This window comes from Sebastes fasciatus, chromosome 3 (genome assembly GCF_043250625.1).
Source record: "Sebastes fasciatus isolate fSebFas1 chromosome 3, fSebFas1.pri, whole genome shotgun sequence".
NCBI lineage: Eukaryota > Metazoa > Chordata > Actinopteri > Perciformes > Sebastidae > Sebastes > Sebastes fasciatus.
In genome coordinates this window covers 39,006,438-39,232,213 of record NC_133797.1, presented here as the reverse complement: position 1 = coordinate 39,232,213, position 225,776 = coordinate 39,006,438, and the positions used below count along the sequence as shown (strand labels likewise).

General features: G+C 40.5%; 10 protein-coding genes, 6 long non-coding RNA genes and 1 pseudogene across 20 annotated transcripts; 9 read left to right on the top strand and 8 right to left on the bottom strand.

Annotated features, from left to right (window-relative positions):
- Nucleotides 1-7,480: 7,480 nt before the first annotated feature.
- LOC141765061 (trypsin-3-like) lies at nt 7,481-10,433 on the bottom strand. 2 transcript variants are annotated; one of them, XM_074630905.1, is made up of 6 exons: nt 10,300-10,433; nt 9,986-10,175; nt 9,125-9,310; nt 8,965-9,026; nt 8,415-8,527; nt 7,481-8,282 (listed from the first exon to the last, which is right to left on the bottom strand). In XM_074630905.1, exons 1-6 carry the CDS (start codon nt 10,337-10,339, stop codon nt 8,016-8,018), a joined length of 858 nt encoding a protein of 285 aa, XP_074487006.1. In that variant the 5' UTR covers nt 10,340-10,433; the 3' UTR covers nt 7,481-8,015. The 2 variants fall into 2 exon arrangements, with proteins under 2 accessions (XP_074487006.1, XP_074487007.1); XM_074630906.1 differs by having other exon boundaries at nt 7,709-8,020.
- An 11,686-nt stretch (nt 10,434-22,119) lies between these two features.
- On the bottom strand, nt 22,120-26,681 carry LOC141765060 (uncharacterized). Its single transcript, XR_012593370.1, has 5 exons — nt 26,620-26,681; nt 25,063-25,252; nt 23,085-23,427; nt 22,547-22,704; nt 22,120-22,413 (listed from the first exon to the last, which is right to left on the bottom strand). It is a non-coding gene; the product is annotated as an uncharacterized LOC141765060 (long non-coding RNA).
- Nucleotides 26,682-29,841: 3,160 nt separating this feature from the next.
- LOC141765059 (somatostatin receptor type 5-like) lies at nt 29,842-46,828 on the top strand. Its single transcript, XM_074630904.1, has 3 exons — nt 29,842-29,977; nt 41,574-42,397; nt 45,154-46,828. The coding sequence occupies exons 2-3, from the start codon at nt 41,639-41,641 to the stop codon at nt 45,856-45,858; spliced, it is 1,464 nt and encodes a 487-aa protein (XP_074487005.1). The 5' UTR covers nt 29,842-29,977; nt 41,574-41,638; the 3' UTR covers nt 45,859-46,828.
- Nucleotides 46,829-56,862: 10,034 nt separating this feature from the next.
- Nucleotides 56,863-59,236, top strand: LOC141762899 (ecto-ADP-ribosyltransferase 4-like; annotated as a pseudogene).
- A 2,571-nt stretch (nt 59,237-61,807) lies between these two features.
- Nucleotides 61,808-63,065, bottom strand: LOC141765058 (uncharacterized). 2 transcript variants are annotated; one of them, XR_012593369.1, is made up of 3 exons: nt 63,022-63,065; nt 62,838-62,927; nt 61,808-62,653 (listed from the first exon to the last, which is right to left on the bottom strand). It is a non-coding gene; the product is annotated as an uncharacterized LOC141765058 (long non-coding RNA). The 2 variants fall into 2 exon arrangements; XR_012593368.1 differs by having other exon boundaries at nt 61,808-62,927.
- A 263-nt stretch (nt 63,066-63,328) lies between these two features.
- Nucleotides 63,329-64,068, bottom strand: LOC141765378 (uncharacterized). The gene is made up of 3 exons (XR_012593470.1): nt 63,822-64,068; nt 63,566-63,689; nt 63,329-63,447 (listed from the first exon to the last, which is right to left on the bottom strand). It is a non-coding gene; the product is annotated as an uncharacterized LOC141765378 (long non-coding RNA).
- Nucleotides 64,069-64,109: 41 nt separating this feature from the next.
- On the bottom strand, nt 64,110-65,627 carry LOC141765377 (uncharacterized). Its single transcript, XR_012593469.1, has 3 exons — nt 65,368-65,627; nt 64,466-64,559; nt 64,110-64,290 (listed from the first exon to the last, which is right to left on the bottom strand). It is a non-coding gene; the product is annotated as an uncharacterized LOC141765377 (long non-coding RNA).
- Nucleotides 65,628-71,237: 5,610 nt separating this feature from the next.
- LOC141765375 (uncharacterized) lies at nt 71,238-72,738 on the top strand. The gene is made up of 5 exons (XM_074631432.1): nt 71,238-71,314; nt 71,393-71,514; nt 71,824-72,126; nt 72,209-72,442; nt 72,596-72,738. Exons 2-5 carry the CDS (start codon nt 71,460-71,462, stop codon nt 72,703-72,705), a joined length of 702 nt encoding a protein of 233 aa, XP_074487533.1. The 5' UTR covers nt 71,238-71,314; nt 71,393-71,459; the 3' UTR covers nt 72,706-72,738.
- Nucleotides 72,739-73,065: 327 nt separating this feature from the next.
- LOC141765057 (sialoadhesin-like) lies at nt 73,066-78,773 on the top strand. The gene is made up of 6 exons (XM_074630903.1): nt 73,066-73,143; nt 75,174-75,497; nt 76,005-76,353; nt 76,447-76,504; nt 78,055-78,245; nt 78,638-78,773. The coding sequence occupies exons 2-6, from the start codon at nt 75,341-75,343 to the stop codon at nt 78,663-78,665; spliced, it is 783 nt and encodes a 260-aa protein (XP_074487004.1). The 5' UTR covers nt 73,066-73,143; nt 75,174-75,340; the 3' UTR covers nt 78,666-78,773.
- Nucleotides 78,774-80,364: 1,591 nt separating this feature from the next.
- LOC141765374 (ecto-ADP-ribosyltransferase 4-like) lies at nt 80,365-82,948 on the top strand. Its single transcript, XM_074631430.1, has 2 exons — nt 80,365-80,770; nt 81,917-82,948. The coding sequence occupies exons 1-2, from the start codon at nt 80,693-80,695 to the stop codon at nt 82,829-82,831; spliced, it is 993 nt and encodes a 330-aa protein (XP_074487531.1). The 5' UTR covers nt 80,365-80,692; the 3' UTR covers nt 82,832-82,948.
- A 2,799-nt stretch (nt 82,949-85,747) lies between these two features.
- On the bottom strand, nt 85,748-86,790 carry LOC141765056 (uncharacterized). The gene is made up of 3 exons (XR_012593367.1): nt 86,744-86,790; nt 86,560-86,649; nt 85,748-86,375 (listed from the first exon to the last, which is right to left on the bottom strand). It is a non-coding gene; the product is annotated as an uncharacterized LOC141765056 (long non-coding RNA).
- Nucleotides 86,791-98,847: 12,057 nt separating this feature from the next.
- On the bottom strand, nt 98,848-101,806 carry LOC141765054 (SUN domain-containing protein 3-like). The gene is made up of 8 exons (XM_074630900.1): nt 101,717-101,806; nt 101,129-101,529; nt 100,820-100,914; nt 100,564-100,687; nt 99,829-99,947; nt 99,517-99,687; nt 99,333-99,422; nt 98,848-99,150 (listed from the first exon to the last, which is right to left on the bottom strand). The coding sequence occupies exons 2-8, from the start codon at nt 101,472-101,474 to the stop codon at nt 99,043-99,045; spliced, it is 1,053 nt and encodes a 350-aa protein (XP_074487001.1). The 5' UTR covers nt 101,475-101,529; nt 101,717-101,806; the 3' UTR covers nt 98,848-99,042.
- Nucleotides 101,807-104,802: 2,996 nt separating this feature from the next.
- On the top strand, nt 104,803-108,874 carry LOC141765055 (interleukin-9 receptor-like). Its single transcript, XM_074630901.1, has 6 exons — nt 104,803-105,023; nt 105,127-105,241; nt 105,335-105,437; nt 106,369-106,457; nt 106,550-106,688; nt 106,870-108,874. Exons 1-6 carry the CDS (start codon nt 104,924-104,926, stop codon nt 107,071-107,073), a joined length of 750 nt encoding a protein of 249 aa, XP_074487002.1. The 5' UTR covers nt 104,803-104,923; the 3' UTR covers nt 107,074-108,874.
- A 3,519-nt stretch (nt 108,875-112,393) lies between these two features.
- On the top strand, nt 112,394-117,355 carry LOC141765051 (SUN domain-containing protein 1-like). Of its 2 annotated transcripts, none has more exons than XM_074630897.1 (9): nt 112,394-112,532; nt 113,242-113,335; nt 113,490-113,650; nt 113,786-113,838; nt 113,973-114,099; nt 114,214-114,341; nt 114,481-114,651; nt 114,763-114,852; nt 116,565-117,355. In XM_074630897.1, exons 1-9 carry the CDS (start codon nt 112,508-112,510, stop codon nt 116,670-116,672), a joined length of 957 nt encoding a protein of 318 aa, XP_074486998.1. In that variant the 5' UTR covers nt 112,394-112,507; the 3' UTR covers nt 116,673-117,355. The 2 variants fall into 2 exon arrangements, with proteins under 2 accessions (XP_074486998.1, XP_074486997.1); XM_074630896.1 differs by lacking the exon at nt 116,565-117,355 and adding an exon at nt 115,032-115,840.
- Nucleotides 117,356-118,615: 1,260 nt separating this feature from the next.
- LOC141765053 (uncharacterized) lies at nt 118,616-124,202 on the top strand. The gene is made up of 2 exons (XR_012593366.1): nt 118,616-118,745; nt 123,915-124,202. It is a non-coding gene; the product is annotated as an uncharacterized LOC141765053 (long non-coding RNA).
- Nucleotides 119,955-126,603, bottom strand: LOC141765052 (protein CutA homolog). Of its 2 annotated transcripts, XM_074630898.1 has the most exons (7): nt 126,452-126,539; nt 124,083-124,148; nt 123,733-123,881; nt 121,946-122,005; nt 121,697-121,742; nt 120,549-120,598; nt 119,955-120,392 (listed from the first exon to the last, which is right to left on the bottom strand). In XM_074630898.1, the coding sequence occupies exons 2-7, from the start codon at nt 124,143-124,145 to the stop codon at nt 120,293-120,295; spliced, it is 468 nt and encodes a 155-aa protein (XP_074486999.1). In that variant the 5' UTR covers nt 124,146-124,148; nt 126,452-126,539; the 3' UTR covers nt 119,955-120,292. The 2 variants fall into 2 exon arrangements, with proteins under 2 accessions (XP_074486999.1, XP_074487000.1); XM_074630899.1 differs by lacking the exon at nt 124,083-124,148 and having other exon boundaries at nt 126,452-126,603.
- Nucleotides 126,604-146,023: 19,420 nt separating this feature from the next.
- cacng2b (calcium channel, voltage-dependent, gamma subunit 2b) lies at nt 146,024-220,641 on the top strand. Its single transcript, XM_074630892.1, has 4 exons — nt 146,024-146,524; nt 194,747-194,830; nt 213,765-213,905; nt 218,656-220,641. Exons 1-4 carry the CDS (start codon nt 146,314-146,316, stop codon nt 219,177-219,179), a joined length of 960 nt encoding a protein of 319 aa, XP_074486993.1. The 5' UTR covers nt 146,024-146,313; the 3' UTR covers nt 219,180-220,641.
- Nucleotides 220,642-225,776: the final 5,135 nt, after the last annotated feature.

Genomic DNA, 225,776 nt, shown 5'->3' with positions numbered 1-225,776 from the left:
GTTTTGGTGTGTGTGTGTGTGTGTGTGTGTGTGTGTGTGTGTGTGTGCACCAGGGATAAAGACACCATTAACCGCACATCACTCTCTGTTAATTATTCCGCTCTATCATAATATACTTGAAATCTAATCGCTGCATGGATTATGTTCCGTAGGGACATTTCTTTTAAGGAGCGAAGTACTACATTTGTGTACCGCACAGAAATCCTGAGGAGGTGGTCAGGGTGGATGATAGACGGACGCCAGAGACCAGAGTTTGACTCCAGTGAGTCCTGTCTGTGGTTAGGTGTAGTCAGGGGTCAGGGGCTTAACCATTTGTCAAACAGCAGCCAGTAAAACGGCTTCTGGTCTGCAGGAGCCTTTTCAAACCAGATTATCCTTGATTCAATGATTACAGAGAACCTGGGCCCGACAGCTCAGATTAGCATCAGTAGGGACATTCTTCACTTGACAAGGATTTAATGTGTTCTACCGTTGCAGGCTTCCCTTTAAGTGTGCAGTCGGGTTGTATACTTTTGAGCTACAGAGAACCTTGCAGAAAACTCAAGGCACGTGACAGGTCACAATCTCTGCTGTGAAAGAGCTCTTCTGTTAGTAAATGCACAGTAAACAGTAAATGGATAGACATAGCCAAAGACAATAAGTGTTAAATGAGGAATCACCATAAATGAAGCGGTTAAATAATGTGGCTATGTTACAACAACGTTAGCTTAAATATGTTTTCATAACCAGAAAGAAATAGAGATGTAGAGTTTATTAGTTTCCTCTTGGCATTTTATTTGATAGTCACAGCTGTGTTTAATGGTTTTAATGCACTTCAGCTGAATATAAAAGTGATATAACGTTAAAAGTTGAGCATTAAACTCATCACTAAACAGATTAAATTTGTTATTTAATCTGCATCGTGACACTCCCAGGATTTGGATTTGGATGTACGTCATTCTTCACCTGGATTTCAAGGACATTCTGAAAGCTTAAATAAAACATTTATTTAACAACTCTGAGTTTGCAGTTAAACGGAACACATTCTCACTCCCAGCTCGTCAAATACCGTCGCTTGGTCGGTGCCCCTCGGCATCGGTGACTGACGCACGGGGTTCCCCTCTTGCGTTTAGTTACCTTCACTGACTAGCGAATAACGTGACAATATAAGTCAACGTTACTTTTAGTTTCAGACGGGACACGAACAGCGGTCTCCTGGTTGAAAGTCTTGTGTTTGTTTGATCGACCTGAGCTGACTATCACGCTATTAATACTACGTCAGTGGCTCTGACAGTCAAACAACGTCGTGGATGGGTTTACATTGGAGTTAGTTGAAAGCCCGGTTAGTACTGACGCTAAAGGGTGCCTCTGTCGCTATCCGATGCCGAGGGGTACTGCCCAATCGCGTTGGGAGTGAGAATCAGTTGCTATAGGCTACTTTAACATTACTGTCATACGTTATGGCAAATTATTATGGGCCAATAGTGATGTGCCTGAGAGAGAATGGAATTCCCACAACATTTTACAATTAACATCATTTTTGGGATTGAAGGATGGAGTCCTGACCTCAGTATTTCTAAAATCCTGGTTAGGGCCTTGTATCACTTGTCACAGGTGGTACAAAGTAACAGATTAACTGATCAATTATCTGGTCTTTGGATGGAGAGTTTCAATTTTATATTCAAATGTTAAACAGATCGTTGACAATTTTCTGGGACACACCAACCACACCAACGTTTCCTCTCATTGAGCTTTCATTATGAAAGTCTTTGTCGGTCGACATCTCTTTTTCTCAGGCAATAGTTTGATTGATCCACGAAGCGTATTCTGGATCGCAGAGGTCCATGAATGCAGCTGCTTTTCTACACACATGGTCAGGATCACCGAGGAAGGAAATGACGCCGTAAATCTTGTTTTTGTACACCGCTCCTCCACCAGAATCCCCCTGTGAGACAGAAATATAATTTTGTTTGAAATACATATTTATCTTAAAACTTTAATGACAGAAGAGGAGAGTACGTATTAGAGGCCATGCCAACCCACATAACATATATCCACTCCAGGTGTTTGGCCACAGAACCAGTGTTGATACACCTTGACTTGGTAAGCCTTTGGGAAATCGTTCCGCAAAGTGTTTTCAAGGTCTTCACAGTTGACAACATCTACGTCTGCACAGTGGAGAGTAGCTGATTCACCGGGTTCTAGAGAAAAGAAGAAGAAGGAGTAGAAGAAAAAGAAGAAGAAACGTTTAAACTACAAAATCCATCTGAACATTTTTAATAAACAAAATATAATATTTCAATTTTGTTTTTATTTCATGCAGAACTGAAGCAGAATATAAATGAAACTAGGAAAATATATGTTTCTTTATAAGTAAAGAACAATTTTGGTAAAAAACAGAATAAAATAGATCATGGACGTAATTAAATTATCAAAAATCATCTCACTCCTTTCATCATTAGGGCCTCCAGTAGTGGCACTGTAACCTGCGATCTCAACCCTAGAAAATAATACCAACAAGAACCAGGTGGTTATGTTATATCATCATCAGCAACTATAATCATTCAACGTATCCTCGCACAACCGTTCACATGATATCTTGAAAAGTTACTCCTCATTTTTCGTGTGTTCGTGCAACACATGTCATCATCCGCTTGTTACATGCATACAGTCTTTTCAAAATAATAACTTGGTTAGGTTTAGGAAATGGTCATGGTTTGGGTTCAAATAACTACAGAAGTGTTGTTATGTAAGTGAGAAAAATAAATAATACAAATAAAAAAAATAATTCTGGTTTCACACGGGACACGGAGAGCGGTCTCCTGGGCGAAAGTCCGGTGTTTTTTGACCCGACCTCCACCTTACGCAGCGTGAGTCACTCTTTATACTTCCTGGTTCACGATTACGTGAATTCCGCATTTAATTTGTGGGATATATACGTTTTCTTTTGTTGAGGGAGAAAGACAGTGATAGAAAAGGATCAAGAGGTAGAGAGAGGTCAGTGAGTACTCTTGGAAGACACTGAATTGACATTTCATGCCTCACAAAGACGGTACTAGTAGTCATTCATTTGCAGATTGTAGTGAATGAGAAGGCTCATAAACCTGAATGAGGTGGGTGCCGTGCTAATGGCCACTCTGTAGACAAGCATTTGTTACCAGCACTTAATGTGAGCAGAAACAGAGAGCCAGTGGAGGGTAATGAAAAGTGTCATCATCTGTTTTCGGCTGGTTGAAGACCAGACGCGCTGCCGCATTTTGAACCACATGCAGAGGTTTTACTGTGCATGCTAACAGCCGTGCCAGAAGAACATAACAGTAATCATGGCGAGAGATGACCAGTGCCTGTACAAGCAGTTGAGCGGCATACTCAGTCAGCAGTGAAAAGGCGTATGAATGACACATTAACGCGCAAGGCATTTAGCATGCAATGAGTACGCCTTTCTTGATTCTCTCATGCCATTTGTACGCCATGCATCCTGTACTGACTGCAATGTAAACACAGTGAATATGCTACACTCAGACCTGGTGACATTGAGAAAGACTGCTTATGGTGGGAGGAGGGAGGGGAGGTGGATGGATCCAACAAACACAGGAACGTCAACCAGGAGACCGGTGTTTGAGCCCGCTGTTTTGTTTTGTAAGTTAGTGACGCTTGTCAAATGTTTTGTAGCGACATTTGGGATTTTTATGTTACGTTGTTTCAGTACATATTTTACTTAGATTACGTACTTATTTCAAGCCGAACCGTGATGTTTTTCCTAAACCTAACTAAGTGGTTTTGGTTGCCTAAACCTAACTGCAGACGTTACTCTAGTTTTGTTGCTTGGCGTAGAAATGACACTTGAAAAACAGTGAAAACTGAAAATTGCCTGGAAGCTGTGTAGTGATTTGCTGTGCTATAAAATCAGCCCAATAGACCTTCAAGGTTGCCCTGTCTGACTGGCACTGATCATATCCAGAAATAAATCTGAACCCAGATCTGGAGAAAACCTAGAAATTGTGAGACTTTCAAAACTAGGTGAGAAAAATCCCGACTCACATTTCAGGACGATCTTCACAGTCAGGAAGAGCTATAGTTGGAATATCAGAGGGGGCAGGTAGCTGCAGCAGCATGATGTCATGGGACGTCTTGTGTTCGTTATCTGTAAAGATCACAGCTTCTGCTGTGATTTGCACTTGTCGTGCTTGACTCCCTGGATGCACACCTAAATCTGCAAAAATAGTCCTACATGTAGGAAGAGGTTAAAGATGAACATCGCACAATAAAACAATCATTCAGTTCTGTTTCCCCATCTATTTTATATTTATTTTTTCTTCTCAGGAATACCAAAACCATTTATATTAGTCTGTATATACCCTGCATTATTCTGTATATGTTTATAGTGTTTAGATGTTAACAAGATATTGGGTCATTTTCTCACCCTCCTGGCTTCAAACAGTGAGCCGCAGTCAAGATCCAGCGGTTGCTGATCAGAGAGCCACCACACAAGTTGGAAGATCCACCAACAGCAACTTTCAGTTTGATGTGGTACTGACGCTCACATGGTTGACCTCCGATGATTCTCTTCTGCAGATCCACCACTGTGCTCACTGTGACACCTGAAAGAGAAGGTGACTGTGGGTTAAAACAGGTGTTTGTACTCCGTAGAATACACCTTATCTGCTCTGTCTCTCTTATCTTTACAATAGAGAAAGGAGAGTCCCCATTAGGAGACCAAACAATAAAATTAGAGATAGGGTCGACGATGTTTGAAAGCTAGCATAATATTTCATTTTTTTTATTCTTATTTTATTCTAACGTTTTAATTATTCTATTGTTATTTTTAACAAACCAAAGCAAATCCCTAGTGTATACCTGATACACCTGGCAATAAATAAAGATTCTGATTCTAATTTTATTTTCCCATTAAAACACTAACATAAATCCATCTTAAAAGAGCCTTGCAGAGTTTACGTGTAAACAAACAATGTTCCTGTTTACATTCTGCCTTATTCCAACACATTCTCACTCCCAACTCGTCAAATACCGCCGCTCGGTCAGTGCCCCTCGGCATCGGAGACCGACGCACGGGTTACCCCTCTTGCGTTACTTGTGGACGGACGGCGTGTCAATGTACGCTCGTTACATGCATAGTGTCCTTTCAAAATAAACTTCTGTTTTCACAGGAAGTTTGGTTTAATTAGTCACATTCTGTTGCTAAAGGGTGCCTCCGTGCGTCGGTCTCAGATGCCGAGGGGCGCTGACCAAATGGCGGTTATTGACGAGTTGGGAGTGACAACAGGTAGCTTATTCACCAAAATACATTGTGGCGTAATTTAGGTCTAACAAACATGTTGAGAACATTTGTGAAGTTAATTTTCATGCATGAGGAGCACAAATAAAATGGGAACCCACACCTAAAGATATTGCTCAATTGCTCTCCTAGTGGACAAACACTCCACAGAGCACCTTTAAGGTGGGATGCAACAAAACATTATGAAGTGACTTTCATGATAATGCACCATACAGACAAATGCACACATTGATAACACCAGGGGAAGGGAGAGTGAGAAACGCTACAACAGTTTTGTGCAATGGATAAATGCACTAAAATATGACCACATGGTATCGTTAAAGTAAGCACCAGAAATGTAAACTACTATGTAGATCAAATATTTGAGTACTCACCAACGCACAGCAAAATGAGAAGACGAGCCATCGCGGCTATTCATCGTCTACTGACTTGCCTTTGTGTCACAACAGCAGCAGCTCCCGATCACCTCGTAAAGGCTTATCAACACAACCCCACTGGCTGCAAGGCTCTATACACATTTATGCAAACTTTGGATCACTTATCAACAGTTCCTGCCCTCCATAAAGTGACAGCAGGGAAGTTGTACCTCTATAGAAGCACTGTGAGTCACTCAGATGACCTGCAACTTTTATTCAAAGAGATGTGTTGAAATGAGCTTTTATTTTAACTGTAACATTTTCTCTAATGTTTAAACGAGTGTTTTAGTTCCATAACCAAGCTTTAGTTTATTTGCCATAAAGTGACATATTTCCTTGTACTTGCTTGGCAAATCCTCTTTCATAGTTAATGTAATTTTATATTGTGATACCAATATATAGGGCTGTCAAAGTTAACGCCATAATAATAACGCGTTATCTATTAATTATTAATATTATTAATTTCTTTAACGCATTAATGCAACGGATTTTGAGGTTGTAGCGGGCTCAGTTTTAAAGATACAGTGAAGATACTGGCATCATCTGAAACCAGAAAAAATAATCCAATGGTACCAACCATGTCAAACTAGCTTGTCGCGTAGGACGCTGAATAACGCTATGAAGTTACGCTAAATGTTGGCGAGGAAAAACTGGCATGTCCATTTTTAAAGGTGTCCCTTGACCTCTGACCTCCAGATATATGAATGTAAATGGGTTCTATGGGTACCCACGAGTCTCCCCTTTATGGACATGCCCACTTTATGATAATCACATGCAGTTTTGGGGCAAGTCATAGTCAAGTCAGCACACTGACACACTGACAGCTGTTGTTGCCTGTTGGGCTGCAGTTTGCCATCTTATGATTTGAGCATATTTATGCTAAATGCAGTACCTGTGAGGGTTTCTGGACAATATCTGTCATTGTTTTGTGTTGTAAATTGATTTCCAATAATAAATATATACATACATTTACATAAAGCAGCATATTTGCCCACTCCCATGTTGATATTTTTGGCATCATTGGACACAAATCCCATAATAACCTTTCAGCATATTGTAATTCAAGTGTTCTGAGAGATAACTAGACGTCTGCACCTCCTCATGGCTCTGTTTTCAGGTTTTAAAAATCTAGTACATGATGGGAGACTTTGACCAATCACAGGTTATTTCATTGAGAGACCGTTCCTATTGGCTGTTGTCATGTGAGTGGTGCTTGGCATTCCTTCAAGAGATTTCAACATGGCTGCCTGGCCAAAAACTTTCTTAACGTAACATAATATTGATTCATATTTGATCAGCGCTGCCTAGTTTGACCGTTTGATTGGCTTTGGCAATTATATTACATCTTATATTATATCTCCTTCAGCTTTACTCAGTAGCAGCACAGTCATGGTGCTCTCATATGGACTGGAATGGTTTTCCATTCGTTATAAACTGACCGAGCCTCGATCCACAACATGTTTTATCCTGGGCCAGGGTAAAACAGAGATATTATTGTTATAAAACTGCGAGCAAAAGACTCTCCACTGCTCTCTCCTCTCCTAAAAAAACTGACAAGAAAGAAAGACAAAACCATCCCCTGTTCCTGTCTCTTCTCCATTAATAATAAGGTAGTAATTTGATTAATTGGTAATATGAAGCAGCTGTAATCAAGGTTATTATAAGAAGAAGCTGCCCCCACATGGCCAAAAAACAATCAGTTACTACAGGTTTAAAGATATTGATTAATGGAGTATTAAATTGTGCAGAAATCTGTTCATGTAATTTTTCTGTGACACTGAAAAAAAAGGTGAGTCATCTTCATTTTATTTAAATTGACACAAGCTTGTTAAAAAGTCATGTTTATCACAGTTATTAATATTTTGAAAAGAATAGCAGACTATTGTATTTGGTACTTTGTAGTTTTTCAATACAATCACTGTATAATTTTTTTTACCAGAACAACAGTTTGACAGCAAGAATGTGTAATTTGTAACTCAGATACTATAAATCTCAAATAATAACATGTATTGTTTGTCTTAAAGGGCTTTAAAAATAACAGTCAAACATTTAATCAATTGTAAATGTATCAATTGCAAATTTAGAGTAACTCAACAATTTTCTTAATGCAGATGAAATTTGTGTTAAATGACAGGACATTTCACAGTGTAACACACCCTTATCATCCCACTCAGGCAATGGCAGTACCGGCAATTCTGTTGATCCACTCCCTGTATCTACAGACGTCCATGAATCCAAGTGGACTAGTGCAGGCACGTCTACCATCACAAGTGAAAGATATGACACTGTAAATCCTGCCATTGAACACCACTCCTCCACCAGAGTCACCCTTTGAAACAATTTAGACATCCCAATTTGGGTCTGGGTCTGGGTGCGGGTCCGGGTCCGGGTCCGGGTCCGGGTCTGGGTCCGGGTCCGGGTCGGGGTCCAGGTCTGGGTCTGGCAATACCGGTAGTTCTTTCGATCCAATCCATGTATCTACAGACGTCCATGAATCCAGCTGGTGCAACACAGGCACGGCAACCATCACAAGTGTAAGATATGACACCGTAAATCATGCCATTGAACACCACTCCTCCACCTGAGTCACCCTGTGAGAGAGAGGTATATATTGTTTGTTACTAACTTTTATATCATTTATTGAAATACTCATTTATATTAACATGGTAAAACTTGTTATGACTTGAAGAAAAGATATAAAGACAGAAGCCATGCCCACTCACACGACACACATCCACTCCAGGTCTTTGGCCACAGAACACGTGTTGATAGTTTATACCCGGACAGTTGACAACCGTGGTATCTGCACATTGGAGAGTGTTTGATCTGCCAGGTTCTAGATTAGAATAGAAAAAAACATGTTTCTTTACTACAAAAACAAAAAGCTTCATCATTATCTACTTAACCTGTACACAGAAAAACAACCATAACTCTGCTGTACTTTACCATTGGAATATGATTATTTATACATATTTATACTTTTGTAAAATGTATCCAAACATCTGTGAATCATCGACAGCAATATTTAAATTGTGCTGTTTATCTGCTTTTTGAAAAAATATCAATTATTTCAGATATCTCAAATTGTTGAGAAGAAGTGTATTGGTAGATTTTTGTTTTAAAGTGTATATAATTAATAATAAACACAATTTTAAGACAAAATAAAAGTGTACTTAATGTAAATATGTGTCAGCAGAGTTACCAAACATACAAGCTTATCTAAGAACATTAACTGTGATAATTGTTAGCATAAAATAATCAAGATTTTCTCACGTCTTTGATTATTGGGGCCCATAGTCATGGATGCATGACCTGCAATCTCAACTGTATCACCTCTGAAATACAAGAAAAACAACAAAAAGAAACAGTTTTCCTCAGAATTTCTGAAGAGTTGAAATTTCAGACTTATTAAAGGGGGAAGATCAAAACTCACCTATTGAGAGGATTGGGAGGGCCACAGTTAGGAAGTGGAACAGGTAGAATCGGAGTAGGGTTAGTTAGCTGCAGCAGCATGATGTCATGGAGCCTGTTCTGGTTGTCGGTATAGATGGGATGTTGTTGGATGTCCACTTCTGTCCCTGGACCTCCTGGATGGATACCTAAAACTGCTCTCATAGTACTACAAATAAGTAAAGGTTAAAGAGGACCATCACTGAATTACTGTAAATACATAACACATATCATATTTGAATAGGTCAGTACCTTCTGAACATGAACATAATCAATGCTATCTTCTTTATGGGAATGCTATAGTTCATCACACCATTACTGACTGCTGCTTCAGGACTTCATGACATTTATCAAATGTATGAGTGACAGTTTCATCTAAAGGTATAATATGTAAAAGTTGTCTGTTGCTGTTTGTGAACAACCGGCGTTCAACGTTGGCCACTCCTCCTTGGCTCAACAAGAGCCGCTCAGCTGCTCAGCGGGCAGAGAGTGAGAGACAGCGGGGAAAACGATGCGTGGAGCCGTCATATTTTCATCATCAAACCCGGTGAAATCAGGGTTTATTTCGACCAAACCAGAGTTGGGGATTGTTGGAAAAGTCTAACAATGACGGTTTGGTGAGTTTTCTGTTTCTGTCAAGTTTGAAGGCTGTGTTTTACGATGCTACGCCACTCGAACAACTGATCACAACTTCAACAAATACACGTGGATGATGAACAACTTTATTAATGTAAAAAGCTGAGTAGTTGGGGACTGGGGAGGGGGGGCAATCATACTCGGGCACGGTACGAATCAATCGTATCTAAAATGAAACCTTTCTAAGTGTAACTAATGCCTTTCTTACCTTCTTGGATTCCAGCAGTGTGCTGCAGTCAGAATCCACCGGTTACTGATCAGAGAGCCGCCACAGAATGTGAAACGTCCATCAACTGCATATGCTCTCACTTCAACATGGTACAGACGCTCAGTTCGTCCACAATCTCGACCTCCGATGATTCTCTTCTGCAGATCCACCACTGTGCTCGCAGTGACACCTGAAACAGAAAGTCCTCCACTAGTGTGAGTCATAGTGGTTGTTTGTAGAGAACAACAATTCACTATAATGGGCAACTTCACTTAACCTAAACTGAAATCAAGATACAGTTGTTGACTACTCACCGACCCACAGCACCAAGAGAAGAGACGTGAGACGAGCCATCGCTGTCGCTCTCCCTCTAACCACTGCCCTCCTGGTGCGACAGTGGTGGCTTTTTAAGTCTGTTCACACTGTCCCGTTGACCTATGAGCCACCAATCACGTTGCAAAGTTTTACAGACACGACCCCATTGGCTAAAAAAGATCTGCACATTTTTTTTAATTTCTGATCTTTATCAATTATTCTGTGGAAATGAGAGTCACTGAAGAGCAGAAGTTAACAACCGTGGCTATTTTTTTTACGTTTGAAATCTATTTGGCAAATGTTGAGTTTGAAAAAATGAATATAGTTCAATTTGTTATTAGAGGATGGTATGAACAATTGCCTCACTGATTACACGTATGACATTTGTTGTGTTACATAGCAGCAGCTCCAATTTCCTAAAGGTTCATGTTGGATTTCATCCCCTAACCCGTTCTCGATCCCAATTCGTCAAATACTGCCGCTTGGTCAGTGTTTAGGTGAAAATCAGACTCAGGAGAAAGAGGCTGTTAAAAATGCAAAAGACCCTTTATTTGCATAAAAGATCTGGGGTCTCATTTATAACCATTGCCAACGCCACTTCCCACGCAACATTTGTGATCTATAAAAACAAACTTGACAGGAGAATGTGCGCACCAGTACGGAAACTTTGACCCGTGTGCACGCACATTATGGAGGCACCGAGGTAGGGGAAACTGGAGACGCAGACGGTGAGGTGGTGAATTGAAGCCAGACTGTCGACATTAAATGTCATTATACGTATAATGATGCCTCTCACACATTTAACTTCACGTCATACTTATATCCACTTTATCATAAACATTTAAAACAGCAGTGTTATTTGTGCTAGTGAGACATAACTATTCCATAAGCACCTTACAAATGTAAACGATATCAGCCAACTCAAATCTCAAATCAAATTCCGCTCAATATCTCATCAGCGCTGTCGCACCATCACGTTCCCTCCTCCGGAGCTCAGAGAGGACCGGACTACAGACACCCCAATCAGCTGTGGAGCAGCTGATGAAATCATCATCATCGGTCATTACTATGCAGAAACATTCATGAGGGGCTTTGCATTGACCATATATGGTTGAATGTGGATTATGAGGCTGATCCACATGCGCACATTTCCAGGTGGACTGTGATTTATAAAGGGAACAGGTGTGCGTATGAACAGTTTTATAAGTCCGATTTTCGGCTTTTGTGCGCACGCACATTTTTAGTATGGATCCTATGCACTGTTTTATAAATGAGACCCCAGGCCTGTTCTGGTCTAATACAAATAGAAAACAAGATATTAGTGATGGCGAGATGAAGCCTCATGAAGCTTTGAAGCTTTCCAGCTAATTGGTTCGGAAAAGGGTTCATTTCTCGAGGCTTCATGTGCACACGAAACCACCTGGTGGTCAAAGAGTGTAAAACAGGCAGATATGATCTTAACCATGTGATAAGATAAGATAAGATAAGATATTCCTTTATTAGTCCCTCAGTGGGGAAATGTGCAGTTTACAGCAGCAAAGGGGATAGTGCAAAAAACAAGATGCATCAGCTAACACAGTAAAAAAGAGCTAAGCAAAGTGTAACACAATATGAACCATTTAAATAGAAGGAAGTATAAAAAATAGGAGCAGTATATACAGTATTGACAATAAACAAGACTATTAACAAAATGTGGAAAATTATATTGCACAGTGAAAATGAATGAATGAATGAATGAATGAATGAATGAAATTCAACCTGAAAATATCAGGTTATGTCAGTTTTTGGTGTGTAAGTGTAAGTGGTCTACTGGGAGCACAGTTCTGGGATATACTGTATTTTGCGCCAGTAAAGGCTGTTGGGAATGACTATAAACAATGAAAAAAATATATATTACAATATAATCAATTTAAATCTATATAATATATAATGTAATGTATATTTCTAGTAAGTATATTATGAGTATATAACATACATGTATAATAAATTGTAATTGTTTTATTCATCTTAAGTGTATAAACCAATCCTTTGGTCAATAATTGTATTGTATTGTAGTGTAATATAATATAATAATGGTGGGAGGGGTAATATTAGTGTTCTGTGTCAATTCTGGGAAGTGGCATTGGTTCAACCAGTGAAGATCTGAACCACTTCCTGAACCAGTCACGTGGTATGGCCGGGCAGCGAGGCTTCGGACGTCATCAATGACGTCATTAGTCTAAAACGATACAAGCCTCGATACGCACATCGCGGTAAACTTCCTGGATTACTCGACACACGCTCCGAAGCCTCGGCACAGCACGTAACATCACCACAAGATATCTCAGGATCAAAGTCTCAGCATCGTATACTGACGCAAGGAGACGCAATCCTGACTTGCAGATTGAACATGGAGATTTCAACTGTAACAGAGAAGGAAGACGAAAAAACAATCAGTCATCCTCACAGCAGAAGTAAGAAGCGTGAGAAGTGTTTAGAAAGAGAGAGCATATTGTTCTACAGAGTCAAAACATGCCTGTGGACTGGCGGAACGAGGAGTATCGGAGTATCACGTTACTCTACCTCCCTGTTAAAGCTTATGTCGGGAATCTAGAAAGAAGGCAGACGTTGAACCTTTGATTAAAAAAATATTAACATTTAATTAGAGATCTCAACATAAATTGTGTGTGATAATAAAATCAAATATTAAATGAGGAAATTCCCTAACAGGACACACACAACATGGCTAGGTCAAAAGGAAAGAACAAACGGAAAAGGCAGCATATATAGCCTCTCATTAAGGTGAAGTGATCACACCTGAGGTGGGCGATTCCTTTCTAGGCAGGAGGGGCTTGTGCTGTCCTCCCTGCCTCAGGTGTGATCATGTGATAGAGACATAAAGAATAGTTGTCCACAGAATAACAATTCCACAGGTTCTAATTTAACATCAATCTGTGTTTCAACTTGTGTGTTCAGATTTATACAACCAGCCTCTGTATTTTAGCTGTGTGATACATGGAGGACTCATAGGGTGTTTTGGATCGGCAGACAGAGACGCTGAGCTTTGGATAAGATATGTATCTGATCGCTGTCTAACTATAGACTTTAATCACACACATCCCCACCTGTTTGTAACTGACTGAGCCATGGGTCTGCTTTTCCCAAGTTATAAAAAGTCAGAAGGTTTTGTTTGTTTCAAGACATTACAACGTGCTGCTCTGACCATGGACCGTGGAACGCACCTGAACAAGAGGGGTGGGGTATAATTTCAATGTATGTAACGTAGCACTATCAGAGCGCTAAATATAGCTTGAATTTGCTGTTTATGGCTTCCTAGAAGCAGCTGTTTCCGACGCTAGAGCTAGAAACAGCTGTTTACGGCATAGAAACAACTGTTTACGGCACTCTTGAAACAGCTGTTTAAGGCAGTCTAGAAACAACTGTTTACAGCATGCTAGAAACAGCTGTTTACGGCACTCTAGAAACAGCTGTTTATGGCACGCTAGAAACAACTGTGTACGGCACGCTAGAAACAGCTGTTTACGGCACACTAAAAACAACTGTTTACAGTACTCTAGAAACAACTGTTTACGGCACTCAAGAAACAGCTGTTTACGGCACGCTAGAAACAGCTGTTTACAGCACTCGAGAAACAGCTATTTACAGCACTCTAGAAACAACTGTTTACGGCACTCAAGAAACAGCTGTTTACGGCACGCTAGAAACAGCTGTTTACAGCACTCGAGAAACAGCTGTTTAAGGCACTCTAGAAACAGCTGTTTACGGCACGCTAGAAACAACTGTTTACGGCACACTAGGAACAACTGTTTACGGCACTCTAGAAACAGCTGTTTACGGCACTCTAGAAACAGCTGTTTACGGCACGCTAGAAACACTTTACGGCACGCTAGAAACAACTGTTTACGGCACTCTAGAAACAGCTGTTTACGGCACTCTAGAAACAGCTGTTTTTGGTACGCTAGAAACAACTGTTTACAGCAAACTAGAAACAGCTGTTTACAGCACGCTAGAAACAGCTGTCTACGGCACTCTAGAAACAACTGTTTACGGCACGCTAGAAACAACTGTTTACAGCACGCTAGAAACAACTGTTTACGGCATTCTAGAAACAACTGTTTAAGGCACTCTAGAAACAACTGTTTACGGCATGCTAGAAACAACTGTTTACAGCACGCTAGAAACAGCTGTTTACGGCATTCTAGAAACAGCTGTTTACGGCACTCTAGAAACAACTGTTTACGGCATGCTAGAAACAACTGTTTGCGGCGCTAGAGCTAGAAAAAGCTGCTTGTGGCGATAAAGCTAGAAACAGTTGTTTATGGTGCTTTGGCTGTTTCTGTTTTCTAGTTTGCAGCGCTAGAGCTATAAACATGCTCTGTGCTGGATCCTTTTGTTCTTTCTCTCTCTGTGATGTGTCTGTGTGTGATGAGCTGTAGGTAAGCTTAGCAAGGTGGCTGATTGGGTGTAGGTGTGTAGATTGATCCAGGGAGCGGATTGGTTCCAGCCTCAAGACACCGATTCAAAAGGCCGGTTTCCCTCAGTCCCAGCGGGCTCTCCTTTCTCAACTGCCACCAAGACCAAGCCAGCAAGAAACCCAGCGAATTGTAATGACATTTGCAAACAAATAATAAAGCCCAGGTTTGGTAGGGGTAGGCAGCCTTTTGTTTAACCCTTTTTTCTCCTGTTTTTCAGTAGGAGTTAGGTTAGTATTTGTCTTTTGTTTCCTTTCCTTTAAGTAGGTAAGTTTAGGTTGTTGAGCTGTGTTTTGTTTATTATTTAGCTATAGCCTACCCTGAAGATGAGTAAATAAGTTTTAAAGGGCTGCAAGTTCCTCGTTGCTGGTTGTCTTTGGGAGCTTGGGAGAGGGGAGCCTCATTATTCATGTTGCGCCAGGGTTTCCCCATAGGCCGGGTCGTAACACATGGTGGATATACCGGCACTGAGGACTACGTGACGTGAATGACAGAATCAGGAGGGAACGAGTCTTCAGAGACCTCCTCACCTACAAGCACCTCGATCTCTGTGTCAGAGAAACTCCTTTTCTTGGTCTTCGTCTCGGTAGTCGCTGTGATTCACCGTAAAGATCCACTGATCAACAGGCTCATTACTATGTAGAAACATTCATGAGGGGCTTTGCATTGACCATATATGGTTGAATGTGGGCGTGTCGAGGGCGGGATATGAGGCTGATCCACGTGCGCACATTTCCAGGTGGACTGTGATTTATAAAGGGAACAAGTGTGCGTACGAACAGTTTTATAAGTCCGATTTAATTTTTTGGCGCCCGCCATTTTCGGCTTTTGTGCGCACGCACATTTTTAGTATGGATCCTACGCACTGTTTTATAAATGAGACCCCAGGCCTGTTCTGGTCTAATACAAATAGAAAACAAAATATCTCAGGATCAGAGTCTCAGCATCAGATACTGATGCAAGGAGACGCAATCCTGACTTGCAGATTGAACATGGAGATTTCAACTGTAACAGAGAAGGAAGACAAAAAAACAATCAGTCATCCTCACAGCAGAAGTAAGAAGCGTGAGAAGTGTTTAGAAAGAGAGAGCATATTGTTCTTTACTGGTGACTTGCATTAAAATGGTCAAAAAGTCCACTCAGTATGGTTGTTAATAGCTAAAATTCAGTACTTTAAGCTCAGTTTTTATTTCAGTCCAATCCAATGTCCAGGAGTACAGAGTCAAAACATGCCTGTGGACTGGCGGAACGAGGAGCATCGGAGTATCACATTACTCTACCTCCCTGTTAAAGCTTATGTCGGGGTTCTAGAAAGAAGGCAGACGTTGAACCTTGGATTAAAAAAATATTAACATTTAATCAGAGATCTCAACATAAATTGTGTGTGATAATAAAATCAAATATTAAATGAGGAAATTCCCTAACAGGACACACACAACATGGCTGAGGTCAAAAGGAAAGAACAAAAGGAAAAGGCAGCATATATAGCCTCTCATTAAGGTGAAGTGATCACCCCTGAGGTGGGCGATTCCTTTCTAGGCAGGAAGTGCTTGTGCTGTCCTCCCTGCCTCAGGTGTGATCATGTGATAGAGACATAAAGAATAGTTGTCCACAGAATAACAATTCCACAGGTTCTAATTTAACATCTATCTGTGTTTCAACTTGTGCGTTCAGATTTATACAACCAGCCTCTGTATTCTAGCTGTGTGATACATGGAGGACTCGTAGGGTGTTTTGGATCGACAGACAGAGACGCTGAGCTTTGGATAAGATATGTATCTGATCGCTGTCTAACTATAGACTTTAATCACACACATCCCCACCTGTTTGTAACTGACTGAGCCATGGGTCTGCTTTTCCCAAGTTATAAAAAGTCAGAAGGTTTTGTTTGTTTCAAGATATTACAACGTGCTGCTCTGACCATGGACCGTGGAAGGCACCTGAACAAGAGGGGTGGGGTATAATTTCAATGTATGTAACGTAGCACTATCAGAGCGCTAAATATAGCTTGAATTTGCTGTTCATGGCTCCCTAGAAGCAGCTGTTTCCGACGCTAGAGCTAGAAACAGCTGTTTACGGCATAGAAACAACTGTTTACGGAAGGCTAGAAACAGCTGTTTACGGCACGCTTGAAACAATTTACGGCACACTAGAAACAACTGTTTACGGCACTCTAAAAACAACTGTTTACGCCACTCTAGAAACAACTGTTTACGGCACTCTAGAAACAACTGTTTACGGCACTCTAGAAACAGCTGTTTACGGCACGCTTGAAACAATTTACGGCACACTAGAAACAACTGTTTACGGCACTCTTGAAACAGCTGTTTAAGGCACTCTAGAAACAACTGTTTACGGCACTCTCTAGAAACAGCTGTTTAAGGCACTCTAGAAACAACTGTTTACGGCACTCTCTAGAAACAACTGTTTAAGGCACTCTAGAAACAACTGTTTACGGCACTCTCTAGAAACAGCTGTTTACGGCACTTTAGAAACAACTGTTTACAGCATGCTAGAAACAGCTGTTTACGGCACTCTAGAAACAACTGTTTACAGCATGCTAGAAACAGCTGTTTACAGCACTCTAGAAACAACTGTTTACAGCATGCTAGAAACAGCTGTTTACGGCACACTAAAAACAACTGTTTACAACACACTAGAAACAGCTGTTTACGGCACTCTAGAAACAACTGTTTACGGCACGCTAAAAACAACTGTTTACAGCACTCTAGAAACAACTGTTAACAGCACTCTAGAAACAGCTGTTTACGGCACTATAAATAGCTGTTTAAAGTTTTTACAACCACGAAAAGCAAGTAGGCTAAGAAACCGAACTATGAAACCATGTTCTGGCTATCGCCACACTCTTCATGCATAAACCATGCTGTCCATAGTTCTGAAACAACGTTGCTGATAAATAATACACTTCATAGGTAAATGTCAATTTACGTACTTTTGCGATGTGTTCATCGCGCATGTTCATATGATGACGATGAAAATACGAGTTATGGGTCAGCCCTATTTCTTATTAATTTTTTTTAAATATTTCAGAGATTCCTCTGCGTACCACTACAAAGAGCTCGCGTTCCACCAGTGGTACCACCACAGTTTGAGAACCACTGTATTGGAAGATCGAAAAACAGGTTCATAAAGGATGGCTGCATTAGATTCCATTATAATATACAGGTGCATATTGTTTACAGTCAATGCTGAGAAATTGTGCTGTTTTGACCCTTCATTCTGAACATGGAGATTTCACATGGAGATTTCAGGTGGAACAGTCACCCTCACAGCAGAAGTCAGAAGGGGAAGATGTGTTTAGAAAGAGAGAACATAGATCTTTACAGATAATTTACATAACAAATGTCCTGGAGTCTTTCACTGTTGACTCAGTATGATGTCATGAACCTGACTGAGGTCAAGTCAGTACTTGACCTCAGTCAGGTTCAAACCATCTTGCTATGAGGTGACGGTGATAACCACTGCACAACCGCCCTCAAAAATAAAAAACTTAATCATTTCTGTCCATGTTGGAGGGGACAGGTCTTGCTTAGTGTGGAAAAATGCATTATTGTATGATACTATATGAGAAATTAAATGAATAAAAGAAAGAAAATGAATAAAAGAAACTTGTGTGATAGAAATGTATTAGACATGAGGGAACGAATTATGTGTGCATTGTCATGGTTTGTTATTTTGAGAGATATGAAAAAATAATGTTCCTGACTTTCATGGCAAATAGTCTTGACGTGGGTAACACACATTGTTTTGATTCTTCTCCGGTGGCGTTATTATACATGCTTCTGTATGACGCTGAGCAAATGTAATGTTTTTTGTATGTGGATACATGCTGTACTTGGGATGACATTCGGCAGTGTAATAATATAATATTGTAGCAAGCGACGGAAGAGTGAGCTTTATCGGGCGTGCGTTTCGCTGGTGTAACAGTTAATAGGGTCCTCTGTCGGTACCCTACACAGCGTGTACATAAGGCACTACTAATACGTTTTTCTCGTAGATTCAAGAGCTTGCACTCAACACTGCACTACATTGTATCCTCAGCAACACACTCGCCAAGTGTGAAGTTGATTGGATGAATGTTTGTCGAGAAAATCGAAGGACAGACAGAGACTATTTTAGTCAGGCGGCCAGCTCCGGTTCTGAGAAGTGAAGCCAATGCTGAAGTGCCTTACACTTGCATTCTCTCTAATAGCCAGCAGGGGGCGACTCCTCTGGTTGCTAAAAGAAGTTTGATTGTATAGTAGTCTATGAGAAAATGAGCCTACTTCTCACTTGATTTATTACCTCAGTAAACATTGTAAAGTTAAGTTTATGGCTACCTCGTGATTGACAGGTCGCTACCACGGTGTAGTCCGGTCTGGGAGTTGTTTAATCAAAACAAATAAACAAACAAATTTGTCTGTTGTCCCTTTGTTTTTACCAGAGAACTCATATCTGCAAGACAGAATGAGGAGTCAAAAACTCTCTGTTAAACCGCTTAAGCTCTCTGGCTGTCTTTTAAATGTCAAGTTAACAAAAGACAACTAATAGAATAAACAGATTAGCAACTGCCACACCTGTTAGACAGGACAGTATGAACAGATTTGATAATAGTAATCTTAATAGGCCTCCGTCGGTCAGGGTTTGACCACGGTTGGCACATCCTCCGGGTCTGGCTGTCTGGTACTGTGTCTCTTGTGACTGAAAAGCCAGGAAGGTAAGACAGGCAGAGTTATAGGCCTACTTAAACTCCCACTCTACACAAAGAATGAGTTTTGCTTACTGTTGCAGTACTTCACTTTCACTGTGTACAATGATGTATGAGCAGAGTTTGATGCAGAGGATGTTATTAAATTTGTCTGCTGAAGAAAACGTTTGTGCTCACGTAAAATCTCAGTTTAAAACATGTATGTACAAAATAATTTAAAACCTTTACAACCAGAGCGCCCCCCGGTACTGCAGGCAACCCATGACGCAGTTACAAAATATCACTATTTCATAATAGTATATTTATAGAAGATATGAATGTTATACTGTTTTGAAAACATGAGGTCTTCAGCTTTCAGAATCCTTAAACCAATTGTATGTTGTGAAGACTATGTCTTATTACGAAGTATTTTAACAATGAACTTGTATAGAAATAAACTTTGTAAATATAAGAACAAAAGATCCGGAACAATTTTCTTGTCAGTCTACAATATCATGCCGGGTATCGCTAACTATTGATCAATATTCACTGTGCTTATTACTATTTCAGTGTTTTGGGGATATTTATGTTATTTGTAACATGTTTATATGGATATAAATAGTTTTTTTGTAGTAAAACTCCCAGTAAACAGTCAACATGTAAACAGTAAACATGCTGAAAACATAGTCTGCCTTAGTAAATCTTTATAAATTGTATCCTACATGTTGTATTTTAGTGTATTTTCATCAAATGTATAGTTACAGTTGTATTCAAAGAGTAGGATAATACATTTGATTGCATCATTGTCTATGGGATCTTGGTTTTAATGGTGATATTGCCTTTGAAATTGATTTAATTTTATATTAAGCCAGGATGATTTTCATTCATTGCATCTCCATTTTCTCTGGAATGGTAATATAGTTTACAATGGATTCATATTTCTTAGCTTCTAACCTTTCAAAGGAGACCAGATATGCATATACGCCTTATGGTTGAGGAGCTATTCCTCATTCATTCATTTTGGGTAATCTATTTTGGAAGTTTTTTCGGGGGAATATGGGCTAAGGATTCTAGGTTCTGATACTTTCAATGAGTAGGTGTGATTTCAAGATTTTTTACTAGGTAATGATTTGTGAGAAAATATTGTATATGTCTTAAAAATATTGGCAGGGGTTATTTAAGAATGACTGTCATTAATTAAACTCTTGAATATACAATATTTACTGCCCTGCAAGTAAACACTATAGTGTGTACTATAGGTTAAGTAATGAAAATACTATAATTTGTAATATGGTGCAGTGTTGAACCGATCAAATCATCTGAAATGTAATGGTATTCCATTTGTTTTAAAAGGACCAAGCCTCTGGCCATAACATGTTTAACCTGGTTCTGGGTAAAACAGGGATATTGTTGTTGTCTTTCAGGCATGGCAAAAATGCAAAACACACGTCTTTTTTGTCCCCAACAAACATCTCACAGGGAGGGCTGAAGCTTAAATACAAAACTGTGAGCAGAAGTAAAAGACTCACCTCTGCTCTCAAACAAAACTCATAAACGTCTAATTTTCCTGCCACCTCCCCCACTAATTATAAGGTAGTAATTTCATCGATTGCTAATATAAAGCAGCTATAATCAATGTTGATATGTGAACAAGCCATCATACCTCCTATTTTAACTGGCTTGTCTAGAAAAGAAACAGGCGAGAGCCATTATGAAAAAAGAAAACAGCCAATACAGCTGAGAAGTGTCTGTCATTGTTCAGTCAGAGGCCACTTCACACCTCCAAATGATCTGGAACTCAGCTGCCAGGATATTAACGGGCATTAATATATATATATATATATATATGTTTATATATATATGTTTTCATTTAGTAGCAAATAGTCAGTTTTAATTACATTATTAGCTTTACTACATTTACCATAAAAGGACAATTGCTGGACGCTTATTAGTCTTTTTTTGTATCAAGTGAAAAATAAGCCTATCCTTGAAAATTAGACACATAAAGTCCTCTCATCTGGAGTGACTAATAAGAACATTCTCTTGCATTCAACACTCGAGGCGAGGAAAGGAATCAAGGAGGTAGAAACTGGGAAATGAGTAAGGCCTCTGGTGTTTGTCCACTGCCCTTTTTATGATTATCAGACTGAAATAGACTAACTTGTCATTTCTATCATTATATTACATCTTATATTATATCTCCTTCAGCTTTACTCAGTAGCAGCACAGTCGTGGTGCTCTCATATGGACTTGAATGGTTTTATATTTGTTATAAGCTGACCGAGCCTCGGTCCACAACATGTTTCATCCTGAGCCAGGGTAAAACAGGGATATTATTGTTATAAAACTGTGAGCAAGATACTCTCCACTGCTCTTTTCCCTCCTAAAAATGCTGACAAGAAAGAAAGACAAAACCTTTCCCTGTTCCTGTCCCTTCCCCACTCATAATAATGTGGTAATTTGATTAATTGGTAATATGAAGCAGCTATAATCAATGTTATTATAAGAAGAAGCTGCCCCCACATGTCCAAAAAAACAATCAGTTACTACAGGTTTAAAGATATTGATTAATGGAATATTAAATTGTTCAGAAATCTGTTCATGTACTTTTTCTGTGACACTGAAAAAAAAAAAAAGATCTGTAATGATTGTGAGTCATCTTCATTTTATTTTAAGTGACACAAGCTTGTAAAAGAGTCATGACACCGTAAATCATGTCATTGTACAGCACTCCTCCACCAGAGTCAGCCTTTGAAACAATTTAGACAATCCCACAATCTGGATTTACGTTCGGGTTTGGGTCTGGCTATACCGGTAGTTTTTTCGATCCAACCCATGTAACTACAGACGTCCATGAATCCGGCTGCTTCAACACAGGCATGGGTAGGATTACCGGTGAATACATGGACACCGTAAATCATGCCATTGAACACCACTCCTCCACCAGAGTCACCCTGTGGGAGAGATGTTTATATTGTTTGTTACAAACTTTTATATTTTTTTATTGATATTCTCATTTATATTAAAGTAGTAAAACGTGTAATGACTTTTAGGAAAGATATAAAGTTAGAAGCCATGCCCACTCACTGGACTTGTATCCACTTCAGGACTTTGGTAACAGTGCCAGTCTTGATACTGTCTGAACGCGTAGTCCACTGGGTAGTTCGTCTGCAAACACTCTCTGAGCCGAGAACAGTTGACAACCGGGATGTTTGCACACTGGAGAACAGCTGCTCTACCACGTTCTAGATGAAAATAGAAAAAAGTGTTTCTTTACTAGAAAATTAAGAAGCTTCATCGTTACCTACTTAACTTGTATATAGAAAATTATTCCAAATGTTTTGTTTTTTTTAAGAATCAAACATCATCTTTAAATTAGGTTATTTATCAAATTTATTAAAAGTAGATACATTTGTTAATTGGTTCTAAAAGAGTGTTCTGAAAACGGTGTACGGTGATTTATGTTTTATTTTGTACATACAGAAATATAATTAAGAAGCTGCAAATGTTTAAGACTAAATTTATATGTATTTAATGTAAATATGTGTCAGCAGTGTTACCAAACGAACACTAACTGTGATAATTGTTGGCATAAAATAATACTAATAATAAAAGATTTTCTCACGTCTTTCATTATTGAGGCCCATAGTCATGGATCCATAACCTGCAATCTCAACTGTATCACCTCTGAAATACAAGACAAAGAACAAAAAGAAACAGTTTTCCTCAGATTTCCTGAAGAGTTGAGCTTTCAGACTTATTAAAGGGGGAAGATCAAAACTCACATATTGAGAGGATTTTGACGGTCACAGTCAGGAAGTGGAACAGGTTTAATCTTAGTAGGGTTAGTTAGCTTCAGCAGCATGATGTCATGGAGCCTGTTCTGGTCGTCGAAGAAGAAATGAGGTGTGATTTCCTCCAGTGTCGCTTTATCTCCTGGATGGATACCTAAAACTGCTCTCATAATCCTACAAAAAAGTTAAAGTTAAAGAGGATCATCACTGAATTACTGTAAATACATAATAAATATTATATTTGAATAGGTCAGTACCTACTGAACATGAACATAATCAATGCTATCTTCTTTATAGGAATGCTATAGTTCATCACACCATTACTGACTGCTGCTTCAGCACTTCATGACATTTATCAAATGTATGAGTGACAGTTTCATCTAAAGGTATAATATGTAAAAGTTGTCTGTTGCTGTTTGTGAACAACCGGCGTTCAACGTCAGCCACTCCTCCTCGGCTCAACGAGCAAGCGAGGGAGAGAGAGAGCAGCGATGGTCGAGCGAGCTACGCAGTGACTGAAGAGAGGGAGCGACATTAGTGAGAACAAAGCAGTGAATCCGAGAAATAACACATTGTATCTGAAGTCCTGAACACAGCAAGATGAGAGGAAAAGAGAAAATGCAGGCAGAGGGCTGCAGAGTCTCTGTAGATACAGACACCACCACACACTTCTAGTGGGTCAGAAGTCATGATTGAGAGGGATCATTTTTCTATCAGTCTGTACATTGTTTGTTTTTTAGAAAATTCCTGCATATTATACCTTTAAAAACTAGTAAAAATATATGTGTTACTTTCTCCACTGGTCACTGATCAGAGAGCCACCATTACCTTCCACTATCTGCTATCAATCTCACGAAGTACAGAAGCTCAGTTTTGTTAAGTTTTAAACCGAGATTTAAGGTGAGCACAGAGAATCTTTTTCTAAGGCAAATTTAAAAACAGCCTTTTAGTGTCAAACTCTGAACATTTGAAGGTGATGTAACAATAAGCAAAACATATTTTTGAGTGAAGTGGGCCTATAAGGATGCTTTCACATCAGTGACCCTTGACTCCAAAGTCCTGTTAGTTTGATTAGTGGGAACGCTCCGTACCGTACTCGGGCACGGTTCATCGATCTGTGCCCGAGTCCACTTGAAAAGGTGGTCTTGAGTACGTTTCATGTGTACTGGGGACGGGTTGCATCAGGTGTGAAAGCCAAACGTACCGAAGTGGACAGTTATTTAACGTGAGTAACACAGTCAGTCAGGGAGTAGTTTTGAAAGGCGGGCTTTTTTCAACACCGTCTGTCTCCTCTGAATGTATCTGCGCACAGCATGTGCCATAAAGCAGAAATGCAGGCAAGAGGGTCCCTGAAATATAGACAATATTTTTTTTTAATAGCTACTTTTAATGGTCTGCCTCCGAAGAACGAGAGCCGCTCAGCTGCTCAGCGTGCAGAGAGAGAGAGACAGCATGGGGGACACGACGTATAGAGCCGACATATTTTCACATTAAACCCGGTGAAATCAGGGTTTATTTAGACCAAACCAGAGTTGGGGATTGTTGGAAAGACTAACGACAATGGTTTTGGTGAGTTTTCTGTTTCTGTCAAGTTTGAAGGCTGTGTTTTACGATGCTCCGCCACTCGAACAGCTGATCTCAACATAAACAGATATAAGTGGATGATGACGAGAGTCTACTTGGGTACAGAACAACTTTATTAATGTGAAAGCTAAGCGGTTGGGGATTGGGGAGGGAGGGCAATCATACTTTGGCACGGTACAAATCAATCGTACCTAATATGAAAAGTGTAACTAATGCCTTTCTTACCTTGTTTGATCCCAGCAGTGTGCTGCAGTCAGAATCCACCGGTCACCGATCAGAGAGCCACCACAGAGACCAACACGGATACCAATTGTATATGTTTTCACTTCAACATGGTACAGACGCTCATGTTCTCTACAATTCCGACCTCCGATGACTCTCTTCTGCAGATCCACCACTGTGCTCGCAGTGACACCTGAAACAGAAAGTCCTCCACCAGGTGACTGTGAGTTAGAACAGTGGTTGTTGTAGAGAACAACTCATCCACTCTCTAGAAAGTTATTAATATACATGTTGAACTGTGATAAAAGTTGTCTGATTGTTCCAAATTTTGCAAAAACTGTGAATCCAGTGTTGGTAAGCCTCATTGAAGTAAACGGTGCTGCGTTTCTTTTATGTTTTTCAGTGCTAGCATGTTGAACCAGATCAGCATGATGTGCTCGTATATCACACCCACCTACAATTACGGCAAACTGCCTTTGAATCGTCTGAGAGAGACGGGAGCAAGACCAAATAAGCAACTACACTTTAGAAACAAGCACAAAAAAAAGCAACCCATGACTACCAATATTTGTAAGTGACTTGGCAACTCTGCCCCTCATCACTCAGAGCTGCATCATACCTCCTATTTTAACTGGCTTCTCTAGAAAAGAAACAGGCGAGAGCCATTATGAAAACAGAAAACAGCCAATACAACTGAGAAGTGTCTGTCATTGTTCAGTCAGAGGTCACTTCACACCTCCAAGTGATCTGGAGCTCAGCTGCCAGGATATTAATGAGCATCAGAAGAAGACATCAAGTCACACTGGCTTCTTTTACTTTTTAAAATTGATTTAAAACTGTTATTGCTTATATATTTAACACTCTCTTATCACCCTAAGAAAGGTGTAATAGAGTGCTATGGGAATGAGCCCTAAAACCCAGAAATTAGTTAGCATTTTAACACTTCCTTTCCCCTCATCTGGAAGTTAGTGGATTTTTTTTAATGGGTTTTAGTTAGATGCCTGAAATAAGATGAAGAGATTTTAACGTTTTGTTCTACGATATAAAATACGTCAGTAAATATCCCACTCGTCCCTTTATGTGTCTTCAAAAAGGCGGTTGTGGCTAAATGAGACTACTAAACGTCATCACGCCGACTCGTCCTCCTTTACAGCCTCGTTGTTTATACTCGCGTTCATGCGACCGCGGTGTAGTTCGTTTATAGCCTAACGTTCGCTTTTGACTCCTGGCGATTGCATTTACACTTCAAAAATCATAGAAGTGGTGTTAATTTGTGAAGATTATCTTGCTGAACAAAAGGTGTAAGTATCATAAACGTTTGTTTGCTACAGAGCTGATTTTCTGCAATAATCCAAAACCCAATAAAACAATCACGTTGGCTTTTTGTGGAGGGAACCAGGGCGATGCTAACTGCCTGGTTGGCCTACCAAAAAACGTCATCCCTGGAGCACTCTACAGCACTTCTGATGGATTACCTCAACTCAAAATACATTATTTACATAAAAACTATGTCAAAGCACATAGATTGGTTAAAGTAAGCAGCAACAGGTGACTACTCACCGACCCACAGCAAAAGGAGAAGACGCGTCATGACACCCATCTCGTTCAACGACTGTCTTCCTGGTGGAACAGTGGTTCCTTTTTAAATCTTTTCTCACTGTCCTGTTGGCCTTCGAGCCACCAATCACCTCACGAAGGTTTATCAACACAACCCCATTGGCTACAAAGGTCTGCACGTATGCAAATTTTTGATCACTTATCAAGTATGAAGGAAACCTCAGAAACGTTCTATTCATCAGGCAGATTAGACCAACATGAAATAGACGTCATTGTGAATTCAAGTAGACGAACACAGATATTATATAAGTTCACGATCAAAGAATTCGTAAAAGTTGGCTTTAAGTTGATATTGTGATCAAATGAAATTAATTTACAGTTTTTTCTTTAATTGCTAACAAGTGTTTACCTATACTTCAGATACTTTTCCTAAACACTTAACACAGCAGCACACCTACATCACACAATAAGCCAAATAGTTAAATCAAAACCACATTTTGTTCATGAAAAACCAACTCTGCATTTGATGCAAATACAAAAAACATTTTCTACATGCACTAACTCATCAAAAGACGTCAAAACCGACTCAATAGACTTATACTTTTTTTATTTTTTTTTACAATTGCTTACAAGCGTTTACCTAAACTTAAGATACTTTTTCTAAACTCTTAACACACCAACACACCTCCATCACACAGTTAGCCAAATAGTAATAATAATAATAGCTATAACTATTTGCTTGAAAACACATTTTGTTCATTAAATACCAAATGTACATTTCAACATACAAAAGAAACTCACAACACGGCAAACCCGACTCGATGTCAAATCATTCTTTCAAAATAGTCAATACTACCTATTTCTAATATTTCCCCTTGTTTGTACTGTTCCTATTTTATATTTCCTTCCATTTGAATTGTTCGTATTTTGGTCCCTTTTGTTTTGCTTTTTGCAGCGTGTTGTTTCTTGCTTTTTGTTTTTTACCGACGCTTCTTGTTTTTTTGCACTATCCCCTTTGCTGCTGTACACGGCAAATTTCCCCACTGTCGGACTAATAAAGGAATATCTTAGCTTATCTTAAAACATAAGCACATGTATAGTCAATCAGCACATTGACTTTTAAAATGCCAACAATTGATGGCATTACAAAAACTGCATTACTTTTCAAGTTTCAGTTCTACCTGCTTACAATAGACACTATGAAATCCATAGATTTTATAATTCAGTTTCCTTTTACTGTTAACCACTCCACATGTTTTGGTTGAGTGTCAGATGTGTGCATTTCTGGCGACATACTATCTAAAAGTGAATGATTCATCTTTACTTTATAGAACGTACAGTACAAAAAAAAAAAATAAGTGATAGAATTGCTGCAGTAAAAGCTGTATTGGCAACATGAAATTGCTGCCACTGATCAACAAAAAAAATCCAACACACATGGCCTTCGGTTCCAAATGTGTGAAAATAGAACACAAGAATGCAGTAAAAAAAAAAAAAGCCACAGAAGTGAAAAACACAAAAACGCACAGTCCTGTTCTAATCTAATCAATCTTCAGCATTTGGCCACATGTCCAGCTACTCCTCTCCCGTGTATTTTTTTCTCTCTCTGCTTTTCTGTGTTGTTCTGTTTCTACATTTAAAAAAAACAGTCGAAAAAGTCCTGTTTTTACAGCCACGTGTAAGATCATGTAATTGAAAGAAATTCAACGCCTGGCTATGTCTCCAATCAACGTATTCTCATACAACGGTTCGAATGATATCTGATGAAAAGTTATTCCTCCTTTTTTGTTTTCCTACAAATGTCCAGCAACATATGTCAATATCCGCTCGTTACATACATAGTCTTTTCAAATTAAACTTCCGTCTTTACAAGAAAAAACTTATTTAGGTTTAGGCAATAAAACAACTTCGTTAGGCTGAGGGAAAACGTCATGGTTTAGATTAAAATAACACCAGGGGTGGCGTTACTTAAGTACGGAACTTATGTGACTAATAAATCAACGTTGTGGTTTCATACGGGACACAAACGGTGAAAGTCCGGTACTTTTTGACCCACCCATCCACCCCGACCTCCTCCCTACGCGCCGTTCACCACTCTTTATATTTCGTCGTTCACAATTACGTGGATTACACACAAATTGATATCTTGGGACGTTGACGAAAAGCTGCGGTCAAGTCGGACAGTTTCCAGCCGTTTCCAGCAGCCTTCAAAGAATTTACAGGAAGTCACAGGAAAAGAGACATCCTGTTAGATCCGATCTGTAGGCCACTTGTAGTTTTCAGACCACGTTGGGATTTATTTATATTTGTTTGTAAATATATGTGGAAATGTGCGCGTATCTGACATTGGATTCTATCCTTTATTAGTTTTATGTCTGCCTTGTAAAGCTCTTTGTAATGAACACTCGTTTTGATAAGTGCCATATAAATAACCTTCAATATTATAATTATTATTATTATTATTATCAACCACACAAGATGTGTTTGTTAACAGATGAAATCTTCATTGCACAACATGAGACTAATATCCTACAATCTAGCGTTAAATATCACAATTATACAGAAAGTTCGGACTTTCTACAACACGTGGTGTTTGCTGTCAAAACTAAGAGTCAAGCAGATCAGGTGACAGCCGGGCGTTTCCCATAATGCCCTGGGTCGCCTCGATCTCGTGAGGTTATCGTTGCCCACGTATGATGTCAGAGCAAGTCGGCATCAAGACGGACACAAATCTTACCGGCATGCATTGCGCGCTGATCGATTCTGCGCAGGCCTGGCTCGTCTCGAACGAGCCTATTTATACGCCTCCCCATGAGATCAGCTGACGTGTGTCGCCTCACTGTTTTGAGCGATGCCCGTTCATGTCTATGTAGAGCGAGCACAAGCGCGAGCCCGACGCTGACTTTCGTTGAATTAACGTCCACAGGTGTCGCTGTAAACAAGCATTTCTGAAAGTTACAAATAGTCCCTTTAAGCCTGCTTTATAATAAATAAAAAAAACATGAAAGTCTCACTTTTTTATAATATGGGACCTTTAACTGAAAAACACAAGTCAAATATCAGAAAGCGGTACCCAAGCACTGGAGGAAAAGGCTGATGTGGGGAAGTGATGTAGCTCGGTTCAGAGGCTTTATTAACTAACTAGTCGATAACATCATTAACAGCATGATTGCCTGTGTGTGTGTGTGTTTCAGTGTGTGTGTGTGTGTTTGTGTCAGTGTGTGTAGAGGGTCTGTGGGTGGAGGCTGTTCTCTCTGTGCACAGACGGAGCTCTAACGCCACACTCCACAAGTCTCATTTAGATGAATTCAACCTCAACTGGACTCAACTGATGCAAAAACACCAGACCAGTTGGATTATGGTGAGTTATTTATTTTGTATTATTTATTTTTAACTGTGATCGTTGGCTCTGCTGTGTCCTCTGTCTTCAGTGCTCAGAGTATTTACATATTGAACTGTCCATTGAAGATTAAACACGAGGTTTATGATGAAGTTAGTGTCAGTTAGTAAAATATTTCGTTGGCTTATCAAAACGGAGGAGTTTTTTTAATTTTTTTTTTATATCTGCTGATTTGAATTTGCCTCCCGGTGTGATAACACATCGTATTTTAATAAACGAAACTGTCTGCTCTTGTCCGTGTAGTGACTGTATCCAAATGCCAAATTTAAATCTCACTATCTCTTTGTAATTTCACACGAGTACCTTTGTGTTCACGGACATTTTAATATCCGTGGTCATCCAACAGAAACATTTTAAGCACGCTGTATAGTTTGCTTTTTGTATTATGATGTATAGTCTTTACCTATTATTTCCTTGTAATATGCCAGGTATTGTTCTGTATTGGCGGGATGAGAAACCCTCTATCTGCTTTCCTTCAGACCAGTTAATTGTGCAGCAGCAGAGGTATTAGAAAACAGAGACACATATTATGTAGCACACATTCATGTTTGTTTGACTTTTGCTTCACCTAATGTTTGCTGTTTCTCTTGTGAAATACTGGAGACTTTAACCTCTGCACTCCTCTAAAAAAAAAACTTCAAATGAAACAATCCAACACAAAGGTCATGAATTTGTGATGAGGGATGACAAGTGGACATTGATTTGTTTTTAGAGGGGTCATAAACCAAAAATCACCGGGGCGGAAGAGTAGAGGAAGGAATGGAGAGATGGAGGTAGAGAAAAAAAGAAAGGAAAGAAATGCTGGAAGGAGACGAGTATAGATAGAGAGAGGGGGGGGGAAGGAAAAGAAGAGAGAACGTAAGAGGAGATGAAACAAAGAGAGACTAAAGATGAGAGGGGAGAAAAAGAGAGGAAAGAAGGAAAGGAAAACATACAAAATAAAGAAACTAAATTCTGAATAATACCTAATGTAAAAACCCCGACGCACCCACCTGATAAGAACCATACGGAGCACATACTTGACTTCATTTGTCTCTTCTTTTTTTGTACCTGTTGGTAAAGCCTCGCTGCTGAATTTGATGGATCAGTCAATTGAGTAAAAAGGATTCTAACCTCTCTCTCTGTATCTGTCTGTGGAAACACAGGAGCTTTTTATTTAATTGGAGAACATCCACTCTAATGTAGCTTTTAAGGCTTTTTATTCTATTCTGTTCATCTGGCTAATTTGGCCTGTAATTACATGCATTTGTTTGGACTGCACGCTGTGTGGGAAGTGAATCGTGTCTAATTGTGTTTGGAAGGGCTGTGACATTGCAGGTCAACACAACATAAATACACAAACACCTTCATGTTCTCTGTGGGTGCTGCAAAAGTCTTCATCAATGTTGTCCCTCACTCAGAGTAAAATGACTCATTTGAATGTGTGTTTATCTTTATGCACACGTGTGGTTTTGGAAAAAACACATGAGCTCGTTTGTGTTCGCACGTCGTGTTGCATGTGCAAGGCGAGCCTGTGGGAGTATTGATCAGACTCGGGGCTAATCTGTGAGCTCTTGTCAGTCTTTTATAATGAAAAGTGTGGAGGGAGCGACGTGGCGGGGATGTAAACCTGATCCATCGCTGCAAATCCGTTAATTGAACGGCAGCAGAGGAAGCAGACCCTCGCGGGGAATAAGACTGATGGAGCGTCAATTAGCTGATGGTGTAGCTCTCTTCCACTTTTCCACTTTCTTGTTCTCTAGTGGAATCATATAGAAGAAAAAAAGCATCCACTATCTTCCTGAAAAGGGCATCTTCTCTGGGACAAAATGACATGTGTGTGCATTAAGGCTATATAATGCTTCTGTGAGGATGGAGCTACTAATGTCATGGCTTTTCACTTTGAAATAACATTTCTAAAACCTCATTCAAGTCAATTCAAAGCATCCTGATGCACAATTGCTTTGACTGGCATTTTCCATTTTTTAATAAGGAATCCAGCATCATTGATATTGTGACTTAATGCATGGTAAGTTATAAATTAACAACCATGTATCACTCATAGTTTTATAACTGAATCCCTTTTCCCTCCCAGACATATCCCAGTATCTGGCAGATGGGCCTAAACACCATACTTGTCAAGCCTCACCATTTTCCGGGAGACTCCCGTTTTTCATCGCCCTCTCCCAGTTTTCTCCCCGGGTCACAATTCGTATTTCTCCCAGTTTATGTGAAATGTACTTATTTTAACCTGTTTCTGACACTGTACAGCATGTATAATCCTAAGAAAGGGACAGCAGGGGCAAAACATGAATTATAACTGATGAATATTAAGATTATGCTAGATATTCACACGCAAAGTTTATGCCTGTGGGTTGAATTATTCAGTTTTCTTTCCTGAGTTTTAAAGGTAAAATTAGAAGTTTGACATAAAAATGCTGTTGCAGTGTACTTATTATATTGTTATTTTCATTGTTTTAAAGTCACCAGAATTCAGGAAACAAAGTCTCTGCAACTAAAATTTTTCAACGGGTTTTTTTTAATGGGTTTTTATTAGGGCTGTCAAGGTTAACACAATAATAACGCATCAACGCAAATTTGTTTTAACGTCAGTAATTTCTTTAACGCATTCACGCAACATGCAATTTTTAGGTTGTAGCGGCTCAGAGCTAAAGCTTGAGTGAAGACTGGCATCATATGAAGCTAAAAAATCTAATGAATCCATCGGTACCAACCATGTCATACTAGCTCGTAAGAAAAGGAGGTTAAATAACGCTCCGACCTTATGTTTAATTTTGGCGAGGAAAAAATGCCATGGCCATTTTCAAAGGGGTCCCTTGACCTCTGACCTCCAGACATGTGAATGAAAATGGGTTCTATGGGTACCCACGAGTCTCCCCAAGTCATAGTGAAGTCAGCACACTGTCACACTGACAGCTGTTGTTGCATGTCGGGCTTGAGTTTGTTTCCATGTTACTGTACATTTGCATAAAGAAGTATATTTGCCCTCTCCTATATTGACAAATTTCCCTTTAAGGTACATTTTGAACAGACAAAAAAATGCGTGATTAATTTGCCATTAATCCCAATTAACCATGGACAATCATGGAATTAAGTATGTAAATCGATTGACAGCCTGAGGTTTGAGTTAGATGCCTGAAATAGAGTCTGTATAGTTAACACAAGCTGAAGAGATTTTAACGTTTTGTTCTATGATATAGCTTTTATGTGTCTTATAATAGGCGGTTGCTAACAAGTGGCTAAATGAGACTCGACTCGTCCGCCTTTACAGCCTCGTTGCCTCAGCACCCATGCGATCGTGGTGTAGTTCATTTATAGATTATCTTGCTGAACAAAACATATCATAAACGTGTGCGTGTGTGCGTGTGTGTCTTGTGTGTGTGTGTGTGTGTGTGTGTCTTGTGTGTGTGTGTGTGTGTGTGCTTCGGAGCACAGTGGTGCAACCATGGGTGAGGTGGTGGTTTGTGGTTTGTGCCCTGCAGCATCAGATGTGGTTGATCAAGTGTATGTGTGCATGGAGTATTCACTGTGTAAAGCATGTGAACTAAAGGTGGAGAGATGACTGTTAATGTAATGTAATGGAAGCTCAGTGTGGTTTAACAAGGAGGAGGCAAAAACACTTAATTGCTACAAAAAATGTTTGCTAAAATGCCATGCAAATCCATTCTCAACCTTTAATTATAAAACCAAGTAGGGTGCAAAAGAAATAATGGAAATGCCCTTAAATGCATCTATTGGAGGTAATTAGCATTCATTTGACTGACTAAATATTTACCAGTCAGGCATGTGTTTTAATGGCGACCTTGTTTTGTTTTTTTGTACTTAGCTGTGGCTTGAACCACTATGAGGTAATTACACAGGCCTCAATAGGGTTTTCAGTGAGTAGGAAGCAGCCCTTCACCAGAATCAACCATGTAATCATGAAGAGGCCTCTCACACGCGCAGAGTCAACAATACGCTCGATATAACAGCAATGACTGCTCTTAGAAAATCCAGCCGTTGAAATGTATTCAAAGGCTGAGTGCTCGCTTGTGAGGGATGTGTTTGTTATGTTTTCCATCTCTGCATGTGTGCTCCTTTATCTGTATGAGAGGTTTACCAGGTACCAGAAATGTGACCCGTTTAAGCTCAGTATACGATCGGTTGCTCGACACGCTAGGCAGAAATGTAGTTTAATTTATATTCAGGTATGAAATAATAACCCTGTGTATAAGTAGGCTTTAAAAAAGGCTTGTATGGCTTGCTCATTCGCAGAGAACGACAACTGAAGTCCGCTTGATTTCACAACAATGAATTCCATCCTGTACATTATGTTCCAAACAATCATCACCTCACCAATGAATCTCTAAATACACTACTAACCAGTGGTGCTTTGGAGTTATGAGCAAGCATGTCGTTGAAGTAGTGTATTCAGTAATAGTGTGGACAAACAATAAGTGCTTGGAATAAAGTGAACATTGGAATCGATGGTGGAGAAGTGCTTGCTCCCTGCTTTATGGTCTATCTGACTCTAAATGGCACCATAATTCAATTGAGTCACTTCCACACAGTGAGGCTTACAGCTTATTAATCAAACACAGGTATCGGATCGGTACGCGGTGTCAGCTATACCCAAAGCCCGGGTATCGTTTTCGGTATCGGGACTGAAAAAGTCAGATCGGTGCATCCCTAGTTTGGTTTAAAATAAGCATGTTTGTAACACGAACAGCGGCCTCTTGGATGAAACCTCGATCTCCTGCCCACACACACACTTCTGCGGACTTTGATTAGAAACATATTTGTGATACGTCAAAAACAAACGTAATCCGGGTGAAAATACGTTTCCCTCTAAACATAATTGACAATGCAGCTTAGTTGTATGGGAATGTAATTTTTAGGAGACCAGAGGCCTGTACTACGGAGCAGGATTTGGGGTTAGCGAGGTGACTTCAGGTTTAACCTGCCTCAGCACATTTGGTCTTTTTTTAAAGCCTTTATGTAAAATTCTAAAATGTGCTGACTTTGAGTGTTACAACAGACATCAGGGCTGACAGGAATGCACACTGTCACCTTCCCTATGAAATGAAGGAGATACAAAATCTCAGGAACCTGTCAACTAAATGCCACTTAGTTTAAAGTATCTTATTGAACTATTCCACTGTTTACAAGCCTTTAAAAAAATGGAGAGTCTGGAGGCAGTGCAAGAAGCTGTAAATGTCACGGCTGCAAGTTTGTGTGTGAGGCAACAGAAAGGACCCAAATGCAGGTAGTACCAAGTAAACAGACAGACAGGTACTGATACAGGTGGCCAGAAAACAAAGAAACAACAAAGAATCATATAGCAACTCGGAGGAGCTGACAGAATACAAGTGGAAATGAGCCGGTGTATCTACAACTGGGCTGATTAGGGAAAATGGAAAGCAGGTGAGCAGGTGGACGGGGAAGGTCAGGTAACTGAAGGGCTGATGAGGAAAGTGGGGACAGGTGTGTGGATGGGCGGGGCCGTCAGGTGATGGGGACAGGAGGGACATTTACACATACATTTCATAAACTCCATTTGTACACAGTCACAATCAACCATTGTTGATATAAAAAGAGTTCTGGAGGAAATCTCGTCATGAGACTTTGAATAATAAGACCTTTGAAATGTTGAGGCATCCATTATATTAGATATTAGTTTAAAATGTTCCCTCCTACCACTCAACACACAACAACTCCCACTCTGTCTGCTCCCTTTCTAACCAACACTTGAGCTTCAGTTCCTTCTTCAATAAGAGGGCTCTGTTAGATTCACTAAAAGCCGTAGCACAATATGTTTTTGTATTAGATCTGAGGATCAGAGGAAGGAGTCTATGGACCTGAGTGTTTGGAGTACATTTCATGTCAAAAAATAATCTAGACTCTGGTAGTTAACCCTTTGAACTACCACTACCAGTGACTACATTGGTAGTTTTGCTTATTGTAATGTCATTTCTTGGAGCATCTTCAAATGCGTCATATCCCTAAAATCTGTACAACGTAAGCTAAAAGGTTATGGAAGTCAATAAACCATAATAATTGACAAAAGTATTGAAATTGTGTCATAAATAAATAAAAAAATCGGATATGTTTTTCTTTAAAGAAAAATGTTTTTAAACACATACACAAAACATATTCCAAAAGATATCTAAATCAACAAACATGAAAAACATTATTTGAAATATGCACAATCTTTAGTTTTTGAGATGTACTCATCTTCGTGAGCAAACTGAGTGCAAAGGCGTTTTTTCCGCAACGTAATGCAACACAACGTAACGCAACGCAACGCAACGTAACGTACGCAACGCAGCGCAGCGCAACGCAACGTAATGACATCATCACGAGCGTTCAACATGATGACACGAAAGACATAAGCCTTAGCTTTCTGCTGCAAAAGCTATTACGTTTTTTTTTTATTTTACATTGGTCCATTTTTTTTTTATTTTACATTGGTCCATTTTTTTGAGGGTTAATGATCAACAGTGGGGGTGGAATGGTACGTGAATTTACCCAAACCGTTCGGTTCAGGACATCTGGTTCGGTCCGCGACATCCTTTCGGTACGCCGTTACCCAAACAGCTGTTTACGTCTACTACAAGCACGCGTGGAACAGAAACTCTGGAGCGTGAGAGTTTTACCCAGAAAGTTTTAAGTGTGTAGCGGCGCAGTAGCTCATGATAGTCAAGCTAAACTGACAACGATTGGTGTCAAACTGTACGCCGAAACTGATCTACTGAAGTCGGGTTTATACAGTATGTCCGTTCCCCCACAGCATTCAGGCAGGCAATAACACAGTGGTACAGAAATCCAATTGTTTCGAAATACTGCACTTTTTGAGTGGAAAAACTAATCTTTCAATTAAGAGCTGATAATCAGGGAATTGAGACATACTGTATATTATACTGTTTGTTTTTTTGTTCTTTTTTTTTTTTTAGTATAGTTCTGGTTGAGCTCATGCTTCAATTTATATCCTGCTAGTTGATGGTCTTAGCTTATAATTTCACAATATTTATATGAAAATAACAAAGCTGCCTTTTTTGTTTGCACTAATGACTGTAGAAGACCTATTCTTTCAATTAAGATTTGACAATGAAGAAGTGTTTATGTTCTTTATGTAAGCCATACTTTTTGTTAAGACAAACATATGTTAACTTATTTTGCCAAATAAATGAGAAGCATGTTGAAATCAGAACATGACTTCCTCACTGTAACATAAATGAACCAAAACCCAAAACCGTGACCCCAAAACCGTGATATGAACCGAACCGAGAATATTGTGAACCGTTCCACCCCTAATCAACAGCAACAGGAAAAAAATATATAAAATGTAACTGGCATCAGCTCTTAAATACTATGAACCTAGTGACATCAACGTTTCACTCATATCTCCGGACCTACAGTATCTGCATACACACACGTACACTCACACACAATGCAGACAGCGTATCCCATTGTTGCCTTTGTATGTGAATGTAAAGCGCAGCGGCTCTTCAATCAGCACTCATTTGGACTCTCTTGTTTGCCTCTTTTCATTTGCTCCGTTACAAGGCCTCGTCTTGACCTTACATCGCCATAGCAACATCTCCCAGGAAGTATTTCTTAGAGCCGGCCATAGAACGGCGAACAAAAGAGGTGACGCCTCGTGGGAAGACGGATTGTCTGTCTGCTCCATTGTGAGTGTCAGAGATTAGAGTGGCAGGTGTTGTGCACATCCTGGAAATCAGGAGGTGTGTCAGGGAGGTCTTCAGTCGGGAATTTTAGTGATGATATATGCGTTATTTTGAGCTATCATTTTTTGTAAAAAGCCTTTCCATGTTCTTGTCGTCACATATTAGAAAAAATATATAAATGTGTTTGTATTCGGGTTTCAATTGGATTTATTTTCTATAAATGTGGTTGTTAAAAAAAAACTAGAATTTTAAATATGAATATTGATATCCTACACATCATTCTACTGGTCACAAGGCTGGAGTAGAATAATATTTACACAGGAAATACGGTCCAAAGATTCATATAATGCATAATCACAGGACAAGGTTATGAACCTTTTTTGAGAGACTTATGCATTTGCATAAAGCAGCATATTTGCCCACTGCCATGTTGATAAGAATATTAAATACTTGACAAATCTCCCTTTAAGGTACATTTTAACAGATAAAAAAATATGTGATTAATTTGCGATTAAATATTTTAATCGATTGCCCTATAGCTTCACGTCATTGTACCGCGGGGACTACCTCAATGTTGTGCATCTACATATCGTCAATCATAATATTTTGTACTTGATATAAATTAACATCAGGTGTTATTAGCTCACAAACACACACATATCACTGATACAGAATAATCAGGTATCATATCAATAAACTAAATCTTACAAAATTGCCTTAATTTACAAAAACTATTATATATTTGCTGGATTATGTGAGTTTGTGTACTTCCATATTTGAAGTATTAAGTGGCTCAGGTCATCTCACGGACGCACAGCATATATATTGTCCTCTGATGTTTACACTGGAGGTAATTGACGTCCTGATCTCCGCTACGTTCAGCCTATCAGAAATCTCACGGGAGAAATGAGGAAGATTCATTCATCTTGATTTTTTTCAACAGAGAAGATGACTTAGAGGTGGAGGTGTCTCTTTCTTAGCTGTGCTTTAGTTTGAAATAAAACAGGGCTGTGAATTGATTAAAATAGTAAATCGCGATTAATCACACATTATTTATCTGTTCAAAATGAACCTTAAAGGGAGATTTCTCAAGTATTTAATACTCTTATCAACATGGAAGTGGACAAATATGCTGCTTTATGTAAATGTATGTTTATATGTATTATTGGAGATCAGTTAACAACACAAAACAATGACAGATATTGTCCAGAAACCCTCACAGGTACTGCATTTAGCATAAAACAATATGCTCCAATCATAACATGGCAAACTGCAGCCCAACAGGCAACAACAGCTGTCAGTGTGTCAGTGTGCTGACTTGACTATGACTTGCCCCAAACTGCATGTGATTATCATAAAGTGGGCATGTCTGTAAAGGGGAGACTCGTGGGTACCCATAGAACCCATTTACATTCACATATCTTGAGGTCAGAGGTCAAGGGACCCCTTTTATGTCGCTAAAATTTAGCATAAATTTGGAGGGTTATTTAACCTCCTTCCCGACAAGCTAGCTATGACATGTTTGGTACCGATGGATTCATTAGGTTTTTTAGGTTCATATGATTCCAGTGTCTTCAGTCTTTAAAACTGAGTGCGTTACAACCTCAAAATCACAAGTTGCGTTAATGAAATAAGTGGCGTTAAAAACAAATTTGCGTCAACGAGTTATTGCGTTAATTTTGACAGCTTTAAAATAAAACCAACATGATCAAATATCTACATTTTTCCTATTATTTTGTTGCCTACTGTAAAAAGGGAAAAATAAAAATCACACTGTTTTTTTAATTAAACACACTGTAAAAAATATTCTCCTCCTCGTTTGTTGATGTAGTCAATATCTCAGACTGGTTTTTGCCTGTATCCTGTAGCAGTGTAAATTATTATTATCAGCACTTAATTATTCTCCTGTTCACCTCTTCTCTTCCCATCATCCTCACATCCGCATTAATGCATGTAAGTCAAGGTTATGGGGGACATGCCTCTGTTGTTTTTTATCCATAGGTCAGGACATTTTGTTCCTAATCGACCACCAATTATTAACCATCGCTGTGAGGGATGAGGGTGTGCCTGCGTGCGGCGTGGTAGTGATTAAGAAGCCAGGATGGCGTCATAAACAAGTCTTGTACTAATAGAACTAAATAGGTTATGTTTCTGTTTCGGTGCAGGAGGCTTGTTTTTGTTGTGACGGAAAGAGGGTTGTTAAGTTGATTAGTAGTTTAGTATTCTACAAGCTTCACTGGTCTGAGATTGAATCAAACTTTTTAAACTTTTGACTGTCCGCACCATCAGCAGCAGCTGCCATTTAGATTTGTTTTTTTTTATTACGTCAGTGAAGTTGTGTTTTTGATTCTCATCCTTTTTCCCTTTCTGTGAACACTGTATACGTTCTTTTTAAAGCTTGAATGCCTTATTCTGCATTTCTTATTTATTTTGTTTAAAGGAATAGATATTTTGGTAGGAGGTGCTTATTGACTTCTCATCTAAAAGGTGTATTCACATTACATCAAGAGTGTTTACCGATCTAGAACTCCGGGTGGCCCTGTTACGTTACGTCCATCTTTCAGTTCATGCAGCGGTCAACAGCAACTGGCTGCACCCAGAAAAAGGTCAGTGCAGCTCAGGTCAAAGCTAAGCTCGGCGCGCTGCAAGCATCCGCTCAGATACAGAGCTAAACACCACTCATACATTATTGGTGAAGTGGGTGAAAAAGCTGAGCTTTTTTAAAGCATAACTCTTGACAACAAAGTCAAACTACTAGGTCCCTTGACCTCTGACCTCCAGATATGTGAATGAGAATGGGTTCTATGGGTACCCACGAGTCTCCCCTTTACAGACATGCCCACTTTATGATAATCACATGCAGTTTGGGGCAAGTCATAGTCAAGTCAGCACACTGACAGCTGTTGTTGCCTGTTGGGCTGCAGTTTGCCATGTTATGATTTGAGCATATTGTTTAATGCTAAATGCAGTACCTGTGAGGGTTTCTGGACAATATCTGTCATTGTTTTGTGTTGTTAACTGATTTCCAATCATAAATATATACCTATACTTACATGAAGCAGCATATTTTCTCAAAAAAGTGTGATTAATCACGATTAACTATGGACAATCATGTGATATTCGCGATTAAATATTTGAATCGATTGACAGCCCTACCATTAAATAATTGATTATTAAAGTTTAGACAAGTTGGAAGTCATATGTTTGAACGTTGAACGGAGCCAGGCTACCTCTAAAGGCCTTTGCACACCAAGTCTATATTTTTTGTATGTGCTCTTTTAAGCAAATAAAAATTGTAACGCACAGACACCTTGCACTCTGATGTATTTTATTATTCTATGTGTTGCAAATTTTAGCACCACAAGACAAAATTTAAATAATTACGCAGTTGCAATGGACAGCGCTAGTCCCAAATGGGGTTAATGAATGAATGACATTAGCTATCGTTTACTGTCTAATCTTTCCTTTATCCTTTGTCTTGTGTCCATCCCCGATTCCACGCTGTTCTGCAATTACCTGCCACAATCTACCATTAAATCCCGCATCTCTATCTTCTTTACTTAGTTTGTCGTAAGGTGCCTTTGAGCTTGGAAACGAATGAATAAAGTGAACCAGCTCATCAGATGCTATTTTTGGATGATGACGTTTGCCTTTACGGTGGCTCTGAGCGGTCAAACAACTCTGACAGATGCGCAAAAAATGCAGAAAATTGAACCTGTTCCGAAAAACAGCAACGTGAGGTCGTATTTATCTTTAAACGTGCAACAATTTCGGACAAAACATACATACTTGGCGTGCAAAGACCTTCAGTGTATTTCCCAAAATGAAGAAAATACTTAATGTAAAATTACCTTTGTGTATGAAATGTGCGACTTTGCTTTGCCTTGTAGGGCCGTTGACCTGTCACTGATGGGATCTTATCAGCAGTTGTTAACTCGTATTCCTTAAAGCCTCCATGGAGCTCATCCAGGCCACCCAGGGAGCCCCTACAGCTACCTGGAGCAACAACTCCAATCCCCCTTACTCCCATTTCCTGCTCCTCTCCACTCCGTCTGAAGCGCTCCTCGGCTTCACCCCGAGTGATGGCTTTAACAACACCTGCCAGAACTGCACCAAACCAGAACTCGGATCCCTCCCCGGCTTGGCTGGAATCTTCATCCCTCTCATCTACGGGATAGTGTGTGTTGTTGGCCTCGTTGGCAACACTCTGGTCATTCACGTTATTGTCAACTACACCAAGAACGAGTCGGTCACCAACATCTACATCCTCAATTTGGCCATTGCGGACGAGCTCTTCATGCTGGGCCTGCCGTTCCTGGCGGCGCAGAACGCTCTGCTCTCTTGGCCCTTTGGCTCTCTAATGTGCCGCGTGGTCATGACAGTGGACGCCATCAACCAGTTCACCAGCATCTTCTGCCTGACCGTGATGTCGGTGGACCGCTACCTGGCTGTGGTGCACCCCATCCGCTCCTTCTGGTGGCGGCGCCCCCGCGTGGCCAAGGCCATCAGTGCCACGGTGTGGGCGGGGTCCTTTGTGGTGGTGCTGCCGGTGGTGGTGTTTGCTGATGTGCTTAAGGACGATGGGAACTGCAGTATCGTGTGGCCTGAGCCGGCAGAAGTGTGGAAGACGTCTTTCATCGTGTACACGTGCACCGTGGGCTTTTTTTGCCCCCTGCTGGTCATCTGCTTGTGCTACCTGCTGATCGTCATCAAGGTACAACATTTACAGTAACACAGACATGTTTTGTTCCAGAAATGTTTGTATTCCCATTTCAATTATAGTCTTTAAAATATGTCCTCGATATGACTTAACATAGAAGCTAGCCTTGATAATGTAACAATCGGTTTTTTATTACGACCACCACTTTTTAATTATTTCAACTTCATTTCTGTGTTCCAATTGTGAATCACGCAACATTAGCAGCATTAGCAATATTAGCAATGGTAGCAAAAGTAGCAACAGTAGCAACATTAGCATCATTGGCAACAGTAGCAAAAGCTGTATGAAAACATAAAAATCCGATAAAACTTGTTTTTTTAAAAAATGTTTTACGCTCACTTGGTGTTTTTTGTTGAAAAAGAGTTGATGCACTAAATGGGATATGGAAACGCCTTTGCCGAATACATTCAGGCGTAGCGAGCATTTAACTCACATGACTGATCAGCTGCTTCTGTTGTCGGTGTCTTCCTGGATATATATATTTATGTTGTGTTCGTCTCCAGACAGCATGGAACATGTCCGATACTAGCTGACATGAAAGAACTATTGAACCAAATTTCTGAAGACCTCTCTCCATTTTTGTCTCGTAGATGATTAGATGACCAAGGAGACTTGTTTTTTTTCCGATTCACAACCTCTACTTCTTCTTCTACTGTGTTTACTGGCGGATTACAGCTGTGCGTATAGCCTATAGCAGCACCAACTACTGACCAAACTACGCTGTAGCAGAGTTTATTTAAACCAGGTGATGGAAACGCGCCTAATTCACATGAGATTTCAAAAGTTCACTTAAAATTCACTTAACAATTGAATGGCTACGTCTAGGGGGAAACCTTTGCTTCCAAAACCAGGGGTGCCTAAAACAGCTTGCACTACTTCCCAACTCTACATGACATTATTTTTATGTCAAAAATGTTTTGCAAAAAAATGCTGTTTTTAAAGAAATCCCTCCAAATGTCGCTGCAGTGCAGAGAAGCCCTTTAAGGCAATAACAGCTTTCATCAGTAACGGCACAAACACACATCGCTACACACACTATTATCCTTTATAATTGGACTGTTCTCCGTTGATATCACTAATGATGTTGGAGGCCACTTGTACCGTAGCAATATTGGTACAGAAATAATGGAGAAGCCCGCTGTGCCAGAGTTAATATGTTATGATTCTGTGGAAAAACAGAGAGAGAGCATCCACCACAATATAGGCTACGTTCCTCTCATTACTTTCAGAAATATATTTCATCTTTTACAGCAAGTACTCAATAATAATGTATCAAAAAAAGTGTTTCTCTACAGCTTCTTTTAATATGTAAAGGTCCAATACATCCCCCCACCCCCCAAAAAAAGAAAGAAAATTATGTCTTTCCATGCAGTTGGTATATGTTTTGAGTTTAGTAAGTTAACGGATTTATTCGCTCCATTTATTCTAAAGCGCTGAAAAATTACAAAGCGTACTTTGAGGAAGAGTGTCGTACTCGCTCTACATAATCCACAGACATGACTGTCAACAGTTTCCATACAAACTATTTCTTTGGCTATAACAAAAAAGAAGGAGTCACACCATATGAACATTCAACAAAAGAAGCTTTATTTAACAAACTAAAGCAAATTACACCCAATTAAAGGGCCAGCTCAAGTTATTAAAGTATGGGACGTGGATATAAGCAGTGTCAGTAATCAGTTGTGTGTGCTGTGCATCAGCGGAAGATGTAGGTGCAGGTGTTGAAAAGGTGCAACATAACCAAACCAAATGGAAGGGAAGCGAAGCGAAGAAGTGGACGTAGTCAGTATGACGTCACCCTTTGGGTTGTGGACTGCCTTTTTCAAGCCTCGAGTTCGGCATTTTGGCCGTCGCCATCTTAGTTTTTTGGAACCAGAAATGACACGAGAGGGTGGAGTTAAGTACAACCGAACGCTGAATAAGGCGACCAAAAATGTTATAATTAACTTTCAGTAACTGAAAACACACTGACAACTCCCAAACACGGACAACTCCCAAACACGGACAACTCCCAAACACGGACAACTCCCAAACACGGACAACTCCCAGACCGGACAACGCCGTGGTAGCGACCTGTCAATCACAAGGAAGCCCCGCCCTAAAGCATCCCCTGCTTTGACTCTAAATGGGTCCATAATTTACTAAATGAACATCATGCTGTATTGAAGAAGACTTGAAACTAGCGATTGAGACCATAAACTCATGTTTACAATGTTTACTGAGGTAATAAATCAAGTGAGAAGTAGGCTCATTTTCTCACAGACTTCTATACAATCAGACTTCTTTTTGCAACCAGAGGAGTCGCCCCCTGCTGGCTGTTAGAGAGAATGCAGGTTTAAGGCACTTCAGCATCGGCTTCACTTCTCAGACCCGGAGGTTGCCCACTGGTCTGGACACAGCAGCAGAATGGAGGGTCAGCCAGTGAGAAGGCTGCCAGCTGCAACCAGACTTAGATAACCTGGGAACACCTTTTGGTGTCCTAGCGATCACCTGCAGAGAGAACACAGACAGGTGAATCACCTAGCAAACTAGATGACACCACAGGGGTCATCACCGGTACAAAGTGATTCAAAGTTACAGTCACCTTTGTGTTGTTGGCAGCAGAAATCTCAGGTGGGGATAACTCAAAACCTCAGCAGACAAAATGGTAAAATACTAATTAAGAAAACGTTTTTTTTTTTTTATTTAATTTGGGTGAACGTATGTGTTTACATAAGACATTTAAACATTCTTTATCTTTTCTTTCAAAGGTGCGCACCGTCGGAAAACGGGCGCAGGCCACGTCCTCTCGGCGCAGGAAGTCGGAGCGTAAGATCACCAGGATGGTGGTGGTCGTGGTGGCAGTGTTTGTCCTTTGCTGGCTACCCTTCTATGTTCTGAATATCGTCAACCTCCTGGTGGTCCTGCCTGGGGACTTCAGGGGGCTCTACTTTTTTGTCGTTGTGCTGTCATATGCGAACAGCTGCGCCAACCCCATACTGTACGGCTTTCTGTCCGACAACTTCAAGAGAGGCTTCAGGAAGGCCCTGTGCGGCACTTCGCGCAGGGTGAAGAACAACGACAGGGCCGGCACCGAGGTGCAGCGACCGACGGAGGAGTGGGGCGGCGTTGTGCTGCAAGCGCAGAAAAGTGAAGGCGTCGTCGACGTGCGTAGGAAAGACCGTGGTGAAAAAGAAGAAGAGGAGGAAATCAACGGAACAGGAGGGGCCGTACAGATGAGGGAAATATGCAAAACGTCACAAAATGGAAACCACAGTGGTGTAACGGAGGGCTCAAGGACACAGGTCGTGAGAGGTAAACCTGAGCCGGAGCACTCTAGTCAGAGTGCCCAACATGAGAGAGGCCCAGGCTCTGATCCCGCTGAGGTAGCGCCCTCTATGGACAGTAAAAGTAGAAACAGCAAGTCACAACCTGAAGAATGCCCGGACAAAGTGCTTGAGATCAGCTATCTGTAACAGACATGATTGTAGTGGATTTTGGTACATGCTATTTAAAGCATTTGAATATTCACAGATCATGTGGAGGGACTATTTTACATCATGCACATCTAAACGTTGGGGTCAGATTTCTTTTTTTTTTGTTGCATTATGTAATAGTCTGCAAATATCAATGCAGCTGTTTTTGCCACCATGTTAGAATTTAAAAATAATCTAACTCGGCCATATTGGCTTGAAACGCTGGCTGCGAGGATTGTGAAGTACAGCATGCAGTAATCGTGGCAAGTATAGTCTGAAACATGCAGAAACACGTGTATGGTCAAGATCAACAGCTCAGTTTTGAGATTTAGATTTGTTCTGTTGTCACTCCTGATGTTGGGTGTAAAACTGTCAACTGGTGTAGTCCCCTTTAAAACTGACAAAAGCCAAGTTACACCAAGAAGGTCAATGATTGATGCAACCCTGTACTGTATATTTGGGTGGTGAGGGCTTCAGGTACGTGATCTACTGAATCAAAGACCATATTTTTTTATATATGTATTTATTGATGTCATGTTGAAAAGGTATGTCACTTGTTTAGGTATGAAACATGTCAACTATTTACTGTTTACTTTTACTGAAACAGTCCACAAAGCTAGATTGTATTTGTATAATGTGTTTGTAAAAAACACATTTCAATGTCTGTTGTTTAGTGCTTTTGTTGAGCTTTTGTGTAACAGCCTGAGCATGCACACTGTACACACCTGGAGCTGGACACAGGTGCATCTCAGTCACTGTAAAGCAGAAACCTTTTTACCTAATAATAGGAAAAAATAATAATTTCTGTTTTACTTTTATGGTCCTTTAATAACGCTTTAGCCACCGCAGTCATCGCCTCTATTTCAATCCCGCCATAGGCGAGGGGCTTTTTGTGTTTCGTTAGGATGTGCGCCACTTTAAACGAAGCCTCTGTCGCTGCGTTGGCCTTCTTCTCAGTTTGATGAACAAAGACTGTTCGTAGACTACTACCAGCCGGAAAGCTCCGTGAAAAGTCGCCGTGGACTTTGATGAAGTGGCGTTCGACGTTACATCTTTTACCGACTGACACGCTCGCACCTCAAATGAGACATACACATTTGTCATTCACCTTTGTGAAAAAAAACTGTTACCCTTTCCTCATGAGCATATTTTTTTGTCCTTTTCTGCGGTCATTGTCAAATCTGGTGTGCGATGCTAGTCTGTTAACATCGCCTAATGTTACAGCGTCACTGATGTAACCAAATTTGAAGGCAGTGTAAATCTTTTAATTGACAGCTGATTAGTAAAGAAATAATTTTGTGTCCAAAGGAGGCGGGATGTCCGTGAATTTGATTCGGTAGAAATTTAAACAGGTTTACAAAGTGACTTTTTGTTATCAAATGTATGTACATATTCTTTGAACCTTTAGCGAGCTACTGGTAGCTCACAAGCTACTTGTTGGAGACCTCCGCTGTAAAGATTAACTGACAACAACTTGCTTTAGCTCACTACCCGAGATGTGCAACACATATAAGAATAGGTTTCAAGAAGAAGCAGGTTTGAACTCTGTTTTCTCTGTAACTGCAACTTTAGGTGAGATATGATTTGGCATCAAATCTGAAAGATGCTAGTGGGGAAACTTTGGAAAACGGACGATCACGTTTGTATTTATTTATTTATTAAATCCCCTTATATTATGAAGGAAATGTGTAGAGGACAGGCCCACTTCTTTTTCTAGATAATAGACAAAATATATCCCTGACAGGTAGAAAAAACTTCTAACTTTTGTCATGAATGATGGACATCCATGTTAAGTGTCATTTCATAGCAAAGATCTTTCTTCATTGAAGGATTCCCTGCTTAATGCTCGTAGTTACTACGCCGATACGGTCAATGTAAAGAAAATCAATGGGTTATGATGGCTGAAATAGTAGGGGTGTGTTTTGTGGTGTATTGTGAACTCTATATTTTATGTCTTATTTAGAACAAATCCCAGGTCAGCAGGTTATATTCAGTCCAATTTGCCAAAGTATTGCTTTTGTTTTCTATGATCAGTGTTTTGCAGTGAGATGTTGTATTAACGGCAGTGTTGTCCGAGCTTTGGTAAAGCCTTTGGTAAGCCAAGTGTAATGTGGTGGGAGTGGGCTGAATAAATGTTTACAGATGATATTCCATCCATTAGTTATGAGAGTTTATCCTTTTAGAGACCTTTTAGACTTATTTGGAATGTGAAAGTACATTTACTCAAGTTCTGTACTTAAGTACAATTTTGAGGTACTTACTTTACTTGAGTGTTTCATTTTGTGCAACTCTATACTTCTCCTCCAACACTACATCTCAAAGGGAAATATTGTAGTTTTTACTCCACTACCTTTATTTGATAACTTTGCAGAGATATATCTATAGATATAGATATATCTATATATAAAACCTTGAGACCACAAAAGATTGTCATTGTGAATGACTGCTTTGCTGGAATTGACATATGACAAATAAAGAACCGTCAGGGAAACGAGGAGAGGACCAGGGGAATCTTTAAGTTAAACGGGAGAGGGGAAACACCAAATGAAAACAGGCCTAAAAGGAAGGCTCCCTACACTCAATATAACTTGAAAAGACTAAAACTAAAACACCGCTATCGAGCAGCTGACTAGAACATAAATGAAACAAAAGAACCAGCAGGCCACCCAGACCTAACCCACTCTAAGAGACTCCAGAGAAGAGAAGAAGCTAAATGGTGAGTGAATCCCACAGATAGGTTCACGTGGTACTTCTGCAGATTCACACACCCCTATACAGATACAGCAAAAACAGGACAGCACTCTCACTACCTCTGACAAAGACACAATGAGTCAGCACCTGAGCACTGAAACCAGGGGTAGAAATAGGCTTCAACCACCTGATCCTCATCAGGGACTATTAGGATCCACAGCTGCCTCTGCTCAGAGATAATGAACCCAACCAGCCTGCTGAGTGGCAAGTGACCCTCACAACAACCTTGAACTTTGAAGTCTATTTACCATTTACACATTCATGCATCAATAATTATAATCCAGTTATACATTTGTTGAAGTAAGCTGAAAAAAAGTCCCTCAAAAATGAAATGAAATGCAAAAATTAAATTAAATGTTCAACTTCTTTAAGTTCATAACACAAACTGCACATGCAGTATTTCCAGGACTGCGTTTCGTGGACCTATTTATTATAGTACTACTATACTGTTCATACAATGACAAAAGCATTTGACAAATCTCACTTCTGCAGAGGTATACTTTGAACAAGCAGACCCGATGTGAAGCACTTTAGATTTTGCTGAAGTTAAATGACCAGATCAGATCCATGACTTTGCTGTCATGGACTCAGCGTGCCGTCACATCCAAGGAGAAGCTTTCACAACTGTGCGAACATTGGGACGAGCCTTTCACAACAAGTTGGGTGAAAGCTGTTGATAGAAGCCATGATGCATTACTCATCTGACATGTCTTGAGGAAAAATTCATGAGAACTACCCTTAAATATCAGGATAGAGAAATGCACCCCCAGCTCTGGTAAGCTGGTCGATAGACCAACTCCAGGGGAACTTTCGTTTTTATGTTTTTGACATATTGGCACAGGAGAAGAAGCACCGTGAACTTCTGTTAACAAAGACATAACAGTCTGAATTTGTTAGATGCTACTTCACCATAAAAAGTCAGCGGCTGAGGCACAGTGTTCATAGTGGAAGTTCTGCAGTAGCTTCAACATGACATTGAACGACTAGCTAAAGACAGTGATCAGCTTTAAACACATGTACAATGATCTTCCCCGTGACTGTGCACAAACAAGCACCACGCTCACAGAAATTGATTTCCAAGCAAAGATATCTATGAGAATTAAAGCAGAATACTTCCACTAGAAAATGAAAAAAAGCTCTTTACAACATCTTTGTAACTTCCTTCCTGAAACTAATTGTCCCACAGGTCACATTCACCTTTTTGCAATAAATGGCAATGTGAAAAAATCCTGGTATTACTGTAGGGCCACATTGAGGAAAAAGAAATTGGATATTTCGAGAATAAAGTCATATAGTTTTACGAAAACAAAGTCATAAAATTAAGGAAATAAAGTCATAGGTTTACGAGAAAAAGTCGTAATATTATGAGAATAAAGTCCTAAGTTTATGAGAAAAAAAGTCATAATAATTTTTTGTGAGACTCACATGAACTGTGTCGCTTCATGTCGTATTCCCCCCCTGAGTGAAATTGAAAAATTACTGGCAAATTTCACAAAAATATAACTTATACTACTTATAAATACTTTTATACGTTTCACCGTCTTTGTTATAGCTGCTCTTCCTTTTCTTTGTAGTAGTTTCCATCATATTCCGCCTACATCTGCACAGCTTGTGACTTTGCGGTGACTCGCAATTTCCCCCGTTGGGCGTAGCGTAGCAAAGACGGTGAAATGTTAACCTGCACTTGACCCAATGTGTGCGCAGATTGACAGCAAACACGTGCTTCCTGCTTTCTTCACAGCCATTGGATAAAATCCAGATTTTTAAAAAAGTGTCTGTTCTGCAGCGGTTTGACTTTTGAAAACTAGAGCCAATGAAAATGTGGGACATCGTCTCAATATGTGGGACGTGGGAACAAGGGATAAAATTGCAGTGCAATCCCTCGTAAAGTGGGACCCCTGGTTACCCTAGGTCGTAGGGAATAATGCAAAATGGAGAGAAGATGATCTTTGCTTTTTCTTCTTGTGAAGTACTGGATAGTTTGACCTCTTCAGGCCTCTAACACTTTTAGATTCAGGTGAAACAATCTAAGAAAATCACTCTTTTGTTAAAACTGCTCACAACTCATTGACAAGTGAAGAGGGGTAGCAAGCAGCGTGTGCTTGCAATTTAAGTATTATCAGCCAAAAAAAGACTGGGACACACTTTTTCATGACAGTTGATCATGGTCAGGTCACTAAAAACTACAGGATGGTTAGCAGCTGTATCGTGTGGGCAAGGCCTACTGAAAGAGGCTGGGACACGGGTCTTGAGCTATGGGGGTACAACACATGCACAGTGTAACTGGAGCAGCGGTCGTGTGTTGCGATTGGCTCAATTTTGGCGAGTGCAAACCAGATTTTACTGCGCATGAGTTGTACCGTCGATGACGCGTGACCTCTCCTCCTTTCACCCTTCTTGCATGTGGGTCCATTGCGGAGCTCTAAATAAGTTGCACATGTTGCCTCCAGCTTTCTGTGTGCAGAACCTCCCATTAAACACACGGTGGCAGCAGAACTCCACTGACAGGAGTCAGTCAGCCGGGCATACAGGTTACTGCAATATCAATATTAATGTAACTAAGCACATTTACTCAAGTACAGTACTTAAGTACAATTTTGAGGTACATGTACTTTATTTGAGTGTTTCCATTTTCTGCTACTTTATAATTCTACTCCACTACATCTCAGAGGGAAAGGTTGTAGGTAGTATTTACTGCACTACACTTATTGGACAGCTTTAGTTACTTTGCAGGTTTATATTGTTTATTAATAATCTCAATCAACTAATACATTATGATATACAGTATATATATATATATATATATATATATATATATATATACTGTATATATATATACATACAATAAATAACCAGCTGCAATAGTAATGTGATGTATACAGTACTGCATCAAGACATGTGCCATTATGCATAATACTAATGATAATACTAATAATAATAATAATAATAATAACAATAACAATAACAATAATAATAATAATAATAATAATAAAAAGGTACTTTTAGATACTTTAAGTACAGTATATATACACTGTGGTATTACTACCTTTTCTTAACGATTTTGGTAACACTTTTGGTCCGCAAATTTCATGGTAATTAGGTGATAATTAGCAGGAAATCTATTTGAAATTTCTTTGGAATTACTGCCAAATTACCCCAATATTTACCTCTAAATTTATCGAAAATCACTTTATTATAAACATGATTTAATAATTATATGCTAAAATAGCATATAATGGTTAAAATAGGGCCCTTAGGCTTGAGAAGCTGCTGCTCTTCATCGGAGGTGGAAAACTAATAGAAGACACTTCTGATCAGACACAAATCTCACCAAGCTCCAAATTTAGAGTAAATTTGGAGCTTTATTTAGCCTCCTTTATAACAAGCTAGTACGACATGGTTGGTACCAATGGATCATTAGGTTTTCTGATTTCATAGTTTCACTCTAGCTTTATATATACAGTATATATATATATATATATATATATATACTGTATATACACACACACAGCAAAAAAGAATATTTCTTTTTAACATTTATATTCTTACAAATTGTATAGAGTCCTTGAAAAGGTGTACTGTTATTGTTATTGTTATTGTGCAGAGTGAAAAGTGAAGGTTAGTTTTTGTATTTGGGGCTGTGGGTGTTTGTGGGTCTGTGTTTGTGGGCTGTAATAACCACACACCACAAATCATACCTGACACACACACATGTATATTTGTCATCCTGTTTTTGACATACTTTAAATGTCAGTGTGGTTCAGATGCAAAAGCAACAACCGTTCATTATAACTGAATGTTGTGAAAAAGAGAAGAATCACACATGAAATCAAGAAGAGACATCAAACACCATAACAGACTGGGGAAATGACAAGCTGCAGGGAAGTAAAGGACGGTAAACAATTAACTTGTACAGGGGGGATGAAGAAGCTATGTTGCTTGTGGTGGTGTTGGTTCATAAAACATCTGATGTGGTGCACATTTAAACACAGGATCCAGGGAGCCGTTCCAACAATTTATTAAAGTCAAGGTGTGAAGTTGGATGGCAGTTGGTGGATGATTTTTTCTATTAAGAAAGGACATTAACAGATGATATTATAAATCTCATAAATATAATACAGATTACAATTAATAAGTCAATTCATTTTAACTTACATCTTTATGCATCCACAATCTGGAATTTGCCTTTTCTCCTTCACATATTAAACTCAGGTATCTAACATAACACAAAACAATCTGTTAACTTTCAAACAATATATATCTCATTTCAACCAAATAAATTATAAAGGCACAAAAGCCACATTAAACTCACATCACTCTCTTTGTTCTGCCTGGAATTGTTTGGAGGGAAAAGGGAGGGTTCAGGCCTGGAGGGCAGACTTATATAACCTACGGGGGAGTGGTTTAGTCAAGTGTGCATTCTATACCATGCCTGCAGGTGGGTTAGGGACTTGTGATTTAACAGCCGCCCCTTCAAATGGTACATTTGAATTTAATAAACAAATCGCAAGTTATTCATTGGAGTCAGATTCAACTGGTGAGAGAATGACCAGTCGGGCAACTGGTCTGATAAATCTTTTCCCCTTCGTTGTGACCTCCACTTTTCGGGTCCTTCCATCGTGACTTGGGAGGATTTGTGACACTTTCCCTACAGGCCATAATCCTCTAGGTAGCTGGGGGTCCATTATCAATACTACTGTTCCTTCCTTCAGATTCTGGGTGTCCTTTTGCCATTTATTCCGTACCTGTAGTTTCTGATGAAGGAGGACCAAAACCGATCAGCTAGTATTTGACTGTGCCTCCATCGTCTCCGTCCAAGCAAGTTGGTCTCTGCATAGACAGCCTGTGGCAGAGAAGCATCTCGCCGCCCCATGAGAAGGAGATTTGGGGTAATGGGGTCAGGGTCTGCTATGTCAGCAGATGCATATCCGATTGGTTTGGAATTTAGAATTCCTTCTATCTCCACTAGGACTGTGTTTAGGACTTCCTCAAAAACAGTTTGGCTTCCCACTGTAACCCTGAGAGCAGCTTTAATTGATCTGATTTCCCTTTCCCACATTCCCCCAAAATGAGGGGCATTTGGAGGGTTAAAGTGGAACTGTATTTGGGATTTACCTAGCTGTTCTCTCAGTTGTGGATTCATGGCTGCGAACGCTTCTCTCAGTTCTCTGTCTCCTCCTTTGAAGTTGGTGCCACAGTCAGAAAGGAGCTCATACGGGCGTCCTCTACGTGCAATGAAACGCCTGAGGGACATAAGAAAACTGTTAGAATCAAGACTGTTTAACAGTTCTATATGGGAACATCTGGTGGTCATACACTTGAACAGTATTCCCCATCGTTTCTCTACCCGGCGCCCCAATTTAATGTTTAGGGGGCCAAAACAGTCTACTCCTGTAGACCAGAAAGGGGGTTTCCATAGCCTCAGCCTGGATGAAGGTAGGTCAGCCATTTTTGGATACACAGGTTTTGCCCGCCATTTTCGGCACTCAGTACATGCCCACTGATGTTTTTTGACAGCTTGTCTGCCCCGGAGGATCCAGTAAGCACGGCGTATTTCAGCAAATACCCTGTCAGGGCCTGGGTGAAGGAGTCGCTCGTCGTAATCTTTAATCAACAGTTTTATTAGAGGATGTTTAGGGTCAAGCACTATGGGATGGATGGTATCAGGTTCTAGGTCTTTACTTTGTCTCAGTCTGCCACCCACTCTTATAATTCCAATTGTTTCGTCAAACTCAGGAGAGAGAGGCAACAGACGACTATGTGGGGGAAGTTCTTTGCCCGATTTCAGTGCCTGAAATTCCTCTGGGAAACTTTCGGATTGGGCATGAGAGATTAGTGCAGTTTCTGCTTTGGTTCTTGTTTTGGTGATGGGATCAGGATTTGAATAACAGGTTGAGGTTTGCATCTTTTGGCAAGTGGCATTTATCAGGTCTGTCCAGGTGTTGTATTCCTTTGGATCAGGTAGGTCAAATGGTTTAGTGGGTTGTGTGAAGCCACAAAAAAGGGGTTTCCTCAACTCTGTGGGTAGCTCGGTAGCAGGAGCAGGACAGACGGGCCATTGACCAGGAGGAAGGTGGAGGAATGCAGGACCTCTATGCCATCGATGTGTGGTAGTTAAATCTTTGAGTGGCTTACCTCTGGTGATATCATCTGCAGAGTTCTGCTTTGTGTCCACATACCTCCATTCACTGGCTGAGGTTAGTTCGAGTATCTCCACGATTCTGTTGGCTACAAAGACCTTATACCTGCAGGATTCAGATAGGAGCCATGTTAGTACCACAGTGGAATCAGACCACAGAAAGGTTCTGTCAATGGGGACTGTCAGTTCAGCTTTGATTAGTTTACTCAGCTGTGCTCCAGTCAGGGCTGCAGATAGCTCCAAGCGGGGTATAGTCAGTTGCTTTAGAGGAGCTACACGTGATCTGGCCATTACAAATGAGACATTAGTCTCCCCCATCTGGTTTATGGTTTTCATGTATGCCACTGAACCATATGCTCTCTCTGAAGCATCACAGAAGATGTGTAGTTCTCTGTCTGTCACTTTGCAAGAAACATTAGGGTTGTTACCATCATACCACCTGGGGAAGGAGATGTGAACCAGGTTTGGGAGTTCACTCTCCCATCCATCCCATGCACGTTGCAGGTCACCGGTGGGGATCGGCTGATCCCACTGCTTGTTGTTCACCCAGAGCTGCTGGAGCAGAACTTTGGCTCTAGTGGTGAATGGGATGATGTATCCTAAGGGGTCATATTGTGAAGCCAGCACTTTATACACATTTCTCATGGTTAGAGTTTGGTAGGAGACGGGTCTGTGTCTATAGCCCAAGGTATCAGAGACACAATGCCAGCTGAGCCCTAGTGCACCCTCTACTGGATCTGTCCGGTTTTGATTCAGCCAGAGCTCAGCACTGTCTGACCTGGCAGCTGCTGGTAGGTGATCAACAACAGATGGAAAGTTACTTGCCCATTGCCTAATTTCAAAACCACCAGTTGACAACAGAGCCTTTATCTTGAGAAGAAGTTGTTTTGCTTCATTTGGGCAGGCGAGTGATCTCAGGCAATTATCTACATAGAATGACTCAAGAACAGTTTCAACCACATCCTCTGTCCTTACTGTGATCCTGCACATGTTTCTGGACAGCATATGTTGCACAGCAGGGGCTACATGTTGTGCCGAATGGGAGCACTTGCCATTCGTAGACAGTTGGTGTCTCTTTACGTTTCATGTCACGCCACAAGAACCTGAGAAGCGGTTTGTCCTCCAGTAATAGCTTTACTTGGTGGAACATTCCTTTAATATCTCCACTCATAGCAACTCTGTGTTGGCGGAAACGGAGCAGAACACCAAGTAGTGATGGGCCTAAAGTGGGGCCAGGAAGGAGTTGGTCATTGAGTACTTGGCCTTGATAGGTGAAGGAGCAGTTGAATACAACACGATGTTTGTCGTTGTGCTCCACTAAGTGATGGGGAATATACCATGATTCTTTTGACTCAGTAATTTGTTCTGCATTGAGTTTTGCAACATAACCAGCCCGATATAGTTTGCTGATCTCATTACTGTAGATGTCGGCTAATTCAGGATTCTTCTCAAGTCTGCGCTCGGTGTGGCGGAGAAGGGGCATTACTGATTCAAATGGGGCATTAAGTTCAGGTGCACCTTTCTTTCTTAACAAAGGTGTTGCATAACGTGCAGTTCTATCTGTGTCCACTCGTATGGTCTTTGCACTCAGAAGGTCCATGGCCTCCTTATCTTGCTTTGATCTAGTGATCAACTTTTCATTTCTGAAGGGAAGGGTATCAACTTGCCACAATTGCTCCACATGGTGTTTCAGTTCAGCATAGGGGTTAGCTTGTGATGTGAATAGACATTGGATAGAGTCAGGTAACTCACCAAGAGAAGTAGGTCCTTGTAATGCCCATCCAAGCCTTGTCCTCACTGCAGCTGGTGCTCCCTTTGGGCAGGTATATCACTCTCTCTTTGTTCTGCCTGGAATTGTTTGGAGGGAAAAGGGAGGGTTCAGGCCTGGAGGGCAGACTTATATAACCTACGGGGGAGTGGTTTAGTCAAGTGTGCATTCTATACCATGCCTGCAGGTGGGTTAGGGACTTGTGATTTAACACTTGTGTTATATTCTGTTTTAGCTTTTATCCTAGCTTTTATTTTTAGCTTGTTTTTATTTTCTAATCTTTAATGTTTTTATGTTTTTATAACTGTTTTAATTATGTCTTAATGTTCTTTTGCACTTTGCCGCAATGTTCTTGATTGTCTATGTAAAGCACTTTGAATTTGGCCTGTTGTTGAAATGTGCTCTACAAATAAAGCTGCCTCGCCCTGCCTTGCCTAAATGTTTTCAAAAATCCACAGGGAGCCACTGAAGAGGGGCTAAAGAGCCGCAGGTTGCTGACCCCTGTGCTAACTTGACCGAGGATAAAATAATTCAATCATGCATCTCTTCTAGACCTTCCAAATGTTAAGGAGAACCGAATCGATCAAATTCTGACAGAGATACGAGTCAATCAATTATGTAGAGATGTCTGGGTAATAAAACACCGCTGCGATTACTCCGCGCTCCAGTCTGATTTGTGATTGGTCGGATGGATAACGTCTATACAGCTGATAAAAATAGACCCATACGGGGTTCTATTTCATCCTTACTGACCGCCAGAGGCAGTGCTTCAACACTGAACTCTGGCGGTCATCCAGGATTCATAGAACCGTAGTTACATTCGTAACTATCGTTCTATTTCATCCTTACTGACCGCCAGAGTTCAGTGTTGAAGCACTGCCTCTGGCGGTCATCCAGGATTCATAGAACCGTAGTTACATTCGTAACTATCGCTTTAAACACGAGATGTACGTCATATGTAGGTCAAATGCAAAATGTAAACATTGAGAAAGGAAACACGTTTTGTGAGTCTTTTGCAAATATCAGTGATGAAGAGACACACCAACATAAACTAATAAATACTTCAAGTTACATTTCCATCTGAAATTATTTTATTTTTATCATTATTTTATTAGATTAGCACAATGTTTCATTTCTGATGCCCACTTATTTTAGAAGCACATCTGTAATTAATATTAATATATGCTCAAAACCACTTTAATTTAGCCTGTTTTACTTTTTTTTATTTTGCTGCATCCAACGATACATACAGTGCGGTCAGGTTTCAATAAATGGTCCCACTACAATGAAATTGCTACTATGGAGACTAACATCATCACACATGAATACAGTTGAACTCATTGGATCCACAAGAGTCTCAGCTTTACTGTGATACCCATTTTATGTAATTCAAGACTGTTTAGGGACCCCATGCAGAAATATTCAAATACACCATTTTAGAATAGAAGGAAATGACCCATTTATACTGCATGCAAAAAAACTGCATGTGATTATAAAGTGGGCATGTCTGTAAAGGGGAGACTCGTGGGTACCCATATAACCTATTTTCATTCATATATCTTGAGGTCAGAGGTCAAGAGACCCCTTTGAAAAATGGCCATGACAGTTATTCCTCGTTAAAATGTAATTTAATGTTATTTTGTAAAATGCATTATCTAAATAAAACTACATGTTCTGTTTTTTCAACAGTTGCCTGAACATGACACCATAAAGGCCCTGTTGAAACGCTCTGATGTCCAAAAGGTCGATGTTGAGACATCCTCTCCACAGGAGGCTACAGTGGACCCATCTTCAGCATCTGAAGAGCCTGTAAATGTTCAGAATACCTCCGTTCAGGCTGCCGTGCAGAAAACCACAAACGCCTCGCTGAAGGCAGCAGTACAGGTCCCGTCAGGTCTGTCCAGGCTCATCAGAATCCCTCTCAGCTTGTCTCTGGACTCCGTCGATGACATGTATTACGGCTGCTCCCAGAAGATGCTGATCAACGTGAAACGCCACTACCTCCCCAGGAGCACCAGGGAAGGTCTGCACTCCACATACACAAAGCTGTGTGCCCTCAAAGCCATGAAGAATAAGGACATGTATGACCCGCTGTCCTGGAATCACTTCAGGGCTCTGTGTGCCTACACAGCGGGGTCATACGACGACCTAAACCGAGCAGTCCGTAGGGGGAAGGCTTCCTACAAGACATCGTTTCAATTCCACGCCCTCCACTTCCTGCTGTCTGACGCCATCCGGCTCCTCAAACTCAACCAAAGAAGCTGCTTCACCACCTACCGGAGGAGCAAACTGCTCTTCATCGGGGAATTAGGACAAACCATTCGCTTCGGCTCATTCGCCTCCAGCTCCCTCAACAAGGACTTGCGTCAGTTTGGACAGAGGACCTGCTTTGAGATAGAAACATGTTTTGGCGCCTACCTCAATCCTATTCCGAGTTTGACTCGGACGAAGATGAAGTACTGATTCCTCCGTATGAGATGTTCACTATTGTCTCTGTGAACGTGACGGGAGAGAACGACTTACACTGTGATGCTTTCTACAAGCTTGAGACTGCCGGGGTTTACAGCAGTCTCAACTGCCAGGCTGAGGACCTTTATAATTAGCAGGAGTGTCCAATTTTAACACTATATCAGTTTAGCTACTGTCACCAGATCAGCAACATGTCTATTCTATTATGCTTCACTGTCTTGAATTCATTAAAACAAATGTCTATTTAGAGATTGAAAGTTCATTCTTGACCTTTGAAGCAAAACAGTCGCACCACAACGACCATTTAGTAGCTGTTCTGGAGCTTTAGATTGTATGACATCATCTTCCTCAGCAGATGGACGTAGCCCAGTTGTCATGAAATTAGTGATGTGTCGGACGCGAACGAGCCGGCTCAAAAGAATACAAAGTTAATTCATATGCTTTATTTCCATGTCTGCTGTTAAATATATGATAATTAGAAAATAACTTCTTTGAATATGGACTTCTTCTTTTTCAATAAGTCACACAATGGTGAGATTTGTGCCTGATCAGATGTGTCTTCTATTAGTTTTCCACCTCCGATGAAGAGCAGACGCTCCTCAAGCCTAAGGGCCCTATTTTAACCATTATATGCTATTTTAGCATACAATTATTAAATCATGTTTATAATAAAGTCATTTTTGATAAATTGAGTAATTTGGCAGTAATTCCAAAGAAATTTCAAATAGGTTACTTGCTAATTATCAGCTAATTACTATGAAATTTGCGGACCTATAAAATGAAATGTTACCAAAATCGTTAAGAAAAGGTAGTAATACCACAGTGTAAAAATACTGTACTTAAAGTATCTAAAAGTACCGTTTATTATTATTATGCTGAATGGTACATGTCTTGATGCAGTACTGTAAACATCACATTAATATTGCAGCTGGTTATGTACTGTATATATATGTATATGTATATGTATATATATATATGTATGTATATATACTGTATATCATAATGTATTAGTTGATTCAGATTATTAATACACAATATAAATCTGCAAAGTAACTAAAGCTGTCCAATAAATGTAGTGCAGTAAAAACTACCTACAACCTTTCCCTCTGAGATGTAGTGGAGTAGAAGTATAAAGTAGCAGAAAATGAAAACACTCAAGTAAAGTACAAGTACCTCAAAATTGTACTGTACTTGAGTAAATGTGCTTAGTTACATTAATACTAATATTGCAGTAACATGTATGCCCGGCTGACTGACTCCTGTCAGTGGAGTGCTGCTGCCACCATGTGTTTAATGGGAGGTTCTGCACACAGAAAGCTGGAGGCAACTTATATAAACTTCTTAAACAAATCTACTTCTGACAACACTTTAAGCAAGAAATAGGCGATGCCACTGCTGAATCTCCTGGCGACTGCTTCTCCTGCATTGAGACACCCTCCATCACGGATCTGGTGGAAATGCAGGTCGAGCATGTGCAGGCAGCAGCATGGAGGCGGGCCGGTCCAGCTTCATAGTCGTGGATCTTTCTTCAGTGTCAGCCTCGATTTCACCAAGCAGCCAAATTAATACCCTCACTTTACAGATTTGTATTAAACAGAGCAGTCGCTGTTTTGATTATTTATGTTTTTATTTATCTGCACCATCCTTGTATTTTTCACTCAAACACAAATGGTGCAGTAGTTCAACACTGTTCTCACAGTTTGGTACCTCAAATTACACAGCTTCTTTTCATTTCATTTAAAAATGTATTTAGAACATGTAGAATACAAAAAAAATAAAGAAAAAGAGAATGATCATACCAACAAGTGGACAACCAGAAAGAAGTAGTATTTACATACAATGAAAAGCAAAAGAAAAGCAAATTGTCAAACACTTCATGCCTTGATTTATATATTCGAAAAGGAGTAAGAAGAAGTACAAACTTATTTAATCCCACCCCTTCTCCATAACTCATTCATTAATAATTAACCAGCTTCCTTATTGAGCCATACATATACTCTAATTAAATGTTCTTAAATTTGTCTACTATAATTACCTTTTATCTCTGTCATACAGAAATATGAATTAATTACTGATATAATTATCCTTATCAAACTATAAATTTGTTATCAATCCAGAATACCAATTCATTACTTATAATATAACTTAATCACAATACCAATTACTTACTTATATATTTAACTTAATCATATTGACTAGTTATCTTTTCGTATATGCGCATATTATTATTGATAATATACAATTTATAATATACAATATGCACATGCAATACAACATGCAATACACATACACACATATATATATATATATATGTATACATTGCATATTGCACTACATGCGCACACTGCACACCACATACACATATACATATATGTATACATACGTATATATATATATATATATATACAATACACAGCATCTGACCATGAATACATTATTCTAAATTTGATTTTGAATTTTAAATTTGCATTATTCTTTACAGAAAAAATAGGAAGATAGACTAATACAGAATAAATATTAAGTAACCAATAAATAAATGAACAAACAGTAATAGATAAATAAACAGTAACCCCTGTAAACACCTTGTGATTGTCAAACCCCCACTTCATCCCTGTACCTTGTGAACATCATGTCTTTATACCTTATTTTAAACTGGTTTAAGTTTGGACATTGCTTTAGCTCCACAATGAAACTGTTCCATAGTTTCACTCCACAGATTGAGATACAGAAACTTTTCATGGTTGTCCGAATACTGTGAGTTTTAAAATGACCTGTTTAAATGTGTTACATACTCTGATGGTTGGAATCAAAATTCATCAAGGTTAAGTTTTTCAAGTTTATTTTTTATTTCATATCACCTGAATCTGGCATTTATGTTGTTTGTTATTCAATTTGTAAATGTTAAATTATATGTTGGAATTGTTACATGATCAATAATGTGCTTTTGTAAGATGGAAGAATGATATTTGTATGTTATTTTATACTTGTATCAAGTTCACTGCACTTGTGGGTTTCAAATAGATGATAAAACAAGCAGAAATATTTTTTTGATTTTTATTGAACAATAATCATTATTATTATTTGTGTATGGGAGGAAACCAGAGTACCTGGTAAAACCCATGCATGCACGGAGAGAATACTCTACACAGACATAGGCCGATCACCAGTCCTTCCTCTGTGCGGCAACAATGCTGATCACTCTGCCACCGTGCAGCCCTCAAACTATGGAAGTATGGTGAACTCTCACAGTACACCACACCTCTAACCAGCAGGTTCGTATGGTGAACATTCACAGTACACCACACCTCTCCCCAGCAGGTTCGTATGGTGAACACTCACAGTACACCACACCTCTAACCAGCAGGTTCGTATGGTGAACACTCACAGTACACCACACCTCTAACCAGCAGGTTCGTATGGTGAACTCTCACAGTACACCACACCTCTAACCAGCAGGTTCGTATGGTGAACACTCACAGTACACCACACCTCTAACCAGCAGGTTCGTATGGTGAACACTCACAGTACACCATATCCCATATAGGAGCAAACACCGTCTTCTATATGGTCCCATAGACCCTGAAATTGTACACGCAAGTGTAGTCAGGATTTCCCCAGTTGCTCTCGACTTGCAGCTTCACGTGGCTGAAGACACCTGCTTCCTGATCCTGAGAGATAGAGAAATGAACAGAGAGAGTTAGTTGAGCACAAACCGAGAGGATGGGAAATAAGGGATATAATGAGTAGCCTACAATGAGGACAGACAAACTGTAATTCTTATGATATATTAGCTTGTGGGTGAAATTTAAAAAATGCATGTGCATGTGTTTCGTTGCACGATGTAATACTCACAGACAGTTTGAAAGTCTGCAATGACTCGCCGTCCTGATCATAAAGAAAGGTTCCTAGTAGGGTACCTTCATCCTCTTTAGTCTTCATGCCCTGCAAGAGAGAAAGATAGAGATCCAGTTGAGCACCTTGTTGTTCTCCGTGTATGTGACGTCTGCAGTGTAACAATTTTAAATTTGTGACTTACATAGACAGCAAACATCTTTGGGCTGCTCGAGATGCTGTCAGTTGTCTCGGTCTTTGAAATGTGACCCAGTGTCACATGGCTGATGGTCACTGGGTGGGACAGGGCTATGACTAAATGTCCACGCTCACCATCAAATGGCCAGCAGCGTCCGTCCACGATTGGTCCTCCCTGCAGAATGAAAGAGTATAAAAAAAAGTTTAGATGGTATGAGGTATAACAAAATAGACAGTAAAACAATCCAAACCATTAGATGATATTGCCAAACCACATAGCCATGTGTTTTGTGTGTGTAGTTCCTAGTTCCTACCTGAGTCACAATACTTGGGTCTACAGGTGGTCTCCAAAGACGTATCAGGTATACAAGAAAACAGGTTGGTCCGGTGCATTGGTATGTTTCCGAGGACAATCGAGCTAAAACAAGGGCCCCTGCACACAAAAACACACACAAAGAAAGTGAAAAAGGGATCTCAAAACTAAAAATTACATGTGTGAATTACAATCTGACAGATTGAAAAAAATTATGAGGGTGATTTAGATGTCTCACCTTGCGACTCCAGGGCAAAGTTGAGCATAGTGTCCCCTGGTGGCTCCTTGACCCACTTTAACCTCAGCACCTCGTCCTGCAGCATTCTCATCCGCTCCCCCATCCATTCATATGTGCTCAAGGCCTGTAAGTGACAGGAGATTCATTTGAATGGTGGATGTTGACATCATTGTGTGTTTCAACATGTAGGTGAGAACATATTTGGGCTGTGATTGTGTTTTATAGGTGCACATTAAGAATAAAAAGAAGGTCATACCTTATCCCGCTTGGTTGATGGGAAAAGTGACGCTGAGGGTCCTGAGTCAAGAGAGTTGCTGTTCATGGATAGAGCCAGGGTGACGTATACAATTCCTGATGGATGGAGAGAAACAAAGTATTGGAGAAACAGGTCAGTGATGTTTAATTCAAAAGACAGACACTCTACAGTATAAAACACACAAGCTGATGAACAAGATATGATTGTTTGTAGAAGGAGAGATCGCTTACCAAGACACACGGGCAGCATGAAGAACAGCCAGCGAATAATGCCGTTCCAGCAGGCCCCGTTGCCCCCGCTGTCCTTGTTGTCCCCGCTGGCCTCTTTGGCCCTGCTGGCCCAGCTGGCCCTGTTGGCCCCACTGGCCCTGTTGGCCTCTATGGCCCAATTGGCCCCTATGATCTCGCTGGCCATGCTGATTCTCTTGGCGATGGACTTTCTCACACCGTCTGGAGAAAACCTCCTTTTTCTGAAAGTATTGTATAATGAAAATGAGAAAGAGTGAGAGCTTTGAAGATGTATAATGAAGAACTTATGACTGTTAAACACATAGCCTGTGTATGCTACAGAACATACTGTATACAAGCATGACTGTGACACACACACACACACACACACACACACACACACACACGTCAGCTTACTTGTACGTAGCCGTCTCCTTGTAGGAAATGACTGGTTTTCCTAGATGGTTGTAATATCCTGCGTTGGCCAGTCGAACGCTTCTATGTACCGTGACTGTAAACAAAACAAGAGAGCAGAGGAGGTGGTCAGTCACTCACTGACACAAGTTATGTCATACACTTTGACTTTTCTAACTACAACACTTCTACTGTAAGAAGCAACTCAGTGCATGTCAATAGTTTTGTGTTTTTGAGTGTCAGACACACAGAAACCAAAAAAAAAACACTCTATGTCAGAGATGTGTGGATTCAACTGAAGCCATTTTTGAGGTTGTAGTTTGTGTTGGATGAGCCTTTTAACCATCTTCTCTTCTTTTTGTGAATATAGACTGCTGTTTATTTTCCACATAGTCATACAAGTAACTTTTTCTTTAATATTTATAATATAAATAATTATATTTATCCTCTTTTATTACTTTTCTCAATGTCAGTTTTTGAATAAGTATAAATTCAATCAGTGCTCCATTACTGCCTAACCCAGTTGAATAGAGGCTTACAGGAACTACCACCTGTGCATGAAAGTCATTAAAGAAAACTATTTGACCTAACATCAAGTTGAACATATTGTTGTTGTTTTTTTGCACGATTAGAAACTTTGCAGTTATATTAGGAAATGTGCAAAAGGGAATTCATGTCCATGACTGGATTAAATTTTCTCGAAAAGTGTTTCTAACATTTTGTCAAACTGCATTGGACAAAAATGATTAGAAACATCTCTCTCACACAGTCTGAATATTAATCTCTCAAAGGTAGGATTAATCACGTTACATATGAATATGTTCCAACAGAAACCATACAGAGGTATTGCTGCTCTGCTTACTGAGTGTGTGTTTCACAGATCTGTGATAGAAACAATTCTTTACCTTCACTTTGCCTGTTTGATAACATTGTGTCAATGAAGAAGTGGATGTTCAGCGTTGAGTTTTGGTCTCTTGGCGGTTTTGCAAGATATTTTGCTCTGAGAAAACAAGTGACGAATAAGCTGAGTCCTAATCTTACTGAATTCCACAACGGCTGTAATGCGTCATAGAATTCTAGAATGACATCGTAGAACATAGAACACACGCGCACACAGCAGCGTGCAGGTGCGCCCCGGTAGCTATGGCAACCATCACTGTCACTAAGATGAATAATAATAATAATAATAACACTATGATGAAGGCATAAAACGGCCAAAAAGTGTTCTTGTGAAACAAAAATATATTTAAAAGTTCTAGAAATGTTTAACCAGTGCTCCGTCTTTTGCATTTATTATTCTTTCTTTTGGGGTTGATACGAGGTTTTACTGTAACCTTTTAACATAAAGGAAATAAAAGCAGAGGAGGATGTTATTCAGCACCTTTTTTATCCTCCAAGACTGATGGTTGAACATTACTGGGAGAATAAAATATAAAATATCTTATCTATATCTATCTGCTTTGTATATAGGTAGATATATAGGTGTTGTAGCTAGTATACGAGGGCAGTCATGCAGCAGGTGGCTGAACTGATGAAGACAAGATGGACGACATCGATAGCACATTTAGCTGGACAGTGAGGCCTTAAATGGGTCCCTAATAAAATATGCCTCACATCAGTCAGTATGTTTCCTTCTGCCTGCTTTAAGGACAGTTTCACTTTGCTCATTTAAAAGAAAAAGAAAAAAGAAAAACCTGAATTTCGCCAAACAAAGACAGAAAATGCAAAAACTTTAATGCAAACAGATTATCTGTATTATAAACACTTTGGTAACACTTTATTTTACAGGTCTGCACATTTCATGGTAATTAGGTGATAATTAGCAAGTACATTTCTTTGGAATTACTGCCAAATTACCCCAATATTTACAGTTGCCTAGTAAAATTATACCGGTCATAGATAACGTATTTAATTGCTTTTTATGCTGTTTTCTGAAATTTGCTGACTATGGCAAGCCAAGTTAGCTCACCTTAAAGCACATTACGCTAGATTTGAGATAAAGTTAACAAACCCCCAGTTGGACAGGATTTATTTAAACTTTTAGTACATAGTAATTTAAATGAGGGCTATTTAAGTGTTCCTACTGGGTAGCTGATTTACCTAAAAAAGATGTCCGAAAAAAAATTATGAAAAAAAATATCTGAAAAATTTCTCAAAATAAAAGTCTGAAAAAAAATATCTGAAAAATGTCTGAAAAAGATGTCCGAAAAAAAATTATGAAAAATTTCTGAAAATAAAAGTCTGAAAAAAAAGATCTAAAAAAAGTCTGAAAAAATGTCCGAAAAAAAGTCTGAAAAATAGATCTGAAAAAAGTCTGAAAGAAATAATTCTGAAAAAAAAATCTGAAAAATGTTTGAAAAAGATGTCCGAAAAAAAATTGTGAAAAAAAAGATCTGAAAAATTTCTGAAAATAAAAGTCTGAAAAAAAAGTAAAAAAAAAAAATATCTGAAAAATGTCCGAAAAAAAAGTCTGAAAAATAGATCTAAAAAAAGTCTGAAAAAAAAAATATCTGAAAAATTTCTGAAAATAAAAGTCTGAAAAAAAATATCTGAAAAATGTCTGAAAAAGATGTCCGAAAAAAATTTCTGAAAAATTTCTGAAAATAAAAGTCTGAAAAAAAAGATCTAAAAAAAGTCTGAAAAAATGTCCGAAAAAAAGTCTGAAAAAAGTCTGAAAGAAATAATTCTGAAAAAAAATATCTGAAAAATGTTTGAAAAAGATGTCCGAAAAAAAATTGTGAAAAAAAATATCTGAAAAATGTCCGAAAAAAAAGTCTGAAAAATAGATCTGAAAAAAAAAATTCTGAAAAAAAATATCTGAAAAATGTCTGAAAAAGATGTCCGAAAAAAAAGATCTGAAAAATTTCTGAAAATAAAAGTCTGAAAAAAAAGATCTGAAATAAAAGTCTGAAAAAAAAAGATCTGAAAAATGTCCGAAAAAAACAATTTGAAAAATTTCGAACAAAATGTCTAAAAAAAAAGATCTGAAAAAAAAGTCTGAAAAATGTCCGAAAAAAAAGATTTGAAAAATTTCGGACAAAAAAAGTCTAAAAAAAAAAGATCTGAAATAAAAGTCTGAAAAAAAAGATCTGAAAAAAGTCTGAAAAAAAAGATTTGAAAAATTTCGGACAGAAAGTCTGAAAAAAAAGATCTGAAAAAAAAGATCTGGAAAAAAAAGTCTGAAAAATGTCCGAAAAAAAAGATTTGAAAAATTTCGGACAAAAAAAGTCTAAAAAAATTCTGAAAAAAAATATCTGAAAAATGTCCGAAAAAAAATTCTGAAAAATAGATCTGAAAAAAGTCTGAAAAAAAAATTCTGAAAAATGTCTGAAAAAGATGTCCGAAAAAAAATATCTGAAAATAAAAGTCTGAAAAAAAAAGATCTGAAAAAAAAGATCTGAAAAATGTCCGAAAAAAAACGATTTGAAAAATTTCGGACAAAAAGTCTAAAAAAAAAGATCTAAAAAAAGTCTGAAAAAAACAATTTGAAAAATTTCGGACAAAATGTCTAAAAAAAAAGATCTGAAAAAAAAGATCTGGAAAAAAAAGTCTGAAAAATGTCCGAAAAAAAAGATTTGAAAAATTTCGGACAAAAAAGTCTAAAAAAAAAAGATCTGAAATAAAAGTCTGAAAAAAAAGATCTGAAAAAAGTCTGAAAAAAAAGATTTGAAAAATTTCGGACAGAAAGTCTGAAAAAAAAGATCTGAAAAAAAAGTCTGAAAAATGTCCGAAAAAAAAGATTTGAAAAATTTCGGACAAAAAAAGTCTAAAAAAATTCTGAAAAAAAAGATCTGAAAAATTTCTGAAAATAAAAGTCTGAAAAAAAAGTAAAAAAAAAAAGATCTGAAAAATGTCTAAAAAAAAAAATTCTGAAAAGAAATATCTGAAAAATGTCTGAAAAAGATGAATGAGTCTATTTCCACTTTTATTTATTCATGTATTTATTTTTATGATTTTTTTATTGAATTTATTTATTCTATATTCATTTTTAAAAGTATAATTTTTATAATTTATGAAAATATATGCATAAATAAATAAAAGGGGAAATTAAACAGAAGAGTAAATAAATAATGTAATTAATGCAAAAGTAAATAAATTTTTTTTAAAAAGCTCATTAAAACAGCAATATTATTTAATATCTTATATTTCATCAATTAATTAAGGACTACAGTTATTTTTCATATATTGTTTCTAGTTTTAATGGCAAATAAATTTATTTATCGAGTCATTTATTTATTTGTTCATTTATTATTGATTTTGGAAGGTTCCGTCGTCCATAAATATCAGCCTTTTGTAATTCATTTGATATCAACCAGTCATGATGTTCACAATTGACAGGACAGGTATTTAAAACCTGCAATTAAACAGTGTTTTTGTAGCACAGTTTTAACGAGCCAATACATTAATCCTTCTTCTAAAATAATCTCTAGGATGAAACACTAAATAGGTGAATACATTTTCAAGCCACCAAACATTTGCAAAATATACCTAAAAAGGCTTCAAAAAACTCTCCTCAATTGAGCTCTAGTTGAACGTTATAATGCTCTGATAGGAGGATCAGCCAAACATTTGAATGTAAAGTCATTTTATGTGTCTTGTCTCCTCAGATAAACCCCGGTTCCATATATGAAAACATGTCAACTCGATCAGCAGAGCAGGATGACCATCACTATGGCAGACTCCACTTCTCTGAGGACCACACAGATGATCTCTACTCCACCATAGAGCCTTCTCGCTAAACAAAACTTTGTTACCATGGTATTTTGTAAGGGATCCTCCCCTGAAGGTTTAAGTGACTAGAATAACTAAAGTAACATAGCAGGGACAGGAAAGTGTAAAGCAAAGAGCAAACATAAGGGCAAGCTCATATTTCTTTCTGCTGAACGCAATGAGAAACTTTTCTGTCTGATATAGCAGACTTCACTGTAACAATGCAGCAGCTTTTCAGTTCACTTCATGCTAATGTGGACCGCAGGTTTCCCAAAAGTACTGAGCTTCACAAACACAATCATGCCAACAAGCCTGAGCTCTTTAAGACACATCTTCAAATAGGAGGTGTGATGCACTTTGCCTGTGTGTAGGATGCAAGTGGACGAGCAGCTGAAGAGTTAAGAGCGAGTAGACTGCAGCATGCAACACTGTGTGAAAACTCCCAACAATGATTTGAGAACAGATTCCATGTTTTACAAGCAAAGAGGCCACAGATCAGATCAGTTGACAGCCCCATTAGTGGCAGGTGAATCAGCGTCTCAACTAGGGACAAAGAGAGGAGAAGCACAGAGACTAAACTCTGGTGCTTTTTTGACAACAGCCACTAGATGGCGCTTCCGCCATTTTGGACTGAAAACTCCAATGAGTCTGTGTCCATGGATGTATAAAGAGACGTCTGTAAATCAAGAGATCATTTTTTTTTAAGTAAATCAACTTCCCAGTGCGAACACTCAAATAGCCCTCATTTCAATCATTATGTTCTAAAAGTTGTAAAACTAACAACTGAATCCAGAGTTATTTTCCTCGGCATAATGAACGTGCATCAGACCCACGGGACTGCACCGCCCTGCACGCTCATATGACATATCCGGTTCTGCCAGCTTCCTGCTAGCTGTCTGTGGCTGTAATAATGGATATATTGGCTCTAATAATCATTTTTATTATCTTATAATACACCCATGGGCTGTATGCTGTAAGCCTGTACCGTGGTGGATGTATTAACGTCTCTGTTCCCAAACAACCGGCTATTGGCCAGTAGCTAGTAGCACTAGTAGCATGATATAAACAGAATTGAATGGAGTTGTAGGCTATTTACTAACACGCAGGGCAAAAGAACAGGACACAACCTTTTATACATCCCTGGTTTGAGATTGCTCTCAAAATCTGTGTGCTGGATTTTACCAACTTCCATTTATGTCCATCGCTCACTTTATGCTCCTCTGGGAAGCAGCCGGGTAAAAAAGTTTAATAAGTAAGTAAGTAAATTGTTATAATAGTATGTATATTTATAATATTTTTACTGCTCAACACGGGCCATTTCAGCAGAGACATTAAAATGATGACAATAGAATAGAAATAATTTTGCTTTACTTTTTTACAGCACTACGGCGGAAGAGTAGCTTTGCTGCTGGGCGCTGACGTTGCAATGGAACGAACAATTGACTTTCACTTCTTAGCAACATACGTTCTTTGCTAGGCATAATGTTGTAGCTAAATGCAAGAAAATAAAATAAAAAATACTATTGCTTCTTAATGGAAATGTGTGCGTGTGCATTTTGTGATGACATGGCTCTCAGTGTCTGACTGGTTGGCCACATCTAATCTTTAGCACAGATCACTTTGCCAGAAAAGCTTGTTGCATCACTGTATGGCAGTTTTCTAGTGTGCTTCATGTTATGTTACGTTATGGAGGATTCTCAGCTGTTACTGCAAAAAAAGGTTTTTGTTAAACAGTTTTTACTGTCAAAAATGTATGGTGCTCTGCATGTGATGAGCTGAACTAAAAGATCGTAGCTATTTGTGTCTGCAGCTTTTTTTTCTACCACAAAACAACCACAGACGGCTTCACATGTCTCTGCTCTCACTCTGAGAACTTTGACATGATGAAAACATAATGTAATTTACTCCTAATGCATGTTGCAGGAAAACACTCTGTCACCATGTAACAATACAAAACAATAATAATTTGGATTAAATACAGAGTGAAGTTAAAGTCAAAGTTTTTAATGACAAAATATGACATCAAATAACTACTGTGCTATTTAGGTTCTGCACTAGAAGTCTCAGGAAGGAAGTGACGTTTTGGTGTCAGAGCTGCAGTTTGTCTTCCAGCCGCCCTCACACTGACCAACAGTCCATTCTGTCTCTGGAAGAAGACTGCTGTTGATTTTCATCATCCGTTTATATTCTATATTTTTTATAAAGGTTTTATAAACACAGCAGTTGTAATAAGGTCATTAAATTATAGAATCACCTTCCTGATTAGAAGCTGAAGACGACAGCAGCCATGTTGATATCAGGAGCTGGATGTGTGTTTATGGGTTTCATCTTGTTCATCTCAGGTATGAATGACTGTTTATCCTTTCCTATATAATAACAATAATAATAATTAACTGTGATCCGTACAAAAAAAATTGTATGGAATGTACAGTAGGTGTTCATTTGTAGACAAATTAGATTGATTCAAAAGAAAACGTTGGCCATCAAGTTTTCACTTATTCTTCTGTTACGAGCTCTTTAGATGTATTACAGTACATCATTAAGATCCTTTACAGCATCACACTACTATCATTGACCAGTTAGTAAAGAGAAGAATGTTACTAGAAGTATAAATGTGTCCAGATGTTTGCTGATGAAATCTTCTGTTAAAGGGGTTCAGGGACGACCAAACAGCATCTGTGCTTTAAAAGGTTCATCAGTGGATCTGCCCTGCTCAGCTCAACATCCCACTTCAACCAGGAAATGGTACACCGGATACTGGGAAAGAGCAGAGTTTGTTCAGAATGAGATCTCTGCAGATGGAAATCGTGTAACATACAACATGTCTGCAGAGAGTAACTTCACTCTGACAATCAAAGATCTGACTGAGAGGGATGAAAACAATTACTGCTGCAGAGAAACTACTGACAAACCAGAAAACTGCAGGGAAAACAGAATTTGGCTCCGTGTTGCAGGTACAGTGGCTGTCAGTATTTTACTATTTTAAAACTAATATCAGTGTATAAATTCTTATTTTTAACACCATGATGATCCCAGACCTGCAGGTGAAGGTGATTCCCACCACAGAGGGACAGACAGTAACACTGATATGTAGCACCAGCTGTCCTCTGACTGAAAACCCTGCAGTCTACATCTGGTACAAGAACAGAGAGTTCCTCTATCAGGACTGGTCTCCCTGGTACCAACAGCTGGTCAGCAGTGAGGAAGCAGTCACATACTCCTGTGCTATCAAAGGCTACGAGGACCTCAGAGCCCCTCAAGTCTCAGTGGGTGAGTGACAACCAGCAGCTCCTCATCATGTTACACAGCCTGTAGTCTAACAAGTTACACTTTCAAGAAAAGTGGAATCATTGAGAAACAACAACACACAATACATCTGACCATCACAAATATAAATAAGGTATCTCTTTTATTTTTGTCCAGATTCTGTCTCATCGACCTGCTTTAAAGTGACCTATGCTAAAGGGAGGATGTGTTCTTCTCAGCAGACATCAGAGGATGAGCCCTGCTCCATCACATATCCAACAGGTTGAGTTTACAGAAACATCCACAAACACACCTCCTACCCCCACACCTCTAAGACATATCTTTGCTCTTTTCTTTTCTAATTTGCATTTTAAAAGTTAAAAGCACAACAACCACGGTGTTACACCTTCTCTCTTTCTGGATAAACCAGGCTTTGAGTTTATATCTAATAATGTATATAGTTATTAATTGATTTAATTGAACAACTGATGAAAAATTGATTTGTTATCGCCCAACAAAAATACATATTCAAATGAGTCCTGCAGACACATCACATGTCAGACTGACCTGTAACTCCAGCTGTCCTCCAACTGCCTTTATATGGTACAAGAGCAGATATTTAGTTAGCCAGTATGAGAAACCACCGTTTATATTTTCCACCACTTCTGCTGAAAGTTTCTCCTGTGCTGTAAAAGGCCGTGAGGATCTGCGCTCTGCTGAAATCTGTGAGTACAAGCCAACTTATAAACTTATAAAATGGGATATTTGTGTTAATGGTGTACAAATGGCAATGAGAAATATGATGAATTTAATATTGATTGATTGATTTAATATTTTTTTTGTAGTGTTATGATCAGGGTTGGAAATGAAAACCAGCCAAATGCTGGTAAAATATGCAAGTGGCTGCTAGATTTGCTTCACTCACCAGCCAAAAAAACAATGATACTCTATTGAGTGGCTGGTAGATTTTTGATAGAGCTGGTACGATACACCTATCTCCTGATTCGATACTATCAAGATACTTGGGTGCCGATTTGATATGTATTGCGATTTTCAAGTATAGCGATTCTATAAGTATTGTGATTTTTAAGTATTGCGATTCAATATTATGATTTATTGTGATTTCTGTTAATGTTTTTAACACTATAGACCATGGGGAAAAAGTTGAATCATACACTTCTAGGGATTTTACTTTGGAAAATATCTAAATTAATAGAGTAAAAATGTTTAATTTTCAGCATGTATGTAGTCAGAGATGTCCTGAAGTCAAATATATCAGGATCATTGTCTGGAATTATTTATAAAAAAATGTCCAGCAACCCAAAAATCAAAGAATAAAGACATTTCCCGCACAGATTAGTGGTATTTTCTTTTTAATTTATAAGGGACTTGTAATGTTTTATACTTCTGGTGAATATAATCCAATCAATCTTATTTCCATATATGTATTTTGTATATACAGTTCCCTTTGTTAACACCTTATTTTGAAAACAGACATAGTCACATGTGTGTACTTCCTCTAACTTCTCCAAGTCCGTCTCTAGCTCTCCCGTCAGCTCCGTTCTCTTTATCCGGGGCGGTTTGAATGCATTTAACATAAATGTCAGTATATGGGTATAATGTTTACCACTTTGGATTTAAAATGGGAGGGTGCAGGTCGTATCCAAGCTGACCCTCCGCCGTTTTCTACTTTCTCGCTTCGGCTCGCTGGCATTAAATCATCATGATCATTACTCAGACTACAACAATAAAAGCTGTAACTTCCTTCTACCTCCACATAGACTCAAATTAAGCAAATATATCGATTCTGGCTTTAAAGGGACTGTTTATAACTTCTTACACGTATAAATCAATCCAGGTCGGTGTCTCATGCGCGCTCGCGTGTGGCTACACTGTTCAGACTCGGACTCCAACACAAACTACACGGAAGCACCAAAAAGCGCAAAGTTATATCTAGTGAAGCCCGTCTTGCAAAACAGTGTTGGCCGCGGTCGGAGGACGCCTGCCTGCCTGCCTGCTTGCCTTCACTCAAAGCTCGCTCCATCTCACGTGCATGCGCGCACACTACACACTGCAGAAGAGTAAGTTTAGCTCTGAGAATATCTAGTGAATGTACAATGGACGATTGTGCAGAAATAACTGCTGTAGCTCCTCCAGACCAACAGAGGTTTCCCGTGTCTTGTGAAGTGACGGGGCTCCGCAGCGAGAAACGTTATCGTCTCCGACCGGGTGCCGGTGTCTCCCCTGTTCCCTCCGGACACGGTCGGGAGGCTGAAGCAGGAAAAGCCAACACTAGGATCAGCACTGATTCATGGAGAGACCTTCGTCTGGTCAGCTAACATTTCTGCCAAGCAGGTGAAATATAGAGTGATATTGTGGTTTTAGCTGACATGCGTCGCCTCACTGTTTTGACGGATGCTCGCTCACATTCAGCTAGCGTGCACACAGGCGAGCTCGTGCAACAGGACGCTGACTTTCGTTGACTTAACGGCCACAGGTGACGCTGCTACAACCAATTTCTGATTCTTACAAACAGTCCCTTTAAAAAAACAATTTCAAAATTGTAACAAAAATAAATTGCGATACATAGGTGAATCAATTTTTTCTCACCCCTAATTTTGGAATCCAGCAGCCACAGTGACAGGTGGACAAAAAAGTTAATTTCCAACACTGGTTATGATTCAAATATTTGTATCTTTTATCTGTAGAAGGTACTTAAAGTGAAACTGCCTCTTGTCTCTTATCTCTTCTTCAGGTCCTGATAACAGCACCTGCAGGAGTGTGAATTATGTCAGCAGGAGAATCTGTGCTCTGGAAGGTTCTTCACTGAACATTTCTAGTGAATATCCTGAGAACCAGCAGCCTAAATATAAATTATGGTATAAAATAAAGAGAAGTGGGAAAGAAGAAGTTGTAGAGCCAATGAAGGCTGCAGGTCGTGTGACGTATCATGACAACATGAAGAATCAACACATCCTGAGAATCAATAACCTGAAGAAGGATGACTCAGCAGAATACACATTCAGACTCCAGAGAGACGATGAAGGATGGAAACCTGGAGTGACTTTAGTTGTCACAGGTAACACTTAAGATTAAATACATTATTTTTGTATAGTGAATTACTGACTTCCACACCATGTACTACCAGCAGTCAGCACAATAAAAAGCTGATTCATGCTTCATGTATTCCATGAAGAATGAATCAGCCTTTCAGTAAATTCAAACAATTCAATAATGAAATTCAACTTACCAATGAGAGCTGCATTCAATCTACTGCTTTTCTACTGTCTTCTAAAGGTTGTGATAGGTGGTTGGTGTACAAAACATGCGGCTTTAACACTAGAGTTCACAGTTCACCTCCCATCTCCTACAAACACACAATATGGTTACTTTATAGCGTGAAGGAGATCTTTCTCTAACCTTAACTAGTACCATCGTTTTTAAACTTAACCAGACCTAACTTAACACGTGTATGAGTCTTTTACAGTATGTGGGTTGTTTAAGAAGACACTGACAAACAACCTATTTTATTGTTTAGGTATGAGGACTTACTGAGGATTTACTGACCGCTCTAACCATCTTTCAGGTCTGAATGTTCACTTTAGTCCTTCTGCAGTGGTGACGGAGGACCAGAGAGTCACACTGACCTGCAGTACCAGCTGTCCTCTGACTGACAACACAAACTACATCTGGTTCTTCAACAGTCGACCTCTGACCCTGACAGAGAACCAAAACAAACACCTGGTTCTAGACCCAGTCAGCAGTCAGCATGCAGGAAAATACTCCTGTGCTGTCAGAACCCACAACAACAGCAGCTCTCATGAAGAGACTCTCACTGTCCAGAGTATGAGGGGGAAATGGACACCAGCAGCAGCTGCAGGAGTCTGTGCTGCTCTCCTGGTTATAATACCCCTCTCTGTCTTCTGCTGGATCAGGTGAGCAACACTGTCCTCTGTTTCAGAGTAATGACATTCACACACTAAATTGAAATCACTTATTAATTTACATTCACTCATTTCACTAACCAGAAGAAAGAGGACTTCCAGACAATCTCCTAGAACTGAAACATCAGACAACATGGAGCAGGTAAAAAAAGAAATTAATGAATTCTGCTACAATAACACAAACATCAACATCTTCTTTCCTGCTTCTCTGCAGAACGAAAGATTCTTTCATCCGACAACAGCCTCATCTCACAAATGTTATTTTTCTGCTCACAAAAATCTAAACATTATTCCCCCTACTGCACCTTTTCTGCACGTTTAACTGTTATTATTCAAGATTCAAGATTCAAGATTCAAGATGTTTATTGTTACGCCGGTTGTACAGTTACAAACGTGTGAAATACTTATTATGGTGATAATGTTGTCATACTGGATACTGTTTTGTTAAATTTGACTTGTGATTTCCCCTTGTTTGCAAGCAAGATTAAAATCATTCCAATAAAAAACACTTGAATATAAACAAGAAGGTTTTATTTCAGACAAATACTGCAGGGACTACAAGAATCATCATATTGGTGTGATTGTATGCATCTAAGGGTTAAATCAAGCATTTATGAAGTGCTTAGAGGATATTTGAAAATATTGCGATATATATTGTGTATCGCGATATTGCCTTAAAAATATCCCAATATTATTTTTAGGCCATATCGCCCAGCCCTACAACTTTTCTTTCCTCCATCAACAATGGAAGTCCCAGATATGTCAGAAAACTAAATGCCGTCATGTCTGGGTTCATAACATCACCTGGCGGCGAGCTGTAATCACATACAGTACCATTGCAATGACTGTATCTAGCAAGCCGCACTACTGCGGTGTGAACCCAAAATAAACAAATTGTGCTGTGATTTAAGTGCAATAAACAAATCAAAGGGGATGCTGAAATAACTACATAAGAATGCAGATTTGTAAAGTCTGAATCCATGCTTTGTCAGGTCTGTCTGTCAACTTTTTAAATGCTTGTTTTCTGGATGGAGTTTGGATCGATCAGTGCCAGACTATGCAGCTGCTCCATCAACACTCCGCATAACGTCATCTGGGCATAGATACTGCAGCAACACTGTACAGATATGATGTACTATCGTAGCTCTGGGTGATGACAGAGATACAAGATTTATTTCCTCAGTTTCTGATTCAACGACGTCAGGACGTCAGGACGTCAGGACGTCAGTGACGACAGGAGGAGAATCTCAATGCTGAAAGGCTTTCGCAACACAGCGCCACGTGAATTTCTCGCTCGAGTCGAAATATTTCATCTCCCGCGTCACCTGGTGCGAATTTGCATCTATTCACCTCTTTGCATTGACTTTGTATGTAATTGCACCGCGTGAAAAGTTCTTGGTGTGAACACAGCATTACATATGATGTTCGCCACTGATGACAATTACATTATCACTTTATAAGTCTGCAAAAGATGCCATACAATTAGGTTTTCTCTGCACAAATGTATTTTATTTAATCGATGAACATATTTTTGATTAAGTCTTCTAAAGGTATCCAAGACTACTTCAGTACCAGCTATGTTGTACTAACCCTCTCATCCAGTTGAGCTCTAGTTGGAATCACTTTAGAGGCCTACTTAGGAGGATTTAAATTAAGTGTAATGTTAAATAATTTCTCTCGTCTCTTTATCAGGTAAACCCTGGTCCTGTGTATGACGACATCTCAGCTCAACCAACAGAGCAGGATGATCTTCACTATAGCAGAGTCCACTTCCGTCAGAACCAATCAGATCTTCTCTACAGCACAGTCCAGACACATCCGCCTCAAGAACAAGATCTCACCCCCTACGCTGTCGTCAACTTCAGACCCAACACAACCCCTGAGTAAGCATCTCTTGCTATTACAGCTGATTCAGGATCTATTTGAGGGATATACTGTAAGAATGATGTAGCGTATCACAGGATGGGCCATTAATCTTAGATCCTCCTGGTCCAAGTTTGGTAAAACTTGAAAGATATTCAATGTTAGGACGATTATTAACGGTCAAAATTCAAAGGTACTTACGCCCATCGTCACAACGGTGATCTGCTTTTCATAAAATTGTAAGGGTTGACAAACTGGGTTACAGATACTGCATACTTATTTAAAAGGTTATTGTGAGCCTTGCAATGAAACTGCCTAAACTGAGAAGACTGTTTTTTCTTGTAATTTTAAATACTTTGCTACATGTTTAACCCACAGCACATTAATGCAGCATTATTTTCTTTACTTTCAGGCATGATGGCCAGGCAGTGGATCCCTAGAATCTGTACAACACAGCAAACAACAACTTAAAGAGACTGAATGTAACAACACACCTGCTTCAGTGATGTACAGAACTTGTATATTAATCAGTTCATTGATGATCTTATCTATAGTAGCCTGTGAATCAGCAGGCAGACATCCAGCATCTTATGGACACCTCAGGAGCACACTTGAGAGCGCTGATGGACACCCACTGCCTGTTGTAGCAAGAGAAACCAGAACCTTTTAGTTACTCTGATTAACTCATGGTCCAGTCTGTTGAACCCAGCAGACTTTCACTGAGTCAAAATACAAGGAGTGGACACTATACTTTACAATATGCAGAAACAACTCTTCAACAAATAACCTAATATTTCTGTGAAACTTAAAATTCATCAAAGTTAAAACAAAAAGTCCTGCAGGGCTAATTATCATCTTGCACAATAATGTCAACTGTATCATATAACATCTTCCTGAGGGACATTTTAATATATATTAAGACATTGTCAGTGCAGTCCTATAACGTTAGAGGATAAAGCATTCAAACAAGACAATATCTAGATAATATCTTGAAAATTGGCGTTAGCACTGAAGAGAAACACCTTTCTGACAAAGTGAAGACAAAAACTGGTTCTCAAAAATATGTGCTGATTTAGGTGTTAATAATAAACGTTAGTTATTTATAAATTGAGAATTGTGCAGATTCACTAACTTACAGTCGTAGTTATTACAGGATGGAAGTACAATGTTCCAGTTACTGTGTCCAACTACAGCTGTATTTATTAGCAGCTAAAGCAGTTCATGGTTGGTTTCTAAATTGAGAATTGTGCAGATTCACTAGCTGACAGTAGTAGCATTAATTATTACAGGATGGAAGAATGTTGTTCAGGTTAACTACTGTTTATCTTATTTGCTAGCTAGAGTTAGCTCGCTGCTAACTGAATCAACGGCTTTGACACGCTGTCGGTGTTTGTTGCTAAGCAACCAGAGCGGTTAGTTCTGTAGTCATGCTAACGCTAGCTAATGTTAGCTAACGCTAGCTACTTCTTTCTCTAAATTAAATTAAATGTATAACATACATTGCGCTTTTATATTAAAGTGCGTTACAGAAAACTAACGTATGGCTAAATTAAGAAATACTCACACAATATTCACGGTACATCACACATCTCACCTCTCACCTCTCACACCTCTGTGATGTACCGTGAGTGGTGAACACTCACGGTACATCACACCTCTCACCAGCAGGTTCGTATGGTGAACACTCACAGTACGTAATGTATGTTCTGTGTATGGTGTGCATGATATTCAATACATATGCCAGTACAGCACACTCAAAATGTCTATAATTTCCAGACTTCAAATTGTCTGTTAACAATCTTTGTGTCTGTAATAAGGTAAAATGTCTTGGACATTTCATTACTGAAGACATGACAGATGATGATATTTATAGGCAATGCCGCTATAGATGTATGCACAAGCAAACATTCTCTCACAGAAGTTTAGTATGTGTTCAAGATAGAGTGAAGATGTCTCTGTTCAGAGCATATTGTACACCACTGTACTGTCTACAGCCCATTTGTGGTCAAACTATAAAAAAGTGAGCTTACAGAGACTTCAAGTTGCATATAATGATGCAGTGAGAATATTACTCAAAAGACCGAGATGTTGCAGTGCAAGTGAAATGTTTTATGTCTGCAGGCATAAATACTTTAAAAACTGTCTTAAGAAATCTCATGTACAAATTTATATGCCGGTTAAATGACTCTGAGATTGAAATAATCTTGCGGTTGTCTAACATAAGATTTAACACTACACGGTACCAATCACAGCGGTGGAGGCATTGGTATAGTTCTTTATATGTGGCATTAATGTATTTATATTTCTAATCTATTTTAATCATGACTTTTTATTGTGCATCTTGTAATGTAATGTTTTATATGTAATGTCTTGTTTTTTATCTGTACCTTGAGTCTGCAATAAAGTTTGGATTGAATTAATAGGCAGGAATAATAAATGCCTGTTTTCTTTTTAGGTATCTTCAATCATGATGAAGGAGAGTATGTTGATGTTTATCGTCCTTTGCTGCCTCTGTGTGAGGATAAGACCTCTGAATGCAAAGACGGTAAGATAATTAATGCATACAGTAACATGCCACTAATATCCACTGATTTTACAATATTTCACCACTCTGTAAAAAATACTTTTGTATTCTAATTATTAGTAAAATGTCTTACGCATTCAAAATGATTGATGACGATGAAGTCTGAAATTGACCTAATTGAATTTGATTAAGTTGATCAAGTTCTTATAGTCATAAATCGGAAATAAAAATGAATGACTGAATGAATTAAAATGAATTGTAAAAGTGTGTAAGGGTTTATAACATTATGATCGAAGTATATGATTCTGTTCTCATGCTCTATTATGACTCATAAATTGTTGCAGCAAATTTTGGGTTGATACCATTTAATATTTAATTTGGTGCTAAATTTAACCATTTTTTAACACTGGAGAATTAATAAAAAATATCAAGAATTCCTCCAAAATACCACATTAAGACACCAAGACCTTGAGGAACACCATAGAAAAAGCCATGCTATGATTTTGGATCAAAAACTTTTGACATTTGGAGATTTCTGCAAGAATTGAATTTTTCGGCGATAGGACGGCGAGCACGTCTGTTGTGTAAACTGCTCAGAAACCCCCTTATTGTCAATCTACCTATGCAAGTCATCCATCCTCTGAATGTTCTAGGTCTGTAGTTTGTGGCTGTAACAATTCATGAGGCTGTGATTATCCTAGAGGTCACCACAGGTCATTTCATACAGTGCGGTCAGGTTTCAATAAATGGTCCCACTACAATGAAATTGCTACTATGGGGACTAACATCATCACACATGAATACAGTTGAACTCATTGGATCCACAAGAGTCTCAGCTTTACTGTGATACCCATTTTATGTAATTCAAGACTGTTTAGGGACCCCATGCAGAAATATTCAAATACACCATTTTAGAATAGAAGGAAATGACCCATTTATACTGCATGCAAAAAAACTGCATGTGATTATCATAAAGTGGGCATGTCTGTAAAGGGGAGACTCGTGGGTACCCATATAACCTATTTTCATTCATATATCTTGAGGTCAGAGGTCAAGAGACCCCTTTGAAAAATGGCCATGACAGTTATTCCTCGTTAAAATGTAATTTAATGTTATTTTGTAAAATGCATTATCTAAATAAAACTACATGTTCTGTTTTTTCAACAGTTGCCTGAACATGACACCATAAAGGCCCTGTTGAAACGCTCTGATGTCCAAAAGGTCGATGTTGAGACATCCTCTCCACAGGAGGCTACAGTGGACCCATCTTCAGCATCTGAAGAGCCTGTAAATGTTCAGAATACCTCCGTTCAGGCTGCCGTGCAGAAAACCACAAACGCCTCGCTGAAGGCAGCAGTACAGGTCCCGTCAGGTCTGTCCAGGCTCATCAGAATCCCTCTCAGCTTGTCTCTGGACTCCGTCGATGACATGTATTACGGCTGCTCCCAGAAGATGCTGATCAACGTGAAACGCCACTACCTCCCCAGGAGCACCAGGGAAGGTCTGCACTCCACATACACAAAGCTGTGTGCCCTCAAAGCCATGAAGAATAAGGACATGTATGACCCGCTGTCCTGGAATCACTTCAGGGCTCTGTGTGCCTACACAGCGGGGTCATACGACGACCTAAACCGAGCAGTCCGTAGGGGGAAGGCTTCCTACAAGACATCGTTTCAATTCCACGCCCTCCACTTCCTGCTGTCTGACGCCATCCGGCTCCTCAAACTCAACCAAAGAAGCTGCTTCACCACCTACCGGAGGAGCAAACTGCTCTTCATCGGGGAATTAGGACAAACCATTCGCTTCGGCTCATTCGCCTCCAGCTCCCTCAACAAGGACTTGCGTCAGTTTGGACGGAGGACCTGCTTTGAGATAGAAACATGTTTTGGCGCCTACCTCAAGTCCTATTCCGAGTTTGACTCGGACGAAGATGAAGTACTGATTCCTCCGTATGAGATGTTCACTATTGTCTCTGTGAACGTGACGGGAGAGAACGACTTACACTGTGATGCTTTCTACAAGCTTGAGACTGCCGGGGTTTACAGCAGTCTCAACTGCCAGGCTGAGGACCTTTATAATTAGCAGGAGTGTCCAATTTTAACACTATATCAGTTTAGCTACTGTCACCAGATCAGCAACATGTCTATTCTATTATGCTTCACTGTCTTGAATTCATTAAAACAAATGTCTATTTAGAGATTGAAAGTTCATTCTTGACCTTTGAAGCAAAACAGTCGCACCACAACGACCATTTAGTAGCTGTTCTGGAGCTTTAGATTGTATGACATCATCTTCCTCAGCAGATGGACGTAGCCCAGTTGTCATGAAATTAGTGATGTGTCGGACGCGAACGAGCCGGCTCAAAAGAATACAAAGTTAATTCATATGCTTTATTTCCATGTCTGCTGTTAAATATATGATAATTAGAAAATAACTTCTTTGAATATGGACTTCTTCTTTTTCAATAAGTCACACAATGGTGAGATTTGTGCCTGATCAGATGTGTCTTCTATTAGTTTTCCACCTCCGATGAAGAGCAGACGCTCCTCAAGCCTAAGGGCCCTATTTTAACCATTATATGCTATTTTAGCATACAATTATTAAATCATGTTTATAATAAAGTCATTTTTGATAAATTGAGTAATTTGGCAGTAATTCCAAAGAAATTTCAAATAGGTTACTTGCTAATTATCAGCTAATTACTATGAAATTTGCGGACCTATAAAATGAAATGTTACCAAAATCGTTAAGAAAAGGTAGTAATACCACAGTGTAAAAATACTGTACTTAAAGTATCTAAAAGTACCGTTTATTATTATTATGCTGAATGGTACATGTCTTGATGCAGTACTGTAAACATCACATTAATATTGCAGCTGGTTATGTACTGTATATATATGTATATGTATATGTATATATATATATATATGTATGTATATATACTGTATATCATAATGTATTAGTTGATTCAGATTATTAATACACAATATAAATCTGCAAAGTAACTAAAGCTGTCCAATAAATGTAGTGCAGTAAAAACTACCTACAACCTTTCCCTCTGAGATGTAGTGGAGTAGAAGTATAAAGTAGCAGAAAATGAAAACACTCAAGTAAAGTACAAGTACCTCAAAATTGTACTGTACTTGAGTAAATGTGCTTAGTTACATTAATACTAATATTGCAGTAACATGTATGCCCGGCTGACTGACTCCTGTCAGTGGAGTGCTGCTGCCACCATGTGTTTAATGGGAGGTTCTGCACACAGAAAGCTGGAGGCAACTTATATAAACTTCTTAAACAAATCTACTTCTGACAACACTTGAAGCAAGAAATAGGCGATGCCACTGCTGAATCTCCTGGCGACTGCTTCTCCTGCATTGAGACACCCTCCATCACGGATCTGGTGGAAATGCAGGTCGAGCATGTGCAGGCAGCAGCATGGAGGCGGGCCGGTCCAGCTTCATAGTCGTGGATCTTTCTTCAGTGTCAGCCTCGATTTCACCAAGCACCCAAATTAATACCCTCACTTTACAGATTTGTATTAAACAGAGCAGTCGCTGTTTTGATTATTTATGTTTTTATTTATCTGCACCATCCTTGTATTTTTCACTCAAACACAAATGGTGCAGTAGTTCAACACTGTTCTCACAGTTTGGTACCTCAAATTACAAAGCTTCTTTTCATTTCATTTAAAAATGTATTTAGAACATGTAGAATACAAAAAAAATAAAGAAAAAGAGAATGATCATACCAACAAGTGGACAACCAGAAAGAAGTAGTATTTACATACAATGAAAAGCAAAAGAAAAGCAAATTGTCAAACACTTCATGCCTTGATTTATATATTCGAAAAGGAGTAAGAAGAAGTACAAACTTATTTAATCCCACCCCTTCTCCATAACTCATTCATTAATAATTAACCAGCTTCCTTATTGAGCCATACATATACTCTAATTAAATGTTCTTAAATTTGTCTACTATAATTACCTTTTATCTCTGTCATACAGAAATATGAATTAATTACTGATATAATTATCCTTATCAAACTATAAATTTGTTATCAATCCAGAATACCAATTCATTACTTATAATATAACTTAATCACAATACCAATTACTTACTTATATATTTAACTTAATCATATTGACTAGTTATCTTTTCGTATATGCGCATATTATTATTGATAATATACAATTTATAATATACAATATGCACATGCAATACAACATGCAATACACATACACACACACACACATATATATATATATATGTATACATTGCATATTGCACTACATGCGCACACTGCACACCACATACACATATACATATATGTATACATACGTATATATATATATATATATATACAATACACAGCATCTGACCATGAATACATTATTCTAAATTTGATTTTGAATTTTAAATTTGCATTATTCTTTACAGAAAAAATAGGAAGATAGACTAATACAGAATAAATATTAAGTAACCAATAAATAAATGAACAAACAGTAATAGATAAATAAACAGTAACCCCTGTAAACACCTTGTGATTGTCAAACCCCCACTTCATCCCTGTACCTTGTGAACATCATGTCTTTATACCTTATTTTAAACTGGTTTAAGTTTGGACATTGCTTTAGCTCCACAATGAAACTGTTCCATAGTTTCACTCCACAGATTGAGATACAGAAACTTTTCATGGTTGTCCGAATACTGTGAGTTTTAAAATGACCTGTTTAAATGTGTTACATACTCTGATGGTTGGAATCAAAATTCATCAAGGTTAAGTTTTTCAAGTTTATTTTTTATTTCATATCACCTGAATCTGGCATTTATGTTGTTTGTTATTCAATTTGTAAATGTTAAATTATATGTTGGAATTGTTACATGATCAATAATGTGCTTTTGTAAGATGGAAGAATGATATTTGTATGTTATTTTATACTTGTATCAAGTTCACTGCACTTGTGGGTTTCAAATAGATGATAAAACAAGCAGAAATATTTTTTTGATTTTTATTGAACAATAATCATTATTATTATTTGTGTATGGGAGGAAACCAGAGTACCTGGTAAAACCCATGCATGCACGGAGAGAATACTCTACACAGACATAGGCCGATCACCAGTCCTTCCTCTGTGCGGCAACAATGCTGATCACTCTGCCACCGTGCAGCCCTCAAACTATGGAAGTATGGTGAACTCTCACAGTACACCACACCTCTAACCAGCAGGTTCGTATGGTGAACATTCACAGTACACCACACCTCTCCCCAGCAGGTTCGTATGGTGAACACTCACAGTACACCACACCTCTAACCAGCAGGTTCGTATGGTGAACTCTCACAGTACACCACACCTCTAACCAGCAGGTTCGTATGGTGAACTCTCACAGTACACCACACCTCTAACCAGCAGGTTCGTATGGTGAACACTCACAGTACACCACACCTCTAACCAGCAGGTTCGTATGGTGAACACTCACAGTACACCATATCCCATATAGGAGCAAACACCGTCTTCTATATGGTCCCATAGACCCTGAAATTGTACACGCAAGTGTAGTCAGGATTTCCCCAGTTGCTCTCGACTTGCAGCTTCACATGGCTGAAGACACCTGCTTCCTGATCCTGAGAGATAGAGAAATGAACAGAGAGAGTTAGTTGAGCACAAACCGAGAGGATGGGAAATAAGGGATATAATGAGTAGCCTACAATGAGGACAGACAAACTGTAATTCTTATGATATATTAGCTTGTGGGTGAAATTTAAAAAATGCATGTGCATGTGTTTCGTTGCACGATGTAATACTCACAGACAGTTTGAAAGTCTGCAATGACTCGCCGTCCTGATCATAAAGAAAGGTTCCTAGTAGGGTACCTTCATCCTCTTTAGTCTTCATGCCCTGCAAGAGAGAAAGATAGAGATCCAGTTGAGCACCTTGTTGTTCTCCGTGTATGTGACGTCTGCAGTGTAACAATTTTAAATTTGTGACTTACATAGACAGCAAACATCTTTGGGCTGCTCGAGATGCTGTCAGTTGTCACGGTCTTTGAAATGTGACCCAGTGTCACATGGCTGATGGTCACTGGGTGGGACAGGGCTATGACTAAATGTCCACGCTCACCATCAAATGGCCAGCAGCGTCCGTCCACGATTGGTCCTCCCTGCAGAATGAAAGAGTATAAAAAAAAGTTTAGATGGTATGAGGTATAACAAAATAGACAGTAAAACAATCCAAACCATTAGATGATATTGCCAAACCGCATAGCCATGTGTTTTGTGTGTGTAGTTCCTAGTTCCTACCTGAGTCACAATACTTGGGTCTACAGGTGGTCTCCAAAGACGCATCAGGTATACAAGAAAACAGGTTGGTCCGGTGCATTGGTATGTTTCCGAGGACAATCGAGCTAAAACAAGGGCCCCTGCACACAAAAACACACACAAAGAAAGTGAAAAAGGGATCTCAAAACTAAAAATTACATGTGTGAATTACAATCTGACAGATTGAAAAAAATGATGAGGGTGATTTAGATGTCTCACCTTGCGACTCCAGGGCAAAGTTGAGCATAGTGTCCCCTGGTGGCTCCTTGACCCACTTTAACCTCAGCACCTCGTCCTGCAGCATTCTCATCCGCTCCCCCATCCATTCATATGTGCTCAAGGCCTGTAAGTGACAGGAGATTCATTTGAATGGTGGATGTTGACATCATTGTGTGTTTCAACATGTAGGTGAGAACATATTTGGGCTGTGATTGTGTTTTATAGGTGCACATTAAGAATAAAAAGAAGGTCATACCTTATCCCGCTTGGTTGATGGGAAAAGTGACGCTGAGGGTCCTGAGTCAAGAGAGTTGCTGTTCATGGATAGAGCCAGGGTGACGTATACAATTCCTGATGGATGGAGAGAAACAAAGTATTGGAGAAACAGGTCAGTGATGTTTAATTCAAAAGACAGACACTCTACAGTATAAAACACACAAGCTGATGAACAAGATATGATTGTTTGTAGAAGGAGAGATCGCTTACCAAGACACACGGGCAGCATGAAGAACAGCCAGCGAATAATGCCGTTCCAGCAGGCCCCGTTGCCCCCGCTGTCCTTGTTGTCCCCGCTGGCCCAGCTGGCCCTGTTGGCCCCACTGGCCCTGTTGGCCCCTATGGCCCAATTGGCCCCTATGATCTCGCTGGCCATGCTGATTCTCTTGGCGATGGACTTTCTCACACCGTCTGGAGAAAACCTCCTTTTTCTGAAAGTATTGTATAATGAAAATGAGAAAGAGTGAGAGCTTTGAAGATGTATAATGAAGAACTTATGACTGTTAAACACATAGCCTGTGTATGCTACAGAACATACTGTATACAAGCATGACTGTGACACACACACACACGTCAGCTTACTTGTACATAGCCGTCTCCTTGTAGGACATGACTGGTTGTCCTAGATGGTTGTAATATCCTGCGTTGGTCAGTCGAACGCTTCTACATACCGTGACTGTAAACAAAACAAGAGAGCAGAGGAGGTGGTCAGTCACTCACTGACACAAGTTATGTCATACACTTTGACTTTTCTAACTACAACACTTCTACTGTAAGAAGCAACTCAGTGCATGTCAATAGTTTTGTGTTTTTGAGTGTCACACAGAAACCAAAAAAAAAACACTCTATGTCAGAGATGTGTGGATTCAACTAAAGCCATTTATGAGGTTGTAGTTTGTGTTGGATGAGCCTTTTAACCATCTTCTCTTCTTTTTGTGAATATAGACTGCTGTTTATTTTCCACATAGTCATACAAGTAACTTTTTCTTTAATATTTATAATATAAATAATTATATTTATCCTCTTTTATTACTTTTCTCAATGTCAGTTTTTGAATAAGTATAAATTCAATCAGTGCTCCATTACTGCCTAACCCAGTTGAATAGAGGCTTACAGGAACTACCACCTGTGCATGAGTCATTAAAGAAAACTATTTGACCTAACATCAAGTTGAACATATTGTTGTTGTTTTTTTGCACGATTAGAAACTTTGCAGTTATATTAGGAAATGTCAAGTCATCCATCCTCTGAATGTTCTAGGTCTGTAGTTTGTGGCTGTAACAATTCATGTTACACATACACACACTCACATACAGAGACGCGCGCGTACACACAAGCACATACAGAGACGCGCGCACACACGCACATACAGAGACGCGCGCCTAAGCACACACCTCTCCCTCCCTCACAGGGTAAAATAATATGAGCAGCGCCATTTTGTCGTGAACTGCGCGGCTCACGGTGAAATGGCGAGACCTCAAATCTCTAGAGGAGACGCGCGCACACACGCACGCACCTCTCCCTCCCTCACAGGGTTAAATAATACAGAGCTGCGTCATGGCGGCTATGTTCTCCTGTCTACTGTAGCATGATGCTAACAACACTTTACACGCACACACCTCTGCCTTTGTTAGACCACAGCAGTAACGTTATATACATTGAGGAGAATTTATGACTTCTTTACATACTGTTATATAGATATTTATGTTCACAGCAACAGTAACAGGACATTTACATGTTTTCATAAAGTTCAGCCTTAAAATGCTAATCTGTGAGGCTAGCTAGCTAAATACACAGTTAACGTGAGACTCACCTCAAACAGAAGTCAGAGAGGCAGAAGGAGACGTGAAGACGGTATTTAAGTGAAGGCCACAAAACAAAGAGCCAATCAGAGTTCTTTAATTTGAGAGGTGTCATCAGATTCATCAGGCTGGTTGCTGGGGCCCCCCTGAACCCTAGCAACAGGTTACACATTGGTTCATTACTGCCCAATGAAAGTGAGTTTACATTTGAAATCAAAACAACGGACATTTACATTAACACTGCTCTATGACTAAAGGAGACACCCCACGTGGTTAGCCACCTACTGGCGGGAAACATGGTCAGGCTGGTTGCTGGGGCCCCCCTTAGCCCTAGCAACAGCTTACACATTGGTTCATGTGTAACCAATGAAAGTGAGTTTACATTTGAAATCAAAACAACGTGATTAGCCACCTACTGGCGGGAAACATTAGTTCAAAACTCGAGTTAGTCATGCTATAAAAACTATTCTAGGTGACACACTATTGGTGTTGTTTAAACTGCGAGCAGCTTCTGTCCTCTGCGCCCTCTGTCGGGAGATTAACACACGCACGAACACACACAACAGCGCCGTGCAGTCAGAAATGTTACTGAACTGAACAAACTGAATATCTATCTGTTGATGCTATGAATTAAGGGTTTATTTTGACCAAAACCAGAGTTTGTGATTGTTGGAACAGTGGAAAGAGCTTCGCTCCTCCTATAACAGTAGGCCTGTACGCTACTGTAGGCCTATACACAGTTATAGGAGGAGCTTCGCTCTTCCTATAACTGTGTATATCAGAATCAGAATCAGAATCAGAAAGGTGTTTATTGCCAGGTGTAAGAGGTATACACTAGGAATTTTCCTTGCACCAGCCGTCGTTAATATAGAAACATATTCCCCCTCCTTTTGACTTGTGTGATAGCTCCGGGTCGCGGTCGGCTCGGAACAGCTGGAAGCCGGGCAGCTGCAGCGCAGAGTCCGGTATAGTTCCACACAACCACGACTCAGTAAAACACAAGACCGAAGAGAGGGAAAAGTCTCTGTTGGTACTGACCATCAGCAGCAACCCGTCCACTTTGTTGCTTTGCCTTGTGCTTCTAGGCACACTGGAATAATAACACTATGATGAAGGCATTAAACGGCCAAAAAAACAACAACAACGAAAGTGGCAACACTTCATTTTACAGGTCCGCAAATTTCATTTCTATATTACTGTAATATTACAAAATATATTTTACTTTTAACATATATTTATTGTTAGAATAGAGTAATACACCGTAAATCTAAGACCATTTACATATAAATCACAAATGAAACATGTGACATAAAGGTTTTCTTTTTTAACATAAATTAATTGTTAAAATAGAGTCATAAACCTCTAAAAAACAGAATAATTATCTTTAAAAATTATCAAGAAAAGCTTAAATACAGATAATTACGATTGTTATTACAAAAAAATACTGTAAATCTAAGACCATTTACATATAAATCACAAATGATACATGTAATTTTTAAAAAATATTTCTGTCATTTTGAAATACAGACAAAAAATGTCAAATTTCTTGAAAAAAACTGTAAAAACACACTAATGTTGTTGCTAAATAATAATTAATGTGCTGCTAAAGACATGTAAATCCAGAGGACAGATGGTCATTTTGTAATGGGTTATGTATGAATAATTGTGATGTGTTTTGTTTTTTGTCTGATGGGTCTTACCCATCAGACGCTGTCTGTCTATGGTAACAGGATGTCTGTTGTATGTGTACTTTTTCTCAAACTGAGCTGCCTGTGGATGCAAAATGAATTTCAGTGCAAACTGACAATAAAGTTGTATCGTATCGTATCGTAAGTGATTACTCTGTTTAGAAATAAACCTCACATTCTTACGAAAAAGTAGTATAATTCAAGTTTATTTTATGAAGTATACTTAACCCTCCTATTATTTTTGGGGTCAATTTGACCCCATTCAATGTTTAACGGCTGAAAAATAAATGATGACATCATTTTTTTGCTTCATATTTAATGACTTTTCCTAATTTAATGGGGACAACTGGGTAAACATAAAATTAACATGATGATATGTTTTCAATGTCCTGTACACATGCTGTACGCATCGGTGTTCTTTGGGGTCAATTTGACCCCAGGCTGTTTTAGCTGTATAAAACATATAAGAATTATCAACATTTTACACACATTTGTTTTGGTTGTTTTGGATGATATTGAGGTCACTATAACATGCAATTTTATAATCTTCAAAAAGCTTTAGGGCCCTAACCTAACATCACCATAACTGTAGTAGTGACAGTCTGATTCCCTCCCCCTATTCCAGTCCCGCCACAAAGCCCACCTGTTCTCCTCTGCCTACTCCTAGCCCCCCCTCCCCGTACCCATTTGTCCGTGTGTATGAATGAGAGTGCACCTGTGTGTGTCGTCTGTCCCCTGTTTGTTTCACACCGTCTCCCCCGATATTGTAAAGCGTCTTTGAGTTCTCTAAAAGCGCTATATAAGTTTAATTTTTATTATTATTATTAGTGCGAGAACCACTGATAGTTCACACGACATGGGGGAGGGGAAACATCATTCTCGCGAGAACTTTGATATTTCCCACGCTGCGGGGGCGGCAAAATATGGTTCCCGTGAAGATATTGATACTTCACACAACAAACATATAAAAGCTTGCACAGCAGCCTTCTAAACCATTTCTCTTGGTGCTCTGTGTGCTCTCTCTTTCTGCTCTCTCTCAACTGAAAATGACTTCTAAGGAAAGGTTTTCTGCCAATGAGGTGTTGTCACATCTCTTTGACCATGAAAGTGACATAGAGGAGAATGTGTCTGAGACAGAGGATGATGTTGAAGAGGACCCTGATTATGAGGCATCCTCCTCTGATGAGAATGAGACCCTCAGTGTTGACCCTCCTGTTGTCTCTCAACCACCAGCAAACACACTACCTTCCAAAAATGGAAAGTTATCATGGTCCGTCTCCCCACTTGAACAACAGGGTAGACTTAGTGCTGCTAATGTCATCAAAATGGTTCCAGGCCCGACTTCCGGTGTGGCGCTGAAGCAGATGGCTGCTTGAAAGAACCTCTCCCAATCGGTCGGTTTTAATCCCCTTAGAAAAATAGCTGAGACATAAAATTAAACTGAAGTATAACATGGAAGGGGAAAAGCAAAAAAAGGGTAAAGGCAAAACAGGCTCCAGACGCGAGAAAAGTGAATTAGCAGAGGAAAACTACGGCGATGAAGAAAGTCACGGCAACAACGGCGAGGCGGGGAAAGCTAACGAGGCGGTAGCTAGCTCGGACATGCAGGCTATCTACAATGAGATCCGGGCGCTCAGATCTGATCTGAAAAGTGATATGAGTGAATTCCGACTCTCGTTTTGTGAAGACATAAAGAAAGAGTTGAAAGAGTTTAGGGGAGAAATCAACCAGAAACTCAAAGAAGCTACAGGTGACCTGCAGGCCACCAAAGTCAGAGTGGCGGAGGCGGAACAACGCATCGCCGGTATTGAAGACTGGGATGCAGCGGCGAGAGAGGCACTTATTCAGACGATGGAAACTCAAGAGGCTCTGCAGGCTAAGCTAACTGATTTGGAAGCTCGCTCTCGCCGCAACAACCTCCGCATATACGGCGTGCCGGAGGGATCTGAGGGGAACAACCTACCGGAGTTTGTGACAAAGCTTATAAAGTCAGAGCTTGGCCCGCCGATAGCGGAGATGGACCTCGGAATACAGCGCTGCCACCGGGCTCTCGCTCCAAAGCCTCCAAACGATGCACCACCAAGATCACTGGTGATCTGCTTCCTCGAGTTCAGAATGAAAGAGCAGATAATGCATACTGCTTGGAGAAAGAAAGATGTCCGTTACGACGGGAAGAGGATCTATTTTGATCAAGATTATCCCTCCGACATTTTCAAGAAAAGAAAGGCATATGTGGAAATACTGAAGGAACTTAAAGCTAAAGGAATCCGTTTCCAAACGCCACATCCAGCCAAACTGAAGGTGTTTTTTGACAGCGGTACCCACACCTACGAGAGCGCGGCAGAAGCGGCTAAAGACTTGAAGAAGAGGGGATTCTCCATAGGACCCGTCAAGGAGCCCGACTCTGCAGCGGTGAAACAGCGGAGACTAGCAACGTGGGAGAAGGCAGGTGCGGGCCGCCGGGCTGTGGACCGAGAGCAGATACGGGAGAGACTACGGAGTTTTCAACGCAACCCCCCGGGAATATTCGGCGCTGACGAGTGATACGTTGAGGGTAATTATAACGGGGCTTATCGGTAAGTGGACGGAGCCATACACCTCCACGATGAGTCACTTGAATGACTGATAAAATAAATGTAAAATCCGACCTCGAAAATTACAAGGGACGGCCCAGTTATGAGTAGACTGACAGTGATACCGTGGCACTAACACTGGGCCACTAAACAACAGAGACAAAGTCATATTGTTTTAAACTAAGAGGCCACTCTGCTATTTTAGTTTCAACCAGTTTATTAAGACATTTGATATAATTTCTCCTGGAGCTTGCCTAAGTTGAATCTTTATACCGGCCGACTGGGAACAGTTCTGAACATTACCTGTGCAGAGTATTTTCTTTTGCACTGAGGGGAGGCCGAAAAGGCATTTGACTCAGTGGGTTGGGAATATCTGTACAGGGTGCTTGCCAGGTTTGGCTTTAAGGATGGTTTTATTAAGTGTATTAAAGCGCTATATTCCTGTCCAATAGCCAAGATTAAGGTTAACGGACACCTGTCGCAAACAATCCAACTAGAAAGAGGGACGCGCCAGGGGTGTCCCTTGAGCCCTGCTCTGTTTGCATTGTATATTGAACCCCTTGCCCAAGCAGTTAGAGAGGACTTGGAGATAAAAGGGATTACAATCAGAGGGGAAGAACATAAGATCTGTATGTTTGCTGATGATGTCCTGCTGTTCCTTGCGAGCCCTGAATCTAGTATTCCTAAATTGATGAGCCTTCTAAAAACATATAATTCATACTCTGGATATAAATTAAATATCCAAAAAACTCAAGCTCTCACTTTCAATTTTATACCCCCTCAAGATATGAGAAGGAAATATCACTTTAAATGGAATTCCCCCTCAATAAAATATTTGGGAATAAATTTAACAAAAGACATGTCAAAACTCTTTGAAAGCAATTACGGTCCTATCAATAAAGAGATAAAATCAGATATTCCTAGATGGACGTTGCTCCCATTAGACATGAGTAGTAGAAAAGAAATAATTAAAATGAACATGTTACCGCGGTTACTCTATCTTTTCCAGTCATTGCCTTTGGAAGTACCCCAAAAACAATTTAACGAATGGGATGGGATGATTTCGAGGTTCATCTGGAACAGCAGGAGACCTCGGGTAAAGTTCAAGACACTACAATTGTCAAAGGGGAAGGGAGGGAGAGCCCTACCATGCCTGCAGGATTATTATTACGCTGCCCAATTGAAACCTTTAGTGTGTTGGTGTGCACCAAACTATGAATCCAAATGGAAGACATTGGAAATAAAACAGATAGATACTCCAATACAGTCAATACTAGGTAACAGAAGTCAGGCTGAAAGGAGCTATAACAGATTAAACCAGTGGACCCTATTTTCAGTTAAGCTGTGGTTTAGGCTGCTGAAGAAATTACAACTGGAGAAACATGCGGGGGTCTTGGGTTGGGTAGCGTATGATCCAGGATTTGAGCCTGCAATGTTGGATGGGAGATTTAAACTGTGGGTTGGGAGAGGTATCACGTCTTTCTGTTCAGTCACCTCAAAAGGTCAACTACAGAGCTATCAGGATTTAGCAGATACATTTGGACTGGAAAAGCAGGACTTTTTCAGGTACCTGCAAGTTAGAGATTACTTTAAGAAAAAAATACAAAGCACAAAAACAAACGATTACAATTTGATTACTATATTCTCTGATGCATATACAAAAGAGAGAAGTAAAAAGTTGGTTTCCAAACTATATGGAAGTATACAAGACTCTAAGAAGCACTCTACAAACTACATTAAACAAAAATGGGAGAAAGAGTCAGACTCACAAATAACAGAGGAGGACTGGACAGAAATATGTGAGACTCAGGCAACTACTACAAACTCGGGATCCTGGAGGGAGTTTGGATGGAAGAACGTAGTGCGATTTTTCATTACTCCTAAATTAACAGCACTGCAAACAGACACGCAGAGCCGGGGCTTCTGTTGGAGGCAATGTGGAACCTCAATGGCTGATCATTTCCATATTTTTTGGGCATGCCCTAAAATACAGCCATATTGGCAAGAGGTGGCAACTGAGATCCATAAAATAATTGGAATAAAGTTAAAATACTCATTCATTACACTATACTTGGGAAAAATGCCAGAAATTGTTTTTCACAAAGATAAATATTTAATAAAGATTCTCTTGGCAAGTAGTAAGAAAGCCATAACGCGAAAGTGGTTGCAGACTGATCCTCCAACATTAGAACAATGGCGGGGTATTGTAAATCAAGTGTATTGTAATGAAAGACTCACATTTATTTTAAGGCTGGAATTGGAAAAAAGTATTGAGTACTGGGAAAAATGGATTGTGTATTTACACCGTTGATTGAAGTGTGACATTTTATATTAAGATGTATTTACAAAAATGTACTGTGATTTGATATTGTAACACCCATGATGACCTCATGTTCTTTGTTCTCAAATAAAAAAAGAGTTTAAAAAAAAAAAAAAATGGTTCCAGGCCCCACCAGATACGCTGTCAGCCATGTCCAAGACATAAAATCAGCATTTGAGCTCTTCATAACACCATCAATCGAAAAGCATATACTTGAGATGACAAATTTTGTTTTATTTAAAGGGCTATTTAGGTAGTCAACAAACAAACATAAAGTACCTGACACATAAACTTGGGTAACAATTTGAATTATAATCATTTTCTGGAGTTTTAAATTGCTGGGGTCAAATGACCCCAAGGATAAAAGATGTTAGTAAATTTGAAGGTAACAGCAGGGTTAAGTAAAAGTTCAAGTATATATTACCCAAGCATACTTTTATACTAATATCAGAGTACTGTATACTTAATAAGTGTACTGCTTTTGCTTGGGACTACATTGGCCCACTTCTTAGTTCATAAAAGTATATGTAAGAATAGAAAACTTTGAGTACACAACTAGTTTACATTGATTCCAGAGAGGTAGTCAGGCTACAAAGTTGACTGTAATGTGATCGACCTAATCTGGTGCTAAAGGTTGAGAGTGGTAGAGAGAGAGTGAGCAACATGCCCACAGTTCACAGGTCAACAGCTGGAAGTGAATGGAGGCGGTGACACGTTACACTAATGTTTGTTTGTTTATTTAGATCCCCATTAGCTCCGACTGAATCTGTCATGATCTAACAGATAAATATCATCATTTAACATGGATAATACCCTTACACACCCAAGAATACTTAATAATTACTAAAGTTTCTTCTTAAGTAATGCTCTTTTAGTGTTTTTTTTAAAACCATATATAGTATTTTGTTGTGTAATATGATTTGGGAGTGAATTCCATTCTTGCATTGCTCTGTATGTTGCTGTACTTTGACCTGATTTGGTTTTGGATCTTGGTAAAGTAAAACAACCTGCAGCAGCAGCATGCCTTGTGGAATAATTGTGTGTATCTGTACTAAAGGATGTTTTTTTTGTAAAAAATAAATGGAGTCTTTGTTGTTATAACATTCTTAAAGAAAACCATCAATGAATACAGCAATCTATTTCTCACCTCAAACCAAGAGAGACATTTATGCATTTTATGGCATCAATTCTATTTCATATCACCTGAATCTGACCTTTATGTTGTTTGGTAAATGTAAAATTATATGTTGGAGTTGTTACATGATCAATAATGTGCTTTTGTAAGATGTTATACACCTACAGTATATCAAGTTCACTGCACTTCAAATAGATGATAAAACAAGCAGAAATAATTTTCATGATCTTTATTGTACAATTATTATTATTATTTTTGTGTATGGGAGGAAACCGGAGATTTGTGTCTGATCAGAAGTGTCTTCTAAAAGCAAATTGTCAAACACTTGATGCCTTGATTTACATATTCGAAAAGGAGTAAGAAATAGAAACTTGTTTAATCACACCCCTTCTCCATAAGTCATTCATTAATAATTAACCAGCTTCGTTATTGAGTCATACATATACTGTAATTAAATGTTCCTAAATTTGTTTACTATAATTATTACCTTTTATCTCTATCATACAGAAATATAAATTAATTACTGATATAATTATCCTTATCAAACTATAAATTTGTTATCAATCCAGAATACCAATTAATTACTTATAATTATTCTCTTAGCTGTCCATCGTGTCCGATGATGACGATTGCTCCAGGGGGTTGGGGGATGGGGGAGGGGGTTCAGCGTCGTTGGCGCTGGTGCCACTTCATGTGGCTGTGGAGGCCGATGCGTGAGCCACACACTCGCCCGCAGGTGGGGCAAGGGAGCCCAGATGTTGTTGTAATGCCGGCTGCCCGCTGGTGTCGTTGGGCACGCCTTTCGGTCCTCCTCTGTTGGGTGGTGTGGTGTATTTGTTCGGTTGCTCTGGCACAGGTGACCTGCCAGGCTGACCTACCAAGTGCCAGATGTTCCAGATGGGTGGGGTTTATGTTGCAGAGCTTGAGGAGGTCTTTAGTGTAGTCCTTGTAGCGCCTCTTTTGTCCGCCAGCAGCCCGTTTTGCGTTGCTGAGTTGCCCATAGAGGGCTTGGCGGGGCAAGCGGTGGTCAGGCATGCGGATAGTATGCCCTATCCAGCGGAGATGTTTTTTTGCTAATGCTGCTTCCATGCAGATGGAGTTGGTCATGGAAAGGATCTCTGTATGAGGCACCCGATCTTCCCAAGAGAGGCCGAGGATTTTTTGGAGGCATCGAATGTGGAAGGCCTCCAAGTTTTTGATATGCCGTCTGTATGGGGTCCATGTTTCTGCCCCATAGCGCAGAGTGGAGGCACATACCGCGTTGTAAACAGCCACCGTGGTACTGATCTTCAGGTTTTTGTTTTGGAATACCCTTCTACGGAGTCGCCCAAAGGCTGATGAGGCTTTGTTGATGCAACTGTTTATTTCAGTGTCAAGGGAGCAGTCTGAGGAGATTGTGGAGCCAAGATAGGTGAACTGGTGAACTACTGTGAGTGGAACACCACCTATTTGAAAGTTAGGGAGTGAAGGAGGTTGGGTAGTGAGTTGTGCCATGACTTCGGTTTTTTGAATATTGACCTGGAGACCAAAGGACTGGTATAGGCTGGAGATTGTGTTAAGGGCATGCTGCATGGACTCTGGGCTATGTGCAAAGACAGCGCAGTCATCTGCGTATTGGAGCTCATGGATTTGGCATGTCTTTGTCTTTGTGTAGGCCTGGAGCCGTCGGATGTTGAATAGACTTCCATCAAGGCGGTGCTCCAGGTGAACTCCATCTCTGTGGTATAAATTTGTTATCAATCCAGAATACCAATTAATTACTTATAATATAACTCAATCACAATACCAATTCATTACTTATATATTTAACTTAATCATATTGACTAGTTGTTATCTTTTCTTATATGCGCATATTATTATTTATAATATACAATTTATAATATACAATGTGTACATGAAATACAACATTTATAATGCAATTTATTTTTATTATTATTATATATAGAAGCAAACACCGTCTTCTATATGGTCCCATAGACCCTGAAATTGTACACGCAAGTGTAGTCAGGATTTCCCCAGTTGCTCTCGACTTGCAGCTTCACATGGCTGAAGACACCTGCTTCCTGATCCTGAGAGATAGAGAAATGAACAGAGAGAGTTAGTTGAGCACAAACCGAGAGGATGGGAAATAAGGGATATAATGAGTAGCCAACAATGAGGACAGACAAACTGTAATTCTTATGATATATTAGCTTGTGGGTGAAATTTAAAAAATGCATGTGCATGTGTTTCGTTGCATGATGTAATACTCAGACAGTTTGAAAGTCTGCAATGACTCGCCGTCCTGATCATAAAGAAAGGTTCCTAGTAGGGTACCTTCATCCTCTTTAGTCTTCATGCCCTGCAAGAGAGAAAGATAGAGATCCAGTTGAGCACCTTGTTGTTCTCCGTGTATGTGACGTCTGCAGTGTAACAATTTTAAATTTGTGACTTACATAGACAGCAAACATCTTTGGGCTGCTCGAGATGCTGCCAGTTAGCGACACGGTCTTTGAAATGTGACCCAGTGTCACATGGCTGATGGTCACTGGGTGGGACAGGGCTATGACTAAATGTCCACGCTCACCATCAAATGGCCAGCAGCGTCCATCCACGATTGGTCCTCCCTGAAGAATAAAAAAGAGTATAAAAAAAAGTTTAGATGGTATGAGGTATAACAAAATAGACAGTAAAACAATCCAAACCATTAGATGATATTGCCAAACCACATAGCCATGTGTTTTGTGTGTGTAGTTCCTAGTTCCTACCTGAGTCACAATACTTGGGTCTACAGGTTGTCTCCAAAGAGATATCAGGGATGAAAGAAAACAGGTTGGTCCGGTGCATTGGTATGTTTCCGAGGACAATCGATCTAAAACAAGGGCCCCTGCACACAAAAACACACACAAAGAAAGTGAAAAAGGGATCTCAAAACTAAAAATCACATGTGTGAATTACAATCTGACAGATTGAAAAAAATGATGAGGGTGTTGCAAGGTGAGGTGCAGGAGAGCAAGGTGAAAAGTCACGAAGAGAAATCATCACACTGGCAGGTAAGTATGCTTGAAAAATAAGGCAGACTTTTATTTTCAGTCTGTAAAAATTCCATCAAACAAAGGAAAAACCACATGGAGGGAAAATCATCCTCTGCATTCAGTTTCACAGCTCACCACATGCCTGGTGCTGCTCTTTTTACCACTCTTCTTTTCCAACTCTACTTTCACACATGGTCATATAACCTAACAGCCCGCCTTTCCAGTTCAAACTGGCTTATCAGGCGAGTGCTGCCATCAGCTCAGACTGGAGACACCTGCAGTGAGAACCTGGGAAATCAGAGCACACCTGATTACACTTGGAGCCACTCAGTCCCTGTCAGTCAATTAACCCCTTAACTACCCACATAAGGAAAAACAAAGATAACTGTGATCAACCCCACTTGGCTTTACCAAACAGTTAGTGAGGGAGTTGTTGCTTCCTCACAGAGGGTGATTTAGATGTCTCACCTTGCGACTCCAGGGCAAAGTTGAGCATAGTGTCCCCTGGTGGCTCCTTGACCCACTTTAACCTCAGCACCTCGTCCTGCAGCATTCTCATCCGCTCCCCCATCCATTCATATGTGCTCAAGGCCTGTAAGTGACAGGAGATTCATTTGAATGGTGGATGTTGACATCATTGTGTGTTTCAACATGTAGGTGAGAACATATTTGGGCTGTGATTGTGTTTTATAGGTGCACATTAAGAATAAAAAGAAGGTCATACCTTATCCCGCTTGGTTGATGGGAAAAGTGACGCTGAGGGTCCTGAGTCAAGAGAGTTGTTGTTCATGGATAGAGCCAGGGTGAAGTATACAATTCCTGATGGATGGAGAGAAACAAAGTATTGGAGAAACAGGTCAGTGATGTTTAATTCAAAAGACAGACACTCTACAGTATAAAACACACAAGCTGATGAACAAGATATGATTGTTTGTAGAAGGAGAGATCGCTTACCAAGACACATGAGCAGCATGAAGAACAGCCAGCGAATAATGCCGTTCCAGCAGTGTTTGTAGAAGGAGAGATCGCTTACCAAGACACATGAGCAGCATGAAGAACAGCCAGCGAATAATGCCGTTCCAGCAGGCCCCGTTGCCCCCGCTGGCCCAGCTGGCCCTGTTGGCCCCGCTGGCCCTGTTGGCCCCGCTGTCCTTGTTGTCCCCGCTGGCCTCTTTGGCCCTGTTGGCCCCGCTGGCCCAGCTGTCCCTGTTGGCCCCGCTGGCCTCGTTGCCCCAGCTGGCCCCGCTGTCCCTGTTGGCCCCACTGTCCCTGTTGGCCCCGCTGGCCCCGCTGGCCCCGCTGGCCCTGTTGGCCCCACTGGCCCAGTTGGCCCCGTTGGCCCCTATGGCCCAATTGGCCCCTATGATCCCGCTGGCCATGCTGATTTTCTTGGCGATGGACTTTCTCCCACCGTCTGGAGAAAACCTCCTTTTTCTGAAAGTATTGTATAATGAAAATGAGAAAGAGTGAGAGCTTTGAAGATGTATAATGAAGAACTTATGACTGTTAAACACATAGCCTGTGTATGCTACAGAACATACTGTATACAAGCATGACTGTGACACACACACACACACACACACACACACACACACACACACACACACACACGTCAGCTTACTTGTACGTAGCCGTCTCCTTGTAGGAAATGACTGGTTTTCCTAGATGGTCGTAATATCCTGCGTTGGTCCGTCGAACGCTTCTACGTACCGTGACTGTAAACAAAACAAGAGAGCATGGTCAGTCACTCACTGACACAAGTTATGTCATACACTTTGACTTTTCTAACTACAACACTTCTACTGTAAGAAGCAACTCAGTGCATGTCAATAGTTTTGTGTTTTTGAGTGTCAGACACACAGAAACCAAAAAAAAACCACTCTATGTCAGAGATGTGTGGTTCTATTTCGTTCTTCCTGACTGCCAGAGGCAGTGTTTAACACTGGATGTTATCCATCTCGCGCACGCGCAGGTCGAGTATTTAATATCAACAAAGTCACATGTGACCTGGGATGACGTAGTTTATATAAGCCCACGTCATCATCAGAGATGTCCCTTGAATCTTCTCGCGGCAGGTAATCCGCGAATGCAGGTTGATTAAAGAGATAAGCCGTTGACTTTTCGCTGGAAGCCCTGCAACCGCATGGTTGGAGCTACGGTTCCGTCCTCCAAGGGCTGCGATTAGTTAATCACGGCTACACTCTAACACTTTAGACGCTGTAACACCGGTGTTTTTGCCGGTTCAATTCAGCGAGGCTAACGACAGGTGAGCTAGGATAACAAGGTGAGTATATCCTCCCGTCGTTAGAGTTTAAGTTACGTTTGTTGATAGGAGTCTGTTTTCGGTCTCCTTTATTGTTTATTGCCGCCGAGCTAAGTGTTTGCGCTACAGCATCGGCGAGTGTTGAGTCTGGAAATCTCAAGCCTTGGGCTAAGAACGGCAGAGATCCCAGCTCAATGTTCTTCAGGTTCAATTTTAATGGTGTCAGAAAGTCAACACAGGTTACTCAAATGAATCACATAATGCTGTACAAGTATTTTGCAAAAAGCAGAGTTTTCATGGTGTTTAATATCAACAGACATAAACACAACCAAAACCCGAGCAGGTCCGGACACGTCTGTCCGGACGCAACTGCCCGCGGTCTTTAGATCATAACCTTATATACTTGGGACAAAGAACTCACCCCTCTTTTCCTGTCATCATAAATCGTAGTATTCCTCAATTCTACTGGTCTCTGTCTTACTAATCAGCATATACCCTCTACCATATATATGATCTTAGTCCCTCCTCTACCATACATATGATCTTGGTACCTCCTCTACCAGATTCCCTGTTTTGGGCCCCCTGCAGCTGCAAAGTTGCTTGGATCAGCATTACATCACTAGAGCTGTGAGTTACAGTGGCCAGTGTGAGTATTACAGCACTGGGATCAATACAGCAGCACTATGATTGTATGCTGTTTCAGTAGTAAAAACAGTGTTATAGGATTAATACTTTTATCATTGTTTATCACATTTTTATATAGTTTAAAAGGGATTGCTTCCTCACGAGCCTCCGTCGGACAACGAGCCCGTTGGGCTGTTGTCGGCTAATTCAGTTCCTTTTACAGTGTGTATTGCTCAGCAGCGAGTGATTTCGCTCGTTAAAGCAGACATCTCCTTTGTTGATAGATAGAGCGACCGCTCCCCAGTAAGTGATTTCGCTTGTGGGTTAACTTATTTTGTGGCTGCTGTTAAAGGGGAAGTTATTATCTCCCCTGCTGTAGCCTATAGCTGATGTATGCTGGTAAGGCCTAAATAATTAAATTATTGTGGGGGGGCTCTCCAAAATAGCGACCCATATTGTGATAGAGGATAATAATATATGAAAGGGGACGGACGTTTGTGGTGGTAGTGGCCGCCTCTCTCTCTCATATTGTGGCAGGTCGTGGTAGGTAGGTAAGGTCGCTTGTTTTGGCCTTTTTTTGTTGGGAGAGTTGCTTCTCTTCGGCTTGTTTCTAGAGACTTGGTTGCGTGTTTCTCTCGTGAGATCTGGCAACATTGAACATTTGAACATTACAAAAAACAGAGGCATGTAGCCTTTAAGTAATAAATAAAAATAATTGACCCATTTTGTTCATTTTGGCGTATCAGAGGCATGTTATCAATCGATAGTCAGACGACGGACGTTACAAACTGACCGTGAATGCATCTGGTCCGTCAGCTCAGAGTACCTGGGGTAGGAGTAGGAGGCAGAGGATTTATTGTCGAAGTGAAAAGCAAACGCACCTATTTGGCAATATTTCACTTTTAATCCCAACGCTATAAGGGAACCATAACGTTAATGAGGTAATCGCCGCGAGGTGGATGGAGCCGTCACAGCCGGTATGCACGGAGCAGCGGCGCCAAGTAGACCCTCTTAACGGAGCCCCGCAGCAAAAGCTTTACCGGAGAGGCCAGAAGATCAGGGTCAGCGCTCTGCGCATGTTGACCGTCATCTTTTCTTGTAAAATGTCCGGTGTAATCGGTGACACCAGTGTTGTCACAAGTTTACTACCGGTGGGAATTTTCCTCAGTCACATCACTACCAACGACCCTCACAGGCATCGTACGGTACCTTCGGTACTTTAGAAAAAGAGTACCATCACTTTTTTTTTTATTTTGGCATCGACTTGGTACTGAAGTATCGGTTCTCGTGACATCCCTACTCTTTACATCCGAACATAAGCCGCTTTTCCACTGCAGGAACTTTTCCCCCAGAACTAAGAACCTTTTGAGGGACTCAAAGCGTCTAAATTAAGTTCTTGGGACATTTTGCGCCCCCCAAAAGGTCCTCGTCGGGGGGTAGTACTTTCTGAAAGTACAGGAACTTTGGGGATGGAGTTTGCAGGGATGACCATCGCTGATTGGTCAAACACACACACACAGCGCTGCTGCTTCAAATGTTGTTTGGATTATATATATATATATATATATATATATATATAGTATATATAGTTACATCACATTTACACAGGTGTTTTATATCAGTCTGTATAAGTAAAACCAAAGCGGACAAACTGAGGCAGGATCCGAAACATTTCTATTTCTGTTGGCGTAACAACCGTCTCTTGCTGCGTTTGTGGTACGGGGGCAACCGGGTGTCGGGTGCAGAAATAAACTCTGTCAAATACCACTAAATAAAGAAGCAGAGCAACATGCAGTTGTGTTTTCATCCATCTGCACAGGAGGAGAAGGAGGAGGAAGCAGTGAGGCACATCCCGAAGCAAGAACAATCCTTCATCCCCTTCCACCCCCCCCACAGCTTTGTGAAACAACCATCCTGGTGGTTCGAGATCTGACAACTTAAATGGAGAGAAAGAAGAAAACCCATCTGATGTTTCTTCTTCTGGCTCTGCTTTGCATCGGCGCTGCGCAAACTGAGAACTGTCCGAGCGACCCAGACATCGGTCAGTGATATTTTCGATGATTTGATATATATTATTATATTGTAGCAGAATTGATTTCAAGGTCTTTTGTTACACCTTTTTCATTTGTTCTTGTCTCCGTTAGCTGGCACGGATCTCTCTTGCGAAAGTGACTACAATCGTATCATCACTTGTGTGTGGAACAGCACATCTGCATCTGATCTTCCAGACAATGTGTGCACATTAAAGGCCTCATGGACGTAAGGACCGAAATGTACTTGGAGTAGATGTAAATGTACACAGATAACATTATGAGTGCAGTCAAATAATAAAAACAGCATGTTTTCCTCCAGTTCTAAATATCGTAACTACAACGCCGAATGTAAACTGGAGCCTGTTGACGTCTCCAGACCAACGCTGAGGAAGTGCACCCTGATCTTCAACATAGACGGCAGAGTGAGTATGAGGATATCTGTTGAGAGAAGAATGTACCAGGGGACACTGAAGGAAAAGTTCAACACTTTAGGAAATATACTGATTTGCTCTCTTGCAGAGAGTTAGATGAACAGATCAATACCTCTCTCTCATGTCTATCTGTTAAATAGAAGACTACAGCTACATATCACGCTCATTTCCAGGTTCATACTTGTATTTTGGGTTTCTACTAGAACATGTTTACATGCTTTAATGTTAAAAAAAAAAGGCCAACACAGTCTCACTGCAGTTTGTGAAATAGTCACAATGGCATCTCTGCAAGATTTCACAGATTGGAGGAAAACAACCAACCAGAGCCGAGCTGGAGCCTTGCCGTCTCGAAGCAGCTGTCAATCAATCGGCAACTCCGATCAAACGGTCAAACTAGGCAGCGCTGATCAAATATGAATCAATATCCTGTTACTGTAATGCCTATTTATCTCCTCAGATGTTTTCAGAAACATCTTGTAGTGTACTGTTTAGCTGTAAAATGAGAAAGTTTGTGACCCGGCAGCCATGTTGAGATCAAGTTGAGGAAATACCAAGCACCGCCCACCAGCCGGAGCACAGCCAATAGGAACGCTCTCTCAATGAAGTGACCTGTGATTGGCCAAAGTCTCCCGTAACAGGCTAGATTTTGTAAAGCCTGAAAACAGAGCCATGAGGAGGTGCAGAGGTCTAGTTTTCTCTCAGAACACTTGAATATGCTGAAAGGTTATTGTGGATTTTTTGCCCAATGATGCCAAAAAACTGTAGCCTACCGAAGCTTGAAGGCTATTAGCTGAGGCTTTTAATCAGACCAATTTATGAGTTCACCTGCCCAAAAGCCCGTACACTAATTTAGATCTCATTTCATTCTGTATTGTCGTCTGATGAATGTTTGATGAAGAGAAATATTCTTTTTTCTTCTCAGTTTGCGAGCTACGATAATCTGTCCATGGATCTGAACTGTAACCCCGGGAACCAAACTCTTAACGTTTACTTCATGCCAGCTTGTCACATTGAGTACAATGAATAATATATCGCCTCCTTGTGACTGTGAGCTATTCATGTTGACCTAAAACAAATGATCTGTGTGTGTGTGATGCTGCAGTAAAGCTGAATCCTCCGCCACAACCACGTATCAACTTCACCACCGCTTCCTGGTCCTCCCAAGTTGTATACAATCCCCGTTTCGATGAAGAGACTTACGGCTGCCAACTGCAGTGGAAACACCAGGATCAGTCGTGGAGTGTATGTATATAATCTGTTCCATGTTATGCATTAATGAGAGTGTTTTTTGTCAGAGATGAATAGAAAGAAGTGTTGGAGATTGAATGTTAAATGATTTGCACAAATGACTTGTGGTTGTAGGGAACCCAAGCAACAGTACATGAACATGACATTTCTTCCTTTTCACGATCCGTCTACGCAGGAAAGCAACGTTTTAGATACAAGTTGTAAATTGGACTGCAGCGTGGAGCTGAACCTCGATGAGCTGATACAAGACGAGAGGTACGAGGCACGCGTTCGAGCGAAGATATCTGGAAATGATTACAAGTCAATGTGGAGTGACTGGAGCCCCACTGCATCATGGGTGTCACCCATAGGAGGAACAAAAGAACCACCTCCAGGTTAAGGTTGCCAAATAGTGGAAGGCAAGCCATGTTCAGCTTAGAGCCGTTTGTTTCGTAGCTCTGCCTGAATTCCTGGGAAAGAAACCAGTTGGATGAACAATACATGTTTTTAAAGTCCGGGTAAAGCAAACAATAAATATGTGTTCTGAGTCACATCACAGGAAAATGAGTTATTAACCACCCAGCCAAATTTAAATGATAAAAAAAACAAAAAACGGCCAACACATAAAATTAAGCTTCCAAATCGTGAAAAAATAATCAGTATTCTCTGCACTGAATCCACGCCCAAGCGCGGGTGAGGTTTGATTACAGTTACAGTAACTTCTCGTAGGCCATCTCACTCCGTCGCACTACTTCTGCAGAATGTGCTCCAGAGACTTCCGCTGCTAACTCCCTGTTAGCCTTATGCTAACTCAGGGGTCGGCAACCTTTTACTATCAAAAGAGCAATTTTAGCCCAAATTTTATTATTTTTTTTAAATCCGTCTGGAGCCGCAAAACATTTGAGCTTTGTGATGACGGTAACACAGCTTATTACAGTAAGTCTAATACAGTGAGGGCCCAAGTGCAAATGAGAGGCAGGACATTGAAGAAACATCTCAGGACATTTGGCTGGAAGCTGCTGCTTGTTCTGGAAATGTCTTTAAATGACTTGTTGTCGAATCTGTCCCGGCACTATTAAATTCTCTATTTTCTTCAGAGACTTCTTTTTGTTGGGATTTGGAATCCATAGCTAGCCTATTGAGCTTTTGAGGTTCGACAAAATTAGAGGATAAGTCGCCGGCTGTAGACTTACATAGGCTATTACGCCCATTTTAGTTGACTGAATGATACAGGTTTTAGTATAGGCTACAGATTTATACAATTGGAGAATGTAAGAATCACCATAGACCTACAACAATGATATAAAAAATGTGATGTTAAAAAGCTCGGACCAAGCCAGGAATCTTGGTGTAGTCATGGACTCTGACCTGAGCTTTAACAGCCATATTAAGACAATTACAAAGACAGCCTTCTATCACCTGAAGAATATAGCAATAATTAGAGGACTGATGTCTCAGCAGGATTTGGAAAAACTAGTCCATGCATTTATCTTCAGCCGACTTGACTACTGTAACGGCGTCTTTACTGGTCTTCCTAAAAAATCGATCAGACAGCTGCAGCTGATTCAGAACGTTGCTGCTAGAGTCCTCACTTAGACCAAGAAAGTGGATCACATCAGTCCAGTTCTGAGGTCTCTACACTGGCTGCCTGTCTCTCAGAGAATTGATTTCAAAATACTGCTGCTGGTTTACAAAGCACTAAATGGTTTAGAGCCAAAATATATTTCTGATCTTCTGCTATGTTCTGAACCATCCAGACCTCTCAGGTCTTCTGGATCAGGTCTGCTTAGTGTCCCCAGAGTCACAACTAAACATGCAGAAGCAGCATTCAGTTTTTATGCACCAAATATCTGGAACAAGCTCCCAGAAACCTGCAGGACCGCTCCAACTCTCACTTCATTTAAAACAAAGCTTAAAACGTTCCTGTTTGCTGCTGCATTTAATTAAACCAGATAATGATCTCATACTGCACTAGAGCTTTTACTCTTGTGTTATATTCTATTTTAGCTTTTATCCTAGCTTTTATTTTTAGCTTGTTTTTATTTTCTAATCTTTAATGTTTTTATGTTTTTATAACTGTTTTAATTATGTCTTAATGTTCTTTTGCACTTTGCCGCAATGTTCTTGATTGTCTATGTAAAGCACTTTGAATTTGGCCTGTTGTTGAAATGTGCTCTACAAATAAAGCTGCCTCGCCCTGCCTTGCCTAAATGTTTTTAAAAATCCACAGGGAGCCACTGAAGAGGGGCTAAAGAGCCGCAGGTTGCTGACCCCTGTGCTAACTTGACCGAGGATAAAATAATTCAATCATGCATCTCTTCTAGACCTTCCAAATGTTAAGGAGAACCGAATCGATCAAATTCTGACAGAGATACGAGTCAATCAATTATGTAGAGATGTCTGGGTAATAAAACACCGCTGCAATTACTCCAAGCTCCAGTCTGATTTGTGATTGGTCGGATGGATAACGTGTATACAGCTGATAAAAATAGACCCATACGGGGCTTTAAACACGAGATGTACGTCATATGTAGGTCAAATGCAAAATGTAAACATTGAGAAAGAAAACCAGTTTCAGGAGTCAAGATTCAAGAGTTTTATTTGCCATTTGCACATATAAGTACTTTGGAATTCTGAGCAGTTTACACCAAGTCAGCTTTAAGAAAAGAAAAAAGGTAGAAAAGGCACAAGGTAATTACAGTACAAAATAAGTAGCACATTCAACTCAACACAATAAATAAATAAATTATTAAAATATAAAACACCCTCAGTGTAGTCAATAAATAAACTAAACTACCCTCTGCATAGGAACGATACCCCCAGAATACAAATATACAGCATATATGCTCCATGACCATGTTAAAAGAACTTGTAGCTCTCATAAAAATATTTTAAAAAAAGAAATAATTAATATATTTCAGACAATTACACAGTGGAAGGCAGCATATTGCACAGCATTTCAGTCCATTCAATATTGTGAGTCTTTTGAAAATATCAGTGCTGAGGAGACACACCAACATAAACTAATGCATACTTCAAGATACATTTCCATCTGAAATCATTTTATTTTATTATTATTTTATTAGATTAGCACAATGTTTCATTTCCGATGCCCTTATTTTAGAAGCACATCTCTAATTAAATATGCTCAAAACCACTTAAATTTAGTCTGTTTTATTTATTTATTTTGATGCATCCAACGACACTTCAAAAAAATAACTGTGTTTATATTTTAAAATCATGTTGTTTATGGACAATAAAGTTAATAAATAATAGGAGGAAGAAAACTTGTCTGTCACTTCCAGCTTTTTGTGGACTGTCCCTGCACCATAACTATATATGTTATTCCTATGTATTTGTAACCCACGTGCTGGAGCCTCTCTGCACACCCTGGGACTCTGCGTTGTGTTTTATAGTTGTGTTATGGGGTGTGGTGCAGATTAAGGGAAACACCAGCACAGTCTTTCTGATTGTGGTTGAGACCGGGAAGACTTTATTTGTCCACAACATCTGCTGTCATCTCACTTGTTCGTCCACAACCTATTTCAACAGAATATAGTTTTCAGACACCACATTGTAATATCCCCAGGTCTGGCTCTTATGTTCCTTTTCTTACAGAGAGCTAACTTAGCGTCTTCTCCCTCTACAGCATGCATCGAAACGTTTTGGAGAAAATGATGAGATCGTCCAGATAAATCAGGAGATGGGTGAAATTCATATCCCCAAAGCAGCAGGTCATGAGTCTCTGAAAGGTGGATGGAGCGTTTTGTAACTGTTGTAACTGAGAAGATCAGCAGAGTAAAGGATTGGGCGAGGCCTACAAATCGGAAGGAAGTGCTGCGGTTCTTGGGATTCGCTGGATATTACAGGCGGTACGTTAGAGACTACTCCGCCTTAGCTGCTCCCTTGTGCCGCCTCACCTCTGGATGGGAATTACAGCGCACCAGCGACACCTGGTGGCTGATTTAGGCTACTGCCTTACATATTGTATATCTGTACATTAGCAACATGCAGTCTCTTGTGAATTCATTGCAGCTAGTGGTTAAACTGGATGAACCCGTCTGTGGTTCACAGCAACAACTGGACTGCCCTCTGGTGGTTAGCTGCAGATGTGGATGAAGTATTTCAGTCTCTTCAGTCTTTCATACATTTCAGGATATTGTATAATGGAACAGGTTATAAACAGCTTAGTGTGAGAAAGGCTAATCACTTACTTTAGATTTCTTTACATATTTATGTAAGAGCCCACTCAAGTGACAAATAATACCAGATATTTAAACAGGAGAAGCAACCAAACATGCATCAGGAAATTCTGCATAAAACACCACAACACAAATTAAAAGGATAGAAAGAATTTTAAAAGAAATTAACACAATTTTATTTTTTGTGTGTCCAGTCCAAGTAAACTCTGAGGGCAGGTCCAGTCTGAAGCTGCAACGACTGGAGGTTAAGTGACAGTAGTTGGGTGTTTCTGCAACTATGGTCACTTTTGACTCTCCCAAATAAAATAGAATCAACCTCTGTGAATTATATAATTATATTATAGATATATAATAATCATCAGAGTATATAATACATATAATCAGGTACACAAAATTACATTTAATGGTCAACATTTAATCTGTAACATGTTTTTTTACAATGAGGTTTATTTTATACATTTTACTTTTTTAATTTCTATAATATTTTGAAGACATTTAAATTCATTTTCATCAAGCTGTGTGCATCATTGTAAATATTGATATAACAAAATGTTTTTAAAAATATGGGATTTCATGATTTTCTCTACATCCCGAAAAAATAAGACAGTAACCATAGATGTCTTCATACACAAAAATATATAACATGTTGTGTTACATGACAGATATTGTAATACTAATGTCTTTAAGAACATGTTGAAGAAATCACATCTTTGCCAATATTGCAGATAAATGGCAGCTAGCAAGGTCTGCTAAATTAGCTTTGACTCTTAGAGTTTAATATATACATTATGAATTTAACAGTAATATGAAGTTATTTTTGAAATGTAGTTCAAAATACACAATTAGTAAGCTGTATGGTGAGGACACACAATAAATACTTCAGAAGAGAACGTGATCGTGTTTTTCTTGATCTTGAGGGTCCCCTATGTGGGCGACTCAACCTGTCATCTTCATCAGAGGTGGAAAACTAATAGAAGACACTTCTGATTAGACACAAATCTCACCATTGTGTGACTTATTGAAAAAGACAAGTCCATATTCAAAGAAGTTATTTGCTAATTATTATCTATTTATCAGCGGACATGGAAATAAAGCATATTAATTAACTTTGTATTATTTTCCTGGAAATGTATTAAATATCAGGTATTGGGAAATAGTGGAAAATAATTATTAAATATAATAAAGTAATTTTCAATCAATTTTTGAGGTAAATATTGGGGTAATTTGGCAGAAATTCCAAAGAAATGTATTTGCTAATTATCACCTAATTACCATGAAATTTGCGGACCTGTAAAATTGAAGTGTTGCCACTTTTGTTGTTGTTGTTTTTTTGTGTGTTTTTTGCCTTCATCAAAGTGTTATTATTATTATTATTATTATTCATCATAGTGACATTGATGGTTGCCATAGCTACCGGGGCGTGACTATGAACTACGTTTAGGATGTCATTCTAGAATTCTCTGACGCATTACAGCCGTTATGGAACTCAGTGAGATTAGGACTCTGTCTGATTCACGTATTCTCTCACAGCAAGTTATCTGGAGACTCAGCTGAGGACTTTTCAGTGAGCTCGACGCAAAACCGCAGAGAAACCAAAACTCAACGCAAAACATCCACTTCTTCATTATCACAATGTCATCACACAGGCAAAGTGAAGGTAAATCATTGTTTCTCTCCCAGATCTGTGAAACACACACTCAGTAAGCAGAGCAGCAAAACCTCTGTATGGTTTCTGTTAGAACAGGTTCATATGTAACCTGATTAATCCTACCTTTGGGAGATTAATATTCAGACTGTGTGAGAGAGATGTTTCTAATCATTTTGTCCAATGGAGTTTGACAAAATGTTAGAAACACCTTTCAAGAATTCATATATATACAATATTTTCAACTTGATGTTAGGTCAAATAGTTTTGTTTAATGACTTTCATGCACAGGTGGTAGTTCCTGTAAGCCTCTATTCAACTGGGTTAGGCAGTAATGGAGCACTGATTGGATTTATACTTATTCAAAAACTGACACAGAGAAGTAATAAAAGAGGATAAATATAATTATTTATATCATAAATATTAAAGAAAAAGTTAAATAAACATCAGTCTATATTCACAAAAAGAAGAGAAGATGGTTAAAAAGCTCATCCAACACAAACTACAACCTCAAAAATGACTTTAGTTGATTCCACACATCTCTGACACAGAGTGTTTTTTTGGCTCCGGTGTGTCTGACACTCAATAACAGAAAACTATTGACATGCACTGAGTTGCTTCTAATAGTAGAAGTGTTGTAGTTAGAAAAGTCAAAGTGTATGACATAACTAGTGTCAGTGAGTGACTGACCACCTCCTCTGCTCTCTTGTTTGGTTTACAGTCATGTTACGTAGAAGCTCTCGACTGACCAACGCAGGATACTACAACCTTCGAGGAGAACCAGTCATTTCCTACAAGGAGACTTCTACCTACAGGTAAGCTGACGTTCGTGTGTGTGCCACAGTCATGCTTGTATATGTTCTGTAGCACACAGGCTATGTACAGTATGTGTTTAACAGTCATAACGTCTTCATTATACATCTTCAAAGCTCTCAATCTTTTCTCATTTCCATTGTAAAATACTTTCAGAAGACCTAAGAGGGTTGCTCCAGACAGTCGAAAAGACACCACCGAGAAAATGGTCAGGTTTGCACCCGAGGCCAACGAGGCCAACGAGGCCAACGAGGCCAGCAGGAACAGCAGGAACAGCATCATTCACTGGCTGTTCTTCATGCTGCTCATGTGTTTTGGTAAGCGATCTCTCCTTCTACAAACAGTCATATCTTGTTCATCAGCTTGTGTGTTTTATACTGTAGAGTGTCTGTCTTTTGAATAAAACATCACTGACCTGTTTCTCCAATACTTTGTTTCTCTCCATCCATCAGGAATTGTAAACTTCACCCTGGCTCTATCCATGAACGGCAAATCACTGGATACGGTATGACCCTTAAAAGCAGCTTGGCTTTCTCTTTTACTTCTTTTAATCTTAATGTGCATCTATAAAACACAATCACAGCCCAAATATGTTCTCAACTGTACACATGTTGAAACACACAATGATGTCACTTACAGGTCTTGAGCAGAACTGAAGGTCTGGAGGAGCAGGTGATAATGCTGCAGAACGAGCTGCTGAAGTTAAAGAGGATCAACGAGCTGCCACCAGGGGACTCTATGCCCAACTTTGCCCTGGAGTCGCAAGGTGAGACATCTAAATCCCCCTCATCATTTTTATCTGTCAGATTGTAATTCGAACATGTGATTTTTAGTTTTGAGATCCTTTTCTCACTTTCTTTGTTTGTATTTTTGTGTGCAGGGGCCCGTGTTTTAGCTCACTTATCCTCGAATACATACGAAAGCACAAAACCAACCTTTCCCATTCCTATCTGGAATTTCCTGACATCTTTTTGGAGACCAGCTGCAGACCAAAGTATCGTGACTCAGGTAGGAACTAGGAACTACACACACAAAACACATGGCTATGCGGTTTGGCAATATCATCTAATGGTTTGGATTGTTTTACTGTCTATTTTGTTATACCTCATACCATCTAAACTCTTTTTTATACTCTTTCATTCTTCAGGGAGGACCAATCGAGGTCGGACGCTGCTGCCCATTTGATGGTGAGCGTGGACATTTAGTCATAGCTCTGTCCCACCCAGTGACCATCAGCCACGTGACACTGGGTCACATTTCAAAGACCGTGTCGCCAACTGGCAGCATCTCGAGCGCCCCAAAGATGTTTTCTGTCTATGTAAGTCACAAATTTAAAATTGTTACACTGCAGTCGTCCTGTGTATTTCACTGTCACATACACGGAGAACATCAAGGTGTTCAACTGGATCTCTATCTTTCTCTCTTGAAGGGCGTGAAGACTGAAGAGGATGAAGGCACCCTACTAGGGACCTTTCTTTATGATCAGGACGGCGAGTCAGTGCAGACTTTCAAACTGTCTGTGAGTATTACATCGTGCAATGAAACACATGCAGTTTTTTATTTTTCCCCCACAAGCTAATATATCATAAGAATTACAGTTTGTCTGTCCTCATTGTAGGCTACTCATTATATCCCTTATTTCCCATCCTCTCAGTTTGTGCTCAACTAACTCTCTCTGTTCATTTCTCTATCTCTCAGGATCAGGAAGCAGGTGTCTTCTGCCATGTGAAGCTGCAAGTCGAGAGCAACTGGGGAAATCCTGACTACACTTGCGTGTACAACTTCAGGGTCCATGGGACCATATAGAAGACAGTGTTTGCTTATTATATGGGACTATGTTGGAACAAACACCGTCTTCTTGGCTGGGTGCAAAGGCAGGTGAGAATGTATTTGTTCCAACAACCAACCATCTGTGAATAGATGGGCTTAATTTAACTTTGTGTTGTGGAATTTGCAGTCATAAAAATATTAGCAAATGGCTGGCTGGAACACCTGTGCTGGTGTAGACACAGGGTGGGTGGGTGGGTGCTGGGGAGAGGTATGGTGTTCCTTGAGTGTTCACCATACTTCCTCCCAGCGAACCTCCTCTCTGACAGGTGAAGGAACCTGCTGGGGAGAGGTGTGGTGTACCGTGAGTGTTCACCATACTTCCTCCCAGCGAACCTCCTCCCTGCCAGGTGAAGGAAACTGCTTGAGGCTCCATGTTGATCGGAAGAGATACATGGCTGTCTACAATGCAGTGTGAATGCTGGTATTTTCTGTCACTCCAAATTCCACAATTCCTACTTATTCACAGATGGTTTGAGGGCTGCACGGTGGCACAGTGATCAGTGCTGTAGCCACACAGAGGAAAGACTGGTGATCGGTCCTGGCTCTGCCTCTCTGTCTGTGTAGAGTTTGCATATTCTCTCCGTGCATGCATGGGTTTTCTCCGGGTTCACCGGTTTCCTCCCATACACAAATAATAATAATAATAATAATAATTGTACAATAAAGATCATGAAAATGATTTCTGCTTGTTTTATCTATTTGAAGTGCAGTGAACTTGATATAAGTAAAAAATAACATACAAATATCATTCTTCCATCTTACAAAAGCACATTATTGATCATGTAACAACTCCAACATATAATTTTACATTTACCAAACAACATAAAGGTCAGATTCAGGTGATATGAAATAGAATTGATGCCATAAAATGCATAAATGTCTCTTGGTTTGAAGTGAGAAATAGATTGCTGTATTCATTGATGGTTTTCTTTAAGAATGTTATAACAACAAATATTATCCATATTAAATTATGATATTTATCTGTTCGATCATGATAGATTCAGTCGGAGCCTCTCTATTTTCTTTGTGTTTTTGTCATTTAAACTGTGTCAGTTGTTATTGTTTTATGTACAGTTGACGTGTATTACTATGTGTTATGTTAGAGTATGATGAGTAGTGTGAATGTGTATTTTTGTATTGTCACCATGTAAAATATGTTGACCCCAGGAAGAATAGCTGCTGCTCTGCAAAAGCTAATGGGGATCTGAATAATAATAATAGTATTACATCGTGCAATGAAACACATGCACATGCAGTTTTTTATTTTTCCCCCACAAGCTAATATATCATAAGAATTACAGTTTGTCTGTCCTCATTGTAGGCTACTCATTATATCCCTTATTTCCCATCCACTCAGTTTGTGTTCAACTAACTCTGTCGGTTCATTTCTCTATCTCTCAGGATCAGGAAGAAGGTGTCTTCAGCCATGTGAAGCTGCAAGTCGAGAGCAACTGGGGAAATCCTGACTACACTTGTGTGTACAATTTCAGGGTCCATGGGACCATATAGAAGACAGTGTTTGCTTATTATATGGGACTATGTTGGAACAAACACCGTCTTCTTGGCTGGGTGCAAAGGCAGGTGAGAATGTATTTGTTCCAACAACCAACCATCTGTGAATAGATGGGCTTAATTTAACTTTGTGTTGTGGAATTTGCAGTCATAAAAATATTAGCAAATGGCTGGCTGGAACACCTGTGCTGGTGTAGACACAGGGTGGGTGGGTGGTCGCTGGGGAGAGGTGTGGTGTTCCGTGAGTGTTCACCATACTTCCTCCCAGCCAACCTCCTCTCTGACAGGTGAAGGAACCTGCTGGGGAGAGGTGTGGTGTACCGTGAGTGTTCACCATACTTCCTCCCAGCCAACCTCCTCTCTGACAGGTGAAGGAACCTGCTGGGGAGAGGTGTGGTGTACCGTGAGTGTTCACCATACTTCCTCCCAGCCAACCTCCTCTCTGACAGGTGAAGGAACCTGCTGGGGAGAGGTGTGGTGTACCGTGAGTGTTCACCATACTTCCTCCCAGCCAACCTCCTCTCTGACAGGTGAAGGAACCTGCTGGGGAGAGGTGTGGTGTACCGTGAGAGTTCACCATACTTCTTCCCAGCAAACCTCCTGTCTTCTGGGCTTGGTGCTGAGGCAAATGTATTTGTTCCAACAACCAACCATCTATAAATAAAAATGGCTTAATTTAACTTTGTGTTGTGGAATTTGCAGTCATAAAAAAAATGAAACTTAACCTCTATGAATTTAGATTCCAACCATCAGAGTATGTAATACATTCAAACAGGTCATTTCAAAACTCACAGTATTTGTAAAACCATGAAAAGTTTCTGTATCTCAATCTGTGGAGTGAAACTATGGAACAGTTTCAATGTGGCGCTAAAGCAATGTCCAAACTTAAACCAGTTTAAAATAAGGCATAAAGAAATGATGTTCTCAAGGTACAGGGATGAAGTGGGGGTTTGACAATCACAAGGTATATATATACATATATATATATATATATATGTGTATATATATATATATATGTATATGTGTGTGTGTGTGTGTGTGTGTATTGCATGTTGTATTTCATGTGCATATTGTATATTATAAATTGTATATTATAAATAATAATATGCACATATAAGAAAAGATAACTAGTCAATACATAAGTAATGAATTGGTATTTTGATTAGGTTATATTATAAGTAATGAATTGGTATTTTGATTGATAACAAATTTAATTATATCAGTAATTAATTTATATTTCTTTATGACAGAGATAAAAGGTAATAATGATAGTAGACAAATTTAGGAACATTTAATTAGAGTATATGTATGGCTCAATAAGGAAGTTGGTTAATTATTAATGAATGAGTTATGGAGAAGGGGTGGGATTAAATAAGTTTGTTCTTCTCACTCCTTTTCGAATATATAAATCAAGGCATCAAGTGTTTGACAATTTCCTTTTCTTTTGCTTTTCATTGTATGTAAATACTACTTCTTTCTGGTTGTCCACTTGTTGGTATGATCATTCTCTTTTTCTTTATTTTTTATTTTTTTTTGTATTCTACATGTTCGAAATAAGTTTTGAAATGAAATGAAAAGAAGCTTTGTAATTCGAGGTACCAAACTGTGAGAACAGTGTTGAACTACTGCAGCATTTGTGTTTGAGTGAAAAATACAAGGATGGCGCAGGTAAATAAAAACATAAATAATAAAAACAGCGACTGCTCTGTTTAAAACAAATTTACAAATTACAAATACAAATAATTTGGCTGCTTGGTGAAAACGAGGCTGACACTGAAGAAAGATCCACGACTATGACCTGGCCCTGCTGAAGCTGGACCGGCCCGCCTCCATGCTGCTGCCTGGACATGCTCGACCTGCATTTCCACCAGATCCGGTGACGGAGGATGTCTCAACGCAGGAGAAGCAGTCGCCCAGAGATTCAGCAGAGGCATCGCCTATTTCTCACTTAAAATGTTTTTAGAAGTAGATTTTGGTGGATTGTTTAGACGGAATAACAGAAAGTTTACGAGCAGACCGCCATGCTGTTTCCTGTTTGAAACGGCGACCAGAAAACCAGGAAACCATCGGGTTTATTCCACGATACGGTACGTCACCGCTTGAACGGCCTGGTGGACATGTACCGCTGGATTTAACATTATAGACATGACCACTGACTATTTGTGTAGCCACGGTCCAGACATATACTCGGTTCTGACTGAGTCTTTAACTTATGACCTCTTAAAATGAAGCAATGTCTGCTACCGCTCATCACTGGTTGTATGTTTACAAATTAAAAGAATCATTTTCCCCTCAAAACCTCAGAGATTGTTTAGTTTGAATAATTGTTGGTGTGAAGGAAACATGGAGAGAAGTAAAGACCAGGATTGATTTGCACCAGGTGATGGAAAAGGCGGGAATGAGGTTACTGCAGGGCAGGAGAGAGTGGCTGGATCAGAAATGACAGGAGACTGAGACAGGTGTGAAAGTCTGAGGCCATCCGGTGGATGGATGGAGAGTTGCAATGCAGGATGACTGAGGACTGAGGCAGACTTTGTGACAATCTCAGATTTATCTTCTGACTTCTTGAACAACAGGTCCTCACTCCAGACTCATTAAATACCGCCGCTTGGTCAGTGGCCCTACGCTTCAAACTATGACGCTCTAAGTACCCCTCTAGCATCAGTTTTGGACGGGTCAGGGACGGCATGTCAGTTTACGCTGATTACATGCATAGTGTCTTTTCAAAATAAACTACTGTGTTCACAGGAAATATATATAAGTTTATGTTTGTTGCATGCATACAGCCTCTTTTCAAAGATAAACTTCCAACGTAGGTTCACTTAGTTTTTAGGTTAGGTCTAGGCAACAAAAGATTAGGTAAAGACTGTGGTTTGGTTTAAAATAAGTATTGTTCAAATGCACTTCGGTACGTACAACAGTGAGTGAACACATCATGTTAATGTTTGTCATGCTATGTCAGCATTAATGAGGTTAGCATTAGTTTGATTCAAAGGAAAAGTACAGTTTCCACTCGTTACATATGGTGTCTTTTCAAAATAAACTTCCAAAATAGATTAACTTAGATTTTAGGTTTAGGAAACCATTATGATTTGGGTTAAAATAAGTATGTTTGTCATGTAAAATAAGTACTGATATATATATATATATATATATATATATACACACACAATTATACAGTATGTTATATGTACATGACATGTTTATAACTGTTGTCACATTTGTCATTATGACCTCAACTTTACTGTATGTTGTTCACCAAGAAAGACTTGACACCAATTAAAAAACAATCACCAACACTTTATTACAAAATGCTTCTTTCACAAAAGAAATGAGAAATCCAACTGGTCTTATTCTGCACCTGGTTAACCTTGAAAGAGAAAGGCCGAAGCTGCCCTCTAGTGGTAAACATACTAATCAAATGGCTGGGACACAGCAAAAAGGAACATATTTCAAAACGACGAATGTGTTGCTTCCTCATATTATGGGCACTTTGTCTCATCTTCTAACTGTTTGCAGTTAGTTATAACATTACAGATTTGGTTAGTGTTTTGATGTGTATTTGTAGTTTACATCCATCCATGAATCAATTCATCCACTCATCCGTCAGTCCGTCCTTACTCGGGGACTACTTCTCCTATCCACTTGAGGTAGGGCGGGTTGCCCTGGTCAATAGGCAGGCTGATGACCTCGGCCACCTCATAAGGATGGTTGGAGCTGCAGAGGACAATTATGAGTCAACTCGGCGCTCGGACAGGCACAGTACATATAAACAGGAGTAATACTCTGACTGCATGAGTCATGGCAGACAATGGAGTAGCGCAGTGTTCCCGTGAGATCCGGTAGCAGCAAGGTGTTTTAAAATGAACTTACCGGACAAATTCAGCAAGAGCAGGCACCTTGGAACTTCTGGTTTTAATCATCTAAACAGGAGAGAGATGTTGAATTCACCAGTAACTGGAGTTAAACATTTATTACATTTTAAATATTGAAAAACAAGGTTCAGTCAGTTCATTGGTAGTGAAGAAACTTAAACATTCAGATGTAAAATACATTTACAGAAGCTTACAGACATTTTTTTACGCAGACTATTCTGAAGAAGGACGGAACTTGTAAAAAAAATAAAAAATAATAATGAATAAATAAATAAATGACTCAATAAATAAATGAATAGATATGTCATTAAATGTAGCAAAAAATTATATTAAAAATAAATGTAGACATTAATTAATTGGTCAAATCTGACATAAATTGATACATCTGTTTTATTTGTTTATTTATTTGTTTATCTTTGTATTAATTCCCTTATTTATTTACTCTTCTGTTTAATTACATTTTTTTATTTAATATTATTTATATATTTTAATTTATTTATTTATTAATTATTATTTTTTAATTATATATTTGTATTTATTTATTTATTCACTTTTGCATTTATTTTAGTTTATTTATTTATTTTTGCATTTATTTTTTATTTATTTTATATTTATTCACTGACTGATTTTTGGACACATTCAGCTTTCCACGCATCATAGCTACCTCAGCTGGCCTGAAAAAATGTGGGTAGATTTGTAGGCGTGTGAAAAAGTTCTTTAAATACTTTGTAAAATTACACATTTATGCTTATTTGTACTCGTGGTTTTGACTCGCGCACGATAATTTTCCTCAAAATATGATAGTTTTAAGCCTCTGGTACGATAGCTTAACATTTCCCATCTGACAACGCTGTTGCTAATTATCAACGTCAATAAGCAGCATTGTATTAACAATGGTATTGATAGAATCCCAACCATACCTCTGTCTAAGTGCTACTGTAGTTATAGCAGTAACTCTATCTGCAGCAGTTAGTACTATAATGGTAGAAACAACAGAAGCAGCAGTAGTGGTGGTTACAGGTGCAGCTGTATCAGTAACATTAGCAGTGATAGTAATTTACTGTGTTATAGAAACAGGATTTAGCTGCATTTAGAGTGACATTTTACATAGCCTAAAATATTGCAATGCTTCAAGTCAACACTCACCAGCAGCACTTCTTTGTCCTCCTCAATCTTACCCTGCCATTCATACCTGGAGGAACAAGACAGAATAAGACATTTGTCATCTAATGAATCATCCTTATTTGTTTATAAAGTACCAAAATCATTGATTTCAAATGCTGCCTGAGAAAACACTCCATTCATAACCCGTCATTAAGCAAAAACACCCTGTACACGTTGAAAACACAAACTTAGTCAAGCATGACACTGAGAAGCAGCCGTTTCAAAACTTACACAGATGTGATTGCCGGGACAATGTTGACGCAAGCCGCTAGCTTCTTTTCCACAATCCCCCTGAGAGGCAGAAGAAAGTAATGATCAGCCACAAATGATTACGCATGGAAGAAGAGAGAACGTTTCTTGCAGGGCGATGAAGTATAAGTGATAAAATGATTTCCAATCAAACGGGACGTCCCATTTTCATTATGTCCAGCCAGTAACAGAGGGGGAGAGACATCAAGAATATAACTTTTACTTTATCTTTTATTCTATAATCATATTAACCCGCTGAGAACTGGGGCCCTGATATATAATCTTAATACATAATCATGTGTATAAATTCAGTAATGTAAGGTACAAGCAAGTAATTGATGTCATTTTTTTTCAGCACAACATAGGCTATTTGAATATGTATGCTGCGGTGATATCACATGATAGCTATTATATAAAGTTATAAGACCAAGAAGTCAAAAGAAAAAGTAAAACAAAACGCAATTTGAATGTTCAAACAATTCATTCATTTTCTACAACAAACAACTATGTGTAATAGTTTACTATCTTCACAACAACAACAAAAATAAAGACTCTATAGCACAGGCCTATTCACATTTATATCACAATGGAAGCGGCATTATTTTGTACTCTCTCCGCTTCCACCACTGTCTTTATGTAGCTCAATACACTTCAGATAACTATCTTGATATATCTATTTACTCTCTGAAGGTTGCTTCCGTGTTGCAGTAGATTTCTAAATGCTCAGTACTCAGCATAGATCTCTCCAATGAAATCACATCTGTAAATCGTCGAGGCGCTATTTTGCAACCGTCATTGGCGCAGTGCTTTGAGCACAGTTCACCACCTAACAAACACAGCTTGTGATTTGCACATGTCTGCCAGAAATCTCGTTCACCAAAACATCAATGTTTAAGAGTTGTTTGTATAGTCAGCATTTGATAAATAAGTACATAAAACATTTAATTATCGCTTTTTATCATTTTTCGAATGTGTCCAAAGATATCAGTGTTTCCTTGATGGATTACTAAGCCTCTGGATGGATTATAAGAACAAGTGACAACTCGCTGTAATGGTATGAAGTATGAAGTGAGGCGAGTTACAGAAGCCTACAGCCATTTTTTTTACACAAACTATTCTGGAGAAGTTGAATCACTAAATAAATGACTCAATAAATAAATGAATAGATGTCATTAAATGTAGCAAAAATTAATATTAAAAATAAATGTAGACATTAATTAATTGGTAAAATCTGACATAAATTGATATTTGTTTTATTTGTTTATTTATTTGTTTATCTTTGTATTAATTCCCTTATTTATTTACTCTTCTGTTTAATTATTTTTTTATTTCATATTATTTATATATTTTAATTTATTTATTTATTAATTATTATTTTTTAATTATATATTTGTATTTATTTATTTATTTATTCACTTTTGCATTTATTTTAGTTTATTTATTTATTTTTGCATTTATTTTCTATTTATTTTCTATTTATTTACTGACAGATTTTTTTTGTATACTGTATACTGTTTGTATAGTCAGCATTTGATAAATAAGTACATAAAACATTTAATTATCGCTTTTATCATTTTTCGAAAGTGTCCAAAGATAACAGTGTTTCCTTGATGGATTACTAAGCCTCTGGATGGTTTATAAGAACAAGTGACAACTCGTTGTAATGGTATGAAGTATGAAGTGAGTGCTTTTATAATCGCGGGGGCGACTGCCCCCAGAGGGTTAAAGACATTTCTAAAACAGAATTAAGATGTTTCTGATAGAATTACCTGGCCAACTCTTTAGCCACTGTCTCGTTAGGACAAGTGACGAAGGCGGCAGAGTGCGTGCCGGACATGTACGTCTCAGATGCCATGGAAAACGCCCTCAGTCCAACCGTCCTCAGCAGCGGGAACATAAACACACTCAGCAGCACCGTCTGGGAGGAGAACAGGAGGAGGAGGAGGAGGAGGAGGATGAATCCCAAACAACAACAACAACAACAGAACAAAAATACATTAGAGCAAGGCAAGGAGTCCAAGAAACACAAGCAAACCATCCCATGTGGTGTGTTAAGAGACATCTGCATGCAGCGTGGAGCATCAAGGAAACACACACACACACACACACACACACTCACCACAACCAAAGCTTTCAAGGATCCACCTCGCAGTGTCTCTGCACCGGGCAGTTCAATACGCATCGCCTGAGCAGGTCATAGACATAACGGTTAGATCCTTTACTTAAGTAGAAGTAGAAATACCATCATCTAAAAATACTCCATTACAAGTAAAAATCCTGAATTCAAAATGTTTCTTAAGTAAAAGTACAGAAGTACTACTAGTACTTAAAGTATCAAAAGCAAAAAGTACTCATTATGCAGAATGACTCCTCTCAAAGTGCTATATTATAGTATTATGTTCTTCACTTATAAATACATGTAGGAGCCTTTTAATGTAATTGGCCATTTGTAGATACTGTGTATACTAGTAGATTAGTAGTACAATATTGCATTATATCATATAAGCATATGTTATTTTATGTAAAAAGTACAACACTTTCCTCTCAAATGTAGTGGAGTAGAAGTATAAAGTAGCATACAATGGAAATACTCAAGTAAAGTACAAATACCACAAAACTGTACTTAAATGTAGTACTTGAGTCCGCTAAAGACAGACTTTACTTTATATATTTATTGCGTATTTATCTGTGTTTTTTCCCTAGACTATATATTGTGTTTTTAGTTTTACACTTCTTAAACACGTGGCTCGTGTGGTCACTTCAATTTATATGATTTCTTGTATGTTTGCATATGCCCTTGTTAAGCACTTTGTGACCTTGTGACTCTGTGAAAAGTGCTGTATAAATACATTTTACTTACTTGAGTAAAATGTACTTGGTTGCATGCCACCACTAAAGTCATAACTTAAGTCAAAACTTTACGAGAATAAAGTCGTAATATTACTAGAATAAAGTCATAACTTTACGAGAATAAAGTCGTAATATTACTAGAATAAAGTCATAACTTAACGAGAAAAAAAGTTGTAATAGTACGAGAATACAGTCATAATATTACGAGAATAAAGTCGTAATATTACTAGAATAAAGATACAATATTACGAGAATAAAGTCATAACTTTACGAGAAAGAAGTCACAATATTACGAGAACAAAGTCATAACTTTACGAGAATAAAGTCGTAATATTACTAGAATAAAGTCATAACTTAACGAGAAAAAAAGTTGTAATAGTACGAGAATACAGTCATAATATTACGAGAATAAAGTCGTAATATTATGAGAATAAAGATACAATATTACGAGAATAAAGTCATAATATTACGAGAAAAAAGTCGTAATATTATGAGAATAAAGTCACAATATTACGAGAATAAAGTCGTAACTTTACGAGAATAAAGTCGTAATATTACGAGAAAAAAAGAAAATAACTCGTAAAATTACGACTTTATAATATTGACTTTATTCTCATAATACTGACTTTTTTTCTCATAAACGTGTGACTATATTCTTGTAATATGACTTTATTCTCATAATATTACAACTTTTTATCTCATAAACTTGTGACTATTCTCGTAATATTATGACTTTATTCTCATGAACTTGTGACTTTATTCTCGTAATATTATGACTTTATTCTCATGAACTTGTGACTTTATTCTCGTAATATTATGACTTTATTCTCATGAACTTGTGACTTTATTCTCGTAATATTATGACTTTATTCTCATGAACTTGTGACTTTATTCTCGTAATATTATGACTTTATTCTCATGAACTTGTGACTTTATTCTCGTTATATTATGACTTTATTCTTGAAATCTCAGATTTATTTTTTTCCTCAATGTTGCCCTAATACTCTGTTGTACCATAGACCTACAACAATGATAAATAAAATCGAAAATGTAAACAAAAGAACAGTTATTCATTTCCACTTGTATAAACCCACAGGGAGCCATAGGAGAGGAGCTAAAGAGCTGCAGGTTGCAGACCCCTGGACTATATTTAACTTTTAAAGTAGTAGTAGTTTTTAAATAATTACTACAGTAGGGCATCTCCAGTGTAGTTCAACACTGCACTGCTGTAGTGGCTGTACACACAGTACTGTACTACAGTAGTAACACAATCAGCTCACTTCTCTCACTTACTTTACCTTATTTCATAAGATTAACAAGCTGTAGAAATCAAGCACCTGTTTGCCCACAAGGATAACACAAATGTGACCAACAGAGACTTTGTATTAACCTCTAATTAACCTCTAACAGTCCGTTTCTAGTTAGTTTGTGGTTTGTAGACGAGCTTTGTTTAGCTTGCATCGTTAGCATGTGTGAGTTGTAGCAGTAACGTGAGTTGTTAGCTGTTAGTCAGGAGAAAAAGCACGTTATTAGAGGAAAACACTACCAGACGAACTGACTGACAATGTCAGAGAGTTTCGTTAGTACAGTACGAGAGGAGAAAAAGAGAAACCTGTTAAAGGTGATGATGAAACCTACCTTCTGACAGCCACCCTCTGCCGTAAAGCGAGACGGCTGTATGTTTGTGAAACTGTCGTAAATCAGCTCACAGTCTAGTCTTCAGCAAGGAATTATAAATCTTTTTATATTATTTTCATTATCCTAAGGTTTCCATGGATATTAATAATACAAAAAAATATATATTAAATTTAGAATAAATAGGCCTAATCAATTAAATGTTTTGGTCCATTTACACAAGGAATTACAAACTTTTTATATTATTTTCACTATCCCAAGGTTTCCATGGATATTTATAAAAATTGTTTTAAAAAAAAAAAGAATAAATAGGCCTAATCAATTAAATGTTTTGGTCCATTTATGCAAGGAATTATATATATTTTTATATTATTTTCACTATCCCAAGGTTTCCATGGATATTAATAATAATAAAAAATGTTTTTAAATTAAGAATCCAAGGTTTCCATGGATATTAATAAAAAAAATATATATATTAAATTAGGAATAAATAGGCCTATAATCAATTGAATGTTTTGGTCCATTTAATCGTGAACAATAAATCGCAAGGACAGCAGCAATCTACATATTAGATGTATTGATCTTTCAGAAATGGTACTTCAGCAGTACTTAAATACAACTGTATGATACTCTACACTTCTACTCCACTACATTTATTTGACAGCATTAGGCTACTTTGCAGATTCAGCTTCTTAATACAAAACATAAATCAACTAATACATTATGATGTAGATATTATTATAGGTGAATCCAGTGGTTCACAGACTTTTTCATGTCAAGGACCCCTAAACTGACACAAATTAGACCATGTACTGACCCCCATTTGATAAGATTTTGTCGCAGGGTCCCCCATCTGATTTTGATGAGTTTTTATTTCCTTTTTGCTGGGGACTTTCCTGGAACCCCAGGACCCCCCGGGGGTTCCCGAACCCTACTTTGAAAACCACCGGGTTAACCTACTCAGCATAGCCTATAGAGTAAAATTAGCTCCACCTTTACCAGCTGCCACATTAAAAGTGATGTAGGCCTACACATTAATGCATCACTAATTAAAATCTTATAACATATAGGCCTACATTCATTATTTATGGGTCATCATTCTGAATAATGAGTAGCCCACTTTTACTTTTGGGAGGCTACTTTAAGTATACTGTGATGTTATTTAAGTAAGATTTTGAATGCAGGACTTTTACTTGTATTTTTACACTGTAATGCTACTCAAGTAAAATACGTAAATACTTCTTCCACCACTGTCTTTCAGTAGTAGTCTATTCCTTTAGCTATGCAAACCCATATAGGCTACACTATGTCTTCACAGTCGTCACACATTTCTCCATTGTTTTATTCGGTGTCTTGACGAGGATGTAAAACCGTAAGTCAGGCACGTGTAGAACTTTAAACCATTTCAAAGAGCTGACCAGACTGCTGTTGATGTTGATATTTTGCTGAGATAATTGTCGGGGAAAACATCAACAACAACAACTGACTTCATCTTCATGCCTTTGGTAACTTTTACTTTTTCATCATTAATCAACTAGAGGGTGGCAAAGTGCAGGACAATCCACTCACTAATACAGTAGATTGTAATACAGTAGTAGACCTATAGAGGCCCCTGCAGACCTCTCAGAACATTCTTGCATTGGTGGTTCAGTGGTACAGCGGGAAGTGTTGGTTCCATTCCCATCCAATACAACCTTTTAACAAATACAAAAAGCATAATTTTTTGTGTGCAGAAATGATGCTTTCAGAGTTTTTTTTTGCAAATCTAAATGCTAGATATGACTTTTGTGAAAGAGATGGTTCTCTTTCTTTAATTGTTGATAATCCATCCAAACTACTGCTCATCATTCCGGCATTCTCTGCAAGACTTTAAATGGTCACGCCATATTCAAAGCAGTCTTGCAACAGATACCAATAATGATGTGCACATGCTATGTAATGCATGCAATGTGCACACACTGATTTTCCACTATCACTTCAGAGTTATTAAACAAGCAGTGGCAGTGGATAACCATATGATGGCAGCTTTTGTACAGAAGACGAGACAAGAATGTGCTTTATGATCAGTTCTGGTAGCTATAACACACACATACACAATAAATCAGTTCCTGTCAACGGGGTACCGGCAATGATTGTGATTGTCTGTGTGCACACCAATGATGCTTTCCCTATGTGTGTGTGTGTGTGTGTGTGTGTGTGTGTGTGTGTGTGTGTGTGCACAAGACAGAAAGCCACTCTGTTTGATAACATCCACCACCTCCTCACACTCTCCTCTCTTCGCCCTCATCCTTGATTAAAGAATGAAACAAGCATGTCACACATACTAATATGCACACACACACACACACACACACACACATAGAAGATGTGACTCGTGCACTCAGAACAAGACAGATTGAGCTGTAGCTGATCTGAGAGCTCAACCAGGATTGCATGGACACACATAAAGACGCAGCGAGACGTATTAGCGGAGCTCGTCAAGCTTCTGCAAGAGCAATGAGGAGCGATGGGAGGAGGAGGGATATGTTGTTTGGTGGAGGTGGTGGTGGTGTTGGTGGTAGGGGAGGGGGGGAGGTGGGGGCTTGTTCCCATGGAAACTGTGCAGTCAGCACATCTGTACGTGTTATGCGCTGTCCTCTCTCATCGGCATCCCGCGGCCTCTCCCCTACACAGCTGGACATGACAGCATGCGCTCGCATGTATAAGACGCACACACACTCACGCAATAACGCTGCCCTGACCCCGTTGCCATGGTGACCATAGAGCCCTCAACCCATGGGATGTTATCTTAGTGTATGGGGAAAAAAATGCATATGTATGTGTGTTTGTGTGTGTGTGTGTGTGTGACAGAGACCAGACATCCACACAAGTTGCTGCTGGCATTGGGCAACTGTCTTGCTCTCTCTGTTTCATCACCACATTTTACCCTCCTTTTTTTCTCTCGCTCTCCCTCACCCCCTCTCTCTTTCTCCCTCTCTCTCTCTCTCTCTCTCTCTCTCTCTCTTCCCCCCTGTCTTTTTCCTTCTCTCTCTCTGTCTCTCGCCCCCTCTCCCTCCAAGCATGAGGAGAATCAATATGTTTTCAATTTGCAGCAGAGCCTTCCTCCTCTGCATCCTAATCAGCCTCCACTGGCCCTTTAACGTCCAGAGAGAGAGAGAGGGAGAGAGAGAGAGAGAAGTGGGTGAAGGCGGACCTCAACTAAAGGACATTTCTAATAAACAGCTACTGTACGATGTTCAAGTCAGGATCAGTGGAGTGAGTGCTGAAGAATGTGTCTCTGCTGTTTCACTACCGGCTGTGGGATGCCTGAATCCTGACGTCACATCCGGGTTATCCAAACTTCTGTAACTCATTGCAACATCTCACTGAAGGTATCTGTCATCGGAATATCTGAAAAAAGTGAACCATGTTACAGGGGTTTACAGTCAATTTGCCAAGATAAATGAGTATCTACTATTAATTTGTTCATTCAAAATAACTCCAGATCCCAAAGCCCAAAGACGACAGTGTGCATTCTGTAGGGTTTTTGCTTTATCCAGGATACTCTTTCTTAACGTCTAATGTAAGCTGGTGGGTGCATTACAACTAGACATCCCCTGATTTGATGTTTCGTTTTATATATATTCTTTGTTTGTTCCTGTGGCTGCTGTAATGACTGGATTTCTCCACAGGGATCAGTCATTATCATCTTATCTCCTTGTGCTTGTAAGGCAAATTAAGCAGGCTGTTCTCATACACCGTTCGTAGCTGTACCTACAAAAAGTAATGCACTGTAATTCGTGTATAAACCCACAAAATCAATTCATGTGTAATCCACGTAATTGTGAACGAAGAAACATAAAGAGCAGCGAACGCCATGTGGGGAGGAGGTCGGGCTGGATAGGAGGGTCTAAAAACACAGGACTTTCACGCAGGAGACCGGTGTTGTTGTCCCAAATAAATCCTCACACAGGATTTATTTATCACGTAGATTCCGTACTTAAATTGCGCCACTTCCAGTGTTGCGTAACTTAACTACTGTACGATATTGCCTAAACCCAACAAAGTTGTTTCCTGTGAAGACAGAAGTTTATTTTGAAAAGAATGGAGCGGAAATTGACGCTGGACATTCGTAGGAAAATGCACAAAAAATTAGGAATAACGTTGAATAAGGATAATAATAAGGATACGTTGAATTAATTAATTAATTATTAATTAATGTTTTTGCATTTGGTCAGAGCAAGTGACGTGGTTTAAATAACGAAAAGAGACACACCGGGAGGTGGATGGGTCCAACAAACACAAAGCTTTCATCCCGGAGACCGCTGTTCGTGTCTCATGCGTTACATTACAATCAGCTGTTCGTTCGTGTCCCGTGTTCACAACGTTCAGTGGCATCTTCACTATACAAACGTAGTAGTTTTAAGCCCAATCATGTAGTTCTTTCCAAAAACCTACGTTACATTGTTATGTTATTACGTTATTATTTGAACACAAACCATGGTCTTTTTTCTAACCTTAACCAATTAGTTTTGTTGCCTAAACCTAACCAATCTTTCCACAACGTCAACCACGTTGCATTGTGTGTCTTTGCAAGCGTGATACAAGGCTGATATGAAACGTATTTTTGGTTCAGAAACGTTGCCATTCAACATAGGCCTGTCTGTTGTTTGCAGAAATATCCAAAGCCAATATTTTTTCTGGCTGTGATGATGGTCCAAAATGAATTAATGAACTAAACATTAGTATATTCATTCTCAAAGAACCTTTTATTTCCTGAGCCTACAACTGCTCCCACTTTGCAACTCTATAGGACATGAACAGACGTCTCACTTGCACTATAAATACATTATCACTGTAAATATACTAATAGAGAATAATGACAAACAGGTGACAGAAGATGAGGTGGGCTCTGTGTAGGCCGGTGTTCTTGGACGAGTGTGTCAGCTCAGTATCATCCACACTGTGAGTACCAGCCAACCACTGACAGAGTCAGAAAACACACTGACGGAGAGCATCTCCAACATGAAGCCGGCATAAAATAAGTACAAAAATTAGGAAAGAGAAAGAGAGAGAAAATGGAAGGGTGAAAAAAAGAGTAAAAGAAATCTTGATTGAGCTCTTGTCTTTCTCTCCCTCTGCTCTCCTCTGCCCCCATTAACACCGACTTCTGAGGAGGGAGGGCCGCCTCGGGAGCTCCCTCGCTCACCCGGGAGACGAGAGGAGAGAGAAGTTCACCTCTGTAACAGCAGGGTCTGGGAGACAATACCTCGGAGGACTGAAAATCCACAGCAATTAGCCCGTCTCTCATCGTACTCATTCCTGCACTTATCTGCTTATTCAAATTGCACCCGTGGCTTAAGAAAGGAGACATGCAGGTTAGCTCTTTGACCTACAGCCTTGACCTTGAATATGAGGCGTTTTAGAGGTGACTCATCATCTGTAGAAATCATCCGTATTTTTACTGTATCCATGGTTTTCAGCCTAAGAGTCAAGAGGTTGACAAGATATTATAAAATATTGACTGTATATGAATTTTCAACTTTATTAGTCAAGTCAAGTCAGTTTTATTCATAGCCCAATATCACAAATCACAAATTTGCCTCAAGGGGCTTCAAAAACTGTACAGCATAGACCTACGACACCCCATCCAGCCCAGTCGCACAGTAGTTTGTGAAATAGTCATGAAATTTAATGTATTGATTTGTGTACACTGACACACACACATTTTTTTCGTGATGGTCAGCACGGAATCAACGAACGCCGCGTAGGGAGGAGGTCGGGGTGGATGGGTGGGTCCAAAAAAAACAGGACATTCTCCCAGGAGACCGGCGTTCTGAAACCAGAAGTCAAAGTTGATTTATTTGTCACGTAACTTCCGTACTTAGTTACGGCACTTCCGATGTCATTTTAACCCAAACCCAAACCCAATCTTTTCCTAAACCTAAGTAAGTAGTTTTGTTGCTTAAGCCTAACTTTGTCGATCTGAAGTAGTTTTATTTTGAAAAGACTGAAGCGGAAATTGACACGTGCGCCACATGTTGCTGGACATTCGTAGGAAAATGCACACATTTTGTGACTCTCAGCGGCGTGTTTTCTGTACTTATGTTACGTTGATTACGTATGTATTTTACGTAATCATTTTAAACCCAAACATGATGTTTTTCCTAAACCTAACTAAGTGGTTTTGTTGCCTAAACATAACCACAATTATTTCACGATGACAACACGATGTTAAAGCTGAAGTAGGCAAATTTGTAGCAAATATGATAAAGCTATTTTTATAAAACAGTCATTATATCCTGACAGTAGTACATGAGACAGGTATCCTGGAAAAAATCATGTTCCTCTGTGTCCTCCGGTGTCCTCCGGTGTCCTCCGGTGTCCTCCGGTGTCCTCCGGTACTCATAACGGCATCTGCAAGATTTCACAGACCGGAGGAAATCAAGAAGTCAGAGCTGATCTGAGGTCCGCGATCCATCTGCTGTCTATGAGAGCTGGCAGTCAATCACTCGCGATCTCCGACCAAACAGTCAAACTAGGCAGCGTTGATCAAATACGATTCAATATTATGTTACGTTGATGCCTATTTCTCTCCTCAAATGTTTTCAGTATCATCCTGTAGTGCACGGTTTAATTGTGAAATGAGAGAGTTTGTCGCAGTAGCCATTGTGAATTCTCTTGAAGGAACGCCAAACTACCGGTCACATGATCGGAGCACAGCCAATAGGAACGCCGCTCTCTCTCTGAAATGACCTGTGATTGGTCAAAGTCTCTCGTCACGGGCTAGATTTTTTTAAAGCCTGAAAACAGAGCCATGAGGAGGAGCAGAAGTCTAGTTTTCTAGACCCACGGAATGTCCTTAGAACGCTATTATACACCTTAGATCAGGTTGGAGCTGCAGTTAGGAGTGAAGTCCTGCAGAAGAACACTGAGCAACAACATGGAGAACAGTGAGTAGGGTTGAATCACCGGATGGTCAGAGGACTAAGTACAAAAACAATGACCAAAAAAACATGTAAAGAAGTGTTAGGTGATGAAATGGTTTCATGCAAAAGTAAAATCACAAGCAGGACAGCACTCCAATTAAATTGTTAATTCATGCATGGATGTTTCAGGCATGAATAAACAAGTATGCAGTTTGCACTCTTTCTATTTTTTTGCTTTTGAGGATTCAGAAGCCTTCTACAAATACTGCGTTGATGTATTATTTATCTAATGCAAATGAATCATGAAAGGAGGTCAGGAGGCCATCTCTTTAGTTAAGGTAAGAAACGCTGAAGATACCGCCAATAAAAATTACACTTTCTAAATGCATACCTGTACCAAGACAGATAATTTGTGTGTGTGTGTGTGTGTGTGTGTGTGTGTGTGTGTGTGTGTGTGTGTGTGTGTGTGTGTGTGTGATTTGGGTGAAATTTAAAGAGTTTTGCTTGTTTTCTAATAAACCGATACATTTTGAATAAATGATCAAAGCTGTAGCGCAGCATTTTATGCTCTTTAACAAAAAACATATTTCTCATACTCTCATTTCTGTGAGTACAGTGAGCATGTTGCTGTTTACCCCTCTGGTAACAGCTTTTTGATAACAGCGAAAATTTATTCCGACGGGGTCAGCTAATGTGAAACCCAAATTGGAATAAACTAGACTTAGAACAAAGCTGCAGCATGTAAAGTATAAGATTGCAAAAAATAATACGAGTTTCAGGTTTGTGCTACACGGGGAATGTAGCAGATTCACCATAAACTCTGACCCATTTTAATTCAGTGTACAGTGCTGCCTGTTGTCTCAGTGATGGTCTAATTTGTTGAGGGTAATTATAGTAATATTTGAAAATGAATGTGGGCATTATTTATTTAAATGACTCCACTTTAAATGTTTCCACTTTAAATTAGAAGGAAGCAAATCAGAGAAGTGGAAAAAACACAGAAAAAAACAAAATTTCCCTTCATGTCTTTTCCTCCAAAACTGTTCTTACAAAAGTAGATGAGTTAATCTAGGAAAAAAAAAGACTTCTTTACATCAGCGCTGGCGAGACATTTCCCATTGTTCTCCCACTGAAAACAATGTCCTCTACGGAGTACTGCCACGATGTGAATGCAGCATGAAGTGCTCTTAAAAATATATTCAAAGCCATACACTTTTCTTTCTTTGCTCTCCTCTCTTATCTGCTTTCATCCTCCCTCCACGTTGCTAATTCACCAACGCACCACCTCCTTCTCTCTCTGTCTGGCTGTGACTTTGCTGGTGGCGCTGGAGCAGAGCAGAGGAGGAACTTTCGAAGTAGGCCAGGTTGCAGCAGGTAACGCAGAGTCATTCATGCAGACTGGAAGCTTGCGATGAGAGCGAGAGGAATAGGACACCCTGGCTCGCCCTCAGGCAACGAGGGGGAGAGAGAGAGAGGAAGAGGGAAGGAAGAGGGGGAAGGCTGAGGGGAGGATTGCTTGGGAGTGTGACAGAGAAAGATAGAAAAAATAAAGTGAGAAAGAGAGCAAAGGAAGTAAGAGAGAAGAGAATGGAGCCGCGTTAGCCTAAATTAGCAGCCCAGTCACACAGCAGTCATGAAGTTTAATGTATTTGATTCGTACATAGAGACAAATTTCACATTTTTTGTTGTGATGGTCAGCACGAAATCAGTTTGTATGTAATCCAACGTAATTGTGAACCGGGAAGTATAGAAGGCAGTGAACGGGAGCAGGTCAAGGTGGAAGGGTGGGTAAAAAAAACACAAGACTTTCCGTCAAGAGACCGCTGTACATGTCCCGTGTGAAACCAGAAAGTCAAAGTTGATTTAATTGTCACGTAACTTCCGTACTTCAGTTACAGAACTTTTTGTGTTAATTAAACCCAAACCCAAACAACTAAGTAGTTTTCGTTGCCTAAGCCTAACTAAGTTGATTTATTCCTAAATCTAATTAAGTAGTTTTATTTTGAAAAGACTGGAGCGGAAATTGTAGGAAAAAGCAGGAAAAATGCGTTGTTGAAAGTCGTGCTGAGCGTCACGAAGAATAAGGGAGATTCGTGTCTATGTACATGAATAAAGTTGATTAATTTCCTGCCTATTTCACGAACTGCCGTGATACTGTGTTGAAATTAGACATCTTGTGTAACTGTCTGTAAGTTCTGTTGGTGTGTAAAATAAATAAATAATAAAAGTACTTCAAAATTAAAATGCATTTGCATCAAGTTCAACTTTGGCGAAACTTTTTTACATTTTTAAAGATTATTTTATTCATTTATTTAATTTTATCTATTTTTGTCACGCCCCCCGGTGTCACTTTATCTTATATACTACAATGTTTGTACAGTGAAAATGACACTGAACATTGTGGGACACGGGACACAAACAAACAACTGAACAGCGGTCTCCTGGGTGGAAGCCTTGTGTTTGTTGGACCCATCAGCCTCCTCTCCCGCCTGTCTTTTCAGTATTTAAACTACACTCCCGGCGCACTTTCCCGGATCGCTTACTGTTGCCGCAGATGGGTTTACATTGTAGTTAATGGAACGCCCAGTGCGTTTCATACCGGCACTAAAGGGTGTCTAACACCGACGGCCGTGATGCCCTGGGAATGACCACCCGGGTTCCAAGGTGCTCCAAACTTTGGTGAACTTTGACATGTTGATTTGCACTGTGTAACAATGGCAAACCATCACAGCAATGTTCACTTTAAAGGCGCGGCACGTCAAGCAAATACTTAAATGTGTAATGATGATTAACTGATTGAGCAGTAATGATTTTAGCTGATCAAGCTGGAAAAAAAACATTGACATATTATCACCTTATGAAGTTGTTGTGGTGAACAGTATTTTCACAGACACAGAGCAACATTAGCAATCATTTGAAGTGGTGACAAATGTAAATCCAACAGTGTGTTCCAATCCACGTACTTCCGGATGTACACTTCATTGTAGTGCACTCTGTACTTACTTAAGTAGTGCGTGAATTTCAGCGGTGTAGGGTCGTCTCAAATCGAATACTCTGCAGCGCACTTACCGGAAATGACGATCTACTGGTAGTTTTCAGACCACGTTGGTTCCTGAATCCGGATCATGATCTGGATCGCCACCAAAATCGAATGGATTGTTCATTGTGCCACACCCCACCCCTCCAAAAAAATTCATTCAAATCCATCACAAACTTTTGGAGTAATCCTGCAAACGGACAGACAGACAAACCAATGCCGGTGAAAACATAACTTCCGCCAAGGCCAAAATAAATGTCTCTTAAAAAAACATCAATGTAACAAAAGAAAAACTTATAACATTGAAAATTACACAAGTTTTGAACAATTTATAAAACTTTTTTTCTGACAAAGGACATAAAAGCATTTTGGTATAAAGCTCTCCATTTTGATAGATATCTGGTGCTGCATTGAATATGTTGCGAGGCAAAGCGTTGGCATTGATCAAGAGGTAAAAGACCTTCTTAGATGAAAACTACAAACTGCACGCGTGTCATCAGCACATCACTTGTGCAGAATGAACACATGAGATGCAGCAGCAACAATGCAGCAACGGCGGCGTGCTGGTCATGATTAAGGGATTCTCTGTGCCTCTGCTCTCGTCTCCGGCCATCAGTAACCAGAGTGCAGCAGGGACTTGAGGCTGTGGCTGGATGAGAGGAGAGGAGGAGGAGTAGAGTAGAATGTTAAACATGTCCTCTAGACCCCAGAGGAGGAGGAGGGAGGGCGGCCAACATGGCAGACTGTTCTCGTTCTGCCTCGCTTTTCTCTTCGTCTCTCTGTTTTCTATCCCTCTCCGCCGCTTTCTCTCACTTTTCTTCCTCCCACTCTATCTTGCAGCTTCCTCTCTTCTTTGGAAAACTCTTGTGTCTTTCATTTGGAAACTGTTCACATCCATCATTGTGTGAGTCTTTCCAGAATCTTCAGATTTCGTTTTTTGTCAGAGTAATTGTAATTCACTCAGTGTATGAAATGTTATTAGGCTAAAGGATTTGCGTCACTGAATGAGGTAACATTAATTTGAAGAAGTTAAACGTGTTCTTTCAGAATGATTGATAGTGCAATATCATATTACTTTGCTCTACTTTTTTAGAGCACTTAAACACCCTCGGTTAACAAATCCTAAGATTTTCTTTTCACATTTCATCATTATACATTTTGAACAGAAACCTTACAGACCAGATTCTCCCACAGTCAAGGGTATGCATATCGTAATGGCACTAAACAATTACAAAGGAACCACTTCCAACAAGTAGGTATATAAAGTTACTGTGAGGAACTTTTAACTAGTTAGTTACTGGTTGGATTCTGCGCAAAATCAGGTGAAATCATGCAGGTTCATATGGAACTCCTTCAGCTCAGACTCTAACGGGAGCTTCTGAGAGCGACAGACCCAGATTCGGTTTCTTTGCCACATTTGACCTGCAGTTGGAGCTCCGGTGAGAGGTGGAGAGCTCCGTGCCAGGCAGCAGCGGCAGCTCCTCTTCTGGCCAGGAGCAGAGCTTTGCCTCGCTGTTCTGCCGGGAGCCAACACCGACACTGCGCTGTTGGAGGCCCGGGCCGTTATTGCTGGGCCTGCTGGAGGGAAGGGAGGCACAGGAGAACCAGGACTGAGCGTGGCAGACTCTGAGACCCTGCTGGAGTAAAAGGAGTGTAACAGGTGTGGTATGGACCCAAATGCAGCACAAACACTGGCAGGTAACATTGACAATGTCTTTTATTCACAGCAAACAGGAACCAGGACAAGCAGGTAAGTAAACTCATGGTATTGTTTTAGATGAAGGCTGGAAGCCTCGAGGGTCTTTCGGAGGGTACGGGGACTGGATCCGGTATGGCCGAACCGGAGTTCCAGTGAGTCTGAAGCTAGCGCGAGCCATGTGTCTTCATCAAACAATTCCACAAGCGCCAGCAGGGAATTAACACACACAATGGCGAGTGTGGCAGCACAAGCAAAGTCCAAAGTCCACAGTAATCCACAGGGTAACAAACGGGGAAACTCACGCTGCGGTACCGTCGTCGGAAAAACCCCAAGAGGAGCTGACTGAAACCAGGAACACTGAGGCAGAACTCGTGGTCGGGGACAGAAGGCTGAGGTTATTTCCGGGACTACGACGAGGCAGGTAAGTCAGAGACAGGCAGAGTGCTGGAAAGTCTTGCTTGGAGGCGAAGACCAATCTGGCAAAGGAAACTAAAATACTGGCTTGATTACTGATGAACTGATGGGGTTCGGTGAGGGCGGAGTCATGGAAAAACACTGAATGCAGACATGAAGAGGAGCAGACTGTGACGAGGAGAGGTTTTTGGAAGGGAATCTGGTGCTCGGAAACACTATCGCTATGGCGACCGACAAATCAAGCTCACTAATTAACATGTCGTATTTCTTTTGTTTAGTCCGTACAAAAAAAAAGTGTAATAACGAAGTGACTTCCTGGAGTCTGGAGCAACCAACAATACTCTAGGAAATCACTGCGCCCGGCCAAGAAATATGGTGCCCTCAAATGGGGTCGTGTTTACCGCGTTCACGAGGAGAGTCCATATGAACGCCACCCTCATGTCGCATTCAACGACCTCAGAAGTGGAAAGTTTCCAAAAGCTCCTAGTTTACAACTTGTGACGTGTTTGTTGACGTTGTCAGAAATGGCGGAGGCCATGGAAGTTAATTTTTCAGTGCATAATAAGTGATTATTAATGTTAATGTTCATTTTAGTCTTATATTGTTTTTCTTCATAATTTTATGATATGTTTGAGGAAAATGTTGATATTCCCAGCGGCTTCATCGTTCTCCTCTGTCATTATGCCTTTGCATTTCCTGCATTATGTTACCCGCTTGCTAACTTGCTAACTTGTTAGCCTCTGTGGCTTCTCGAAGGCGACAGCTACGTTCATATTGCCGTTTCTTAGCAGCGGTGTTCTCACGAATTAACCACTTGAACGTCAAGAATATCGTGTACACAACTTCCCATGTTGTAAACACGAGCTCACGAGTTTCATTTGAAGGCACCAAAAGTCACAACCCCCTGTTTTTGTACAGATTAAACAAACACGTTAGAGGTGCTTTTATACATATGTTGTTACCTTTGGATGAGGCCAGGCTAGCTGTTCCCCCTGATTCAAGTCTTTATGCTAAGCTAAGCTAACCATACCATCTGGTTGTAGAGACATGTATGGTATCGATGCAAAAGTGAATAAGCGCATAATCCAAAATGTCAAAGTATTCTGTCAAGTTCCTTTGCCAAGGCAGGGTCTTCATTGCTGCATTTATAATGTTAATAACATACATTACATTTCAACCTAATAATCTGATGCAGGGGTGAATCTGTATTTGTGAGACGGAGAGAACCGTGAGTAAAAAAACAACCCATGAGCGAAAGCAAGAAGTACACTGCATCTCATCACCCACAAATGGTGCAGGCAGCTGTAGGCCAATCGGTGACAAGACAGAGCCTCCCTCATTACATCCACATCAGACTGCTGCTGCAGCAGTTATGGCCTTTCAAAGTTTGATGTTTTGACATTTAATTACAGCATCCCCAAAAGGCAACTTAGTGTAATTTCAAAATGCCAAAATCCATTGTTCCAAGTTTCTTCAGCAGTAGACCAGTAATGTCTCAGCAGGCATCCCACTGAAACACGTTGGACGGATCTACGGATGAACAAACATGCTGCTACCTCTTTGCTTCAATCCGAGTCTCCTGAATCTCTCTTTTTTCAGGCCAGCAGCTTTTGCAGCAGACTTGTAGCTGTGGTGAGCAATTTTGCATATCAGAGGCTGCAAATGGCAGCGAGAGATTAACTGTGAAAAATCTGAACTTTGATACCTAGAAATCATGAAGTGTTGTGAAGCAATCGCACCTCCTCTGCGAGGTAGCCTTTGTGCTGTATAGCCCACAGCCACGTTGCTGCTGCATGTGTAGGATGTGAGCTCCGTGCGTCTGAAACGACATCTTAACTGACTAGATTTGATTTATTAGTGCCCAGTATGCAATCATTCTCTTTAGATTAGGTTTTGACTGAATGTAAATCATGATCATGTTGGTAGATAGTAAATCCTGTCAGGTTTATTTCGTTTTCTCGTTTCGTTATCTACATGTATGTTGACCAAATTAAAGAGTCACTCCACCAACTTTACACCTAAAGTTCAATTTACTTGTCTTGGGACTACTCAATCTGTTAAAAATAGTTCCTTTCTCTGTTCATGTGAATGAGACCCAGACCGAGGCTGGAGCGAGGGCTGGGAGGCGGAGTTAGCAAGCCGTGACGACAGCATGATGACTGTGACCCCGTGACCGAGCGGACACTACTGTGTCTGGATCGTGGGTCCAATGGATGCGGAAGATCACCGGAAGATCCGGGTACTTTTTCACTCAGAATTCGAGCCATTTAGGCTTCATGGTCCCGCCTCCAACGCTGTATCCAGTTTTCTTAATACATCCATGGTCTTGACATTTTTTGTGATTTAGACTACTAACACGTTACATAAAGTTGTGACTTCTGTGAAAGAGACCCACCAGGTAGACCAGAGTAAAGCTTTGAGCGTGATTCAGTGTCCTTCTCAAAGACACATCAGCAGTGTTAAAACCAGTAGAATGCTTTTTTATTTAACTTTCATTTAACTTAGTTAGTTCCCATTTATACGATCAAACATCCCTTTATCCAGGGCCAAGATAAGAAACAAGAGGAGCGATCGATTAATACACATAAACCCGATGCATCCGTGAACAACAAATCACCATTATCATCGCTTTCTAGCAGAGAATAAAACATAAACAGTTCCTGTTGCCTCTATAGGCCAGCCTGCTGTGTGTCTGTGTGTTTGTGTGAGTGCATCTGTGTCTATATCCCTGGCAATCCCCATGAAAACACCATGTGGCCACAGAGCAGCCTATCACAAGAGGGAGACAGTTGCCGTGCTCCTGGATCCAGCGAGGGAGCTGTCCGTTTCAGCACCGCCACGACGAGGCAGCAGCAGTAACCATGGTGCACTGTGAGGAGGAACAGGATGTGACTAATGAAACATAAACAAACAAACAAGATGAGAACGTTTTTTTTTTATATAAAAACCTCAGAATATATTTAGAGCTATAATGAATAAATGATCCAGTGACATAATGCAGAGTACGTCATTAACATTCCAGGTATGATGATCTATACATGCACTGCTGACATCTACATTTGCATGCATACCTTAATAATATGAATTAATTTGAATGTACACTCTGTGGTAATGTTTGGAAAATGTGTCTAAATATAATATTTTCATTGGCTTGTGTGCGACTCGAGGGGATGTGAAACATATGTCAGAGTCAAACGTACAGAGAGCACGGGTCACTGAGCTTTACGACCTCACCCATCTATTTCTGTTGAACTCATCCGAGCCCTTAACAGCTCGTTCAGGTGTTTTACACTCGCTGCTCGCCCCCCTTCATCACTTGTGTCTCATATCTCCCCCCTCCACCAGGAAATTAAAACACACGTCAGTCTGTTGGAAAACAATAACCTGCTGATGATAAGAACGTGACGCCTTATTGATCCCTGTCAGAAAATTGTCTTTTTTAGAGGTGAGAGGTCAGCGGTCAGCTACAGAGCAGCACCCCTGGGGCTGATATAGGGGCATGGTGGTGGTGGTGGTGGTGCCTTGCTCCAGGACACTTCAGCAGGGCAGAAAGCTGGCTGGGATTCAGTTTGTACATCCTCACTCATCAGATTCCTTTTTATTTAGGGCAGCCACATTGTTAAAAACGATCTTTGATCTACATTCAGGTCTTATTTTAACAAGGCCATCGAGGTCAGGTTTATTCCACAATTAAAAACATACACACAGACAGTATTTATGGGGCTTATTATAGTATTATTATTATTTTTATTATAGGATTATAAAATCTTACATTTGACTACTTTTAGGCCAACATAAATAAATAAATAAATGGTCCTATATTTCTCCAACAGAATTTATTTTTCAGGTCTTACCATATTTGTCCTTGAGCGAACTATACCATAATACAGGGCAGATACAGAATAATCTGGGGCACTTAAAGGTCCCATATCGTGCTCATTTTCAGGTTCATACTTGTATTTTGTGTTTCTACTAGAACATGTTTACATGCTGTAATGTTAAAAAAAAAACTTTATTTTCCTCATACTGTCTGCCTGAACATACCTGTATTTACCCTCTATCTGAAACTCTCCGTTTTAGTGAGTTTTACGGAATTGCAACGGAATTGCGTTGCTAAGCAACAGTTTGGGTCCATGTTTATGATGGTATTTACATTCACTGCAACAGAAAATAAACTGGGACACATTTAGTATTTTTACGTTTAAAACCGTGTAATGATCTATATTTGTGACATCACAAATGGACAGAAATCCTAATGGCGTGTTTCAAACGCACAATTTCTGAATACGGGCTGTGTGTATCTGTCCGTATATTGAGCGTTTTGATAGTTTATCAGTATTTATAGAGCACTTAAACCTGCTTTATAATATAAAAGACTTGAAAATCTCACTTTTTACAATATGGGACCTTTAATATTTATAGTTATTTGAGCGTACTGTTGATTTCTGGCAGAGGAATTCCCTTCAAAGACTGAGTCAATATTGTAGGAAAGATAATTGAACAGCTAACTCAATAAATGATATATGAACTCAGATGGGGGACGTTTGACTGAGGGTGCTCATTTCTGTAGTCTCACCTTTTATGGATATTATTATTATTTTATATATGACGGCACTGTAACTGCAATATAAACTGTATTTCTGATTTTTCTGTAATTTATTTGTATTTTATCTAATATTATATATTTTTAAATCTCATTTTATTCAGTTTTAATTGATTTTATTTGACTTTTTTTGTGTTTTTCAAATATCGTCCTACATTTCTTCCACCTTATGTAAAGCAATTTGAATTGACATACAAATAAAGTTGCCTTGCTTTGCATTCAACATATTGAAAAGGATATCAAGAAAACATTTCTGAGAGATGAGATGTTTTTTTACATAATAACCTCAGAATATATTTAGAGATATCATGAATAAATGTACAGAAATGATCCAGTCACATATGCAGAGTAGGTCATTAACATTCCAGGTATTGTGATCTATACATGCACTGCTGACATCTACATTTTATTCTGTTTTAAAGGTCCCATATTATAAAAAAGTGAGATTTTCATGTTTTTTTATTATAATGCAGGCTTAAATCCTATATAAATACCGTGAAAGTATCGAAACACTCAATCCACAGGGAAATTCACACAGCCCGTATTCAGAAACTCTGCATTCGAAACAAGCCGTTAGGATTTCTGTCCATTTGTGATGTCACGAATATACAATATTTAGATCCTTGACACAATTTTAAACGTAAATGTGTCCCAGTTTATTCCTGGGTGCAGTGGATTTGAATGTCATCAGCTGACAGGAAGTACACATGGACACAAGCTGTTGACTAGCAATGTTAATGCAATTCTGTTGCAATTCCGTCAACATGCGCTAAAACGGAGCATTTCAGACAGAGGGTAAATACAGGTATATTCAGACAGACAGTACGAGGAAAATAAAGTTTTTTTTTAACATTAAAGCATGTAAACATGATCTAGTAGAAACACAAAATACAAGTATGAACCTGAAAATGAGCATCATATGGGTCCTTTAATTGATTTTATTTTACTTTTTTGTGTGTTTTTTGAATATCGTCCTACATTTCTTCCACCTTATGTAAAGCAGTTTGAACTGACATGCAAATAAAGTTTCCTTCAACATATTGGAGAGGGTATCAAGAAAACATTTCTCCAAACAAGTTACCTCACCAGGAAGCCACATGTGCTTTTCTTCAGAGAAATAAAAAAAACTGAGATTCAGCAGATGAACTGACTTGTTGAAAAGGATTTTCTTTTTTTTTGCAGTGCGCTTGTTTTTGCGTAAAGTGCTGCTGCTGCGCACAGAACATCCTCTCTCTCTCTCTCTCTCTCTCTCTCTCTCTCTCTCTCTCTCTGGTTGTGTCGATTTTTTTCATCCTCTGCTTCTAACCATCATCCACCCCCTCCTCCTCCTCCTCCTCCTCCTCTCCTCTCTCCACTTCTATCTCAGCTCTGCGAAGAAGAAGAAGAAGAAGAAAACGAGGAAACCAACCAAAGGATTGATGTGTTGCTCGGCTTGACATTTTTTTATCTTTTGTTATTTTTTGGCGCACATAATCCCCCACACAGCCTGACAGCCTTCTCCAAAACCAAAACCAAACCAAACATTTGCTTCTTTTTGGTGATTCCTGATGATTTTCATGTGATGACACTAAACGGCTGTGTGTGTTGTGCTCCGGTTGGCCGTGATATAACCGTCTAGGATCGTGTTTTGGATGCTGGAGGAAGAGGCTCAGACGCTCCGGGAAGCTCCGTCCAACCCCCCAGGTCCTCCTCGTTCCTACCGGCTGCATGAGCGGTGATGCTCGGCCTGTCCGCCTGGATGCGCCCCTCTCTCCGCGGTGTTCCGTCGGTACCGCTGCCTGTATCCCCCTGTATCTATAGCACATTTCCACTGTCGCCGGAGAAAGGTCTAGGGACCACATATGGAAACTGGGGATCAGAATTTTAGGAAAAAGGAAAACTAAGCAGGCTGTCGTTTCATTTTTCTTAACTTAATATTTTTTTTCTTCCTCTTTTTGGCTTTTTTTTTTATTATTTGGAGAGAGGGGGGTTAATCGTCCCTGGTTGGTTTTTATTTCCCTTCATCTCTTAAAGGAATGGCTGGTTTTCATGGCAGTCATGGTACCGGCTGATTATTTGGCATTATTTATCATTCTGTCCTTGATTTGTTGGGGGGAGCGTTTCATTCTGCTGGTTTGAATTTGTTCTTTTCATTTCTTTCAGCACATCCAGTCCTTATTTATTTATTTATTTCTGGGCCCTGCCTTCCTGTCTGTCTTGCCTGCCTTTCTTTTCCCACAGAATACATGTGATTCTTCAGAGATGAGCCTCCATAACTCACTGATCCACTGGGGAACATCAAGGTAGTCAGATCTCATCCTGAATCGTGTCATCATCTGTTGGAGGTCTCTGCTTTTTTTTGGGGCCATTTTAAAAGATACCAGGCTGCCAACTGTGTTAGTCTTAACCACCCTCCACCTCCACAACACCCCCCCCCCCCCATGTTTCTTCATCCCTTTTCAGTATGAATTAATTCACACTGCGTGCATGTGTGTGTTCATCCGTGCACAGGTGTGTGTGAGTGAAAGTTTAGCTGTGTGAGTGTGTGTGTTAGTGTGTGTGTTTGTGTGTGTGTGAATAACAGTGTAGGCTGTATGTGACGGCCTATGTGGGAAAAAGCAAGCGCTACATGCACATCACTCCATACATCACCGTCGAAGCTGTGAGGATTGTAATAACTGCTTAAGTCGGCTCAGAAAGCCAAACTGAGACCCGAGACGACCACAAGAGAAACAGAGCAGAATCCTCCATCTTCTCATTATCTTGGCCTTTTTCAGAGTTTGACGTTTAGAGGCCTTCCAACTCAACAAACTAGGCCTAGATCCCAGACCAGGTCTCTTGTGGGATCTGCTAGAAGCCTGTGTTTTTAGGTCAACATTTTTTTTTTCTTTTTTTTTTCCAGAGCAGGAACTTACTGCCACTTGAGGACTAGAAACCTTTGTAGCTGAGGGTTCTGTCGTCCTCGCCAAAGTCTGTTTGACCCGTCTGTTGGGCCAAACCTCCACCCTCATCTTCATTTTTCACTTGGTTGCTGGTTCCACCCCAAAACCAACCATACGATTTCCCCCGAGCTCCCCTAATTCCCCAGCCGCCCCCCGCTACCGTCGTCCACCCGACGCCGCCCACCCCCCGTTTTCCGAGCTGGCGTGGCGACGCAAACTCACAAATATTTACTTCCTGTACATCAAGAGGAAAGGGGGCCCCCCTTTCGTGGAATGCGGCAACATGGGTGTGTTTGACCGCGGAGTTCAGATGCTGCTGACCACGGTGGGGGCCTTCGCCGCCTTCAGCCTTATGACCATCGCCGTGGGGACAGACTACTGGCTGTACTCGCGCGGCGTCTGCAAGATCAAGAGCACCAACGAGAACGAGACCAGCAAGAAGAACGAGGAGGTGATGACGCACTCGGGCCTCTGGAGGACCTGCTGCCTGGAAGGTACTGAAGAAGCCACATATATATATACATACACAGATACACCACCAACAACACCAACACCACCCCGCTCAGGGGGAGATCGATTCCTACATGCCCACACACACACACACACACACACACACACACAGTCCTGCATCTGCTCTCACATGCCCACACTATTCTGTATGTACTCTGCATCCAATTCTACACATGGAAACGCTCACTCTCTCTAACCTACACACACCTCTGCTCTATGTCTATCTATCTATCTATCCATCTGTCTATCTATCTATCCAACAAAGTCTCACGATAGTTCGTGAAATAGTCACAAAATGTAATCGATTTGATTTGTGTACAAAGGCACTAATTTCCCTTTTTTTGTGACGCTCAGATCAATTTAAAGGGACTCTGTAAGAATCAGAAATTGCTTGTTAGCAGCGACACCTGTGGCCGTTAAGTCAACGGACGTCAGCGTCCTGTTGCTCGCGCTTGTGCTCGCTCTACATAGACATGAACGAGCGTCGGTCAAAACAGTGAGGCGACACACGTCAGCTAAAAGCACAATATCACTCTATATTTCAGCTGCTTGGCAGTAATGTTAGCTGACCAGACGAAGGTCTCTCCATGAATCACTGCTGATCCTTGTGTTGGCTTTTCCTGCCTCAGCCTCCCGACCGCGGTCAGAAGGAACAGGGGAGACACCGGAGTTTTGGTCGGAGACGATAACGTAACTCTTCTGCAGTGTGTAGTGTGTTAGAGGTGGAGCGAGAGAGAACGAGCGTGGTGTGTGAGTGAATGCAAGCAGAGGAGCAGAGTACAGCAGAGACTCCGGCCCTGGAAACCAAAGCTACGGTCTCCCCTGTGTCTTCTGACCGCGGTCGTGGGGCCGAAGCAGGAAGAGTTGACACTGTTTAACAGACGGGCTTCACTAGATAGAACTTTGCGGTTTTGGTGCTTCCGTGTAGTTTGTGTTGGAGTCTGGGTCTGAAGAGCATAGCCACACGCGAGCGCGCACGGGACACCGACCCGCAATGATTTATACGTGTGAGAAGTTACAAACAGTACCTTTAATTAGGCTTAGGCAACAAAACTACTTGGGTTTAGGAAAAAAATCGCGGTCTGGGTTAAATTGAAATGGTGGAACTTAAATACAGAACATGATAAATAAATCTACTTTGACTTGTGGTTTCACACGGGACACTAACACTCCTGGGCGAAAGTCTGGTGTTTTTTAACCCACCCATCCACCCCGACCTCCTCTCTACGTGGCGTTCACCTCTCTGTCTTACTTCCCGGTTCACAATTATGTGAAATACATACAAATTGATTTTTTTTGCTGACCATCATTCATGTACACAAATCAATACATTCAATTTTGTAACTATTTCACGAACTGCTGTGCGACTGGACTGATCTATATATCTATCTATCTATCTATATATCCATCTATCTATCTATCTATCTGTGACATCATATCCTTATTTGCTAAGCATTACAAGCCCCACTCTTTCATTTCATAATGATTTACTTTTACTTTTAAAATTGCAGCATCCTTCACATTTAAGTAAGGTGTAGGAAGCCTTCTACTTTATATCTGTAGTGTTGAAATGTTGAGCGATGAATGCAGCTTCTTTCCAACAGGTGATTTGGATGAAGTTCCCAACAAAAGGTGTTTGGTTGCTTTCCTTGTCCTGGGTTTGGGTTGTCAAATCGGTCCGTCATGGCCGCTGTACAGATTGCTCTTTTAACTGTCCCGGCAGCTCGGCTCACTTAGCAACCTGCCACACCGGACCCCAAAGGACACGCATGGTCCAGCCCAGCGAGGTATACAGCCGGTGCATATGGCCACCAGTCCTGCTATAAGCTTGCAATTGTTGTCGTTTTACATTCTGTTGAAAGGGGAAAAAAAATACGTAAAACTTTGCGTTTATTTTCATGACGGGCTGAGAAATCTCCAGTCTGTATTTAGATAGGTGAACAGGCACACTATTTTCATTTTAATTTATATATTTGACCTTCTTTTGAGTAAACTCTCTCTTCTCTGTGGCAGATGGATACACCGGTGCCACGTCCCGGCATTCTTCTGGGTGTGTTGTTTGTTGAACCATCATAGGAGGTTTGACTGAACGTTAGAATGCGATTTGTTTTTGCATGGGACAAGGAATTGTGTCCCCCGTTTCTGACAGAGGACACACATTGAGAAATAGACGTTGAAGTTGGGGTCTGACTGCACCACATGGGGTCTTGGTCAGAACCTGTACCTGGTTTTAAAAATGTTCATGTCTCTCCTTGGGGCTTGTGGCAAAAATTACAAACATGTTTGAACTTTTTGAGTTCAAATCGGGACAGTTGCGTTTGAAATGATACAGGTTTGTTTGGGAGCTGAAATGGAGAAAAGAACTGACTTTGCCCAGCGTAACATATCATTGAAACTTGTGGACAGAGAAAAGTGTTGGGTGTGTGCATGAGAGAGAGAGAGAGAGAGAGAGAGAGAGAGAGAGAGAGAGAGAGAGAGAGAGAGAAATGATGTGAAGGAAAAACAACATCATGTAGTGTGTGTGACTCCATGTTATATCTTGTAGTGTGAGTATATTACTGATCATATGGGTGGATTTTAAAACTCCTGTGATCTGAGCCTGTCCTCGTCCTAATCCCAACAACAGCCACTAAATACCTAAATGTTCCCCTTAACTTCAGCCTGTTTCTAATTCCAACCTTAACATCATACATATAAGTATCTTAAGCCCCAACGTCTAAAAGAAGAGAGTGCTAAACACTCCTCACATTTAAAAGTTTGCAATACAAGAGTACACACACACACACACACACACACACACACACACACACACACTGCAGAGGGTCAGGACACGCTCATACCTACACCATGCCTGTGTGATCCATCTTCATCCTGAATCACATATTAACTCTGCCCCAGATTCAACCCGATCCAGAGGACGAAGCTGTGTGCTGATGGCACAGTTTCAGTGCATTTGTGGTATTTTCTCCCGTGATTCGGTTGGTCATCTTTCAGCGAATGTCACAAGAAGAGACGCTGTCTTGTCATTATAAATGTGGGTTTATGAGAGAAGGAAGGACAGAGAAAAAAAATAGAGACGACAGAGAAAGTTTGACACAGCTGCCTGAATGCCAGATTTTGTCCAGATTACAACTTTGAGCCAACAGTTTTATGTGCTAATGTTGTATAAACACATTGAAATTAACATCTATTGCTGGGTGCACACTTCACGAGAATCAAGACAATTTTGGCCCCTCCCGACAATCGGCAGCAAAGCCGTGATTGGTTGAAGATGATCTTTCCAGATATTCCTGTGTGAGGTGTAGATGTTAAGAGTGTTTTTTACATCCCCCGATCGGCTCGGAAGTCCATCCTGGCCGCACGGATCTCAAATCGTAAATATTAAACATGTTCAATATTTACGATGGGATATCAAGTTGTGTGTGGGGAACCCCGAGGACAGCCGATGATGCCGTCACGTTGGAAAGAACGATAGCCAACTGGGAAACAAATTGACTGAAGCGGAAGGACACAACCGACGTCATGGCGGCAAATTCAAAACGTGTAGCATAAAGTAGTAGTAAGATGGAGCTCAGAAATGGAGGAACAACTTGTTGATTTGTGGCAACAACACAAGTGTTTATGTAACGTGTCTCCATGACTTCATCCATCCATTAGGCTTGCCGTGGTAGTCAGTGTTACCGGTGTTACCGGTGTTACCGGTGTTACCGGTGTTACACGGTGGTAGGGCACACACCGATTAGATTACGTACCCACTGTACGTTTAGTTCATTTTCGCGTAAACACAAAACGTGAAGCATAAAGTAGTAGTAAGATGGAGCTCAGAAATGGAGGACCAACTTGTTGATTTGTGGCAACAACACAAGTGTTTTTGTAACATGTCTCCATGACTTCATCCATCCATACTTTGTGAACTTTCAGTACAAAGTGGTGCAAAAACTAACATCGTTATTTCTTCCTGCCCGTTGTCCGTCATGTTTGTTCACGTTTGATTGCGAGTTATTTTGCATCATCTCCCTTTTTTTTTTTAATCGGGACTCTTGTTGTTCATGAATGAATCTGTTAGTGTGTGGTGTGCTGCTGTTTTGGCCAAGTTGTTGCCCTCCACACACACTACAGGAGCAAAACTGTGAAAATGAACATAACATGTAGTTATGTGTGGGCTCGCTCACATTTTCAACATCTGAGTGTGAGCCAGCCTTAAAGTGGTAATTATGTTGTAGTATGACACATGTTGCTGAGTCAACACTCTTTCTATAGTTTGATGTATGACATAATAAGCACTTACCTATTACTCATGCACTGTGTACGTGTGTGCGTGTATGATTGCGTGCACTCATGCATATCCTGTTATGGTGTGGATGCCGTGACATGACTCTCTTACTGTCACGTTGGTTGATCCTGTCGCACACCTGGTGTTATCCATTGTCTCAAGGCCTCGATGTGACATTAAAATCTATCATCAGAGAAACCGGAACGAGCCCCCTCAGCTCACCTTCAAGTGTAATAGCTAATCTCTTTACAACATGCCAACTAAAGATCTACAGATCTGACATTATACAGAAAAATGAGCAAAAGTTGGAGGAGTTCAAGCAACGCAACGTGACATTTAAATGTTGTATCTTAATCAGTAAGAACTAGTGTCAACATAATGTCAAATCACTCATCTTAAAATGAAATAAAAACCCTTAATTCACACAAACAAATGCTCATCTCTCCGCAGTCATTACCTTACATTGCATAATGCTGTCTTCTAGCAGCAGTCTTGTCACATATCGTTGTCAGTAAAACTCACAACCTATGCTCACATTATACTTTTTAGCTAATGTTTTCTGTCCTTGTGTTTGGTTCACTAAAGTCTATTCAGGTTCAGACAGGTGATTTATCTGCCGCCAACAGGGCCGATATCACAGCACACCATGTGCAGGTGAAGCTGAAACATTATAATAGACAGAAGGCTGTTTAAATAAATCCCACATTACATCATTACATTCAGTATTTCTTCACTGCCCCAGAAAAAAAAAGATATATTTTCTCAGCGTTCCTTTCTTGGCCTCCATCCTTTGCTTCATCTGTATTCTGTTACAGTAGCTAACGGTTAAACAGATTGAAACATATGCAGAATCAAATACTATACTGTATTATTCATCATTATTTATTCAAACAGCAGTTTTACAATTGCTTGTACAGTTTTATTGATGCTTTCAAAGCTTTGTGGAGGCCTTGCCCCTGGCTACATCTCTGATCGTTTGAAGAGGTCAGGCCTTGGGGCTCTTAGGCTTGAGACAGCAGCCGTGTTTCCATGCACACTGCACAATTCACATTGGAAAAGCTGTTTGGAAAAAGCTAAATTTGATACAACTTTCTGAAAAATGTTGTCGAAAAATAGTTGATGCGCTTAATGGGATATGGAAACGCGAACATTTAACTCATATGACTGATCAGCTGTTTCTCCTGTTGCCGTCTTCTTGGATATTTCCATAACGTGTGAATGCTTGTCCTCGTCTCCGGTTAACAAGAAACATGTCCGATACTCGCTGACATGAAAGAGCAATTCAAACTTGCCCAATTGAAACAAATTCCTAAAGACCTCTCTCCTTTTCTCTCGTAGATGGTTAGATGGTCCAGGAGACTTGTTTTGTTTCCGGTTCACAACCTCTACTTCTTCTTCTACTCTGTTTACTGGCAGATAACAGCCATGCGTAGCCTATAGCGCCAACTAATGACACCAAACTATACTGTAGCCGAGTTTATTGGCTCCAATCCAGATAATGGAAACAAGCCTAGTTTGCGTTTCTTTTTTTTGCGACATTTCAAAAGTTTGCTTAAAATTCCCTTGACTATTGAATGGAAACACGACTAGTGATGTTTTAGCTATTCCATTGTCTAAATCGGAATCTAGGTTAAAGAAAAGAAAATGATGTCCAAGCAGTTGCTGTTAACCATCCACATCTATGAGCATCTCCAGAATGTCCAACAAGAAATCACGTCTGATACACGCTTAAAGATTATGATGTGTAAACTAGATGACACCTGCAAGTGTGCAAAAGTGAAAGCCTTTTTAAAAGATATAGTTATAGATATAACTATGGTTCTATGAATTCCTGATGACCAACAGACACTTCCAATGTAGATTTACTTAGTTGTTATATTTACCTACAAAACAAAACTACTTAGTTAGGCATTTATTAAGTTACGTAACAAAACTACGGTGAAATAAGTCAACATTGACTTGGTTTCACATGGGACATGAATAGTGGACTCCTGGTTGAAAGTCTGTGAAAGTTTGTTTGACCCATACACCTCCACTCCCACCCACCCTAAGTGGACTTTATCTCTCTTTATACTACTTTATATTTACTTTTCGTAGGTATACTGTTTCTACGAACGGTGTATGAGACCAGTCACTTGATCTGAGCGTCTAATAATGAAGCAGATGGGTTTCCATTGGAGTGAGTTGAAAGCCCGGTGTGTCTCATACTGACACTAAAGGGTGCCTCGGCGCGTCGGTATCAGACGCCGAGGGGCGCTGACCAGGCATACGGTGGGGGCAGGTTAGGAAGGCTGGTTGGTGATAAACAGCAAGAAGAGTAGCCAGCAGACCCAAACTAACACAAGTGTCTTACTAGCTGCTAATGCTAGCCCTCTGGGGACAAAGGTGGCCACTTTCCTGAGATGCTTTGATGCTTAGTAGTTGTGATATAAATGTGAAAGTGTTGTGAGATGAACGCTGGCTATGCTGCCTCTGGAGGCGACTACTGGCATTGGCAGTGTGACGTGAATGCTGGTTATATACTGTACATAACCTGCGCAAAAAAAAGGCAGGAAGGAAAATGGAGATTTGGTGGATGTCACACCTTTATCAGGCTGTCAGTCAACGTTTCACACGGGACACAAACTACTACCACCACTCCCGGTCGCCCTGAGTGGACTCACTCTATTGAACGGGTTGAATGATTATCATTTTCTATGAGAAAGGAAAATTGAAGAAAAAGGAATTGTTCTGTATTTTGTGCTCACGTTCTTTTCATCTTATCATCCTGAACTCGTCTCAATGATTAGCTGGTTTTATTTTAAATGACCTCAAAAGAAGACTTGTTTCACATCCTGCTTTTTCAAGCTCTGTTGAAAATGTGGTGCACGTGTGATCAAAGCTACCTGTGATCAACCATGTGACCACATTATGTAATCACATTAAAGACAAGGTCAGGGGTATACATTCATTGCTGGAACTTCTCAGACGGCCGGTTTGTTGTGGACAAAATAGTGTTGATTTTTTTTAAAGACATGAAATCTTGGCAGAGGTTGCAAAATTGTGTCAAATCACCGACACATTTTGTCGATGTGAATGCAGCCACGCCGACTCACTCCATGTGATATGCTTATTTTCCCAGCTAAGTGGCTTTACTTTTCACACTCTAAGCTCGCTCGGTGTCCTTGGCACCGGAGATTTGAAATGGTTAAGAGCAGAGAGGAATCTGAGAGAGATCCAGCTCTCTCTCTCTCTCTCTCTCTCTCTCTCTCTCTCTGTGTGCTTCGCCTTCAGAGCTACAGTTGCTTTATAGCTGCGTGGTGCAGAGAAGAGAAAGAGAGAGAGAGGAATTGGGAAGTGTTGAGAAAAGAGAAGAAAAAAAAAGAGGGAGAAAAAAGAACAAGAGAGAGAAAGAGCAGGCAGCCCTGGTTTTCTGTCACACCCCCTCAGGCATCCTGTGCTATCTTTAACACACAGGCCTACGTTCTATCTAACCTATCTTGCCCCGGCTTTTAACACAATACGTCACAGTGAATGCTTTTATTTTAATGCTCGGGACATGATGCATTTGCAGATACCACTGAATGACTGACTGTCATCACAGCGACATGGTAGCATCACAAAACAGGAAAGATCACACATGACAGTTTCATGTTGAGTTCCTTAGAGCATGCTCAGGCCTGTGTTCAAATGTAATGGTGTTTGAGTGTGTGTGTGTGTGCGTGTGTGTGTGTGTGTGTGTGTGTGTGTGTGTGTGTGTGTGTGTGTGTGTGTGTGTGAGGCAGGCTGTCTCAGAGTGCATTACGGCGATGACATTAATTATGCTAATAGCCATCAGCTCCGTTAGCTTTGCAGTGCTGATCGTCAACAGAGCCTCTCCACGCTGCCTCTTTATCTAAAGCTCCAGCTACTGATACGCCGGGATAGAGAGTAACTAATTACTACATGGAGTCAGATTACAAAAACAAAATAATGCACACCGCCATTTTTTATCTAAAGCTCCAGTTAGTGGTTCAGTGCATGGGGAGCGCAAATGACATGTAATCTGATTACTGAGATGGAACTAAATCACATGATCTCATTGAGACGTGTTGTTGGTAGAGACGGGGACGAGCAGATTACGTGTGATCTGATCGATATGATGAGAAGAGATGATTACAAGCAGATCCATTTGAAAGTCGGTTGATTATACGAGATGAAATGATCTGTTAACAGTGTTCAGATTACAGCCTACACTTGTCACAATGCAAATAATGACCTTTCATGTTGTCCTGTTCTGTTCCGGTTCTTAGTCTCTTGGTCAGATAACGACCATTAACCCTCTGAGACCCACAATAGACCCGTTTTAGTCTTTATTTAGTGAAGTACAGGGGGTCTTTAGAGGGAGATAGCAGGTCAACAGTAGATGTCACATACATAGAAGTGGTGTACATCATCTGAAAGCTGGGAACTTGAAGATTAAGATGCAGCTCAGCAGTGTGTCAAGTTGTTCTAGTGATACATCTGAAATAAACATTAATTACATTATTAATTAATTTAAATAAATTGTGAAAGTGTATAAGGGCTTAGAACATTATGATAGAAGTATATGACGGTCATCCCCATGCTCTATTATGTCTAATAAGTTGTTGCTACAATGTTTGGGTTGATACAATTTGTTAAACAGATTTGGTGCTAAATTTAACCATTTTTTACCGCTTGAAAATTGATATAAAAATGTATCAATAATCCTTCCAAAATACCACATTAAGTGACCAAGACCTTGAGGAACACCATAGAAGAAGCCATGCTGTGATTTGGTATCAAAAAACTTTTGACATTTGGAGATTTCTGCTAGAATCGCATTTCTTTTTCAGCGATTGTGGCTGTAAAGTTTCATGAGGCTGTGATTATCCTAGAGGTCACCACAGGTCATTTAATACAGTGAGGTTACAGTGAGTACACTACAATGAAATGGCTGCTATGGGGACTAACATCGTCACACATGAATACAGTTGGGCTCATTGGATCCACAAGAGTCTCAGCTTTACTCTGATACCCCATTTATGTAATTCCAAGACTGTTTAGAATTTGTACTGCATTCAAAAAACTGTTTTTTCCCCCAAAACTGCATGTGATTATCATAAAGTGGGCATGTCTGTAAAGGGAGACGTGTTGGTAGCCATGGAACCCATTTTCTAGACCCATTTGCGAGGGCCTCTGAAAGTCAGTAAAGTCGGTCGGGTCTCAGAGGGTTAACCTGTAAGAGTTTAATGAAGCATAGATTTTATTTGACTATTTTTTATGTCGTCTTGTTTCCTATATGTTGATGACTTAAAAATAAAAATACAAAAATGAGATGGAAATAAAACACATTTAACAAAATAAAAAATAAAAATGCATAACATAAAATGGAAAATAAACAAATACTGAATAATAATTATATTTTAATCAGTACCCATATTTGCAGAACAAAGACAAGTCACCTTGATGTGCCTGCTCTTTGGTTTCGGTGTTGGGGCTTCAACATGAATCAGACTACAGACCTTATGATGTACTAAAGTTACCCAAAGTGATGGCGTAATACAACCGATGTTTCCCGTATTTCCTGTAAGATCATGATCATTTCTATCGTCCCGAGAGGACTATCTGTTCTCTCTGGCTTCATCGACCCTCGTGAGCATTTCACCGTCTGCAACCAACACTGTGTTGTAATTCAGTATTTGATTTAAATCATAACGTTAATGATTGATCACCAAAGACCTGCGGCACTTACTGCAATTCAGTGACGAAAAGACTCTCCCCTCCGAGCTGACAACATTTGAAGTGCATATCAATGAACATTTGGAGGTGAACCCCGTCACTATAATGTATTCTTTCCACACATTTCTGACACCACAAGTGACCAATTTTAAGGAGAGCAAAGGTCAAATCCTTCCATAGAAAATGCTAAAAGATGTAACTCTCTATTTACGGTGTGTTATGGAGGAGTGCTGGGTAAGGAAATAAGAGCCATTGTTCTGCCTCTGCACCGAGGCTGGCAAACAGTCAGCATCCAGCAGCGCTCTGTGGGCGTGCTGCTGTTGATACTGTAATAGAAGTGACTGACGGGTCACGGCAGCTGTCAAACCTCAGCCGTCAATGTGCTGCAACCGCCCAACTCCTGGAGACTCCTCTTAACAAAGCAACCTAAAACTATTGGAAATTATATTTAGCTTCATAACGTAGTTAAATAGAAATATCTCCATCATGTAAAATGCAAGCCCACCAATGTTCCTGTTGTTACACTACATGACACCTTAAGATCCTTTAATGCATTCATTGTCAATCTAATATTACCTGAGATTCACTTTCAAACACAATAATTCAATCATTATTGGAAAAACTACAATACATGTTTGGTTCTACAAGGTGGATTGCATTTTTATTTTTCAGTTTACAGCTTTAATTTGAGCCTTTCTAGCATGGCTCCATGGGTGATGGTATTCATGGCAATAAAACAGTAAATGTATTTGTTTTTCATTTTCATTTTCAAGGAAAAAGCATGCAGGATATATCCCAGTGAGTAGATAAAAAGACCCAGTGTCCATGCAGCTGCTGATGGCAATACTGTAGGAACCTTATTCATCAACCTCAGTGTTGTAATGTCAATACTTCATCTTACATTAACCCCTTAATATGCAGTTTTACATTTTCCTACGAATGTCCAGCGTCAATTTCCGCTCCAATCTTTTCAAAATAAACTCCCATCTTCAAAGGACATAACTTTGTTTGGGTTAGGCGACAAAACCTCTTAGTTAAGATTAGGAAAAGATCCAACTTGGTTAGTCTTAGGGCAAGAAAATTGAAGATTGCATCGTGGTTAAGTTACGCCAAACCAGAAGTGGTTACGCTGCACAAGTGTGAACGCTCCACGACAAAAACGACTTGGTTAGGTTTAGGAAAAGATGGCGGTTTGGGTTAAAATAACACCGGAAGTGGCGTTACTTAAGTGCGGAAGTTATGTGACAAATAAATCAACGTTGACTTCAGGTTTCACACGGGACATGAACACTGGTCTCCTTGGGAAAAGTATGGTAGTATACTTGTTCTCAATTACATGGATCACATATGAATTAATTTTGTGGGATATATACGAATTACAGTGCATTTACTTTTTCGTAGGTATAGCTACGAACGGTGTATGAGACCAGCGTGAAAGAGTACATTTCACACAACACAGTCTCACGGCAGTTTGTGAAATAGTCACAGAATTTAATCTAAATATTTTATTCTTGTACATATAGACACAAATTTCCTTTATTTTTCGCGACATTCAGCACGACTTTCAACAACGTATTTTTTGTGCGTTTTCCTACAAATGTCCAGCAACACGTGACGCACATGTTCATTTCTGCTCCAGTCTCTTCAAAATAAAACTACTTTGATATGTTTAGGAATAGATCGACTTGGTTCGGCTTAGGCAACAAAACTACTAAGAAAAGATCGCGTTTTTTGTTAAAATAACACTGGAAGTGCTGTAACTTAAGTACGGAAGTTAATGACAAATAACTTTGACTTGTGGTTTCACACGGGACACGACCAGCGGTCTTCTGGGCGAAAGTCCTGTATTTTTTGACCCTCCCATCCACCCCGACCTCCTCCCTACGCGGCGTTTGCCGGTCTCAATACTTACCGGTTCAATTACAAAATCCATGTCGATGTACACGAATCAATACATTAATTTTGTGCTATCTTTATTATACACACATGCGGTACTAAACTATGTGTTTATTTGTGCTCATAATGGCATACACTTGTATAAAAGTGCTCACACACACGTCTCAGCCTCCTGATATCCATGCAGCCATCACTCGGTCCCCACACTGCTCCATCCGGCCGCCTATCCAGTCTGCTCCAGCTGGATTCACTCTGTGTTCCTGTCATCCTGGACGGATGGCCCCGTGTCGGTGGTCCAGCTGTGGAGGCTGGCTCCAGAGATCCAGCCTGTCGCGGACTTCCATGATGGATCTTGCCCCGGGACAGGCTCTCGTTCCTAGGCACAGACCGGAGCTGCCCCGGGGGCCCCGAGCCTTGACAGGTGGAGCTCAGCAGGATCTAAATGCTGCTATTAATCTCCATCACGGCAGGTTTGAGAGCGAGCGAGGTGTGTGTGACAGGAGATATGTTTCTGGGAATGAGGTGTGAGTGTCTGAGAGTGTCGGCGCTCTCTGTGTGTGTGTGTGTTTGTACCAGCATTCAATTTTAGCTTTCATCACACTCAAAATCATTCTGTTACTGAAGACATCTGAACCTCTTGAACCTTTGAAAACCTCCCCACAGTTCATAATTTCCATCAAAGCAGTACTGGCCTGGATTGAAAAAACACATCGTCCTCTGTGGTTGGAAAAAAACGACCTTTGGCTTTATGAAACCTTTTTTCACGTAAAACCCTTTAGGCCCTTTGCAAATTCACAATTATTAGTTGAGGGACAATGTTCAGCTGTGGCAGGTACATGTTTTAGAGGTTTCCTTGTGACGGCTGTGATAGATGCAGATCATTTATGATTAGGGCGGTCACAATAATCCCAATATTGCAATACCGCGCTATTGACAAGCCAACCGCGGAGGATGGCGAGCAACCGCCACAACCGCTGTGTTCACGTTTCTTTTCTTTTTTGAATTCTTTGTAACAGGAGTGAGGTGTATTTCCATTATGCTAGTGACGAGGCACTGAGCGTCTATTCTGCGCTATTGCCGAACGTATGGCGTTTACATTTTGACAGTTTTTTTTAATTTATGATGATTTATAATAACAATAAACATTATTTATATAGCACTTTTCAAAACAGCAGTTACAAAGTGCTTCACAGTTAATAATACAAACGCATAATAGTACACAGCATGAAGACATATACAGTTTGTAAAGTGGAAGCAGATACTCAACAATAAAAGCAATATAACCAACAAAACAGAATTAAAAGACAAATAAAACCAAAGCATATGCAAGCAACAAACTTATAAAAGAAATGATAAAGAAAAGCAGCAAGTCTTCACATTTGAGAAGCTACAACCAGCAAATGTTTAACAACTTTCCTTGAGAAATAAATCAGATGATTAATATTCTATATTATATTATTATAAGGTTTGCGCTGCAGTAAACAGTAAATGCAGATTAGTGTATTCATTTTGACTGTAATGTAAAGCTGAAGGAGTTGTGTCAGACACCAGAAACCAGTAAGTGGAGTTAACATCACTTTAATGATGGAATATGTGATCTTACATTTGTCATTTTGTTTGTATGATTTTACAGGATAAACATATTAAATATCTTCTCCAGCGGCGGTTCAACCACTAATGACCTTCTCCTCATTAGCTAATTAATGCAGTCGCTCCACCTTCAATTTACAGCAGCTCTCCTCTTCCTCTTTCATGGCAGCGCAGGGTGTCTGAGGCCACATGGCGCTGGGTAACTATGGCGATTCAGCGCTCTGTTGGCGGCACAAGGCCGCCTGTCAAACAGGCATCACGGCCTCTCAATCAAAGAGACTGTTTACGAGCACTCGCACACCACCTGGGACTGACACACACTCTGCTCCGCACCACGGGACGGACATCCATCACACACACACACACAAAGGGGAGTATCCACAGCACATTTACATGCAGGAACATGCACACACATAGATAGATATTCAGGTGTAGTAGGGACACCAGGACACACAACAGGCGTTTACAACATGTTTAAATATAACCTCAGCAAAATAACATCCCCACACATGTATCACATTGATTGTTTATCACTCTGTGTGTTATGATCCAGATTAAAAATCCATAAACACACAACACAAAACAAATCTGAAGATTGTGCTTTCTAGTCATCGACCTCACTGATAACTAGGAAGCACTAAACTAAATGCTTGAGGATCCAAAATATATTTAGAGAAATGTTACTGTGATAATGGTATATATTAACAGTTTATGTTGCAATTGACTTTTCTACACTCCTCCATGGTATATATGGACATATACACTCACCGGCCACTTTATTAGGTACACCTTGCTAGTACCGGGTGGTCTTCTGCTGCTGTAGCATCTGCTTCAAGGTTGGACGTGTTGTGCGTTCAGAGATGGTATTCTGCATACCTTGGTTGTAACGAGTGGTTATTTGAGTTACTGTTGCCTTTCTATCATCTCCAACCACTCTGCCCATTCTCCTCTGACCTCTGACATCAACAAGGCATTTTCGTCCACACAACTGCCGCTCACTGGATATGTTCTCTTGTTCGGACCATTCTCTGTAAACCCTAGAGATGGTTGTGCGTGAAGATCCCAGTAGATCAGCAGTTTTTTAAATACTCAGACCAGCCCGTCTGGCACCAACAACCATGCCACGTTCAAAGTCACTTAAATCCCCTTTCTTCCCCATTCCGATGCTCGTTTTGAACTTCAGCAAGTCGTCTTCACCACCTCTAGATGACGTAATGCATTGAGTTGCTGCCATGTGATTGGCTGATTAGCTATTTGTGTTAACAAGCAATTGAACAGGTGTGCCTAATAAAGTGGCCGGTGAGTGTATATATAAACTATGGCTATCAATTGATTGAAATATTTAATCGCAATTAATCACACTTTTTTTTTTTATCTCTTCAAATTGTACCTTAAAGGGAGATTTATCAAGTATTTAATACTCTTATCAACATGGGAGTGGGCAAATATGCTGCTTTATGCAAATATATGTATATATTTATTATTGGAAATCAATTAACAACACAAAACAATGACAGATATTGTCCAGAAACCCTCACAGGTACTGCATTTAGCATTTAGCTGGATGGGTCCAACAAACGCAAGGCTTTCATCCAGGAGACCGTTCATGTCCCGTGTGTTACGTTTTACTTTCACTTTAAAATCAACTATTCATTCGTGACCTGTGTTCACAACGTTCAGTGTCGTAGTTTAGTGTTTTCCTAAACCTAAACCTAAACCTGCAGTCTTAAAGTGACCCTAAGGGAAACTATAGTGGTATTAAAACAGAACATAAAGTGACACAAAGGGGGGGGTGACGAGTTGGGATGAGAACATGTTCATTCATTCATTTTAAGGACTTTTACAGGCTTGAAGAAATAAATCATCCAGTTTTACGCAGGAAAAAAATAAGATGTATAAGTAAAGAAACATATATATCATTTTGTGTAACAGGGATATTTCTCATTCCTTTAGTTATCTTGTGACGCCTCTGATAAACGTATTTAAGTTGAGAACCCACTCTCTTGCAGTATAGTAACAGAAAGTCATGTGTTTCACAGTGGAGTCCGGTGTTTTAGCGTATAGTAACAGTATGTCACGTTCTTTGTTTTACAGTATAGTAGGTTGAGTGTGGTGTAGCAGAGAGCTGTTGGCACCTCCACACAGTCTGTTTAACGCCTGGTGGGAGAGGTGCTGACAGGCCCAACTGCTCCCTAATCCTACACACATCAGGAGCCAAAGGGGATGACCAGGGAGCCCAGTGTGAGTGTATGAGCGATATGTATGTACAGGATGTCTCCTTCTACATCGATAGACACACTGCTGATTGCATTTTGGTACCTTTGATTAAATCACCTGTGCAGTCGTCCGACAACAGAAACAGAAAAATATAGAAACTCTTTACTCTCTAAGACAAAAAAGCACTATACACCGATCAGCCATGACATTAAGACCACTGACAGGTGGAGTGAATAACGTTGATTATCTCGTTACAATGGCACCTGGCAGCGGGGGGGTTATATCAGACAACAAGTGAGCATTTTGAACTTTGAACTTTGTGTTAGAAACAGAACAAATGTGCCAGTGTAAGGATGTGAGCGACACCCAAGGTTCATTGATGCACGTGGGGAGCAAAGGCTGGCCGGTGTTGTCTGATCCAGTAGAAGAGCTACTGTTGATCTAGACATGTCTGTAATAACAGCAGGACCATAGACTGTATATTAGAAGTAGATGTAGTCACCGTGACGCCACCCATTGGTTTGTGAACTACAGTTTTGAAGCCTTGAGTTCGGCATGTTGTTTTTTTGCAACAAGAAGTGGAACGAGAGGGTGGAGCTAAGTACAACTGAACGATGAATGAGACATTTTTATGAGGCCAAAATGTTACAATTAACTTTGATGAAGTGAAAACACACTGTGAAAGAGTTAAAGCTCTAAGACGAAAACACGGACAACTCCCAGACCGAACAACGCCGTGGTAGCGACCTGTCAATCACAAGATAGCCCCGCCCTGAAGCATCCTCTGCTTTATGGTCTATTTGACTCTAAATGGGACCATAATTTACTAAATGATTCATCATGATGTGCCGAAGAAGACTTGAAACTAAAGATTGAGACCATAAAAGTCTTCTTTTTTTTTAGAGTTTTGGTGGATTTTATGCAATCCATTTTTAATAGCAGCTGCTGTAGTGGATGTTGATTTGTCTAAGAAAAAAATGCTGAATGAGAGATCGAATTGAATTACAGAAGCTAGTGGAACAGATGCTAGTTGTCTAGAAATATACACAGTACATACACACAACAAACAAACACAAGTGCTTGAAAAAATACCATTTTCATATGTTCTAATTTGCTGTTTGGACTGTGTTTGTGTTTGTTTGTACGTGTTGCGTAGCCTTATCAAGTTCTCCGTCAGTGAAAATCAGCAGGTGTACGGTTGTGTTACCATTTTCAATCAACCACTGAATCTGTGGGAACAAAAAGCTCAATATTCTGGTGGTTGGCTGTGTGAGAGGCGCCCAGATGTCACAGCTCCCGTCCTCATGACACAAACCCAGCAAGGTGTCAGATCAGGGTTTTTATGGTCAGTGTGGAATGAGTTTACAGCTACGCGCCAGATGTGGCTAACTCATGGTGCAACAAGCAATTCCTCAGTGTGTGTGTGTGTGTGTGAGAGAGGCTGTGAGTTTCCCTCATTTGGGTAATGTTATATGCGCCTTGTGTGTGTTGAGAAGTGATTCTGTGTGTTCATTTACGTCTACCTTTGTGAGGACTAAGACCTTGAGAGTGAGGCCACACACAAATGACAAGCGAAAAGGCTAAAATGCGTACCTGCGACACGCTGAATGTCCGTGTAATGTCGTGGTATTTATACGCCTTCCTGTGAGACCAGGTTGTTTTTCTCTCATGATTTAGATGCTAGTTGTATCTTGATGCAGTAGTTGTCCAGTTGTGGCTCTGTCTACACTCGCTGCCTCGCCTCTCAGCAGAGTGTTAACCCCTAAAGAGTGGAGAAGGAAAGTAGGTAGCGATTACTATAATTAGCAGGTGAGTGTTTTCCTGAATTAATCCGTCATATCCTCCAGCTTTTCTGATTTCAGCGCTACAGTCACGGAGCGAAGCAGGAAACGGTATAGAGGAAACTGCACCTGAAGAGATTAAAATAGACCATTATTCAGATTTAGTCATTTGCATGAATTGGCTTTAGGCTTCTCTCTCTCCAAACAGTTACCATTGCGTAGCCTTTTGGGCACGTACAGGGTCTCAGGTGTAGCTTCTAATGGTTTCATCTACATTTATGAGTTGAGAGGTTGGTTCTAGCAATGCACCAAATTTATTTTGAGCGAGAGATAGAAGGAACTTTGTTGCGTGCTTCGGCAGTGTAAAATAGCCTTTCATGTGAAGTCATGGATGCACTGAAAACCGTGTAGGATTACAAAGTGTCCAATGACTTTCTGTTGGTCCGTATGCACTTCATTCCTGCAGTACTCCTCAGCCCTGCAGGACTGAATAGGAGAGTCACAGAGAGCCGTACAGTAAGTAGCTGTAGAGTGAATCAGTTACTGACACTTTTAACCGCTCACTGATCAATTGCAGCTGCTAAATGACCCAGTAAAAGACTGTGGTTGTACTGGGCAGGTGGTGCTGGTGTGTGAAAACGTAACAATGAGATGGAGTGCAGTGCCGAGACACAGCTTGCATGCTCATCCATTATTCCCCTGTTGGTTAAAGCTTCTCTATATCCTTATCTTGTTTTCAGTAGTCGTGTAACAGAGACAAAAAAAAAACACATAGTCAAGTCAATTTTATTTGTACAGCCTAAAATCACAAATTTGCTTCAGGGAGCTTTACAATCTGTACAGGATACGACTCCCTCTGTCCTTTACAGTACGACCCTCTCATCGGATAAGGAAAAACGTTACCAAAAAAAAACCTTTTAACAGGGAAAAAAACCCGGAAGAAACCTCAGGAAGAGCAACAGAGGAGGGATCCTCCTTCCAGGATGGACAGATGTGCAACAGAACAACATAATGAAAATACAAGATAGACAATCTATATGACAAAAAATGATATTTATAATGTGAACATATGTGAGAAGGTGGATCTAGGAGGATGTCGAGCAGCTTCCCAACGTCACCAAACATATAGCCAGAGCAACACGACCACCTCTCCACACCAAACAGGTAGAGCCAGAGCAACACAACCTCCTCTCCACGCCAAACAGATAGAGCCAGAGCAACACAACCTCCTCTCAATGCCAAACAGGTAGAGCCAGAGCAACACAACCTCCTCTCCATGCCAAACAGGTAGAGCCAGAGCAACACAACCTCCTCTCCACGCCAAACCGGTAGAGCCGGAGCAACACAACCTCCTCTCCACGCCAAACAGGTAGAGCTCGAGCAACACGACCAACACTCTCAATGCCAAACGGGTAGAGCCAGAGCAACATAACCTCCTCTCCACGCCAAACAGGTAGAGCCGGAGCAACACGACCTCCTCCCCACGCCAAACCGATAGAGCCAGAGCAACACAACCATCCTCTCCACTCCGAATAGATAGAGCCAGAGCAACACAACCTCCTCTCAACGCCAAACAGGTAAAGCCAGAGCAACACGACCACGGTTGGTGAATGAGGCCCAATGTCCTTAAAAGATGGTAGAATAGATCAGTCAAAATAAGGTGCTGCCAAATACAACATTATCTATCAGAAAGTATCCATAAAGGAAACTAAAAAGGGTTACAATAAAGAGTTTTATATTTAATTTTTTTTGGACTGCCATTATTTTGGAAAGCTCAACAACTATTCTGAAACCAAACCTGCACCCCCCTTGTGTAATCCACACAGTTGATATAATGTGATTTTGTTATGTGCAAGGTAGATGTTCGTCACTCATGCAAACAGCTGATGACATGGTAGAGAATGTGACTGCGCTGCTTTGAGCAAACGGGAAGCTTCTTCTCCACAGCCGGTACCGTATAGCTCACAAGTTGAGTCAGAATGAAGCGAAACGATTCAGCAGTTTTTCCTGAAGCCTCTCAGAGTTTGAGTTCAGGTCAGTGCAGTGACAGCCGCACGTGGACACAAAATGACCTCCAGCTAGTCTGCTTGTTTGTTGTTTTTGTACCTCTGCTCAGATGTGCTGACGGACAGGTGACACACGCAGAAACAACTTTATTCAGCGGAGGATTGCAGCGAATGAGTGTGAGAGTAAAGGGGTTTGCATTTCCGTGTGTCTATACGAGCATTATTTTTAAACCTCGTTGTGAATTAAGTGACTGTTAAAACACATCTCGTCGGCCATCTGCTCGCTGCACAGTAGACTGTCATTTCTCTCACAACATCACGTTGCAGTGTTTTGAAGCTCCAGAATGTTTGCTGTTGTCTTTTTGTAAAGACTTTCTGTTGAATATGTCAGAAAAAAACACCTCAAACAGATGCCTCATTTCTAGAGACCTGTAGTTTTAAATGCTTCTCCAACAGGAACAATCATTAACGCCAAATTCACACCAGAGCAGCGGCGAAATGCGGCCTTCAGCGAGCTGCCATGTAATGTCAACCCGGTCTCACGACAGGCATATAAATACCACGACATTACACAGACATTCTGCGTGTCATGAGTACGCATTTTAGCCTTTTTTTGCACGTCATTTGTACACTGCTTTTTGCGAGTCATTTGTTCGCCACGCAAACGTTCGTAGTTAGGTTCAGGCAAGAAAACCACTCAGTCAGGGTGAGGGGAAACATCATGGTTGGGCTTAAAATAAGTCAGTAAACTAAGTAAAACACGTATGGAAACAACGCAACATTGTGGACAAACATCACTAATGTAACTTACAAAACAAAACACCGGTCATCAACGGACTCGAACACGAGTCCCCTGGTTAAAAACCCGGTGTTTCCCCACCATAAGTGGTCTTTCTCGCTTTTTATATAACGTCACTAACTCTTACCATAGTGATTAGGCGGATGCGTTTGCATTGCAGTCAGTGCATATGGAGTCATATCAGTCTCAATATTAATGAATGCACACAGACAGATTCACAAATTGATTTATATATAAATGACTCACCACAAAAATATTTTTCAATGCACACAAAAATAGTTATCTGTTTTAAAAGTTCAGGTCAAAATGGTCAAAAATATGATTTCATTGATAAGTTTTTTTTTTTTTATGAATAGGTATGATTCAACATAAAGAATCAACATATAGGGTTGTGTTTTGCTGAGGAAGAAGCCGGTGCTTTAATATGCTATTTGTGATATTAAATGAGAATTATTCTGCTAATTCTCCACTGCTCCTGAATTAGAAAAGTGTTTTGAAGTTGTGGTGAAACACAGCTAAAGGCTGGCCTCTTGGTTTCAACATATTTAAGGAAGTAAATAGTTTATGAACTTCAGGATGGGCAAATATTTTTTTCTTTTTTTTCTAAGCATTTCACCCTCCATCCCTCTCTCTCTCTCTCTCTCTCTCTCTGCGCTCAGTTCCTTCCTGCTTGTTGTGAAACGCTCCGGCGTTTGTTGAATATTCACAGATAATTTAGGCAGCAGAGGACGGGAGGAGGCAGGAGGGGAGAAGAATGTCGGGTACACACTACACGAGAATCGAGCCCATTTTTCAGCAAAGTGCTGATGTTTTGATGGTTCTAAAGATTATCTTTTAAGATATTTCTGTGGTGTGATGTATGTTAAGAGTGTTTTTTACATCCCCTGATCGGCTCAGAAGTCCATCCTGGCCGCACCGATTTCAAATTGTGAATATTAAACATGTTCAATATTTACGATGGGATATCCAACTTGTTGATTTGTAGCAACAACATGAGTGTTTATTTAACATGTCTCCATGACTTCATCCGTCCATTAGGCTTGGCACGGTAGTCGCTGTTACCGGTGTTACACCGTGGTTGGGCACACATCGATTACATTACGTCCCCACCGTTGTGGCGAAGGATTTGGTGTCGAAGTGAAAAGCGAAAGCGCCTATTTGGCAATATTTCAGATTTTAACCCAATGCTACAAGGGAACCATAACGTTAATGAGCTAATCGCCGCGAGGAGGACGGAGCGGTAACAGCCCACAGTGCACGGCGGCGCAGCGCTGGGTGGAAAGCCCTACCGGAGAGACCAGACACACCGCCACCCGACGTTAAAGATCAAAGTAAGCGCGCTACACATGTTGACCGTCATGTTTTCTTGTAAAATGTCCGGTGTAATCGGTAACACCGGTGTTGTCACATGTTTATTAACCAGTAGGAAAATGTACTCATGTCACATCCCTAGCTTCGTGAATTTTCAGAACAAAGTAAAAACTAGCATCGCTAATTCTTCCTCTTCCTGAGATTTTGCAAGATTTCCATTTTTTTTGTCTGGACTCTTGTTGTTCATGAATGAATCTGTTAGTGTGTGACGTAACATCTCGTTACGCGTGGGGTCTCTCACATTTTCAACATCAGTTAAGATTTGAGAAATCTTTTGGTGTGAGCCGGCCTGAGAGGGAGAGGCGATGAAGAGAGAGGGATGGATGGATGGATGGATGGATGGAGGTGATTTGGTGGATCCAAACTCTGCAGCCATTGGCTTTTTCTTAAATGAAAGGAGCAGAGACGAGAGCTGCAGCGAGGCGCTACTCAGAATACTGGATGCTCCCTCCTTCCCTCCCTCTCACTTTCAATCCCTCCCACATTCTCAAGGAATCAATAGTCGCAAATTAATCATTCTGCCCAGAGCACTCAGAGAGAGAGAGAGAGAGAGAGAGAGAGAGAGAGAGAGAGAGAGAGAGAGAGAGAGAGATGGTTTGCATAAAGACAGCGAAGCAGCAGCAGCAGTGTGCATAATCACACCTTCAGTGCTTTGAGCCTGATTAGATGTTATTCATTGTTGTTTCACTTGTTTGGGGATGAGTAATCATTGTTGTCATGGCGATTGTTGTGGCGCCCCCGTTAGACATTCTTTATATCATTTCAGGGGAGGAAATATCTCTCGCCTGGTCTGGAAATCCAACAGTCGGGAGATTTTAAAGCCACACCGACTCAGAAATAGCAGCTCTGCTCCAAAATATGAAACTGTAAAAAAAAGTTTGTCTCGACTGGAAAACTAAAGGAAACATTTTCAGTTGTTAAATGTGATGAAGACGAAATGAAAAAATAAAAATAAAACATTTGCAAATTTGTAGGAGAGCGTTTTATATTTGTGTACACACTAGGCCAATTCACTTTCCCGTTATTATTTTTTAATATTTATGTTCTTTTCGTCCCCACATTTCATCCTTCATTTGTTTTTTCTTTTTTATTGCACACTCACCTTTTTTAGCCCAACAGTGTGCCACCCTGCATTTCACTGCATGTACGACTGTATGAGCACGTGACAAATAGAACCTTTGAATCTCTGACTGGTTTGCACGTTCTAACCCGGTCTGCTGGTAATAAGAGCCGTCAATGGAGTCGGGATATTTTCTCATATTTTCAGCGTATATATTTTTTTTCTTCTGCCTGGCTGTTGGCATTTCTAGTATCTCTGCACTTTTAACATCCTCTCAATGATAAAAGGTAAATCCTGTCACTGCTCAAATTGGATGAAACAATATTTTTTTCTTTTGATATCATCCAAGATCTTTTTTTAGTAACACTCATTTTCTTCGGCGGTCTCATCCGAGCTGCTGGATCCTCTTCAGCGTTTTGTTTATGTTCTTCTGTATTTTTGCTGACTCTCAGCACCCATTTCAAGGCTGATTAATCTATTGATTATTCAATCAATAAATCTTTTAGTCTATAAAATGTCAAAAAAATAATGACAAATGTCTTTCACAATGTTCTACCAGAGACCAACGTGATGTCTTGCTTACTTATTCTGACCAGCAGCAACAACAAAAAAAGTAGTTTATAACCAAAATACTTTTACACAACAATTTTAGAATGAAAAAAATTAAGAAATGCAAACAGGCATTTGTCAAATTGCAAGCTGGGAATATTAATATGCACTTAATACATTTATTTATCTTTAATTTATTTGAAAATGTATGAGTATATGTAAATGCATCCAAAACCAAAATAAAAGTACTATTCATCTGTTATGTTTGTCTTAAGTCTGCAGCCGTGTAACTCTGCTGCTGCCTACCTTGGCCCGGACTCTCTTGGAAAATAGATTTTTAATCTCAATGAGTTTTTACTCCTGGTTAAATTAAGGTTAAAAACAGAAATGATTTCCCATGCTCTTACTGAGGGAGGTCATACTGATCCTTTCTGTGTGGAGTTTGTATATTTTTAGATTCAGAAAGACCGTCAGATGGTGTTGGCGTATCAAAGGTTCACTGCTGTCTTTGCAGACACACAAGTTAAATCTGAGCAATCTGCCTAAGCAGAGCTGAGTTGGGACATCCCATCCACATATACCAACCATGGAGCCTTCATCATCTTCTCAGTGGAGCAAAAGTTGTGGTGATGTTTTCATGCTGCTCAACGACCACCACTCCTCTGCCTCACTCAGAGTTAAACATCTTTCTCCAACTTCCTGTTCATGTTACATGTAATTTGCATTTTAGGACACCGTGCTTATTTCCTTAACTTTTGTGGAACCAAAAGTTAAATGCCAATGAAGGCCTACTTCTGCATTTGCATCAACATTCAACCGTTGTTTTTTGCGTCTTGGTTCTTTCCTGTCATTTGCATGGTTACCTGGTTTTGTTTTCACCAGCGTTGGCACAATGAACAATCCATTTGATTTTGGTGGCGATCCGGATCATGATCCGGATCCAGGAATTTTTTTAAGAATTCTGATCAGCCTGAGCATTAAGACCACAAGGTATAACACATGCGCAGTGTAACTGATGACGCGTGACCCCGCCTTCTTCTTCCTTCTGAGAGCAGAGAGATACGTGTGTGGATGTGTGTGCGGGAGCTGCTGGCCGTCCGCGGTGAGAAAGAAAAAAACGCTAGATGACGGGATGAGAGAAAACGTAGTGTAACGTTATACAGACATACCAAGGCTGCTGAATGAGAGAGGCATCCGCCGATACAATACACGTAAACACACCGTGTTGATAACAAGCCGACCACCTCACGGTGCTGTGAGCTGTGATCTGTTTTTAAAGTCACGCACCTTGGCGGAGGTCTGCGCTCTCCGAATGCAATTCTAGTTGTCATTGTTTCAATTTCAAGCATATATATATATATAGCCTCCAATCAGCGACCAGTAAATGATCTTCAGACACCAAAACTAGTTTGCAGCTATAAACATATATACCCATTCTTTTACCAACCCTGCACAAACCCTGTGTTCCTCACACACACACTTACTGTACACAGCTTGCGTGACAGTATGTGTTGCTTTCTATATCCAGGCTTCGAGCGTATGACTGTGACACGACCCCCCCAGCCCAAAACAACTTCTTTTGCCTCGGGACACTTTTCAGTTGCATTATCACTGCAGGAGAGATCATCTCTGTCCAGAAAACATCTGGGCGAGATGTCAGGGTGAGACGGAAGAACTGGGGGTGAGGAGGGAAGCAAAGTGTGGAAGGAAGGAAGGCAGGAAGAAAAACAAGAGGGAGATAGAGAGTTCGGGTATAGGGAAAGAGAGGAAGAGAAGGATGGAACGAGGGGTGGAGAGAGGAATGAAAATTGGGAGAAAGAGCAGATGGAGAGACAAACAGAATCTGGTAGCAGGAGAGAAGGAGTGAGAAAGGTGGGGATGAAGAAAAGTAGAGGGAAGGAGAAAGAGAAGAAGACGGGGACGGGTAGACATGTGCCAAACAACATCTGTGAAGGAGGGAGGAGGAGGACAGGTAGCTGTGGATGTGTACGGGAGAAAGCTTTCCAAACAACATCTGTAATGAGAGCAACATCTGTAATGAGAGGAAGGGAGAAGAGAGGAAGAGGAGATCTTAAACTGGAGAGTGTGCTGAGGTGACGACTGACGCTGCTGTGAGTGATTCTTAGTCATAGTTAATGTTGTTGACACAGCAAGCAAGTTGAAACGTCCTGACACGGGAAGCTCATAAACATGAACTCATGAGCAGAGATGCATCAGCTGACGGTGACTTCTTTACTCTTCTGCTGATTTGGGAATAAAAACCTGACTGTACCTGAGATTTTGGGGAAACATCATCCATCACCAGCGTGGTGATACTAGCTTCGGATATTTGTCCCATCTATCACTATCAATGCAGGCAATGAGCGAGCTTTTAGCTGTCTCTGGATGTGTTCATGTACACATCGTTGTCTTCCAACTGCCACAACCAGAAAACAGTGCGGACTCTTTTTCATAACATCGTTATGTTTTTATATTCTATTTTTCCAAGTACCTACATGACACACATTATTTCAGATTTTAACTCTGTTAGATGTAAAGTTTCAGTTGAGGTAATAGGCTCGTTGGAGATGAGCCATGTCTGCGCAGAATCGATCACCGGCGATTGCCGTGCAATGCATGCAGGTTAGATTTGTGGCCGACTTGATCCCGACTTGCTCTGAGGTCACGCACACGTGGACAAAGATAACCTCATGAGATCGAGGCGGCCGCAGTTTTTAGAGCCAGGCGCCGTGGTTGCTCTCCACCGGCGGCAAGACCCAGAGCATTATGGGAAACGCCTTGCTCCTGACGGCCACACCGGGAACGTCAGGAGCACATGGCGGCTGCGGAACCTGTTGTTTTTTATTTCGGCGTCCATGTTAGCAGGTTAGAGCGGCCACACAGTCCGAGTGTCTAGAGATTCGAGGTCTCGCCTGTTTTAACACAAGCTGCGCGGTTCACAGCAGCAACAGACAGTGAAAGTGATCATTTGCTAGTATATTGACATCATGCTGGTGTGTACGGAGCATATTTTTTATGCTAAATGCAGTACCTGTGAGGGTTTCTGTAATATACAATACATGAATGTATGCATACATACATTTGCACAAAGCAGCATATTTGTCCACTCCCATGTTGATAAGAGTGATTTTGTGATTAATCATGATTCAATATTTGAATCGATTGATAGCCCTATTATTATTTAAACACTTGCTTTGATTAAAAAAAGTAGTTTTACTTATGTATTATAAGCGTTGTTATATATTGTGTTGAAAACAGCAACACATTTTACATGAGATCGATCTTTATTAAGTGTCTACTTGTCAAATCTACAAAGTATTTTGTGCACATTGATTGGTGTACGCGATATGATTTCCTATCGTTTCTCTGACCTGTTAATGTTTTAGTGTTTATAGGCCACTACACCATCAGCACTGGTTGCTATGGACCTATATGAGCTTTAACACAGCCGTTGCTATGCAGAGAGAGAGAGAGAGAGAGAGAGAGAGCCAGAGGCCCATGCAGTGGATGAGTCATAGCCCCCCCCAGCCCTCCTCCCCTCACACTCATACCCCCTGCTTTCCTTCCACTGACTCAATGGGACCTCACACACACACACACACACACACACACACACACACACACACACACACACAGTCGAGTGTATACATGTATGTGTGCGGACACACACTCACACACACGCACACACAGAGAAAGAGCTCCTGGTGGTTTCTTACCAATCCTCTCAGTGGTAGCCAAATCTGTTAACACGCCTTCCCGGTGGATAACAGCTAACGGCTTATACTCATATGCATGCGTGCACACATGCATGTACCTAAACGCAGCCACAGATATATGCACACAAGTATAAATATACTGTTTGTTCTTACCACACCTCCGTCACCACCTCCTGCCCTCAACAAGCACTGCTGAGGTGTTTGAGGGAAGCACTTAACCCCCGCGGCTGCTTATTGAAGGACTGGCTGAACTCTGGAGCTCCCGGTTGTGAACGTGTGAAACTGAATGAACAGAAGCATGAGAGCTCATAAATGCTCAGTCAGGTCTTCTCTTATACATTAAGATGAGGTGTATATGCATAATTTAAATTAGAATCATCTCTGGATGGAGGATATATAGGGACACATGGAGGGAAACTTAAAGGAAGACAGATAATGCGATATGGTCGAAGAGAAGTGGACATGGAGGAGGAGGAAGACAGAGACAGATGGGATAAGAAAACATCCAGGAATGTAATTCAGAGCATGACAAAGAGAGCTGCTGCAAACTATACATGCACCATGACATGGCAAAACAAATGTTCTACATCTCGACACAAGCTGGTGTCATCCACCATTCACTGTTACACCACAGTTAATTAATTTATATCCCACAAAATCAATTTGTGTGTCACGTAATCGTGAACCAGGAAGTATAAAGAGCGGCAAACGCTACGTACCGAGGAGGTCAGGGGTGGAGGGGTGGGTCAAAAAAATAGCGGACTTTATCCCAGGAGATGCGTTTGTGTCCCGTGTGAAACGTCAATGTTGATTTATTTCTCACGTGATCTACGCACTTAAGTGACGCCACTTCTGGAGTTTTTTTAAAGTGAACATAGTAGTTTTGTTGCCGAAAGTTAAGAAAGTACTTCCCTGTGAAGTTTATTTTGAAAAGACTGTATGCGCGTAACGAGCAGGAATTGACACCTGTTGCTGGACATTCATAGGAAAACAAACAAAAAAGGAGGAATAACTTTTTCGTAAGATATCATACGAACCGTTGCGCGACACACCAGGGATGTATCTATGCCATTCTGTTTCAAATCCTCTATGCTAGAATATCGCTACAGATCAAAAGGGGGTACTTCCCCTAAAATTACCTCTTTTTTAATCAGTTACTCTTCTACTTGCCAGATGAATAATGTGATATTGTCATGTGGCAGTTCCCAGCTGCATAATACTGAAATATTGACTTGGAGAAACAAATAAAACATGAAATAAATGCCTGTTCAGCTATAATAACTCTGCCTCTTTGATAACAGGTACGTGTGTATAACGGAGGTTTCAATTCAAATAAACCAATAAACAAAACAACACCTGCAGGCTTTAGGTAATCGTTGGTCAAAGACCTGCCCTGCTGCAGGTAACCAAGTGGAAAGGTGTTCTTTAATATTCATATTCACAGAAATCACACTCAATCAGAACAGCAAAGACGTCTCTTTCAGAAGGGCAGAACGCCCGGACTAAAAGGGGAAATGCACCAAGCTGCTCTCAATTCTTAATTAGGAGCCGGTCGCCCCCTTCACCTTGCACAACAGGTGATCTGAATAACCCTCCAATCCACTCAGAGGAACTGGGACATTCAGCTAAAATGATACCAAAGAATTAGATATCCCCATGAAACTTCCCCAGTTGATTACTTACATCAAGACAATCATTTCTGAAATGTTTTGTTTAATTATGCATTATCTTATCAAATATGTGATCAAAATCATTGTTCCATTTTGTTGACATATCAGAGTCAAATGTTTTTACAGAGGAAAGTTTGCCTCCTCCTTCTTTCATTCCTTCAACCAACAACATTGCGATATTTTCAAAAACCTGTTGATATCCGAGTCTTTCATATTGTTTAAAAGTAAAGAAATGTGGGCTTTTCTTTTGGGCATGCATCTCTGTAAACTGTCCGTTAGTTGGTTTGTGTGCAACGCACAGAGCTGGCCGTAAACAGGCAAGAGGCCGTGTGTCGAAAACTACCGTTAAAAAAACCCAACTGAGACGCATATTTTAAATGCTCTGTATACATGTCCAAAGAATGCTCCTAAAATATCCCCCACGTCTTAGTTGGAAAATGCTCCATTCAGAAAAAAAGGCCTAATTCAGAATATCCAAACGGAATATGATGTTTTAATCTTTTCTGGACCGAGGCTTTGTCACGGCCATCGGTGTTCGATACCACCGCACGAGGTACCCTTTAGCGCCGGTATGAAACGCACCGGGTGTTCCAGTAACAACTAGAATGGCACTCGGAGAGCGCAGACCTCCGCCAAGCTTCCAGAGTACGATTGCCCCCCCCCCTCTCCATTCAGCTTGCGCCATCATCCACGTGTATTTGTGTTGATGTTGAGATCAGCTGTACGTAGCGGAGAATCGTAAAACACTTCATTCAAACTGGACAGAAACAAAATAAAACTCACCTAAACCGTTGGCGTTACTCTTTCCAACAATCACCAAGTGTTTTTTGGTCAAACTCGCCTCTAATTTCACAGAGTTTAATGTGAAAAAAACACCAAACCTAAAGTTGTACCTTTAAAAAATCATTAAAATAAGTAAACATCATTCTGCTTTGATTGGTAGTTGGGAGGAGGAATCTGCAACAATTATTGGCTTTCAAATTCAGGTTGACTTCATCAGAAAGAACACAAAAAGCAGGCATGAGGAAAGATATGGAGGGATATTTGAATGTGGGGAGGAAAGGGGGATGCTAGAACGACGTAGGGAAGGATGGAGTGAGAGAACGACCCGTGTTGCTGCTAGTATCTTGGTTATTTATAGTTTAAATGTCCTGGCTCCTTTTGCCTGAATTCATTGTCTGCCCCTCTCTGTCTCTATCCTCCTCTCCCCCTCTAGCCTCCATCCCTCCCTCTCATTTTAACTCTCTCTCTCTCTCTCTCTCTCTCTCTCTATTCTTTCCATCTCTCACGCTGACTCTCCCTCCTCTCCATCTCCATCTCCATCTCCATCTCCATCGTTCTTTACGTCGCTCCCCTTCATCCCTCTTCTCTTTCATTAGATATTGGGTCAGCGCTCCCTGCACTACTTCCCACTCCTCACCCCCACCGACGCCGCTCGCTGGTGTGGTGATTCTTTAGTAATGTTATGCAACGACCATTGCAGACACACTGTGGGGCATGGGAGGGTGGTGGGGTGAGGCAATAAGAAGAGAGAGAGAGAGCTGGGAAGGGAAGAAAGACAGAGAGAGAGAGAGCGCTTGCTATTCATTGCTCATTGACCCACTGTCTTACCCGCTCCCGTGGCCCCCGTCAGTCACATCTCAACCCTCATGAGCTAATGGCCGATTCTGACCCATTTACACTCGTGTTGGCCAGCGGAGCGTGAATGCATTTTAATGTGGCGTAATGTGTGACATTATGACCATGACCGGCTTTCCATTCAACTTTTTTAAGTTTGTAAATTAATGCACAAATTGTAGATCATAAATATATATATCTTTGTGTGTGTGTGTGCGTGTGTGCGTGTGCGTGTGCGTGTGCGTGTGTGTGTGTGTGTGTGTGATGTATTAGCCTAACCTAGATGCATAATATTCAAATTTGAATTGCAGCCATGAGTGACTCTCTGGCTGTATTCTAAACCTCATACTGTACTAGTAGTACGTACTGATGTGGCCAAAATGTAGCATGTAGTATGCGAACAAAAGCAAAATCTATAGTATGCCAAAAATACCCAGATGACGTACTGATTTGGAAAGAAATCTCTAGTATGCATCGGATCAGTCTACCTCGCCTACTGTATCCCACAATGCAAAGCGCTGGAACAGTACACTCTACAACAACAGCAGCCAAAAACGGCTTGTTTTTTTTTCATTTTTTTTGCTATTTCATCACTAAATTCACTTCTGAAAAATGTTTGAGGCGAGAAATCAACTGTGTAGATTTTGAATATTGACAATTTTACGTTATTAGAGGGCGATTCGAACATTTGCTCCGACGTTTTTGGAGTTTAGAAGCTCCATAAAAACTGCCGTGACAGCTAGCTATAGCGCCTACCGGGGTACATTTTGTCGAGCAATGTTTCATATTTGTGTTACCCGTCTTATTTGGCCATGAGCTGTTGGAATAAACAGTTAAAGGGGTGGTGGAGCTAAAAGTATCTTATAAAGTAAACAAACATTGGTCACGATCAAAGAAAATCAATGTTGCATTTTCGGTTAATATTGCAATAGTGGTATGAGTTTGTTTTTTATTTGTCCAGTGATTTAAGAACTGGTTTAAAGGGTAAAAAAGACATCGCTTAAACTGTTTCATACAGCATACTACTGAGTAACGCAGTATGTACTGTATACTGTGTTCGTCAATGGTATGTGGTAGGCGGTTTCGTGTGCTGAGAGTGAGGCTACATCCACACGATATCCGTGCACATGAGCATTTTAGCAGAAATAATCTCCGTCCATACTAACACCCCTGAAAACACATATGAGATGACCATTCACATACATGTGCAAGTCGGTGTAAACAGGAAGCAGCTGGCCTCACCTTAACCGGTGCTCTGCAGAGCTGATAACGCTGCTGGACACGGGAATTGTCGCAAATCACTCTAATAATAGCTCGCCTCCTGCACATGTAGGCAGTAGTAGCATTACAAAATGCTGAATTTAACAGCTGCTAGTGTAGACAACAAGGTCAGCAGCGCCTGTAGTTTGTTATCCATGTTGAAGTAACAAATAGTAAACACACGGTAGTCGAGGCTGATGCCGCGGATAATTCACAGCGGACCCGGTGTGCATAGTTGTCCTGTGGAAAGTTCCCATGCAGATTTTCCATATTCCCGCACTGCATTTTTGCATTTTATGTCCAGTAACACGTGTCAATTTCTGCTCGTTACATGCATACAGTCTTTTCAAAATAAACTTCCGTCTTCAGATGGAAACAACTTCCTTAGGTTTAGGAAACAAAACTACTTCAGGTTCAGGAAAAGATCATGGTTTGGTTTGACTTGACTTGACATCCAAAATAATCATCCGTCTTCACAGGAAACAACTTGGTTAGCTTTAGGAAAATATTGTGGTTTGGCTTAAAATAACTCAGGAAGTTGCGTTAACTTAAAGGCAGGGTTGACGATGTTCTCCAGTAGACACTATCAGTTATATTGGTTGAAATGGTCTTTACAGCCCGACAGTGATCCATTACTGATGAGCTCTGAAAAAGGACCGGAAAAGAGCCGTCATCTGTAGCTGCTGTAATCCTATAAAAACGTCTACCAATCACTTCCTCGCGGTCCGCTTGGAAAGAACCAATCAGATGCCGCCTTGCTTCCCTGCTCGTACTCCACCCTTGGCGTGCACCAGCCTGAGAAAACTCAGCCCTGCCGCGGTTACTTGTCATGAGGTAGCGTTGTTGAGTTGAGGTCCTCTCTCCGCTCTGTGTCTGTGAAGTAGTTACGATGCGGCGGTGCTCGTGCATGTGTGTGTGTGTGTGAGGGGGGGCGTTGCCTTGGAAAGAGCCCCGAGGGGAGGTGGTGGGTTTAGACGGAGCTCCTGAGGCGATGCTACTTTCCACCATCGTTGACCCTATCTTTAAGTACGTAACTTACGTGACAAATAATCAACGTTGACTTCTGGTTTCACACAAACTCGGTTCTTCTCTCCATCTCCTCACTACGCTGCGTTCGCCGCCACAAATTGCTTTTGTGGGACATACACAAATGATTACTTTCCGTAGGTATAGCTACTAACAGCCTGAGCCTGACCACCTCCCTACTGTATGACTTTCATTTAGCACTTCATACACTTGGAAAAGAAAACGTTGCCTGGGGAACATAATTCAGGCAGCAATTACATTTCCTTGCAAAATGTAATTGGGAAAACAATTTAGTAGTATATAAACATCATTTCTAGGAGACAGGGTCGGTCCCACCGTATGAAGTTACTCTAAATGAGTTGCGTGCCACACAAAGTGGATAAGTGCCTATTTACATTTTAGTCGACAGCAAATGGGATGCTTTATATTTGCACATGTCGACTGACGTGTGTTCGTAAATTCAAAATAGTACACAAACGTGACTCACAAACGTGACTCATAATCATAAACTGATACGGACCACTCGGGTTCACTCATTGATCAATTTCACAGATATTTATATTAAATTCTGTAGAAAACTGTAGAAATGTGATGCAAAAGACATCTGTAATATTTCTATTTGCTGAAATCGTCTCACCAGAATAAAACATGGCAGCTTTGGTTTGAAGTTGTCGCTCGTGTAACGGATGATTTGCTGCAACAAGCAGATAGAGAACACATGGGTGACACCATCATCTGATTTTGGGATGTAATGTAGAGCTGCAGAATGAGGGCAGGTAGCTGTTCCACATTTAGCTGCTGGTGTAATTTCACACAGGACTAAACATCTGTTGCCTCATTTATCAATGAGCTTAGCTGAGGACGCTATCGGCTTTGTGAGTCTCTCACATTTCACTTTCATTTCTGTCACCTCTCTGTCTCGCACATCTTTTCTGTCTGTCCCTCTTTTTATTCCCTCCTTTCACTCCGTTTCCTTCTCCCTCTGTGCCAGAGGAATTAATGAGGGTGGGTTTCGGGGGAGGAGGAGGAAAACATCACAGAAAGTTCCACTAAACAAAACTAGGATAGAGCAGTGAAGGGACCAGAGAGAGAGAGAGAGAGAGAGCTGAGGGAATTCTCAAAAGGGGGACAGTGTGGTTGTTTGCAGGTGGTTGCTGTTACTCCCCATTAAAACTCTTTCACACTTCTTCAGGTCATCCACTCTTAAATTGTTGAATTGTTTGACCCCTTTCTTTTCCAAATCCTGTTTGCAAATTTATATATTTTAAATGGCGTGTGTGCACCCATGGGGTGGGGATGCAAAATGTCTTCTATAATCAGGGATAGTGTCTCATCGGCATCATTGTCCTTCCTGCGTACAACTTGTCTGACGTCTTTTCACTTTTGTCATCTTGTCTCTCGTTCCTGCAGTACTAATGTGAACTCTTCTATCATTGTATATTGTACATTGCATTCTGCTCTATTTTTATTTTATATGGTACATAGTGTTCTTTATTTCTGTATCTGTTTTCTTGTATTTATTTCTTATACTTTGTGTTTCCTTGTAAACGGAGGAAGAATTTCATCGTACAGGGAAACTTGTTTTAACTGTGCACATGACAATAAACACTTGACTGACTTGAATTAGGGACAATGTATGTAAAAGAAAAAATATCACAGAGCTGGGGGAGTGGGGTCATATTCTGAGGAAATACTCAGAATTGCTGAAATTGAAGTTGCAAATATTCGTGTAAAAAGAACGTGGTTACTCTCTGAGATTAAAGTGGCATATTTTCGAGAAAAAAAGTAAAACATTTGCGTGAAAAAAACCCGTATATGTTTGAGATTATAAAGTCATAAATTTACAAGAAAAATAGTGCAGTGCTAACACCAGCTGTAAATTCAATTTTCTAGTAAATTTGAGACTTTTTTCTTGTATATTTACGACTTTAATCCCAGAAATTTTGATTTTTTTCGCAGAATATTACCCCTGTCCCCCGGCTTTGAGATATATATATATATATATATATATGGGTTCTACCTACAATAGTCCTAATTTAAGATTGAAGTGGAAAATAAAAAAAAATATTAGTTCAATTTAATTTATGGCTGGTGTTACCACGGTTTTGCATTTTTTGTTTTCTTGTAAAATTATGACTTTATAATCTCAGAAAATATTAAATTTTTTTCTCGTAAATTTGTGACTTTAATCTTGGTAATTCTGAGTTTTTTCTCAGAATATTACCGCCCTCCCCGTCTCCATAATATATATATATTTTTTTGTTTGTTTTACCTACAATGGTCCTAATACGGCGTTGTACTTTCCTAATTTGTATCCATCATCTTTTGTACTTTCTGCATCTTGTTGTCATATCAGCTGTGTCTAGTTGGATTTAACCCAGGTTAGTAGAGCATAAACTACTACGCAAAAAATAATAATAGTTTTGCAGTCATGAGACAGGGCTGGATGGTACAAATATGTTCTCTTGAACTAGTTGTGATAACTTATTTGTCTTCTTCAAGAGAATATAGTTACTACGTCACCAAGTTTCTGGCACCATCTATTTTACGAGGATGTGTGACATGCTGTAACTCAGGCATGTAGACTGATCCTGTTTTCACCATGTGGTGGTTGTTGCAGTCATTTTAAGAGTTCGGAGGTGGTACAATGCTTTATTTCCTGCTACAGCTGGCAGTTTCAGATTGCTGTACCTGTTTGGGGGGAGAATAATGAGGCTGTTTAATGTGCTCTGAAGAACTGCAACCCTTGTTTGAGACTAGTATGCACTCGCCACTCTTGTCTCGAGAGCCGCTACATGTACTGTAGGTGACGCAGTACAAGTCTGTAGAGCTGCTCTACAGCTCCGTCCCAAAAAAGTGTCGCTGTTACAGCTCTCGCAAATTACGTGGATACGTCTGGTAACATGACTTTTCTTTTACAGTACAAATTTTATTTTGTACAAGAGAGATCTGTAGTTGTAACGTGGGCGGAAACACATGAAGAGGGGATGTCTGCGACTGTTCGACTGAATGCTGGATACACAGAGGAGGAATGCATGATGGGAACATAGCAGCAGCAGCAGCAGCAGCAGCAGTATCTGTAATGCGAACACTCTTCTACATTATACATGACACCAGTGCAGATCTAAGTGGTGCAGCGTGGTGCTTCTAACATGTACATTAGCTTGTAAGATTCAGCAGCTTTCTCTTAGCAGATACACGACTGAAGCCAGAGACGTCACATTGAACAGCTGAGCTAGTTCTGCTCACTGGTTGCTGTTGAGAAGAAATACAGCTTGAGCTCTTCAAATGCATATTTTTTTATTTGTTTCAACTTTTTCAATTTTGAGACATTTTGTAGAGAACAAGACATGTGCACGTGTGTAGTTAGGTTAGCCCTGGGTACACAGGAGTCTTCATTAAAGCAGCACTCCATCTGAAATGTGTCTTTTCAGTATCACCACGACCCATACTTGCCAACCCTCCCGATTTATGGTAAATCTTCATACTTTTTTTGAACAGTTTGTGTAACCCCTACTGTTTCCACCCAGACGACTATAAAGCTACACCAACTGTCGTTTCCCAGCAGAAGAGCGCAGTCTATGCTCTCGACACAGCGCAGTTTGAGCTCATGTTTAAGCTGCGCTCGCCACAGCGTGCTGCGCCCAAAGTTGGGCTTTCCTCGAAGCAGCGAAAAGCCGTCGTGGCGCAACGCAAGCCGTTGGGAATAACAGGTTTCAAAGCGCAGTGTCGACGTTGTCGCGTTGTGTCTGAAAGGACTTTCAGTGATTGAGAGACGGAGAGAGAAATGGAGAGTACTGAGAGAATCGTCATGTTGTTCCTGGTGATAGATTTGGTTTGAAAAGTTTGTTGCTTGCTTCTTCTCAGTTTACGTCAATTTCAGTGGATCAAATCGATTCCAGTATGACCCAGAGTTCCAGTGGAAACAAATTTTTCCGACTTGCGACTTGGGAGTGTCGACACATTATTTAAGATACCCTGACTGCTGACTTTGTAGTCTGTCTGTGTTCTGTATTTTGAGTGTTTTGTTATCAAGTGACACCAGATAAAAAGTATGTATATCTTCTTTTAAATTAGCTGAATTCATCTTATTAGCACTAGTACTGGATTTCATTGCAAGTGAGTTGCATTGCAGCCATTTTACAAAAGGTTCGTTGATACTTGGCTGTCAGAAATTCCTGATATTTCTGACTCGGCAGCTGACGTGAACGTTTCTTCTGACTGGGCTGCTTGTTTGCGGTATAAACATTTTGATGTGAGAATAGTCACACTCATATTTTGGCTAAGATATGGCTAAATAGAGTACACTGGGTAAATTAATCATCACACACGACCCTGTCACATTTGGAAGCATGGTTTGGGCACATAACAGCGCTCGCCTCTCTCATTTCAAGGGAAATTTCAGCAGTGATGAACTCATTTGGATTGAAAGTGTGAACACCTGGTTACGGGATAGTCTCTGACCACCTGGCCTCTTCGGTGCCCTGCGCCATACCGCTCACATCCTGCCAAATTACAATTAACCAGCCATTTGTGCTGCTGTCACATTAGCTGCTTCTTGTTTTGTGCCACATGACAACACACTGCTCCACTTCGCCGTCTCAAAAGAATCAAAGACAAGCAGCACAAAAAACGGCAGTTTTTCTTTCCTCTGTCACAACCACACATCAAACTAATTCATGTTTTGTGTGTGCATACACGTGCCTGCCTGCTGATAGGAAAAGTAATTGCTTACTCTAAATTAGTTAGTGCAAGTAGGGTGAGAATCTAATTTCAACATTTATTACAATTATCTTTAATAGGTCTCTCAGTTGTCGAATGTGTTCTGAAATTGTGCGGAAATGAATTGGGCTGTCCGGGTTCAAAGATTAAAATGAAATACAGCTCACAATGAAGTCGTTTAATGAAGTGAACGCTTTTCAGTCGGTTCTCTGCAACACGTCTTCCATGTCGTCCTGAAATGAGTTGATTTTGGACTTTATATACATTTTATTGATTTCAATTAATGTTTTTTTATTATTATTCCCAAGCTTTATAGCCAAATCAATAAACTGACACAAATCTGCACAGCGACAAGTCAAGTCAGTTTTATTTGTATAGCCCAAAATCACAAATTTGCCTCAGGGGGCTTTACAATCTGTACAGGATACGACACCCTCTGTCCTTTACAGTACGACCCTCTCATCGGATAAGGAAAAACTTAACCAAAAAAAAAAAAAACTTTTAAAAGGAAAAAAAAATGTTAGAAACCTCAAGAAGAGCAACAGAGGAGGGATCCTCCTTCCAGGACGAACAGACGTGCAATAGATGTCGTGTTTACAGAGTAACAACATAATGAAAATACAACATAGACGATCCATATGACAAAAAATAATACGTATAATGTGAACATGTGAGAAGGTGGATCCAGGAGGATGTCAAGCAGCTTCCCCGGCGTCACCAAACAGGTAGAGACCGAGCAACACAACCTCCTCTCAACGCCAAACAGTTAGAGCCAGAGCAACACGACCTCCTTTCCACGCCAACCAGATAGAGCCCAAGCAACACGACCTCCTTTCCACACCAGATAGGTAGAGCCAGAGCAACACGACCTCCTCTCAACGCCAAACAGGTAGATCCCAAGCAACATGACCTCCTCCTAACGCCAAACAGGTAGAGCCAGAGCAACCCGACCTCCTCTCAACACCAAACAGGTAGAGCCAGAGCAACACAAACTCCTCTCAACGCCAAACAGGTAGAGCCAGAGCAACACAAACTCCTCTCAACGCCAAACAGGTAGAGCCAGAGCAACACGATCACCTCTCAACACCAAACAGGTAAAGCCCGAGCAACACAACCTCCTCTCCACGCCAACCAGATAGAGCCAGAGATACACAACCTCCTTTCCACACCAGATAGGTAGAGCCCGAGCACCACGACCTCCTTTCCACACCAGATAGGTAGAGCCAGAGCAACACAACCTCCTTTCCACACAAGATAGGTAGAGCCAGAGCAACACAACCTCCTTTCCACACCAGATAGGTAGAGCCAGAGCAACATGACCTCCTCTCCACGCCAACCAGATACAGCCCGAGCAACATGACCTCCTTTCCACACGAGATAGGTAGAGCCCGAGCACCATGACCTCCTCTCCATGCCAGATAACCCAGATGACATACCCAATACTAAAAGTGAAGTCACATTATGGTGGCATTTATACGCCTTTTCATGCGAACGGGCTGGACAAAGTGTCAGTGTATGATGAGTTGGGATGAGAACTCGTTGGGATATCTGTATTTAGTACAGATGGGGATCCTACAGAGCGCAAGAAAATATTTGCAAATGCATGAAAGGAAGAAAAAAAAGGAGCGTGTGAAGACCCTCTCCTGGATGAATTAACATGAATAGGTAGAGGAAAAGAAAGGAGCACATTCTCTGTACATCACACTTGTAATCAACTGAACGGAGCCGATAGCCATCTTCGCCACGCAACACGTCTCCTTTGAGGTCTCTGATGTTCATCCACCTTTGCAGCTGAGGGATTACTTTAACGTTGTTTTAGCATACAGATAGATTGAGCCGTAATTAGCATAAAGGATAAAAGATGCCAAGAATTTGCATAACACACAGAGCTGGTTCAGAAGAGGGCGTTTGTATCTTACATTACGTCTCTCTCTCTCTCTCTCTCTCTCTCACGGACACTCTCTCTGCAGTGGGTTAGGATGTTAATACTTCATAAAAGGATGTCTGCTAGTGTTTCATCACACTACATTAACTTATCCTTAACGAGGTGAGTCGACAAGCAGGCCTCTGATTGTCTTGTGACAGCATGGGGGGTCAACGGGGGTCTCTTCTTATTGGTATAAATCATCTTCAGGGAGTCACAGGGGCCCATCTCGCTGCGAGGATAAGTGGGTGACGGATCCATTCTGACCCCTGAGGTGCAGGTTGGTCACAGAATAATAGTATCTGCTCCTTGTTTAAGCAGGATGTATAATTTAACAGGGGCAATTTGGAAGAGCGACACCTCATTATGACGACTGCAGAGAGAGGAAGTGGGGGAGGGACGTAGGAGTTTTTTCTGACGGGGCTTTTGTGCGGTAACGGACACACAAAGGTTTTGTTTGGTTCTGTGTGAGCAATGGATTGATTGATGTGAACTGTAGATTAGAAAACGTGCAATCGTTTGTTTTAACAGCAGAGAAAGCTCTGACTGTTATCAGAGGTCAAACGGTGAATAGATAGATTTGTCTCGCTGATATCCATCCTGTTCTGTGTTTAACCCCCGAATCAACAAATGCCAATAACTAGATCGGAAATACTTGTGAATTAAAGACTCTTTAGTGTCGACTCATTCATTTGTTGTTCAAATATAATTAGTGGGTAAGCAAGTGCAACTTTATTTAATTTCCCTTTATCCAGGCTTGTACAGTTTAAAAGGATCGGCACGACCAGAGTTTAACCTTCAAACCTGTCTGCTTCTTCAGGCATACTTTACATTCATGTTGGTTTATATTCGTCCAGAGTCTGGATGTATTAGCTTGTATTTACTTGTACTTTTGCAAGGATTTGGTAGCGGTGAAATTGTCAGAAATTGGTAGCAGAAACTGAACCGGGAGGATCCAGATAAGTCAAGTTAAAAACTTCCAAAAAAGTACGTCATGTCTCTTAAAAATATTAGTTTTTTTCTCAAATGATGGTATTATTCCAACATATAGAGCACATATATCCATATATCCAGGGTACACACACACAGGTGTTCTCACTTGCGTTGGCTGATTAGACCTCTTCTCAGCATCGCAGCACTGTGTGTGTGTGTGTGTGTGTGTGTGTGTGTGTGTGTGTGTGTGTGTGTGTGTGTGTGTGTGTGTGTGTGTGTGTGTTTGTACAGCTGTCTATGTGAGGATCAATTCAAGTTTTAGACCTTCAGTGTGAGGACATGGTCCTTAGAAGGTCTGTTTGATTTTTCAGATTCAGGGTTAGAATTAGATTTAGGTGCACGTTCTCATCCCAACTCGTCACATACTGACACTTTGTCAGAACCCTTAACTGAGCATCACTTTACGTACGGTCACAGTGAACACATGCTTATTGTTGTGAAAACACTTACTCAGAAGGAATTAAAACCACTACAGTTAAAAACAACATGGTTGGGCTTAAAACTGCTACGTTTGTAAAGTGAAAATGAAACATAATGTGAACATGGGACACGAATGAACAGTTGATTGTAAAGTGAAAGTGAAACTTTACCCGGCAACCATGTTGAGATCTGTTGAGGAAATACCAAGCACCGCCAACCAACCGGAGCACAGCCAATAGGAACGCTCTCTCTCTCTGAAATGACCTGTGATTGGCCAAAGTCTCCCGTCACAGGCTAGATTTTTTCTAAAGCCTGAAAACAGAGCCATGAGGAGGTGCAGAAGTCTCTCAGAACACTTTAATAACAATATGGTGAAAGGTTATTATGGAATTTTTGCCCAATGATGCCAAAAACATTCTGCCTACTGAAGCTTTAATAATAATAATAATAATGATAAAGGTTATTTATATAGCACTTATCAAAATGAGCAGCAAGTTCTTTACAATGCAGAAAAAGTACAAAGTAAATAATCCAATGCCAGATACACACACGTCCACATTTCCAAAAAAAATACAAAGTATATCCGAACGTGGTTTGGAAACTACAAGCAGCCTACAGATGAATCTAACAGGATGTAACTACTCCTGTAAATTCTTTAAAGGTTGCTGCTGGACTCTGTCCGACTTGACCGCAGCTTTTAGTCACCGCCTCCTGCTGCTGCTGCTGCTGCTGCTGCTGCTGCTGCTGCTGCCGCCCGATCTCGTCTACTTTCCAGTCACAGCACAGGTGTCACTAATTGCATTAACGATGGCTCTGTTGCATTCGAGTGTCCCAGTAAGCCGTGATGACGGCGTGACAGTGAGCCAGCAGGAGCAGAACCAGGACCCTAAAACTGAAGCAGCTTAAATGGAATTCCTATTGCGAATTGTCAAAATGTGGTCAGTGACAATTCATCTCTTTATCTCGTTTTTAGCCTCACAGAATGGTTGAATTTTAAAACGCTGGTGATGAAATGCAGCTTTTAAAAAAACACTGATGTTTGCCTGTCAACCCCTAACATATGTTGTTCAGTATTTCCGTATCAGTGTAGTTCATTAAAAAAAAATACAGGACATAAATCATGATGAAATATAATGATGACAACTTTGCAAAGGCACATATTTGTTGTACACTCATATCGGTCTGATGACGATTTAGCCTCTGGGGGCAACAGACGATATATCTGGGGTTCTGGTGAAGCGGATATCCGGGCTAAGACTTCCTCCTCTGGTCATTGTTTAGAGTCCGATTAGCAACTTGAGACTGAAGTTGGAGTTGAGAGACGTCTACGATGTGCAGATATCGGTTTGTCGAGATTATTAAAAAGCTAAGGATGTGAGCGACTTTGACAAGGGCCAAATAGTGCTGGCTAGACGACTGGGTCAGGGCATCTCCAGAACTGCAGCTCTTGTGGGATGTTCCCGGTCTGCAGTGGTCAGGACCTACTTAAGGTGGTCCAAGGAAGGAAAACCGGTGAACCGGCGACAGGGTCAGACCCGAGGCTCATTGATGCACGTGGGGAGCGAAGGCTGGCCCGTGTTGTCTGATCCAGTAGAAGAGCTTCTGTAGCTCAAACTGCTGAAAAAGTTAATGCTGGTTCCGACAGACAGGTGTCAGAACACACAGTGCATCGCAGTTTGTTGCGTATGGGGCTGCGTAGCCGCAGACCGGTCAGGGTGACCCATGCTGACCCGTATCCAACGCGAAAAGCGCCTACAATGGGCACGTTAGCATCAGAACTGGACCACGGAGCAATGGAAGAAGGTGGCCCGGTCTGATGAATCACGTTTTCTTTTACATCATGTGGACGGCAACGAGTTGGAGGTGTTGACTCGGCCTCCAAATTCTCCAGATCTCAATCCGATCGAGCATCTGTGGGATGTGCTGGACAAACACGTCCGATCCACGGAGGCCCCACCTCGCAACTTACAGGACTTAAAGGATCTGCTACTGACGACATAGTGCCAGATACCACAGCAGACCTTCAGAGGTCTAGTGGAGTCCATGGTTTATCTAGTTTAATATGATGCTAGTAACTTCTAACAACATCCAAATGTTTGAATAGCAACCGGGCCCGATGGCGGGCACAAAATCGACCGAACAACATAATATGGCGATACTCATGTGTAGTATGTGTACATTGCTCTGAAAACTAGTATGTAAAGCACTTATGTCCGAGGCTTTTTGAGACTCACAAATTATGCTAAAATCCATCTGTTGATGTCGATATCATCGGTGCATCTCAGATGATGACGTAATGCTCTGTTCAGGCTGCACAGGTTTCATTCCTGTCGAGACAATAAAGCGTGCTCTGAGGAGGGATGAGCTGCCAGCTCAGTTCAAATGGGAATCTGGTCCTCGGGGTGCACGCACATGTATGCATGTGAGAAACAGATAGAGGAGAGAGAGAGAGGGTTGTGTGAGAGAGAGATAGGAGAGAGAAGGAAGGAAGGGAAAATGCAATTCCAGATTACATGTGCTTGTGCTGCAGCGTGGGTGGGCATGTGTTGGAGGGAGAGAGAGCGGTGATTGAGGATAGAGAGAGGAGATGATGGAGATTCTGCCCGGCAGTATGAGTGTGTGAATTGATGTATTTGACATAAAGTGGGATCTTCAAGTGGAGACGCCAGTAAATTAAAACTGAAAACCAAACGCTGATACAGAGAAGCATTATTATTAAAGTTGAGGGAGTGATGGTACAACCGAGTGTTTGACTGTATCTTCTACTTCTGCACATCTCCTAGCAACCACAACGGACACCATTTTGAATGGTTTATAATATTCCAGCTATATGTATGTTTGAGAAAAAAAGAGCGGTGAGGTTCATACAGGAATGGAAAAAAAATGAAAGGCCTGAGCGGGTAGGATGACTCCAAACTGGATGAACCAGTATGTTGTCTAGTGCTCTTGTTAAAGCTGTTAAGCAGTTACCATTTAGCCTGGTTTAAAGACTTGAGGGGCCTCATTAAAGAAACTTCCTAAATCTGAAGTCCTATCTCAGTTTAGGATGATCTTTAGGATTTTTGTTATTACAGAAACATGTTTCCTAACTGCATTTAGGGGGAAAATCCCATCTTATCATAGGATAGAAATTTAGCTATTACAGAACCGTACTGACTTTTGGATTTCCCAATTTAGGAATCCTAAATTAAGATGGCATAGACCCATGTCCTAAATTCAAAATAACTGCCAAAGGTGGCAGCAGTACTGTTGTTAGGTCAGTATGTTAATGACGACGACAACTGAACTGATATATAAATAATAAATCTGATGATTGAAATGCTACTTAAACCATATGTTCACGTTCCTAGATCATCTCACCACAGACCACCAATTTGTATGTGTGTGTGTGTGTATATATATATATATGTATTTATTACACAGCTTTGTTGAATACTCGATTTTGATTGGTCAATCTATGGTCTGTTATTTCTTTATAACAGACCGTTGCTATGTATAACAGGCCGTTGCTATGGGCGCAGTTCTGATATCAGACTCTGGCGGACTGTTTATGTGTGGCCGTGTAATAAGTGGGATAATGTACAGCTAGCGGGTCATTGTCCGGTCATTGTCCGGTCATTGCCCCATGCAAGACGGCATCGCCCTGTCGCTGTACATTATTTCTTACATAATTAAAAAGATGGAGTTTCTTCTCCTCCATGCATTGACACGACACGATAAGTGCCTCTCCATGTAGGCCTGTGTGCACAACAGCAACACAACAAGATTAGTCTCTTCAAATAAAAATCTGCAAACATCCCAGGCAAAGAAAAACGCTATAAAAACTGTTTTAAGCGTAAATAAGTAGGCAAACTCATTATTTGTATAATTTTTGTGAAAGTTGTTTTCCTGTATTGTCTTCCAGCTTTTAGGTGGTAAAAAATATTGTGTCTTTTTCGTCAATATGGAGTAATAGATTTGTGAGAGAGCAGAATCAATGAGCTGTCTTGCTTGTTTGATGTGTGTTGCTGTCCATGGTGCTGATCCTGTCACAAGGTCGCTGTTTTAGTGACTTTGTTTTCCACTAATAACTGACTCTCACTTCAGACTGTTGGTGTATGAATTGCAGGGTTTAATAGTGAGGTGAGACTGCACAACTTTAGCATATTTTGCTATTCTTATAAATATAGGCTGCGCTAACAGGTCACAATTTATTCATATCAACTGATCTGAATTTTAAGTGTTATCATTAAAATATACAGTGATTAAGCATATATTTTAAATTATAAACCTACATTATATTGAACTGTTCAATATTAATCCGTTGTTGCATTAAAAAATGAATACATTGATCAATATCGTTCATGACGGATGTGGTGCAAATACATAATATTATAATTTACAATATCTATATTCGAACATTTACGCTTGTGTCTCATGAGGTCACTGGTACTCCGGGCCCAGTACTTAAGCCCCGGTAAAAGTTTTGGAAAATAAAATACACACAATCCAAAACCATAGGCGGTTTTCTCTACTTCTCCTCCTCTTTTGAGATTTTGGAAGCATAAAAGTGTCAGCACTATAGTCAAGGCTTACTTGTTTTGCTGCATTTTCAAAACATAAGAGTGGTACCGATGGATGACGCGAGCTGATGACGTGCCTCTGCTCTCATGTACTATTTTCTGTTCACATCGTAGCAACACAGATTGAGACCAAGATATTATTAGACCCATCTCACGCTGTGTGTCATGCAACAAAGTCATAGGCCCTGTCTACACGTATACAGATATTCTTTAAAATATATATTTTGACCTCCGTTTAAAAAATAAAATATGTCCACCCGTCCTTCGTTTTAGAAAATATCTCCGTCTACACTCGAACGCAAAAACGACTCCAAACGCTCGCTGTAATATTTACATGTCAGCTCAAGTGAGGTCACAAGTTAACCACCCTTCTCACTCCCTTTTCCTTCGGCTTCATTACAGTCAGAATGATACCAGTTATTATTACACGGCTGTGTTGAATACTCGATTCTGATTGGTCAATAATGGCGTTCTGCGGTCTGTAATTTCTGTATTACAGACCGTTGCTATGTATAACAGACCATTGCTATGGACGCATCACTGATGTCGGACTCTAGCGGACCGTTTTTGCGTCAAAATATTGATTAATTAAGTAAGTAGCTGTGTAATAAGCGGGATAATGTACAGCTAGCGGGTCATTGTTGTGAAAGAATCCCCTTCAGGGCGCTGAGAGACCCCTCCGCCATCATTTCCCAAACGCTCCGTACAAAGTAACCAGAGCTTTTAAAAATATGCACCCTGGAAAGCATTTCCAAAATAAACGTTTTATTGACCAAAACTTGTAGAGGAAAATATTCGTTTTAAAAATATCTGTATACGTGTAGACATGGCTTAAAGGAACTTTCACCGCCTCGACATCTTGTACATGTCTGGTTAATAACACGCTCAGACACACTTCATTGCCATGATATGAACTGCAGTAACGGTAATGTCATGCAGCTGATTGGAACAGCTGTTATTTATAGAGGGCATTATCTAAAGTCAAAGCTAATAAGATGCATCAGTAATAAATATTCCAACTGAACAAGCAATGATGTAATGTTTTTAAAACTGATGACTCAGTCGAAAGCTTCATGTCCACTGGAGGGCGACCTGAGAGACCTCTACTCTCTAATCTCTAAAAGCCTCTCGAGTAAACACACGATTCAAGTCTGTTTCACTTTGTAGCTTCCCTCACATTTGCACAACAAATAGTTATAGAGACAAGATGTGAATGTGAGGCTCCTGAAACACGCAGCGCTGTTGCTCATCACAGTTACACAGAATTTCAACACGCAGCTCTACACAGTTCAACACCGAAAATTATGAAATGATGAAAGCATTGTGCGGCGCGCTGAAAGGCTTCCGAGCCCGCTTCCTGGTGAAATATCTTTAATGTATCTATCAAAGTCTACCTGATGAAAAACACTTTGTTCGCCTGAGTGTTTGCCGTGGCGTATTAAAGATATGTAAATATGAAACAGGCTCGCGGTAGAGACCTGTCATCATTTCTCTTTTCACTTTTATGTATCGAGCTTTGGTGTGAAATTGTTCTTTTTCTCCGTGGTCATGACGAAAATGCTAAATATCTGAAAACACAGTGATGAGAGAGAAAGGCTTTTGACAATAGGGCTGATGCTACAGTATGTGTGTGTGTCTGTAAGTGTGAGACATATTGTGCAAGTGTGTTTGTGTGTGTGTGTGTGTGTGTGTGTGTAAACGATGCCCATTTGAAAGCCGGGCGCTCGTCTTTCGTCCTTCAATCGCCAATTAACAAGGGCCCATTTAATTGCAGTGGTTTGGGAGGGCATACAATTACCACTGGAGCTGAACCAAGCTAAACACACACACACACACACACACACACACACACACACACACACACACACACAATTCTTCTTAATGAGCGGCACTATCAGCTTGCCTTTCTTCCTCTCTTTCATTTGCATTTTGCTCTCTCGCTCTCTCTCTCCTCCTCACCCTCCCACCTGCTCTGTCGAGGCGTTTAGATTACACTCCTGTCTTCTTCTCCCTCTTCTGTCTGTCACTTCCTGTCCTCTGATGTGTTTCCTTCAAAGCTGCAGACAAATCTCTCTTCCCCTCCTTGTTTTCTTTGTCTCCAATGCTGCATCTAGTCTTCTTCTCCTCTTTCCTTCCAACGTGATCTCATCCCGACTCTTCATATATTTTGCCGCTTGGGTATAGAAGCCCCCCAGGGGGCAGCCTTTTGCTTAGTGTCTTGACGCAGAAGGTTCATGGGTAGTTAACGTTGTAAAACGGCCATGGTTAATGTTGTAACACATGGTTAACGTTGTGAAACGGTGGCGGGTAGGTTTAGGTAATAAAAACACTGGGTTAGGTCAGCGCCACTAAACTTTTGGTTTCACACGAACAGGAACGCCGGTCCCCTGAGTAAAAGTCCTGTTATTATCCACAATTTGGGAAACCAAGTTTCGAGGTCAGGCACTGACCTTGAATGGTTATGGTTAGGATAGGCTGTCAGGCAGCGAGTCTCGCAAGAGCTTTCACAATTTGTGGGTTACCTTCTAGTCCAAAAAATGCCCTTGGAGTTATGTAATTCTCAGTGGAGCTCCCCAGTGAGCAGTTCCTCTCGGGGAGTTTCCAGAACTGTTTGATCTGAAAACGCCTACAGACGCTTACGTGCCCTGTGACGCCGAAGGCCGCTGACCAGGCGTCGGTATTTGACGCCCCGGGAATGAGAGCAGGCTGCTCCTTCTCTCTACTGCATTCTCACCTTTCTTTCTTCAGTTCCACTTTGCCTTTTCTTCGTCTTCTCTTCCTCCACTTCAACCATTTTCTCTGATTACCTTCCTCCTGTCCTCCTACATATCAGTCATTACTTTAATTTACTGCAGTGAAGGTGTTGAGTTGATGGACATTTAAACAGGAAAAGAATTGTGAGAAGCCCAATTTACATATACATTATGGGGTTTAATTATTTTTGCTTTCAGTTGTTCAGTTTCATTTCAATTATTTAAGTGCTCTGATTTCTGTTCTTAAATGTCTCCTCTCTTTTCTCTTTCTCTCACACAGGTTCTTTTAAAGGAATGTGTAAGCAGATAGATCACTTCCCCGAGGATGCCGACTATACGGCGGATGCTTCCGAGTACTTCCTACGTGAGTCCTTCCTTTCATTCATGTTCCAGAGTTTATTAATGTTTTTCATCCACTTATGCATTTAGTATTAGGGTTAGGGCAAGACCCTCGTGATTATTCATTTTCGGTTTCTTTTACTTCACTCCTACCTTGTTCCTGAAACTCATGGTTTGGCATAAAAAAGCATATATTTGTTACATCATTTATGTGACGTATGTAAATTAAAATAAGCAAACCGTGACTTTTGTTTACACACGGGACACCCACATCGGTCTCCTCCACCACCCTGACCTCCTCCCTACACCGATTTCCACGGACTTTGATTAGAAACGTATTTGTGATGCGTCAAAAAACAAACGTAATCCAGAGGGAGAATACGTTTCCCTCGAAACGTATTGACAATGCAGCTTTGTTGTATGGGAACACATTTTTTTGGAGACCAGGCTGGAATAGTGGAATCGTTCGACAATTAAAACATACATTTAATATGAAATAACAACAATAGTTTTAAGCAGAGATCTGTGTGATCAAAGGAGTTAAAATGATTTCAGAATAAAGTATCATTGAGATACAAGACTACGTCAGTATCTGCCACAAGAGAACTTAAACTGTGAGAAGGACAGAGAGAGAAGAAGGGGGTCGAGTCGGGAAAAGCAGCCATGGTGGGTCAATGAGGACAAAAGCAAGATGGAGGACAGAAGACAGGTGGGCTGTGATGAGAAGTTAGAGGTGGAAGAGAGAGGGAAGACAAAGAGTAGCAAAAAGCTGAAGAGAGAGCAACGTGAAAGTGGAGAGACTCAGAAGAGGAGGAAAGGTAAGAGGTGGAAGTCAAAGGATGAGGCCATTGATGTGGAAGAGGAGCGGGGCAAGGGCGGCAGAAAGAGCGACGAAGACAAATTCCAGGAGGTGAAAGAGGACAGGAGGACGCGGTGGCAGGAGAAGGGAAGGTTGAGGAGGTGAAGGACAAGGAGTAGGGTACCAGAGCAGTGCTGTTGCTCTCCCAGCGGCTTGCCAATTAGGACACTTTCTTCTATAAATACTCCAGGCTCCGCTATGTGGGTCACACCTCTCCCTCTCCTCCTTCCTTCCATCCATCCCTTGCCTCCTCCCTCTTGCTTTCCATCCATCTGTCTGTCCATCTCCACCGAGGCCCCGCGCGCCTGTCTGACAGCTGGTGGATGGAGGCCACGGGGTGGAGCGAGTGGATGATGGGGAACAGGACAGATAGGTGTCACAACCCACTTGAAATGGCTTCTTTTTTTTTTGAAACTTTCTCAAAGTTTTAATTGAGTTTGGTTTTAAAGAATGCAGCAGAGCGTCTAAATGATTTCTGTGTGGGGTTGTTTTTCAACAATTTACAATAAATAATAACCTGCAGTGGTCCGCAGTTTCAGGTTTCATGATTTTTAACTGTGTCGAGTTTCCAGGCAGCCGATTAGACTGTTGTCAGGCTATTAAATAGGCGTTATCAGTCGCTATAAGCCCCATAGGTGTGGGTCAATAGGGGCCTACTACACCCACTAGTTGGTTTTATCATCCATTTACATGGCAGATCACCAAAAGAAGGTATAAAAGAACACAACAGTGACCTCTAGCGACCGTAGTTATAATGACAGGAGCAGAAGCAGAAGCGGAAGTCAGTTGCTGTAGTATAGACCCGGTGTGAAACCAGAAATGTGTAATTTTGTTGTCTAAACCTAAAGAAGTTGTAGTTTTGTCGCTTAAACCTAAAGAAGTTGTAGTTTTGTTGCCTAAACCTAAGAAGTTGTATTTTTGTTGCCTAAACCTAAAGAAGTTGTATTTGTATTGCCTAAACCTAAAGAAGTTGTAGTTTTGTTTCTTAAACTTAAAGAAGTTGTAGTTTTGTTGTTTAGTCTAAAGAAGTTGTAGATTTGTTTCTTAAACTTAAAGAAGTTGTAGTTTTGTTGTTTAGTCTAAAGAAGTTGTAGATTTGTTTCTTAACCTAAAGAAGTTGTAGTTTTGTTGCGTAAACTTAAAGAAGTTGTAGTTTTGTTGCTTAACCTAAAGAAGTTGTAGTTTTGTTGCGTAAACTTAAAGAAGTTGTAGTTTTGTTTCTTAACCTAAAGAAGTTGTAGTTTTGTTGCGTAAACTTAAAGAAGTTGTAGTTTTGTTTCTTAACCTAAAGAAGTTGTAGTTTTGTTGCGTAAACTTAAAGAAGTTGTAGTTTTGTTGCTTAAGCCTAAAGATGCCTTTTTGTTTGTTTTCAAAGGGTGACGTTTTATTCAGTTTTACAACATGTTAGAACGTGATACTTCCAAGTTTAACTTTCTCTTTTACAACGTGGTAGGCATAATCGGCTCCTAATGACCCACATCTATGGTGCTTATAGCGACTGATAACGCCTATTTAATGGCCTGATAACAATCGAATCAGGTGTTCTAGGTGAGGTGCGAGGATTCCTTAAGGTCCTGAAGGACTTTCTGAGTGGGCCCTCGGTAGAGAACAGTGTTTATTCAGCCACTTGAAGGTGGAAGCAGCACCCATGTACCCATTGAGATAAATAACCCCATCTCAGAGATGAGACATCGATCAGTTGCTGCTCTTGTGTCCTTTACACCCTCGCGGCCACTAAAACAGCAGTCGCCGGGGTTTTGTGGGGTGGAAGATAGAAGCTAATGTTTATTTTGAATTACTGTATTTTGTCCAGATGAACCACTGATCCTACATATCCCTTCCTCTCCCGCTGTGCGTCGTCATGGCAACCATTTGAAATATCTGTGCACTTGTGTGTTTTTTTATATGTTGCTGTGTGAGGTACAAACCTGAAGACTAGCTGAAAACAATAGGCCAGACAAACACAAACATAAAGATTGTTTCCACCGACTTGCACAGATTTGTTTTTTCAGTCTTTGACAGTCAGGGAGGAACATAAACCTCACGACCGTAACCGTACTAGCAGTTTGCATGGTTTATTTGCAGTGTACTTTGCAATGAAAAGGCAAAAAAAGCAGGAAAAAAAAGGGCAGAGTTTGGGTGAGACACTGGATGGAGAGGTGTAGTTGGTGGATACGTACAGCATGTATTTTATCTATTTCAACATAGCTGTGTCAGGTCTCTAATTGTATGTGACTGTAGCCAATTGCACAAATTGCCCATTTGTCCCAACTCGTCAAATGCAGACGCTTGGTCAGTGCCCCGTCGCGTCTGATACCGATGCACTGAGGCACCCTTTAACGTCTGTATAAGACAAACCAGGCTTACAACTAACTCCATTGTATAAAGAGTGAGAAAGTCCACATAGGGCGGAGGAGGATGAGCAGCGGGAGGAGGATGGATGGATAGGTCAAACAAACCGACATACAAAAGTTTGTATGATATCTTACGAAAATATTATTCCTCCTTTTTTGTTAGTTTACGAATGTCCAGCAACAAGTGTCAATATCCGCTTGTTACATGCATACAGTGTTTTCAAAATAAACTTAAGTCTTACTTACTTACTAACATAGGTTTAGGCAAGAAAACTACTTAGTTAGGTTTAGGAAAAAATGGTGGTTTGGCTTAGAATAACTCCGAAAGTGGCGTTACTTAAGTTCGTCAGTTACGTGACAAATAAATACACGTTGACTTCTGGTTTCACACGGGACATGAACACCGGTCTCCTAGGCGAAAGTCCGATTGACCCACACATCCACCCCGACCCCCTCCGTACATGGCGTTCGCCGCTATTTATATTTCCTGGTTGACGATTACGTTGATTACACACAAATTGATTTTTGTGGGATATACACGAATTACAGCGCATTACTTTTCTTAGGAATAGCTACGAAAGGTGTATGAGAACAGCCTGAACAAACACAGGACTTTCACCCAGGAGACGGTTATACGTTTCCCGTGTGACACCAAGTCAATGTTGACTTATTTTACCTTAATTTTGATACGTAACTAGTAACGGTTCCATACTAATGACGGCAGTTACGCAACAACCCAAACCACGATGTTTTCCTAAACCTAACCAAGTAGTTGTGTTGCGTAAGTAAACCTAAAAACTATGTAAGCCTACGTTGGAGGTATATTTTGAAAAGACACTATGCATGTAATGAGCAGAAATTGTCCCTGAAGCGTCCAAAACTAACTCTACAGGGGTACGTAGAGCGTCATAGGTTGAAGCTTAGGACCACTGACCAAGCGATGTTATTTGACAAGTTGGGAGTGAGTTGTGTGAGTGATTGTTACCTTCTTCTGTTTCCTGAGCACCACTTGTATGAATTTACATAATAATTATTGTAAACACACCGACACACTGACTCTTGCACTCTTTGCTTTCGTTTCCCTGTAATCTTCAGTGATATGTTAATCAAAGCTCGCTCACTGTAGGTCACTCTGAATAAACAGTGTCAGCTAAATTACTAAAATGACAATGTAAAGTGTGGATGATGACACACTCTGACAGATGGAAATGATGCAACATTTGTTTATCAAGGCAGGGTTTTCTCTATCACTCATACACATTCCCCACCTGGAAGCCTCCCAACACAACCACCGGCTCTGGCCACCGAGCAGCTCAACTGGATTGGTTGTTGTACAGTAGCCGCTCCTCCCTTAATCCCTACAAGCCTCAAATGTTGATTCATCAATTCCCTGGCTTCTGCTACCTCCAATTGCAATCATAACTGTTTTTACTGTAGGAAGCCCGAGATAATTATATGAAAAGTATTGCCAAGGAAGCTCAGGGAACAGTAGCACTCTGTGTTTGTTGACTAGTGGGCTCCTGATATCTTCAGTGCAATGATAGGTGTCCTCAAACAGCAGAGTTATTACAGGGAAATCCACAGGGAACCACACAGGACAGAAGGCCTAAATCAGTGACGTTACGACAGGCGTTTTGCCTTTAACGGTTGTTTGACATAAACCCTCATACCTAAACTACAAAACAGTTTGCTCATCAGTGCCTTCCAAAACAAACAACATGACTGAATTTGACTCATATGAGTATTTTGTGATCTGCCACTTCTATGAGCGCTTCTACTTGGTTAGGGAAACATCATCAACATGGTTAAAAGAACCAACAACAACCATCAATAGAAGACAGGAAGAAAATGTCTTTCATGTTGCTTTCCAATGTTAATTATTTATCAAATGCATGTTAAAAACAAACAGGACACTTTTTAAAGGCAAATAACAAAAATGTGTTTTTGTATTATTGTAAATTGAATGTGCAAACATAAAACAAATTTTTTATAAACAAAGTGCAAATATTTATTTGTTGAGAATAATTCATGTTTTAAAACTTTTTTAGTGCAAATAAATAAAAAAATATACAAGAAACTACCCTTAACAATCACTCACAGCTGTGAAATAGCTCCAAACATGCTCCTCTTTCTTCAGCCATCGTGTGTCTGTCGGAGTAACTAGTCTGGGTGCACGCCGCTACACAACGCATGCACGACGCATGCACGGCGCGTTTGTTGTTTGAATGCACACAACATCATGACAGCAGTGAGAAGCAAACGGTACAACAGATCATTGTTTGCACAGACAGTTCTACTCTTCAGAGAGAAACTGATCCTTTTTGTATCGATGCTATTGACGCCAGAATCAATATTCACAACGAGATGTTGGTAGTATCGATATTTTCAGATCGATCCGCCCACATCTATTTTGCACTTAAGAGTGCTCGGTGCTCCTAACTCCCGGGACACATTGCCTACGTGAGCAATGCGTGTGAGTTTTGGAACCTCTTGCTTTTTATTTTGGCGTCCATGTTGACAGGTTAGAGCAGCCAAACAGCCTGCATGAGCAGAGCAGCTCAGGTGCGGTGCAGCTGCATGTCGCCTGCGTATCTCAGCAAAAATAGACAGTGAAAATGATCTTTTGACATATTGACATCCAGCAACGTTACTACAGTTTTGATGTCCATATCTGTAAAATATGTCAAAGACACATGAAAAAAGTAAATATTTATTTTTAACAGTTTGACACTTTTATTCTGAAGATTTGAAAATAGCCTCCCTCTTTCATTCCTTCAACGACCTTCTTGAAAAGATCAGCAATATGATATTTGCACATGTTAAAACCTGTTGATATCCAAGTCTTTCATTATGTTTAAAAGTAGGTGAGTTTCTCATTCTTTTCTTTTGGGCATCTCTGGAAACTGTCGGCTCGTCGGTTTGCGTACAACACAGCGCTGGCCTCAAACAGCCAAGAGGCCGTGTGTCAAAAACTACCGCAAAAACTCAGATTGAGACTCATATTGTGAATGTGCTGTATACATGTCCAAAGAATGCTCCTAAAACCTGAATAATATCAGCATATCCAACATGTCTTAATCGGAAAATGGATAGGAATATGCTGTTTGCATGACCCGTATCAAATTCACAATATTGTCATATTCGGAATAATAGTGGAATATTAATGTGCATGTAAACGTATAGTTATTGTAGTGCAGCAGTGGTTTCTGTGTTGTTAGTGTGGTTTCGCCCGTTAAAAAAATGTGCAGAAGATTTTCAATTTAGTGGGAAAAAAATCCACTTCCTCAAATGACCCAATCCCACTTCTGGAAGACATAGACAGAAATGTCACAATTCATTAACACTCTGCCACCATTTAGTACCACGCATACCAACTAAAGCAGCAGTAGACCGATATTATATAGAGGATGTCATTCTTTTAGGATTCTTTACACTCTCTTTAATTCTCACTCTCTTTCCCCAAAGGGGTCTTTTCGATCTCTCTCTCACTCCGTCTCTCTGAGCCGTCTCACACCGCCACCCCCACCCTCCTCTCTCTGGGTGAATGTGTACATGTGGTTATGTAAGGGCGAGCAGTCAGCCTTCCTCCTGCAGCAGTACTATCAGCCGCAGCCACAGAGAGAGAGAGAGAGGACAGAGCCACCACCCCAATCCTTCACTACAGCATAATATAGAGGACAGTTTACCATGCTGGTGTACCCATCTGAACCAGATGTAGAAGTAATGACCATTCCATACGTGTCAACATCATGCATCTGACAGCAACAGCTGACTGGTAGTCAGTCCAATGAAAGCTGCATTCACCAACATTACTGTTCATCTACAGTATCTATCACTTCTCCTGCCTATTAATATGCTTTCATATTATAGACTAACCAGGGAAGTGGAGAATGTTGACATTGGACAATTTTGCAAAATCCCAAATCATATTTCAGGCTCTCCTGAAAACAAAGATGATACGAGGACATAACATTCAGACTCTGTGATGTCCTACATAAGCCACTTTTTGATGTAGAGTCACATGTCCAACATATATCTCTTACACTGTCTTCTATCATTTCACATGAACTCCTGTTGTCCTTGAAACCTGAGGGGACAGTGGTCTGTCTCTCGGCGTCACCAGGATGAATTTATGCATTCAAAATACTCTCAGTTCAGCTCATGCAAAACTTAGATGAAATATAAAGTATGTGTTTTGGGGTTGTTACGGCTGAGAAGAAGAGTATAGGTCATGGTTATCTGTGTTAGGGAGGTTAAAGAGTGTTTTCAGGCTCGATAACAAAGCAACTATTGGGGTTTAATTAAAATGATGAAGCGTACCACACTTGGTAATCACTAAGGGTCTGCGTGAGCCATCACGTGTTGGGTTGCATGGTCGTGTATAACAGCATAGACTTAGGATAGTACAGTGTCTGTGTGTATGCAGGGTTAGATGGGAAGGGTGTGAAGTATATAACACACAGTGTGTGAATGTGTGTTTTTGAAGGTGTGCAGGTGTGTGAAGTGTGCGTGTGTGTGTGTGTGTGTGTTGTACCACGCATGGAGCCGCTGAATTGGATTAGATATGGCTAACAGCTCAGCTCTGGCCCTAACTGGCTTGAAGAAGGCACACACACACATGTTTGTACTTCTATATTTGTGAGGACCCTCACTGAACAAATGGATCCCATAACCCAGCCCCATCTCCTAACAATTACGTTCCCATACAACAAAACTGCATTGGGAATTAAGTTTCGAGGGAAACATATTTTCTTGTGGATTACGTTTGTTTTTGACGTAAAACCAATAAGTTTGTAATGATATGAAGTCTGCGTATGGAGGAGGTCGGGGTGATGGATGGGTAAAAGGGTTATTTTAATTTACGTCTGTAGCTTAACAACGTAACAAACGTAGTCATTTTAAGCCAAACCATTATGTGCTTTTTACTAAACCTAACCAAGCAGTTTTTTTTTGTTAAGTTGAGGTCCTCTCTCCGCTCTGTGTCTGTGAAGTAGTTACGATGCGGCGGTGCTCATGCATGTGTGTGGGGGGGGCGTTGCCTTGGAAGGAGGCCGAGGGGAGGGGACGGGTTTAGACGGAGCTCCTGAGGCGATGCTACTTTCAAATTGTACTAGCTTTTCCAACATCGTCGACCCTATCTTTAAGTAAAATAGGTATGGAAACAACGTAACCCAAATACGGAAAACACGTCACAAAGGTAATAAATAAAAACATCACTGACGTAACTTACAAAACAAAACACCGGTCAATGTCGCCAACTATTCCCATAACATTTACACACGGGATGAGTTTACATTGTGGTCTGTAAAAATCCATAAAGGCGTATTTATTGCACGCTAAACACCTTGCGCATTATCGTGGCATTTATACGCCTATTCCTGCAAACGGGCTGGTTAGTTAGACAATTATTGAATGTAAATTTAGATTGTATAGACCCAGTAGTAGAGGTGAAATGCTGTTACACATTGCACCTTTTAAAGCACAAAAAGTAATTTGAACAAGTGCAGACCTGCCAAAGTGTCTTCACTCATGAGGTCCTCACAAAGATAGAAACATAGGAAAACACACACACTTACAGAGAGAGTCCTGATTTTGCTCTGAAGTGGAAGCGGTGTGCAGTCTTTTTGCTGTAATATAAAGCTGTTGCTATAATTAGACCGCTGGATCCTCGTACATAATGCTATAATACTCCGGATCGGGATGCTAGGAGACGACGTGACGTCACCCGCTGATGATGTCATTCCACTGGCTGATGTCACGGCAGCTATTTTTGGGGAGCCGAGTTGTGACACGGAGGCATATCACGATTTACATGAGTAATACGGCGTGATAACAACTGGCAGGCTGCGCAGGGACCCTCGTGTGTGTACAGCATTCATGCACACACACACACACACACACACACACACACACACACACACATCTGCCCGGTGGTGTGTTCATGCTCACATTTTTCTTCTTCCCTCTCAATAAGATCTGTTTATTTTCTAAAAAAAAACAAAAATGATTCTACCGGCGAACAAGTCTGTCAGCTTTACATGGACGGACAAACACACACACACTCACAACACACACACACACACACACACACACACACACACACACACACACACAGAGTTAGTTATTCCCTTGTAGCTGTTTTGCCAAGTTCCCACTACCACATGTTCTTTGCTGCTGGGCTCTCCCACGTGGGCGAAATGTGTGTGTGTGTGTGTGTCTGTGTGTGTGTGTGTGTGTGTGTGTGTGTGTGTGTGTGTGTGTGTGTGTGTGTGTGTGTGTGTGTGTGCGAGAGCGAGCAGATCATTCCTGCGTGGGTAGTATACAGTGTGTATGGGAAACACCCCACTTTGTAGCCTGAGAGTGAGCAAGTGAGTGGGTGGGAGGCTGATCGATGAGTGTGTTCACTTTGTAGCTTGTTGAGCTGGTGTGTGTGTGTGTCTGTGTGTGTGTGTGTGTGTGTGTGTGTGTGTGTGTGTGTGTGTGACAAAGTAATGGGGGGGTTGCTGCACTGCACTGTAGTTTGTGTGTGTGTGTGTGTGTGTGTGCGTGCGTGCGTGTGCGTGCGTGTGTGTGTGTGTGCGTGCGTGCGTGTGCGTGTGCGTGTGTGTGTGTGAACCCAGGGAGCTCCCATGGTGGTGTCCACCCCCGCCTCTATAATTCAGCCACAATTACAAGGCTCTCCTCTGCCGCAGCTAATGAAACCATAAGTCAGTGCAGACACACACACTCACACACACACACACACACACACACACACAACCATATAAACACACACCACTGCAGCAGAACCAACCAAGCAGTGGGAGCAACGAAGGGGGTGGGGGGAGTGTAACAGAGAGAATGAAGAGGTTTAAGAGACGGAGGAAGGAAAGAGATTGCTTTAGTAAGTGTGTCTTTGTCTTGGTATGTGTGTGTGTGTGTGTGTGTGTTTTTGTGTGTGTGTGTGTGTGTGTGTGTGCTCTGCCGTCTGTCTGTGTTTTATATCAGAGCCATAGTGCACAGTACATATTGACTCACATGGTACAAAGATGACAGGATGACACACAGTGTTGCTTAACTTTCTTAATTATCACAGAGATTCAAAAGGAAAAAAAAACAAACAGAAGAAAAAACTAGCTGAGCATTAGCTTCTACCACCTGTGTGTATAATAATAATGATGATGCTAATAATAACTTTATTTATAGACCACTGTCATAGAAGAGATGTAGCTCAAAGTGCTTCACAAAAGCAAAAAAAAAATGCAACACATTCAAACGAGGGCAATAAAAACAGAGACCATTAATAATAATAAAACAATGCATGTTCAACCCCGTCTCCTACAAAATAACGTTTCCATACAACTAAACTGCATTCTCAATTACGTTTTGAGGGAAACGTGTTTTCTCCCGGATGAAGGTCACGATTTTAAACAGTTTTGAACACGTGCTTTACGTTCTAAATCAAAACAAAAGGTTTAGTAAAAAACATCAAGGTTTGGCTTAAAATAACTACGTTTGTTACGATATTAAGTTACAAACGAATATAAAATAACCCTTTTACCCATCCAGCACCCCGACCTCCTCCATATGCAGACTTCATATCATTACAAACTTATTGGTTTCACGTCGAAAACAAACGTAATCCACTAGAAAATATGTTTCCCTCGAAACATACAATAATTCCCAATGCAGTTTTGTTTTTGAGACCATTAATAATAATAATAATAATAATAATAATAAATCAATGCAGGTTCAACCCTGTCTCCTACAAAATAACGTTTCCATACAACTAAACTGCATTCTCGATTACGTTTTGAGGGAAACGTATTTTCTCCCGGATTACAGTTGCAGTTTTAAACAGTTTTAAACACGTGGTCAATATTGTAAATTGAAACAAAACAAAACACAAGACTCATTAAAACCGAGTATTTGTCTGGACCGTGTACGGACAGACTGTGAATTTGTGGCTAAGTTGTTACACAGATAGTCAGCGGTCATGTCTATTATGTTAAATCCAGCAGTACATGTCCGGGGATGTCAGGTGAAGACACTAGGGGACGCCCTAGAACATTTAAAGCAAGAAATAGTCGTTGCCACTGCTGAATGTCGTTTAATTTTAGAACGAGATCACCTATAGTTTGACAGCTTGGTCAAAGTTTCTTGAGCAGGACGCGTCGCGCTGGACGGGCTCATTTGCATAAAGGACTGTTCGCCACTGATCCAGTGTGAATACTGCTTTAGTTTCACGCGGGACACGACCCAACCGTCCACTCCCATCTCCTCCCTACGCGGACTTCTGCAAACTATCGTTACAAAAGTATTTGTGATACGTCAAGACGAACATAATCCGCATCAAAATGCGTTTCCCTTGTTGTATGGGAATGTCATTTTTAGGAGACAGGGCTAGCAGGTTATGATTTGTATAATGAAATATCACACAGCTGATGATTTATATGAGTTATATTTATGATTACCTGTAGTCCTATGTTATTGGAATATCCCTAGCAACAGTCTCATTATCATCGAGACTCTGTCCTCTGGATGATAGTCTCAGTATGTACAGGAATGATAGAAAGCCTTCCTAAATCTCTTCTAATTTAAAACCGCTTCAGTGAAATAATAATCCTCCACCTCCAGATGGTCCGACAGGGAAACATTACAACAATATTACAAAGCGCTTCCATGCAGATAATTAGCAGCAGACAGGTGACCGGTCCAGGGTGTACCTCGCCTCTCTTCCAGTATGAGCTGTGGGAAACTCCCCCGGCAGCCCTGTACGGGATAAATGAGTACGGATGGATTGATAGATGCAGATAATCAACTGTTGATGCTTCTGCGCTCGCTTATTGCTTTCACTTTTTCATAACCGTGCTCCAACACAGCTGAGCAATGATATCTTCAACTGTGTTATTGTAACTACGGAGTTCTAGTAATAATAGTTTTGGAGAATACAGGAGTGGTTTATCAGTGACCACTTTCATTGATTGAGAAACACACCCTGCTAATGTATTTGGCACGTATACAGTGGCAGAGACATCCACCAGTTCATAAATCTTCACCCTTCTGAAAATAATTGTAATAAAATGAACTCTAAAGTGCATCACACACCGGCCATCAAAGCACGGCATCATTTGACGTTCATCAATTGAACACACACACCAGACGCGTCATACAGATAGAAGAAGAAGTGTAGCGTGGATGTGCTGTAGATACATGTTCCATGCTCACCCCCTATAGAGGCCATGGCCACAAATGCATGAAGGGATTTAAATGTTATGTTAAATGTTGAATACTCGATTCTGATTGGTCAATCACGGCGTTCTGCGGTCTGTAATTTCTGTATAGCAGACCGTTGCTATGTATAACAGACCGTTGCTATGGACGCAGTTCTGATGTCGGACTCTAGTGACCGTTTTTGTGTCAAATTATTGATTTCTTCAGTAAGTAGCCGTGCAATAAGCAGGTTAATGTACAGAAATCAAGAAGGCGTACTCATTGCACGTTAAACGCCTTGCGTATTATCGTGGCATTTATACGCCTATTTGTGTGAACGGGCTGAATATTCACAGGCAAGTATTTCACATTTTTGAAGATCACATCCCCCCTAATTCTCTCAATATTCCATCACTCATTGGGCATATTAGTCAAGATATGAAAATGCACATGCTGGTATCGAAGCCTCTGTTCTACACGTAACATTACCTCTAACTTTTTTTTTGTGAACCCGTACCGTAAAGTTCAAACTGTTCCAATATGACTGTGACCCTACGCAGTGAACGGCTGATTGGTTGATTCAACTCCAATTAGGGGAGGTTTTAAAAACAGAGAAGAAAAAACAAACGTAAACGATATACAAGTTGTATGTGAAAATATAAAAGAGACAGCAACGTGAATGCCTCCGCCTCGTCATGCACCACCGGTGTGTTGCCCTTAAAATCTATTGCCCAAGTTTACGTTTTGTAAAAGTAAATATTGACTAGTTCTACGTGCAATCTCTGCAAAAAATACGTATGTATGTATTTGATCTGCTCCGACAACACAGTGTAGAAAAAACAACCCATACTCTCGTCTGTAAAGCGGGTCATTAATTACAGCTAATTTATGAGCTATCCCTTATATTTAACAACAGGCATCAAAAGTGGTAACAGCAACCAGGAGCCATTCAGGAGTTTGTGGATACAGAACTATAGCTTTGCTTGGTGTATTTAGAGATTCAGTGGCTATGCAACAGCGAGCAGGAGCAAAGTTTCAGAACAGGCAAAAATAAATACAGCAGGAACATGTTAACTCGCTAAAATGTTGTTGTGTGATGAAGCAAGACGGCCCGAAGTTTACAGAGATAATCCCACAACCAGGAAGTCAGAGGTTCAATCCCCACAGCAGCCTCAAGCGTCCTCCACAAGGACACTCAAAACACACCGTGGACGTCTCCTCACTGCTGCTGCTGAAGCTCGCTCACTGTCAGCTCACCTCTCTCCGGCTCTCCGGCTCTGTGCCGCGATGTGCTTGGTGGCAGGGTGCGCCTGGAGGCCAGCGCATTTGGTTAAAAAATTCTTCGTTTTAAACTCCCTGCCTTCCGCTTAAAGCGCTGTGCAGAGAGAGAGAGAGAGAGATTGCTTGAGGCAAAGCAGCTTCACAGAGAACTGAAGGCCTGCAGTCCTCTCGCTTCTCCTTTTGTCTCGTCTTCTTTTTCTTCTTCTGCTTTCTTTTCTGTTGTCTTCTTTTCTTTTCTACTTTTATCCCTCCATCACCTGTATTTTAGCAATTTTAGCTTCCCACCACAGTTACCCTTTTTGGTTTCGTCCTGTATTTGTATCACACTTTACACAAAGCTGAAGTCTTAAAGGTCCGGTGTGTAACATTTCGGGGGATCTATTGGCAGAAATGGAATATAATATTAATAAGTATGTTTTCTTTAGTGTATAATCACCTGCTAAGAGTTGTTGTGTTGTTTGTTAGCTTCGAATGAGTCCTTTATATCTACATAGGGAGCGGGTCCTCTTCACGGCTTCTACAGTAGCCCAGAACGGACAAATCAAACTCGTTACTCTCTGCCATCGCCGCCGCTCTCTCTCTCTCTTGCTTCACCACTCAGTACCCACGTACACACACTGGCTCTGCTCCAACTGGCTCTAGAGAGCGACATTCACGTTTTTGCGTCGGCCACTGTAGCTCTCCAACCAGTTGACACACTGGAGAGGCTTCAGCTGGTTGCAATCTCCTCACCTCACTGCTAGATACCATCAGATCCTACACACTGCTCCTTCAACAGTCACTGCTTCACTAGCTTCTATAACTTCATGCATTTTTTGAAAAAAACTAAAAAAATGAACGTGTTCCTGGGTTGGTGCTATAAGATAAATTATTATCCAATAGAGCCCTTGAGATTAGAAGTTATGATTCTATATATTTGTTGCCTTAACAAAGTTGAACAACAATTAATTTAAAGGGATTGTTTGTGGCTTTCTTGCCTAAACCTAAGGACGTTTCTTGTGAAGGCGCAAGTTTATTTTGAAAAGACTGTATGCATGTAACGAGCGAACGTTGCTGGACATTCATAGGCGAACGAGGAGGAATAACTTTTTCGTAAGATATCGTACGGACCGTTGTGTGAGAATATGTTGCTGTAAGTTATAACTTATGGATAAGTAGCTCATACAACCCCACTTCAGAACACTCAAACTATCCCTAACTAAGAGCATACAAAAACTCCCATAAGAAAACACCTTGTTGGCTGTAATCTCTGCTGATTAAAAACTCTGCATGTTGCATCTTCAAAACCCTTCTGCAGAAAATCAGCTGAAGAGGATGAAGTTTTCCAACCAACTCACACCGCTGATGTTACAGTTATTAGCTAGAGAGCTACAAAATCAGTCGCTGAATAAAAATGAGAAGTTTTTGTTTTACTTCTCTCTGAAATCGAGAACACGTTAAAAAAATTTACCATAAACTTTGAGTGGCCGATAACGCCACTGTCGTCACTGTAAACTGTAAATGTTGTGTGCTGAAATGCAAAAGTGTAATAACTAAAGAGGAGATGGTCAACAACCATTCGATAACAAAATACTACCTTGCTGCCGTATATTATGTGCCGTCCGGGAGAGAGTATATACTCTGTGTGTGTCTCTGAACACTGTAGAGAATCTCAGCCAGCTGTGTGTTCACCATAGTGAGTGATAAATCAAGTGTAGTACAGGTGTGTGTGTGTGTGTGTGTGTTTGTGTGTCAGGAGGCGTTTCCGCTTACTCTAGAAAGAAACGATGTGTGTCTCTGTGTGCATACAGTACGTGGTTGGTATGAGGGCCTTTCCACCTTGAAGACAATTTGCCCTGACAGCACATGTCAATGAAGAAGAGGAGATGGGGTTAAAACAAATACGATGCAGGAGGAGGAAGAGGAGGGGGAGGAGGGAGGGGAAGCTTGGTGCAGTGCCAACTCTGAGGTCACCTTAATATTTGATCTGCTTCAGTGGATGGAACCATCACAGAGAAAGAGAGAGATACAGGGATGGAAAGAAGACACTAAGAAAAAAACAGAAATGGAAGGAAAAAAGAGATATTGTCATTAGAAACAAGATCTTGGATGGAAAAGCACAAGTGCCGTGCTCTTTCCTCCTTCAGCAGCCCTGTGCAGGTTATGAGCAAGACAGTAAAAGTAACTCTGTTTTGTATTGCTGTTTTTTATTAATATTTAAGTAATATTTTGCTTGTTTTGGCCATCATTTCTATTATAGTTTGGGTAATATTGTACTCTGAGAACATAAATTTTGACATGGCAAGAAACACGGGCAGCAAGATAAATGAGCCCAGAGTTTAACCAGATTGTTTAAATCAGTTAAAAACACACCTGACGTGATGGTAATAATCCCTTATTGCACAGGAGGAAAAAGTTTGGTAAATACAGCGTGTCAAAGTTGAACCAGAAGGTACATTTTTACTTTGAAGAAATGTAATAAATCTGACTGCTTGTTTCTTGTTTGTTTTTGTGAAAAAAAATAATAAGGCCCAAACTACAACAATGCAGCCGAGTCGCCAGGAAAACATGTTGACATTGTACGTTTCTGAAAACCCCCAGATACATCGAATGTTGTTTTTTTTCAGTCAGAGCAAGTCACGTAGTATATCAAGCAGGTGTTTTTTAAAGATATGTGGTATAATAACGAGTATAACAAGTGAGTAAGTCCACTAAGGGCGGTTGGATGGGTCCCAGGAGACCGTTGTTTGTGTCCCGAGTGAAACAGAAGTAAACGTTGAGTTTACGGTTGTCTGCTAAGGGTGGTTGTGGTTTATTATCGCTAGTTACATTATGTTGACACGTTGTTATTTTAACATAACCACCTAACATTGTGCATTAATACAATGATACGAGGCTGATATGTAACGTATTTTTGGTTCAGAAACGTTGACAATTCACTCTAGCCCTTTTTCTTTTTTGCAGAAACATACAATGTCAACATTTTTTTTCTGGAGACTGGGTTGAAAAATAATACATCAATATAATCATCCTTTAACCTACATTGTGGTTATATTCTGCAACCTATAAATTATCAATAATGTTTTTAAATATAAGTCAAACTGTCATCATCTGAAGGTGAACATAAATAAAACATTTACCTTATTATAAAGTTGAACATTATATAAAGATAAATATTCTCAATAGCAGAGTGTGGAAAGTGTCTCTAAACACAGTTAACGTAGTGGTTCAAAACACTGCAAACATGCAAATGGATATTAATGAACAACTTTAATAATTTATTTGTTTTACTCATTAATTTGTGTTTTTGCAAAGAATGAGAAAGGGAACAAAAGTCAGGATTAAAAGGAAGAATAATTATCAACAAAGGGAAGCAGAATTATGCGGGGAAACTATCGGCATGAAAAGTTCAGGAATGTGACATTGGTCACCTCAGAAACTAGATCGAGCTCCGTGACCACGGCAGCACCATGACAACCCCGAGGCCAATCAGCAAATCAGCCACGCAGAGGGCAAACAGACAGACAGCTGATGGACAGACTTGATAGGGGAGGGAGAGGAGGACAGAGACAGATGGAGAGATGGAGTGATAGAGCCTGATAGAAGGAGAAGGAGACGGACACGCCGCACAATGGAGGAGAGATCTTTGATACAGATAGAAAAGGAAGACAAAAGGTGCACAAAGTAAATATAATAATACAGAAAAAGAAGTCAAGGTGCAGAATAATATAATGCAGAGTATATTCTCTTTAAATGCTGACCATTTACAGCCGATTAGACTGTTGTCAGGCTATTAAATAGGCTTTATCAGTCGCTATAAGCACCATAAATGTGGGTCAGTAGGCGCCTACTACACCCACTAGTAGGTTTTATCATCTATTCACATGGCAGATCACCGAAAAAGATGGTATAAAACACAACAGCGACTTCTAGCCACCGTAGCTTGACAGGAGCAGAAGTGGAAGTCAGGCGCTGTAGTATAGACAGTGTGAAACTCCATAAGTTTGCATCCTGTGTAGTTGTGTTTGTGTTCGTAGTTATTTTAACCCAAAACACGGTGTTTTTCCCTTAACTTAAAGGGACTATTTGTAACTTTCAGAATTGCTTGTTAACAGCGACACCTGTGGCCTTGAAATCAACGAAAGTCAGCGTCGAGCTTGCGCTTGCTCGCTCTAAATAGACATGAACGAGCATCGCTCAAAACAGTGAGGCGACACACGTCAGCTAAAAACACAATATCACTCTATATTTCAGCTGCTTGGCAGTAATGTTAGCTGACCAGACAAAGGTCTCTCCATGAATCAATGCCGATCCTTGTGTTGGCTTTTCCTGCCTCAGCACAGGCTTCAGCAGCGGGGCTCCTCAACGAGTTACGTTATCGCCTCCCGACCGCAGTCGGCAGCCGAAGACACCGGCACCCGGTCGGTAACGAGACGATAACGTAACTCTTTGAGGAGCCCCGTCACTTCACAAGACACGGGAAACCTCTGTTGGTCTGGAGGAGCTGCAGCATTTATTTCTGCACAAACGTCCACTGTACATTCACTAGATATTCTCAGAGCTAAACTAACTCTTCTGCAGTGTGGAGTGAGCGCGCGTTCACGTCTAGTAGAGGTGGAGCGAGTACTTGAGAACGCGCGCTCTGTTTGAGTGAAGGAGAGCAGGCAGAGGAGGAGAGACACAGCCACACTCGAGCGCGCATATGCGAACGCGCATGTGTCCCGACCCGCTACATTTATACACTTAAAAAGTTACAAACAGTCCCTTTAACTAAGTGATTTTTTTGTTGCCCAAACATAAAGAACTTAAGAAGTTGTAGTTTTATTGCCTAAACCTAAAGAAGTTGTTTTTGTTTGTGTTCAACGTTTCATTCAGTTTTACAACTTGAACGTGTTGCTTTTAAGTTTCACTTTCACTTTTACAACATAGTAGGCGTAGTAGGTCCCTAATGACCAACATCTATGGTGCTTATAGTGACTGATAACGTCTATTTAATGACCTGATAACAGTCAAATCGGGTGCCATTTTATAGAAGTACTCCAAGGTGGCTGGGACAGGCCTGGTGGCAATTTATCATTAATAATCTAAAGGTCTGTCAGGTTCATTTGGTAATCCATACTGTTTGTAATAATAATAATAATATCTTTAGCATGTGACCAGTGGTGACAAATATGACAATAACCATGATTTGTGTGTGTGTGTGTGTGTGTGTGTGTGTGTGTGTGTGTGTGTGTGTGTGTGTGTGTGTGTGTGTGTGTGTGTGTGTGTGTGTGTGTGTGTGTGTGTGTGTCCAGGCGCTGTACGAGCCTCCAGTATCTTCCCCATCATGAGTGTGATCCTGCTCTTCATGGGGGGGCTGTGCATCGCCGCCAGCGAGTTCTACAAGTCACGCCACAACATCATCCTCAGCGCCGGCATCCTCTTCGTCTCCGCAGGTACGAAGGGGAAGGAGAGGAAGGAGGGCAAGGAGGGGGAGTGGGAGAGGATGGCAGGAGGTGAGGTCAAGGTGAAAGTGAGAGAGGCAGATGAGGTAAGAAATTGGAGGGAGTAAAATTGAAAAAAAGAGGAAGGAAGAATGGATGAAAGTAAGGACGAAACAGAAGACAAGAAAGAGGTGGTAGACGTATATTGGATGTACTTTAGGAGAAGTGATGGAGGGCATCTTCAGAAAATCAATTTTCTCTTGGAATCAACATATTCATCTTTGGGTTCTGTCAAATGAATGGATGGAAACGGATTCAGGATTGGACAGATGACAATACAAAGATGTTATCTGTAAACCTGCTATCATTGATTTTGGGGCCATTTCAGAGCGCCGCAACAAGCTGTAACAACACTGACATATCGGCTGTCACCTAATAAAGTTAACAGGGCTAACGTTAGTTAGAATGTTTGCACTTCTTAGCTGATAAATGCTCTACTATGTTCACATTGGTGCAGGGCAGGGGGTGTACAGAGTGAACAGCAGCTATGGCCAAAAACACCGTTATGAGAGTGGTGAGAGTGAACCAGTTTCAGGCCATAAAACCAAAACAAATTAGCTAAAAGGGGCTAAACGTTGTAGAGCTGAGGGGAACTTCAGACTCCTGTGATAATTGTAAGTTGGTTCGTCATTATGAGCAACCGACACATTCTCACTCCCAACTTGACAAATACCGCCACTTAGTTAGTGGGCCTACGCTTCAAACTATGATGCTCTAGGTAACCCTCTAGCATCACTTTTGGACATGTCAGGGATGGCATGTTAGTTTCCGCTTGCTACGATTTTCAAAATAAACTTCCAACAAAGGTTTACTTAGTTTTAGGGTTTACTTACACAACAAAACTACTTGGTTAGGTTTAGGAAAACATGGTTTGGGTTAAAATATTTATGTTTCTTACGTAAAATAACTATGTTTGTTACGTAACTGGTGTCAGTACAGCCCGTTCCAACTCCCAACTCGTCATTTACCACCGTTTGGTCAGCCCCCTCTCGACATTGGAAACCAACACACGGAGGCACCCTTTAGCAACAGTATGTGACGAACCGGGCTTTCAACTATCTCCAATGTAAACCCACCCGCAGCGTTATTTGACGGTCGGAGCGAAGTGAAGTAGTGCTAATGGCGTGAGAGTCAGCTAAGGGCGGAACATGAGCGAAACGTTGTTAAAACACAAACGATGTGTGGCGAACGAGAGCTTTGTTAGCTAGAGAGTTTTGGTCAAAATTTGCTGCATATTATAGATCTATTGTCTCCATACACACTTTATAAACCCATAGTATATAGTATAGTATGTTTGAATAGCTTCCGCCTCGCGTCCCATCCCGCCCCCTTCTGACGTAATCACAGATATCTGCAACGTCATTTCGCCTAGTCAAAACTCTAATTCTAGATATCTGTAATTACATTTTGACTATCTGTAACTCCGGTTTGAGATATCTACAGCATCATTCTGTTCAGTCAAAATGTAATTTTAAAAAGGACAATGTAGATATCTTCAACTGACGGGAATTAAAGATATCTTGAACTGGAATTACGACTAGTCATAATTCAGTTGCGGATATCTGCAATGTGAATTACAGATATGCGCAGCTGAATTGTAGATATATGTGATGACAAACGTAGAGTAAAGTAGTTTGAATTTCATCCATCCATCCATTTTCTTCCGCTTATTCGGGGCCTGGTCGCAGGGGCACAAGGCTAGGCAGGGAATTCCAGACGTCCCTCTCCTCAGCAACGTTTTCCAACGTTACCAGGCCAGACCAGATATATAATCTCTCCAGTGTGATCTGGGTCTACCCCGGGGCCTCTTACCAGTTGGACGTGCCCGGAAAACCTCCAAAGGGAGGCGTCCTGATCAGATGCGCCAAACCGCCTCAGCTGGTCCCTTTTGACGCGAAGGAGCAGCGGCTCTACTCCGAGCTCCCTCCGGATGTCCAAGCTCCTCACCCTCTCTCTAAGGCCGAGCCCAGCAAACCTACGGAGGAAGCTCATTTCGGCCGCTTGTAGCCGCGATCTCATTCTTTCGGTCACTACCCAAAGCTCATGACCGAAAGTGAGGGTTGGAACGTAGATGGACCGGTAAATCGAGAGCTTTGCCTTGTTTGAATTGTACCGGTCAAAATGTAATTACGAATATCTAAAGTTGGAGTTTTGCCGAGTCAAAATAGAATTAGGGATATGTTGAATTAGAGTTTTAACTAGGCAAAATGACGTTGCAGATATCCCTATAATAGAATATCCAGTCCAGCTATTAAATGTTAAAACGGGTTGCCATAGACACACGTCTTGAGCTGTGGAGCAGCTGAAAATGAAAATGTCCTGCTTTGGAGACAACAGAAGCCACGATGGCGCTCGCTGACCGCCGGGATGTGTTGCGTTGCGTCTGATGTGTGTGTACTACACAACAATCGCCTCAGGACGAAGCTAGGGAGACAAAGATAGCGCAGGTTGAGCATTTTTGTGTGTGTTTGTGTGTGCATGTGTGTGTTTGTACTCTGGTTCTAGGCCATGGCCTACTGTGCTGCACTAGATAACTAGTTCCCCTCCAAGTCAGAAGTGAGAGATGCAGTTCTCTCTGTTTCTCTCTCTTTCTCGCTGTCTGTGTCTGTCTCTCTCGCCCTGTTGCTAGGCTAAGAGGAGGCCACTGGGATTACACTCTAAAAATAAGGTGTCCCTGATACTCTTCTGCTCTGATCCATCTCAATCAGGCCCTCGCAGTCCTCACACCTCAGTCTGCTTCTCCGTGTCTCTGTACGCCATTGTTTTCACTGTTTTATCTGCATACTTGTCCTTCTGTCTGTCTGTCGTGTGTTTATTTCTGGATGATGTATGACAAGAATGACAGATGATCAGGGAGGAGGGAGAAAAAGGAAAAGAGAGATGGAGAGAAGTGAAGGAGTGAATTTGAACATCGTTGGAGGCAGGGAAGGCTGGGGAGGGTGAACTACAGAGATGCAGAGAAATCTATTCAGATATAAAATAAGAAAGAAATGTAAGGCTGAATCTGCCCCAGTTTGCATCTCAAAGAGACGGAGACAGAGCTACGGGGAAAACAGAAAGAAAGAGAGAGACACTTGAAGTTGAAATCCAGCTTTTGGAAACATGTGGTCAGATTCTATTCACATTCACACACCGACGTAATAAGTTATTAATTTATCACCATCATTCATCAGCTGTCTTCATCTTCTCTGTCTGACAGCCATTTGGCTACTTGACTTGGTGGACAACAATAAAAAAAACTTGACTGTAAACGAGTCAGGAACGTTTGAACATAAAAATGTCAATCGATAATAAAAAGTTATGTTATAATCATTCTGCTAAGTCAAAATATTTCGTGCACTTAATATAAGACACAATCACCTGACAAGTTACATTTCAGTGACTTGTTTTTAGACATTGCATGTTGAATATGTTGTGACAAAATACTATTTTCTTTTAGCATTACAGACTTATTGTGACACACACGTCCTAATTCTAGTGAAATATACCTCTAAATGAGTCCCCCAACTCTTTTTATCTTGAAAGGCCGAAATATTACATCTTATTTGGAGAAATCTTACCAAGAGAATTTTCACCTATTCCGTTGGCAGATTTTGTTTTAATTTATTACAAGTGAAAACTTTTTTTAATCTTATTTTTAGAGTATCTTTTAGTTGATTTAATGGACAGATCTGTACAACTGAGTTTTCCACAAAGAATCACACAAAAGCACCACTTTAAATCTGGTGTTTCAACAAAGTCTCACGGCAGTTCCTGAAATACTCACGAAATTGAATCTATTTGATTCGTGTACATAGACGCTCAGCACGACTTTCAACGACGTATTTTTTTGTGCGTTTCCTACAAATGTCCAGCGACACGTGACGCACATGTCAATTCCCACTCCAGTCTTTTCAAAATAAAACTTAGTTAGGTTTAGGAAAAGATCGACTTGGTTAGGCTTAGGCAACAAAACTACTTAGGTTTAGGAAAAGATCGACTTGGTAAGGTTTAGGCAACAAAACTACTTAGTTAGGTTTAGGACATTTTCGCAGTTTTGGTTTAAATAACGCCGGAAGTGCTGTAACTTAAGTACGGACGTTACGTGAAAAATATATAAAATTTGACTTGACAAAAACAGCGGTCTCTTGTGCGAAAGTCTGGTGTTTTTTACCCACACATCCAACCCAACGTCCTCCCTGCGCTGCATTCGCCGCTCTTTATACTTCACAGTTCACAATTATGAGGATTACATACAAATTGATTTCGTGCTGACCATCACGAAAAAAATTCGAAATTCATGTCTATGTACACGAATCAATACATTCAATTTTGTGACTATTTCACAAACTGCTGTGTGACTGGGCTGAGTGTTTACCAGAGATGTGCTCATAAGTTTCTTAGAAAGAAGCCAACTAAGACCAAAACTATTGATTATTGAGTCAATTATACTTATTTCATGTCAAATTAAGTTCAAGAATATTACCTGTTTTCAAAAGAAATAAACTTGTTTTAGGAATTTTCTGTAAAGAATAAGGCAGGTCTGTTCACTAGAAACAAGAGAGCTGGATTTTAATGACTCTTTATCTTTGGTTTCTATATATTTTGTGAGCTGACTAACATAATAGCCGTGATGACTTTGGTTGTTTATTGTGTGGGCCTACTTGAGTAACAGTTTGGCTGTATTTTACTATGAATCTCTCTCCCTTGTCTCCTGTCCCAGGCCTGAGCAACATCATAGGAATCATTGTGTACATATCAGCCAACGCTGGGGACCCTTCCAAAAGCGACTCCAAGAAGAACAGCTACTCCTACGGCTGGTCCTTCTACTTCGGCGCCCTCTCCTTCATCATGGCGGAAATGGTGGGCGTGCTGGCCGTGCACATGTTCATCGACCGCCATCGGGAGCTGCGCGTGGGGGCGCGAGCCGCCGACTACCTCCAAGGTGCGGCCATCACGCGCATCCCCAGCTACCGCTACCGCTATCGACGCCGCTCACGCTCTTCGTCCCGCTCCACGGATCCCTCGCACTCCCGCGAGGCATCGCCGGTGGGCCTGAAGGCCTTCGGGGCGCTGCCCTCCACCGAGCTGTCCATGTACACGCTGCCCAAGGGCCAAACGGGCACCCCGACAGCCACCTATAACTCCACGGAGAGGGACCACAACTTCCTGCAGGTCCACAACTGCATCCAGAAGGACCTGAAAGACTCAGGCACTGGCGCCAACCGACGCACCACACCTGTATGAAACTGACAGAGGGACCTCAGACACTTAAAAACAAATCAGAGGGGAATTTGGGGGGAGGCGGCAAAAGACAGATGACGGTGTAAGGAAGCGGCAGGAGGAAGAGAAGGGGGCTTAAATGGATAGATGGAGTGAGGTGAAGCTCTGAGCGCTTCACAGCACCTCAGATGATCACTTTCTGTTTTAACAAAAAAGGAAACAGAGAAAAATGCATAAAAAAGAAACATGCATGATTTTCCCATCCACCATTGTTTAATGAGTTTTGAACATGTTTGTAAAGATTTGAGGGGGAGGATGGGGAAAGAGGAGCTGGGTGGGGGGGTGGGGGTGGCCGGTGGTTGTCTGTCTCGGGGCTGTGGATCCGTGGAGTGGTGGGCTGGGCCAGACTGCCCGTTAAAAGGTGAACTTTATATTTTTTACTCTTCCTCAGTCTGACGAAAAGGGGGGCGTAGTCGACCCCCTCGGCCCCGCCTATGATCCCGCCCTCACACTACCATCCCACAAGCCCCCCAACACACACACACACACACACACACACACACACACACACCTTAACCTCCCTTAAACCCCACTCCTTTCTTTAGTTGCTGTATCTTCTTGATTTCATTCTTTATTCGCATTAATACTGTGAACCATTTGCGGTGTGGGATTTTAGCAGAGAGCAATTGAGGCCGCAAAAAAAGGAAAAAAAAAAAAACATAAGTTAATATATGTATTGATTATATATAAATATATGAATATATATGTTAATAAATCATGACTAGACTTCCCTGGCGCAAAAATATCAACAAGGAAAAAAAAGAAAAAGTAACTTACAAGTGAAACTAAATCAAGTCATCGTGGAAACTAAAACCAAGACTGAGGATTCTCTGTGACTGGCTCATTTGACGGGCAGAGGCTACTTGATAAACTGGTTAGTATTAAGACACATTATCACATTATTTTACAACGACAACAAAAAATCTTTTGGCCTTCCGCCGAAACCCTGGCAGCCATCTTCGTTCAGGGTCAACTCGAGGTGAAAAGTTGACCTCACTTTTTTTTTTTTGCTCCATAAAGGGGCGGAGCGAAGAGAGAACTCTGGGTAATGGAGGATCTCTCAGCAAACTTGAAGAAGACTGTGGACAATGAGACGTCACTACTGCCAAAGACACAAAGTAGTGCGTGAGAGAACATGGCTACCAGCGAGGTGAAGCTAAGTGACTCCAAAAAATTAAGAATTTACATGCATGCTAATCAAAATCATCCGATCTGCTTTTAAGGAACCTATGTTTTGAACAATTGAACAATGATACCATGTTAAGGGCAGTGGGGGTGACAAGTAGAAATTAATGTTACAGTACTGTGTCTATTTCAATTTTTCTTTTCTTATTTTTTCGAGTGGGTAATTTTGGGATGGGGCTTCATTACGCTTGAAACAAAAAGAACAAACTTTGGAGAACGTATCAAGGCTTTTTTTTTTTTTTTAACAGAAGAAAATCTTATCTTGCCTTTTCATTTTATTTTATTTTACTCGGTTCCTTTGAACTCTCACACAGCCTTAGTCTCTTTTTCTTTGTCTCATTTTTTCTTGTTCTTTGGTTTTTGCGTTGTGTTGTTGTAAATGAGAATTTAAAAAAAAAGCGTAATGTCTTTCAAGGTGCCAAAACTGAATGATTCTGAACTTGGATGCATCAAGTCCTGATGACGAATAAAAATTGAACCCCCCCGTAGGGAACAGAAAGAGTGTTTGTTGTATCGTGTGTGGGTTAAAAAACACAGAGTCCAATTAGACCAGAGAAGGAGCAGACTACATTCAGATTTGAGGCATTTTAGCAACTGGGTACTGTCATTTATTTAACCCATTGAAAGACTAAAGAACCCGTCTTGAAAAGGTCTGATGGTAAAGACACAAAGCTTAGCCAAATTAAACAAAGTTCACCTCTTCCTTTTCGGGACTCAAATGAATCGCCTCTCAAAGCATTGTGGGTATAACAGGTGATTCAAGAATGACTAACAACGCGAAAGAAGGAAGGGTCTAAAATTTAAACTTTGTGTAAATATGACTGAAGTTTGCCAGGAAGTTCCCCGTGTGGTTTTCCAACAAACTGTCAAAGAAAAACGCGGTGGTTGCCAGGAAGTTTTTTTTTTTTTTTTTCTAGATGTGGAAAATGTCTGTGGAAGAGAAGACCATTAAGGGAGTTTCTGGGATCCAAAACGATACAATAACAAATTTCCCGCTTATTTTTTTTTATATCCACAATTTGTTCTTATTTGATTTCTGGGATTCACCGATGTTTTCTTATTTGTGTAAGAGAAAATGTAATGAGTGGTTTGAGAGCACTCTTACCAAGATAAGAAAGAAAAACCCATCTTGTTTTCACAGTCCACAAATTGTTGGTCCAATGCAAAGAAACTTTTAAATTTGATGATCATTAAAAAAACAAACATGAATATCATATAATAAAATGTAGATGATTATATTTTAGAGTAGTTATAATGATTGGATTATCGAAGAAATACTAATGATCCTAAATAAGACTATAAAAACCCCTTGGATGACATTGCGTGCATTCAGCTTCTGATTCACATACGGCTCTTAGATGCTTTTTGATTTTCCTGTAACGTTAGTACCTACGCTCTGCAAAATCACATGTTTATATTGTTTAAGTTTATTCAACAGTTTCCCTACAGCTGAAGTTCTTCTTCTTCTTACAGTCTTTTTTTGGTGGCATTCTTGGCGATGTACCGGAGTATTTCCACACGTACAACACCGGCCGGCCCTTATATATTGTTTACGAGGCGTTACCTATGCTAATAATAAACAATCGGTAAGAGCAGATTTGGATGGTTAAGAATGTTTGGTGCATCTGGAGTTGATTTCTCTTAAGAGAAAATTAAGAAGAAATATAAGAGAGATTTAAGAGAATGTTGCTGCACGAGGCCCGCTAACTCGCAAGCCTCGGTGTTTTCTTCACCATCAGTCCAACCTACATTTGCTTTTTTGCTTGGGAAGTAAAAGTGCACTGCTAACATTCATTTTGCAGGATATATGTATATATATAATTTAGTTTATTTATCTTTAGCATATTGATCAGCTTGAAAATGTATTGTCAAATGCTAGGATTGTTCAGTTAAGATGCTGAATGTTCTCGTCCTTATTCTTCAAAACCACTGCTAACTCTTTCCTTGGCTTGTAAACTGCACTTACCAACAAGTGTGTTTACATCATATCAGCCCCCAGCTGGGTCAGCTGTCACTCAAACACAAACACACCGGCCCAGGTGCATTTCTGAGCTCAGATTATTTTTTTTACTTCAAAATGTGATAATTATTCTGATTCCAGTGGGACTTCACTATGATAACACGTCCACGTTCTAGTGGAGTAGCGTTCACAGCACGCAACGTCGTCACACGCACACATCATAATGACTATAGGCTCGCCGTCACCATCCCATACTGCACAACACGTTCTCAAAGAGAACATAAAAACATCTTGATCTCGTTGGTAGAAACTGCAACAGCACAATGCAGCACGGCCAAAGACTTCCTCAGGGTGCAAACAGTTTGTACCGCAACACGTTGGTGGGCTTTATTTATACTGTTACGCACTTTTTAACCCATGGGCAAAGCATACTGTACAATGAACACTCTGTCCTTTGTCTTTCTCTACTTTTTTTCTTCTTTTTCGAATGACTCTTTCATCCACTTATTTTTTTTCTGCCATGCTCTTGTTCACTCTATCGCTTTCTCTCTACCTATGTCTTCACTTCCTCTCTATCTCCGTTAGCTCTCCATTAGCCAGCTGTAGAATAAATGTCAAATTCAACATCAGCCTCGATGTCCTGCTGCATGATACCCTGTCTCTATGCGCTCCCTCTTTCTCTATCCCTCCTTCTCTCTCTCTCTCTCTCTCCTTCTCTCTCTCTCTCTCTCTCTCTCTCTCTCTCTCCCCTGGTGCGATGATCAAAGTGGCTGGCATGTCTCTCTGCAGTACTGCTGTGATCACTGAAGAGAGGCGAGCGAGGGAGGGAGGAGAGAAGGAGGGAAGGAGGGAGGGAGGAGAGAGAAAAGGGAGTGGAGCAGCCTGATTCAAGCAGCACCACATTGCCTCCCTCTGGTGTGGAGGTACATCATGATTTTCTCATATTAATGTTCGAACTCTGTGACCTCGAACAAAGTGCACGGAACATAAACCTTCCCCAACAGTGTCTTGTTAACAGCGTGAATATAACGGATAGTAAATTCAGTTGACTTTCTCATTTGCAGACGGACTTTCCCTTTAAGATTATGATTCTAAATTGATATATATCAATCTGGGGTGTGCTGCCAGAATAATTATAGACTTTAACATTAAACTTATACATTCTTAAAAAGCTATTATAGAGTGTTTTATTAAATGTACATTTAAATGATGCATTATGGCACTCCCACCAACACTAATACATGTCCTGTCCAATTTTTTTTTTTAACCTTTATTTAAAGGACCAATGTGTATGAATTAGGGGGCTCTGTCGGGATAAATGGAATATAATATTAATAACTATGCTTTCATTTGTGTGTAATCACCTTAAACTAAGAATTGTTTTGTTTCTGTTACTTTAGAATGAGTCCTTTATATCTACACAGGGAGCTGGTCCTCTTCACGGAGTCCTCCATGTTGCACCGCCATGTTTCTACAGTAGCCGAGAACAGACAAACCAAAGCTCCGTTAACTTTTCCTGCTCGGGCCGGAGTTGATAACGTTACTCTCTCCTTTCGTCGCCGCCATTCTCTCTCTCTCTTGCTTCACTACTCACTTCCCACATACTCTCCAACACGTTTGGCACACAGGAGAGGCTTCACTTGGTTGCAATCTCCTCACCTCGCCGCTAGATATCACAAAACAGAACAAGAGCATACACATCATGGTTATTTCAAACATACAAGTAAACTAAATTTCCTTTAAAATGTAAATGCAAATTTTTTTGGGATGCTATACTGGACGGGTTTCTGAAATGGCAGACAGGTAAATATAATGTAATAAAACATAAAACGTTGTTGTTATGCAGGTGAGCTTGGAGGCGTTGTGGCTGATTTTTGTCACGCTGCAGTTCAGATAGGAGGGTAGTAGATCTGGGGGAACAGCTGCTGTGTCCTCCCTCACCTGCAATTATCAAGCTTTTTAGGTCACGGACAGTTAGGGGCTACGGAACAAGCCATGCTCTTAGACACACACACACACACACACACACACACACACACACACAGAGCAAGACAGAGAGAGAGAGAGAGAGAGAGAGAGAGAGAGAGATAGAGACCGAGGTTGAGGTCAATTCAATCAAATTACTCCATTAATATGATAATTTACAATCATGGTATAATGGTATAATTTGGTCGTATCGCTATGGGGCACGGCTGATTAAAATTGCAAAGTAACCTGGGAAAGGGCATGCAGAAAAGGGGTTGGAAAAAAAGAGAGGAAGTCACCAGACAGACAAAGAGCTGATCTACAGGAAAAGTGTGTGAGCGAGTGTAGGTGTAAGATATGAGCTGGAACTCTGTGCCCTGTGCTCAGGCTGTGTCATGAATACAAAACGCTGTGTTTGTTTGGGTGAGGAGCACTGCAGTGAGATAAAACCCTGATGTCACACAAAGCAGACCTGGCACAGACGTGATGTGTAAGATGCACGGATAGGGTCAATTGCAGTTGTCGAATTTCGTAATGGTGTCATTGGCTGATCACCAAAAAATGCTATACGCGCGCTTTTATGTGGTGTAAAAGAGCACAGCAAGCATAATTTGTCAAAATTACATTTTATCTCAACATAGTAATTAGTGCTAGAGGTGTTTACTCAACTTTTGCCATTTGTAGCCCATGAAATGTTCAATGCAGCAGCTCTGGCTCTATTGTGAGTCCATTAAAGCAGTTTGTATTTATGATAATTACCTGGGAATTTCTGCAGAACTGACCAGCCAATGTCACATAAGTGATCATTTAAATGATCTCTGCTGCAGGTGTCTGATGTTGGCCGAGCTCACAGATGCTTCCCAAAATGTACTGCGGTAATGAGGATGCAATTGAAACTTTTTTATGCAATGTTGAAACAGTTATTGGATGCTATCCAAAATGTATTAGTCCAATTGTAAAGTCATGATTGATGACCAATATGCATAGACCTATTTTTACCTCCACCAAGGCCAAAGGCCTAGGAAGGAGGTTATGTTTTCACCGGTGTTGGTTTGTTGGTTTGTTTCTTTGTCCGTTAGCAGGATTACTCCAAAAGTCCACAATGGATTTGAATAAAAGGGGGTGGGGTGTGGCACAACGAACAATCCATTAGATTTTGGTGGCGATCCGGATCATGATCTGGCTTCAGGAATTTTTTTAAGGATTCCGATCAGCCAGAACATTGAGACCTCAGGGTATAACACATGCGCGGTGTAACTGATGACGCGTTGATGACGCATGACCCCGCCTCTTTCCTTCAGAGAGAGAGCGGGGGGTGGTGTGGGGAACAACAACTATAGATTCAGCATTTTTCCACATTAAACTTTGTGAAATTACAGTTGAGTTCGACCAAAGCACACTTGGTGATTGCTTAAAACATTTTTCATGAATTTCAACCAGATTATGAGAAT

Coding starts and splice junctions, on each gene's coding strand:
- LOC141765055 (XM_074630901.1), top strand. CDS start 104,924: ATGGAGAGAAAGAAGAAAACCCATCTGATGTTTCTTCTTCTGGCTCTG. Junction 105,024..105,126: donor TCCGAGCGACCCAGACATCG/GTCAGTGATATT, acceptor TGTCTCCGTTAG/CTGGCACGGATCTCTCTTGC. Junction 105,242..105,334: donor ACATTAAAGGCCTCATGGAC/GTAAGGACCGAA, acceptor GTTTTCCTCCAG/TTCTAAATATCGTAACTACA.
- LOC141765052 (XM_074630898.1), bottom strand. CDS start 124,145: ATGCGTATTGAACTGCCCGGTGCAGAGACACTGCGAGGTGGATCCTTG. Junction 120,599..121,696: donor AGGACAAAGAAGTGCTGCTG/GTGAGTGTTGAC, acceptor TCTCCTGTTTAG/ATGATTAAAACCAGAAGTTC. Junction 120,393..120,548: donor GCTCTTGCTGAATTTGTCCG/GTAAGTTCATTT, acceptor TGTCCTCTGCAG/CTCCAACCATCCTTATGAGG.
- LOC141765375 (XM_074631432.1), top strand. CDS start 71,460: ATGTTGATATCAGGAGCTGGATGTGTGTTTATGGGTTTCATCTTGTTC. Junction 71,515..71,823: donor TTTCATCTTGTTCATCTCAG/GTATGAATGACT, acceptor CTTCTGTTAAAG/GGGTTCAGGGACGACCAAAC. Junction 72,443..72,595: donor AGCCCCTCAAGTCTCAGTGG/GTGAGTGACAAC, acceptor ATTTTTGTCCAG/ATTCTGTCTCATCGACCTGC.
- LOC141765061 (XM_074630905.1), bottom strand. CDS start 10,339: ATGGCTCGTCTCACGTCTCTTCTCTTGGTGCTGTGGGTCG. Junction 9,311..9,985: donor CACTGCTGGAATCCAAGAAG/GTAAGAAAGGCA, acceptor ACTTATTTGTAG/TACTATGAGAGCAGTTTTAG. Junction 9,027..9,124: donor CCTCCCAATCCTCTCAATAG/GTGAGTTTTGAT, acceptor CTTGTATTTCAG/AGGTGATACAGTTGAGATTG.
- LOC141765057 (XM_074630903.1), top strand. CDS start 75,341: ATGAAGGCTGCAGGTCGTGTGACGTATCATGACAACATGAAGAATCAA. Junction 75,498..76,004: donor AGTGACTTTAGTTGTCACAG/GTAACACTTAAG, acceptor ACCATCTTTCAG/GTCTGAATGTTCACTTTAGT. Junction 78,246..78,637: donor AGACCCAACACAACCCCTGA/GTAAGCATCTCT, acceptor CTTTACTTTCAG/GCATGATGGCCAGGCAGTGG.
- LOC141765051 (XM_074630897.1), top strand. CDS start 112,508: ATGTCATCACACAGGCAAAGTGAAG. Junction 113,839..113,972: donor ACGGCAAATCACTGGATACG/GTATGACCCTTA, acceptor TGTCACTTACAG/GTCTTGAGCAGAACTGAAGG. Junction 114,100..114,213: donor CTTTGCCCTGGAGTCGCAAG/GTGAGACATCTA, acceptor TTTTGTGTGCAG/GGGCCCGTGTTTTAGCTCAC.
- LOC141765054 (XM_074630900.1), bottom strand. CDS start 101,474: ATGGCCAGCGGGATCATAGGGGCCAATTGGGCCATAGGGGCCAACGGG. Junction 99,948..100,563: donor CTTTGCCCTGGAGTCGCAAG/GTGAGACATCTA, acceptor TTTTGTGTGCAG/GGGCCCTTGTTTTAGATCGA. Junction 99,151..99,332: donor TGCAGACTTTCAAACTGTCT/GAGTATTACATC, acceptor TCTATCTCTCAG/GATCAGGAAGCAGGTGTCTT.
- LOC141765374 (XM_074631430.1), top strand. CDS start 80,693: ATGATGAAGGAGAGTATGTTGATGTTTATCGTCCTTTGCTGCCTCTGT. Junction 80,771..81,916: donor GACCTCTGAATGCAAAGACG/GTAAGATAATTA, acceptor TTTTTTCAACAG/TTGCCTGAACATGACACCAT.
- cacng2b (XM_074630892.1), top strand. CDS start 146,314: ATGGGTGTGTTTGACCGCGGAGTTCAGATGCTGCTGACCACGGTGGGG. Junction 146,525..194,746: donor GAGGACCTGCTGCCTGGAAG/GTACTGAAGAAG, acceptor TCTCTCACACAG/GTTCTTTTAAAGGAATGTGT. Junction 213,906..218,655: donor CATCCTCTTCGTCTCCGCAG/GTACGAAGGGGA, acceptor CTCCTGTCCCAG/GCCTGAGCAACATCATAGGA.
- LOC141765059 (XM_074630904.1), top strand. CDS start 41,639: ATGGAGCTCATCCAGGCCACCCAGGGAGCCCCTACAGCTACCTGGAGC. Junction 42,398..45,153: donor ACCTGCTGATCGTCATCAAG/GTACAACATTTA, acceptor TTTCTTTCAAAG/GTGCGCACCGTCGGAAAACG.